Source organism: Natator depressus, chromosome 8 (assembly GCF_965152275.1).
Source record: "Natator depressus isolate rNatDep1 chromosome 8, rNatDep2.hap1, whole genome shotgun sequence".
In the NCBI taxonomy this organism is placed as follows: Eukaryota; Metazoa; Chordata; order Testudines; family Cheloniidae; genus Natator; species Natator depressus.
Genome location: NC_134241.1, coordinates 78486815 through 78729752, shown reverse-complemented (window position 1 = coordinate 78729752; position 242938 = coordinate 78486815). Strand labels below are relative to the sequence as shown.

The 242938-nt window shown below is 41.6% G+C and overlaps 3 protein-coding genes across 6 annotated transcripts; 2 read left to right on the top strand and 1 right to left on the bottom strand.

Annotated features, from left to right (window-relative positions):
- Window positions 1-35458: 35458 nt before the first annotated feature.
- Window positions 35459-147769, top strand: PRKACB (protein kinase cAMP-activated catalytic subunit beta). Of its 3 annotated transcripts, none has more exons than XM_074961426.1 (10): window positions 35459-35723; window positions 115315-115376; window positions 116386-116514; window positions 123111-123209; window positions 127737-127819; window positions 128434-128560; window positions 130533-130628; window positions 132321-132443; window positions 138020-138184; window positions 146802-147769. In XM_074961426.1, exons 1-10 carry the CDS (start codon window positions 35678-35680, stop codon window positions 146925-146927), a joined length of 1056 nt encoding a protein of 351 aa, XP_074817527.1. In that variant the 5' UTR covers window positions 35459-35677; the 3' UTR covers window positions 146928-147769. The 3 variants fall into 3 exon arrangements, with proteins under 3 accessions (XP_074817527.1, XP_074817526.1, XP_074817528.1); XM_074961425.1 differs by lacking the exon at window positions 35459-35723 and adding an exon at window positions 90112-90313; XM_074961427.1 differs by lacking the exon at window positions 35459-35723 and adding an exon at window positions 94688-94977.
- A 19658-nt stretch (window positions 147770-167427) lies between these two features.
- On the top strand, window positions 167428-192894 carry SAMD13 (sterile alpha motif domain containing 13). 2 transcript variants are annotated; one of them, XM_074961423.1, is made up of 4 exons: window positions 167428-167491; window positions 172471-172555; window positions 182943-183054; window positions 191774-192894. In XM_074961423.1, the coding sequence occupies exons 1-4, from the start codon at window positions 167482-167484 to the stop codon at window positions 191915-191917; spliced, it is 351 nt and encodes a 116-aa protein (XP_074817524.1). In that variant the 5' UTR covers window positions 167428-167481; the 3' UTR covers window positions 191918-192894. The 2 variants fall into 2 exon arrangements, with proteins under 2 accessions (XP_074817524.1, XP_074817525.1); XM_074961424.1 differs by lacking the exons at window positions 182943-183054; window positions 191774-192894 and adding exons at window positions 172938-173036; window positions 173642-174223.
- A 13180-nt stretch (window positions 192895-206074) lies between these two features.
- On the bottom strand, window positions 206075-239215 carry LOC141992914 (uricase-like). Its single transcript, XM_074962254.1, has 8 exons — window positions 239158-239215; window positions 223707-223925; window positions 222350-222466; window positions 220486-220564; window positions 210324-210510; window positions 209584-209707; window positions 209095-209178; window positions 206075-207628 (listed from the first exon to the last, which is right to left on the bottom strand). The coding sequence occupies exons 1-8, from the start codon at window positions 239185-239187 to the stop codon at window positions 207548-207550; spliced, it is 921 nt and encodes a 306-aa protein (XP_074818355.1). The 5' UTR covers window positions 239188-239215; the 3' UTR covers window positions 206075-207547.
- Between the last annotated feature and the right edge of the window lie 3723 nt (window positions 239216-242938).

Below are 242938 nucleotides of genomic sequence, written 5' to 3'. Positions count from 1 at the left end.
CCTAAGTAGAGTACTTTGCATTTGTCATTATTGAATTTCATCCTATTTACTTCAGACCACTTCTCCGGTTTGTCCAGATCATTTTTAATATTAATCCTATCCTCCAAAGCACTTGCAACGCCTCAGAGCTTGGTATCGTCTGCAAATTTTGTAAGTGTACCCCTTTTTGCCATTATCTAAATCAGGGGTCAGCAACCTATGGCACGTGTGCCAAAGATGGCATGCGAGCCGATTTTTAATGGCACGCTGCTGCCTGCCGAGTCCCAGCCACCGGCCCTGCTCAGCCCGCTGCCGAACCCACACTGGGACCCCGGCCGGCAGCAGCGTGCCATTAAAAATCCTGCCCGCCCCACCTGCTCTTCTCCGCGCCCTCCCGCCACCGGCTGCTGCTGCAGAGCAGGCAAGCTCCCCCCTCCTCCACCTCTTCCCCCGTGCTGTGTTCCTGTCCCTCCTCCTCTCCCTCCCTGCTGCCAATCAGCTGATGGCCCTTGCGAGGGAGGGGGAGAAGCGGAGCCGCAGCGTGCTCGCTGCTCCGCGGAGGAAGCAGAGAAGAGGTGGGGACGGGGCCTTGGGGAAGAGGGGTGGAATCAGGGCATATCCCCTCCAGCTCCCTGCCATGAGCCTCTTTGGGCAGGGGGCTGGGAGCACCCCCATGACCCCAGCCCACACCCCAGCCCCCTGCTATGACCCCTGCATCCCACACACACACCCCAGCCCCTGCCCTGATCCCTGCACCCCCCTCACACACACCCAGCCCCCCCCCCCCGCCCTGACCCCCAGCCCCCACACATACACAGCTGTTTGGCGGCACTTAGGACTTTCCAGAAGGGAGTGGGAAGGAGCAGGGATGCAGCACACTCAGGGAGGAGGCAGAGAAGAGGTGGGGCCAGGGCAGGGATTTGGGGAAGGGGTTGGAATGGGGGCGGGGAAGGGGTGGGGCCTCATGGAAGAGACGAGCAGTCTGAGGTATGAAGTTCAGCATGTATAATTCTTTGCTGTGAGTAGTTGGGAAGAATGTTTGTTAAAAGTGGCAATGTATTTTGTATGAATAGTTACTTTAAAAAGTTCCTGCCATTACAGCTATGTTGATAGACTGTTAGTGTAGATCATCATCAATGTTACTGACCTTATAAGAAATAGTTACAGGTGTTTATATTTTATTAAAACCCCTCTTTGCATTACAGTTTTAAAAAAGTTAATACATTGACTTTTAATAGCATACTATATTACTCTTCATTTTTTTCATTTTTGACTAAACTTTTGTACCGTTGTTTGCAAAGGTTTTAGAGATGTGGCCCTCGGGCCAATGTACTAGTCCTCGTGTGGCCCTCGTGGTGATTTGAGTTTGAGATCCCTGATTTAGCGGGTCTAGTGAAGACCCACCAAATCGCCAGCAGATCACTCTCCAGTTGACCCCTGTACTCTACCCCCGACAAGAAGAGTAAGGTAAATCGATGAGAGAGTTTCTCCCATCAACCCCCCGCGGTGTAGACTCCACTGTAACTTGACCTAAGGTACGTAGCTGGAGTTGCGAAGCATAGGTCAACTTACCGTGGCAGTGTGGACATAGTCTTAGTGTTGTACTTCTTGCTAATGTAACCAAACATACTCATATAGTAACTTCCATCCAAAGATAACGAAACACTTCACAAACATTAATGAATTAAAACCTCACAACACCAGTGAGGTAGGTATTTTATAGGTGGTGAAAATGAAGCCCAGAGAGGTTACATAACTTGTCCAACGTCATTAAGGACGTGTGTGGGAGAAAAAGTAAATGCCTGTGCTCTAGCCACAAAAGAATCCTTCTTAGAAAAGGGAGATGAATCCCTACACTTGCTTTCAGCCATCAGAGAAACTGTGATCAGTTGAAACAATACAAAGCAAAGTTTTAATTAATGAAATATTTGAGCTCTTCCTGGCCCTCAGTTGGTCTGTGAAATATAGCAAGGACCAAAATTCACCAACTTTTTCTTTTTTTTTTAACTTGGATACAGCCTTCATTATTTTGAATCACTTCTAATGTGGATTGCACTGGATATTTGAAATGAAACTCTAACAAAACTTGAACTTATTAACAAACCAAAACAGGGTATTAAATGCCCAGGTGTTTCAGTGGGAGTGGAAAATAGGATTGTTTGTTTTTATAAATTGTAAACCAATTTTCTTCTTGAGATAACAGCTGTGTGTACATAATTACTACTGTAAATAAAACATTCTATAAGGAATACCTTTTATGCTGTAAGAGTCATGTTGTGAATTCTATGCACAACGTAAGCAGAACCAAGAAGTAAAGTGGTAAAGCTGTTTCACAAACTTTTAATGCTTCTATTTTTTTTCTGTGCTCCAAGTGGGGCTGAGTACATTTTATGATTATAAATAACATAGTACGATAATGATAAGGTCAATCAAAGCTTATACTATACTTCAGGGTATAAGCTAATTACTTATTATGGTCCAGCCCCTGTTCCATTCTTTCTGCCATACATGACAGAGCCCAGGTTCCATCCTTCCATACATGATGTACTCCCTGAATAATTATGATCATCGTTATTGTACTCCACACTTATCATCCGTACACTTTTCCATAGGCCTCAGTGCTTTTGTACAGTGTGTAAGTATCATCTTCATTTTACAGATAGGAAAAAATGAAATACAAAGAGCTTAAGTGATTTGGTCATGACCACAAAGAAGACAGTAGCAGAGTGAGAAATCATAACATATTTTTCTTTTCTTTCCTTTCAGTCTCATGCCCTAGTCACTGGACCATAGTGTCTGAAGGATGTAGTTGCAGGCATGCACTCCTGTGCTCCTGGGAACTTCAGGCTGCATTTTGCCTTCCTGAGGTGCTACCAGTGTGCTGGTATAGCTCCATGGCACTCTCAGTGCTAGGCTGTAGCTAAGAGCCACTATAAGGCTCTTTTCACATCTAACTTTGACAGAGAAAGTGTAGCTCAGGCTATAGTTGTACAGTATGAATGCTGGTTGTTTCAAAAGTGCTGTCTACTGCTGTTTATAAACACCCTTCTTAGACAATATTTGCTAGTCATTTACTATGTTTTTGTGAGGAAGTGTCTTTTCCAAGTTCCTCTAAAACAAAGGAGACACACACACACTGTAGAGTCAAAAAATCATCCCTTTGCTGGGGTTTGGCATTATTAAAGAAATTAACAGGAAAACAGCAAGGTTAATCCCAAACGCTGTCTCTAGGCTTGGTCTCTCCTCGTGTTCTTAATTTAAGATTGCTCAGCCTAAATCTATTCTCCCCCTCCAGAGAGCCACACCATCCTCCCTTATAAAAGCCACTTGCTCAGTGAGTTAGCAGAACCCATGCAACTCTTTCCCAGCAGCATCAACACCTGCTAACAGAGTCTGGTATTTCAGGCACACCCTGCCAGACTGTTACAGGTTCTTATCTTCTATCCATCTAATCTTCAAAGTACTATCTGGTACTATCTGCTGAAAATCAAATGCCCTGAAGCATGACGTATTTTTTATATAGCACCAAATGTGTGCTATGTGCTTTATTGGACTTATTGCTGCTGTAAACATTTTTTACTATAGGGAACAAAGTGCTTTTCCAAACTGTAAGCATAACATATCCTTTCATATACAATAAACTGCAACTTTACAGTCCTCGCCATTTAAACTTCCCTCTGGGCCCCATTAATCATGGGTGTAAACAGATGTACTGTGATATCAAGGAAGTCAATGGAGTTGCATTCAATTATACCATGGCTTAATTTGGCTTCCTGACTTCAGGCATCTTTTCAAATTAAATCTTCCACAAGAACTTGAGAATTGTTTGTTTTTTAATACATAAAATATCCTTTCAAAACAGACTGTCTTCATTTATTTTGTTTAGCAACCCTGTGTTAGGATGTAGAGTTTCTCAAGGACCCATATCAAATTCTCACCTGTCCTATGCCCCTGCTTACGAGGGGGAAAGGGATGGAATCTCAGGACCTGAGCCTTTTGAAGATAGTCCTATACTGAATGAAAGACAGACCATCAAAAGTCCATGCCTACAGGTTCTCCATCATCGAGGAGGTGAAAGATTGAAGAAAGAGGCACAAATTCAAGGAACGTGAATGTGGTAACCTATGTGTGCTGGCCAGCTATACACATGCTTACCAACAGTCATGGTGGATTCTTTATCACTGACATTTTAAATCAAGATTGCATGTTTTTCTAAAAACTATAATCTAGGAATTATTTTGGGGAAGTTCTAGAGCCTTTGCTATACATGATGTCAGACTAGATGATCATAATGGATCCTTCTGGCCATGAAATCTATGAATCAATGCTGGTCCCTCAGAATAATGAAACTGCAATACGCTTACTGCACATAAACTATCCATCCACAAGCTGGAATAAGAGCATATGGCGTTAGCCAGTACTGCCTATATCATTGCTGGACTGCTGGATAAATATGGAGGTGCTTGAACAACTCTTCTGCCAGTACTGTTTCAGGCTTGTCAGTAGCCAACAGGGAATGGAAGAGCTCTTGTTCTGATGAGGGATCATCAAGATGAAATGAGGGAATGGATAAAGCCTCCTACCCCAAAGAAGTTTTGGTGCTCCACACGTCTCAGGATGTATCCTGCTGTGTAAAACACGGTAGTCAGCGTGTTCTTTTGCAAAGTATATTTTATCAGTTCCCAATCACTGTTAGAGCTGCACCGTATTAGGCAATAGGAATATAAAATACATTGCCATAAATCTGAAGAGAACCATCAGGCCAGCAGTTTGATTTGTGGAGACATGATGACTGTTTTGTATGAGATTTTACTGCTGTCACCATGACCTTAGAAATGGCAATGAATATACACATTTCATGACCAAGTGTGGTTTCTAAATCTTCCTTCTCTGACAGATATCATTTGGTTTAATTTGAGGGGGAAAGTGAACACTTATTTTCATGGCTGAAGCCTCTGAAGCTGCCTGCAGCTCATTTAAATTTAGGGTAGGAGAACCACAGAAAGCCCTGGTTACAGGTAAAATGAATCTAGAACACTAAAAATTTTAGAGAAGCTTAACCTAAATAATCAGGTGTCTTTTAATAATTCTACTTAACAACACTGTACAAACATTGTATAATGTTCCTCGCAGCATTCTTATGAAGTAAATATTGTTATCTCCATTTTACAGATAGGGAAACAGTGATTCAAATTCCTTCCAGCTCTCTGGTATTATACCAGGAATGAATTTGGGCCAGTGTTATGAGGTGTTCACCTCACAGTTACCCAGAAAAGGTTATGTAGTAGCAACCAGGCAAGGTACTAACAAACTTCAACAGAACTTTATTTTTAAAGTGGAAACCTCTTTACCAAGCTGCTGCTGCACCCTCGGTAGCTCTCACTCAGCCTCCTCAACTCCCCACCCTCCTTCCTGTTTCCTGTGCTTTCAGACTCCCAACAGCTAGTGCTCCCAGTTCTAATAATTACAAGCAGCATCTAAACACCACAGGTTAATGCAGAGTGAGAGGAACAATCAGCCCAATGAGCCACAGCTGGGGAATCAGGTGGCCAGGTAATTCCCTGACTGAGTGAAGGAGCCCAGCTAAGGAGGAACAAGCTGGGCTGGAACTATAAAGACCGGAAATTGGAAACAGAAGGGGGCTGCTGGGGAAGCCTGCAGTCACTCCCTGGGGGAAGAGAGGAGTATTTGGAGGATGTAGGGACAGGTAACATATTGTTACTCCCAGTTAAGATGTTTGTAAACTCCAGAGAGTGGGGAGTGCCAGATGGTAGGAGAGGATTTAGAGAAAGGCAGTAGGGAACAGGCCTTGACTGCTGGCTGAAGGGTTGCCCTGGGTTCATGTGCTGGCCACTGAGGGAGCAGTATCATGGAGCAGTGAATGGGAAGACTACCTCAGCCTGCTAGTGTGCATAGAGATTTTGAAACCCCCTTGGTCCCTGGAAGGGGAAAAAACATGTAGTGACCTAGCTGGAGGGCTGAGTCATGAAGAGGTGGCAGCAGCAGCAGCTCATGGAGTGAGAGGTAGAGGACAGTGTGCAACTGGGGGAAGTGATGTTGACCTTGTGAGGTATCCCCCAGAGTGACCATGAGGAGGTGCCATCCTGCAGTAAGTAGAGCACCCTGTCGCAATGTCCATCACAGCCAGAAAAGTTAATTGCCCAAGACCACACAGTAAACCATACTTGGAGATCAGTCTAAGTTGGTCTGAGGGAGTCTTATTTTGTGTTAAAAGAGAGAGTACTTGTGACACCTTAGAGACAAATTTATTTGAGCATAAGCTTTCGTGTGCTACAGCTCACTTCGTCGGATGCATTCAGTGGAAAATACAGTGGGGAGACTAATATACATAGAGAACATGAAACAATGGGCGTTACCATAAACACTGTAATGAGAGTGATCACTTAAGGTGAGCTATTACTAGCAGGAGAGTGGGGGGCAGGGGGGGGAAACCTTTTGTAGTGATAATCAAGGTGGGCCATTTCCAGCAGTTGACAAGAACGTCTGAGGAACAGTGTGTGGGGGGGAATAAACATGGAGAAATAGTTTTACGTTGTGTAATGACCCATCCACTCCCAGTCTCTATTCAAGCCTAAGTTAATTGCATCCAGTTTGCAAATTAATTCCAGTTCAGCAGTCTCTCATTGGAGTCTGTTTTTGAAGTTTTTTGTTGAAGAATTGCAACTTTTATGTCTGTAATCAAGTGACCAGAGAGACTGAAGTGTTTTCCAACTGGTTTTTGAATGTTATAATTCTTGACATCTGATTTGTGTCCATTTATTCTTTTACGTAGAGACTGTCCAGTTTGACCAACGTACATGGCAGAGGGGCATTGCTGGCACATGATGGCATATATCACATTGGTAGATGTGCAGGTGAACGAGCCTCTGATAGTGTGTCTGATGTGATTAGGCCCTATGATGGTGTTCCCTGAATAGATATGTGGACGCAGCTGGCAATGGGCTTTGTTGCAAGGATAGGTTCCTGGGTTAGTGATTCTGTTGTGTGGTGTGTGGTTGCTGGTGAGTATTTGCTTCAGGTTGGGGGGCTGTCTCCCAAGATCTGTGAGAGCGATGTCGTCTTTCAGGATAGGTTGTAGATCCTTGATGCGTTGGAGGGGTTTTAGTTGCGGGCTGAAGGTGATGGCTAGTGGCGTTCTGTTATTTTCTTTGTTGGGCCTGTCCTGTAGTAGGTGACTTCTGGGTACTCTTCTGGCTCTGTCAATCTGTTTTTTCACTTCAGCAGGTGGATATTGTAGTTCTAAGAATGCTTGATAGAGATCTTGTAGGTGTTTGTCTGCTATGGGTACGCGCATGGCCCCACAGTATGCCAACACTTTTATGGCTGACTTAGAACAACGCTTCCTCAGCTCTCGTCCCCTAACGCCCCACTCTACTTGCGCTATATTGATGACATCTTCATCATCTGGACCCATGGAAAAGAAGCCCTTGAGGAATTCCACCATGATTTCAACAATTTCCATCCCACCATCAACCTCAGCCTGGACCAGTCCACACAAGAGATCCACTTCCTGGACACTACGATGCTATAAGCGATGGTCACATAAAGACCACCCTATACCAGAAACCTGCTGACTGCTATTCCTACTTACATGCCTCCAGCTTTCATCCAGACCACACCACATGATCCATTGTCTACAGCCAAGATCTACGATACAACCGCATTTGCTCCAACCCCTCAGACAGAGACAAACACCTACAAGATCTCTATCAAGCATTCTTACAACTACAATACCCACCTGCTGAAGTGAAGAAACAGATATACTTTACATATCACTTTTGAATGTAGCCCATTGAGTCACTGGCAGAACCAGGAGTAGAACTGTTCCAGAATTCCACTCCTATGCTCAGGTCACTAGATCATACAGCCCCTCTCCTGATCCTAAGAAATGTTGACAAGTTGAGATCCTAAGGACACTTTTGGATTAATTTATGGTTGGCATGTCTTTTAACAAATCCAGTTTTAAAATAGTAATTTGACATCTTTGGCTTTCATATTGCATACAAAATTCATGCAATAGTTAACTAGTAAATCTATTTCTGGGGAACTTCAGTTCCCATTACAATTCTTCATATTTTTTGAAATGCAAAGAATGTCTAATGCTACACAAAAATGAAAAAGCAATTAATTAATTATTTTTTCCTCAGCGGTCTTTCAATGATGTCTGACATTATCTGCTTAAGCAGAATCGCAATGTGTGCAGGACCATAATCTAAAATCTGGCACGCACAGTTAGCTAACATTCACTGTCAAGGAACTCAAATTCTTCAATGTGTTGTCTTATGTGAACATTCTGCTCCATTAAGATGATGGATTTTATAATAATGGACAAAGGCTAGGCATATGATGTGAAAACTTCCCTGTGCAGGTACACCTCCAACTACCTTGCAACAGCTCTGAAAACTTAGTCTTTGGTCTCTTAAGCAATGGTTGCTAGTTGTGCAGAATTGTGTATTGGTGGTTTGGTTTTGTTTGTTTTGAAGGCAAACATTTACTAAGGACGAGGATGGGACCATGAAAATCGTGCTGTACTTTCACACTGATTTGCTGTGTGGTGGTGGACGTACCTTTCCCTTTTCTGCCTCCATTTCCTCATCTATAAAATGGGGATACTTAACTAACTTTGAGGAAGCTGCATACATCCTTATGGATCTTTGAAAATGTAAAATGCTGTGTAAATGCTGATATTAACTCTATTATCTCTAACTTTTATAGTAAGACCCATCCCACCCCACCCACTTAGGAGGAGAAATTGATATTTCTTTATACAGTTTAATTATGTATAAAAATGTACAAAGTCCTGTGTGTCTGAGCACAGAAGGAATCAAATAGAAGGAAACTGCTTCTTCTGTTCACAGCACCAAGAACTCTCTTTTCAGCCTGCACTCATGGCAAGGTTCCTTCCCCACTCTGAACTCAAGCGTAAAGATGTGGGGACCTGCATGAAAACCTCCTAAGCTTATTTTTACCAGCTTAGGTTAAAACTTCCCCAAGGTACAAACTATTTTCCTTTTTCCCTTGGACTTTATTGCTGCCACCACCAAGTGTCTAACAGATATATAATCAGGAAAGAGCCCGCTTGGAAACATCTTTCCCCCCCAAAATCCTCCCCAAACCCTACACCCCCTTTCCTGGGGAAGGCTTGATAAAAATCCTCACCAAATTGGAACACAGATCCAAACCCTTGGATCTTAAGAACAATGGAAAAGCAATCAGATTCTTAAAAGAAGAATTGTAAAAGAATCACCTCTGTAAAATCAGGATGGTAAGTACCTTACAGGGTAATTAGATTCAAAACATAGAGAATCCCTCTAGGCAAAACCTTAAGTTACAAAAAGACACAAACAGGAATATCCATTCCATTCAGCACAGCTTATTTTCTCAGCCATTTAAACAAACAGAATCTCTAGCATATCTAGCTAGATTAATTACTAAGTTCTAAGACTCCATTCCTTTCTGTTCCCGGCAAAAGCATCATACAGACAGAGCCTTTGTTTCTCCCCCACTCCAGCTTTTGAAAGTATCTTGTCTCCTCATTGGTCATTTTGGTCAGGTGCCAGCGAGGTTATCCTAGCTTCTTAACCCTTTACAGGTGAAAGGGTTTTTCCTCTGGCCAGGAGGGATTTTAAAGGTGTTTACCCTTGCCTTTATATTTATGGCAACTCGTGAAACCTCTCCCTGGTTTCTCCCAAGGTCCTACCCCATGCTTTCAGCTGCTCCTTCAGGCTGTCTCACTCCTTGGTTCTCTGTGTTTGTGCCCATACTCACACTCACTAGCCCAGACCTCCTAGGCAAATTCATATAACGCTTTTCTCTTAGGTGGCAGCTTTTAATTAACTTATCCCTCCAGTTATGTTAATTGATAAGTGAAGCTACACCATCAATCTCATTGAGGTTTTTTAGCTTGCCCCATAACAAGGTTTTACCCAGATCATAACTGTAATATCCTAAAATGCAGGGTGTGGCTGCAGCAGCCAAAGTTCATTTCTCCTCTATTTTAGGAGGCAGGGTTTTGGACTGCAAGCGGGCAGAACAAACTGTGGCTAGCTGAAGCTCACAGCAGTATCTTTGTTATGTAACATTAACTCCAATTATTTTTTAAAGTAAAAGCTATTCATAGTCTAAGTGACAGAGGCCAGTTTTTAAACCGTATTACAGCCCTGTTTCTCTGCTCCACTGGCATACGGGGACATGAAGGGGACAGTGCAGCTCCTTCTGGAATTCTCCAGGCACAAGTTCTACATATGCATATGTGGACATGGACTATCTGTCTTTTCAGCCTCTAAGACTAAGGAGTGCTGGGAGAGAGTGGGGGGGGCAGAAGTGGGAGTGGTCAGAACTGCACTCCAGCAAACTTTGGGCAACTGAGTACACAGGCTTCCCTGTACACTGCTGTCAATTAGAGTAACCTCTGGGGCTGCTGTAAGGGTATGCCTACGCTTCAGAGACTGTAGTAGCATAGCTATGCTGGCATAATCCCACAGTGTAGACATAGTCTACACCAACTGAAGGGTTTTTTCCTTCAGTGTAAGAACACCACCTTCCTGAACGAAGTTCAGCCATGTCAATACTACGAGGACAGTAGCAGCATCACTACAGCACTATCACTATGCCAGCATTACTGCATACTGTACACATAGCCTACAGTGACAGAAGGCGTTTCTTGGTCACTCTAGGATCATCTCCCTGAGCTATGGTAGCTAGGCCAAGAGAAGCATTCTTCCACTGGCCTAGTTGCATCTACACTGGGGTTAGGTTGGCATAGGACAGCACTCAAGATATGGGTTTTTCATACCCCTGAGCACCATAGCTATGTTGACCTAAGATGTACATCAGGAATTTCTGGTTTTCAAACAGATAAATATAAGGCCAATTCACAGGAAAACTCAAACCGTCCAAATATAGCAAATTTTGTAGTATCTTTATAGGAAGCTCATTTTAAAAAAGAGGACATTTCTATAGAGTCAAACAGAACATGAAATGAATTGCTATCAGCTGTAAGGTTATGAAGAATTTAGCATTTAGTCTACATTGCTCAAGCAAAGTGAGCTGTTTCCTTAAAAGTATCACATGTAATACAATAAAATTATTCTATGAAAAATGGTGAAAATGTTTTGTTTTAGCAGCACTAGGGGGTGGTAGTGGAATAGCATGTATTCTCTGTTTTAAAGCATCCTTATTTTGAGAAGCTATTTTATAAAATAGTTTGGTAGCCTTTGCTGTTTTGATTAGGACTTTCAGAATGATTTTAAAGCCCATTTTTAAAGAGAGAATATAGTCTCTTTAAGTCTTTAACATTGCAATGGCTGTAATTTTTTTGATATCTTCCTACTATTCCCAAGAGTCAGTAATGATTTTCAGTAAACTCTATTCTGTAAATAGCTAACTTTGTCACAATTTTATTTAAGACAATAAAACTATTGTTTGGCGATGTCAGTAAAGAGTGAAATGTAGTTATGGTGTACTGTAACACAGTAGCTTGTTATATAATACAACAGAAAATGATAATTCAGTGTCTTTCATCCCAAAGGATCTCAGAAAGGAGCATATGTCCCAACATTTCCAAAGCTATCTACCACATGCTGCAGAGGAGCAAAATATAGCAGGAAAGGCTCCAGACATACAGAAGGTAAACAGCTGCTTTATCATATACTCTGGCCTCAGACACTGCAAAGGCCCTTCTGCTCTAGGTGCATATACCTGTGGGAATGCAGAATAGCCACTCTGTGGCTTAATTCCTGGGAGATCAGGTGAATTTTGAGGCAGAAATCCACTCTGAGATTACTAATAGAATCAGCAGTTAGTTCTCCTCCATGCTTTCCACCCCTGTGGAAGAAGGTGGGGGAGAGCCAATGACAGCACAGTTCCCTTATGGGTTTGAGCTGCTGGTCAGAGGGAAGGGGAGGGTTGTCTGTGGATGGTTCAGAATCTACAGGCAGGGTGGAATTTGAGTTCCCTTCAAATATCCTCCCCTCAAAGGCTGCACACCTATCCATCCCCACATTGTGCTAAACTCTTCCTCCCTATGGGCAGTTTAATTTTATGAAAGAATTCACAGGGCTTTGGATGCAGGTATTACCCTCTAACTAATTTATCTAAGGAAAGATACTATGTGACCCCCTTATACATACACTACCACAGAAATGCAGCCACCAAAAGATACACAGCACAAAAGTTGGTGGTGGGGAAAATTTTTGGCAAATAACACTAGGAAAACCTCTACTTTTTTTATAAAAGTGCCATGGGATTATCATTGTCCATAAAGAGCAGACAAGACCTAGCATTTTAAAGTCACATCTAAAAGAAAAACAGAGTGTGATTCACCCTATGCTCATACTTTGGGCCGGATTCTGATTTGGTTGCCTTTTACCCTGTAAGAGGGTCCTTTGGTGGGCTGGGCATCCTAGTGGTTAGCACACACCCAGTAATAAAGACAGTGATAGGAGAGCCTGGCCCTGCCTGCTCCACTGGGCTGCAACCCGGAGTCCTAGGAGGGTCAGCAGCATTTGGCCTCTGAGGGGAGGCCTCTAAGTTACTCTGCTTAGGTCACTTTCTACCACTGCTTTCCTTCCTCAGCTTCTGGTCCCAGCGGTCAAGATCCTGACAAAAGGAGAGCAGCAGAATACAGACCCTCGACTTCCAAAAAGCAGACTTAGCCTCCCAGGGGATCCTGCCCATCAGTTCCCTGAGGGAGTCAAATATGAAGGGGAAAGGAGTCCAGGAGAGCTGGCTGTATTTTAAAGAAGCCTTCTTGAGGGCACAGGAACAAACCATCCCAATGTGCAGAAAGAATAGCAAATATGGCAGGTGACAGCTTGGCTTAACAGTGAAATCTTTGAGCTTAAATATAAAAAGGAAGCTTACAAGAAGTGGAAACTTGGACAGATGACTAGGGAGGAGTATAAAAATATTGTTTGAGCATGCAGGGATGTAATCAGGAAGGCCAAAGCACAATTGGAGTTGTAGCTAGCAAGGGATGTGAAGGGTAACAAGAAGGCTTTCTATGGGTATGTTAGCAACAAGAAGAAGGTCAAGGAAGTGTAGGACCTTACTGAATGGGGGAGGCAACCTAGTGACAGATGTGGAAAAAGCTGAAGTACTCGATGCTTTTTTTTTCGGTCCCCTTGGTCTTCACAGACTGCTGCACTGGGCAGCATAGTATGGGGAGGAGGTGAGTAGCCCTCAGTGGTGAAATAAGTTAAAGAGAATTTAGAGAAGCTGGATGTGGGGCTGGATACAATGCATCCATGGGTGCTGAGGGAATTGGCTGGTGTGATTGCAGAGCCATTGGCCATTATCTTTGAAAATTCATGGTGGGTGGGGGAGGTCCTGGATGATTGGAAAAAGTCAAATCTAGTGCCCTTCTTTAAAAAAGGGAAGAAGGAGATTCTGGGGAACTATAGATTGGTCAGCCTCACCTCTGTCCCCAGAAAAATCATGGCGCAGGTCCTCAAGGAATCCATTTTGAAGCACTTGGAGAAGAAGGTGATCAGGAAGAATCAACATGGATTCACCAAGGGCAAGTCATGTCTGGCCAACCTGATTGCCCTCTATGATGAGATACTGTCTCTGTGGATATGGGGCAAGCGGTGGGTGTGATATACCTTGACTTTAGCAAAGCTTTTGATATGGTCTTCCACAGTATTCTTCCCAGCAAGTTATAGTCCATTCAGTCCATATTTTAAGGTGGATAGAAAGCTGGCTAGATTGAGCTGTTGATCACAACCCATTGAGCCCAATGTCTAGTTGGGCATTCTGCTTGATACCGGCTTCCCAGGGGTAGGTCCTGGGGCTGATTTTGTTCAACATCTTTATTAATGATCTGGATGATGGATGAATTGCAGCCTCAGCAAGTTTGCAGATGACACTAAGCTGGGGGGGAGGTAGATATGCTGGATGGTAGGGATAGGATCCAGAGTGATCAGACAAATTGGAGGATTGGGCTAAAAGAAATCTGAAGTTCAACAAGGACAAGTCCAGAGTCTTGCACTCAGGACAGAAGAATCCCATGCACTGCTATAGGCTGGGGACCGACTGGCTAAGCAGCAGTTCTGCAGAAAAGGACCTGGGGATTATAGTGGACAGGAAGCTGAATGAGTCAGCACTGTGCCCTTGTTGCCAAGAAGGCCTACAGCATATTGGGCTGCATTAGTAGGAGCATTGCCAGCACATCTAGGGAAGTGATTATTCCCCTCTATTTGGCACTGGTGAGGCCACATCTGGAGTACTGTGCCCAGTTTTGGGACCCCCACTACAGAAAGGATGTGGACAAAGTGGAAAGAGCCCAGCGGAGGGCAACAGAAATTATTAAGGGGCTGGGGCACATGACTTATGAGGAGAGGCTGAGGGATCTGGGCTTATTTGGTCTGCAGAAGAGAAGAATGAGGGGGGATTTGATAGCAGCCTTCAACTACCTGAAGGGGGGTTCCAGAGAGGATGCAGCTAGGCTGTTGTCCATGGTGACAGATGACAGAACAAGGAGCAATGGTCTCAAGTTGCAGTGGGGGAGGTCGAGATTGGATATTAGGAAAAACTATCCCACTAGGAGGGTGGTGAAGCACTGGAATGGGTTACCTAGGGAGGTGGTGGAATCTCCATCCTTAGATTTTTAAGGTCAGGCTTGACAAAGCCCTGGCTGGGATGATTTAGTTGGGGTTGGTCCTGCTTTGAGCAGGGGGGTGGACTAGATGACCTCCTGAGGTCTTTTCCAACCTGAATCTTCTATGATTCTAAGTCAGGACACCTTTTATGCCAGTCACTTAACAAATATATAGTACACAATGGAATTTACGATCTGGAAGAGTTACATCAAGAAAGGATTTACAAAAAAAAAACTCAGTCTAATTTATAAATATTTTATGTGCAACATTTAATAAATTGCACTTGTAAATGAATAATGAATTAATAAAACCAGCCAATTAAAATAGTGTGTTTAAGAGAGAGCTGTATAAAGGAATAATATTCAGAAGTTATAGTTTTACTTAGTTGGAATATCTTTCCCTGTGTAAAAATCAACTTTAAGAAAAGGGGATTAGGGTGTGTGAAAGCTGACAAAGGATCCTTTGTCATAGTGCTTGTACCTTAAGCATCTAGACCAAAGTTGCCTCTCTGACAGGAAAGGGCTCAAGGGGTTTTGGAGCATGAAGAAGAAAACTGAGGATCCCTTCACTGAGCTTTGTTTAAATGGAGGGAAAGGTTGGGTTTTTCCTCCCTGCAGAACAGCCATAGTTCTTCACCAGAATTAACTTTTAGGAGGAATTTCTAAAGGGTGGGTGGGACTGGAGGACAAATCACATGGCTAAGGCTAAAGATATATCTGATGGTATGTCCTCACTACCCGCTGAATTGGTGGGTGGGGATCGATTTATCCCGTCTAGTCTAGACGTGATAAATTAACCCCCGAGTGCTCTCCCATTGACTCCTGTACTCCAGGGCTGAGAGGCACAGGCAGAGTCGACGGGGGAGCGGCAGCAATAGTCTCACTGCGGTAAAGACACCACAGTAAGTCAATCTAAGTACGTCAATAATGTAGCTGAAGTTGCATAACTTAGATCGATTTCTTTTTCTCCCCCCCCCCCCCCGCCCAATATAGACCAGGGCTGAGTGTTTTGTTGGATCAGAACCAGCATGCTTAGAACCAGGCAGGATCAAGCCCTAAATAACACAGAAAAACTTTTCTTCTCCCTTTGAACAGTTTGCTCGTTCATACATAATGTGTGCTTAAAGGAGTTTTCAGCAGCCAAAGCAAAGTAGAAGTTCAAAGTAAACTTGAAATTCAACTGGCTACCTCACTTAACCCAGATCAGAGAGGAGCATTTCCTTATTCTGCATTTCTTATGAGCAGATCTCCCATTGATGATGATGGGAGATCTGTAAATAGAGGAAGAAGAGGCTATCAGATTCAAAATCCACAAAAATAATATTTAATCATCTTCTGAAGCATCTGCTAAGCATTCCCAGAGAAAGAATAACAGATCCATAAGAAAAGGATTTTGCCTAAAAATACAATGCGCATATATATCACATGTAAAAACCCAGAAACATAAAACAAGGTATTGCAAGAGAAAGTCAGAGCAGTCCAAAAAATTATACAGCCTCTTAGTACAGGTGTATACTCACAATTGACTCAATGAATCCTGAAATGACCTAACCTTTTCCATCAGGTTCAGTTCCCAGCTTTTTAAAAGACCATATATTGTTTCACTGATGTTTACAGGAGTTGTCCTGGGCAACCAAATAGAACACAGAGATTTAAAGGGGCCACATCCGGCCTATTAGTTATATTCTCCCGTATCACATGCAAAAGTCCATTTTACTGGGTGACCTATTTGTGTAGAGTTGTATAAGTGATGCAGAAAAATCCTTTGTTGATTTCATGACATTATATATACATATACAAAATCTCTTGCTGTGAACTACGGAACACACTGAATGTCAAACAGTATATGAGAATTTTAAATTATTTTTCCTTGTAATTCTCAATGTTTCTTTTGCATTCAGGAAGCAATATCATCATCCTTTAGTGACAAGGTTTTGCAGATGAATCCAGGGAACTCATTCAGGACTAAGGCCCCATTATGCTGGGGGATGTACAAACACATATTAAAAGATTGTACCTGGCCCAACAATCCTATGAATTAGTCTGCACTGAGCTCCCAAGAAGTCAATAGAGGACTGAGAGCTGATGCGGAGACAGAATGGCCTTGAACCTCTGGCAGATTCCTGAGATCCACAGGTCCTGAGGGCCAAGCCCTGTTTGCTCTGTGGTGCCAGGCCACCTCCACAGACTAGCAATTTGCCCAAACAAATTGCCTTCCTTTTCACGGCCCAACCACTTGCTTTTCTGTGGAAGGGGCAGTCCCTCTAGATTAGAGGGATGGATTTATGACACAAAATTGAAAGGGTTTAGCTTCATTAATCAACAACTGGTGAGGGGGCATATGATAATCCATGCACATCCCATAGCATCTTCAGTGTGTTAGAAAAAGAGAATTAAATTTTTTTTTCATGGTGACTTGTCTCCCATTTCTCTGTATTCTCTTCCTCCCTGATTCTGCTGGCTGCTTCTTGTCTCCTTTTTCCAGTCACATTCTATTTTATTCAGGTTCTCATACCACTCTCACCATGGTGTCTTTGCATGTCCATGTGGCCAAATACTTATTGCTGCATTATTAACCATCTCTTCCGGATCATTCCCTGTTTGTCTCCTCCATTAGGGGACCCTGTTTCTATCACTGCACTTTCCTTCTCTCTACCCTCCAGTTACAACTTGCAATTTGTAACTGCTATGCTCAACTGCCATAGACCCTTCCAGAACCTGCTGCTTCCAGTAGTTTGTCTGATTTTGAGATTTATAGATGAAAAGACACTGTATGCATACTAAGTTTATGGATTATATTATTATTTTATCATTCACCTGCTAAAGAGTCATGACTCCAAACATTGTTCCCTATCTTGATACTGGACATCAGGGGAAAATATCACTCCATATGTACCCTGATTACATATAGTCCTTTCAACCTATAGATGATACTGAAACCTGGCTTCCTGCTTCAGTTCCCGGTACATGCTACCAAATGGCAGAAGGAATGATTGAGACCAAAAGAATGGCCATATTAGGTCAGACCAATGGTCCATCTAGCCCAGTATCCTGACAGTAGCCAATGACGGGTGCTTCAGAAGGAACGGACAGAATAGGCAATCATCAAGTGATTCATTGTGTTGTCCACTCCCGGCAATCAGAGGCTAGCAACACTCAGAGCATGGGGTTGCATCTCTGACCCTCTTGACTAATAGTTATTGATGGACCTATCCCCCAGGTACTTATCTAGTTCATTTTTGAACCTTGTTATAGTTTTTGCTTTCACAAAATCACTTGGCAATGAGTTCCATATGTTGACTGTGCATTATGTGAAGAAGTACTTCCTTTTATCTGTTTTAAACCTTCTGCCTATTAATTTCGTTGTGGATCACTGGTTCTTGTGTTATGTAAAGAAGTAAATAACACTTCCTTATTCACTTTCTCCACATCAGTCATGGTTTAATAGGCGTCTATCATATCCGCTCTTAGTCATCTCTTTTCCAAGCTGAGAAGTCCCAGTCTTTATAATATCTCTTCATACAGAACCTACCCACTTAGCATAGATGCACAGAGCAAAGATTTTAAGAGTGGCTGCTTGGAAAAAAGAGGGGAAAGAATGTTTCTGAGAAGTCAGAGCTCTATAATGAGGGAGAAATCCTCATCCCGTTGAAATCAATGAGAGTGTAGTGTGGGACAGGATATTGAATGGAGACAAAAGAAGAGTATAGCAAAGCAGTGAGCCAGGTGGATAAGTCACTCAGTCAAAAAGGCTAATAATATTAGGAGCCATTAGGAAAGGGATCGATTATAAAACAGAAAATATCATAATGTCACTGTATAAATCTATGGTATGCCCTCACCTCAAATACTGCATGCAGTTCTGTTCACCCATCTCAAAAAAGATATATTAGAATTGGAAAGAGTACAGAGGAGCAACAAAATGATTACGGGGTATGGAACAGTTTCTATATGAGGAGAGATTAAAAAGACTGGGACTGTTCACCTTAGAAAAGAGACAACTAAGGGGGGTGGTATGACAAAGATTTATAAAATAATGAATGACATGGAGAAAAAGTATTGTTTACGCCTTCATATAACACAAGAACCAAGGGTCATACAATGATATTAATAGGCTGCAAGTTTAAAACAAACCAAAGGAAGTACTTCATACAACACACAGTCAACCTATAGAACTTGTTGCCATGGGATGTTATGAAGGCCAAAAATATATCTGAGTTCAAAAAAGAATAGATAAATTCATGGAGGAAAGGTCCACAATGCCTATTAGCCAAAATGGTCAGGGATGTCACCCATGCTCTGGGTGTCCCTAAATCTCTGACTGCAAGAAGCTGGGACCAGACAACAGGGGATGGATCACTTCATAAAATTGCCCTGGTCTGTTCATTCCCTAGGCAGCATCTGGCACTGGCCACTTTCAGAAGACAGGATACTGGGCTAGATGGACCATTGGTCTCACCTACTATTGCCATTTTTATGTTCTTAAATAAAAGTTAAATGACAAAAAGTAAACTAAGTAAGTTTTCCATTTTTGTTTTTCCAAGCAGGATATATTTAATGTTTCTTTCCTATCTACAAATTGGCTCTTACTGCTTGCTTCTTCCCAGGAATAACATCCAGACTCCAGGATGCCCATGTATCAGTAAGAGAAAGTTAGTTTCCTTGCCTATAATTTTTATTTCTCATAATGGAGGACATTCACTAGTCTGGACTTCACTATATAACCAAACATTCCTGATAAAATTATAATGCTATGACTTTCGTTCCATTAATCCTACAGTCTATAATTATTTTATTCATGTTTTCTACTTGGCTATGCAATTTAAGATATGGAAGTAATCTTCTGAGTCAAAAGCTGGGCTGCACCATTCCAGAAGAGGGAATCTGAATTTAAAAGAGGAAGGAAAGAAGGACAAAGTCAAGCTGTCTCCTGTGTGTGGGGAAACAGGAGTAATGTCCTGACTACTGGATGAGTCTACTGATGATGACTACTATGAGGAGGAAGTTTTCCTTCCCCATAATTCTATCTTCTCTCTTCCATTCACAGCTTAGTCCATTTGGCTTCTCCCTGGTGAACTGCGTACTGTATCTCATCCCATTGCATGCTGACTCCTGCCTCTTCATATATTCTAGTAAGACAGGTAAAGTGACAGGCTGTGGGACTTGTGAACCTGTTGCTGCAAGAAGATTTGAGCTGAAAGATTAAGTGAAGTCTGAAAGCATATGGTGACAGGTGAAAAACCTTCCATGATGACCAGCTGACAGTTCTTGTGAGCTAAATTTTGCAACCTTTATTTTGGGTGAGCACTTACCCACATGGATAGTGACTTCAATGAGGCTACTTGTGAGGGTAAGTGTTCACTAAATGAATAATGGTTGCACAATCTAGCCCTCTGTGAGTACACGAGATATAACACTCCATAAACTGAGAACTAAAAACTGTGAGAAAAAATGTTAGCCAGTGATGGCTAGAAGGATAAAATCACAAAAAAACCTTTTGTTTCTTAAGAAAGTCAGAGCTCTTGGGACTCTGATTCAGCAAGAAAGGTATTCCATGTAGAGCACACAACATTAAATCTTGTTTAGAGATTATAAAAGAATGAATTGCTGCGGTGAGGACTGTATTTGAATGAAAAGATTGCAACCTTCTACCCAGGCATAAATGATTAAAAAATTCTTAGCTAATGCTGCTGCTTGACCATTCAGTAGTAACTGGGGATTTGAAAGAATCCAGATTGAAGAGGTTTTCACAAAAAGTGTGCAAACTTAATTGAATAAGTGATCACGCTATTAAAGTTTTCTTAGGCTTAGTCTGTTTGCAATAGAAACTATTGCATAAAAACTCAAAAAGTAAGAAATGGATGTAATCTTCAAATTTTCGTGTCCGTGGTTAGTGGCTACATATTGGGTAGTACTATGAGGTCTGACTTTTTAATAAAATACTTGTTCATTTTCAGATTCCGTATAATACAGAATGTACAAACCACAATGCATATATGATTTTACTGTAATTACACTAATATTTGAGAACTAATGAACTGAGATTCATTCTCTAAAAAGTCACTTGGGATTCATTCTTATGGAGTAGTTTTACAAAACTAAAACCAAAGGTAAGACTTCCAACACATACTGAACACATCTTCAGCTTGAAGGTCTGCAAAGCGGGTCCTAATGTAAAAAATAAACCTTAAAGATTAAGTCAGTGCTTCTCAACAATAGGAGAAGTTTCCATGTCAAGTGTTTTATTACAAGTCAGGTTTTTCACTATCCTTCAATGTAGAATTCAGCAGATTTTGTATCTGCCTTAGTCCTATGTCGTGCTGGATGCCCAACCTGTAAAGAAGTAAGAAGAGTACACAGACAGAAATATAAAGTGGGTCAGTGGAATGATTTATGGGGTAAGGTACTACTCAGTGTGAGTAAAGGTGGCAGAATTGGGCCCAAAATGATTCATCACAGGACTAGGGTTATTTTTTAAGCTGTCCAGCAGTTTATTTCTACTCAATTTATTCAAGTGAGTTTAATGGGGACACATCAATTTCAGTGGCTGTCACCTCAAGTCTTCATGAGGAGAGGTGATTCAGCACAGCATCATCTGGTAGTGACAGGATGCAGCAAGAGGAAGACAATGACGATGAGAAGAAATATCTCTGAAAGGAGTTCATGTCCCTAAACAAATATTTATTGCTTTCCTATATATTAGGTACCCTGCGTAATGTAGTACAAAAACAGAGCAAAATTCAGTGGGACTATTTGTGGAATAAAGTTGTGACATTACTCTCCATACTCTTTATGGAAATATGCTTATGATGTGGATATTAAATAACTGAGATGTACTTTATGCAAGATGACTCATGTAAGGTATCATTGGAAAGGTTATGATTTACTGAATGTGTTTATCCAATTTTTATGCATGTATCATTTTTGTATCTGAAGCTGGGAATATTGACCATGTCTCTGTATTTCAAATGTGCTTCACTGGATGAGGCCAAACAATGTTAGTGGCTTATTGAAGAAATGCACACAAGCATAAGGATCACCTCAGGAACTGTGTGCAAGAGAAACCTCTCAGAGATAGCTCTACACAATGGGAACTGTTTGATCCAGGTCAGAGCAAAAAAGCTTTCCAGCAAGTGTGGGGAAGATATAAAAGAGAGACAATGACAAGATGAAGGGTCCTCACTCTCCCTACAACAGAGGTGGGCAAACTATGGTCCGTGGGCCACATCCAGCCCGTGGGACCCTCTTGCCCGGCCCCTGAGCTCTTGGCCTGGGAGGCTAGCCGCCGGTCCCTCTCCTACTGTTCCCCCTCCCCCACAGCCTCAGCTCACTGTGCTGCTGGCGCAATGCTCTTGGCAGTGGGGCTGCAAGCTCTTGCCGGGCAGCGCAGCTGCAGAGCCGCGGCCTGACCTGGTGCTCTGTGCTGCGCGGTGGCATGGCTGGCTCCAGCCGGGCAGCGCGGCTGCCTGCCTGGTGCTCTGGGCGGCACGCCTGTAGCGCCGCCAGCTATCGGTGCACCAGGCAGTGTGGTAAGGGGGCAGGGATAGAGGGCAGGGGAGTTTGGGGTGGTGGTCCGGGGCGGGGGTGTGGATAGGGGGCAGGGCGGTCAGAGGGCGGGAAACACGGCGGTTGAATGGGGGCAGAGGTCCCGGGGGGGCAGTCAGGAAGGAGGGGAGGGTTGGATGGAGCAGTGCGGGGCAGTCAGGGAGAAGGGGTCGTTGGATGGGGCAGGGGTGCCAGGGGGGCAGTCAGGAATGAGAGGAGGTGTTGGATGGGGCAGCGGGGGGCAGTCAGGGGCAGGGGGTCTGGGGGCGGTCAGGGAACAGGGAGGGGTGGATGGGGCAGGAGTCCTGGGGGGGCCATCAGGGGGCGAGAAGCAGTGGGGGTCGGATAGGGGGCGGGGCCGGGCCACACCTGGCTGTTTGCGGAGGCACAGCCTCCCCTAACCAGCCCTTCATACAATTTCGGAAACCCGATGTGGCCCTCAGGCCAAAAAGTTTGCCCACCCCTGCCCTACAACAACACATCTGAAAACACCTGAGGAACAAAGACTGAACTGTGAGAAGGGATGGTGCCAGGCTAAGATCTTTAGCCGCATATGAAAACCTGGGAAAGCCAAGGCAGCTTTTGTCTTAAGAATCTGCCAGCCTGTTTATCACTCAGGGTGAGAATTTGTTAATTTGTATCCTACCTATCTAGTGTGTTAAGTTCAGTTTGCGACTTTTGTTTATTTACTAAGTTAATCTGCTTTGTTCTGTTTGCTATCCCTTTAACCAATTAAAATCTATCTTTTGTAGTTAATAAACTTATTTTGTTTATTATTAAACCCATTTTATGGAATTTCTAACTGGTGTGGGGGCAAGAAGTCATGCACATCTCTCGTCACATTGAGGAAGAGGGCGGATTTTTTCTATACAGTGCAAGACAGTATTATTTGGGGTTTATCTCCCAGGTTTGAGCATTGGCCTGCTTAACCCATGGTTGGGAGTTCAATCCTTGAGGGGACCATTTAGGGATCGGGGCAAAAATTGGGGATTGCTCCTGCTTTGGGCAGGGGGTTGGACTAGATGACCTCCTGAGGTCCCTTCCAGCCCTGATATTCTATGAAAAGGCGAGGGCAAGTGAGTGCTGGGGGAGTCCTCTCACACAGAGCTGACTTCAGTCTGTGACTGCATCGGGGTGTGGCCCTACCTGTGTGTGTGTGCTGCAAGAGGCCGGAGAGCCTAATTCAGCAAAGCAGAGAGAAGGAACCCAGGCTGATTGAGCAAGAGAGGCTCAGTGAAATCCCAGTACATCAGGTGGCATCCCAGAAGGGGGCTCCAACCCATCACAAAGGTATTATTCAATGTGAGTAAACTTGATGGAATTGTATGATGGTATACCCTCACCTCTCATGAGCGCCTGTTGTGTGGGTACAAACCTGCACTCGCTCTTTTCGCAGTGCCCCATGTCAGCTGTTGCCCTGATCAGGCAGGAGTTCATTGGCTCAGCCCTTCAGGTAAGTCACACAAAATCTAAAATGGATGAACCCTTTCTGGGGTAATACAGTCCAACAAACAGTTGGCCCTCTACAGGGTCTTCAGCCCCATCTCTGGGCCTGTTTAAACTCTAGCCCCTTTTTTGGACTCCAAAAGGAAACTTGTCCCCGTCATGGGGCTTTTCCACTCCACCAGTGGCAGGAGTCAGCACAACCAGGTCCTATCCCAAGGACCCTATAAATAGCAGTCATGTGCTGCTTCCTGTAACAGTTGCTGCTGCTCCTATTCCCTGGGCCACTTCCCACATAGCAAAAAGAAAAGGAATACTTGTGGCACCTTAGAGACTAACATTTATTTGAGCATAAGCTTTCGTGAGCTACAGCTCACTTCATCGGATGCATACTGTGGAAAGTGTAGAAGATCTTTTTATATACACACAAAGCATGAAAAAATACCTCCTCCCACCCCACTCTCCTGCTGGTAATAGCTTATCTAAAGTGATCACTCTCCTTACAATGTGTATGATAATCAAGTTGGGCCATTTCCAGCACAAATCCAGGGTTTAACAAGAACGTCTGAGGACCGGGGGGGGGGTGTTAGGAAAAAATAAGGGGAAATAGGTTACCTTGCATAATGACTTAGCCACTCCCAGTCTCTATTCAAGCTTAAGTTAATTGCATCCAATTTGCAAATGAATTCCAATTCAACAGTTTCTCGCTGGAGTCTGGATTTGAAGTTTTTTTGTTGTAATATAGCAACTTTCATGTCTATAATCGCGTGACCAGAGAGATTGAAGTGTTCTCCGACTGGTTTATGAATGTTATAATTCTTGACATCTGATTTGTGTCCATTTATTCTTTTACGTAGAGACTGTCCAGTTTGACCAATGTACATGGCAGAGGGGCATTGCTGGCACATGATGGCATATATCACATTGGTGGATGTGCAGGTGAACGAGCCTCTGATAGTGTGTCTGATGTGATTAGGCCCTGTGTTGGTGTCCCCTGAATAGATATGTGGGCACAGTTGGCAACGGGCTTTGTTGCAAGGATAGGTTCCTGGGTTAGTGGTTCTGTTGTGTGGTATGTGGCTGCTGGTGAGTATTTGCTTCAGGTTGGGGGGCTGTCTGTAGGCAAGGACTGGCCTGTCTCCCAAGATTTGTGAGAGTGTTGGGTCATCCTTCAGGATAGGTTGTAGATCCTTAATAATGCGTTGGAGGGGTTTTAGTTGGGGGCTGAAGGTGACGGCTAGTGGCGTTCTGTTATTTCCTTTGTTAGGCCTGTCCTGTAGTAGGTGACTTCTGGGAACTCTTCTGGCTCTGTCAATCTGTTTCTTCACTTCCGCAGGTGGGTATTGTAGTTGTAAGAATGTTTGATAGAGATCTTGTAGGTGTTTGTCTCTGTCTGAGGGGTTGGAGCAAATGCGGTTGTATCACAGAGCTTGGCTGTAGACGATGGATCGTGTGGTGTGGTCAGGGTGAAAGCTGGAGGCATGTAGGTAGGAATAGCGGTCAGTAGGTTTCTGGTATAGGGTGGTGTTTATGTGACCATCGTTTATTAGCACTGTAGTGTCCAGGAAGTGGATCTCTTGTGTGGACTGGACCAGGCTCAGGTTGATGGTGGGATGGAAATTGTTGAAATCATGGTGGAATTCCTCAAGGGCTTCTTTTCCATGGATCCAGATGATGAAGAGGTCATCAATATAGCGCAAGTAGAGTAGGGGTGTTAGGGGACGAGAGCTGAGGAAGCGTTGTTCTAAGTCAGCCATAAAAATGTTGGCATACTGTGGGGCCATGCGGGTACCCATAGCAGTGCTGCTGATCTGAAGGTATACATTGTCCCCAAATGTAAAATAGTTATGGGTAAGGACAAAGTCACAAAGTTCAGCCACCAGGTTAGCCTTGACATTATCAGGGATAGTGTTCTTGACGGCTTGTAGTCCATCTTTGTGTGGAATGTTGGTGTAGAGGGCTTCTACATCCATAGTGGCCAGGATGGTGTTATCAGGAAGATCACCGACGGATTGTAGTTTCCTCAGGAAGTCAGTGGTGTCTCGAAGGTAGCTGGGAGTGTTGGTAGCGTAGGGCCTGAGGAGGGAGTCTACATAGCCAGACAATCCTGCTGTCAGGGTGCCAATGCCTGAGATGATGGGGCACCCAGGATTTCCAGGTTTATGGATCTTGGATAGTAGATAGAATATCCCAGGTCAGGGTTCCAGGGGTGTGTCTGTGCGGATTTGATCTTGTGCTTTTTCAGGGAGTTTCTCGAGCAAATGCTGTAGTTTCTTTTGGTAACTCTCAGTGGGATCAGAGGGTAATGGCTTGTAGAAAGTGGTGTTGGAGAGCTGCCGAGCAGCCTCTTGTTCTTATTCCGACCTATTCATGATGACAACAGCACCTCCTTTGTCAGCCTTTTTGATTATGATGTCAGAGTTGTTTCTGAGGCTGTGGATGGCATTGTGTTCCGCACGGCTGAGTTTATGGGGCAAGTGATGCTGCTTTTCCACAATTTCAGCCCGTGCACATCGGCGGAAGCACTCTATGTAGAAGTCCAGTCTGCTGTTTCGACCTTCAGGAGGAGTCCACCTAGAATCCTTCTTTTTGTAGTGTTGGTAGGGAGGTCTCTGTGGATTAGTATGTTGTTCCGAGGTATGTTGGAAATATTCCTTGAGTCGGAGATGTCGAAAATAGGATTCTAGGTCACCACAGAACTGTATCATGTTCGTGGGGGTGGAGGGGCAGAAGGAGAGGCCCCGAGATAGGACAGCTGCTTCTGCTGGGCTGAGACTATAGTTGGATAGGTTAACAATATTGCTGGGTGGGTTGAGGGAACCATTGCTGTGGCCCCTTGTGGCATGTAGTAGTTTAGAAAGTTTAGTGTCCTTTTTCTTTTGTAGAGAAGGAAAGTGTGTGTTGTAAATGGCCTGTCTAGTTTTAGTAAAGTCCAGCCACGAGGAAGTTTGTGTGGAAGGTTGGTTTTTTATGAGAGTATCCATTTTTGAGCGCTCATTCTTAATCTTTCCCTGTTTGCTGTAGAGGATGTTGATCAGGTGATTCCGCAGTTTCTTTGAGAGCGTGTGGCACAAGCTGTCAGCATAGTCTGTGTGGTATGTAGATTGTAATGAATTTTTTACCTTCAGTCCTTTTGGTACGATGTCCATCTGTTTGCATTTGGAAAGGAAGATGATGTCTGTCTGTATCTGTACAAGTTTTTTCATGCAGTTAATAGATTTCCACTCCATACGGCTAAATGCAGTGCCTTGCATAAATGACATTCCACACAAAGATGGACTACAAGCTGTCAAGAACACTATCCCCGATAATGTCAAGGCTAACCTGGTGGCTGAACTTTGTGACTTTGTCCTTACCCATAACTATTTTACATTTGGGGACAATGTATACCTTCAGATCAGCGGCACTGCTATGGGTACCCGCATGGCCCCACAGTATGCCAACATTTTTATGGCTGACTTAGAACAACGCTTCCTCAGCTCTCGTCCCCTAACGCCCCTACTCTACTTGCGCTATATTGATGACCTCTTCATCATCTGGATCCATGGAAAAGAAGCCCTTGAGGAATTCCACCATGATTTCAACAATTTCCATCCCACCATCAACCTGAGCCTGGACCAGTCCACACAAGAGATCCACTTCCTGGACACTACAGTGCTAATAAACGATGGTCACATAAACACCACCCTATACCGGAAACCTACTGACCGCTATTCCTACCTACATGCCTCCAGCTTTCACCCTGACCACACCACACGATCCATCGTCTACAGCCAAGCTCTGCGATACAACCACATTTGCTCCAACCCCTCAGACAGAGACAAACACCTACAAGATCTCTATCAAACATTCTTACAACTACAATACCCACCTGCGGAAGTGAAGAAACAGATTGATAGAGCCAGAAGAGTTCCCAGAAGTCACCTACTACAGGACAGGCCTAACAAAGGAAATAACAGAACGCCACTAGCCGTCACCTTCAGCCCCCAACTAAAACCCCTCCAACGCATTATTAAGGATCTACAACCTATCCTGAAGGATGACCCAACACTCTCACAAATCTTGGGAGACAGGCCAGTCCTTGCCTACAGACAGCCCCCCAACCTGAAGCAAATACTCATCAGCAGCCACATACCACACAACAGAACCACTAACCCAGGAACCTATCCTTGCAACAAAGCCCGTTGCCAACTGTGCCCACATATCTATTCAGGGGACACCATCACAGGGCCTAATCACATCAGACACACTATCAGAGGCTCGTTCACCTGCACATCCACCAATGTGATATATGCCATCATGTGCCAGCAATGCCCCTCTGCCATGTACATTGGTCAAACTGGACAGTCTCTACGTAAAAGAATAAATGGACACAAATCAGATGTCAAGAATTATAACATTCATAAACCAGTCGGAGAACACTTCAATCTCTCTGGTCACGCGATTATAGACATGAAAGTTGCTATATTACAACAAAAAAACTTCAAATCCAGACTCCAGCGAGAAACTGTTGAATTGGAATTCATTTGCAAATTGGATGCAATTAACTTAGGCTTGAATAGAGACTGGGAGTGGCTAAGTCATTATGCAAGGTAACCTATTTCCCCTTATTTTTTCCTAACCACCTCCCCCCCCCCCCGTCCTCAGACGTTCTTGTTAAACCCTGGATTTGTGCTGGAAATGGCCCAACTTGATTATCATACACATTGTAAGGAGAGTGGTCACTTTAGATAAGCTAATACCAGCAGGAGAGTGGGTTTGTGTATTTGGGGGGTGGGGGGTGAGAAAACCTGGATTTGTGCTGGAAATGGCCCAACTTGATTATCATACACATTGTAAAGAGAGTGATCACTAGATAAGCTATTACCAGCAGGAGAGTGGGGTGGGAGGAGGTATTTTTTCATGCTTTGTGTGTATATAAAAAGATCTTCTACACTTTCCACAGTATGAATCCGATGAAGTGAGCTGTAGCTCACGAAAGCTTATGCTCAAATAAATTTGTTAGTCTCTAAGGTGCCACAAGTACTCCTTTTCTTTTTGCGAATACAGACTAACACGGCTGTTACTCTGAAACTTCCCACATAGCCTCTTCCTCTTCACCCCTATCTCAGGGCTGAAGTTCTCTATCTGTTCCCTGCCTGAGCAGTGTCTCACCCAGGCCTCATCACCATCACAGCCTTCCAATCTTTCCACACCCTTCTGGTCCCAGCCAACACTTGATCAGCTCAGCCCCTGCAGCTCCTTTTAACTGAGCCTGCTGAACTCTGACTGGCTGCTTCCTTGCAGCCTCTCTTGGCAAGCCTGGAGGACCCATCTTTACTGCTGCTTTTCTGGGGCAGGATATGGTAGGACCAGGAGGACTCCAGCATGGGGGCTCAAAAGGCCTGGTGTACCCCATCACAAATTGGATCTATAATTCTCTTGAAGTGGAAAGACTTCCAATCCACTGAGTCCCTCAAAGATGTTGCACAGGAATGTAGTTCTAGATACACTGGCTATAACTGCTTCTACTTTTGAAATTCTTTTGCAAATCTTCCTGGAGTAATTTATATAGGGCTGGATTTTGCCACCCTTGGTGTTGAATAGTAACTGTTAACTGGCTTGTTCCATTGATTTCAATAGGATTAACTGCAGAATAAGGTATTATTCAAGGTGAGTAAAAGTGGCAAAACTTGGCCCTTAATGTGTTGAACCATTTTTTTCCTAATTTTTTATCTGGAGCTGTCTATTACTTTGCTATTGTCTCAATACATGAGAGTTTAGAAAACAGCCTATGTGATTTTTTTTAACCCGATAATAGTTGTAAATTGTGTGACATAATTTCCATCTTTTTTTTAGTTTTATGTGAAACAGACTAGAGTCATTAAAGAATCCTTATTATCCTTACATTTCCCCTTATAGTCTTTACATTTCCCCTCAATTCATTTCTCCCTCATTATTTAGTTATTTGATGTCTCACTAATTTTTTAAAATTCTTATTGTGCTTACCATTAGTATCCATGCTAATCTAATCCAGTGTGTTTCTAATGCATCTGTCATTATACTATCCAGGCAATATTACAAGGAACTCCTGTTTAGTACAGGTTGAACCTCTCTGGTCCAGCAACATCTGTGGTCTGGCATGATTTTATTTTATGTTTTTTATGTTTTATCTTCTTATTTCCTTGTGCCAATACAGTAAAATTGTGTAACAACACTAACACTTTGCTATGAAGAGAGGCGGTAAGCCTTGGCTAGGCGGCGTTGCAAGCGTTGTTCTGTTTATTCGCCTCAGTGAGATAAAAATAAAAAGAGACCCGTTTGTTACAATATTGACCTCCTGTGGTTCAGCAAATACTCTGGTTTGGCACAGGTCAGGTTCCCAGGGTGCTGGATTAGAGAGGTTCAACCTGTATTTTAGAAAATAATGAATAATACTGAGGAAATAGAGGAAAAGAGAGATTTATTTAAATACTATTTTTTCACTACGATTAATCTTCATTCTCAAATAAAAGGTAAGTGAGGCAGAGCTAAGCTATAATAAGGGCAAACAAGCATTAGTTTTCATAGCACCCCAAAGTGTGACAGGCACTTTACAGTACAAATAGACATTTTCCCTGTCCTGAAGACGTTATAATCTAAGACCCTGATTCTACAGACACTTATGTAGTAGTAGTAGTTCCCTTGAAATCAGTGAGACTACTGGCATGGCTGAAGTTAAGTATGTGTTTGCAGGATTAGAACATATTACATATGACTCAACAAATGGGAAAATAACCATCAGGGAGTAGATGGGGTGGGAAGAATAATGGTTACAGCTAACATGCACATGCACATCACAGTAATTCTACTTAGTTTTTGTTTTTTGTTTTTGTTTCAAATTATACAGTATATTAACAGCTATTATAATGCATGGAAAGTAATAGTGATGTAAAATGTTGTTTCAAATTTGCTAACAACTTTGGTTTAAATTTTTCTTAAGTTGTGACAAATTGCTTATCCACCACTTCAAGTATATTGCTGAGCTAATAAAAATACAACAACAAAATATGCAGAGCAGTTTTAAAAATTGCTTTGTGCCTACTTTATCTACTATTAATCCTTCTAGGCAATCAGCTATTGTGAAGCAAGACAGATGGGAATAGTAGGAAATATCATTATTATGGGCACCAATAGCAACTGCTATTATTAAAAATACTTTTCACTATAGCCCCCCGTTTTCACATGTTCAAAGCTTTCGAAAACATACACCATTTATTTTTCCATACTTGGTCTCTATCCAAAGGTGAAATTTTTAGAAAAAGTTTCAATAAAATTAATTCTATTATTTTTGAGTGAGAGAATGAAATACACTTTTCTTAATTTAAACAAACTTTTTCAAACATATTTTGTATTTAACATGGCCATGTCAAAATTGACTGAAGGTAAAAGTTGACATGGAAATAAGCCTTAACAACAACCAGTGCCTTTTCTTGGGTTGAAAAACATTGCTTTTTAAATAAAGTTGTGACCATTTGAAAGCTGTGTACTGAGTATGCATGGCATATTTTTTTCATTTTGAGGCGTGCACTTAAAAACCAACAAATGTGTGTGCCTTCATGCTTCAGAAAGCATAAAAATAGTTGAAAGAGTAGGTATATTAGTGCCCTCCCCCCAACTCCCTCCTCAGCCCTCTAGCCATTCCTTCAACTTGTCAGGGGAAGGAGGTTAAGGTGCGTAATATGATCTAAGGCCTTTGATTGGTTTAAAATCTTGAATGTAAACAACTACTGTAAATGCCACAAAAGCATTATACTGTCACAAATGGAAACTGGTGTGCATGATTGTGATTAAGTTATGTGGTCCAGAAGACAAACTCTGTGTTGAAATGTGGTCCACATGAGGAAAAGGTTTGAGAACCCTTGCTCTAAGAGAAGCTTCTTTTGCTCAGCTTCCTTTAATCAAACTTGTAAAGTTCCTTGATATGAAGCTATTTAGATTGTGGAGTATATAAGTTCTATCAGCTGTGCTACTGACACCTGTAAGTGTCTTCAACTGGAGACACCTGTAAGTGTCTTCAGCTCCTTGAGGCGTTTACAAACTGATTCAGCTTTGCCAGTGGAGAAGAGTGCTCTTAACTAGGACATCCTTAATTGGGGGCATCTAACAATACTCCTGGGGGAAATCTGCACCACTGCGTGCACGCATATTTCATGTGCCACGCATATTTTCAATTTTTTTTGCAGAAAGTAGCTTCTGCTGAAAAGTTGCTGCAGTTCTGCCTTTTGCCAACCAGAGGGCACTGTGGTGCTAGAACACAGCAGCCATTCCTGGCCAGCCCCAGCTATGACAGGGAAGAGAAAGAGCCTGCCTTCTTCTATTGTTCGGCCACGTTCTGAGACAGGGGATATGCGGAGACAGACAGCATGGGGCTGCTGGGGGGTCAGACAGGGGTTCATAAGGGCTAGTGGAGGACAGACTGGGGCAGGGGCTGAATGGGAGTGGAGACACAGGGCCACACAGGGAGGGAGGTGCAGGGCCACATGAGCAGAGGGGGGGGCGGAGCTACAGGCGGATGGCTGAGGGGGGTCACAGAGATGCATGGGGACAGAGGGTGCAGGGACACATGGGTACAGGGGGAGGGGTGTAGGGCCATATGGGGATGGGGGAATGGGTGTCCGAGTGGGGATGGAGGGACACATGTGGACAAGGGGTGCAAGGACATATGGGGGTGCAGGAGCAGATGTGCGTGACTGAATGGGAGAGGGTAGGGGTCAGCCAGCGTCTGCATGGGGGATGCTTCCTAACAATCCCTTCCCTGTTCCATACTTTTCCCACCGATACCCTTCAAGTTCAAACTCATGTTCCTGCCCAGCAATTACTTTCGTCTCCCTCAGCTCCTCTGTTACCCACAACTCCCCCAAGCCTTTGCATAGCTTCTGAAGGCTGCAGGAAATACGGTTCTGTATTGTAGTTTAAATGAATTATTACTCAGAGTTCTGTATTAATATGCCTAGTAAGAATCTATTTGTCAAAAAACATTTCCTGAATCTTTTTTGTTGTCTGTATTGTTACAGACATACTTGCTGACAGGTATTTTGAAATAAATTACCAAAATAATTGAAACTGGTGTGATTATATTGTTTTATTTTGACAAATAAAATATGCAGAATTTTAAAATATTGGGGGCAGAATTTTTAAAATTTTGGCACAGAATTCCCCCAATAGTATAAAAGTATGTAGACAAAAACTGAATAGAAAAACTGTACTGAGTCAAGACCAGGCTACATCACTGCTGCCTCTCCATACATGACCCACAAAGACATAGGTGCTCCTCTGGGATAATGCAGATCAGGACAAAACATGTACCAATCTGAATGAAAGCTCCTATACAGGATGGACTAATTCAGAGTCTCTCCACCTCTAATATATGTGGCATGACCCTCCTGTTGCTAAACCTGTCCCACCGTAACTAGATTAAAAGTATCTGACGCGATAAAATATATACAGTATTTACAGGAGCATCAACTTGAAAAGCACATTTTCATCTAAAGATATAACTACTGTTGTTATCCACAGCATTCCCAGGGCAGCAAGAGATTAGAAGAAATACTATTGTTCTTTTTCCGTCAGATAGCTTCCTTTGTGAATTTTTCAAGACTCTGTAGAGAAATGTAAATATATCTTCGTAGGAGTGCTATAAAAGTGCTCAGTAATACCAGTCTAGGTTGTCTATGTAGGAGTGTGTTAATGTGCTTGTGAGCGTGTGCTACCTGTATGTGGGTGAGTGATGCATCAGGCAAGGGTGCACTCTGCATGGGGGGCTCTGAGGTGAGGGGGGTGCTCTGTGGGGTGAGGGGCACAGGACTGGGGTAGCTCTGAGGGTAAAGGGGGCGCTCTGGGGGAACAGGATGGGAACTAGCTGTGTGGGAGGACGTAGCAAGACGGGAGGTAGCCATGGTAGGGGGTGCTCTGTGGGGTGGGAGGTGAGGGACGGGGATAGATCTGGTGTGAGGGGGGCGCTCTGTGGGGTGGGAGGAGCAGGATGGAGGGTAGCTGTGGGGTGAGGGGGCACTCTGTGAGGTGGGAGGAGTGGGACAGAGTAGTTGAGGGGGTGTGAGGTGTGGGATGGAGTAGCTGAGGGGTGAGGGGCACCCTGTGGGGTGAGGGGAATGGGACGGGGGTAGCTGTGGGATGAGGGGGCGCTCTGCGGGGTGGGAGGCACGGGATGGGGATAGCTGTGGGGTGAGGGAGGCGCTCTGTAGGGTTGAAGAAGCGGAACAGGGTAGCTGTGGGGGGAGGGGGTGCTCTGTGGGGTGGGCGGAGCAGGACGGGGAAAAGCTGTGGAGTGAGGGGGACGCGGGATGGGGGTAGCTGTGGGGTGAGGGGGCGCTCTGTGTTGAGAGGGGACACGGGACGGGGGTAGCCGTGGGATGACGGGGGTGCTCTGTGGGGTGGGCGGAGCAGGATGGGGGTAGCTGTGGGGTGAGGGGCGCTCTGTGGGGTGGGCGGAGCAGGACGGGGGCAGCTGTGCGGTGACGGAGGCGCTCTGGGGGGTGAGGGGATGCGGGACGGGGTAAATGTAGGGTGACGGGGGCACTCTGTGGGGTGAGGGGAGGTGGGACGGGGTAGCTGTGGGGTGATGGGGGCGCGGGACGGGGTAGCTGTGGGGTGACGGGGGTGATCTGTGGGGTGAGGGGAGGTGGGACGGGGTAGCTGTGGGGTGATGGGGGCGCGGGACGGGGTAGCTGTGGGGTGACGGGGGCACTCTGTGGGGTGGGCAGAGCAGGACAGGGGTAGCTGTGGGGTGATGGGACGCGGGACGGAGTAGCTGTGGGGTGACGGGGGCGCTCTGTGGGGTGAGGGGACGCAGGACGGGGGCGCTCTGTGGGGTGGGCAGAGCAGGACGGGGGGAGCTGTGGGCTGACGGGGGCGCTCTGTGGGGTGGGCAGAGCAGGACGGGGGGAGCTGTGGGCTGACGGGGGCGCTCTGTGGGGTGGGCGGAGCCGGACGGGGGTAGCTGTGGGGTGACGGGGGCGCTCTGTGGGGTGGGCGGAGCAGGACGGGGGGAGCTGTGGGGTGACGGGACGCGGGACGGGGGGAGCTGTGGCGGGACGGGGGCGCTCTGTGGGGTGGGCAGAGCAGGACGGGGGGAGCTGTGGGGTGAGGGGACGCGGGACGGGGTAACTGTGGGGTGACGGGGGCGCTCTGTGGGGTGGGCGGAGCAGGACGGGGTAGCTGTGGGGTGACGGGGGCGCTCTGTGGGGTGGGCGGAGCAGGACGGGGGGAGCTGTGGCGGGACGGGGGCACTCTGTGGGGTGGGCAGAGCAGGACGGGGGGAGCTGTGGGCTGACGGGGGCGCTCTGTGTGGTGGGCGGAGCAGGACGGGGGTAGTTGTGGGATGACGGGGGCGCTCTGTGGGGTGAGGGGACGCGGGACGGGGTAGCTGTGGGGTGACGGGGGCGCTCTGTGGGGTGAGGGGACGCGGGACGGGGTAGCTGTGGGGTGACGGGGGCGCTCTGTGGGGTGGGCGGAGCAGGACGGGGGTAGTTGTGGGGTGACGGGGGCGCTCTGTGGGGTGGGCGGAGCAGGACGGGGGTAGTTGTGGGATGACGGGGGCGCTCTGTGGGGTGAGGGGACGCGGGACGGGGGGAGCTGTGGCGGGACGGGGGCACTCTGTGGGGTGGCCGGAGCAGGACGGGGGGAGCTGTGGGGTGAGGAGAAGCGGGACGGGGGGAGCTGTGGGGGACGGGGGCGCTCTGTGGGGTGGCCGGAGCAGGACGTGGGGAGCTCTGCCCCGTGGCACACAGCTGCCTGGCTCCTCGCCCTGCGCAGCCTGCCCCTGTGTCCCCAGCCGCCCTGGCCGCACAGGACAGCGGCGAGCGGCCCGTGGAGCACGGAGGAGGTGCCTCCTCGGCCGTCATTTCCGCCGTGTGTTTGAGTGGGGGCGGGGGGCCAGAGCGCTCTCCTCCTCCTCCTCCTCCTCCTCCGCGGCGGCCGGAGACACAGACCCAGCGCGGGGTGAGGGAGGGGAGGCAGCCGAGCCAGCCGCAGCGCCCGCGGGCGGAGCTGTCAGACACCCCCTCCCGCCGGAGCGACACCGCACCCTCCCCCCATCGCCCCGGCCCGGCCATGGGGAACGCAGCCACCGCCAAGAAGGGCAACGAGATCGAGAGCGGTGAGTGCGTGAGACCCCATCCCCTGGGGAGGGGGCCCAGCGGCCTTGGGTCCAGCGCGCACAGGGCCGGCCCAGGCCCCGCGGCCTAGCGGGCTGCAGCGCGGAGCCCCCTGACCAGCGCAGGCCTTGCAGCTAGGGCTCTGCCTAGCTCGGTGCCTGGTACCCTGCTGTCTAGGGGGGCCTGCTGTGCGCTGGGGGATCCAGGCTGTAGGGTGGCCGGGTCCACGTCTCCTCCAGCCTCGCAGCTGCTGGTGCATCGCCCATCCCTGGGCTTAGGGTCTCGAGCAGCATCGTCGTAAGCGGCTTAAATCGCTTTGTCCCAGCCTGCAGCAGCCCCAGCCTAGCGTACCGCCGAGCCAATGCCGCGCCGATCCGCTGTGCCAGGCTGTCCCACAGCAGGTGTCTGTCACACTCACAAGCTGCTGCTCTACGAGCTTCTTCCATCTTAGTCGGCTTCCCAAAGAACCAGCCTCTCCTTCTGTAGGAGGAGGGGTTGATCTAAAGCAGTCTGTCATCCCCCTAGCCTTCAGCCTTTCACATGTTCCACAACATTTATTTCTCCACCCCTGCACGCACCTTTGATAGCAGAGACGACACTGAGTTGGTGTCATTATACAGCTTTCTAACTATGCTGTGGTATATCAGGTGCATGTGTATTTCTATCCTACTGGTGTGAATGTAGGACAGAAACTCCCCAGTCTTCCTGGGTTACTGAACATTGTCATCTCCTCCCCCACAAACTATGTAGGAATCCCATTTAGTGTGTCTGTATTGTTGGGATATAGAAGTTCTACTCATTGAAGTATTTATTTAGGTATATACTTAAAAAATATTTTACCTTACTTTTGGTTTTTACAAGTGAGAGCTGTAGCTCAATATTGAACTATGTGAATTAGTGGATTACTGGTTTTGTTCCAGGTATATCGTCATGATCGTTAAATAACTTAAAGATGATTAAATGCACCAAACTCTTTTTTGTCTGTTAAATGTCTTGCTTACTACTTTCTAACTTTGGATAAGTTTCTGTTGGGTAAATTGCATGGCAGGATCCAATGAAAAACTGCTTATTAAAAGGAATACTGAACATTTACAAAAAGAAAAGGAGTACTTGTGGCACCTTAGAGACTAAACAATTTATTTGAGCATGAGCTTTCGTGAGCTACAGCTCACTTCTGTAGCTCACGAAAGCTCATGCTCAAATAAATTGGTTAGTCTCTAAGGTGCCACAAGTACTCCTTTTCTTTTTGCGAATACAGACTAACATGGCTGTTACTCTGAAACCTGAACATTTACAAATACTGTATTCTTATAACAGTGTCTTACCTCTGTCACTAAAAATACTATTGGATTATTATAAATGAAGGACCTTTAAACTTTTTGTTGTTGTCACTGTTTACTTTTTCCATTTATTTATCCTTTAAACTTAGTCCTGCAATCAGATTTACACAGGTAGACCACCACCACCACCACTAACACAGAGCTCCATTGGATTTTTCTGGATTCATTTGCAGGATTGGACCTTGGCCAGTGAAACTAGACTGTTCAGTTTTACTTTCTGGTTCAAAAGCACTAGTGTGTGATGGTAGAGTTTTGACTACAAATATTATATGAGATACTTAAATACTATTTTGATCTTTTAAAAAAAATCATATTTATTTGGTTTTATAAACATAAAAATACCCTCACATTTGGACAACTTCTGAAACTCTTAATGACAAAATATTGCATTATACTTCTATGACAGCCATATTTCTGCTGGTTTATCTTGTTAAATTAAATCTTAGGTTAATGGGAGTAATAAAGACTTGCATTAGACTTTTACACACGACCAAATAAAGCATTTAGGAATTCTGAGGCCCACAAACAGTGTATTTCAGAACTTCTCTTTCTTATTTTTAAAGGGTTTACTTATAAAATGAAAGCTCTGAATAGAGTGCAGCACTCAGATTTCTAATTTGTCAGCATACTTAATACTAGGAATTTCTGTAGTGACATTACTTTTGTAATTTAAGGGATGAAATTGTCCCTTACTTCTCTACCACTTGTATAAGACCTGGATTTGTTTACTTTATAGGATCAAGTAATTGCAAACTTGCATGTAGTTAATTATTTGAAGCAAAAAGGGATATTCAGCCTTGTTTATAGGAGTAAAAGTCTCTCAGGAAAAAGAGTGATTTGGATTTGTTGTTAATGAAAAATACCCAGGGATTACGAAAGGGTGATAATATGGCCTTAATCCATGTGTGCAGCTCATGGCATTGTGCATATCAAGGGCATACTGAACTCCCTGAAAGAACAATGGAGGGTAACTTGGCTTGTAGTGATTACGACTTGCAAAAGCAAATGTAGTTTATCTTAAGAGCTCTTTTACTGTCTTAGGTCAATGTAGATTATAACAGTATGGTTGAGTGGTCCATTTATATAGCAAAATCTGATACTTAACTGTAGTCTTTGTGTTTTCTTTAGCTTTTTGTCTTTGTTACAAATGTCTTCAGTAACTAATAATGAACTTTGCATGGTTGTAGAATGAATAGTTGTATGTTAGTCGAAACAGTAGAATGCAAAACATAATCTTAAAAACTACATCCAAACAAGACTTGCAAGTGAATGGAATCAAAATGGTAACTTTCGATCTACTGCACTATGTTGTGTAAGGTAATGTAAGTTACTTTTTGTATCTGGGACTAAGAGGGAGTCATAAGTTGGTGTGACTTACATCATAGTGCTATCTAGTATGTAAGCAGATGGATGTAAAAGTGGGATGTAGCCTACTTCTCTTTATGTTTTATACTGTTAGTTCCTTTTTCTGCTATGCCCCTCTCTTCCAGGCTATCATAGTATATAGTAAACGTATACCTGGTCTACATCTAAAATTTAGGTTAATCTAGCCATGTTGCTTGGAGGTTTGGAAAAACTAACACCCTGGGTCACGCAAACCTAAGCCCTGGTATAGACATCACTGAGTCTATGGAAGAATTCTTCTGTTGACCTATCTACCTCCTTTCAAGTGGGTAGGTTAATTGTATCAATGAAAAAATCCCTTCTGTTGCTGTAGCAAGTGTCTACACCAGGGGTTCTCAAGACAAATTTTTTAGCGGCCTCAGTGCGGCTGCCAACTCTTGCTAGTGGCCACTCTTACACTGTTTCCTAAAATACTTAATTAGCTTTAAGAAAAACAATTAAATATGCACATCCAAATCATTATAATTTATTTATTGCTAACTAGTAAATCCATTGTGAAAAGTGATATTAACGTACAAATATCACTTTTCACAGCAGACTTACTCAGCCCTGCCAAGCCTGGGGACAAATTAAACCCTGGATGAGAGGTTAGGGGAGGCGGGGCGGGGGCTAGAGCCTGAAGCCCCGCCACCGGAGCCTAGGGCCTACCACTGTGCAGCCAGAGCCTAGGATTGGAGCCCAAAGCCCCGCGCCAGAGCCTGCCAGCCCACCACCCCAGGACTAAAGCCCAAAGCCTGAGCCCCACCGCCTTGGGAGGTTGGGGCACTCACCGCCTGCCTGCTCCTCCAGCATTGTGCCCCAGGTGTCTCCAGAGGGGGGCAGGGCCCAACCCCCTGCTGGCAGCCCCAGTAACCAACACCAAGGTGGTGCATCCAGGAGCAACAGGGAGAGGGAGGGGCTGTTACTCTCCCACACACACAGCCCAGGGGGCTGTCGCCTCAAGAAAAGCCCCTGATGGCCGCATGCAGCCACGGTGGACACTTCTGAGAAATGCTGGTACACTATGGTGCTACAGTGGTACAGCTGCAGTGCTATAGCTGTGCCACTGTAGCATCTGTAGTATCATTGGGCCAAAATCAGAAGTGAGGTGTTATGGGGTGTGAGACAGAAAAAGTAAGCTGTGTTATCTGGGTGGACCCTATTGACTTTAATGGGGCACCACATAGTATAAAAGTCTGCAACGGTTGAGAAGCTTGCAAGATAAGAGCATTCATAGTTGTAACTTGCATGCTGAGTGGATCAGAAGATGATGTAAATTACACAAAGTTGGACTTCCTTAAATGCATTTCTGTATTTGGCCTTTTGTCTTTGTATACGTTTAATAGGACACAATGGGCTAAGTCTTTCTTTTTGTATCTATTTAACCCCCCTCTGAATTTACTGTATCTGAGAACAAGGTTTGCCCCACTGTCTAAATAGCTAAATCTGGGTTAGTGCAATTTTAAATATAACATAGGGCAAATTAAATTTAAAAAGAACCCTTTGTTGATTTAGCTCTCTGTGGAAGAAAAGAGAGAGAGAAATGTTAGTTTTATTAAGATGAATCTTTGTCTTGGGTGCAGCTTTAATAAAGGAAATATGACTTTACTGTAGTCTTCTAAAATAGAACAAGGACAACAAATGACATTTGGTCTCATAAATAGATCTCTTGCTCTAGAGTACATGATCAGTTTTATAATGTTTTAACATTATCTGGCCAGTCTAAATAGTGTTGAATAAGTTAACTACATCAATTGCAAAGTTTGTAGAAAGTATTTGTTCTTTCTATAAATTACTAGAAATCCAGTGATTTTAAGTAATGTGTATAGCTCTGCATTACTTGCTCTTTTTTTTTTAATCTATGAAATAGTGCACACATGCAGTTACAACGTGAATTAGTTTAGAAATTGTTTTTTAATCATCTACCATCTTCTCTGAGGGAAGAAAGTTGTTGTAGTTTTGAATCTCAGAATAAAATCTTAAACTTAACCCCCCCAAAACAAACAAACAAACAAACCTTTTTTGGTTATACTAATATTAGTTACTAAACTGTATTAAAGAACACTTAGGTGATTAGAATACTCTTTAACTTCTATTTAATTGAAAGTTTTATACACTTTTTCTGTTCTTTACATTCATTTTGAAACTGTTCAATTTCTGTAACCTTTAAGTTAATCACTAGTCTTTGTCCTTGCCACTTTTTTTTTAACAATAATGTAAAATATGGAGTTGTTTGATTTTTTTTTTTAACTTTTTTAGAGTTGATGTGGAAGCTTTTAAGATTAGGTGTAGTTTAATTTTAATTCCAGATACCTCCTCTCATTATCTGAGGACCATATCCTGCACTTACAGGAATGGTTGGACTATGGCGTAACAGGTCTTTACAAGCTCAAACTTCTGGGATCTTCAATTGTTTACACATTTGTTTGGACTGGTGGGGGAGGGAGGATGGATAGTGGCTCTTTTAAGGGTCCCCCCCTGTAGGTTAGGAAGGATTGTCTCACTGTGGGTGCAGCGGGAAGGCATCGCCTAAGCTGGTGCTTTGGCTGGTTTGCTCAGATAAGTCATTAGCCCTTGCACAAATGGGAAAGGGTATATAGACCTCTAGCCTGAGCACCCTCTCATTGGTTAGTATAGTACCAGGATTTTAGGTCTGCTGTGGGCATTGTGTTAGTGGCCTTTTTAGGGACAGGGAAGGAATTTTCCCATTATGGTGCAATTGGTCAGGATGGAGTGACTGTTCAGGCCTTCCGCACAGCTGTTCAGGGATACAGTGGAGTTAGTCAGGAGGTAAAGGTCAAGTTGTGACACTTTAGCAGGTGTCTGTTGCAGGTGTTCGTTTCATAAGGAGTCCTGTTCCCTGATTAAACTAGAATTATAAATAGACTTAGGGGAAGGCATCCCCAAAAGAAGCTGGTAAATGGGGTTGGGACTCCTAAGGTCTGGGGCAGTGAGGAAACAATCCAGTTCCTTAACCTTCATATGAGGGGAGGGCATTGGGATCCTAACAATGTTTTGGGGACCAGCTGCGTTGGGATAGGGGTTGAGGGGTATCTTTCCACCATGTTGAAATGATTCATAATGTTGATTGCCTGGTAGTTCCCAGATGAATTAAGGTAATAAGGTTCTCCTCTAATTAAACCATGTCCCTTGCATCTTGTGTTTATTTTTCCACATGTCTGGGACAATGCGCATCTGTTACATGCTCACTCTCCCCCTCTCCAAACTAGCAACACTGCAACACCTTCTGTATGAGGGAGCACCTATTACGGTCAGACCTTCTTCTTTGCATTCCTCTGAATTATTTTGTGAGTAGTGCTTATTTGAAAGGTCCCAGATACCTAGATACGGTGTGACTCTCCCCATGCTGCCTTACCAGTAAATTTCAACTGTTCTGAAGACACTACCTTTTGGGGGGGAGGAGGTTTGTTTGTTCTTCATGTCCAGTCATTATATGGTTGAGACTACCAATACAAGTTAGTAATATTGTTGGCAGTTCCTGTCTACTAAGAATTGGACGGACCATCAGTTCATTTCATACAGCCATTGAACAGCCATTCGCTGATACACAGCTATGTCATTACTCACCAGTGATATAGAGGTGAAAAGTTCTATACTCCATTACTAATTTCTTGAGGCACTCAGTCCCCTGTAACAATGGTCTTTGGGACCTTTGGATGTGATATTTAGGGTTTGACTGTAGTTTTGTTCAATGGTAATAATCCTTTTGTACAGTGAGTTTATGCTTCTTGACTTTGAAATTGCCAATGACAACTTCTAGTCTTGTTTACACATTTAAATATCTTAGATATAGGGAGTATATCCTGAGAGAGAAAATCTTTACTCCAGTGTTGTTTCTACCATCCACAAATAATAGATTTAAAACTGTTGTCCTATATTTTGTGCTCAAACTGTCTCTGCTATTTATTCGGTGGGCTTTCATCATTACTGTTTCACCGTCTGCAAATCAACACTAGTTCTAATTACTTGCTGAACTAACATTTGAAAATAGCTTTGGTGGAATTATCCTAGTTAGTGTTTTGGGGATGGTCACCTATGAGAATCTCCTTTCAAAAGAGACTCAAGATTAGAGTAGCAGAGGTCTATCAGGTTAGCATTGAGCCAGATTTGCTGAAATGTGTGGGAAATCTTGTGCAATGCCAATTCATAGTTTGCCTGTCTGTAAACTGTACAATTTATTTTGTTTTGATTTAATAAAGAAAAAAACCTGCTCACAGCTCAAAATTCCCTAACAGTAATTTAAAATAATACATAGAAAAGATAGTCATATAGCAGCATAACAAGTTTATGTTAACATTCTGGGGTTGTTCTGTCCTTTTGAGCATTTTGCTACTGTCCCTTGCTCCTGTTGTGGGCTCAGATTGTTTTCCACTTTAAAATATCTAAAATCATTTGATGCATTGTTGTTATATATTTGTTAGTTGTACCCATTCATTTACCCACCTCTCCACTCTCACAAGCATGTCCGTATCAAAAGTCATGAACGTGTTTTGAAAAATTATTGAATACTTGTCTACCCTAGACAGTGATTGGTACCAACCCCTGGGTGATTGGTTGCGCAATCTGAGCATCTAGATTAGCCTAGCCCAGGTGTTAGTGTTCCTACAGCAAATCCCTACCTGCTTTCCTGTGTCCTGACTGTTTGTACACTCACTGGCATGTACCTGTGGGCATATTCCATGGTTCTTTGTGCTAAGACACTCTAGTATTCTTACCCAGTAAAATGTGTCAATTGCAGGTCTTGCTGTAGGGATTAGCAGATGTAGTCATGCCCCCACGGGTTCGGTTATCACGAGTTGGCTAGCCCCATGATTGCTTACACCATGGTGTATCTTGCAGTGAAGATGCAGTTGAAGGGTTTGTCTTCACTGCTGTAAAAAGCTGATGTTTTGCAATAGGGTGACATTCATGAATTATCCTAAGGTAAAAATACAGTGAAGATGAGGCATTTTAGTTTTACTGCAAGATAAACTTGCTGAGGCCAGGTTGACCTCTGTGAGTTTACATAGGAGTAAAACTGGAATGCCTTATCTTCACTGTATTTTTATTTTAGGATAGTTAGTGCATGCTAATTACTCCAGCATAAAAAACTCAGCTTTTTTAGCAGTGAAGACAAGCCCAAAGAGAATCTCAAGTACTGCAAACCAGTATGGGTATTCTAGAAGAAGACAGTTGTCGCTTCATAACACCGAGAAACATAAAATATCTCTCCCATGACATTTGCAGTGTTGCTGTAGCCATGTGGGTGCCAGGATATTAGAGAGGGACAAGGTGGGTGATGGTGTAATAAAAGATATTTCAACTTCTGCTGGTGAAAGAGACAAGTGTAAGCTCATCTCTTTCACCAACAGAAGTTGGTCCAATAAAAGATATTTCCTTACGCACCTTCTCTCTCTCCTGCTTGATAGAATAAGGTAGGCTAAAATAATTGACCATCTTATCTAAGTTGTTAAAACAATCAAGAAAGCTAGAAAATCCTCTTTCAACTTGAAGCATCATTATCAGATGTACTAGCGTGTTTGGTCTGTTTGATTGTTTGTAGGGGCACATTTTTGGGTTTGTTGTCACACTGTAGCTGATAAATTTTTAACAGTAAGATAGAAATTTAGGAATGTTTAACCACTGGGCACCAGGAGTTCTGATTTCTTCCTGCCAAGAGCAAGTGCATACTTGGTAAACTACTGCACTTGCGGTAAGCCTACGCTACAGCAGCTGCACTACAGCTGTGTTGCTGTGGCACAGTAGTTTTGACACTTCCTACATACACAGAAGGGGTTTGTCCATCAATGTAGTTAATCCACCTCTCTGAGATGTGGTAGGTTGGTCAATAGAATAATTATTTCCTTGATTTAGTTGCATCTATACCAGAGGGTTAGGTTGACCTAACTACAGAAATCAGGGTGTGAAATTTTTCACGTCTGTGAGTGACGTAGTACCTTCGTTGATTTAATTTTTAAGTGTAGATCATGCCTTGCTGTTAGCACTGAAAAACAAACACACTAATTGTGGTATTAAAGCAGGGTGAAAGAAAAATCTGGCACCCTGAGTAGCTATTGTGTCAAAGGAGCAAACATGAGATTTAAACATGAAAAAATACCATTACTGTCTCTGCACCTAGAATCTGTTTTTTGTTCTTGTCCCTGACAGGTGAATTGGAGATGACATAATTAATGGTACATATGCATAGATGAATAGACAGATAAACTCCAATTGTATTTATGGTGACTTTTTTGATTGTCACCTGAAAGTGAGAACAGGTGTTCACATGGCACTGTTGTAGCTGGTGTCACAAGATATTTACGTGCCAGAAGTGTTAAAGATTCATATGTCCCTTCATGCTTCAACTACCATTCCAGAGGACATGAGTCGATGCTGATGACGGGTTCTGCTCGATAATAATCCAGAGCAGAGTGGACCGACGCATGTTCATTTTCATCATCTGAGTCAGATGCCGCCAGCAGAAGGTTGATTTTCTTTTTTGGTGGTTTTGGTTCTGTAGTCTCTGCATCAGAGTGTTGCTCTTTTAAGACTCCTGAAAGCATGCTCCACCCCTCATCCGTCTCTTATTTTGGAAGACACTTCAGATTCTTAAACCTTGGGTTGAGTGCTGTAGCTATTTTTAGAAATCTCACATTGGTACCTTCTCTTCGTTTTGTCAAATCTGTTGTGTAAGTGTTCTTAAAATGAACATGTGCTGGGTATTCATCCAAGACTGCCATAACATGAAACATATGGTAGAATGCTGGTAAAACAGAACAGGAGACATAGAATTCTTCCCCAAGGAGTTCAGTCACAAATTTAATTAACACATTATTTTTTGTAATGAGTTCCATCAGCATGGAAGCATGTCTTCTGGAACGGTGGCCGAAGCATGAAGGGGCATATGGATGTTTAGCATATCTGGCATGTAAATACCTTGCAATGCCGGCTACAAAAGTGCCATGCAAATGCCTGTTCTGACTTTCTGGCGACAGTGTAAATAAGAAGAGGGCACCGTTATCTCCTGTAAATGTAAACAAACTTGTTTGCCTTAGCGTTGGGCTGAAGAAGAAGAAGTAGGACTGAGTGGACTTGTAGGCTCTGAAATTTTACATGGATTTGTTTTTGAGTGCAATTATGTAACAAAAATATCTACATTTGTAAGTTGCACTTTTGCAACAAAGAGATTGCGCTACAGTACTTGTATTAGGTGAATTGAAAAATACTATTTCTTTTTTTTTACAGTACAAATACTTGTAATAAAAATACATACAAAGTAAGCACTGTAAACACTATAGGAGTGGGAAGGGAGAAAGTGTTGCAGGGCGAAAATGGGGGTGGGAGGTGGTATCAGTCTGAAAGTTTGAGACTATATTTTAACATGCATTAGTATGGCAAAGGAAAATGGTACACATTGAATTAATATAGACGTGTCAGCTGTATCTTTAACATTTCTGGTGACTTCTGCTAGAGCTTTGATATTTAATTTTTTTAATGAACATAATTTTTAATGGCTAATTTATATTTAATAGATGCAGTGATGGGAAATACACAAAGCTGTAGTAGATTTATTGGACAATTTAACAGTTAGCTGTAACAAAATAGCTTAGTTTATGTATGGTAAGCGTGTAAGCTTAGGAATGCAGATTATTTACCTGATTAAAATAATTGTTTTGAGCTTTGGAAGTCCTTTGAGCCTGATTGTCCCTCGCTTTCACTGATGTGAAAAGAGAATCAGGCCCATTCTGAATACATCTATATCTTTGTACTTTTCTAAAGTGTTCTCTACAAATCAATAAAATAGTATTGTTCTTAGGGTTGCTGTTTTTAAAATTCCTGGCCCCAATGATACAGCTGGATTCGTGTTGGAGCCCCATTGAAATCAGGCACAAGGGTCCATCCATGCAAGGAAGATTCTGAGACTGGGGCTCCAGCTTGTAAATTATTGGGAGAAGAGACTATCAATAGTGCATTCCAACGTTCCAGCCTATTGTCAGACTGGCTACTGTGTGTGTATACTAAGTCCGTGTTCCAAATACTTGAGCTAAGTTATGTTTCTAAAAGTACTCATTTTCTGTAAACTGAATTTCAAAGTGAAATAATTTCAGACACTATTTCATATTACAGATTAATGTCCTGCATAAATATCAAATTGCAAAACAAAGCAGTTTGAGTTTCCGGAGTCTTCAATAGCTTCATATACAACTAGGTGACCTGGGAGGTTCATTGTGGGTAGTGCTTCTGAAGAGTTGAACAGTTATTTTTATATTTAGTAAAATTTTGTTCTCCTTGGTGAATTTGTATATGCCAAGTTAATGATAAATCTTCAGAAACTAAAATGAAAATTGAATTAATCTTAAATTTCTGCGCTGAATACTCTTAATTATGGTGAAGAATGGTATAGCATTAGGTACAATAAGTTATGGCATTCTTTTTTTAAGGTAAATGTATCTTTCTGCCAAGTGACGGCCCCCTTCCCTAATTTTCTACACTACTTTAAAGGATGTAGGTGGGTATTCAGTGCACAGAAATGGTCTTAACTCAATATTCATTTCAAGTTGATGGCTTACTTTTAAGGCGGAACACTGTTACAGTTTTAGTCAAGAAACAATGTTAATGGGGTGTGTTCAAACTCACATTTTATGCTGTCAGCTTCCAAAAAGTTTGCCCAGCTATCTGTACACCTCCTTAACAGAACATAATGATTTGCGTAGTTACTCTAATTAGCTGCCATAGCATGTTTTTTTACTTGAGGTGGTAAATAATAGAAAATAAACTTGTAATCCAACAACGTGGTGTTGGAATGTTTTAACAAGTGAACTTCATGTTGTTTTTTTAAATTATATTTATAAAACTAGAAAACTGAGGATTCCTCACAAACCTGAAAGATAGAAATCCTACCAAGTGTTTTCATAGTACAACAATAATATTGCATTCTGACCTATTTTTCCCCCCCGAATTTAGCATATGTCTATGCTGCAAAAAAACACAAAACAAAAGCCACCCCCTGGCAGCAAATCTCAGAGCCTGTGTCAACTGACTCAGGCTTGCAGAGCTCGCTACTGGGCTGAAAATAGCAGTTTAGATGTTCCCACTCGGGTTGGAGCCTGGTCTCTGAAACCCACCCCGGTTGCCTGGTTTCAGAGCACAGGCTCCAGCCTGAACGGCTACTGAGCTATTTTTCCCCTGTAGTGTGAGCCCTGCAATCCTGAGTCAGTTGAGCCTGGCTCTGAGACTTGCTGCTGGGGGAGGGAGGTGTCTGTATTTTTGCAGTGTAGACATACCCTTAGTGCTGATCTACACTACCGCGGCAAGTTGACCCAAGTTACGCTACTTCAGTTACATCAATAACGTAACGGAAGTCAAACGTAGCTTAGGTCGACCTACCGCGGTGTCTACACTGAGTTGGGTCGATGGGAGACACTCTCCTGCCGACTTCCCTTATCTTCTTGGGGAGGTGGAGTACTAGAGTCCACCTGCTAAATCGACACCACTGTATTGACTGCAGCAGTGCCAACCTACCGGTAGTGTAGACATGGCCTTAGAAACTTCTCTCTCTTTGTACAGAACCGATGATTTGCCCTCACTCTGCTAAAATTAAATGTGCAACACTGAAGGGAGATTAAATGGCGTAGGCAAGGCCAATAGTTGTTGTCGTCTTCTTAGTGTATGCGTAGTGTGCGTCAGGTGGCATGTGACCAGGATTCATCATTGAATTTGGTCTACTGGTTGGATCATTAGCTTCCCCAGCTTGGGCGAAGTACTGATGGGGAGTGCGACGTGTATGTTGATCCATGCCAGTAGTAATTGAGATTTATTACAGTCTGTTGAGTGTCTGTTAAGGTATGACATACAGTGAAAATTTCGGTCTAGATCACATTACAAAGCCACTCTTGCATTTAAGCTAAATTTGTTAAAAATATATTATTTTCACCCAGGCAACTCATGTAGAGTAGCAAAACGTTTTCTGTTAGTAGATATTAAAGAAATTGTCTCCAGTTATTTAAGTAATACAGTATGGTTCCTTGTTAACTTGGAAGGCAAGCAAGCAAACTGGAAGAATAGAGAAAATACCTTTTCCCCCCAATCTCTTTAGTTATGGTAATTATAGGTGGTGTTTATAACAAACATAGATCAAATATTTTCAGACCGAAGTAATTTTTTTTAAATTGACAGTCCCCTTAAAATCATGTAATTCTCAGAAGCTGATAAGTGAATAAAAAGTTTTTCGTCTTCTAAATTTGTCATATTAATCCTTATTGAGGTTACAGGGACAAACCATCCTGATGTGTGGAAAGAATAGTAAATATGGCAGGCGACCAACTTGGCTTAACAGGGAAATCCTTGCTGATCTTAAATACAAAAAAGAAGCTTACAAGAAGTGGAAGACTGGACAAATGACCAGGGAAGAGTATAAAAATATTGCTCAGGCATGCAGGAGTGAAATCAGGAAGGCCAAATCACACCTGGAGTTGCAAGTAGCAAGAGATGTTAAGAGTAACAAGAAGGGTTTCTTCAGGTATGTTAGCAAGAAGAAGTCAAGGAAAGTGTGGGCCCTTTACTGAATGAGGGAGGCAACCTAGTGACAGAGGATGTGGAAAAAGCTAATGTACTCAATGCTTTTTTTGTCTCTGTCTTCACGAACAAGGTCAGCTCCCAGACTACTGCACTGGGCAGCACAGCATGGGGAGGAGGTGACCAGCCCTCTGTGGAGAAAGAAGTGGTTCGGGACTATTTAGAAAAGCTGGACGTGCACAAGTCCATGGGGCCGGATGCATTGCATCCGAGAGTGCAAAAGGAGTTGGCGGATGTGATTGCAGAGCCATTGGCCATTATCTCTGAAAACTCATGGCAATCGGGGGAGGTCCCGGATGACTGGAAAAAGGCTAATGTAGTGCCCATCTTTAAAAAAGGGAAGAAGGAGGATCCTGGGAACTACAGGCCAGTCAGCCTCACCTCAGTCCCTGGAAAAATCATGGAGCAGGTCCTCAAGGAATCAATTCTGAAGCACTTAGAGGAGAGGAAAATGATCAGGAACAGTCAGCATGGATTCACCAAGGGCAAGTCATCCCTGACTAATCTAATTGCCTTCTATGACGAGATAACTGGCTCTGTGGATGAAGGGAAAGCAGTGGACGTGTTGTTCCTTGACTTTAGCAAAGCTTTTGACACGGTCTCCCACAGTATTCTTGCCAGCAAGTTAAAGAAGTATGGGTTGGATGAATGGACTATAAGGTGGATAGAAAGCTGGCTAGATTGTCGGGCTCAACGGGTAGTGATCAATGACTCCATGTCTAGCTGGCAGCTGGTATCAAGTGGAGTGCCCCAAGGGTCGGTCCTGGGGCCGGTTTTGTTCAATATCTTCATAAATGATCTGGAGGATGGTGTGGATTGCACCCTCAGCAAGTTTGCAGATGACACTAAACTGGGAGGAGAGGTAAATATGCTGGAGGGTAGGGATAGGATACAGAGGGCCCCAGACAAATTGGAGGATTGGGCCAAAAGAAATCTGATGAAGTTCAACAAGGACAAGTGCAGAGTCCTGCACTTAGGACGGAAGAATCCAATGCACCGCTACAGACTAGGGACCGAATGGCTAGGCAGCAGTTCTGCAGAAAAGGACGTAGGGGTTACAGTGGACGAGAAGCTGGATATGAGTCAACAGTGTGCCCTTGTTGCCAAGAAGGCCAATGGCATTTTGGGATGTATAAGTAGGGGCATTGCCAGCAGATTGAGGGACGTGATCGTTCCCCTCTATTTGACATCGGTGAGGCCTCATCTGGAGTACTGTGTCCTGTTTTGGGCCCCACACTACAAGAAGGATGTGGAAAAATTGGAAAACGTCCAGCAGAGGGCAACAAAAATGATTAGGGGACTGGAACACATGAGTTATGAGGAGAGGCAGAGGGAACTGGGGATGTTTAGTCTACAGAAGAGAAGAATGAGGGGGGATTTGATAGCTGCTTTCAACTACCTGAAAGGGGGTTCCAAAGAGGATGGCTCTGGACTGTTCAGTGGTAGCAGATGACAGAATGAGGAGTAATTGTCTCAAGTTGCAGTGGGGGAGATTTAGGTTGGATATTAGGAAAAACTTTTTCACTAGGAGGGTGGTGAAACACTGGAATGCGTTACCTAGGTAGGTGGTGGAATCTCCTTCCTTAGAAGTTTTCAAGGTCAGGCTTGACAAAGCCCTGGCTGGGATGATTTAACTGGGGATTGGTCCTGCTTTGAGCAGGGGTTGGACTAGATGACCTCCTGAGGTCCCTTCCAACCCTGATATTCTATTATTGTATTCACTCCAGTACCTGTATTAGGTGAATTGAAAAATATTATTTATTTTATCATTTTTACAGTGCAAATATTTGTAATCAAAAATAATATACACTTTGATTTCAATTACACAGAATACAGTACATATGAAATGTAGAAAAACATCCAAAATATTTAATAATTTTCAATTGGTATTCTATTGTTTAACAGTGCGATTAAAACTGTGATTAATCACAATTTTTTAATCACAATTAATTTGCTTGAGTTAATCACATGAGTTAACTGCAATTAATCAACAGCCCTAATTCTTAATGATGTAAGGTTACTGTTTACTAACTAGTCCACTAATAATATACTGAACAAGGACCAATGCTAGCATATCTCCATCTTCTAAAAGGAGTTTTTCCTTCTGGAATGTTTTACTACCTTGCTTTCCCAACCTACCGTATATGACTTGGGATCAAGAATGCACTTAAAGTACTCCAACTCCCACAATGACTACATGCATTTTACTACACCCTGTTTCTGCACGATTAAGCACAGACTCAACCTAAACCACAGTTCATTAAATATAAGCTTTTTCCATCATCAGGTTACCCAAAGAACAGATTGGTTTCATCACTATACTATTTAACACCTTCCCTCAGTGAAAATACCACTCTGTCTTCTGCCCACAGAAATCTAAATTCCATCTGCTGCTTTATTTCCTATAAATGCAGCAGACCCCGCCTGTAATTTGCAGTCAACTTCTATAAACGTGTCTCCAGTGTTCCACAAATAACAAGTTGACTCTGAAGATCAACAGATTTGCTATTGTTGTGCTCAACAAGCTGGCACCAGATGCATGTGTCTTGTTAAAAAAAAAAAAAAAAAACATCTTATTAGGCATTACTCACAATTCATAGGATTCCCCACCACTTTAGATCCTTAATATCGCAGACACACACCGTCTCCCATTACCCGCAGAACCCGAAAAGAACGTATAAAAGAAGTATAAAAAACAAATTCCTTCCCCCTCAAATCAGTATCAGCAATAGTCCAATTAAATCAATGGTAATCTCCGTACCTGAGAGATGTAGCTGAATTAGGATAATGAGATCTTAATGAACTTTGTCTATCACCAGGCAACGTAAGTGACGTATTACTATGCAGAAGTATGGTGCTAGTCCCTTGCAAGATTAAGCTAGCTCAATTTTAAGGAAGAAAATTAAAGGGGAGTCACAAATACATTGCCATTATCAATGCCATGTGTGGAGAATGAACTACATTTTCTTCACAGCATGACTGAAGCACACTGAAAGGGATTATATGTGGAAAGCTTATACAATAAAAACTGTGTTATCCAGCCCTGTACCAGCCAGAAAGCTCTATAAACTGACCTTTCTAATCTTCATAGAAAGTCCGGTTTATAGTCCGGTTGGCGCGGGGTCAGCAGGTTCCATATCTGGCTCCGCGTGGCTCCCTGGAAGCAGCAATATGTCCCTGCTGCTCTTAGCCAGAGGAACAATCAAGAGGGGTTCAGAGTGAAAGAGGAGGTGCAGGGTTGGGGCGCAGGAGGGGTATTGGGGTGCCGGACCCAGGCAGCACTCTCCTCGGGCGGCTCCCTGCAAGTATCTACCTGTCCCTGCTGCTCCTAGGCAGAGGTGGCTCTGCACTCTCCCTCAACCCGCAGGTGCCACCCACGCAGCTCCCATTGGCCGCAGAAAATAATCAGTTTCATTCATATTTTAAAAGAAAGGTTATAGCTTATTTAACTGTAGAATAAAACTACTCAGACCTTGCCCAAGTTATCCCCTTCACTTTCATAGACTGAGAAAATAAAAAAAAACCAACACGTACCCCCAGATAGTGCAGAAATGTGTAAAGTGCTCTTTTTGATGCATAGATTTCCATTGTCCTAAACCCAAGGACAAGACAGAAGATTGGAGGATCCATGCATGTGGGAAAGAAAAAGAAGTGCATAGTCCCTGTATCAACTTTGGAGAAATTCTCTAAAAACACGGAAAGACAATACCCCCTCCCAACACCTTGACTATAGGGAAGGGTAAGGCTTGCAGGAACAAAAACTTAGAGATATTTTGGTCCCAGTTGGAAAGGAAAGCAGGCTTCCTACCATCTTCATCTGAGTCCCCTGAGCAGGCATAGACTTACTGGTTTCTAGGAGATCCCCCTCAAATCCCCAAAGACCTCAGGTTATCAATATCTTCCCTGCTTCATGGATCAAGGAAGTGCGAGTGTCAGAGGAACATGGGAGAATGTTAAATCTCTCTCCCCCTCTGCAATGCAAAACTAAGTGAAAAATACCTTGAAAGGAATCTCACAGTTAGCAGCAACCTATATGCTAAAACCTTATTTTTGAGACATTAACAATCTGGGTCTGTTCTACTGCCACCAAAATCAGGAGATGCTCTTATAGCACAGGTCTTGCACACTAAAAAACTACAGCAGTGCTCTGGTACAGCAATTTTTTCAAAAAGCGTAAGTTATAACCACAGTTTTTATTATTATTAATCTGATGCAGATATTCAAACAAACACCATTTCAACAGCATTATCCTCAGGCCAAATGACTTGGAGAGCATTTGGTTGAACTAGGTCCTAGAATCCTGCTGTAAATTACTTAGATGTTTTTCATCAACAAATTTTATTGTATTGAGCATCTACGAGAAGAAGCTGCTTTAAAAGGAAAAAAGATATCATAGAAGCATAGAATATCAGGGTTGGAAGGGACCTCAGGAGGTCATCTAGTCCCACCCCTGCTCAAAGCAGGACCAATCCCCAGTTAAATCATCCCAGCCAGGGCTTGGTCAAGCCAGGCCTTAAAAACTTCTAAGGAAGGAGATTCCACCACCTACCTAGGTAATGCATGCCACCGTGTCACCACCTTCCGAGTGAAAAAGTTTTTCCTAATATCCAACCTAAACCTCCCCCACTGCAACTTGAGACCATTACTCCTCATTCTGTCATCTGCTACCACTGAGAACAGTCTAGATCCATCCTCTTTGGAACCCCCTTTCAGGTAGTTGAAAGCAGCTATCAAATCCCCCCTCATTCTTCTCTTCCGCAGACTAAACAATCCCAGTTCCAACAGCCTCTCCTCATAAGTCATGTGTTCCAGTCCCCTAATGATTTTTGTTGCCCTCTGCTGGACGTTTTCCAATTTTTCCACATCCTTCTTGTAGTGTGGGGCCCAAAACAGGACACAGTACTCCAGATGAGGCCTCACCGATGTCAAATAGAGGGGAACGATCACGTCCCTCAATCTGCTGGCAATGCCCCTACTTATACATCCCAAAATGCCATTGGCCTTCTTGGCAACAAGGGCACACTGTTGACTCATATCCAGCTTCTCATCCACCATAACCCCTACATCCTTTTCTGCAGAACTGCTGCCTAGCCACTCAGTCCCTAGTCTGTGGCAGTGCATGGAATTCTTCCGTTCTAAGTGCAGGACTCTGCACTTGTCCTTGTTGAACTTCATCAGATTTCTTTTGGTCCAATCCTTTAATTTGTCTAGGTCCCTCTGTATTCTAGCCCTACCCTCCAGCGTATCTACCACTGCTCTCAGTTTAGCATCATCAGCAAACTTGCTGAGGATGCAACCCATGCCATCCTCCAGATCATTAATGAAGATATTGAACAAAATCAGCCCCAGGACTTACCCTTGGGGCACTCTGCTTGATACCGGCTGCCAGCTAGACATGGAGCCATTGATCACTACCCGCTGAGCCCGACAATCTAGGCAGCTTTCTATCCACCTTATAGTCCATTCATCCAACCCATACTTCTTTAACTTGCTGGCAAGAATACTGTGGGAGACCGTGTCAAAAGCTTTGCTAAAGTCAAGGAACAACACGTCCACTGCTTTCCCTTCATCCACAGAGCCAGTTATCTCGTCATAGAAGGCAATTAGATTAGTCAGGGATGACTTGCCCTTGGTGAATCCATGCTGACTGTTCCTGATCATTTTCCTCTCCTCTAAGTGCTTCAGAATTGATTCCTTGAGGACCTGCTCCATGATTTTTCCAGGGACTGAGGTGAGGCTGACTGGCCTGTAGTTCCCAGGATCCTCCTTCTTCCCTTTTTTAAAGATGGGCACTACATTAGCCTTTTTCCAGTCATCCGGGACCTCCCCCGATTTGCCATGAGTTTTCAGAGATAATGGCCAATGGCTCTGCAATCACATCCGCCAACTCCTTTTGCACTCTCGGATGCAATGCATCCAGCCCCATGGACTTGTGCACGTCCAGCTTTTCTAAATAGTCCCGAACCACTTCTTTCTCCACAGAGGGCTGGTCACCTCCTCCCCATGCTGTGCTGCCCAGTGCAGTAGTCTGGGAGCTGACCTTGTTCGTGAAGACAGAGACGAAAAAAAGCATTGAGTACATTAGCTTTTTCCACATCCTCTGTCACTAGGTTGCCTCCCTCATTCAGTAAAGGGCCCACACTTTCCTTGACTTTCTCCTTGTTGCTAACATACCTGAAGAAACCCTTCTTGTTACTCTTAACATCTCTTGCTACTTGCAACTCCAGGTGTGATTTGGCCTTCCTGATTTCACTCCTGCATGCCCGAGCAATATTTTTATACTCATCCCTGGTCATTTGTCCAATCTTCCACTTCTTGTAAGCTTCTTTTTTGTATTTAAGATCAGCAAGGATTTCACTGTTAAGCCAAGCTGGTCGCCTGCCATATTTACTATTCTTTCTACACATTGGGATGGTTTGTCCCTGTAACCTCAATAAGGATTCTTTAAAATACAGCCAGCTCCCCTGGACTCCTTTCCCCCTCATGTTATTCTCCCAGGGGATCTCTTTAGTGTAATCTCTTTATCATGAAATTTGAACTTGCAAATGTAGAATTATGTACAAAAAAACCTACCTTCAAAAATAAAACAATTTTAGAGCCTGCAAGTCCACTCAGTCCTACTTCTTCTTGAGCTCATCACTCAGGCAAACAAGTTTGTTTACATTTGCAGGAGATAATGCTGCTCGCTTTTTGTTTACAGTGTCACCTGAAAGTGAGAACAAGAGTTCTCATGGCACTGTTGTAGCCGGTGTCACAGGATATTTATATGCCAGATGTGCTAAAGATTCATATGTCCCTTCATGCTTCAACCACCATTCCAGAGGACATGCGTCCATGCTGATGACGGGTTCTGCTCAATAAGAATCCAAAGCAGTGCAGACCGACGCATTTTCATTTTCATTAGCTGAATCAGATGCCACCAGCAAAAGGTTGATTTTCTTTTTTGGTGGTTTGGGTTCTGTAGTTTCCGCATCGGAGTGTTGCTCTTTTAAGACTTCTGAAAGCATGCTCCCTCTCAGATTTTGGAAGGCACTTCAGATTCTTAAACTTTGGGTTGAGTGCTGTAACTATCTTTTAGAAATCTCACATTGTTACTTCCTTTTCGTTTTGTCAGATCTGCAGTGAAAGTGTTCTTAAAATGAACAACATGTCCTGGGTCATCATCTGAGACTGCCATAACATGAAACATATGGTAGAATACGGGTAAAACAGAGCAGGGGACATACAATTCTCCCCCAAGGAGTTCAGTCACAAATTTAATTAACACTTTTTTTTTTTTAAATGAGCGCCATCAGCATGGAAGCATGTCTTCTGGAACGGTGCCTGAAGCATGAAGGGGAATATGGATGTTTAGCATATCTGGCATGTAAATACCTTGCAATGCCAGCTACAAAAGTGCCATGCAAATGCCTGTTCTCGCTTTCTGGTGACATTGTAAATAAGAAGAGGGCAGCGTTGTAAATGTAAACAAACTTGTTTGCCTTAGCGATGGGCTGAAGAAGAAGTAGGACTGAGTGGACTTGTAGGCTCTGAAGTTTTACATGGATTTGTTTTTGAGTGCAGTTATGTCACAAAAAAAATATACATTTGTAAGCTGCACTTTTGTAACAAAGAGATTGCACTACATTACTTGTACTAGGTGAATTGAAAAATACTATTTCTTTTGGGTTTTTTCAATGCAAATACTTGTAATCAAAAATACATATAAAGTAAGCACTGTACACTTTGTATTCTGTATTGTAATTGAAATGAATATATTTGAAAATGTAGAAAACATCCAAAAATATTTAAATAAATGGTATTCTATTATTGTTTCATAGTGTGATTAATTGCGATTCATTTTTTTTAAATCGCTTGACAGCCCTATTAATATTTTTTCCTCTCTCTCCCAAAATTTCAGCACTAAACACACAAGATTCGTAACATGGAAGATACAATTTTGGCATTTCTTTTAACTCAATTTTTTTTTTTTTTTAGGTATTGTTACCAAGGGGAATCTCTTTTTGCCTTGGGTGAAAAAGATGTGGTCGATCATTTGTTATACAAGTACCATAATGTCCCTCAACTTAAATCAATTTGTTTCCTGTAGTGGAGCCAAATCATTCACTCTTGTGTAAGAAAAACAACTTCCATTGTGGAATTTCTCCTGTATTATTCCATTGTAGGGTACAGTTTGTCTCTGTACTTGCTATGACTCACAGCAGTGCCCTAGTAGCATGGTTACGTTGGCATCGCCCTAGCAGGGACTCCTTTTGGTTGTGGTTGCCTCTGAAACTGCCCAGAGGGAAACAGAGTAGGGTATATTACCTTTTCTGGTGATTCGTCACATGATAGTGATATAGATGCTATTCATGTCTGTTTCTATTTGGGAGAGTTCATCTATGTGTGAAGCTTGGGGATATGTTCTGAGATTTTTGTCTTGGTGTAGCACACGGCTTCTTTATGCTATTCTTTGGCAGCAGACAATCTTAAATCTGGGAGCACAAAAATAAAATATTTATTTCTTATGCGGTTCTCTCTTCTAATTGGTATGGTTCTGAAAGTATATACTCAGTTTAATTGCTACAGCATTGGATAAAACTGAACATCCAATGAAGTATTAAAGTACTGTTTGAAGTACTAAAACACTCTATTTAGAGTCTTGTATTAAGTTTCTGTCAAAGCACTTTTAGAAATTCATACTTTACAAGTAAGAGAGGCTATGTGGTTAGTGATGGTAGTTTTTAAAATAAAAAAGAATGATGTTCATCTTTTGAATGATGAATGCTAACAAAACAACAATCTGGTCATAAAAGGTATTTTATTGTAGTTTAAAAATAACAGATTATTATTATTATTTATTATTTATTATTATTTTATTAATAATAAATTAATATCTTACATTTTTGTAGCTTCTTTATCCAGAAGGATACTAAAGCACTTCACATACTGTATAGACAGGAATCACTATATCAGCAACTGAAGAGCAGTCTCCATTTGAGCGGTTAAAGAGGTAACCACGTCTGTAGTTTCTATTCCTGTAATATGGCTTTTGAAGTTAGAGAAAGAGAGGTGAAGGGGAAAGACAAGTTTTAGTTCTTCATGAACAAGAAAAATATTATTTTAATTATCTCTTCATAAGATATCTGGTTATTAGCATTCTACTGTACTGATTTGTGTGAATGACTAATATGTTGCCGCTGTTCATTAAATGATTCATAAGAAGTTGGGAGTAGATTAATGAAAGACATTTTTAGTGAAGGTACTGAATATCATAAATAGCATATATTCATTTTTTTCTAATTAAAATATGTCTAGCTCAAATATTGGTCTCTTAAAAAAACATGTAATACACAAAGGCCAAAACCAGGAAACTGCAAACAATGTTTTTTGGAAGCTTATACTTTGGTAGGTCTGTGTATGGGACTGGAAATAGTGGTCACTAGGTGTCCTGTTTAAATTTCAGAAATATTATGTTTTAGTTTTGTATCGTTTTCAAATAGAAAATTTAGACATTGTCAGTGGACAGACTTTTAACTCTATAGTGTATCAGATATGTATGTTTATATACTTTCCATATCTGTCTGTCTGTCTGTCTATAAATGGAAAGAAAAAAATAAATTTGAAATAATTATATTCTTGTTTAGAACAACTTTATTCATCTTTCCATTGGCTTCAAATGGATGTAGAGCTTGTAGAATACAACAGTCAAATTCATTTTGCAATGCATGATGCCAGTAATATTTTCTTGTACTCCATAGAAATATATTACTAAGACTTAGATATAAATGGATAGGCTTTGGAATAGCAACTGAGAACCCACCTGCATGCATGTGATGAATCAGAGGCAAAATTAATCACGGGCAAAAAATTGCATTTACTATATTGGAGGTCTGGTTAAGGCCCGACTGAAATTTTTGACCTAAATTTTCAGGGGGGATTTTTAATAACTATTGGGTACTGGTAAATACTTTTTCTTGTCTAGGGATATGAAAACATTGATTTGGAACAAGAATTTTGTAACTTTGAAATCAAGTTAGTTCCATAGATTTTTTTTTCAGCCTCTCATGAGGACATATGAATCAGGTCTAGTACCGGAAGATTTTTTTTGTATGATAAAGTTATACATTCTTGGTTTTCTGTTGAGCCATGTAAATAGAAAATTTCTATTATGTAAATAATAGGATGCAGCACTATTTGGTTAATTGTGTATAAATGACCACATATTTTAGAGAGAAATTATTTTACAAATTTACAAGGCACTGTACTCCTAATATTTGTTTATATTTTGGTAAGATAGCAACAGATAAAAATTATGACTTCATACTTATTTTATGAATGTACACTATTAAATTCTCAGATAATTAAAATTATCTACAAGACTTCAGCAATAAGTCATTATTGTAAGCATAATAAAATTGACCAAATTCAGAATTCATGTCTGCAAACTAGTACACATAATGCGTTCTCTCTCTGTATTTAAATGAATATTATTTTATTCTTTCTGTGTATGGTGTTTTTCATCTGCTCAATCACAGTACAGTACTACTGAGAATGTTGCTTCTTCTGAACCTGCCTCTTATACTGTGCAAAAATAGCTGGAAGGAATTCCCAGTTGCACAAAAAAAAACAAAGATTTTTTTTTCAGTAGGACACACCTCTAAATTGCCTTGTATTTCTAGTCCCTATCAAGATGCAGAAAAAATACCTTATGGTTTTTTGTGTTTTTACTGCATGGACTATAGATTACATTAAAAAGTCTGATTTATTTAGTGTTGAAGTAGGTATTGAAAACTACACTCTCTGATTTAAGAATAACCTGGATTATACCTTTATTCAAATCTTTGGAAGATCTTCTGTTGCTGCTTCTTCCTGCTGCTATATTTATTTATTATGGAATAAAGCCTGTTTCAGCAGCACAGTCTCCTTCTTACCCAGCTGACCTGAAGCTCCACTGGCATGTGATGCCTCAGGACAGCATTACTGTTCTATTTTAGTTTTCTCAGGCTGTGACTGAATGGTTTACTATTCACAAAGCAGGTTAAAAATTGAATTTTCAAATGATGTATCATATCAGGTTACTTTGCATGAGCCATTAACATCTATATAAATTTTCTCCAGCGGGGAATTAGCTTCTAAGAGCTCAGTCATGTCATCAGATAAACTGAAGCACAACATGTATCATGCAAAATCAGGCATTCTGCTACAGCTAGTGCAGTGGGCAGTTATGTGATTTGTTGAGGTTTTTTTAAAGAATCATGACACTATTTTTATCAACCAGGACCAAAAAGAGAGCTTGCAAATGAATTTTTATGGACTTCTGGTCTTCTGAACTACCAGACGATTCTTCAGAGTAGTTTGGATCAAGCAGTAGCTTATTAAATAACCCTCTTATTTTAATAAATTGAACTCACTTCTCTTATTCCTAAATAATCTCATGAGATAAATATTTTAATAGTATGGTTCTTCTAGGGCTGCCTTCAGATCTAGTTGGCTATTACACTTTTATATATCTTACTTCAAGATTCTTCCTGTCATTCTTCCTGATTCTGGTTCTCATCAGAGAATAGGAAACAGTTTTGGGGATTTGAAATTTGTGAAATAGTAACATTTATAAGCAAGATGTTCCCTTGCAGACACTATTGGCTTTTAAAATTGCAAGCAAGTTTCTTTGGTTTGATATTTTTACAAAAAGGATAGTAATATGGTGGATAGCATATAAACTGAGATCACGGGTTTCCCCTTCTTTACTGACTTGATAAGCTGTGTAAACTTTATGTGGTGTGACAGACAATTTGATTGATGGTTCTGCATAGATATAGTTGTAGGTTTCAACACACCTACAGTTCTGACAGTGGGTGTTCTTATGGTCTAATAATCTACTCAATTAGAAGATGAACGAATTCCTTGAATTAGTGTTTGTGTGCAGCTACTTTTTCTATTTGTCCAGTATCAGGGGTAGCTGTGTTAGTCTGTATCGACAAAAACAACGAGGAGTTCAGTGGGGTACTTAGAAGTCAGATGATCTCAATTTCAATTTTACTTTATTCATAGGTATTCTTATGTTTCCATAAATAAAAATAAATATATCTATAATTCTAGGTGTCTTTGACAACATATAAAAACATAAATGCAATTATTGCATCAAATCTATAATTGTTATAATAGTTGTGCTTAAGTAGTGGTAGTTGTACCCTGTTTTGCACTCACTAACTTGCTGTGTAGCCAAGTCTTTAGTTAAAAGGAGCTCCTTAAATTCTACCTAAAACAACAATGTGTAAGCAATGCAGTTCATACAGCCACTGCCAGTGTAACGTGCTCACAATAAAATATACCATTTGACAAACAGGCAGCTGAATTCTGCACCAACATCAGTTTCTAGAGGGATTTAAAATGAACCCTTAAGGGAAGTAATCTTGTCTTGAGAAACAAAGGCATAGATGACTATAGCAGTATCTGTATTTTAAAGTAGTAGTCCCAATTTCCATGTTTATATATATGAAGGATTAAATACTGACCTTGTGGCTGCTGCAACAAAACCAGTGACAGCAATGGAAGAAAATGTTAAGAAAAAAATCCTAGCGTAGACAAGGTCCAGGAAGCAGTTTATAAGTATGCTTGCCACAAATTTTCAGCAGATGATTTCTTAAATAAAGTTGAATTTCCTCACGATTTTCAAGTAAATTTGTTAGCTTTCTGGTCCCAATCAATTAAAAATTGGCCTATAAAAAGTTAGAATTCACAAAATTATGATATTTTTGGGCCCCTCTTAAAAAATATAAACTGTAGAAAGTAATAAAAATTTATTTTATCAGTAGAATACCAACGGAGGAAAAATCACTTTTGTAGTGGTAATGAAGGTGGCCCATTTCAAACAGTTGAAAAGAAGGTGTGCGTAACAGTAGGGGGAAATTAGTGTGGTGAAATTAGGTTTTGTAATGACTCATCCACTCCCAGTCTTTATTCAGGCCTAATTTGATGGTGTCCAGTTTGCAAATTAATTCCAGTTCTGCAGTTTCACGTTGGAGTCTGTTTTTTAAGTTTTTTTGTTGAAGAATTGCCACTTTTAGGTCTGTTATTGAGTGACCAGGGAGGTTGAAGTATTCTCCTACTAGTTTTTGAATGATGTAATTCCTGATGTCAGATTTGTGTCCATTTATTCTTTTGCGTAGAAACTGTCTGGTTTGGCCAATGTACATGGTAGAGGGGCATTGCTGGCACATGATGGCATATATCACATTAGTAGATGTGCAGGTGAACGAGTCCCTGATGGTGTTGCTGATGTGGTTAGGTCCTATGATGGTGTCTGATAACACTACTGATAATTAAATTGTCTCGTTAGACTAACCCTGCACCTGGTAAGGCAACTGCCATCTTTTCATGTACTACGTATAAATATACCTGCAACTGTATTTTCCACTCCATGCATCTGATGAAGTGGGTTCTAGTCCATGAAAGCTTATGCCCAAATAAATTTGATAGTCTGTAAGGTGCCACAAGGACTCCTCGTTTTTTTCCATCAAAACTGAATCCTTATGTATTTCTGTGCAGTCCTAAGACTCCAACTGCCATAATAATTACGTTAAGACCAGAGTCTTCAACAAAGTACCCTATTTTTTTTGAAAATGCTGTTCTTTGTGAAAGCGTTCAGTGGCACTGTTAAAGAAAATGACCAAATGGAAAAACAGGTCAGTAGGTCCCCTGGTCAACCAGGATACCCATGACAATTGGTTTCCAAGATCTCCTGAACTACACAGGCCACGTAAGAAATGACAACCAAGCATGAAGACCAAAAATGGAAAGCACAAATTAAAACAATCTCATCAGACTTAAATTGTCATTTAATAGTTTTAAAAAAGCTTGAGACCCTAATGAGTTTCATGGGACATTTTTATTTTGGGGTGAAAAACTCCACTGCTTGATAAGTGTTTTTATTTAAAACAGTTATGATGAACTCCATTGTTCAGGAGTGGATCTCCTGAGCCAGCTGAACAGGTTCATGAAAGGCTACATATTCAATATAGCAATGATTCCTTTCAGGAAGAGCAGGATCTTCATCAAAGAGATTGACTGGCTTAGGAACAGATCCAGTGGGGATTCCAGTATATCCACCCATCTTTCTTCCCAAAACCTAAATGTGTATGTACTGTCACTGAACTGAACAAAAGGACTGATAGTGGGAGGACGGGAGAGTCTTATCTGTTTGTGATGGTGTTGTTCAGGGAAGGAAGTGGTGGGAGGCTAGCATCTCTATCTGGAGCAGAGTTAAGGTTGTGGTCTGTGGTGTATGATGGTTGTGCCAGTGGTCAGGTGCATCTCTCTGGATGGAAGAATAGAAAGTATGGGCTGTAGGTATCCTTAACTTTTCATTTTCTTGCTTTTTAGGCTTTCTGTCAGATTATAGGTGGGGTGGTTATGCCACCTATTATTAAGGTTGCCAAACATTTCCTGTTATAAGATATGGTTTTCAGTTGCTTATAAATTTGCCAAACTTTAACTGTTTTGCCTAAAACTTTAGATGCTGGATTTCTGCCTAAGGCTGATTTTCAGAGGGTAAAAAGTCAACCAAAGTAGTTCAGCCATTTCTGAGTATGAGGCTGGCAAAAAATACATTGTTGTCCATGTTAAATTTTAGTGACTTTTTCTTTTAAAAGCTCTAACCCCTTCATGCTTTGGAGCAAGGTCTTGACATTTGGCCTGGTATGAAGGATGTACCTTTTGCTGTCTCTGTGAAAATCTGTCTAAATTTGGCCAAACTGTAAGCCTTTGAACAATTGTAGTTTGCACATGTTTAGTAGACTTCTTTGATTTTTAACAGCAACATTTTCAGAAGATTTTGGCCTTACTGAACATGCTTGAGACTCCTGCATCTCCTCATGCTGACCAGACTGTGCATGTGCCATCCCATTGTAGCTCCTGCATATAACCTGACTTTGTCTGTAGTGGCCACTCCCAGATGTTCTGGACTGGGATGAGGCCTGGAAATGTGAGCAGGAAGTCCGTCTTTCTAGTGTTGTCAATGACACTTCCCCCTACCACACCACACTGGCACCAAGGCAATGTGGCAGAAGAAGATGTCTGATTCGAATGCAGGGAGAACAAAAGCCAGACCATGGAAGAGGAAAAGGAGTAGATTGAGACAGGGAATCTGTTTTGCTGGGGTGATGAGGGCAGAACCTGGGATTGGCTGAGTGGGGGGAGAGAAGGGGACTGGGATTGGGAGCCAGAGGGGGGAGGAGAGGTTGGGACTGGTTGGGCAAGAAGACTGGAGCTGAGAGCACATGAGGGAAATGGTGGGGAAGGCAACTGGGAGCCAATTGGCTGGCAGGAGAACACTAAGATTGGGCAAGGAGCTCCGGTAGAGGGAGAGACTGGGACTAGATGAGGAACCTGGGGAGGGAGACTAGGATCTGAAGACACTGCAGGAGTGGGTAAAGAAATAGACAAGATTAGGAGCTGGCAGGGGAAAACTGGGACTGGTCAAGCAGAGAGGGAAAGATTGGGGGAGGAGGAAGAGGAAATTAGGACAGCAAGGCCAAAGAAGGAGACTGAGATGGAGGCTGGGATGAGAAGCCTGCAAAGTGGAGACTGGGTCTGGATAGGCAAAAAGAATGACACTGGAACAAGGAGCCAGGTGTGGAGATGAGACAGGATTGGCAGAGGGACAGGTTGGAGGGTTAAGTGGTCAGGCTTTGGGGGAATGGACAAATGTATCTGTGCCCAGACACTCCCCTCCAGTGGCTAGAAGCCTAAGTACTAAGAAGGGTGAACTGGAGTGCCTGTTATTAAATGAGGATAGTCCTCATAATAGGCATTGGGAGAAACTTGGTGGAATGAGGATAATCAATGGGATATGGTAATACCAAGGTGCAAAATATATATAGGAGTGACAGAGTATGTCGTGCTGGTGGAGGAGTGGCACTATATGTGAAAGAAAGCAGAGTCTCAAATATAGTAAAAATCTTAAATGAATCAAACTGATCCATAGAATCTCTGTGGATAGAAATGCCATGCTTGAATAGTGAGAGTTTAGCAGTAAGAATATACTACTGACCATCTGAAGAGGATGATGATGGTGACTGTGAAATGCTTACGGAGATTAGAGAGGCTATAAAGGCAGAAAACACAATAATAGGGGATTTTAACTGTCCTCATGTTGACTGGGTACATGTCACGTCAACAAGGGATGCAGAGATAAAATTTCAGTATACTATAAATGACTGCTGCTTCATGGAGCAGTTCATCCTGGAAACCACAAGATGAGAAGGAATTCTGGATTTAGTCCTAAGTGGAGCACAGGATCAGCACCAGCAGGTGAATATAGCTAAACTGCTCACTAATAGCAACTTTAATGTAATTAAATATAACATCATTGTATTGGGTAGGAGGGGTGAAGAAAGTGCCAAAGAAACCAACCACAGTAACATTTAACTTCAAAAAGGGGAAGTACAGAAAAATAAGGAAGCTGTTTAAATGGAACACTCACAAGGGTGAAAAGCATGGAAACTAGGGATGTAAATAACATGTAAAAAAAAATAACCGTGTAACTGATTAAAATTCTATCAGTTACACGGTTAAATGTTTAACCGAGGAACTGGGAGTGCTGTAGCACCCCCACGTTTTACATGGATCCCCGCTGCTGGCTCCCCATGCCCGGGGATCCCTGCTGCCAGGCTCCGCACCATCAGTGGGGATCCCAGGCATGCTGAGACCGGGAGCTCGGGGGGCGCAGAGCCAGGATCCCGGGGCCCGGCAGCCAGGACCCCAGGGCAGTTTAACTGTTAACAGAAACCAATAAGCATCAAGCTTATCTGTTAACTGGTTAAACATTTACATTCCTAATGGAAACTTTTTAAAAGCACCATAATAGAGGCTCAAACTAAATGTACATCCCTAATAATAATAACTAATAAATAAAAATAAGAAAAAAGCCACCCTGACTAAACAGCAGAGTGAAAGAGGTGGTTAGAGACAAAAACTCATCCTTCAAAAATACAACGTCAGATCCTAATGAGGAAAATAGAAAGGAACATAAATTCTGGCTAATCAAATGTAAAATATAATAAGGCAGGCCAAGAAAGAATTTGAAGAGTGGCTAGCTAAGTACACAAGCTAGTAGCACCATTTAAAAAAAAATTGGGAGCAGGAAGCCTACTAAACAGTCACTGGGGCCATTGGACAATCAAGGCGCTAAAGGAGCACGCAAGAAAGACAAGGCAGTTGCAGAGAAACTAAATGAATTCTTGGTCTTCACTGTAGAGAACATGGTAGATTCCCACATCTGATACATTCTTTTTAAGTGACAAATCTGAGGAACTGTTCTAGATTGAGGTGTCAACAGAGGAGGTTTTGGAACAAATTGATAAACTAAACAGTAATACAGTGTCAACAGGACAAGATGGTGTTCACCCAAGAGTTCTGAAGGAACTGAGATATGAAATTAGAGAACTACTAACTGTGCTATGTAACGTATCACTTAAATCAACCTCTGCACCACATGAATTGAGGGTATCTAATGTAATGCTAATTTTTTTTAAGAAAGGCTCCAGAGGTTATCCTGATAATTACAGGCCAGTAAGCCTAACTTCAGTACCAGTCAAACTGTTTGAAGTTATAGTAAAAATCAGAATGATCAGATACGTAGCTAAACATGATATGTTGGGAAGAGTCAACACGGCTTTTGTAAAGGGAAGTCATACCTCACCAATCTATTAAAGGATGTCAACAAGCGTGTGGACAAGGGTGATCTAGTTGTTATGGTGTTGTTGGAGTTTCAGAAAGTCTTCGACAAGGTCTCTCACCAAAGGCTCTTAAGTGCACTAAGCAATCATGGGATCAGAGGGAGGGTCCTCTCCTGGATCAGTAACTGGTTACAAGAGAGGAAATAAACGGTGGGGGAATCATAGAATCACAGAATATCAGGGTTGGAAGGGACCTCAGGAGGTCATCTAGTCCAACACCCTGCTCAAAGCAGGACCAATCCCCAATTAAATCATCCCAGCCAGGGCTTTGTCAAGCCTGACCTTAAAAACTTCTAAGGAAGGAGATTCCACCACCTCCCTAGGTAACGCATTCCAATGTTTCACCACCCTCCTAGTGAAAAAGTTTTTCCTAATATCCAACCTAAACCTCCCCCACTGCAACTTGAGACCACTACTCCTTGTCCTGTCCTCTTCTACCACTGAGAATAGTCTAGAACCATCCTCTCTGGAACCACCTCTCAGGTATTTGAAAGCAGCTATCAAATCCCCCCTCATTCTTCTCTTCTGCAGACTAAACAATCCCAGTTCCCTCAGCCTCTCCTCATAAGTCATGTGTTCCAGTCCCCTAATCATTTTTGTTGCCCTCTGCTGGACGTTTTCCAATTTTTCCACATCCTTCTTGTAGTGTGGGGCCCAAAACTGGACACAGTACTCCAGATGAGGCCTCACCAATGTCGAATAGAGGGGGACAATCACGTCCCTCGATCTGCTCGCTGTGCCCCTACTTATACATCCCAAAATGCCATTGGCCTTCTTGGCTACAAGGGCACGCTGCTGACTCATATCCAGCTTCTCATCCACTGTCACCCCTAGGTCCTTTTCTGCAGAACTGCTGCCTAGCCATTCGGTCCCTAGTCTGTAGCTGTGCATTGGGTTCTTCTGTCCTAAGTGCAGGACCCTGCACTTATCCTTATTGAACCTCATCAGATTTCTTTTGGCCCAATCCTCCAATTTGTCTAGGTCCCTCTGTATCCTATCCCTGCCCTCCAGCATATCTACCACTCCTCCCAGTTTAGTATCATCTGCAAATTTGCTGAGAGTGCAATCCACACCATCCTCCAGATCATTTATGAAGACATTGAATAAAGAATAAATCGTTAGTTTTCACAATGCAGAGAGGTGAATAGCAGGTTTCCCCAAGGATCTGTTTGGGACCTGTGCTATTCAACTTATTCATAAATGATCTCGACAAAGGTGTTGAACAATGAGTTAGCAAAATTTTCAGATGATGCAAAATTACTCCAGATTTGTTAAAGCCTAAGCAGACTGTGAAGAGTTACAATGGGATTCCAATAAACTGGGTGACAAAAATGGCATTAGCCACTGTTGGAAGACAAGCCACTGTTGGAAGACAAGCCACTGGGGCAGATGGACCATTAGTCTGACCCAGGGGGGCCATTCTTAGTTTCTTAACCGTCATTTTTGTCGCTTCCTAATTTTTGAGTCCTTGACCTCGCAATCTTAATGATGATGTTTTAACGAAGGTGGGGGGGGGTTTGTAAGTAGCATGTTTTAGGCCAACCTTAACTGACACGCAACACTGTTTTGGTCTATGTATTCATATGAAAATTGAGATAATTGTTTGGTTTGTGAGATTCTGTCTGTTCATGACTATTGATGTAATGAGGTTAAGTATTGTTAATTATAATAGCAAAAAGGATAGTTGATAGGTTCACTTTTTTCCTCTGTCCTTTGTCTTTCATGAGGTCTTAATTGGTTTTCTGATTGTTGCAGAATATGAAGTGCACAGTAAAATTCTGCTCACCCAGAGATTCATTTTTACAGTTAGTAAGATATTTATTTTTTATTATTATTATTATGGCTATAGTGCACAAATAAATTTTGTGACTGGTCCAGTGAATTTTTATGAAACTTTTTCAAGGCTGAGATAAAGTAATACAAGATATCTATAATATTAAGTTAACGAATGCAGTGTTGTAGCCGCGTTGGTCTTTGGGTAGTAAAGAGGCAGGGTGGTTGAGGTTATACCTTTATTGGATCAATTTCTGTTGGTGAGACAGACCAGCTTTTGAGCTTACACAGAGCTCTTCTGAAGAAGATGGTCTGTCTCACCAACAGAAGCTGGATAAGTAAAGGTATTACCTCAACTACCTTGTCCATCTGATTGATTAATTAATTAATTAAGTTTTGAATAATAAAATAAATATTGGAGCTAAGCCAGTATATCACAGAATACTGACCACATAATATACTTTTGTTAGTGTCCAAAGTAGAATGTAAATCAATAATATAAGAATAACGGAAGTTGTGTCTTCAGCTTTGAATTACAATAAAATGGTGAAATTGTGTACAGGTGTGCTTGAACTCTTATCTAATAACAAGAGCTATTTTCATGTTGTTTGACTTGTCTGTGCAGGTTTGGTGCCCTGAAAATCCAAGCTGTTAAACTTGGAGTCACGTGACTTATCTAAATCCTTACTTCTCAGTCACCTCAGTGATCTATTTGTGTATTCAGAGCAGGCAGCTCAGTCAATCTCTTCAAAGATGACATAGTTTTGAGACAATCAGCCTTCTGCTATTAACTATTTCTGAATCTCCTATCAGAGATAGCATATTTTTTCAGGAGTTTAATAGTATATTTTTTTAAAATAATAAAAATGATAGCTGGCACTTTTAATAGCACTTTCCATGTGAGGATCTTGGAACTCATTGCGAATATTTATTAAACCTGTTAAGTAACTATTATACAGTTGAATATGCAAAGACATACACAGGAGACTTCTTGAGAATTGTATAGTCTTGTAGTACTGTTGCCAAATGACAGTGTGTATTTTGATTTTTGGCTCATATATTTAAAGTGGCAAGCCTGTTACAAAAGGGAAAGCATAGCTTGTTGTACTTCAATTAGGATATAAATTCACTTCATGTTTTTCTAAGTGCTTATTAATTTAGTGCAAAAAGAGAAATTGGCCTACATGTGTGACTGCCACATGCTAACAATACTAATTTTTTAAAAATGTAGATAGACTCTTGGAAAGTGCATTGCAAACTAGTGGCTTTTATCACTGAGTAGTGTATTTCCACATAAATTGCCTCCAAAAGGGGTCATGAATTATCCATTGGTCTCCTTGGCCCAGTTTCAAGGCTGTGGTGCACACTAATCTTAAACAGAAAAGGAGTACTTGTGGCACCTTAGAGACTAACAAATTTATTTGAGCATAAGCTTTCGTGAGCTACAGCTCACTTCATCGGATGCATTCAGTAGCTCACAAAAGCTTATGCTCAAATAAATGTGTTAGTCTCTAAGGTGCCACAAATACTCCTTTTCTTTTTGCGAATACTGACTAACACGGCTGCTACTCTGAAACTGATCTTAAACAGTTGAAGTTAAACTGAAATGACTTGTATAAATCCTTATTTCTCAATTAGTGCCTTCTGCAAAGTAAGCAAACTAAAGAGAATTCCTCTCATTTCTCATTTACGGTTTTGGGAGTACTTTGATATCTAAATGAAAATGGAATACACATTACTTATAGTGAGCTCAGAATTACTTTGTGGTATTTCATTTTATGTAAATACTTTATGAATTTTTCATTTATACTCTATAATGAAGGAATCACTATCAAAATTTCCATTTTACTTTTTATTTTATTTATCTGTAGATATATAAAGTGTACCTGTTGTAAGCCTTTGACAGCACATACACAATTTCTATAATATATCTGTTAGTAAAAAATAAAAAAACCTTAGCCAATAATAAAAAAACAAACCAAACCAATTTATCTTTTTACTATGCTATTTCAGTTACACTGTACAAACTGATTTTTCCATAATTATTTAAATAGCATTTAATCTGGTTCAAAAAGTAATTCAGTTATTAATTGACATTTAATTTTCAGCTGAATCAGAGAAGTCTCATCAAACAACCTTGAAACTATTCACCCACTTCTTTTAATTGCAAGAACACATAGTAACTGATACAATTAGTTTCATTTTTTATCTTACCAGCCATTCCAGCATGGTAAAACACTGGGCCTTACAGCATTCCCCTGATGGTCAACAAACTTGTACTCTTTTGAATCTGAAAGGGAAACAGATTCCATAATTGACACTCTTCCATTGAGCTTCTCCTATCCCCAGGAATGCAAGTTCAAATTTTGCAACTTGTAGCAGCTCAACCCATTTGATCTCAGTGGTTATGAATGTGTGTGAGGAAAGGCAATCTCTAAGGTAGCCAGGACCTAAATTATATAGGGCTTCCCAGATCAAAGTCCACTCTGCACTTAGAAGCCAGTGCAGTCTCAGGAGAACAGCTGGGGGTGCGGACTCCGGGTAGGGTGAGAAATGAGGGGTCCAGGGTGCAGGAGAGAGCTCTGGGCTGGGGCAGGGGGTTGGGGTGTGGGGGGTATGGGCTCTGGGTGCAGGCTCTGGGGTGGGGCAAAGGGTGAGGTGTTTGGGGTGCAGGAGGGTGCTTCGGTGAGGGCAGGTGGTTGGGGTGCAGAGGGGGTGAGGGCTCCGGCTGGGGGTGTGGGCTCTAGGGTGAGGCTGGGGATAAGAGGTTTAGGGTGCAGGAGGGGCTGGGGCAGGAGGGTTGGTGTGCTGAAGAGGGTTCGGAGTGCAGGGTCCCGGTAGCGCTTACCACGGCCTCCGGGAAGCGGCCACCACGTCCCTGCAGCCCCTAGACGCATGGGGGGCCAGGGAGGTTCTGTACGCTGCCCTCACGCACAGGTGCTGCCCTTGCAGCTCCCATTGGTCACAGTTCCCAGCCAATGGGAGCTGTGGAGCTGGCCCTTTGGGCAGGGGCAGCGCGCGGAGCCTCCCTGACCACCCATGCATGTAGAGGCTGCAGGGACTTAGCGGCCGCTTCTGGGAACTGTGTGGAGCTAGGGCAGGGAGGAAGCCTGTCTTAGCTCCGGGCCCCCACTGTGCTGCCGACTGGACTTTTAACAGCGCGGTCTGCGGTGCCGACCGGAGTTGCAAGGGTCCCTTTTCCACCAGGCATTCTGGTCTAAAACTGGCCTGGCAACCCTAGCAGTGACTATTTGAGTAAGGGTTTGAGTAAGAATCATGCTCTGTATAACTAGTATACCATGCAACAACAGGCTGTATTTTCATTAAGAGGGAAATGGGTTCGTGTTGACAATGCTGTGAGATGACCTGTAGTGAAAAGTTGTACACAGCACGATGTAGAATGATTAGCTTTACAACATGAATTTTTAATTATTTTAGACATGATACGCTATTCTGTTTTAAAAAATGAAACTAATTGTATCAGTTACTATATGTTCTTGTAATTAAAAGAAGTGGGTGAATAGTTTCAAGGTTGTTTGATGAGACTTCTCTGTTTCAGCTGAAAATTAAATGTCAATTAATAACTGAATTACTTTTTGAACCAGATTAAATGCTATTTAAATAATTATGGAAAAATCAGTTTGTACAGTGTAACTGAAATAGCATAGTAAAAAGTTCATTACAAAGAAAAACAGTTTTTATTTTTAAAAAATATAGATATTATTTATATTCTTTACAAGTCTTACTAGATTTTGGCAAATAAAGTTCAAATACATAACTTTGTCTTGAAGTGTTGATTATAATAGGTTCTTTAGAATAAAACAAAATATTTGTATTAATCATATTCAAAACATAAACTTAGTTAATTTTGCTCTAAACTCTGATGGAAAACACCAATAATCCCCTTTCATTGTTGCTGAAAACCTTTAATTGGCATTCTACAATTTTTAAAAGAGTAAAAGTACAAATAATAGTTGATGACTGTAGAGTGGGTCCATGCAGGCAAATTATCTCTTTGCTAGGCTGTCATTCTTGCTACAGGATAAACGGACTAAGGTCTGCTGTCTGCTCTCATGGGTAAAGCTATCAGCAGGGTTTCTTGAGTGAATTGCCTTAGTTTTGTAAGTTATTTAATCCTGGTTGATATAAAGCTTTTTACTTCAGTCTGGCTTATTTTGTGTGCAGAATATGGAGACTTTTACAGAATCTTTTAGAACTATATTTTTTGTATTTGTATTTATTTTCTTAATGTAAGTGCTGAAGCAATAAGTGCTCTTAATAAATTAAATACCAAATGAAATATAAAGTGCCTCAGCACCTTAGGCAGTTTACATTAAAGAAAAGAGATTAAAAATTTACAAAATATAAGTCTAAAAGATTCTCTCTCTATTTGTATCCCACTTTCCTGTGCTAAGAATACATGACAGAATAAATTAAATACACCATTTTTGAATTGATATTTTTTTTCTAATTTTGAATGAGTTCAAGAAATGACCTGTCCTTTAAATGTTTTTGACTCTTGTAGCTCCTCCTAGTGGCAATTGAAACTTACAATTGGAACTGTCTGAATTACTTTGACTCCTTTTCAGATTTTACGTGACACTTTCTAAAAACAGCTCTGAGAGCCGCTAGGAGCAAAAAAGCTGAAAACTTTAAATGCCTATCTTTCCAGTGAAGTCAGTAGCAGATAGAAAACAAAATTCATAAACAGGAAAAATAGGATGTAAACATTTTTATACTTCATTTTTGATATCTTAAGCTATTTCTATAGAATAAAAAATATACCTGCAAATACTAAGTTTAAATGATGAAAAGCCCTTTTTTATTCTTGTTTATGTAATAAGTCCATATAAACTTGAAACTGAAATTTATTTTAACAGAAAAATCCCCCATATTTGAATATTGTAGGATTGCTGACTTCATTTATTTTTGTTTCCTCCCCATTTAGAAATTATTGAAGAATTTACTTAAAGCATTTTACAAATGCAAAGATGTGTAAGGGAAAATTGTGGTGGTGGTGGGTGGGGCGGGGAGAATAGACCAATGGCCCATCCACCTTTCTAGTTAGTATCTTATTAAGGAAAATTGCACCCAAGTTGCTCAGTGAGCAATTAGAAATTTCATAAGATAAGCATTTCTCCCCTGTGAATAAGCTGTTTAAATGATTGACCAGCTGGTGTTTTTATAGGACTTTGAAGATGTAGAATAGCAAATCAAAAATACATAAAGATTTTATAATAGAATGGCTCACACCTCATTAAATCATAAACCAAAAAGCTAGTAGTAATAACCGTATTATTTTTTATCTAAGTGCAGACTTGTAGTTGATGTATACACCCTAGTGTTGGGGGCAGAAGCAACACAAGTCAGTTAGCCCTGCCTTTTAACTGACCGATGTTGTATTGGGATGGTGTTTGTGCATGTAATGTGGCACTACCCAATTAGCAAGCATAGTGGTTATTTTTTTTAGGACATGTAGAAACCTAGAGGTGGCCTCGTTCATACCTATTATATCTCAGGTGTGGGCCCATAAAGCCACATGGTACTTACAAGGAAGACTGTCTGAGTTTTCCCTTCCGTGTCTCAGATGTTGGATGAGGCTGGATTGTAACAGCTTCACCTTTACTTGGAGAGAGCTCTATTATTGTCACACACAATACCTAGAAAACACCAGTGGGGGTTGAGAGAGAGATGACAGCCCTTTCCAGAGGAGTTTGTTATCTCGGGTTGGGATGGTGGGGTAACAGGGTCTCTTTCCCAACAACAGTAGGGAGGCTCAGATCTCCAGATCACAAAAGTAAATGCCCCATGCTTCGAAGCAGTGAGAGACATGAGTGTACTTTCTAATAGGTGAAAAAAGCACTTTTCCTTCCTTTAATTTATGTACAAAACACTTGTGAGCCCTGGCTGTTTTCTTTTGTGTAATTTCACATTTTAATAGTTCAATTTTTAAAAATCCCAAAAGCATCATCTTATCATGGCCTGCAGAGAAGTGCAAATGTATGCAGGCAGTACTCCAATTTGAAAGGAAAACAAATTGTCTTTTTTAAAATATTTGGTCATAAACAGCTACCCATTTTTCCTAGAGAATATGCCAGGGACTTAATTCACAAACTAATATGCAAAAGCAACATTAAGGATCCTGTAGGACACTTTTCAATAGTACTTTTAAACCTTGTTTCTGGAGACAGTGAAATGTTTACTGTGGCTGATGACACAATAGTTTAGTTTACCTGGAATTTATCATGACTCTTATGCACAAGGCTTAAGACTACAATTAAAATTTAGGTAGTGACTACTTCTAAACTTGGGAATTGTAGAACATTAAAAATCTGTTAAGACAGTTTCTTAATATCTTTTCCATTTAGCAGCTATTCAGACATTTGAGGTGGTTTACTGGATTTTTGTTTCCCTCTAGTCCTTTCTTACGTACACACTAAAAGTGACTATTTTAAAGAGCAGATTATCTCCATACAGCAGATGAATTTCATGTCCTATTTCAAATTCTTATATTTAGCTGATTACGTTGTATAAGTGTGGTTGCTTGATTAGGATTTATTGACTGCTTTATCAGGAAGGTCTGATCGTGACCTGAATTTATGACCCAAATTTGTGACCCAGTATTATTTCTAACTCTAACTTTCACACACGTGGTTATGGAAGCAGAACAAACTTTTGGAGCTTAACAGAAAAAAATAATTAAGATGATACGACAAATGTTGCTTCACTTCAGAGGTGGAATAATTTACTTATTTGGATCTTTAGGAGACTACAAATCAAGATTAAATGCTATTTCAGAACATGTGTGTAACATGTTTTATGACAAAAGTCTACATTACACAAATTTTATTTTCAGTGCTTGTTAGAGGAGTGGACTTTAATACAGTGGAAAACAAATATGATGATGAGTCAGAATGGATCAAAGCAAGCCACTTTTCACAGATTGTCCCATCTTCATCCGAGTTCTAACACGCATTGGGAAACTTCCTCCTTTTTATTACTGTACTTGTATTTCTTATCTACTTTGACTTGGTTCCACTCCACAATCAATCATCCAGTTTCAGTGACTTTTGCCAACTCAGAAAAGTCTGATTACCCACAGGCCTTCATGGCTAAGCCTAATAATTAGGGCACTACCAAATTCAGGGTCCATTTTGGTCAATTTCATGGTCATAGGATTTTAAAAATGGTAAATTTCATGACTTCATCTATTTAACACTGAAATTTCAAAGTGTTGTAATCCTAGGGGTCCTGACCCAAAAAGGAGTTTGGGGGTGGGGGGTCACAAGTATATGACTTGTGGGGTTTGCGGGGCGGGGGGTTGCGGTACTGCTGCCTTTACTTCTGCGCCGCTGCTGGTGGTGGTGCTGCCTTCCAGAGCTGGGCAGCTGGAGAGCAGCGGCTGCTGACTGAGAGCCCAGCTCTGAAGGCAGTGTCGCCACCAGCAGCAGCGCAGAAGTCAGGATGGCATGGTATGGTATTGCCACCCTTATTTCTCCACTGCTGCCTGCAGAGCTGGGCCCTCAGTCAGCAGCTGCCTCTCTCTGGCCGCCCAGCTCTGAAGGTAGCAATGCAGAAGTAAGGGTGGCATGGTATGATATTGTCACCCTTACTTCTGTGCTGCTGCTGGGATATGGAGCACCCCCTGCAGGCCAGTGTCTTGCCTGTCACTGGCCCTGTGTCCCTCCTGGGCCCTGGTGCCCTTTTACCTCAGGGTTCTGCCCCAGCAGTACCCCACAGTCTGGGGCTCCCCTCCCAGGGGAAGCTCCAACCCTCTATCCCCACCTTGCCTCAGTGGCTACTGCCAGTCATCATGTAGCCCCCGCTCACTGGGGCAGACTGCAGTCTGTAATGGCCGTTCATCATTGGCAAGGGGTTAGGACCTGCTGCCTTTGCCTATCCCCAGGCTGCCACTCTGCAGCCCCAGTATTTTTTGTAGGCCTTCAACAAGGCCTGCAGCCTAGGGGTTTACCAGGCTGGAGCTCCCCGGCTCCTCTTGCCCATTTCCCCAGCCGTTTCCCCCAGCACTGCTCTGCTTTGGTACCTTGCTCCCAGGCAGCTAGCCTTTCCCACTCCAGGGCTAGAGTGAGACTCCTTCAGCGTCTGGCCTACAAACCTCTTATCAGGCCCAGCTGGGCCCTAACTGAGCTGGCCACAGCTGTGGCTGCTTCCCCAATCGGCCTAGCTTGGCTGCTTTTAACCCTTGCCTATCGGAGTGGGGCAATCGCCCCACTACACACTTCTTTCCCCCTGAAATCTGTATAGTATAGGGCAAAAGCACACAAAAGACCAGATTTCACGGTCCGTGATGCATTTTTCATGGATATAAATTTGGTAGGGTTCTACTAATAATATCTCGGTTCACAGGTCACCTGACAGGACCCACAGTAGTTTCATTAAATGTAGACAATACTGTTCACCCACTTGTAAATGTTACATATTTTGTTTAAATATCAAAAACATGTAAATCTCTTTTGATGAGAAACTGAGAGCAAAGCAGAATGAAAAATGGATTTAGACTTTTTATGTTAGACTCCCATGTTACTGAGTCACAAGCATCTTCTCAGAAATAGGCTCTGAAATGCAAATTTTAATTAAAATAATCCTTTATTTTAAAATTTCAGTTTGCAGATAAAAGGGAAGGTTTTGTATATTAATTTTGATTGCGCTGTTGAGCAAAACGGGTACAGTTTTCTGTAGAAATTGAACCACTGCCAAGAAAGGTCAATTGTTAACCTATGTTGCTGCACCGCATCTCCTATAAAACTGTGTCTAGTTTATATTATTAAGTAATTTTAGGGTCAGTTTAAAGTTTTTTATTAATTTTATTGATTCTTCTTTGAATTTTTATGCCACTTGTAATGCTTTGTGTGCCATGGAATGTGGCACTTGTATTCTGAAATTGTCAGTGGTAATCAAAGAAACATAAATATTGACTGAATATTGCAAATCCTGTTATGAATTATACCTGGTAGGACACGCACACAAATGTTGCGAATTACACCTGGTAGGACACGCACACCAATGCTGCGAATTACACCTGATAGGTCATGCACAATTCGAATCTAGGCTGAGGCACATAAACAAAGTCCACAACTGCAGAGTTCCCAAAAGACACTAAGTTTACTACGCTCGAGCGTGGTGCCCCCCGCTAGCCAGGAGGGGACCCTGAATACAGATTATACAAAGGTTATATACTTTTTAGCAAAGCATGTTGCCCTCGTGTATCGGAAACCTTAGCCAATAAACAAACCCTTTTCTTATCTACCACCTATCCCCGCTTGGTGCATTCCTCATGTTAGACCAGTATGTTAATTACACAGCATGGTCCTAAAGCCATGCATCAGTAACTTTTATTATCAGGATGGGAGGCCTCACATCAAAGGCCAAGAGATAGGGAGTTAGAGACTGACAAAAAGAGATACTGGGAGTCAAGGCAGGCTGGAGACGAGGAGGAGGATTTTCACAGGGATTCAGTATCTAAGGATCACTCCTCCTGGTGTATGATGTGCTTGCTTTTAGACAATGGTGGGACCCAAACCAAAATGGACTCACGTGCTAACTTTTCCTTAACAGTCCTCCCTTTCTTTTTGTACGTCAGTAAGCTATATCGGGGCTGAGTAACCGCGCTGCAGGGTTAGCAACTGCCGACAGCACATACCGCAGCATTGTAGGCATACAAAAAATAACACAAAAACAATAACAGTCAAAAAAAGTAAATACAAAATACGCCGTCCCCAAGTCCCCACATCCGGTAGCCATGAGGTGAGCCAGTCCCAGACCTCCTGGAATCCGGCGCTGGTAGTGTCGAGGCTGATGTGGTGCAATAGAGCTGCCTGTTGCTTGAGAATGTGGATGTCAGTTTCCACGCTATGGTGCTGATTTACAAATACACAACAGCTTGAGTTGACCAGAGCACAAACCCTGCCCTGATTTGCAAGGAGGTAATCCAGGGCTAGGTGGTTTTGCAATGTAGTTTGGGATAGCCGGGTGACTTCAATTTGAAGGGCAGATAGAGCATCTGCAGTAGCATTTGCCATTAGTTCCAAAGCAGCTGAAATATTAACTATAGCTTTTTCCAGCTCGCTGACTCCCAACCATGGCAGAAACCAACGCACAAAGGAGTGAAAGCCTTGGGCCGTTGAGAAAGGGGGTTTAAAGGAATACTTCGTCGGTTCTTCCATACTAGATTGCGGATCTCTTCCCGGGTCAGGTTCTGGTGTACTGTCACGGTGGGTACTATAGCCCCTAAGGTACATGTACCACACTATTCTGCTGGGAGAACCTTATAGGCTGTGTGATTGCATAACCAATACCAGCCAGACCCCTCGGGGACTGGCCACGGGGTCCTAACTTCATCCAAACTGAAGTGATCCATCTGAAGTTTCATAGGCATGGTCTTCTTATGGGGTAGAACTTCTCTGGAAAGTTTTGGGGCATTGTACAACGCATTGGTAAGACCTCATTTGGAATACTCTGTACATTTCTGGTCATCCATGTTTAAGAGAAATTAATTTAAACTGGAACAGGGGCAGAGAAGAGCTACTAGGATGATTGGGGAATTGAGGGCCTATCTTATGAGAGGAGCCTGGAAAAGCTTGGCTGTCACAAAAAGAAGGCTGATAGGGGTTATGATGGCTCACGGTAAATACACTTGAAGGTGAAGGGGTGGGAGGAAGGGGTAAATGCCAGCGAGGGTGAAGAGCTATTTAAGCTAAAGGACAATGTTGGCACAAGAATAAATGGGTGTTAGTTGGCCATAAACAAATTCAGGCTGGAAATTAGGAGAATGTCTCTAACTGTTAGAGGGTAAGGTTCAGGAACAGATGCCTAATAGGAGTTATGGGGGCAAACGGCTTAATTATTTTTGAGAAAAAGCCAGAAAAATTTATGAGTGCAGTTGTACAACGACATTGGTCAACAGTGCTGGGGCTTGCTTCCGGTTTATATCTTATGTCCCTAAAGCTCATGCTTCATAATGTCAGCTGGCCACCAGCAGGGGTCAGGAAGGGATTCCCCCTCCCTGATGTACTTTTGAAGGCTGTAACAGACTGTACCCCTGTATTCACCCCTTGCACACTATTGTAATAATTTTTGTACAAAGTATACCTGTGAGGTATCATTTGAAAACTCATAATTTGCTGGTCACTATTGTCCTGGTAAAACATGTAGCAACACTGTATGTAATGTTTTAGTAATACATGTACAGTAAAATCTTATAACATGTTCCAAGTCTTGGGAGTGGCCTAACCAGTTCCTCAGAGACAAAGGGCACACTAATGCCTAAACAAGGTCAATGGGCCATTACCTGCTAAGTGATCGTTCTTTGGCAGGAAATGGGGAAGGGGCCTGGGTGAAAAATCTACATTTTAGCAAAGAAACAGCATGGTGTTCCTATCCAAATGGACTTTGGGAGATGCTTCTCAAAGGAGGTAGAGGACTATAAACATAAGGTGACTAGACATCCCGTTTTTAAAGGGACAGTCCTGTATTTAAGCCGTCCTGCAAGTGTCCTGACTTTTTCTTAAAAACGGGCAAATTGTCCCATATTTTCTGTCTTCCCCACCCCATCAGTGCTGGTGGTTCCTGCTGCTGGCCAGATCCCTACTCACCAGGCGCCCGCCCACTAGCGGCGAATGGGAGAGTGGGGAGTCCAGTGGCCAACGATGGGGGTGCGTGTGCAAGGCTGGTGACGGAGCAAAGCTGCAGCACGCGGGGCTGCGCTGCTCCCCCTGCTGGTCCATCAGCACAGCTCCTGCTGGGTGCTGGCTTTTGGCCAGCAGGGCCCCACCCCCCTGTCCCATTTCCAGCTGGCACTGGCTGTGCGCTGTGAGCTGCAGTGGCTGGTGAGTGTGGGCAGGTGCCAGGCAACATCCAGTTAAGTGTTGCCTCTGCTGCCCACCCATCCGCCCTTTACGTGCTCCCCCTCTCGCTGTCCTCTCCCTGCTTTGCTCCTTCACCTCCCCAGCCCCGCTGCTTGTTCATATCCCCCCGACAGGGTGCATCCCGCTCCCAGTCCTATGCAGAGAACCAGCCCCTGGTCTGAGCTCTCAGCTCACCAGCAGCCTGGCTAGCAGGCTCCTTCCTTCCCCCACTGCCACTGGCTGGGCCGGCAGTCCGGGAAAGCCCAAGACCCTCTGGCCTGGGGGACTGGCCAGGAGGAGCAGAACCCTGCATGTGCCAAAACCCTGCACAGCACTGGCACAGGGTGGAGAGCACTGGGCAGCGAGGGGAGGGTCAGTTGGTCACACCCCATCCCCATGTGAGAAGGGTGTATAGGAGTGTGTGTATCACCTCTCCCTGTGTGAACCCTAAAGCCTTAACGATAAGAAGGTAAATAAACAGAATCCAACTTGCTCAGTATTTCTTTTTAACGGGGGCTCTGTCAACTTGATGTTAATTTGAATGTTTATACTGCATAGTTCTGATTGATTGTCACTGAACTCACTTGAATACAAGTAATTTTACCAGGTGTCCCGTATTCAGCATAGAGAAATATGGTCACCCTATATAAACAGAAAGGGGAGACACCCCAAGACCACCCCTTCCTTTCCTCCTCCTCCTCCTCCTCTCTCTCTCTCTCTCTCTCCCCCCCCCCCCCATTGGTTCACTGCATCAGAAGGAACAAAGGAAGCAGCCATTACGCTGAAGAAGTTTGGCCAGTAAAACTATTGAGAACATGTGGTGAGGGAAAACTTTGCTTTGAATTTAAAACAGTTTGTTAGGCATTAGTTGTGTTTTATCTTTATTTTTCTTGTAACCATTTCTGACTTTTATGCCTCGTTACTTGTATTCACTTAAAACCTCTCTCTTTGTAGTTAATAAACTTGTTTTATTGTTTTATCTAAATCAGTGTGTTTGAATTGAAGTGTTTGGGAAACTCCATCTGGGATAACAGGATTTGTGCATATCATGTCTATTAATAAAAAGGCGGTCTATATATGAGTTTGTATTGCCCAGGAGAGGGCATTCCTACATTTCTGGGGAAAAATCTGGAACTGGGAGCGTGCTGGGGTCACTCAGTATAATTCTTGTTGGTAAAAGCCAGGGTGTGACTGGTAGGCTGAAAGTGCACACAGACATAGCTGGGAGTAACGTCCATGCTAGAGGCTGATTGTGAGCAGTCTAGGAGTGGAGGCAACAGCAGTATAAAGGGCACCACAGGTTAGAGGGCAGGAGTGACATAGCTGCTCACTAGTCTAGATTGTATTCTGGGTATCTCATAGAGGCTTTTTATCTCCTTCCTCTGAAACATCAGGGATGGCCAGGACTGAAGATGGGACACTGAGTCAGGTGGACCAGGGCTCTGGGTTGGTACTGAGCATTATCTGTTTCAGGAGCTTGGCTGGCTGCTTCATGCTCAGGGTCTAATTGATTTGCCATATGTGTGGAAAGGAAGGAATTTTCTCCTAGGTCAGATGGGCAGAGTGCTTAGGGTTTTATCACTTTTCTCTTTAGCATGTGGGTGCAGGTCACTTGCCAGGATTATCTGGATATATCTTATTTAATCATTTCCCTGCCATTGCAGGGGCCTCAAGAAGTGGTGCACCTCAGTTCCTCCTATTTTCTGCTTGTGGCACATAATAATCTCGTCTCCTGTGGGTCTCTTTTACTTTGGTCTTATTTCCATTGTTTGGTTTAGTGTGTGGGTGCTGGGTGATGCTGATGACCTGTGATATACAGGAAGTCAGACAAGATGATTCTGGTGGTCACTTCTGCCCTTAAACTCTGATTTTGACTACAAAGAAGAGAGAAATTCTCAAGCAAAAAACAATTCTTAAGCTTGAGTTAAGGTCCTAGATATCTGCGTTTCTTTTGGGGTGAAAAAACCTTGATCATGGAAACGTCTTAAAATAAGTTATCCTGGAAACGCACAATTGAAGAATGCCTAAACACCCTTAACTTCCCCCGAATCACTGCTTACAAGTCAGCCAGTTACAAAGAAGAGGATCCTATCCTCAGAGATCACATACTAAGAAATGATATAATGGTAGTACTTTTAGTCTTATTATTAGGTTGATTGTACACTACTATAGCAGTTTAAAATTAATATTAAAAAATAATAAATTTGGAGTACTTATTTGCTTTCTGGGTCTTGAGTCTAGGGTTCACATTTTCAAGGTTTCACCACTTGAAGGCTAGAAATTTAAATGTATCTTAAAATGAATGTTGGATTCTCATGTAATTACTTGACTCCAGTAGCAGGGGCTTTAAGAACACCAATATCAGACACAAAAATGGCAGAAGTTGACAACACTTATAGGGACCAAAAATTAAATGAGTTGATGGTATTGGTTCATTTTCTAAAAGGCATGTGTCCATACCTCATTTCATACAAAATAGAATTATCGACGATCTCAGTAGAGTGGCGGGTGACTGAATTTGCCAAGGAGATGGAACTGATGCCTAGAACAGGTTTCTCAACTTTTCTCTACCTGTCAACCCAAAACCAACTCTTGTTTCTCCTACAACCCAATTCCACAGTACTTTGTGGTTGCGTCCACAGTCATCTGGAGTTACTGCAAGAGACAATGCTGTAGGTTAGATATTGGATGGTGCTGGAAAAGGAGTGCTGGGTTTGAGCTACTAAGTGGGTACTGGGTTGTGGTATGCTGGATGCAATAGGTGCTGGGTTAGGGTTTGAGGAAGTACTTGATGTGGGGGTTACTAAATCAGAGGTGTTGTAGGTGGGGTCGGAGTTCATGGGTGCTGGGATTTTTGGAGAGGAGGAAATAGGAAGGACACCCTAGCTTCCTTCTCTTGCCAGAGTTGACTCTTTCAATTGTAGATTTTTTTTTCTCCACCATCCTACTGAAGTGTGAGGAATGTATCGCTTAAGTAAGGTGGAGAGCAGTCGTCAGCGATACTGCCACAGGAGCCAGGCAGGGTTAGGGGAGTCATGTTAGAGCTGAGGTGGCCACTTTAAGAGGTGGTGACATTCTCATTGGATGCTAGTGGCCATCTTCTAACAAACAGGTTAGTTTTTCTTTTTAATGGGGGATTTTGCTGGCAACCCAACTACCCACATGTGACTAAACTTGGGATCATGATTCCTAGGTAGAGAACCTCTATCTTAAAGGCTATTTACTTCAAAACAGTGAAGTGAAGCCCATTAGTAGAACTGTGGATGGGGAAACTTATACTCCTGCTGTTCAGGTTGTAATGTTCTGTGGGCAAATGAAGAGCCTAATTGTCTTGGATTATTAATTTAGCAAATTCTCAAGAGCTAAACTGAAAGGGAAAATAATGCAAATAACTATTAGGTTGCTCTTTATTATCACATGCTGAACAGTCTACAGTTCAAGTTTTACTTTTTTTTGCTTCTGCATATTCTTAGCTATTCAGAATTATCTTACTCATTCCTTTTGTAGCCACCATGTAAAACTGAAATGTTTAATGCTACTGGAACATGACAGCCTGCAAGCTTTAGCATAGATGGATTTCCTAAGTCATTTTTTGTCACTGACTGCTGTAGTTAAACTTCCTTGCAGTAGATGCCAGTAGAGATCTTCCGAATTAAAATAGAAATATGATCACCATTTCCATAGCAACAACTTCCTCTGAGCATTACTATTTATAGAAGTACTGTGGGCCCAGCTTTATATTACTCATCACAGTGGAACTTTCTAACAAGGGTTAAAATCTTTGTGGAAAAGATACACTTTTTGATTTAAAGCTGCACGGATTTAATCTCAGGCATTATTAAATAGTGGGATTATTTATTTTGCTGTATATATTTTACTTGTAGGTATTTCTGTGCCACTCATTACTGTAGTATTTTTATTTTTGTATTAAACCGTCTGTTTTTAAAAACCTACTTTAACAGATTGATTATAAATCTTGATTGGAGTTGAAATTTGGCATGTTGGGTCTAAGAAGGGGAAAATATTATGTATAGATAATCTTTGGCTAGGATTTGGTTTTATTACCATGTTTAATTACTAATACTTTTACAGTATGCCAAAAGCAGCGTGCCAACTTTAGGCATTATTTTCATGCATTTAAGATGGAAAACAATTAAAATATGTAGAGTGTTAACAAATACTGTCCATTTTGAATACAAAAAAGCAAACTTCACTCTCTCAAAAATGAAGCACTCTTTGTAGAGAAGCAGTATCTGCCTCTCCAAAAAGTAGCCTACCTATCCCCCCAACTCTCTCTAGTCTCTTTTGTAAATTGACAACTTGCAGAGCATAAGCAAGGTTTCACTTGTTCAGATACTTGCTACTAACACTTGAATTTTCTAAGAAGAATTGTTGTTCTCAGTTATAAAACAATAATGTAACTATTTTGGCTTTATATGACTTCCTTGGGGCTTTCAAACACAACTGGGAAGGGATTATTACATAATATATATTTACTCATGTCTTTATCTCACACATACTTTAGTATTCTTATTATTATACAGTATTCAAAATATTTTAAGGCATATAAAATTAGGGCATATAATACTGTCTATGCTTTGATTAACAAGTTGTAATTGTGTTAATGCTGCTTATAAAGGGACCCCACAGCATTTTGTAATTCAGATATGTTAAACAATTTTTCCCTTTTTATAATTTCCCATTATTATATAATTTGGTGGTAGTAAGTGTTGATGACATCTTTCAAGCAATAAAATGTTTTACCAGTCAATGGGAGATTTGCTAAATTTGGCAAGATTCATGAGTTTTCAAAAATTCATCACATAAATGATTTATCACATAAATTATGTGGGAGGGTCACACTAATTTATTTAACCACAGACATTGAGATTCAATAAATTTTAAAGCTTTATAACTGTTTAAAATACACATTGTCAACATCACATGTCAAAATATACAAAGTAAATATTGTTAAAGCAAACTCTTAGGTTAGCATTTTTCTTACTTCACCTGTTTGTACATTTTGATTATTATCAATAAAAATTTTGTTTTGTTGATTTGTGAGAAATCAACGAAATCAAGGTCTACTAACAAAAATCTAATCCTTCCAAGCCCACATATATGCAAGGAGATCCCTTGAGTCATCTACTGGACGATGTTTATAGGGAGTTGGGTATAGGATCAAGAAAGGTGCAAATAGTTTCTGACTTCCTTCAGGCTAAATGACCCATTGATAACTTCCTCCTACAGCTGTTAGCATTGTGAAAGTTTTGTAAAGACCTAAAGAACTTTTGCCCTAGATCTAGCAGAAATTTCTATTTAAAATCTCAGTGCCAACAGTTTTCATTTTTAGTATTGATAAACCTTTTTCACAGGAATTTTGGAATATGTTAAAAATATTCTTAAACACTCATAACTAGCACTGGTTGAAATTCAGAATTTCTGTCTCATGGGAAATTTTGACATTTCAATCTTTGTTTTTCTAAAACACAAAATGTTGGAATTAAGATATTTTTCTGAAATGCAAATTTCCAAGAATTTTGATTTGATTTTGAAACATTATTTTTGACATAGTCAATTGAAACAAAATATTTTGACATTCCTGAAATTGAAGTACTTTGTTTTATTGACCCAAATGCTTCGTTTTGAGTCAGGTCAACATTCAGTTGCATTTTTCTTGCTTTACTGGAGTTGTAATTCAGGACCCTCATTGTCTTCTCAAAAAGAAAAGGAGTACTTGTGGCACCTTAGAGACTAACCAATTTATTTGAGCATAAGCTTTCATGAGCTACAGCTCACTTCATCGGATGTAGCTCACGAAAGCTTATGCTCAAATAAATTGGTTAGTCTCTAAGGTGCCACAAGTACTCCTTTTCTTTTTTGCGAATACAGACTAACACGGCTGTTACTCTGAAACCTGTCATTGTCTTCTGTGTATTGGGCTCCTTGGAGGACTACATCTCCCACAATGCAGTGTGGCTCCAGGTGACCACATCAGTGGACTTGTGTGTCCCTCTGGGGTGCATCATGGGAGATGTAATCCAGCCAAGTAGCCTGTCCCCATTCTCCCCTATACAACAGGCTCCCTGTTAAATTTCAGTTATTGTAAGGCAAAAGTGTTGATTGGCAAACTGAAGTCCTGGTACAAGTAAAGCCAAATATGTTCCACCTTCAGGAGAGCACCACCTCTTAAGTAACCCACTGCATGCACAGAAGAATTGAAACCCAGTGCCTGCTACCCAGAATGGAAAATACCTGTGCTCCCAAGTTCCCCCAAACCCTGTCCCTCCTTCATTCTCCATCAAATAATTTAAAGGATTTAGTTGTGTGCCATTTATTTATGTAACACATTGGTGTTGAACTTTCTCTGTAACTTTTAAAAAATGTAACCTAGTACATAATTCTTGGGTTTATTATGCCTTCATACCATTCATGACTTCACTCCATAATCTTTCTTTTAAAATACAGTAATCTCTTTTCTAACTTGTGCTACACAATCTCTTTCTCTTAAATCCATCCATCCATTGCCACATTCCATCAGCCCTCTCCATTGACAAATAGAGTTTGGAAACTTTAGCAGAGCAGAGAACTAAAATAATTCGCACAAGGTTGTATGAGAGATGGGCTTGTAAGGGGGGTGTCCAGAAAGGAGACCTGGGAAGAAACCACTCTCCCCTACTTACTAGAAAAGAGAAGGATGCTGGGATTTCTGCTAGCTTGCTGATCTAGATCCTTTCTGGGAGCACCATAGGTTCCTGGAATATTTTAAACCAACCTGTTGTATCTAGGTCAGTGCACATAGCTACCCCAGTTTGTGTTTGTAAGTTTGTTCCTAGGTGGTTCTTGTAGCTTTGAGTCCAGGAATTACAGTTCCCAGGATGCATCAGGGAGTGGAAGGAGAGAGAAGAGAAGAAAAGGAAGAATGTGAACTCTGTGGAAAAAGTGCGGGGAATAAACCTTACCTTTGTTGTTATCAAGCTTTCTGAGAAGGACTTCCCTCGTCAACCCTCAAATACCACCTATTTCTATTCTTCCCCTCAATTCTAGAGTCACTTGGTTACTACACTGGTGGACAGGATGTCTTTACTGTTCTACCTTTCCTTGACTGCTGGCTGCTTTGAGGAATGTGTAAGGTTATGTTTTTGAAGTTGATGGTAGTCACTCGAAAACTCATCTTGCTTACCGGGGCCAATGGAATTTTTAAGCCCTATGCAAACAGCCCTCCAAACACCAAACCAAAACCCTTCTCCTCCACATGTTTGGCTACATTGTCTTGATCTTGTTTTGTTAAAAATGTATCCATTCTGTTATAGATTGTGTTGTGCAAAAGTTGTCTGACATTATCAAATGGATTTAAAGTACAGTCCCAGAATGTGTCATAGAATCATAGGACTGGAATTTGTATATCTGCAAACATTTGAAAGCTATAAATAGGGCTTTACGGGGAGAAAAATAGGGGCAGACCTTTCAACAGAGTTGAACTAGACGTATGCAGTGCAGTTGTATTTGTGTCAGTCCCCGGATATTAGAGGGACAAGATGAGTAGAATAATATCTCTTATTGGACCAACTTCTGTTGGTGAGAGAGACCAATTTTCAAGCCACACAGAGCTCTTCAGGCCTGGGAAAGGTACTCGGAGCAGGACAGCTAAATACAAGGTGGAACTGATTGTCTAGCATAAGTAGTTAGAGTGGTCCAGAATATGTGCTATCTTGAATGGTCCCTTAAAACAGTGGTTCTGGGTACACAGAGATCTTCCAGGAGGTACGTCAACTCACCTAGATAGTTGCCTAGTTTTACAACAGGGTACATGAAAAGCACTAGCAAAGTCAGTATAAACTAAAATTTCATACAGACAATGACTTGTTTATACTGCTCTATATCAGTGTTTCTCAACCTGGGGGTTGTGATTTATTTTATAATTATATGGTAAAAATGAGAACATGAGCAATTTTTCAGTAATAGTGTGCTGACACTTTTAGATTTTTAGGTTTGATTTTGTAGGCAAGTAGTTTTTAAGTGAGGTGAAATGTGGAGTACACCAGACAAATCAGCTTCCTGAAAGAGAGAGAGTACTCTGAAAAGGTTGAGAAACCACTGCCTTAGAATATGTGCTAGCTACTTAGGCTAAACTGTCTGTTGCGTCTTGCATTTCGCTGTGATGCTTGGAGTATCTTTCACAGACCCGAAGAAGAGCTCTCTGTAAGCATGAAAGTTTGTCTCTTTCACTAACAGAAGTTGGTCCAATAGAAGGTATTGACCAATGCCCTTCCAGGGGAGGGGGAAATATTTATACCCCTGGCAGTTCTGGGGAAGCCTTCTCTCACTGCAGTTGAGCTGGTTAGCACCTGCTCTCCCACCAATGGAATTAGAGTAGGAGTGGATTTGTTCTTCATGATCTACTGTTGGCGTTATACTAATCACCTTTTTCTTAGGGGCTAGGAAGGAATTTTTCCCTCAATGCCCGATTGGCCAAGGTGGGGTGGTGTAGTTTTTTCTTGTTTTTGCTTTCCCCACAGCAGGTCAGGATCTGGTAGGGTAGGCAGGGAGTTTTGGTCAAAGTGTTGCAGCTTAGTAACTTAAAAAATGTGGCAGATGTCCAGTGCAGGCATGTGTTATAGAAGGGTTACAGTGTGGAACCAATCCCCCCACCCTCCTTTTACAGTCCCCTGAACTCTCATAGAGGGGAGAGCGATAGGGTCCCAGCAACAGGTTGGCTGGGACCAGGTGTGTTTGAGGGGCGGGGGGAGACCGATAGCAGCCCTCCAAAATAGGTGAAAATGACTAAGAAAAGAACTATGACCAGCACAGTACAACTTATTGCCTGGTATTCCCAGATATGTTAAGTGTATAAAGTTTCAGGCTAATTAAGTCTTTCCATTGCCTTCTGTTTTTCTTCTTGGATGGCTGGAAAATGCATATATTTCTTTACTAAGGGCTGGGATCTGCCCCAGTACTCTCACTGGGTAATACCTTACTCAGCAAGTGGCCCCATTGACTTGTTGATAGAGATTTGGGGCAAGGTGTAAAACTCAGCATGAGTATGGTTGGCAGAATCTGGCTTCTTGTTCTTATGTACACAAGAACTATTCTGTATCTTACTCCATTCTGGTTTCCTAAATGTAAAAGGAAAAAAGTGGTGACTTTGTTCATTTTTGTTTAGTATAAACCATCATTTGTTTTAACAAGTTAACCTCCTCGCTTAGAAAATTATACTGTTGTAGAAAATGTAGAGACACCATAATTTAATTAACTACCTATAAGGTTATAATGTAATTACAGTAGTACTAAAACTGTCTTGAGAGAAGGATGTGTAGAACTAGTCATTTGCCTTTTTCCAGTAACTCATTTAGTTTATGTATGTTTATGGCAACTATTATTTTAATTTTATCTGGCTTCTGATTCTTTCCTCCACTTTATATCACATGCTGTTGTGTATTTTCATTAACTCATTATGTGTTTTTATATGAAAAAAGTTGTTAAACTGAGGGTTTAAGGCAAATATTACAGCTCTTCTAATCACCATCTTTAGCTGATACAAAAGAGTTTTGCTAAGAAAAACACCATAATGTGCTGTTTTATATTAACAGGAAGTAGAACAGCAGTAGTGGTTAGAAAACACTGCATTCAGGAAGTGTGACACAAGCATAGCTCTTAGCTTCGGTGTAAGTTGTTTTAGCTCCTTTTTAGATTTTTGTTTTTGGTTTTTGTTTGTTTGTTTTTTTAAAAGTAAATTATCAATGTATGTAGATGGCTGCACAGCGGGAGTTACCTTGTAACCAGTGCACAGGGACATCCACAGCTTTGCAGAGACTTGAAGGGTTTGCTAACAGACTTTTTCATAGGCACTCTAAGGGTGCTTTACAAGAACAGAAAGTGGCTCTGGAAAATGAGAGCCATCATTTCTCCGAACTTGCTGCCCTGTGGGACAGATCAAGTAAGTGTTCTGTAGGTACTCAAGATTCAGTTTGTATGTTAATTAAAAGACTTTATATTGTAAATAGACAAACTAGAGTATATTCTATCAGCCTTTTTGTAGTATAATACAAAGTATTGGTTTAAAGAACATGCAGGTGGAAATCTGATACTCTTCCACAAGGACTTGGTATCTGGTAACAGAGTTTCACTTGTGAGTTTGCTTTCCTTTTTGTTAGGCAAATGTTAACTTAATTTACGTATTTTTGTGAACTTTTCTTCCCAGTATTTCAGATCTAAATTTGCTAGTTTTAGCAATAATAGTTAGTTTACTTGTTTTTAAATTATTGGTTTTCCTTGTCGTAAACTTTGGAAGGTTGGCTATTATGTTATGCTGATTAGGTCCTTAATTACATGGCTTTTATTTAATATTTATAGTGTCCTTTTATTTTTAATGGATATTTCAAAATCCATTTTATGGTGAGAGTTTGAACACTAAAACTAGAGCAGACATTTATGGTTTACTATTTCAAATTAATTCAGTGTAATACCTTTGATTTATAAGATTAGTTATCCATAATTTTGATTTTATAATATTCTTAATTTGTGGGAGAGAAAGGGGCAAACTTATTTCTATTGCATAAAACATGCTTGATCAGAAATATGGCTCAAGCAGGTGCATCCTCTCCCCCCGTTATTTTCTAAATCACACAAAATATACAGTTCATAATTCTAGGCAAACATTAATAAAGTTATTGAGATCAAAATAGTCATCACTGCTCTGTACATACTCCACTTTAAAACAAACAGTTTATTTAGGAATTTGTATCCATACCTTTTGCAACCATATGTTTGGGTGAGTGGAGTTAAGAGGTACCAGGTCTTTCACAGTCTAAGTCAAGTATCACGGTATCTCCATTTCCTATTTTTAGAGCACCTTATTATATAGTAAATTATGTATTATCTTAAATTTGTTTTTTAAGTATAACTTGTATTAATTTTGTACATGAATTTGGATACAGCAATGGGTTAGAATACCACAAGCAATTTTTACTACTGAAAGTAATAGGCCTTAGCAAAATGTGCTCATGTCACAGTATTGTATTATCATGGGGAAAAGGCCAAGTTAACACATGTGCCTACTGTGAATTTGAATTTGAGTTTATATGATTAGGAATGGCCCTAGTCGCAAAAGATGGAAAATGGAAGATAAATATGGAAACCAGAAAGTTGTTAATGCCCTTATTGAAGATAAATTAAATCAAGATCTCCCAGCTCAGGTGGGGAGAGACATACTAGTTTTGTGGGGAGGCAGGCAAGAGGATTGGAGTTGTGAGGGTGGAGAGAAGTGGCATACCTAAAACTTTTCAGCTCATCTTTATACATAAAAAGTAAAAAAAGGGGCACAAACTAATTTTTTTTTCTTTACAGGTAACTTAACAGGTTTCTTCTCTGTGATGTGGAATTCACTGTTGTTCCACAGTCATTGGGGTAGGCCTTCTCAGTATTGCTCTGTCAGAACCATGCTGCTGTGGATCAAGGAAGGCAGAATGGAAGCATAGGACCTTGATATTGATGGTCCTTGAGTCTATTCTCTCCCTGAGATCCACATGTTTTGGATGGGCCAAACGTCTGACACTTTGAGATGGAGGGCTAGCTTTGTCATAAATGCACAAGAATGGGAATTGGGAGATAGGGGTTCCATTCTTGGTTGTGCCATAAGCTCTCTGTGGGAACCATAGCAAGTCACTTAACTTGCCTGTGTTCAGAGTAGCAGCCGTGTTAGTCTGTATTCGCAAAAAGAAAAGGAGTACTTGTGGCACCTTAGAGACTAACAAATTTATTTGAGCATAAGCTTTCGTGAGCTACAGCTCAATATGCTCAAATAAATTTATTTGAGCATATTGAGCTGTAGCTCACGAAAGCTTATGCTCAAATAAATTTGTTAGTCTCTAAGGTGCCACAAGTACTCCTTTTCTTCTCGCCTGTGTTGTGAGGCTTAATTCATTAATGTATGTGGCACAGTCAGATACTCTAAAAATAACTTAATATGAAATCCTGTTGATAGAAGAATGAGTTTTGAGGGAGAGAAACTCTGAATAGAAAATACCAAACCTAATGAACCATTGAGCCCTAGGATCCCTAAACATGTCTGTACCACTCCATACTAGTGTATATTCACAAGAGGGAGAGAATACATTTCATCAGACACTATTTCAAGCTTCCAATAAATGATTATAATGTTGAGAACACTACTTGAAAAATACCACAGCACTGTCATTTATTCGTTTAATAAAATGAAAAAACGATATTGACCTACTGTCTTCACAAACTGGGGCCTGTTTGCATACAAGTCTTTCTCTCTATTTTAGGGGAAGCTTGATTGCATGACTTGTTTGAAGAGGAAATGGAATGTCATGTCTGTTGATGATATACATAGTGAACGAGTGCTTTTCTTAAAGTACTATTTTAAGCAATAATTATGCATGTTGGTTGTAGCATTTTTGTATCAGCAAAGTTTGCGAACTAGTAGCCGAGCAGTCATGGATATATGTGTCTCATTTTAAGTTGAAATGTGCAGATATTAACTCTAAATCTTTGCTCTTGGTTTAGATCATTTGTAGACAAAGAATAATGCTCGGTCATACATGGGTTTGTGTCTATATGGTAAATTTAGGACTCTTAATTCACTACTATCATGGCTCTAAGGGTGATAGGAACAGTGAATGCCGTGGTGTAGACAGAATGCTTGTCTACCCCGAGTGGAAAATTGTCTTGCTTTTCCTATTGAAAAGAAAATACTAAAAATATTTGACTCTTTCTTTGTGCTTTCACAGAGTACAACAGAAAGTAGAACAGGAGTAGTCTTGATCATATATGGCTGCATAATAGCTTTCCTTCATGTTCTGGAATAATGTATCATAAAATTTAAGTTTATTGATAAGCACTTATCTAAATAAGCAGCATACCGTAATTTTTTGATAAAGGGATTTTAAAATGTTCGTAAATGTCCTCCTACCTGTGTCTCTGCACTTGTAGTGTTCTTATTAACTGTTTAGGTGACATCAAATGCTGCAATCCTGGTAATATGTTCCTGAACTCTCCCAAGCAAATATACTCTATAATTCTAGAAAGAAACATGAACAAGAGAACCCTTATAAATATATTAAGTACTGAAGTGGCATCAATTTAAAAATCCATTTAGTTAATATAACACCCTCTGCTATAATGGAATGTCCTGAATGCTCTGTTTCTTTGTTGTACCTCTTTTGTAAAGCACTTTCTGATGCAACTACTGCACTTAAAGAGGAAGTTGCTTCTTTGTGGTTTTTTAGTGCCATTAGTTATCTAGGCTTGTGGTTTAGTGGTATGAGTAAGGTAATGGGGTGTATATTCTGAACCCTGGGTTGTCTTCCTGGCTCTGCCATTGACTCAGTGTTTGACCTTGAGCAAATCATTTGTCCTCTCTGTGTTTCAGTTTCTCAATCTGTAAAATAGGTAAAATGTTTCTAAAAGTGTCTTTGGATCCTCAGAAGGTGTATGAGATTATTTTGTGTCATTTTTAGATTCTTGTGAGAGGAAATTTGATTCTTTATAGTGCACAGCTTTAATTTTATGGGGAAAAATTGACAGAGTGCACGTGTTTGAATAATTTAAACTGGCCATTAGCCAACATTTATAATGTTGTAAAACCTTCAGGACCAAATTAATATTTTTTTAGTATTCAGAATTCTATATTTCAGTTTCAGATAAATTTAACATGATCAGTTGAGCATGTTCTCTATTTTTTTAATGTGGAAATAAGAGTGGTTAAGATATGTCTTAATGCTGCGAATCCCAGTCTCCAAATCACCTACCTCCATTACTCACACTACCTTCCATTATCCCAAAATATGAAAAATGAGATGACATTAGCAATCTTGATAACATAACTCATTAGAAGAGTCACTAACATTACATTGTTTTAGTATATGTGAGTACTGGAATTCTCATTAAAATGTGAGTGTATGGGTGATTAATAGTGGGGAGAATTTAATTTAGGTTGCTGATTCAGCATGACACTAAATATGTTTAAAAGAAGTTCTATGTATTAACGTAGAATGTCTTGTAAACCTTTGAAAAAACACAATAAAGCTTCAGCAGGATAAATGGTAACTGTGTGGGGAGAAATGTTAAATCTTAAATATAGAGGTGTACATTGTGTAGATTGATTAAAGCTTTAGAGTAACTACTGGTTGGGTAGAACTCAACAGATAATTCTGGTCTAAGGTTGCCATGGAAACAACCAGTGCTTGATAGAATTGAGAACATCTTAAAACATCCTGTTTTTGTAACGCTTTTTCCCCCCTGCCATTTTCAGTTGCTTTAGACATGTAGAGGTAATGCTGGGTAGAAAATAAGTAGTTTAATGAGCAAGATTAAGCATCCACATCCTGAATATTGATCTGGTGTTCACTCCTGGTATTTTGTATTGTTAGTTGTTTCAAATCTCAAGGAGTTCTTAAGGAAGACAAGATTTCTGGATTTTTGTGTGCTATCTATTACAGTGTGTGTGTTTGTGTGTGTGTTTGTGTTTGTTTTTTACTGGATCAGTTCTTGTATTTCTAGAGATAAACATAACTTCCTCAAATGTTGGATTAATTTATGAGCAATATGTTTCTGAAAGCTAGCTTTTCAACATGAATGGTAAGTCTTTTTATTACCTATGACACTACAGTCTGTCTTTATTTAATAATACTGTCTTCACGATATGGAAAAAATCTACCCTGTTCCTCAATCTTTCCCACATATTCAACAGTAAATAAATTAATATATTAAGCTTTTTTTCATAATTGAGTCAGTATGAGTAATAAAAAATGACAAATCATAAAGGTTTATGTTTTGTATCAAACATGAGGATGTATCTTCTTTGCTTTGCATAATAGAGATTTAATTAATATTTTAAATTTTAATATTGCTAAAGGTTTCTTATTAGAAATAATCTTATTCCAAATCAGTAAATAGAAGGCATCAAATTTCAGATGAGGAATTTGTAATGTGATCCTGAATTAAATCACTTTATTTAAATCTTATCATTTCCTTTGGTATACTTCATTAAGTTGTTCTGTTATAATTTTATGTGAATGTATGCAAAGCAGTGCTTCAAACTGGAGAGCCTTCTAAAATTTTTGTTGTTATAATTTTCAAATTCTGGACATTTTTAGTCTTTTACTACTGAATTCCATGAACAAACTTGTTCTGCTATAGCTTTTATTCTGTCTAAATGGTGGGGTAGCAGAATTGTTGAGGTCATTCATGGAGGGAAGGAGAGTCTCACTTAAATCAAGGTATTTGGCACTTTGAATTACAACAGATCTAGTAAATTAATCAGGCAGATATTTGTTTACCAAAAACTTGGTGATTGCTAATATTGCTAATTATCCTTTATATCAGTGGTTCCCAAACTTGTTCTGCCGCTTGTGCAGGGAAAGCCCCCTGGCGGGCCGGGCCGGTTTGTTTACCTGCCGCATCCGCAGGTTCGGTCGATCACGACTCCCAGTGGCTGCGGTTCGCTGCTCCAGGCCAATGGGAGCTGCTGGAAGCGGCAGCCAGTACGTCCCTCGGCCGTGCCGCTTCCAGCAGCTCCCATTGGCCTGGAGCAGTGAACCGCAGCCACACCTGCAGACGTGGCAGGTAAACAAACCAGCCCGGCCTGCCAGGGGCTTTCCCTGCACAAGCGGCGGAACAAGTTTGGGAACCACTGCTTTATATAAATGTAAATTGAGATAAAGGTTTGTGAAGCAGTCTATTCCATTTTGACGTATCAGTAAAAGTTGAATCAAAATATATAAACCAAAAATACACACCACTTTATTTCTGAAAAATAATTTGTTTTGAAAGTTGTTTATAAAATGGAGAAAGTTTTAAATAATCTATTTCTTACTAGAGCTTTTTCTTTAAATTTACCTTTTTTTAAAAAAAGTATTTTATTTACTCCACAAATTGAGATTACAGTAGAACCTAAGAGTTATGAACACCTGGGGAATGGAGATTGTTCATAACTCTGAAATGTTTGTAACTCTGAACAAAATATTTTGCTTATTCTTTCAAAAGTTTACAACTGAACAACGACTTAATACAGCTTTGAAACTTTACTATGCAGAAAAAAATGCTGCTTTCACTTTATTTTTTAATAGTTTACATTTAACACAGTACTGTACTGTATTTCCCCTTTTTTTTTTTTTCTTTTTTTGTCTCTGCTGCTGCCTGACTGCGTACTTCCGGTTCCAAATGAGGTGTGTGGTTCATAACTCTGATGTTCGTAACTCTGAGGTTCTACTGTATTCAGAGTACTATTACTGCTGAGATTTATCCCACGTAGATGACATAGGATATGGGAAAGACAGGTGAAGTTACAGCATGCCTGACAGATATAACTTAGTTTAGATACTGTGACGGGTCGGGCCAGATGGCTACAGGAGAGTAATAGAGGGCAGATATATTAGCCCCAGGCTAAGTAGGTCCCTTTTCCCTGAGTAAGGTAACAGGGAAGGTTCCAGAACAATCAGGAACCTTCTGGAGACAATTAAGACAAGCTGATTAGAACACCTGCAGCCAATCAAGAAGCTGCTAAATCAATTAAGGCAGGCTAATCAGGGCACCTGGGCTTTAAAAAGGAGCTCACTTCAGTTTGTGGTGTGTGTGTGTGTGTGTGTGTGTGTGTGTGTGTGTGTGTGTGTGTGTGTGTGAGGAGCTGGGAGCAAGAGGCACTAGGAGCTGAGAGTGAGAACGCGGACTGTTGGAGGACTGAGGTGTACAAGTATTATCAAACACCAGGAGGAAGGTCCTATGGTGAGGATAAAGAAGGTGTTTGGAGGAGGCCATGGGGAAGTAGCCATGGGAGTTGTAGCTGTCACACAGCTGTTCCAGGAGGCACTCTAGACAGCTGCATTCCACAGGGCCCTGGGCTGGAACCTGGAGTAGAGGGCGGGCCCGAGTTCCCCCCAAATCCTCCCAATTCCTGGTCAGTCACAGGAGGAGTCGACCTGGACTGTGGGTTCAGAAAAACGGCCAAGCTGAGGGCTGCCGTGAAGCTCCAAGGCAAGCAAATCCGCCAATAAGCGCAAGACCCACCAAGGTAGAACAGGAACTTTGTCACAGTACTCTTTGTAACATTGTTTGTTTTGTGGGCAACTTCCCTGAAATGAAATGCTTTGTTGCCAGCTCCCTATTGGCATAAAGTTTTTTTTACAACAGACAAAATATTGAAACATAAGGCCAGATTTCAGAACACTGCATGTGCACATGTGAAGACATACTTACTGAGTCTGATCAGTACCATGTGGTCCTGGTAATTATATGTGAAATTGCCTGTGCTGAGTTAACATAAGAATGGCCAAACTGGGTCAGACCAATGACCATCTAGTCCAGTATCTTATCTTCCAACAATGGCCAATGCCTGATGCTTCAGAGGGAATAAACAGAACAGGTCAATTGTGGAGTGATCCATATCCTGCTGTCCACTACAAGTTTCTGGCACTCAAAGGCTTAAAACACCCAGAGCATGGGGTTGCATACCTGACTATCTTGGTTAATAGCCGTTGATGGACTTAGCCTCCATGAAATTATCAAATTCTTTTTTGAACCCACTCATAGTTTGGCCTTCACAACATCCTCTGGCAATGAGTTCCACAGGTTGACTGTGCATTGTGTGAAGAAGTACTTCCTTTTATCTGTTTTAAACCTGCTGATTATTAATTTAATTGAGTGACTCCTGGTTCTTGTGTTATGTGAAGGGGTAAATAACACTTCCTTATTCACTTTCTCCACACCATTTATGATTTTATAGATTTCTCTCATATCCCTCCTTAGTCATCTCTTCACCAAACTGAACAGTCCAAGTCTCAATTTTTCCTCATACAGAAGTTGTTCCATAGCCCTAATAATTTTTGTTGTCCTTCTCTGTACCTTTTCAAATTCTCATATATCTTTTTTGAGATGGGGCTTCTAGGATGGCATGTAGTATTCAAGGTGTGGGCATACCATCAAAGTAGTGGTGTAATATTTTCTGTCTTATTATCTGTCTCTTTCCTTATGGTTCCTAGCTTTTTTGACTGCTACCATAAATTGAGAGGATGTTTTCAGAGAACTATCTGCAGTGACACTCAAGAAAGAGATCTTGGAAAAAGCTAATTTAGACCCCACCGTTTTGTATGTATAGTTGGATTATGTTTTCCAGTATGCATTACTTTGCATTTATCAACATTGAATTGCATCTCCCATTTGGTTGCCCAGGCACCCAGTATCATGAGATCTGTTTGTAACTTTTCGCAGTCTGTTTTGAACTTAACTACACCTCTACCCTGATATAACGCGGTCCTCGGGAGACAAAAAAATCTCACCGTGTTATAGGTGAGACCGTGTTATATTGAACTTGCTTTGCGCCCCCCCCCCCCCCGTTCCTTGTTCCCTGATCACCCTCTCCAGAGACCTCCGTCCCTAATCACCCCAAGGACTCCACCCCCTCCCCAACCCCCCTGTCCCCTGACTGCTCCGACCCCATCCACACCCCCGACAGCCACTCACCGGCAGCGGCAGGAAGCGGAGCAACGCGGCCCCAGCCCGCTCCACTCCACCACCTCCCAGCCGCGGCGCTCCGCTTCCCGCCGCCAGTGAGTGTGGGGAGGTTGGGGAAAGGATGCCCCCCGCACTCACCTGTGATGGGAAGCGGAGCGACGTGGCCCCAACCCGCTCCACTTTCCTTGCCCCTGCCCCAGCCGTGTTGCTGCGGGGGGGTTGGGAAAGGTCCCGCAGTCACCTGCAGCGGGAAGCGGAGCGCCGTAGCTGGGAGCTGGTGGGTTGGGGCCACATCACTCTGCTTCCCGTTACTAGTTCCAGCACTGACAGCGCTCTTGCTTCAACCCATGCCCGCACAAGGCAGTTAGCTTGAGTTTAAGGTACAGCTGTCAAACTATTAAAAAAATTAACAATTATTAATCACAAGATTTAAAAAATTGTGATTAATTGCAGTTTTATCACACTGTTAAACAATAATGGAGTACCAATTTACATTTATTATAAATATTTTTGGATGTTTTTCTACATTTTCAAATATATTGATTTCAATTACAACCCATAATACAAGGTGTACAGTGCTCACTTTATATTATTATTATTATTATTATTTATTATTACAAATATTTGCACTGTAAAAAGATAAAGAAAAGAGAGTGCAATCTGTAAGTCGAAGCATGAAGGGGCAAACGAATGTTTAGCATATCTGGCACATAAATACCTTGCAACACTGACTACAATAGTGCCATGCGAACGCCTGTTCTCACTTTCAGGTGACATTGTAAATAAGCATGCAGCATTATCTCCTGTAAATGTAAACATACTTGTTTGTCTTCGTGATTGGCTAAAGAAGAAGTGGGACTGAGTGGACTTGTAGGCACTAAAGTTTTAAACTGTTTTGTTTCAGAGTGCAGTTATATAATAAAAATTCTACGTTTGTAGAAAGAAAAGGAGTACTTATGGCACCTTAGAGACTAACAAATTTATTAGAGCATAAGCTTTCGTGAGCTACAGCTCACTTCATCAGATGCATCTGTAGCTCACAAAAGCTTATGCTCTAATAAATTTGTTCATCTCTAAGGTGCCACAAGTACTCCTTTTCTTTTTATGGATACAGACTAACACGGCTGCTACTCTGAAATGTACATTTGTAAATTGCACTGTCACTATAAGAAGATTGCACTACAGTTCTTGTATGAAGTGAATTGAAAAATACTATTTCTTTTGTTTCTCTTTTTTAATCAAACAGAAGGTGAGCCAAGGGGAGGGGCAAGGTCACATTGTATTTTGTCAGTTTTCTCTTGGTGAGATCCTGTGTGGAGAGAAGCAGAGGCTGGAAGACCAGTGGGGACGGTTTGAGGAGTGAGTGAAAGGTAGTGTAAAGACAGCTGAGATGGAGGACATGGGTTTTAGTTAAGGTAGAGAAAGTTCTTTAGCTAAGAAGATAGAAGAAGAGAAGGAGGAAAGAATGAATTTGTAGTATAGGGAGTCAGTCTGGTCATGGATTTTCACCAGACATGTTTTGCAGCATGAGAGGAGGAGCAAAAAACGTGGGTTTTGGGGGCGAACCAAAAAACGTGGGTTTTGGGGGCTGAGGGGTGGCAGGATGGACCTTGCTATGGGAGTGGGGGCAAAGAGTCAAGGGTGAAGAAGAATGAGGTATGGAGAGAGTCAACAGCCAAATCAGTGGAAGAGAAGGCAGAGAAGAGAGGGCTGTGAGCAGATGAGAAATCACAAGAAGGCTGAATGACAGCATGATGGGCAGCGGGAACGCAGTAACAGAGATTGGAGGAGAGAGAGCAGTGCTTGGTGAAGACCAAATCAAGTGAATGTCACTTTTAGTGAGTAGGATAGTTGAAACAGCATAACTTAGGCCCCTACCAAATTCACAGTCCATTTTGGTCAATTTCACTGCCATAGCATTTTAAAAATTGTAAATTTCATGATTTCAGCTATTTAAATCTGAAATTTCAGGGTGTTGTAATTGTAAGGTTCTGGATCCAAAAAAGGAGTCATGGGGGGAGGGGGGGTCACAAGGTTATTGTAGGGGGAGTTGCAGTACTGCTCACCTTACTTCTGTACTGCTGCTGGTGGCAGTGCTGCCTTCAGAGCTGGGCAGCTGGAGAGTGGCAGCTGCTGGGTGGGAGCCCAGTTCTGAAGGCTGTGCTGCTGCCTGCAGAGCTGGGTCCTCAATCAGCAACCTCCATGCTCTGGGCACCCAGCTCTGAATGATACGGTATCGCCACCGTTATTCTGTGCTGCTGCTGGTGGGCACTGCCTTCAGAGCTGGGCACCCAGCCAGCCACTGTCACTCTCCAGCTGCCCAGATCTGAAGAGTGCACAGAAATAAGGGCGGCAATACTGCGACCCCCCCCCTAAAAATAACCTTTTAACCCCCCCAGCAACTCCCTTTTGGGTCAGGACCCCCCAATTTGCAAAATACTGGTCTCATCTGTGAAATCTGTATAATACAGGGTAAAATCACACACAAGCCTAGATTTCATGGGGGGAGACCAGATTTCACGGTCTGTGACATGTTTTTCATGGCCATGAATTTGGTAGGGTTCTAAGCATAACTTTTCTATTGCAAAACTTGTAAAACATTCTAAATTCATGTTCCTAGCTATTCTTTTTGGAAGATTGGACAGTCATTTGGCACCTTTACTGAGATAAAACCCCCCAAAACTAGGCAAATGCTTATTCTGACAACTTCTCCTTCTCTCAGATGCTCCCCTACAGGGAAGAAACATACCAAATTTAACTGCTAGTTTGGGCATTGATCATGTTGGATAAATGGTTATTTCAATACTAAACCAAGTTTATTTAATAAAATTCCTGATTGTCCTTTGTGCATCCAGGATAGTTGTTTGTTTTTGTGTCCCTTTTCGGATAGCTGTTTCTGGAGGTTGCTGAGTACTTCATTACCGTGAAGGGGTCAGTCCCAGACAAGCCATGTTTTGACAAATTTGGTGCACCTATCTGCTATTGGACATAAAATAGCTGAATCAAAACATATGCTGTAGGATTCAAGATGAACTCTCAAGTGCATGCTAGGAGCAGTCAGCTAAGGAGACTACACAGGTGTCAGGGTTCCCAGTCATCAGATACTGAAATTCACTGCAGGAAACCCAGTATTTACACTTGCTTCTCTCCCCAACTTGTACTTGGCAATCATACCTCAGATCTTCAAAGGTTAACCTTAGTAGTTAGGAGCTATCCAAAAGGAGGTATTTAGTGTAATCCCCTATCTAGCTGACTTGCTAAGAAGGTCTGGATCACTAAGAGGACAATATCATGGGCAGTAAAGTGTGTGGTAGAGTACATCTCAGAACCTGTAGAGCTGGTAATCGTAAGGATTCGTTTGTCAGTTATATATCTTCCTGTTGGATATTGGCTCATCTTGGTGCTCTAAGGGACTCTAGGAAGTATCTACTATTTCTATCATTGAAAAGAGTGTAGACAATGAGATGACTCCAGAGTGGTGCAGATGCAAGAACTGGCATCTTCCTTGGAATTTTTCTGGGATAAATGCCTATCTCCCTTTGGTAATCTGATTGGGAAAAATCACAAATAAATCTGTACTCACTGATGGTGGCATAGGATATTTCCTTAGATGTTGAATCTGGTACATGTTTTTCCCTGACTCCTCATGTGAAATGCTTTGAAGAAAGTGCAAATAAATAGATTTAAAAAATAAAACCTTTTTGGTCACCCCACAGAATGGCTCAGAAGGTTGTAGCTCAGAGATGTACGAATGGCAGTTGTCAGATTCATGTCCTCCTATTATGCAGCCATATAGCAAAGAATCTTGCCTTCAAAAGAAGGCATTTAGTCTGGAGTCTGAGAGAGAAAATGGCTACATTAAACAAAGTTGTTGTTTGTTGTTGTTTTCTAGAAAGAAGGGTACTTCTGTGGCATTCTTGTAAAGCCTAGGGATTAACCAATCACTGGTGCATCTCTTAAATATTCTCCATCAAGAGTTGCTTCCTCCAGCTTACAGTTTTTACCTGAGCCGGGTTGTTTTTATGAATTCTTTGCCTTCATTTCCTTAAGGGCATGTCTATATGGGTATAAAAGCCCCACAGTACGGCCACTGCTGGCATGGGTCAGCTAATTCGATCTCGCAGGGCTCAGGCTCCTGGGCTAAAAATTGCTGTATAGACATTTGGACTTGGGCTCCAGTCCAAACTCTCGGACCCTCTACCCTTGCAGGGTCCCAGGGCTCCTGCCTAAGCCTGAATGTCTAGACAGCAGTTTTTCAGCCCAGCGCCCGAACCTCACAAGCCTGAGTTCGCTGACTCAAGCCAGCCATGGGCTTTTTATCCCCATGTAGATGTACCCTAAGTGTGTGGGTAACTACTGTACTTGTACTGCTACAGTGCATAACTGTAGTTTCCTATCTCTTATTATTCAGATTCTTTAGAGCAGTCTTCTGCATTAGATGCCACCTTATATCCCCTTGAGTCCCCAGCAGTTAATTTGGATCTGTAAAAACTGGTTAACTCAATTCTTATTTATTTTTCACTTCCAAGATAATTTTTCTCGCAGCCGTCATTTCTAGCAGGATAGTATGTGAGCTTCCAGTTCTTTTCTGTTCAACTCATGCCTTTCCTCTTGTCAGGACAGTCTCATACTATGGCTTTATCCTATTTCTCTCTCTAAAGTAGTTGCTCTATTATCAATACAATATAATAAGTAACCTTATCTAGTTTCTGCCTACCCCTTTCTCAAGTAGATGAAGAAAAATTGTGGTGTGTACTTGATGGCATAGAAATGTGAAAATTTGTTTATTTACACATGACTTCCTTCTCCAGGAAGTCAGAGTCTCTGTGCTATTTAAGGGCTATAAATGGACCGCTAATACTTCTCAATTTGTTACTGTAGGCAACCATTTCCTTTAAAGATTAAAAGTACACTCCACAAGGGATATTTCAGCATTCGGGCATAATGTGAATTGCTGAACCCCTACATAGAGATGCAGAGCTACTATACTGATTTACCCTGGTAGCCAGACCAGACGTGTCCTGTTAGCTTGAAGTGAGATACGAGAGTTTGTGTTTATCTGAGGCAGAGGTATCTATGGGTTGGGGGAGAGGGGTTTTCCCAAGGAGCAACCCGAGAAACAAGCAAGTTCTAAAGCAAGCTCTGGCTGAAGTTTTTCTCTCTGTTTAGTTAACAGTAAAATAAATCCCAAGAAGGGTGTAAATTTGGACTGTATGTAGTGTACTGTTAGAAGTGGGATAGAAATGTCACCTGCTTGCAGGAAGTTAATCAGTGAGTGACATGCACAGATCAACTACCTGCAGGTCTTTACACATGTTCTCTAATACAGTAACCTTAAATAATGGTCTCTGTGACAGCAGGCCAACAAGTCCTCCAAGCAATAGTTCTTTAATTTCTGTATTTTTAAGAGACAGTCTAGCCCTTAGTACAGAGCCAGGATGGTACAGTGTCTAGAAAAGAAAAAGATTGGGTTGGCCCACATCTTTTGGTGTGGGAAATTTTGAGGGATGGATGGCTCAAATAAATAGAAATGTAATTTAATTTGTGTATACATTTTATCTGCTAAATGCTATGGTCTGTACTAGAAAACCTGATTGGCTTGTTGTGTATTCATATATATCTGGGATAGGCAGGCAGTTTAAACAACTTCCACCCAAGAGAGATCACCTAGCCAAAAAAATAGCCACTGTTTCCAGGGCACCACTACAAAATGTACCTGCATTGTAGAAACAAGGGTTTGAGATGTCAAGAGAATTGATATAAAGCTAGGGGGGAAAGTTGTGAAAACTGATGGCAGTCATTTCCCACAGGAAATCTTCAACTCTCAATATTCTGGGCTAGTTGCAACATTTTAGATTATGAATGCCTTCTTTTTTTAAACCTAGGATTAAGTGACCAATATGATTTCTTTTAGATTTGACTTTTTAATCTTTGATAAAGTATATGCATCCTGTTTGAAGTATTAATGTTTTTAGTTTTAGATCCTTTATAATGTTAGAACTGCAGAAAATAATCACTCTTTCATCTTAATTGTTCATTTGTAATGTATTTAAATTTAAACTTTTTATTAAGGGTAGTGATTAAAACATGCTGAAGTGTACAACAAACGTCTCTTAAAGCAAAGCAGGTACAAGTCTTGGTTGTCTCTGTGGTCATATGAGTTGATGTTGCATATACAGAAAAGTTCATTTCTTGAATTTTTAAGTCCAGGGTTTTACATTTCTTGTGTCAGGCCTGTTCAGCATTAGCTAATTTGTGTTTGGTTCTGCCTCCCTGGAAAGGCCCAAAATCAGTTCCACATTGTATTGTACTGTTCCACTCTGTTGTTAACATTAACATTTAACCTTTTCAGCATCACTGCCTCTTTCATTTTGAGGGTCACTATTATATATTCTAAAGAGATTAGATTAATAATAAAGGGGTAATGATCAGAGATCACAATTGGAAGTATATTTGAGCTCACTACTCCTGCTAGGATGGAAGAATCAAAGAAAAAGTCAATCTGGCTGTAGAAGTCATAGTGGAATGGAGAAGAAAGTATAATTTACCCTTACCTCTTTATGCAAGAATCTCCAAACATCCTCCGTTTAAAATTCAGTAAAAGAGCTTTTCATTCCATGGTTGCTATAGAAACAGTACCTACCCTGCTATTAGGTTTAGAAGTCTGTCCAACTTATCATACAAGACTCTATTGCAATTCCATACCCGAAAACTAGGGAGGTGAGCGTTACACTTCTGCATTGTTTGAACTGAATCTTAAAAAGAAATTGCTGCTTATAGAGTTACGGCCATAACTGTTGAAAATAGTTGGGTTCTCTAACAAGAGCCCTTTAACAACTGTGTAACTGCCTGAGGTTCAAACACAAACTTGGTTATAGTATTGTCAAGGCCAAGAGTTTAAACTCATGAATGAGACCATTTAAAGAAAAACAAATTGTCTGCCTTCTGATTTTGAGCCTTTAGGTGAAAGTTGCTTTCCTCAACTTGTGTACATTGCAGCTTCAAATTCATTCCTAAATGTGTGGAGCATGCAAATTGAAGAGGTTCCAATTACCACTATCTACTCCTTGGGTGCAGCAGCTGCCATTATATTCTCCTTTCCCCCTTACTTCATCACTGTATCCTGCCTCCCTCTCCTTCTCTGTTCCTCATATTTTTCCCCTACATTTTCTCCCTCTGCTTCTTACTCTCTGCCATAGCCCTCTGCCTCCATCTGAGGTTGTTCAGAATCGTGTAATTAGATTAGTTAATATTGCTATCCCTTTACTATTAGTTATATGCAGTGAAGAATTCTTGGCTCAGCCATTCTCTTGCTAATTTTTTGTTTTGTATTCATATTCCAGCACATGGGTGTCTTGCAGACATGCCCCATATGTGTTTTGATTTAAGTGTCCCATTCATCTATGTCAGAGCTTGAAAAATCCACTCTCCTAATTGTGACGGGCAAGTCATAAGTTTGCTCCCTCAAGTGAGGGAAACTACACTGTTAATTATTGCAGAATTTAAGTTTTGCTTACAAAAAAATTCTGGCCCTTTATAGTGTATGTCTTCACTGCAGAGTTAGCTCAGGCTTTAGCCTGAGTCGTTGTTCCTAACCCTTGTCCATCCACAAGGAAAAGCCTCCATCACGGATTTGAGGGTGCTTTAAGCCTGGGCTAGCTGGCATAGCTGAGGATATAGGCTTTAGCTTCAGTTTTTCTTCAGCCCAGGCTGGCAACCTGCCTACTTTTCAATGAGAAGGCAGGCTAGTCAAGCCTGAGTTCTGTTAGTCCTCTACTCATAACCTACAACTTTACCTTGACTGTACTTTCTTGTGTACTTCCTCCCTTCTTCACTGGAAGTTACCCACACTGGCTAGCATTTTCATCCCAGATTTGCCTGCCCCATTTCTGCTGCATTTCTACAACATATGAACAGAGATGTTATCCAAGAAATCCACCTCCCATGCTGCCAGTTGGCCAGAAGCTAACACTAGCCTTTTGAGAAATCTGTGGTGTGATATCAGTAAGATGCATAATTTTGGGAAATGTACCCCAAATGACACTTTTTTTATGTTTAGTGGACAGGAAAGAAACAGGCAGAGAAGTCATTTGGGTGCTCTACAAAACACTTTGTGGTCTGCAGACTGAATTCCTCAATGACATTTTAATTAAAAGTTCTTGCTGCCAAATGCTTTTTGCTTTCACCTTCAAAACTCCAGTTGGAAGTTATTGGAAATTTATTTACTTTAAGTATTATCATCACATCACAGCTACAGCCTTCAGCACCATGCTAGGCAGGAGAGAGAGCACAACCTGCAGATTAATACTTAGTGGCACAGTTTCATGGAGTGGGAAAACCATGGGACTGGGAGAACCCAGAAGACTCTTTTAATACAGCACTATTGTGGAGGCATTTATGCAGGCCTAGCATGAGTAAGATTTGCATTGAGGATGCTTCACCCGTGCTAGGCTGGCCTGGGTTAACTCTGCAGTGAAGAGATATCCGTCGTTGTGAAGATCTTAATTTAAAATGCTGAACTGATGCAGAGCTAGCTGTCTTTCTGAGACTATAGATAGCCACAGAGCCCTGCTATTGCTTGTAGTTTTTTCAAGCAGTAACTGCATAAAATTAAAACAATACTGTGGCTGATTTCGCTGCTGCTATTTCAAAATCTTGTGGGCAGCACTGAAACTTACCAGAATGTCATTTTCAGTCTGTTGCTGCTTGGGGGAACTGAGCACTAGAGCTTGGAAAATCTTAACTCTAGGAAAGGCAGAGACTAAGTATTCATGAGAGAGAAAGACCCCCCCCCCAAAAAAAAAGAACTGGGGTACAGGAGCAATGGGCGGGACTACTTCTGGCAGTCAAATCTGGGAATTAAGGAGGGCTTCAAATTTGAGGCACCCAAAAGACACAAGTTGATACAAAAGACAGAATTCACTAGCAAGGTTCTCAGGGAAGCATTCTTGTGAAATCTCAGCATCCCTTCCTAGCAGCCTGGAGTGAATTCTGTACTTCTTACAATGGTATTGTCTAAGGAGCTTGCTGGTATGACCCCTGCACATCTTTCATATCAATTTATGAATAGTAGGTGTGTCATAAATATAAAGGGAAGGGTAAACACCTTTAAAATCCCTCCTGGCCAGAGGAAAAATCCTTTCACCTGTAAAGGGTTAAGAAGCTAGGATAACTTTGCTGGCACCTCACCAAAATGACCAATGAGGAGACAAGATACTTTCAAAAGATGTGAGGAGGGAGAAAAACAAAGGGTCTGTGTCTGTCTGTGTGATGCTTTTGCCAGGGACAGAACAGAAATGGAGTCTTAGAATTTAGTAAGTAATCTAGCTAGATATGCGTTAGATTATGATTTCTTTAAATGGCTGAGAAATTAAGTTGTGCTGAATGGAATGAATATTCCTGTCTGTGTGTCTTTTTGTAACTTAAGGTTTTGCCTAGAGGGATTCTCTATGTTTCGAATCTAATTACCCTGTAAGGTATTTACCATCCTGATTTTACAGAGGTGATTCTTTTTACTGTTTCTTCTATTAAAATGTTTCTTTTCAAGAACTGAATGCTTTTTTCATTGTTCTAAGATCCAAGGGTTTGGGTCTGTGGTCACCTATGCAAATTGGTGAGGATTTTTATCAAACCTTCCCCAGGAAGTGGGGTGCAAGGGTTGGGAGGATTTTGGGGGGAAAGACGTTTCCAAACAGCGTTTTCCCAATAAACCCAGATAAACGTTTGGTGGTGGCAGTGGAAGTCCAAGGGCAAAGGGTAAAATAGTTTGTATCTTGGGGAAGTTTTAACCTAAGCTGGTAAAAGTAAGCTTAGGAGGTTTTCATGCAGGTACCCACATCTGTACCCTTGAGTTCAGAGTGGGGAAGGAACCTTGACAAGGTGTCTTGTACATTTTAATTTTCAAGATGTGATTTAAGTACTGTATTTAAATTGAACCCATCACCATGGTGCTTGAGTGCTAACCCACTAATTTAGGGAAGTCTATCATAATGGGGCTAGGAAATCTACAGGTTTACATGGCTCAAAGAGCATGATTTATGGATTGCTAAGTAGTTCTCAGGCTAGTGTTCTACATGTACAGGTTTGCCTAAAACTCTTACTTTTAAAATAAAGTAATTTACTAGCTTCAAAATGGCAGTATGTAAGCAGAAATTTTTCCTTTAGGAAACCACCATGTGTGTATCACTTCTTTCTAGCCACCCATGAAAATTTTGGAGACTTTCAAGAAAAGACCACCACGGAAGACCCTGACCAAAACTCTAGAAGCCACAGAGCTTTCTTTCATGAGCTGACTAACTTGCCCATACCATGCACCAATCTGACATTGGTTTTTAATTTTTACCAACTATCTTTCACATTGTCAAAACTCAGATATTTGCTTTTATTGAGGTTTTTGTCAATTGAGTTTGGTTTCTATTTGGAGAAGATTAATTGAAAAGCTAATTCATCTCCTGGGAGACATCCTAATACTTAGCACTTACGTCTGTTTTCATCTCCAAAGACTTTTACAGGGATTAACAAATCCACACTTCAGCCAGATGAGTTTTCGAAGTATGCCCATTTCATAGAGGGAAGACTGAAATAGCGAGGTTATGACTTGGTCAAGACCACAGCGTGAGTGGGTGTAAGAAGTGGACTTAGAACTCCGGAGAATTCCAGTCCTATATTTAGACCATACCACTCTTCCAGTTGTTACTGTACCATGTTTCACTCATAAAACATTCATATTTATCTGTATAAAGGTTAGCTCTCAGGCAATAAAACTAAGCGATTGGTGTTTCTCACAGAATGAACTAAGTAAATATGTTGTTTTCTGAAACAAGATTAGCCTCTGTACATGTTTGTATATTGTGTCAGTAGTTGGAGAGTAGAGATTTCATAGAATATTTCATTTTATGACACTGATTATCTTTACAGATTTTAAATGATTATATCACAGTCCCGGGAATTGAAATTAAATTGTGTGTTTGATAAAGGGCATGCTAAATGTCAAGCAGAAACTGGCATTTAGCACAGCAGATGGGGTGTTTGTAGTAGTGCTCAGTATTTAGTTTTGATCCGTTTAATTTTTGCTTTCTTTCCATTTTGCAACCCTATCCATAGATTTCCACTCCCCACCCACCACCAAATTTCTGGCTTGTTGGCTTGTGGGAGTGGGTGGGTTATACTTGAAAAAAACAAATACATATTTCTCAAAGTGTTCGTGTGGGGGAGGCAGGGGAAGAAAGGCAGAGTAATTCAAATGGTCATGGTTCAGTACTAGCTGTAGTGTCTGAGTGCACCCCCAATGTGTGAGACCTCGTGCCTTCATCTCTCTAAGTGGGATCCCCACGATTCCTCCACTCTTACACCAGGTCCTAGGATGTAGTACTCTGCGTATTCGTCGTGCTTACTCCAGCAGGCCTGACTTGGCTCAGGATCTTCAGTTTTTCCCTTCAGGAGCTTGTGACCAGCAGTGAATACAGTGATCCAAATTGTCTCCTTAAAACAGAATATTGTTTAATCTTAACAGGAGGAAAAAAGTATGCACAAGAGAGAGAGGATTTTTAAAAACCCCAAAAGGATTTGCACACATTTGTCTTACATAAAGTCTTAGGTAGGCCTAGCTTATCTCAGACACTTAACCTCTGGGGGGGCCTGGGTCTCAGTCTGTTCCCGATAAATTGTGTCATTCATTGTTCTCGCTTCCCAAGCATTTGTTAGCCCTGCTAGTCCAAAACCATTTTAGGTGAACTCTGCAGTTGGTCAAGCATGAACATCAAAATGAGTATCATTGTCTACAAAGTGTTGGGAAACTGTATATTAGGATCTACCTCCCCAACTTCCTGAGTGCATTTCCTGACAATCGTGCTATTGAATTAACTCTGTATATCAAACAGCACATATAATATTCATAAATTATTACAGTGCAGCTGAAAATCAGTCTCTCACACACACACACACCTTAAATTAGGTTCACTCGTGCAAATCGGTGTTTTGAAGGAGTTTGCTCTATTGTACAATAATGGGATTGAAATTTTTATTGTGAATTATTTTGGTGATATTGCCTTCTATTTCTGTGCTAGCCAACACCCACTGTACTGCTCATATAAACAGTCTTTAGAACAAGGTAAAGGGCAGAAAAAAATCATACGCTTTAAGGTCAAAAGGGACCATCATGATCATCATGTGACCTACTGCACATTGCAGGACACAGAACCTCGCCTATAGACCCACAACCTCTGGCTGAGTTACTGAAGTCCTCAAATCAAGATTTAAAGACTTCAAGTTACAGAGAATCCACTATTAGTATTAGTTTAAACCTGCAAGTGACTTGTTCCCTGGGCTGCAGAGGAAGGCAAACCTCCCTCCTACCCCCTCTTCGCGATTTCCAGAAGATTACAGTAGTTAATCCAACATAATGCAATACATCTAGTTTTTGTTTATTATTATTTATTTGTTATATAATTGGGTTGGGACTGACTAACTTAAAGAAAAACACTTGATCGCCTCAGAAATTTTGCAAACAGCTTATTTCTATGACTTTTCACTTTCACTTTTTAATGCAACCCTTCTCTTCCTAGATAAGAGCATTTAGCTGTGTGAGTTGTGTTGTGTTTTTTGTGTGTTTTGCTTTAGTACCTTCTACTCAAACATTCTGTGATATAGCATGATCCATTTTCTCTATGTGGGGGAAGACTGGTTCTCTCTGGAGTCTATTCTTTGGGGGGTTAGAGGAGCAGGTTGGAATTAATTTGTTTTCTCTGTGTTTGTTGTGGAAATGCATAAAACCTTTTTTTCTCTTTCTTTCCTCTCTGATCATCTCATCTGTGTGGGTGAATGTTCCTGCAAACCCTTGGTGAACGTATAGAGACCTTTGGTATGCTCATTCTTTCATTAGAGCCCAAAGTCACAGACTATGTTATAAAAACAATGAAGATTAAAAAACCAAACAAGTCCAATCATAACATTGAAAAATGGCTAAAATGTGCACTTGAGGGAAACTTGGAAGTCGTCATTTGAAAAATCTGTCATTTTACATGGTTTTGTCACAGCTTGGCACTCCAAAAAGTGATTTTTGTATGATCTTTTCCTGGTACTGGCCACTGGTATCAACTCATTAACATGAATGTTGCTTATGTATTTAAAAAACAATACTTACAAAACTTAAATGCAGGTGTTGGTGTTCTGAGACCAGGGTTAAAATTTTCAAAAGTGCCTAACTCCCATTTTCCAAAGTTTCTTTGACATTTAAGTGGTTAAGTCACACTGACAAGCATTTGAGTTTTACTGGGGCTTAGGAGACTTGGTAGGGCTGGAAAATGGGACCTAGGCTATGTCTACACTAGAAGTGCTTTACCAGTGTAGGAATATCAGTATACTATGCTGGCAAAACGCTACTAGTATAGACACAGCAATACTCAAAAGTTGTGCTCTTTACCAGTCTAGTAAAACCAACTCCCCTGAGCTAAACAAGCTATACTGGTAAAAGCACAGCTTTGCTGGTATAGCTACATTTACAGTAGGGGCCTTTGTGAGCATGTTGGTAAGGGATCACCTCTCTTCACTCTCCTGACCAACATAGACGTCTGTAGGGTAGATATAGTCTTAAGCTCCTAAGTCACTGAGGTGCTTTTGAAAATTTTACCTCCAGATGTTTTTATGGTAGGGGCTTTTTTTTCAGTTAATTGTAACATACTGTAAACCTGAAAAGTTATAATATGCCTATTTAAAGGATAAATAAGTGGGATTTAGAAACTTTGTTTAAAGAAGCTATTCTCGTTGTTGCCTCTGAAGAGAGCAGATGAAAAGCGAGGTAGGATAAAGGTAGAGGATTCATATGGAAGAAGAACTCCTGTGGCCTCTTGGAGTTCTAGGACTGAACAGCATTTTTTCTCACGTTTCAAGCAACTTGACACTCTCTCTCTCCAGTATGCTATTTTTTTTAATATTTAGAATGTTTTATTCCATAATTATAATAGCGTAGAAAGGGATGGTTACTTGTAAAATGCTCTAGTTCATAAATTCTCTGTGAAATTAAATATGGAGGAATTTTATATATATATTTTACACAGACAATGATAGATGCCCTGGAGATATTTAATGAGGCCAAAAATGTCAATGAAAGAATATGATTCAGTGAGGAATAACAAAACATAAAATTTTGTTAATTTTTTGTGTCTGCTCTGCAGTAAAGGGGTGAAGCACTTTATGTAATAATGCTACATACGCCACACATTTTGGTGTCCTTCAAACTACTCAAAAAAAAAAAAAAACAAACCTGAAGTATTTGTTTTGCTTTCTTGTCTTTATTAACATGAAATATTTTTTCACGTTACTTGAATGTAATTCAAAGTTAGGTTTATAAAACTTGGTCAAAAAGTGATTGCCTTATTCTTCTTTCCCTACTGGGTCAAAGACAATCAGGTGTGAAATCAGATGTTCATAGTTCCTCTTGTAGTAAGGAGGAATTTCATGCCATGGGAAGGCCTACCCATTACTCTCCTTAAACGAGATTAGGCTTCAAAGGCAAAAGGAATGGTTTATATTTCCCCCCCTTCAGGGTGGATGTGCTAAATATTTTACGGATCACTCACTAAAATATTTAATTTTAGTTTGCTCTAACACTGATTAACATAATTTCTTCATACAAAACTTGTTTTCTAGTTACTGACTATTGTGTTCCTACTTCCATGATTCCTAAAGCCAGGGATAATGTGTATTCCTCACCACTCTCATTGCTGGGTTCTTTTAAACTAACATTCTGGGAGAGAAATGAAGTTAGGGATTATTGAATAATTAGTGAGTACTGATTATGCTTCCTTTTAAACAGGGGTGCCCAACCTACGGCCTGTGAGCTGTACACTGTCCACCAGAGCATTTCATAAGGCCCGTGGCTGGTTTCAACACAACATACTAACAGCCAATTCTTTAGCATTTTGTCATCATGTTTACATAATTTTAGTTTACACTAATGTATAAATAGACAATACTGAACTTAGAAACAACCTCTCTAAATACATACAAAACAAGTTGAACTTAAAATATAAATCAATACAGGTGACTTTAAATCTTGTTAAAATATATAGAATCTGTTTGCCCCACACAAGGTTGTGCTTAGGTTTACATGGCCCTCCTGCATAATAAAGTTGGGCACTGCTGCTTTAAACATTGCTCAAGTCTTTAAAACTGTATCTGCCCTGAGGATTTTCTGAATTTCCCCCTGCACTAATGCCTCTTCCCCCTGTGCCAGCAGTGCAGACCAGCCAGTGGCATTTTTATCCTAGAGTTGTCTAACTTCAGATCTAGGTGGCATGGTGGTAAAAATACCAGTGGCTAGTCTGCTTTAGGGATCCCACCATTTTCTAGCATTGCTGGAGCTGCCCCAGTACTAGAGCAATGGTAGGAGAATTTTAAAAAATATTCTGTGTAGATGAGGCATACCTATTCTTTGAGTAAGCAAACAAAGGAACGTCCTTACTTATCACATGATTGTTTTTAGCCAATCATAAAACAGGATTTTCTTTTTTAGCAGCAGAAATGACAATATCTTGTTAAAATATATTTCTGTATACTACTCAGAAAATGCTTGATTATGTTGAATTTCTTTTAGAAATTACCTATAGCAAAACTCATCAATACAGAAAACCTGCCACTGCTAATCTCATGTTATGTGGAGTGACCCCAAGAAAACAAAATACGCATGAGTTATTAATGGTGATTCTCTAAAAAAGCCCCTGTTTTTCATTGCATCTATAAAATATCCTACGCTGATTTGGCTGATAAAGACCTTCTAGGATTAAAATATCTGAAAAGTGATCTTGGATTACAGTATGCTAGTGCACATTTTAAACAGTCATCCAGAATTGTACTGTTGCTACATTGCTTTAATTTCAAATGGGAAATTAATTCCTTAAACGTTTATTCTCTGACTGTGGGCATATCTAATGCGCAGTGTTGTAGCCCTGTGTTTTGTCTGTGCTTGCAATAATGCTGTGCAATTTGTACTTCTGCTTGCAATCAGCCTTTAAATAAAGGTGATGGGGGAAAAAAAGGCAATGAGAACTATTTTGTTCTCCAATTATTGAAAGTATAACTTTTAAAAAAAGTTTGCCTTAGATGAATGTAGATTATTTGCAAAGGGCAGGTTTTTTCCAATCAATTTGAGAATGCTTAACATCACCTTAAAGACTGCTTGCATGTACAGTATTGTGGGTCATCTGATTTAAAGTAGATTAAGTAATTTATATAGAAATATGTAGTACTTCAAAAGAGTTAGGGGTCTAGTAGAGATACTATAGAAATCTTAAAGATGCTGGAGCTTGCTTTGTGTTTAGTAAAGGCAATTAGTCTATTTAGTGTACGAGAACTGAAGAGGGGTTTATCATGTACTTTTATTTAAAGCAACCATCCTTAATAGATACGTTTCAAACCTCTGCATTACATGTTTAGTGAATTGAACTTGAGAATTTTTTTTTGTATTTTCAGTGAAAGAGTTCCTAGCCAAAGCCAAAGAAGATTTCTTAAGAAAATGGGAAAGCCCCCCTCAGGTAAGGAACTGTGATTTAAAATACAAATGCATTGCATGACTCTTACTGGTAGCTTTTCTGGAAGTGAGTTCAGTATCCAGTACTCAGATACTACTGTGGTGGACACTGCAGAAAATTGAAGATATTTTTCAGTACAAAAACTGTTGAGGGAGTGTGCATGCTAAGAATTTAACACCATTATTTGTAATTGCAGTTGAGATCAGCAAAGATGCTTTGGTTGTTGGTCTCAGAAGCTTGGGAAAGAGCATTTTTAGTGATAGGTTACTTGCTATGAAATTCATTCTCACTGACAATTTGATAGTTTGAATCTCGCCACTCTTATGACCTATTACAATTGGCTTTTCGTAACCGGACACGTTGGTATATCCTGGACATTCCCCTTGGAAATTTCTCTCCTGGTTGGTAATCCTTTGGTTTTAGGGAGAAATTTCCCTCTTGATGAGCGAGATTGCATAGTATATGTTTCCTATTTGGAGAAAAAGTTGTAATTTTACTTACTTTTCAAATAGCATTCACATATTGTGGTGATAGATATCTTTTATAAATGTGTTCAAATATGAATTCTAGACAACGTATGAATCGTAGTTCCTCAACACATTCCCACATAGAATTCTCTTTAGCACCTAGTTGTGGAAACTTGATGACTGTAATCTTTTGCAGGTTTTGTTTTCTTTTTTCTTGTATTAACATCATGATCTCCTTGCAGCTAAATTCCCACTGCTTGCTAGATACCATCTTCATAACAATATTTCTGTCATTTTAAAACATAAATTAAATTAAATCCCTTTCTGTTTTAATGCAAGCGCTATTACAGTTCTCTCAATCCAGTTGTTCATTGTGTGAAATTATATTAACATTAGTTAGCGCTCTAGTTTCTTTTAGCTTTGACAGAAGAAATTGCATCCATCCTCTTTAATAAATTACTACATTTTCCATCACTAAGTGTCTCTAAGTACCAAAACTGTAATCATTATTTATTAATCTGTTATACTTTGTTGTGTTCATGTAGAATACTGCTGGCCTAGATGATTTTGAGAGACAAAAAACTCTTGGAACAGGATCATTTGGGCGAGTTATGTTGGTGAAATATAAATCCACAGAACAGTATTATGCTATGAAGATACTGGATAAACAGAAGGTTGGAGCATTTTATAATTATACTAATTTGTGTGGTTAAAAACTGTCTTTGCTAGCAGAGAGCATTGTGTGTGGTCTGAAAAATTGTTGCATCCTATTATTTTCACTTTTCATGCTGTTACAGTGGGTTCTAGCTGGCACTTGTGCCTCTGACAGGAAAATAGAATTGTTGAGCTTTTTTCTTTTTTTTTTTAACAACTCTGCGAGAGAATTACCTTGTCCTAAGGATTCAATATTTTTTTAAAAGCATAAGTAAAAAATAAATCCTGCAGTCTAGTCAAAGCATAACACAATTGTACGTGGATGATCATAGTTCATTCCCTGGCTCTTTGGATTTGTAGGGTTTTGAAGAGAATATGTTTGGTTCACCCATCTTTTTTTTGTTGTTGTTCATTGTCCTATTGTCTTTTCTCTCTCTCTCTCTCCTTTTTTTTTTTAATTGCGTGGATTTTTTTCTCTTTTTTTATAACCTATTTTGATTAGGGCTGTGAATTAATCGCAGTTAACACCTGTGGTTAACTTAAAGCAAAATTAATGCGTTAATCACATATCTTTTGGGCAGGGTGGGAGGCGGCGGTGGGAGGGCTGTGCAGCTCTGGAGGAGGGGGAGGAAGGGCTAGAGCAACCCCAACCTGCAGCTTCCTGGGCAGCAGGGGGTCTGGAGCAGCCCCAGCCTGCAGCTTCCTAGGCAGCGGGGGATAGGGTTGCTAGGCGCCTGGTTTTCAACCAGAAAATGGACCCTGGTGGCTCCTGTCAGCACAGCTGACCTGGCTGTTAAAAGTCCGGTTGGCCACAGCGGCCAGCTCTGCACAGCTCCTGGAAGTGGCTGGCATGTCCTGCTGGCTCCTAGGCACAGGGGTGGCCAGGGGGCTCTGCACGCTGTTGCTGTTGGCAGGCACTGTCCCCGCAGCTCCAATTGGCTGTGGTTCCTGGACAATGGGAACTGCAGAGTCGGCACTTGGGGTGTGGGCAGCATGCAGAGCTCCCCTGGCTGCCCCTGTGCCTAGGAGCTGGCAGGACATGCTGGCCACAGCGGTCAACCAGGAACTACGGCCAACAGGAGCTACTGGAGCTGCGGGAACCATGCCTACGGATGGAGGCAGCGCATGGAGACCCCTGACCACCCCTGCACCTAGGAGCTGGAGGGCCATGTTGCCACTTCCTGAGAGCCGCCTGATGTAAGCACCGCCCATAGCCTGTACCCCCTCCTGCACCTGAACCCCCTACCCCAGCCCTAAGCCCCCTCCTGTACCCAGACTCCTTCCCAGAGCCTGCACCCCTACCCGCTGTCCCAGCCCAGAGTCCCCTCCGGCAACCCAAACCACTCATCCCTGGCCCCAACCAGAGCCCTCACCCCCTCTTGCACCCCAACCCCTGCCCCAGCCCAGTGAAAATGAGCGAGTGAGTGAAGGTGGGGCAGAGTGAGCGAAGGAGGGAAGGAGGATGGATGGAGTGAGCAGTGGCAGGGCCTGGGGAAGAGGTGGGGGAAGGGTGTTCAGTTTTCTGCAATCAGAAAGTTGGCAACCCTAGCCAGCGGGGAGGGGCTGGAGTCCTGCTCCCCGAGGGGGGCTGAAGCCCAGAGCCCCCAGTCCTGAGCTTACATTTGAAAATATAGAAACCCCCCCCCAAAATTTAAATAAATGGTGTTCTAATATTATTTAATGGTGTGATTAAAACTGATTAATCATGATTAATTTTTAATTGCTTTACAGCCCTAATTTTGATTATTTTCTTGGGTTTTGCCCCCCACCCTTATTTCCCCACTCAACAGAAGGCTGCATGTTGCCAGGACAGGTGAGCTTAGTCCCAAGGGAACAAAGATGAGCAGCATGGGCCAGTTGGCTGTTGTTTGAATGTGCAGCCCTTTACTCATGAGCTACTCCTATGTCTTGCTGGAGTTTTGACTGTTGGGGAGGCAGTCACTTTCAAAGGAGTTGTCTGCTGTTTGTCCTGTATCCAGGGTGGTGCAGGTTTCACTGCTACACTGCTCCTGCTCTGCCCCCTGAAATAGTCTGGTATCACTAGATTGGGTAATCCTGTACATGTGCAAAATAAACCATATATATTGTACTGGCACTAAATTTTAAAGAGTAAAATTTTCAAGTTCAGAGAATTTGACACATAATTTATTAACTAGATATTTCTAAGAAGAGATTTTGTTTTGGCATGCATCTGATTAAATATATACCATGTGTAGTACTCTTCGCTTACTACAATTAGTACTATCGACAGTTCAAATAGAGTGTAAAGAAGATCTAATTGGTTGTTTCTTGTTAGGTAGTTCCTACATTTTTCAATTATGATTGTGCAGGAATGTCTTTGCTTCATAGCAGCCATTAGCAACGATGTTTCACAGAATATGCTAAAAAGATCATGTTAGAAAAGTACAGAAACAGCTGATTTTAAAGATAACATTTTTGCTTTTAATTATCTTCTGCTCAAATGTAACTGACTAGGGTTTAGATGGAATCTGCTCAAACATTCTTCAGCATAAGCAAACTGTATTGTGCATAGCAGTGGTTCTCAAACTTTTGTACTGGTGATCCCTTTCACATAGCAAGTCTCTGAGTGCAACCCCCCTTATAAATTAAGAACACTTTTTAATATATTTAACACCATTATAAATGCTGGAAGCAGAGTGGGGTTTGGGGTGGAGGCTGAAAGCTTGTGACCCTCATGTAATAACCTCGCGACCCCCTCAGGGGTCCTGCCCCCCAGTTTGAGAACCCCTGGTGTATATTGAGCTTCTAAAATTGAAAATTACCTTGCTACATGTTGATACAATGTAGCTCAAGAACGTTGAAGGACACTTTGGATCAAGAGTCCACAAATTTTTCATAGCGTGGACCACAAGCTAATAGAGATTGTCCAGTTAGATAATTTCATCTCCATTCTTTATACCATAGTCAACCTCCGTGTTCATTCATGATCATTTAACATACCTGTAGCAGTTTAGGGTAATTGCTGTAGTAATTGCTTAGGGTATGTCTACACTGGCAAGTTTCTGCGCCACAAGTTATACCACTTTTATTAAAACACTGGAATTAAGCCACTGTTGCATGTCCACACTGTACTCCTTGTGATGCTGGAGCACATCCAGATTAGCAGCTCTTGCAACAGCAAAGACAGCAGTGCATTATGGTAGCTATCCCACTGTGCAATTAGCCGCAGGATGCTTTGGGAAGGGTTTGCAGTGCCTCATGGGGCAGGCACAGCATTACATGATGCAGGTTTCCCAATCCCATTGTTCCAGGGGCATCCTACTACATTGCCAGCTGCTTTTCAACTGAAGTGTGTGTGGGGGGAGAGAGGGCGGGAGAGTGTTTGTGTATGGAGGGGAGGAGAGAGACAGTGTGTTTTGGGGGACAGAGAGTGTGACAGCAAGCTGTCTTGTAAGTTCAGACAGCGGCAGGAAGCAACCAGTCCTGAGGGTGGGGGAAGCTGCAACATCAGCCCCCGCCTTCCTTCCTGGGCTCTCTGCACAGCAATATCTCTCACTCGCTTATACTCACACACACACACACACACACACACACACACACACCTGCCTCTGTGTTCAACAGCACGAGCATTCCACATTAATGGTTTGCTTTGTGTCCCAGATCAGATCAGCACAGCACGCAACAGCTGTCAGAAACAGTGCTTTGAAAGGGGAGGGGCACATGTCTCCAGGACAGCCAAGTTCAAATTAACGAGCAGAGCTCTCACTTGAGGCATTATGGGACAGCTCCGGAGGCCAATTACAGCACAGAAAGCAATCAAGTGTCTACACTGTCAATAGCTTGCTGGAGCCTCTGTAACTGAGGAGTTTCTGCGCACAGGTGGCTTGGCAGTGTGTACACGTCTGCAGTTTGAGCGCAAAAAGCTGCTTTACTGCGCAGAAACTTGCCAGTGTAGACAAGCCCTTAGATGGAGGAGTAAATCTAGGAAAGAATTGAAAATATTTTTAGCACTCTGATTTAGCAGCTGGAAATAAAGAGGAGAGCCAACACCATGCACAGCTTTCCACAGACTACAGAGAAAACTGCTGTTTTACACATTTGCTATCTATTGAAAATTGAAATGCCTTGCTAAGGTTTGAATCACTTCTGTTATGCCACTCTACATTTTATTAATAGTTTTTGTAATCACGTCTGCTTTAGATTCAATAAACACTACCATTTGTTTAAATTTCATTTTAAACAAAGTTGGAATTTTGGAATGCAAAGTAATATTATTAAAATAATCTATACCTTTGTTTATTTTTATGGTAAAGCATATTTTTATGGTTTGCAGATAATTTTTCATCTAGAACTTGTTCAGGAATATAATACTTGTAATTCAGATTGTAAGGTTCTCAAAACTAAGACTTCTCATATTATTTGTAAGGCACTGTGACACATTTATGATACCATATAAATTTCATGCAAAAAAATACATTAAAAGAACATTAAGCTTACAAAGCGAAGGGCTCAAAAATTAGGAAATGTCAGAATTAAGGTTGCCCATACAATTTTAATTCAGTTTCTTGCACATATGCATTATCTATAAAATAAGATTCCACAAATGTCACTCCGTGTGTCACACTGAAGCCTAAAATGGCTGAGTCAGTGTGAAGAGATGGAAACAGCTACAAGCATGATTGAGAGCACTTTTTGTTCAGCATATTACCAGGTTGTCATCACTGGGATTTGCAATCTGTTATCATCCAGGTTTTAAATTCTCAGCCATTTTGACTTTACAGATTACATCCCTGTGACAGCAAAGTGTATATCTGTGCCATGTCAAGAGTTCTTAGATCATTGTGATATTAGAGGTCACTCAGACAATCACCACCCTTACTCTACGGTGAATTCTAGTACCATCTTGCAACTGTGTGTGGTGTCCTATCATCTAAGAGAGCGGGGAGGAGATCTGACTGATTTAAAAAAGAGAATTGTATGCAATTTTCAGTCAGCTGAAGAAAGTTTGCCTTCCCTTCCACAGACAAATGAACTTGATGTATTTCCTTCTCAAAAACTTCACCAGATTCAGCACTTACAAATCCCTCGGAAGTCCAGAGTTTGTGGTCATGGAGACCGCTTTTGTCTAGAGTCAATAACAACATACCATGTTGGACCCTAATGCAAAATGTCGTCGTGATTCAGTGTTTCCTTTCTATATTCTAAGTCGAGGTTCATCAAGGCTTAAAAATGTAATTAAAAAAACTTTGTCCTTTCTTGGTACAGCATGTCAATAAAGTGATGTTGCTTGGTTATTTTCATTACATAGTTACTTCTTTGAAAGGGCAAACTGAGTTGATTTGGTGAGTATAAATATCTGGGTTTGTGATTTGTCTCGGAAGAGACGTTTAAAACAGAACAAAACCAAAAAGAAAAAACATCCTCATACAAAATTTTGAGGGGGGCATTTCTACATATTACAGCTATTTTGCAACCAAAATAACTAATACAGGTCAATTTTCAGAGTTGGTTGGGACCTGGCATATCAGTTATTTACCGTAGTAAGATCAGATTTCTATTTAACAAAAACAGTGCTTTTGAGTGGCTCCAATTTTATCTTGATTTTTGTTGGCTTGTTTGCTCTGTTTTGTGTTTTAAAAAAAATTGTTACATGCTGCCTAAAATTGCTTTAGAAAGCCTATATTATTTGATAAAATTAATTCACCTTAGAGAGACTTTAATAGCTTAGCACCTTGATAATGAGATGGGATACAAAGCCTTTCATCTTCAGGTAACCAGTTCAAAGTTGACCCAGATCATTAGTAACTGAAAGCGGTTCTCAAGTCATAAGCACTTCCACCTGTTCTCACAATGGGGTATTGATAAATTGGGTGATGGGGAGTAAGGAAAATTGGAGTGATTACTTAATGCTGGAGTTAAAAAAAGGAAATAGAATTATTTCCTATTAGCAATAGAAGAACAGAGAGCTGGAACCTCCCATTTACTGCCTTTGGCAGTAAAGCATTTATAGTAGCTTCCAAGCAGAGGACAAGACTCAGATTTTGACACTGTTGCTAGGAGGCCTTGGAATTACTGTATACAGCAGAATATACGAAACCCATTGTGAAGTGTGGCAGATGCAACTGTTCTGAGTAAGGAAATTTAGTTAAACCCAAATTTTCCATTATCTTCTCCTGGCTGTTAAGTGGGCTTTGCAAAATGAGTGGGTCTCAGTCCTGTTCCTTGTGAATAAGTATGTTTCACCCACAAAACTCATCATAAGAACTAATCAACACCCTTATTGATAATGGGTATGGAGATTCAGTACCCTGTCACTGTTGCAGATGACTGCCATTAGGTCAGCTGGGTGCACTGTAATGGATGTATGAAATTTGCCCCATTGGTTCCTGTGCTCCAATTTTGGTGATCTAAAAAGGCCTTCAATTACTAAAGATATCCATTAACCATGATTTAAGAATTGTAAAGTCTCTTAAAATTTTAAGGAAGGAAATTCTAAATATGACTTCGTATTGTTGTTGTACTAGAAAGCCTTTCATTTAGCCATGTGTATCTACATGTTTCACATTTCAGTTCAACTTTAATATGTTTATTGGAAAACCTAAGATGTTCTGTTTAGACTGAAAAATTTAAAGATTGTTTGTTTGTTTGTTTGTAGGTTGTCAAACTGAAGCAAATAGAACACACACTGAATGAAAAGAGAATATTACAGGCAGTGAACTTTCCTTTCCTTGTGAGACTGGAGTATTCTTTTAAGGTAAATATTTTGAAAGCAGTTGCTTCAAAATGTGAATGAAGTATATGCTGAAATTTTAGATGTGTACAGATAACTTTCTTGCTCAGTCTGTAAAGCCAGTGCACTATAATGCAGTTATGGTAAAGTACATCACATCCTCCTAAGAATTATTAATGCAAAATTAATTTTCTTCTCTGCCATGGGTAATATAAAGTATGTACTTTGTGTTCAAAATACTAAGTAAATTATGAGTAATATGCAATAATTCATGCTTTTGGTAAAATGTACTTTGCATAAAACCTTTCGATGAAGGGACACTATCAATTTGAAATGTAGCCAATTATTTTTGTGTTGTGTTAGGCTTTGCATTTTTTAGTGTCATTTCTCTCATCTCTTTCAGTCGTAATAATCTAAATGATAATTGTAAAAATCATTAGTAAAACTTTCAAATAGAAGTAACATTTAAAGTTCATGCTGTCCCTTTAACTGTGTACTTCTGGGGAGAATTATGCTAAAGCAAAAAGAATAGGTCTTTCTCCATCATTCTTCTTTCCACTATCAACACCAGCCTATATATATAACCAATAAAGTATGTGTGTGCGTTACATGAAGAAGCACATTATCTATTTTGTGTGTGTGTTGGCATTTTGGTTGTATTTGAAAAAGACTTAAGACCTTGTGCCTCTGCTCCTATCTGCTAAGCTAAAGCCTTTTTTCTCCTTCAGGAGAATAAGGGCTTGTCTATACTACACAATTTGTTGGCAAAAGGCAGCTTTTGTCAACAAAACAGTGGAGGTGTAAATCTCCTCCCACTGACAAAACTCTCCTGCTTTGATGGCCAAGTAAAACCACCTTGACGAGAATCTTTTGCGGCAAAGTTAGATCAACAAAGAGTCAGTGTAGACACTGCATTCATTACATCGCCGTAAGTGGCCTCCAGGAGGTATCCGACAATGCCCACCATGACCACTCTGCTCACGGTTTTGAACTCTGCTGCCCTGCAGCCAGCTACACAGGCATGTGTTCCCTCCACTTTCAGGGCCCCAGGAAGTTTTGAAATTGCTCAGCATGGAAAGCTATTGGCAGAAAGCACACTCCTGACTGGACTACAGGGAAGTGGGTGGATCTCCTTGGTCTGTGCGGAGAGGAGGCTGTGGCAGTACTCTGAGGGAATCACAGAATGAAACATTAACATGGAATCCTGCTCTCCCTGGTACTAGGACCACAGTGGCAGGCAGGGTGGGCTGCTGCTGGGAATAGGGGGGAGAGACTTGTGCTGTGCAGAGGTGAGGACTGATGTCAGGGTGTCCCCCTTCCCCCACCGGTATACTAGGCTCCACTGAACTGCAGTGGAGGGACAGGGGGACACTGTCTGTGCACCAGCTTCTGTCTCAGGACTGGTTGTTTCTGGCTGCTGTCTGAATGTATAGACAGCATGCCGACACACTGACTCTCCCCCAACACACACTCTGTCTCTAACTCTTGTCACACACACTCACTGTCACACACTCACCCCCCCCCCCACACACACACACTTATGTGGGCTTCTTGTGTTAGTGTTCAGTAGTGTCAGTTTGGTCATATTATCAAGTGCTACTTTAAAAAGTGGTTTAAAATGTGTTACTTTTCGGGCACACACGGTAATCATTACAAGGTTCATAGCATGTTGCAAACAAACAATGCCAGGCTCAGTACACTACAGCAACACACATTACTGTGACTCAGTCTTAATATGCTCCTCCAGCCGAATAGCCCACCGTTGGGCTCCTCTTACAGACTTGTGTTCATAACGCGCAGCACAATACTGAATAGCAGTGCAGGATCCATGCTTTCTGACAGAGATGATTGGGTTGCAGGTTAGCAGGGCAGTTGAAAAGTGGTTGTCAATCTAGTAAGATGCCCATGGAATGACAGGATTGAGAAGCCGTCATCATGTGGCACTGCGCTTGCCCCTGCCCCCGTCAGGCCTTGCAAAACTTTCCCAATGCTCCCTGCGTCCAGTTGCACAGTGGGATAGCTACCCACAGTGCACTGCTCTCTGTGTCGATGCAAGAGGTGCTATTGTGGATGTGCTCTATCGACACAAGGAGCATAGTGTGGACATGAAACAGCAGTTTAATTACAGTGGTGGCTGTCCGTCGGCATAACTTGTGTTAACAAACCTTGTAGTATAGACAAGTCCCAAGATTCAGTAAGTATCGGAGAGATCCATGTTACACATTTTTGCTTGATGACTTTGTAACATCTGTGACATACTCTAAAATGAGGCAGACATACAAGAAATAGAAGCTAAAGAGAATATGAGGGAACTTTACGTTTATGATCTTGTTGATCAGGTGACATTCTAAATTCCTTCTCTTCAGATTATTTTAACCACAGGTGCCTCTTAACTATGAAAAGTGTGTGTATAGATGGGTGGTGCGCAGTGTGGGGTGTATGCTTCGGAAGCATGAGCTTTCCAAGAGTCAGTTACATGTCAGCATCTTGGGAGTTGGGGATGCCCTCTCTATATTAGAAAGACCTTCAAAACTGAAGTGAAAATATAGTTGAAAACTAGCCATATACCCCACGTGAAATTCAATATAATTCCAATTATCCAAATTCCCTTTATCTGATAATCCTAGTTATCTGAATCCACAGCATGTCCTCCATGCAGCCCTGTGTTAGTGAACAGCACTTCTGTTTGTTCAAATGTCCCCTTATTTGAAACTTTTGGGTGCCCCCAAGCCATTCAAATAAACGGGTGCATGCTGTATATTGATGAGCAAAGGAGAACTTGAAAATAACATGAGAAATTTTCAGCTTCCAGTGGGGAGGAATCTTTCAGAATAACTACAGTTACTTTAATGACAATCTTTATGCTCCATTTGGAAGAATTTTTTAAGTGCGGCAAACATTATCTGCATGTATGTTTTGTGAGACACATTTATATATCTTATGGAGGCATGGCCCTAATGAGAATAATAGACATACAAAAGTGTAGGGCTGGAAGGGATCTCAAGAGATCATGTAGTCCATCCCCCTGCACTGAGCCAAGGCCCACTAAATCTACACCATCCCCAAAAGGTAAAAACAATGAGGGGTCCTTGTGGCACATTAGAGACTAACAAATTTATTTGGGCATAAGCTTTTGTGGGCTAGAACCCACTTCATCAGATGCATGGAGTGGAAAATACAGTAGGTTTATATATACACAGTACATGAAAAGGTGGGAGTTGCCTTTCCAAGTGAGGAGTCAGTGCTAATGAGACAATTCAATTAACAGTAGAATACCAAGGGAGGAAAAATCCAGAACCCTGCCTTGTTGAGCCAGACACGCTAGTCTGCTGCAACACAGACCCAGGTCTGGTCCACGCCCCCAAAGCTGCAGACTTGAACAAAAAACTGCTTCAGCAGCCAGATACCCAGTTCCCAATGGGATCCATTCCCAAATAAATCCTTTTTACTCTGTATAAAGCTTATACAGGGTAAACTCATAAATTGTCCGCGCTCTATAACAGAGCGATTTGCCCAGCTGTTTGCTCCCCCAGATATTAATCACTTACTCTGGGTTAATTAATAAACAAAAGTGATTTAATTAAGTATAAAAAGTAGGATTTAAGTGGTTTCAAGTAATAACAGACAGAACTAAGTAAGTTACCAAGCAAAATAAAACAAAACACACAAGTTTAAGCCTATTACATTTAAGAATACAGGTAAACTGAATACAGGTAAATCTCACCCTCAGAGATGTTCCAATAAGATTCTTTCGCAGACTGGACTCCTTCTTAGTCTAGGCCCAATCCTTTCCCCGGTACAGTTCTTCTTAGTTCCAGCTCAGGTGGTAACTAGGGAATTTCTCATGACTGGCAGCCCCCTTTGTTCTGTTCCACCCCCTGTTATAGCTTTGGCACAAGGTGGGAATCTTTTGTCTCTCTGGGCCCCCACCCCTCCTTCTAAATGGAAAAGCGCCAAGTTTAAGATGGATTCCAGTACCAGGTGACATGGTCACATGTCCTGTGAGACCCCAAGCCTCCATTCTTCCCGTCCTGACTCACAGGAACGCAGGAAGGCTTACAAGTAAATAGCCATTTACAACCAATTGTCCTAGTCAATGGGAGCCATCAAGATTCTAAACCACCATTAATGGACCACACTTTGCAAAATTACAATAGGACCTCAGAGTAATACTTCATATTTCTAGTTTTAATACAAGAATGATACATTCATACATATAGGATGAACACACTCAGTAGATTATAAGCTTTGTAATGATACCTTACAAAAAACCTTTTGCATAAAGCATATTCCAGTTACATTGTATTGACACTCATTAGCATATTTTCATAGAACATATGGCGTGCAAACGTCACAGTGGTGTCTGTGTCCTCTGTCTGACTTTTCCACCAACTACTATGTTGTTTTGTGTTGAGTATGTGGTTAGAGATTAATCTTTTACTTCTTTAGTAAAAAGTAAAATGTGCTTTACTTGAAAAATTGTTTTCTTTAGAGATTCTAGAATGTTGAATTCTTAACATTTATGTGTATCTTTTTTTATTTGATGTTTAGGACAATTCTAATTTATACATGATTATGGAATATGTCCCTGGTGGTGAAATGTTCTCACATCTAAGAAGAATTGGAAGATTCAGGTTAGATACTTAATTAGATTATTCCTTCAGAAATAAAAATCTAAAATTTCTAGTTAGTGTATTTTTTTCTTAAAACTGTAATCATTAAGGAATAGAGATTTAATTACATAATATGGGTACATGCATTTTAATTTTTCCCCTTGTCAGTGAGCTGAAATCATGCAGTGAAAGTCTCCTAATTACATGTATTAGTTTGCAATTAGTTAATGTAGGCTTTCATAATCCGTACAAGAGAGAATCCTGGGACTAGTGTATAGATTGTTGTTGGCAGTCTTTTTGGTTTCCAAAAGTCAATCCAAAAGACCAAGTGAAATGAAAACATTATCTTGCAACAAAGCAGGAATTAAATAAACAGAAAGATTTATCCTATGGAGCACGTTATCCCCTTGTCTTGCATGTGCAATTTTAAATGTTATAAATCCTTGAGGATTGAGATTATGGGTATTTGGATACTAAAATCTTGTTGCTTGCCTTTGTTCTTTTTCTATCACATAAATAACCAGGAAACAATTGCTTGATATTTAAATTGTCTACAGCTTTAAGATTGTGGCGTTTTATATTGTAACTCCTTAAGGCTATTGTTAGAGGCATAATAATGTTTTAATTCATTGCAGTGAACCACATGCACGGTTTTATGCAGCTCAGATAGTGCTAACATTTGAGTACCTCCATTCACTAGACCTCATCTACCGAGATCTAAAGCCTGAAAATCTTTTAATTGACCAACAAGGATATATCCAGGTATGATGCTGGTGAACGTTTATATATTTGAGAGTTTTGTAGTATGCTGGAGGTTGGGTAGTTCCTAGGAAGTGCATCTATGAATTATGGGCAGTCACAAACCTTGTTGAAGCTGGTAGATGTGACAGTCATCTTCCATTCAGGCTAAATGAGGGAGTGGTTAAATGTCCTTATGTTTAGTAATGGCTGAAACAATAAGAAGCCACTGCTCAAATCTCTGACCATCATGGGAAGGCTGGAGTAGGTGGTGAGCTATGCAGTCTGAAAAGTTTGTCCTTGGGTCTGAATGCAAGTTAAGGGGTGAGTATTGTTTGGTGGAGCTGTTTCTGACTGTGAGCCAGAAACGGATAGGCTAACAGGAAAACAAGCAGAGAGCCAGGAGAGACAATAAGTGAAGCACTGGTGACTTGGCCTTGAGAGAGAACCAAAAGAGAGCTTTTTGGGCAAAGTTCTGATTGGGAAGAGACTTGCAATTGTGAGCAAAGAAACTGTCTCCTGTTTGATTCCTACTGTGTTTAAGGAAACAGAACTTTATGCACATTATTTGTAAATACACAGGATGGCATCAGAGAAATAACTCACTATCATCAACTTCTCCTCCTAATGGAAACAACCTGCAAGACCCCATATATTGGCTAACCACTCAGGCTAAAAAGGCGTAAAAACTTAGATTTATGCAAATGTAAATATTTGAATCTCACAGTACAACTGTTGAACTCAAATAGCAAGTTCTTGACGTTTCAGGAAAACTCCCATAAGGCACCTTCCACATACGTCTCAAGATTGTTAACTGTGCATTGCTTCAAACAACATAACTGCAAATAAAAATTCTCTTGATAAGTTTGATTAACAGTGTGACTGAAATTATAAAACAGAAAACCTTAATAGTTTGTCCACTCAGCCTAAAAGCACAAATAGAAAAGAACAAAGATCAGTGTTTGTGATTTGGCTATTTTCAGTAAAGTCTTCGTAAGAGCCATCTGTCTTTGAAAGAGAGAAGAATATGTATTTGTCTTATACTGAATAAGTGGCTTTTGGATCATCATAAATGATTTTTTGAGCAGTGGCAAGTCAGATTATTTTATTATTATTATTATTATTATTTTTATTATTATTAGCATTAGCCCTCCACCAAAATAATAATAATAATAACAAAGATATATGCCCTATTTATGTGGAAGAAGACTGGAACTTTCACCTACATAAAGAAATACCTTAGTAGTGGAGCTATGGAAACATTCCTCTTCCATTTTGCATCTCTTTGCACCTGAAGGAGTTTGTATTGAATAGTATATAATGTCTGAGAAAGTGTTTCAGAGGGATTAAATCAGAAGTTACTATCATCTGAAAAGACCTCCTTTATGATAGCTTACTTGATTACATAATGTTACATTGATGCTGCCAAAAGGGTACATATAATCCTTATGCAATTTTGCAGTAAAAATCTCCCAGATTTTCAAGGAGTTGCTGATCTCTTGACCAGCTGTTTTTTTTTTTTTTTCTGATCCAGTTGTCGAGTTATTTATGGCATCTACAGAAGTTGTGATCCATTTATCAATAATCACATTTTTCAACATTTTAGCTATATTTAATAAAAAGACTATATTTATATTTAATAAAAAGTAACAGTTGGGACTAACATTTAATACACGTATAATTCATCTGTAAAATAATAATCCATGGTTAGCTCTCATTGCTTTGCATTTTTTTAATCCAGTGGCTTGTGCTCAGGGTGGAGTACCTGCCATATCTTTCCTTTTTTTAGTTTTATCAGTTTTTTCATGAGTTTTTGTCTGAATTAAAGGATCAAAATAACTGGCTAAACAAGATGAAGTCTTATACCATATTGAACAAGTCATAAATGGTGAATTGCTTCTGTGGATGAAGATACTTTTCAGAACATCCTCCTAATTGAAATTTTTTTTAAAACTACATTTAAAAATAATTACAAGTATTTTTCTCTGTGCTCCAGGTCACAGACTTTGGGTTTGCAAAAAGAGTAAAAGGAAGGACTTGGACGTTATGTGGAACACCAGAATACTTGGCTCCTGAAATAATTCTCAGCAAGGTATTTCAATATATATATTTTAAGAATAAGTACGGTCTTGTTGTTCAGGCCTGACATTTGATCCAATTTAGCATTATTTATTTAATAATCGGCATTTGAGGCAGCTGCAGTAGTTAGGCACCTGTGAAAATCAGTCTCTGAATTGCCAGTCCTTAGTAAAGTACACAAAATGCAATCATCTATGTTAATTAGAGATTATTAAAAAATACTCCAAATTATCTCTTTGTACATGCTCTTAATGCAACCTTGCAAAATTCTGTTCTCACATTTGCAAGTAACTTTTTGCGGGGCAGGAAGCAAATTATAATTAGGTGGGTTTTTTTCACTAGCATTTTTCATAAGTGTATGCCAGTTTTGCCTGCTCTGGTATATTTTCATGAACTAGTAAAATGAACTAGTAAAAAATTCCAGAAGGTAACCAGACCTGCATACTGGATAAACCAACAGGTATTTAGGGATCACCCCACTGAGGGAGTGTTTCAACCTGCAAGCATTATGCATTAAATCTTCTTCTTTTTTTAAAAGTCTTTTTAAATTTAAATAAAAAAGTCAAATGTGACACTACTCTTTAAGCATAACTGGCTTATCTCACATCATCTTTCTTCAAATAATACAACGAGTATCTGAATGGAGAAGGTATTATTATAATTAATACTTGGCTTTTATCCATAGATCTCAAAGTGCTTTACAAAGGAAAGCAAGTATCATTATCCTTGTTTTACCGATGCCCCCTTATTACACAATATCTTATCTATTGTCTGTAAAAGTCAATCGAAACTACTTGTAACCTTCTAAGGTCTTAGTGCAGGGTGATGGTTCTCTTGAAACTGTTGGTGGGGATAATAGTTCTTAGTCGTTGTATTTTAATACACTTAACATGTAAAGCAGCACAGGAAGCTGCATTCCTTCCCCTCTCACTTCAGTATATTGATATCAATTTTTTCAGGGAGGACATTGAAGCTTGAGCTCAGGTCCTGGTAAGATCTCAGAAAAAGAACGTATTTTTAAGTGTACTGTTTGCAAATGTATTTGTAATTTAAGTAATATATTTTTCAGAGTAAACCGCTTTTGTTTAAAAAAAAAGTGTTTTTCAGATAAATTTTAAGTACAGGTCAGTTAATAGATGAATCAGTAACAGCTAAATAACTAAATATTTTAAAACTGGTTTCTATTAAAAGCTTTGAGAGGTTCCATTTTAACTTAACTAATAAGTTTTAAGATACTAAAATAATATGAAGAATGAAACAGAGTATATACATTGCTAGAGGCATGATTGGACTCAATGAAATGTCTTTAATTCACTCTGAAACTAAGTTTCTTTCAAATAAAGACCTGGGCCCCAATATTTCTTCTCTGTGGGTGGGTTGCTATGTGGGTGCTATCTGTACTTTCTTCTGGGTGGGTGGGTTGTTGCACCTGTGCAGAGTCCCATTGGTTTCACTGGGGCTCTGCCAAAGCACAGCAATCTGTGCAAGAAGTTTCAAGAACTGAGCCGTGAACTTAATCTCATAGTGCATCATCCATGTGTGTTTTAAGTCTACTACAAACTGGAAGTCATGAGGCAATTAATTTTGAACTATTCTGTTTTAATGTTTTATACTAATACTATATATTTTGTATTTGTAAGTGTAGAGGAACTCTTAAATCTTATTAGCTATGATAAAACAGTAATATTTCCCCTTTATCTCGCAGGGTTACAACAAAGCAGTGGACTGGTGGGCATTAGGAGTGTTAATCTATGAAATGGCCGCTGGATATCCTCCATTCTTTGCAGATCAACCAATTCAAATTTATGAAAAGATAGTTTCTGGAAAGGTATGCAAAAACTGTCTATTTTTAATTTTTTTTTTTGTACCACTTTCTTTGCATAGCTTTTCCTGTAACCTGATTATCTACTGAGTGGATCCACAATTCACTGATTTATTAGAGGTTGAGCGATTTAGATAGAGAATTAGAAAATTCCAGTCCATAACATGTACTTTTGAATCCATGGATATCCTTACTGCAATAATAATTTTTAAAAAGTGCATACATTTTTTTAACTCTCTGAAATATTGCTGTGTTTAAAGTTTAAAAACTCAGATTCTTGCAATCCCACACCCCGAATTTTATGTTTTCGCGTTTAAAAGAAAATGGCGAAGTAATCCAGTAGGTATATGTCACAAATCCACAGGATCGATGCTACACCCCGAGCTTTGAACAGTCTCTAGGAGGCACCTTCAATGTGTCTACTCCTGCACAGAGTAGGCCACGTGGCCTCACTGCCTCCTTTAGACTGAACGTCTGGGGCTCCAGCACTCCTGTTTCACACCATGAAGTCTGCTGAGCAAATCCAACTGAGATAGACTCAGTGGGTCCCTGGTAGAGACTTGTGCATTCTTCAGGGACTAATGAACCTCACCAAGCATTTGCAGCGACACTCAAAGTATTGTCAAAACAATGGGGTTTATTAGTCAACACAGCAATGGGAATCCTTAGGTTAGCACAGAGAAAGGAAGGTTAAAGCATAGCCCATTCCGGTTAGCCTAGAGCTCAGCCAAGTTGTAATGAGCCCCATTGTTCAAGTTCTGTCTCTCTCTCAGGCCTGGTCTATGCTACAGAGTTAGGTCAACGTAAGGCAGCAATCAGAAATTTGGAAGAGGGTGGCAGTTCCCAGAAGAAAAGGGAGGTTCTGTGTGAGAGAGAAGATATTCCACAAGCAGTGGACCCATAAATGGGAAAGAGACTTCCTTCCTGTGCAGACATTAAAGAGAACTAATTTAAGCTATTCAGTCAGTGGAACCCAGTATTCATGACAAAGACTGCAATGAAATAGTGTTAAAAGGACAGTGGAGATGAGGTGCATTTTCTCCGTTTATGGGGGAATGCCCCAAAATTAATCTTTGGGGAACAGATATAATTTAAAATAATCAAAATTATGCAGTTTCATATGATTAGGCCAATATGCATCAGTGCAGGAGCTTTTTTTCTCATTCAACTCCATGTGGAGAAACAAAGTAAAAATGAACTATGAGGTAAGAAATTCTTAGCACTTTTACTTTGCTGATCACTTGCTGACAGGAGTTATCTATGGGGAAGAGAAAGGGGAACAACTGAACAGTTTGTGGGAGGCAGCAACATGTGAGACACGGTAAAAAAGAGAAGAGAAAGAAGAGGATGGCCTATTAGTAGGGCCCTACCAAATTCATGTTCATTTTGGTCAATTTCACAGTCATGGGATTTTAAAAATAGTAAATTTCATTATTTCAGCTTTTTAAATCTGAAATTTCATGGTATTGTAATTGTAGGGGTCCAGACCCAAAAAGGAGTTGTGGGGGGGAGGGGTCGCAAGGTTATTGTAGGGGGGTTGTGGTCCTGCTACCATGACTTCTGCGCTGCTGCTGGCAGCAGTGCAGCCTGCAGAGCTGTGCAGCTGGAGAGTGGTGGCTGCTGGGTGGGAGCCCAGCTCTGAAGGCAGAGCTGATGCCAACAGCAGCACTGTAGAAGTAAGGGTGACATGGTATGGTATTGCCACCCTTACTTCTGTGCTGCTGCTGGTGGGGAGCTGCCTTCAGAGCTGGGTGCCTGGCCAACAGCCACCACTCTCTGGTCGCCCAGCTCTGAAGGCAGCACAGAAGTAAGAGTGGCAATACCATGAGCCCCCTAAAATAACCTTACAACACCCCCCTGCTTTTGGGTAGGATCCAATTTGAGAAACAGGGGGAGACCAGATTTCATGGTCTGTGACACATTTTTCATGACTGTGAATTTGGCCTACTTATTAGGCTGGTAGACATTGCCATGATGTACAGCCATATCACTTCATTCAGTGAGCTCATCAGATCTCCTAACTTAAACAGGTTTAACTGGTTCACCACTTGTACAAAAGATCTTGGGGGAAACGCAGGTGGTGCTGGTGATTCTATACTGGCATTCCTCCTTCTAAGTCAGTATGGAACCAATGTTGTAGCATGGTGTTACAGAATATTGCTTCTGATGAGTCTGTCTTTTGGGTGAAATATAAAATTGAGGACACTTGTGATTACTAAATTTCCTGTGGCTCTTCCTGTAAAAATAGGTTATTAATTTACTTGGTTACATTTTGCCTAAAGTATTGACTTTTAGAATGATCACAAATGTCAATAAATCTCTCTTTACTGAAAGATTCTTTAAACTGCCTATTCATTAAAGATTTATCTTCATATTGGGGGGAAAAAAGGTTCATTTTTGCAGTCATTATTGTACCTAAAGTTTCTCTAGTTTTATCATTCAATATTTTTACTGACTCTGGGAAGGTAGGATGGTCTAGTGGATTGGGCACTGGATTTTGAACTCAAGAGAATTGGGTTCAGTTCTCAGCTCAGCCACAAATTTCCTATGTGACCTTGGGCAAGACATTTAACCTACCCTCTGCCTCAGTTCCCCATCAGTAAAATGGGATTAACGTTTTCGTGCCTTTCAAAGTGTTTTGAGGGTAATATTCATTAGTAATTGTAAGGCACTAGATACTACACTAATGAGAGCCATACACATGCCCAGACAGATAAATAGGAGGAGCATACTTAGCTATCAGAGCTGATGATTTTGCCACATCTCTTCACAGATTAAATAATCCTGCAGACTGCATTTAACTCTTAACTTAATTTATTTAATGACATTTCATATCTACAGAATACCATTGATCAATTGGGCATAGTGAGTGCCAAATTCTGGAAGCATGGATGTGGCAAGAGAGACTTTTCATTTATTTTTTTTCCCAATTTCAGATCCTGCATTAGACTTTCTGATGGTGTTTCTTGGATCATTAAGGCCCTGTAAAACTATGCAGCAAAACCTGTATCAGCTAGATCTTCTTTAAACACTATTGAAGCATAGTTCATGCTAACCTGGTTTACCTTGCCAGTGCAGACTGGATATGACTATTTTGTGTTTGAGATGATCTATTAAATAGTCACAAATTTACTTTGACAAGGCAAACAAACTTTCATGTATTTAAACAATGCTCAGGATTGTTCAGCTAAGAGCTTGATTGGCAGTGTATGTGCTATCTATAGCGAGATTACAGTATAGGTAAATTTCTAGATTGAATTCTCACACATGACTGCTGAGTGTGCAATTAGCAACTAATTAGAAACCGGATCCTCCTAATCCGATACATGAATTCAGTAGCTATGGAATGCCCTTATAGTGGTAATTAACTAAACACAAAACACCAGAGGGATTCCCTCTGAGACTTTTTCCACTCATCTTATCCAGAGCACCTTGTCCAGTTCTCAGAGAACACTTTATGCAGTTACCTGGAATCCAAAAAACTTAGTTCAACTCCAGATTTCTCGGGCATCTTTATTTGGCATTCAGAAAAGCTGTGCTGAGTTGATCCTACTCAAGTGAAGGGGCAGGTATAGGGTGTACCACACATCCAAAGTTACACAAAAAACATCTTTCTTTATATACACTTACACATTATACTGCATTTGCTATACATTGCATCACGCTTTATTGGATTGGTTACTTTCCAAGAACCAATCCCTGTGCAGCGTGCTCTGTCCGTGCATTGTCCACACTCAGCCTCCTCCTTGAAGACCTCATCTCTACATTCCTAACTTATTTTGTCCATTGTTTCCTTGTTCATAGTGTGACGGGGCAAGGCCAGATGGCTATAGAAAAGTAGTGGGAGATAGATATATTAGCTCCAGGCTAAACAAGTCCCTGGTACCAGGATAAGTGAAATGGCAGCTGCTCCAGGTCAGTTAAGACACCTGGGGCCAATTAAGAACTTTCCAGAAGGCAGGGAGAATGCTAGGTTGATTGGGACACCTGAAGCCAATCAGGGGCTGGCTGAAACTAGTTAAAAGCCTCCCAGCCAGTCAGGTGGGTGTGCATGTCAGGAGCTGTGGGAGGAAGTTGCGCTGTTGGAGAGACTGAGTAGTACACACCATATCAGGCACAAGGAAGGAGGCCCTGAGGTAAGGGTGAAGTGGAGCTTGAGGAAGTGAGGGCTGCTGTGGGGGAAGTAGCCCAGGGAATTGTACATGTCATGTTTCTAAAAGGTCAGCTACCGTAGCTGATACTATTAGGGTCCCTGGGCTGGAGCCCGGAGTAGAGGGTGGGCCCGGGCTCCTCTCCACCTTTGCCCCCTGATTAATCACTGAGACTGGGAGACAACAGAGACTGTGCAAGGAAGGATAACTTCTCCTCACTTCCCTCGCTAGCTTATGATGAAAATGGCTCAGTAGACTGTGACCCTTGTCTCTACAGAGAAAAGGGTTACGTGGAGGATCACAGTGAGCCTCTGAGGCTAGTGAAATCTGCCAGGAAACGCGGGACCCACGGAGGAAAGGGCAGAGCTTTGTCACAATAGTAAATGTTTCCCAGGGTATTCTCCCTCTTATCTTAGCTGTCTCAGACATTCTATCTTTTTAGCCTACTGACCTATTTACTTATCTTATTTAGCACAAACATTCTATTATCAGCATAATGATCTGTTTACCTCCCTAATTCTATCCACCAAGAAATGAGCCCTCCCTTCAGGTGTTGACTACTCTTGTCAGTCCAGGCCTCAGCTACAAACAATCATATGCTTTCGGCTTACCCTTTCTCAGATCTGTAAGGAAAAATAAATCCTGTAAGATTTAAACCAGTTAAAGATAAGCCTTTTATTGTACTCAGGAGTTATAGCTCCAGCTGTGCCAATGTGAATTTTAGTAGTTTCATCATTATCTCATGTATTTTGTTTTTATTTTGTAGGAATTTTTAATAAGTATTTATATTTCCCTGTCAGTTTTCACAGATCTTATATATTCAGTCTTCTTTTCTGTAATTATGATTTTCCAAATCAGAATTAAAATTGCTGTCCTCATTCTTCAACTTATTTATCTGATTTCACCAGCATAAGTGGGATACAAACCACCATTTGTGTGCATAAGTCAGGCAAGTATCCCCTCTTTACTGGCAAAATCAGTTATATTCTCAAAAATGGGGAGGCAAAATCTGATGCTAGCTTAAAATTTGGTTTTAAAAATTATTTGATGAAGGGGGACCCAGAAGTGTTGGAGAGACATCAGTTAGTAAAAACTAAATTAGTTTCTTAGTCCTTACAGAATCACTTCCGTATGCTGAAAATTCAAAATAAAGAAATAAATAATCCAGAGACAGACAAGACCTAGAAAATTTCAGCCCAAGAAGTGAAAATTTGACAGTTATATGCCATTGGAAAAGGCCCTTTGAAATAAAAATGCATAAGCAACCTTAACTCCGTCTGTCTGTGTGCTCCAATTGATGCGTATGGTTAGAAGTGTAGAATGACTCCAAAGTTTTAATTTATATGAGCATTGTTCTCTTTACTTCACAAAGGGGGAGAAAAAACAAATGTAATCTATATTGTGGTGTTAATTTATGGGTGTGATTTTTAGGTACGGTTCCCATCACACTTCAGTTCAGACCTGAAAGATCTACTAAGAAATTTACTCCAGGTAGACTTGACCAAACGATATGGAAATCTAAAGAATGGTGTAAATGACATAAAGAACCACAAGTGGTTTGCTACAACAGATTGGATTGCCATTTATCAGAGAAAGGTAAGGCACTTTCTCATCTAATTAATTAAAATTATATGTATTTCTGATTTCATTAAGCAAAGTCAAAGTTGGGTGTTTTAAATTGTGTATTATGAATGGAAAAGTTAGCAAATTTGACACATCCAATTCAGATGTTCTGAGAAAAGCATGATATTCCTTCGGATCCTGAGGAATGCATTAAATTACAAAGGACAGGTATACTTATCCTCAGCAACTCATGCACTTCCCTGCTCCCCTAATGCATGGTTCACGCTCTACTCTAATTTCTTTCTTGCCCATCTTCAAAATGAGCTATTTCTTGCACCTCTAACCTTCTACTTAATCCTTAACATATAATGGCTACTGAAATTGTCCCTCCCACTAAGAAATCTTTATGTTCTTTGCCTAGTTGTTCTCAGAAGCCAGCCTGTTCTTCACCATGGAGATGGTCTGGTCTTAATCCAGGGATTTGTCTCCAGCCTTTGCTATTACACACTCAGCCTCTGCTGTCATACACCTTTCCTCTGCTGTCTTCCTCTGAGAACGGAGGATCTCGTTAATCTTGAACACACAGAAGATTTCTTTTAAATTATCCAGTATGTTTTTCTAGCACTAGTGCAGTTCCATCAGTGGTAGCAATGTTGGGAGCCCTTCTAGTGGTTGGATGCAGGGCCAGATTTACACTTCACACGTCCCTAGGCACAGCACCTTCAGCATCCCTGTCCCCCCCCCCCCACCTACAGCTGACCTTCATATTTTCTTTAAAAAATGAAACTTTTAACCCACTTTTCACTTTTAGGTGCCCCTAGAATGCTGGTGCCCCTAGGCATGTGCCTAATTGAAAATCTGGCCCTGGTTGGATGTCACCATTTTTACCACAGTGTTTTCTAGACTAGCTCAGGTTCTGAGCAGTCAGACAATCCTGGCAGCAAGCCTATGCTAGGGCTCCCACTGTTGGAGCTGTAGCAGAATGAGACCTTAAGAAAATTGTCATCATAGATACAACTGCTAAGAAGACTGGCGGAAGGGAAAGATTTGGTTCCTGACAGAGTGAGTGAAGCAGGGTGGGACTTACTGCAGACCCTGCCTCCCAGCAGCTCCCAGGGTCTGCTCCCCTCTATGACATAGTGCCACTTTTGTAAGTGCCATAGTGCCATCACTAAGCACCTGGAAATTAGCCAGTTCCCAGATGACATACACCTAGGAAATGAACAGTTTCTTAGGTTAAACCAGTATTTTTCTGTTCTTTAAATAGGAAGTAGTAAAATTTTAAAATCTCATTGGTTTTGTTCTGAAAATTTTGAGAGCAGAAATAATTTATTTTAATTGAGACATTTGTCATAAATGAGTTTACAGTCAAGTGACACACTTCGGCGAATATTAGTATCTTATTCAAATGCTAACAGAGGTGTGAAAGTGCTGCTATAATAATAATTTTTAAAATTATTTTAAAGGCCAAACCTAAAATCTAACAATAGTTTATAAACAGTAACTGGTTGTCTGGTTATACAAATTGACAGAACAGTAGTTGTAATCACTGATGTATTAATTACTATAAGACAGGGTACTATTAACACATCTTGCATTCTTTGTGTTAAGTGGAGACATTTTAAGAAAAGATTTAATGTTACAGAACTGTAATTATCTCTTCTCTGTGTTTTTAAATGCCCATTTAGAACACAATTTATATGCAGTGGGGATTCCTCTGTGATGTGCCTCTGTGATTTTTTTTTCCTATAATAATAAATTAAATATTTTAATATTTTGCTACATATGCTTAACCTCACTATCCTATTGTTGTCAAAAACTTTTTTTATCAGAAGCTAGAAATATCTAAAAGTGAATTAGTGACACAACTATTGCTACTTTATATTACCCTTTGTAAAGGATTTGGAATACTAATGAAGAATGGCTTTGAAATTATTAATTATGGGAAATAAATACTATTAGAAGGCTAACACTATAATAATACAGTACAATATTAATATTTCAGGGTGTATTGAAATCTAGAGATCAACTGTTATGTTTGAGGCCATCTTTTCACAGTGACTCTTTTCACCCGTGCTTTTTTATAGTAAAGTCACTTGCCTAAACTGGACCTACTCTGCATAATGAAAAAATAGTTCCTTAGCAACTAACATGGTATGAATAATACTGTTGTGTTACACTTGTGCATAATACAGTCAGTTATTTAATATTTCAGATAAGATCAGATCCTCTCTTTCTTTTTATGCATGCATAGGAATTTATTAAAACCGTGCCTGGTAATATGGCTTTAATTAAGGCTGAACAGTATTTCCATTACATATCCCTGTTCTCTTGTGAGCTCACCTTCAGAGATTTCCTCTGGTAGGGATCTGAGAATAATATTGTGAAAAGTAACCCTGTATTGCAAGGACAAGTAAACATCTAGGGCTTTTCATTTGAGCTAGCAGGGGTTCCTAATACAAAATTTTTGGTGGCCTTAGATTGCAGCCACCAACTCCTGCTGGTGGCCGCTCTCACACTTTTTTCTAAAATACTTAATTAGCTTTAAGAAAAACAAATAAATATGCACATATACACGTCCAAATCATTGTAATTTATTTATTGCTAGCTAATAAGTCCATTGTAGAAAAGTGATATTAACATACAAATCACTTTTCACAGCAGACTTACTCAGCCTTGGGGACAAATTAAGCTCTGTGGGGGCTAGAGCCTGAAGCTGCGCCACCGTGGCCTAGGGCCTGCCATTGTACAGCCTGAACCTGGGACTGGAGCCCAAAGCCCCAGGACTGAAGCCCAAAGCCTGAGCCCCTCCGGCTTTGGGAAGGTGCGGAACGCAAGGTGGGGAACGCACCAGCTGCCTGCTCCTCCAGCATTGTGCTCCAGGTGTCTCCAGAAGGGGGCAGGGCCCAACCCCTGCTAGAAGCCCCAGCAGCCATCAGGGAGAGGGAGGGGCTGTTATTCACCACACAGCCCGGGGGCTGTGGCCACAAGAATTCCAGATGTTCCAGGTGAGATCTCACCAGTGCCTTGTATAACGGTACTAAAACCTCCTTTTCTCTACTGGAAATACCTCGCCTGATGCATCCCAAGACCGCATTAGCTTTTTTCACGGCCTTATCACATTGGCGGCTCATAGTCATCCTATGATCAACCAATACTCCAAAGTCCTTCTCCTCTTCCGTTATTTCTAATTGATGCATCCCCAGCTTATAACTAAAATTCTTGTTATTAATCCCTAAATGCATAACCTTACACTTTTCACTCTTAAATTTCGTCCTGTTACTATTACTCCAGTTTACAAGGTCATCCAAATCTTCCTGTATGATTTCCCGGTCCTTCTCTAAATTGGCAATACCTCCCAGCTTTGTATCATCCGCAAATTTTATTAACACACTCTCACTTTTTGTGCCGAGGTCAGTAATAAAAAGATTGGTCCCAAAACTGATCCCTGAGGAACTCCACTGGTAACCTCCTTCCAGCTTGAGAGTTCACCTTTCAGTAGGACCCGCTGTAGTCTCCCTGTTAACCAATTCCTTATCCACCTTTCAGTTTTCATATCGATCCCCATCTTTTCCAATTTAACATGGTTTTGGTAATTAATTGAGCTTTAAATATTCATGGTAAATAGGCCCAATGGCCTGTGATGGGATGTTAGAATGGGGTGGGATCTGAGTTACTACAGAAAATTCTTTCCTGGGTATCTGGCTGGTGAATCTTGCCCATATGCTCAGGGTTTAGCTGATCGCCATATTTGGGGTCGGGAGGGAATTTTCCTCCAGGGCAGATTGGAAGAGGCCCTGGAGGTTTTTCGCCTTCCTCTGTAGCATGGGGCACAGGTCACTTGCTGGAGGATTCTCTGCTCCTTGAAGTCTTTAAACCACGATTTGAGGACTTCAATAGCTCAGACATAGGTGAGAGGTTTTTCACAGGAGTGGGTGGGTGAGATTCTGTGGCCTGCTTTGTGCAGGAGGTCGGACTAGATGATCATAATGGTCCCTTCTGACCTTGGTATCTATGAATCTAAGAAAAGCCCCTGGTGGCCACATTTGATAAATGCTGCTTAAAATCCCAGTTTTAGTCCGGTTGGTTTTTTTGTTAGGGAATAATTTGGGAACAACTGGAGGGAGAATGAGGGTAATGGCAATAGGAACATATGGTTACATAGGTTAGGTATGCACTCAGGCTATTGAGCACCCACTCTTTCCTTCCTGCCTTGAGGGCAGGGATGTATGTTTGTATAAAGCCATGTGCAATGAGGCCCTGTTCTTATTTGTGATTTCTAGCTTCACAAATATTAGTGAGTAGTACTGTGGACCAGGCATGCGTATGTCTACATCAAAGGTGGCAGTACAGGAAAGGAAGCAGGTTCTGCAGAGCTGCTACTTCCCTCCATCCAAATGCAGATGTGGGGCAGGAAGTTGGAGCCTTCTTATGCTGCACTGGGTATAAGCACAATAGTTTCCTCCTTCCCCAGCATAGCAGGGAGTCACTGTCTCCCTCTCAAGATATTCCAAGTCAGTGCAATAACATGCCACTCCTTGCACTATGCAGATCATAATGTCATGATCTAACACTAAATAGTAGCTGATGTTTTCAGATCACAATCTCTTTAAATATTTGGCAGTTTGTCAGATTCACTGACAAATTTCAGTAGGCAGATTTGTTGTGATCCTCAGAGGTCCCTGTGATTTTGGATCTACAAATAAGATTAACCATTGCAAGGTTTAAAAGCAATAAAAAAATGGCAAAAACACTATTTGGCCACTAGTATGTTGCACAGGTACATTCTGTCTTTAACACATAAAATGTTCGGATGAAACATCACCATACAAAATCATATAAAACAGTATCAAAGTTTACTCTTCTCCTTTAAATATAAGGGTTTCACTATAGGAAAATGGTGATACTAAAACTGTATAGGTATCTTTTGAATTGTATGATTTCACAAACCACTTCAGCTTTACTTGGTGGTGTTGAGATACCAGAATCCCTTGATGTCAACGAAGAATCCACCATAGTGGTCACCTATGCTGTATTCCCTTTGTATAAAGTTGTGTGGTTTATTTTTGTCCTGCATACCTTCCCTCCACTCTGAAAGCCCTCACATTGCAGTGACAGTCCTTAGGGCCAAAGAAAGTGGTTTCAGCTCCCTTTGGAACTTGTCAGCTTTGTTTTTAACATGGCCATAGGAGGATACCATGTAATATACAAGTGTGCTGCTCTTGCCACTCCACAGGGATCAGATAGAGGCCTTGGCGTTCAAGACTGGTTTACTTGATTCCCACATGGCAGCATGTTGTGCTTTTGCTAGGCCTCTGAGCTGCACTGTAATCATAGAAATGTTGAGCTGGAAGGGACCTCAGGAGGTCAGCTAGCATCCACTCTGAGGCAGAATTAAGGAAACTTAAACTATCCTGACAGCTATTTGTCTAACCTCTTCTTAAACAAAATAAAATGATGGAGATTCCTCAGCCCGCCCTAAGCAATTTATTCCAGTGCTTAACTACCCTGACAGGAAGTTTTTCCTAATATCCAACCTAAACCATCTCTGCTGCAATTTAAGTCCATTGTTTCTTGTTCAATCTTCAGAGGTTAAAGAGAACAATTTTTTTCCCTCCTTATTGTAACAGCCTTTTATGTACTTGAACATTGTTATCATGTTCCCCCCTCAGTCTTCTCTTCTCCAGACTAAACAAACACCATTTTTTTCAGGTTTCAGAGTAGCAGCTATGTTAGTCTGTATCCGCAAAAAGAAAAGGAGGACTTGTGGCACCTTAGAGACTAGCAAATTTATTTGAGCATAAGCTTTCGTGAGCTACAGCTCACTTCATCGGATGCATTCAGTGGAAATCAGTGTTCCTTCAGAGGTCATATTTTTTTTACCTTTAATCTTTGTTGCTCTTGTCTGGACTTTCTCCAATTTGTCCATATCTTTCCTGAAATGTGGCGCCTAGAACTCGACACAATACTCCAGTTGAAGCCTAGTCAGCACAGAGTAGAGTGGAAAAATTACTTCTCATGTCTTACTTACACCACTCCTACTAATACATCCCAGAATGATGTTCGTTTTTTTATTTGTTTGTTATTTTGGCAACAGTGATTATGACTCCCAGATGCTTTTCTGCAGTACTCTTGCCTCGGCAGTCATTTCCCATTTTGTATGTGTTCCTTCCTAAGTGGAGTACTTTGAATTTATCCTTACTGAATTTCATTCTGTTTACTTCAGACCATTTCTCCAGGTTGTCCAGATCATTTTGAATTTTAATCCTATCCTCGAAAGCACTTGGAACCCCTCCCAGCTTGGTTTTGTCCACAAACTTTAGAAGTGTACATGCTATGCCATTCTCGAAATCATTGATGAAAATATTGAACAGAAATGGACCCAGAACTGATCCCTGCAGGACCTCACTCGATATGCCCTTCCAGCTTGACTGTGAATCACTGATAACTACTCTCTGGGAACAGTTTTCCAACCAGTTATGGACCCACTTTATAGTGGCTCCACCTAGGTTGTATTTCCCTAGTTTGTTTAGGAGAAGGTCTTGTGAGACAGTATCAAAAGCCTTACTAAAGTCAAGATATACCACATCTCTTTCTCTTAGACTTGCTTCTCATGAGATCTTACCTACCAACTCCCTGAATTTGCTAAGGTCTTCCTTCTTGAAATCCGTTATCCTTTTTGTGCTGTTTTCCCTCCTACCATTCCTTAGAATCATAAACTAAGTCATTTCATGGTCACTGACCCAAAGTGCCTTCCATTTTCAAATTCTCAACTAGTTCCTCCCTATTTATCAAAATCAAATCTAGAACAGCCTCTCCCCTAGTAGCTTTCTCCACCTTCTGACATAAAAAAATTGTCTCCAATACATTCTTGGAATGTATTGGATAATCTGTGCCCTGCTGTGTTGTTTTCTCAACAGATGTTTGACTAGTTGAAGTCCCCCAGTGCTTAACTATCTTTATAGTTAATTTTTTTTCCTAATACCTAATGTGATTCTCCCTTGTTGCAAATTAAGATGATTACTTTTTGTCATACCCTCAATGGATTGGGAGAACAGTTGATCACTGTCCTCTTTATAACAACCTTTACCTATTTGAAGACTGTTATCATGCCCTCCCTCAATCTGTTCCCTAGACCAAACATGCTCAGTTCTTTCAAACATTCCTCATAAATCATATTTTCTAACCTCAAATATCCGTCTTTCTAATATTCATCTTTAATACTCTTTGTTCACAAGAGGCAGTAATATGTCTTTTGGAGCATCTGCAAAAAGTAGCTGATTATTGAACTTACACGGATGAGGTGAATCTGCTCATTCATTTCAATTTTACTCTTAGAATTAACTGTAGGGAAAATTATAGTGGAGTTTCTGACCTCATTTATATTGAATAGTGTGAATAATATCTTTGGAAGGTATAGAAACAACCTTGGGTTTTGTTTTTTTTTTAAACAGTGTAGTCTGACCTATCTAACTTGTTAAACCCAACCAATTACTTCATCCAATCACAGGAGTCAGCATTTTGAGGCATGCTAAAGCTAAACTGCTGTGGGTGTGTCATGGAGATGACATAATTGTTCTCATAGAAATAACTACAGTGAAGGAGTTCCCTGGATTTTTTTAAAAATCTTTCAGTAGCCATATCATTTTGTTCTAATTCTAGGTCTGGTTGGATGGGCTCTTGCTTCTCATTTAAACAGACTTTTTTCATCTTAGGGAGATCTCTGAGTAATGTGGAACAATTGTCATGAGAGGTCCTGAAAGTTATATTTGAGCAACATGTATGTGAAGCTGCGGGGGAGATAGTCAAAAGATTTGGATTTTCATCCGGTATATATGCTGATGATTCACAATAGCCCCTTCCATTATACTCAGTGCCAGCTCTCTCCTTTCCTAATGCCTGGCTGAGATAGGGGCATGAATGAGAGCAAACTAGTTGATGTTCAATGCAGGCAAGGTGCCAGTAAGTAAGAAGTGTCAGGGAGCTTCAGCTGAAATGATGTGTGCTCCTGTTATTGGGTATTGCCCAGTCTTTTGGAAGGATTTTTTTTTAATCTGGGAGGTTTGGATCCCAAATTGTCCCAGGATTTCTAGGTAGTGCTGCTAGCCAGGAGTCCATTTTTACGTCTCTTCAACCATTGTGATAGATTCTCTTGCATGCAGCCCTCACTGCATTATCTCTACCTTTATCATCTCCAGGAAGCAGGATATTCTCAACAGGAAATTCATTTTCCCCTGTTGTCTGTTGGAATCTGAGTTTTTTGACCTTCCAAGTGCAGCATAAGAAATAGGTGTATTTGCTTAGGCTTTTGTCTGAGATGGTGAATGAGAAGGGTGGTAATCTTTCTCTGGACGAAAGTCATTTTTGTTGGACATTTGTCAGTAAGTGATATGATTTTAAATTTCTGTGCATACATCTAGACACTACTTGATATGTTCATTTTAGAAAGCCCTAAGTAAATGTGATAATGGATGATATTGGGTAAAGTTATTCTGATTAAGCTTTCTCACTTGCCAGTGATGATAAAGTGCTGGTGGATGATCAAGGGGGGGGGGTTATGCTTGATACCATATCAGTAAATCTAAAAGGTAGATTTTTACTTGTCTGCTCTTTTAACTGACATCTTACGTGATTTTTCTGTCAAATATAGGTAGAAGCTCCTTTTATACCAAAGTGCAGAGGACCTGGAGATACCAGCAACTTTGATGACTATGAAGAAGAAGATATTCGTGTGTCTCTAACAGAGAAATGTGCAAAAGAATTTGCTGATTTTTAGTATGTGTAAGAGGACAAGATGACATCAGGACTTACATTGGGATCTTTGCACTCTATTAACTGATGAGGTGAAGCTGAGACAGTCATATGTCAAAACAGTTACCTAGTTACTTCATTCCACAAAGCTGACTGAGGTCTTTATTGCCATCTTCCATGTGTGCAGTTTGCACCAACCCTTATAACTAGGCACAATTAAGCAAGCACTGTTTTGCTGTATCACAGAATACTAGACCACTTTCCTACTTATCTTTGGTTTCTGTCATTTCATTTGTTTCTGTGTAATGTTCGGTTCCCCCTTTTAAAATGAAGTAGTTTTACCCAAGAATGCTCCATTTTATTTTGAATAATGTATTTGTGCGAGTGAAATGGAAGGTGTTGCGGCTACTGTGATTTAGACTGAAGTGAAAGATAAGTGTTGCTTCTAGTCTGTGCCAGCCAATACTTCTTGTCTGTCTTGTATCTGAGACTACAGTTGATTATATATATATATATATTTTTGGTAGCTCAGACTAAATCTAGCCAACATTTTTAGCATTTTTGAAGGTAGTATTTATCGCCACATAAGTCTATGCTAAATTAACTTAAAAACATTATTTCCTGGAGCCTGACCAAAATTAACATAAATTGGACAGTTTAAGTAGGGGATAGTAGCTAGACCCCGTGCCTTGGTTTTCTACATACCTGCAGTTCTCTTCACTGCCTCCTTCCTTTGTATTTCTCACCTGGGCAGTAGGTAAATATGCCATAACCTGACTGTGCCATGGGAAACACGCAATCTCACTGAGTAGGAACAGCTGTACCGGGTCTGAACTTCAGACCATATTTAACCAAGTAAATTACCAGCATTTCAGTCGGTAGGTATTAAATGGGTTTTTAACACCATAAACCCTAAACTCTTAAAAGAAGTTTTGGTCAGTATTGTAACAGAATATGACTAACTAAAAAAAGTCAATGTTGTGTCTCCGAAAGTATTCTTTGTTTAATACCCTTTTTTAACTTAAGGCGTCGGTTTGAAAAACAAAATAAAAAAGTGCTCTGTCATTAGCTATGAGGAAACAAGTGGGTTTAGCAAATGCGAAGTAATATGAATGCATTGCTAGATGAATATGGTGGTGTTGTTTTTTGTTAGCTGTTAAAATAAAAGAGGTTATCGCCAAGTTTTTATTCTGGTATACTATATTAGTAAACTGGGGATGGAGAACTGCTATGATCATTTGATTTTTAATTACAGTGCTTCATTCATGTGTAAAAGAGACATAGTTTAAAAACTGCCACAGTTGTTTTCTTAGTTACGTTGTGTCTTCATTTCTAACCTAGTTCCTTTCAATGAAACAGAATGTATGATCACACAGATGTAAGAATTTGGGCTTGTATACTCTCACCAACTGACTTAAGATACTGCTGCCATGTACTAGCTTTTGGCACTTTTACACATTTATTTCAGTGTTTATTAATAATCAGTGGCTCAGCACATTATTTTTTGCTTTTAAACTTATCCATACTATTTTTATTTGTGCACTTGATTCTGGATATCTCAGTGACCTGTCTTTAAAACAGCACATCTAAACAGTTTAAAATAAACTAGGCTCATATTTTATGATCAATTTACATGCATACAAGAATGACTCGTTTTTATTAAAACTGATCTATATTGATACATAGCTATTGTATTTGTTTGAATGTCAGTGCAGATGAACCATTGACATTACATCCTTTTCATCTGTATGACACTCCTTTAAGAAAAGCCTTTGTAGACATTTTACAAACCAGTATGAGCTGTAACATCCAACATTCTGTATGTCTTTAGGTTGTCAAGCATTTTTGCACAACGTCATTAGGAGGTTGACACTGATTGCAGCCTTTGTCTACCCATATTTACATACGTACAAGAAAAGTATAAAATACTTTGCTGTAGCAAATTTTATGTAATAAAAATATATCATCACATTAATAAATTAAAGAAAAACTCTTTGTATAAAAAATGTTAAGATCTTTTGTATTTCATTTAGACTGAGGACATGCTGTTGTATGCTAGCTGTATGCGATAAATTCTACAGTAACTTTGTTGTCGTTTATGAACTTTAAAAGATTTTAATAAATGCTGGAGATCACAATTTGATTGTTTATTATTTTAATTTTCAGTCATTTATAATCTAATATGGTTACGAGATTTTCTATTCTGTAAAATACAGTGATCATTCACCCTGGGTGTACAGTAAAACAGACGAGTCTAGGGCATTGATTCTAACATGTCTATTTGATATCCAGATTAAACTCTAGATGGGCATAAATTGAAGCGGCCTCTTAATAATTTCCATGATGATATAATATTTCTTAATTGTATCAACAAGCAGTTAACTATGAGAAGTAAAATAAATTTCCAACACGGCATAATAGACTTCAGTAAGGAAATGAGATTTTATTTGGGGCAAGAGAAGGAGCATAGTTTCCATGGCATTAGTGAGTACGTTTGACAATGTGAATATTATACAATCCTCTCATTTAAACAGTCATAAAAATATAACCACAAGAATGTCATGATACTTGTGTTTAATTTCAAAAATCCTTTTTACCATATGAAAAATTGTATGCCTAAAAATAAAGGCTTGTTAATTTTACACAATTGAGGAATTAAGTGTTGAACTATATAGTATATTTTAACTGTACTCTAGTTATATGCAATTTCATTTCCAACATAAAGGATTGTATCTCATTAAGTAAATCGCTTCTTTATTCTCTTGTCAGTGGCATTAAAACCCTTATTTTTAAATCCCTAGTGTTGAAAATATTTTACTTTTTTTTTGCAAATAATTAGATGTCTAAGTACTGCAATAGTGTGAAATATAGTAAAAATTTACTAGAATGTTGTATATTAATTAATTGTTTAATTAATTGTACCACGTTACATACATGGTTTCTTAAAATTGAAAAGGAGGACTTGTGGCACCTTAGAGACTAACCAATTTATAATATATATATATATATATATATATATATATTTATATATATAAACTAATAAATTGGTTAGTCTCTAAGGTGCCACAAGTCCTCCTTTTCTTTTTGCGAATACAGACTAACACGGCTGTTACTCTGAAACCTGTCTTAAAATTGAATTTACTAATAACCGGGAAAGACTCTGAGTAATGTACTGAACATACTAGGTTGGGCCTATTAAATTCCACGCTAAAGTTGGGTGTTTTGAAGAGGATGGTACTGGCTGAAGGCACTGCCAGAAGGCAATGAGAGTTGGATTTTTTTAAAACAAAGAGAGAGCAAGCTGGTCATCAAATGCAAATAATTTTCCATATTTATCATCTCACATTTATTCCTTATTTCTTTTTATTTAAAATAATTCTCTTATGAAATAATCTCTGCGGATTCTTGTTGTACAGACTGTGTGCCTTATAAGCCATGAAACTATTGATAAAAGTAAAAACTGTTATGGGAGCTGGCTATCATTTATCCTCAGGGCATTCTGCAGTTCATGTTTTAAAAGGCACTGCTGTCTGTCTGTACCTCGGCTTCTCTTTTCACATTGTTGTGGTCACAGAACTTAAAAAAGTTTATTTTATGCTGCTATAGGCCTATTGACTTTGGTTTTGTGTTTTAGTTTCCCAGTATAAACACCATATTACAGTTTAAAGATTTTTGTTTGTGCTTTCTTAGACAAATTTGTTGCAGTCTTCTAGATCACGTGTGTCTTATGCTTCTTCTGCACTGCATTGAATGAACACAGCCTGTCAAGCAGCAGATAAGAAGATGTCATCCTAATCTGGAAATGACTCCTATAATTTTTCACCATTTAGGAAGGGACAGTTTGCCATCAAACTTGGGACAGTCACTTTTTACTGCTGGGTTCCAAAGATTATAGAATGAGGCTATGCTTTTCAGTTGCCAAACTGAATTCCCCTTTCTTATCTCTTATTAAGGAAAATCATCTTCCATAAGAAACTGCTAAAGGGTTTACAGATAGGATATATAGAGCTGGTCTGGCAGGGATAATACAGAAGTTCCCTTACTTGGACAGCTGGCTCAGTTGGGTCAAGGTGTGATCTAGTTTCTCAAGATAACTTTCCTCTCTAGCTTGTTGAGGTTGAGGGTGAATGAGTAAAAATCTGTGTTGAATCTGAGAGCTACTGTGCTAACATTTACAGGGGTTTCTGCAGATTCCAGAAGGGCTTGTCTGCTTCAAAGAAATTTCTAGTTCTATAAATGGCAATCATCCTTGCATCATCGGGACTCTGCACTCCAATCAAATTCTGCGTAAGGGTGCTAGACCTGATGGCTACTTACACTTTCCTGTGAAGTCATGCAAATGATAACATGAATCTATTTCAGTGTTCGTACAATTCCCTTTTAAACATTGGTGACTCACAGTCTGGACACGGTTCTATGATCTGAGGAGGTCAAGACATCACTTCGGAGGTGGACCAGTACAAAACCCTTTCTTTTTGGATTGTAGAGGTAACATGTTTATGGTACTCATTTGAGTCAGCTTGTGACCCATGAAATGTGTAAGCAGAAAGAGACTCAGTTACTTCCACACTCAGTTACTTCTACACACATGCAGCCTGTTAGAGATTTTGGTTGTAAGGTTTGTCCTAAAAGCATTCCTCCTTGTAGTCAGAGGCAAGATGGTGCAGATTGCCCCTGTGTTATCTGTGAAAATCTAGTATGTGATTTGCCAAGTTTGGCCTCTATCTCCCCTGTTGTATCAACAAGTAGCCTGACTGAGAGTGGTGCATCAGAACAATGACTCCTTTGGTTTTGCGTGTGGCAGAAGTGAAGAACACTTGACCCAATAGTACAAGGTGAGTCGGTGCAGACCAACTAGAATGGTTTCTCAAGGACAATGACATCTTCAGTCTTTGTCAAATGGAAACATCCAACTGTTGTTCTGTTTGCAAAAAATCTAAACACACAAGTCCTGAAGTCTATTCATGAGTACGCTGGAGTCCAAACTCCTTCACAGATGCTTTTCTTCTTCACTGGGAGATACAGTTATAGTTATGTCTCCATTTCCTTTGCTTCCAAGGTCCTGTAGAAGATTTGACAAGGCACAGCTTGAGATACATTTGGGCGACCAAAGGGAAGCTGAACATTCAACTCAGTAGTGTTTGTGTGTCTAATGTGATAGCTTTTGAAGACCACATCTGATCAATTCCAAAATTTCAGGGAACATTTTAGGCATCACTGGGAAGAACCCTAATGATTTTGGTGACAGTCAGAAAACCAGAACACCAGAAATGCCTGATTTCCACACAGTGCCATTTGCGCTGCAGGCAGAGGAGCATTCTGACATCACAAGGTCTGCTGAGAAGGTGGTCTACTGGTAAGAGATGGGATCCAGCTGACCAAGAAGGGGAAGAGTGTCTTTGTGTACAAACTCACCAACCTAGTGAGGAGGGCTTTAAGCTGTGTTCTAAGGGGGCATATGACAAAAGCCCACAAGTAGGTATTTTAAAAAAAGGTTACCTTAACAGAGGGCTAGATGTTGGGAGGACGGGGCATGGAATATTACAATGGGTCATAGGAGCAACAAGAGGGAAATCAGTGGGGGAATCTCTGTTCATAGAGATGTCTATACGCAAATGCAACAAGTACGGGGAATAAACAGGAAGAACTGGAAGTATTAGTACATAAGCTAAATTATAACTTAATTGGTAACACAGAGATTTGGTGGGACAAATCTTGTTACTGAAATATTGATATAACCAGGAATAACTTGTTCAGGGAAGGACAGGAAACGGGTAGGGGGAAAGGAAGGAGATGTTGCATTATACACCAAGAATATATGCACTTGTTCTGAGGTCCAGAAGGAGAGGAAGAGAAGTTGAAAGTCTCTGAGAAAGGATGAAGGGGCAGCGGTGAGGGGAAGAGACTGTAATGCTGCCAGTAATATTGACTATATCCTTATTTGAAGTATTCTCAACTTCTCACGTTGATTTATTTTTTTTAATTCTCTAGGCTTCCTTTCACCCAAATCTAAAATGTGTTTGTGAAATTGACAAGCTATTTTTATTTTATGTTCATCTTTGCCGCTGCTAACAGTTTTGAGATTTTTAACTCTGTCAGCTTTGTATTCCACTGATATAGCTAGATTGACTTCAGCCCCTCGTAGCACAGGGCTGCCATATAGTTAACTACTAGCGTTGGTTGGAAAATAGGATTTCTCCACAGAAAACTTCGACTTTTCTTTTTAAAAAAGAGGAAGTGAGAAAAAAAAACTGCCAATATTTTTGGAAACTGCTGAAACTGGAAATCTTTTGGCCCCACACTGTTGGGGGTGGTTCTTTTTGTCCAATTTTCAGCTAAAAAAATATTGGTTTTCCAGTGGGAAAAAATCAAACCTTTTTGAGGAAAGCAGAAACTTTCAGTGCACGTTTTCATTTTGTCAAAAATCCAATTTTTCATTTAAAAAAATTTAGTAAATTTTGACCAGTCCTATTACTGACCTCTAACTGTTGTTTCTCAACTATGTCATTTACTGCACTTTTATTGGATGAAGAGTTCTTATTTCTTTAATAGCTCTACAGTTATTTCAGAACCATACAGTGCAGATGACAGAGGATATTGTTAGCCAATTGGGGAACAGGGATTTGCATATTCACTGTCTGGTTATTTCTCAGGTTTATGGTGATTTGTGCAATTAAGACACAATTAGTTTCTCTGTGCTCTTCTCATAATTGGTCTGCTAATAATAATAATTAATAAATAAATCTGATTTTCCCACTTTAATAAATGGCAAGGGAATTCTTAGCAGTGAATTGATTCATGTCTTTTTATTACTCCAACTATTGTATACAGAAAAACATGGTTGTTGCAACCTCCAGGCCCTGGCAAATGTAATATTATACAGTAAATGGGGCATACTATGGAAATTAAGTTCCAAAATACTTTAGCATGCAATCAAAACAAAAACCATACTTCTATTTCTGCTTAGCTTCTCTGTAACAAGATGATACAATTTAAATAAACTGAATTGGCCAGTAGATGGCATATTCAGTAAGACCTGGATCAGGACAAACAGGAAAAGTTCACATATTAACTTCTTCTGAGTTTGTGTGAACAAATAAGCCTATGTAAAATGCTTGTTGAAGAATTGTAGGGAACAGAATATGCCTCCTTGGACATGTATGTCAGATAACATACTACACACAGCATTAATAATAAATGCTTAGTGCTTACGTACTAATAGCTTCAAAATATTTTGTAAATATTAACTTATCCTCACAACACTCAGAAGCAGACAGACATTTTCCTTGTAGGGCAACTGTGTTAGAAAAGTTAATGACCTCACTAGAATGCTGGAATTCCTGGGTCCTAGCCTTGGACTCAACCTTCCAATTCATGCCAATGTATTTATTCAAAGTCTCTGTGATTGCAGTGTGCCTTTGTAATTATCTGCATCATTATAAAACATGTTATAGCTAACAAATCAGGCCAGCCTCTTCTGGTTATCAGTGCCATAGAATACACATTTCTAAGGTGATATTTTATTAATAAAGTATAATTGTATCTAACAGATTTTATAGCGATATTTGTGTTTAAACTGCAATCATGCATTCTTATACCAATAACCATCTTTAAAAAGGAAGTGTTTGAGTCCAGTTTGGACAAAACAGCTCTTTATATTTCATTGCATCAATTGTAATAAAGCTGGATATTCCCCAATTGGTAAATCTTCTTGGAATAAGTGGCCCAGCCCAGCTTTCTTTTACTTGAGCAGCATGTGATCCCATTGCTGTATTACATGCACGTCACAGCTCAGGAGCTGACTGGCATTTGACGGGCAGACTTGTATGTATTCTTCAGCATTCTCCCCAAGACAAATAATAAACTTGCCATGAATAGATAATCTGAAAGAAAAAAGATGAAAATCTCAGTACTACGCTGTCCTCAGTTCAAACGTCTCTGTACCAAGCAGCCAGTGCAGAGGATGAAAAGGCAATATTCAGAAGGCCTCAGTGCCATGGTCTTGGTTTTATTTTATGTATACAGAATTACAGTAATACCCAGAGACCACAATCAGAATTGGGTCTCCATTGTAGTAGGCATAGTCTGAATGCGTAAGACTGGTTCCTGCTAACACTCTGTGTTCTCAGTGTGTTGTTAATTTTGAGGGGATCCTGTGTCCTGAATGTTAATTGTGAAGGAGGAGGAGCTTGGATTAAACCCCAAATAACATTGCTGCTGCTGTTCAGTAAGCATCTGTGGGATGGGAAGCAAACTAAGTTATAAAACAGCAGGAAAGAGATGTCTGGCCTGAACTCCAAAAGCAGCACTTACGTTTTATTGATTTATAGTGATGTATTACAAAAAGGTGCTACTCTGGGCACCTTTATTTAAAATAATGCAACAAAGGGTTGCTTGGTTCTGGAGGCTAAGAGAAGGGGAAGGATAGAGTAACAGAAAAGACCTGCAAAACTAACCCCACAACCACCAATATTCGTATGTCTCTTATTTTGACTTGGTCAGGCTCTGACCCTTAAAACAAAACTTTAAAGCCCAAATTTTCAAATACAAGAGCCTAAAATTAGGCTCTAAATACACATTTAAGAACTTAATAAGTGGCCAGATATTCAAGTGTTCAGCTCCCACTGAGTTAAAAATCTGGCTACTTGGACCAGTGAAACGAGTGGGAATCTTCCAGTTGGTTTCATTATATTTTTGGATCATGCCTTTATTTAAGAGACCAAATGTGGACTTAGGCACCAAACCTTAGGTTCCTGCATTGAAAAGGTTAGCCTAGATACTTCATATATTTCTTTGGTCTTTCATAAAATACATTCTAGACCCCACATCCCTTCTATCTTGGACATCTTTTCATTTTAAAGGTATTTTGCTTGCCAGGTGGTCTTGCCTTACCCTTTGTTCTGAAACTTATTGCATTTTGTATGCTTTGTGTTTCCCACATCTGTACTTAACTTTACAGTCAAATAGGTGTGATAGGAGAGAATCAACATACCTTGTGCCTTTGTTGTAGAGTCTGGGGGTGATGCTGGACACCAAACAATATGAAATCTTTCAGTATAAGAATGAATGAGAAAATTATGGAGAAAGTGTTTGCAAACTGGCTGAGTAAAAAAAGTCCTATAAACATCTGAATGTTGATCAAACAGATTTATCTGTATTTGGCCATATATTTATTCGGATAATAATTACAGGCAAAAAGCATAAATCAATTTTCGTCTAAATGCTAAAAGACCCAAAGCAATTGGAGGGGAGAAAATTAAGGAATAGTAACTGAAGAGGGGCTCAAAATTATCCATTTTAATTTTTTCACATCAATATTGCACAAACATATATTTTAAAAGGTAAGTTATAGAAAACAATAATAAAATGCTTGGCTTTTGAATATGATTTCTGGTTAAGATAATGCCTATTACATTTTGGTGTTTGTTCTTTTTTTTTTTAAGAAGGGGCTGATGAGAGAAGATGGGAAAATAGCTTAAATTTCTAACACATAACAAACATTTCTGTCATAGCAGCTAATGAACATCTAGAAGTTCTTCTTGGAGTGACTGCATGTATCCATTCCACTGTAGGGTTTGTGTGCTCCAGTGCACAGCTGGCCGAGCAGTACCCATTGTGGTGGCCTGAGCACCTCTACTGTCTCACACATCTCACACAGGCATAAAGAGCTGAACCTCCCTAGACCCCCCTCAGTTCCTTCCTACCGCCAGTGACAGTTGTTGGAGTTCTCTGTCCTTGCTTCTGCAAGTCTTTCTCGATATACAGAACCCAGGTATAGTTAGCAGTCTGTTTGTTAGTAATATCTATAGATAGAGAGAGAGGTGGTTTTTGTTGTTTACGTGGGTTCCCGGTACTCAGTTTGGGGTATTGATCCCGCTACGAGAGGTATGCCATGCTCTCTGGGTTTCAATCCCTGCCACTCTTGCGCCAAGGCTATGCTGAATAGGGACCCTCACCCCAGCTGCCTGAAGTGGTTGGGGGAAGCTCATGTGAGCAACAAGTGCAGCATTTATATAGGGCTTTAAACCCTGTATGGAAAAAGACAGAGCAGCCAGATTAAAATATCTGACCATGGAATTGGCACTACAGCCTCCATCTGAGTCCTCTGTATTGGTCTGAGCACTAAGCACTTTGGTGTGTCAGTCAGTAGCATGCTACTGGTGCTGAACAGCAGATCAGGTCCCCAGTACCAAAGAGGCAGCCTTGGAAATCAGGTCATCAATGGAATTGAAGAGGATGAGCTCTGATAAAGATGTTCAAAGAGGAAGCACTCCCCAGAGCATACTTCTACACAGAGGCGTTTGCTGTCTCAAGAGCCCAATGCGAGCCTGTCGAGACCAGTTCCCAAAGCACTTTCCCTGGCATCTCCTTGTGCCATGAAACCACAGAGTAGCTTCCTGGTGCTGTCTACTCCTGATGCATTTGAGGCTGCAAGAAAGTTGTTGAACCTCTTGGTGCTGCCCTCACCACCGGTTCAAGGGTCCTGCCTGGCACTGGTGCCCACAGTACCGCCGCTGATGCCTTTACCTTGGCACCAAGCAGCTCCACTGGAAGCACCTGCCAGGATACCAGCAAGGCCAAAAACCATGTAGTGGAAAGCCACGCATGATATCTCTGGCTCCCCTTTCTTCAGAATCTGAGCCGCCTTCTTTGGTACCAGCAGGCACGTTACCATGGTCTCAAGAAGAAGCGTCATCCTTATGAGATTCTGAAGTTGGGTTCCTATGTATCACTACCTCACTGGTCCCATCAGGAAGGAATGTGACTGGTTTCTGCCCAAGTACCAGCAGGGAGTTTACAGGAAGGATTCTTGGGCTCTGCATAGCGGGAGTCCGGGGACATACTAGTGGCCATTTTGGGACCTGTGGGGTTTTTTCCCCAGTCAGGAACATATCTGAAGCCATCTCAACCAACTCCATCTGCTGTACATCATCAGTATCACTGCATCGGTACTGAGCAAACTGGGATACCTCACACAAGCAACTGCAAGAAGACCAGATACTGGACCCGCCCCAAGTACCATTAGCATCCTCTTCCTCATCTTCTGATAAGGCAGTTGTTGCGAAGCCTGTTTCTCCACCTCCGGACAATTTTAAGACTCATCAGGAGTTGTTGAGGAGGATGGCTGTGGCTCTTGATATCCACCCAGAGAAGGACTGGAAAAATCCCGGAAGCCAGTGGACATGCTAACGTCTGCAGCCCAACATTTCTGCCAATAAATGAGACTATCTTAGTGCCTACAAGATCCTTTGGCAGACCTCAGCTTCCCTGTCTCTCTGACTGGGAAAAGAGTAGAGAGAAGGTACTATGTCCCCTCCCAGGAGTTCAAGTACCTGAATAACCATCTTCCTCTAGGTTCCCTTGCAGTTGCCATGGCCAATGAAAGAGGAAAACAGACATCAGGCCTCAACACCAAAGAATAAAGAGGACAAGAAGTTGGATTTATTGGGGAGGAAGCTTTATTCCACGGATGAATAATAGCTTCACATTGTGAATCAGCAAGCTTTTATCATTTCACTCTGTGGGATATGATTTGATATTTAAAGACAAGCTCCCAGATGAGGTGTGTGACAGAGTGCTGGAGGCTAACAAGTGAGCCAGCCCTCTGATCTCTTAGGCACCAGTTAGTTCCCCTGGAGAAGGCTGACTGGGGAATATGCAGTTAATAAGCTGATCAGTCTGGGGGCTGCTGAACCAATTAACCATCAGCTGCAGGCTATTTAAGAAGACTCAGCGAGGGAGTTAGCTAAGACCAGTATGTGCTGAGATCCCAAGAGAGGGAGGTCTCTGTTCCTTTCTGCCCCTCTGGGAAAGGGCAAGAAACCACTAAAAATACTTGGCTGCATGAGACTGTATTGGTGGGAATATAAATAAATAACATGGAAGTGCTGCTCACTGGAGAGTCTGAGAAGTTTCTGGGCATCAGTGGGTATGGATGGAGTGCACCCCGTTACAAGGTGAGATGAAAATTCCTCATTTTTGCATCTTCAGCTGCCGGTTCAACATGGCAGGAGACTTCTTCCAGAGCTCATTTTGATGGCAGATCGAGAAATGTCTACCAGTTCTGAGTGCGCCATGCTCTTTTGTTTCAATTTCTGCAAACTGCCTGTCCCATTTCAGCCATGCTTGGGCCCACATCGCAACAGATTGGTGGGTTCTAAGCATGGTGGAAGTGGGATATTTGTTCCATTTTATTCCTGACCCACCTTCCTATACCCCTTCAGAGACCCCCTCACAAGAAAGCACTTCTGCATAAGATCCAATAGCTTCTCCATGTAGAAGCTGTAGAGGAGTCCCTCCATTGTTCAGGGGAAAGGGGTTTTACTCCCAATACTTCCTGATCCTGAAGGAAAAAGAGAGTCTCAGGCCTATTTTTGATTTTAAAGTAGTTAAAAAGGTTCTTAAAAAAAATCTAAATTCTGGATGCTGACTTAAGGGAACGAATAACGGAAGCTGGAGCTGGGAAACTGGTATGCTACTCTCTACTTAAAGAACACCTAATTTCTCATGGCAATTTAGTAGGGCCACAGAAAATATCTAAGATTCACCATTGGCACCCATCATTATCAATTCATAGTCCTCCCTTTTGGTCTTCTGGCTGCCCCTTGTCTCTTTACAAAGTGTATGGCAGTGGTAGCAGCTTCCCTTTGAAGACTAGGAATTCATGTATTCCCTTGCCAGGATGAATGGCTGATAAGAGGTCAATCCAGGTCACTAGTGGTGTCCAGTATCTGCATAATCTGGTCCACCTTTGATGTGCTTGGCCTGCTAATCAACACAGACAAGTGAGTCCTGTCTTCAGTACAGAAAATCTAATTTATAGGAGCTGTCCTGGACTCCACCTTGCTACCACAGATGAGGCTTCTTGCAATGCAAAGCCTCATTCTGGACCTGAAGACTGATCCTCTCACCACATTTTAAGGCTGCTGGGGCATATGGCAGTGTGCACTTGTGGTCCAGTACATCAGACTGTGCCTCAGACTCCTTCCGGGCTGGGTGACAGAGGTTTATTTTCCAAGAAGGCACCACATAGACATCTTAATGCACGTACTAAGTCGCATCTCCTCCCTAGATTGGTGGTTGGGCCCGACCAACGTATGCAGGGGAGTTCCTTTCACCCCACCTCAACGCTTGCTTACCTTAGTCTCAGATGCCTCAGAGCTGGGGTAGGAGGCTCACCTGGGGCACCTGCAAACACAAATCTCTGGTCTCCCCTTGATCTCAGTTTGCACGTAAATATCAGGGAGCTGCAGGCTAGCCATTTAGCTTGCATGTCATGCCTTTCTCACATCAAGGGAAGTGGTGTATTGGTGCTGTCCAACAATATGACTGCCGTGTTTTACGTAAACAATCATGGAGGAGCCCAGTCCTCACTACTCTATTGGGAAGCAATCCTGATCTGAGATTTCTGCATCAGCAACTCTATAGGTCTGAAGGTAGCCCACCCCCCAGGGTCTCAGAACACACTGGCAGACCACCTAAGCAGGCTGTATATCCATCAGCATGAGTGATCCCTTCACCCAGACATAGCAAGGTCCATTTTCAAGCTCTGCGGAACTCCCTAAGTGGATCTGTTTTCAACAAAGGACAACAGAGCAGGTTGCAGCCCAGGTTCACTAATAAATACTTTTCTACTACCATGGTCAGAGGATCTGCTGTATGCTTTTCCCTCCATCCCTCTTCTGCCCAGAGTTATGTGGAAGGTCAATCAGGAAGTGGTGAAGCAGAGAAATTTCCCGCCAGCAAATAAGGGGTTAACAAGAGCTTTTGGGCCCAGCTAACCCTGCCATGTTATACCTGTGGCCATGCCAGGCCTGGAGGGGAGAGAGCCTGGCTCAGTTTGGAGCTGACTGGAGAAGAGGCAGGATCTAGCTGCCTTCCCACCTGAGAGCTCCTTAAGGTCTGTCATTCCTACTTCCTCCTCTACAGGAGGTATTAATAAAGTGCCTTCAGACACAGCGTCCATTGCAGAATTACCCATTTCAGAAGGAGCAACATCTGTAGCAACCTCTTTCCCTACACTGGAAAACCCAGGGGGATTGTTGCACACTCCCTAAGGACTTCTCCCACAGGGAAGAATGGAAGACCTTCAGAGTTTAAAGGGGGCATTCCAGTTGTGCTTTCAGGTTGATCTCATTCAAGTGATGGTACAATAGACCCAGAAGACATATCTGAGAATCCATGATACACAGGTATATAGTCAGGGTAAACCTCCTCCGTGAATGGGGACCAAATATATCCTTTGAGATAGCAGAGTCTGGCACAGGAATAGCACCACTTATGGAGTTGGAAGAGGAACTCTTGGAAGTCAAGGCTCTCCTCTGGCAAGATGATCTAGGTACAGGGCTAGGCTCGATATCTGATGGAGCATCCATTCTGACGTGTTGCCCCAGAGGAAGTAAATGGTTTCAGTGTAAAGTCTTTAAAGGGCCACCATTCTTTTCAGGTTTTAGTTGGTAGACAAGTAGCCCAGGCATTTGATTTTTCCACAGTGTAGGGCTGTGAACTCCAATGGTTTGCAAGTTTGTTTTCTGGGGAGACCAAGGTTCCTGATAGTTCTATAATCTACACACATTCTGAGAGACTCATTCTTCTTCCTCACCACAACAATTGGGTAGGTATACGGACTTCATGTCTCTGAAATTATTCCAGTGGCTATCAAGTCATGTAGATGTCTCCAAACATCTTCCACATTGGCGGGGACCAGGCAAGGGAATCTTTCTCAAAAAGGTTGAGAGTCAGTTAGATCTCATGCTGATGTACTTTTTGCACGGTCCACACTTGTGGCAGAAGATGTCACTTCTGTAAGTAGTTTCAACAGTCTCTTGAACTACAGGTGATAATACCAACTACTGTCATTGGTGCCCATGGACATCCCTCCTTTTGAATTGTCAGGTTTTCCCACTTGAGTATTCAACTGGAGTAGCTGATTAACTTGCTCGGTTAGACACAGCAGACCCTTCTTGAGGTCAGCTATTTCATCATGAGGAACAGCAGAGGTGAGTGTATATAGAAGCCACAGATATGTGATCAGCTTCCTGAGCGGTGAGTCAATCTCCTTTTCCCTGATATCCCATACCAGCCTGGAGGAGGGAGGATTCCAAAGTGAATCAGAAAGCTGCAACTTCAGGGCTATTAGATTGCCAGGACAAGCACCCTTCAGTGCTTGTGACATCCTCACCTGATCCAAGCAGGTAGCACCCCCCTTCTTTACCAGTACTTTATGTAGTAGCTTGTCTAGACAGCATATCTACCATGAAAGTTTTTCTCCTTCTTCTTGATACGTGGACCACAAGAGCAGGTATAAACCTTCCCTACTCTCAGTAGTCTCATAAATATCATCCAGATCATTTAGATATGCCATAGCACCAGCAGAGGGATTACTTATGCATAATGATCTGACAACATCAGAGGCTGGTCCCCTCAGACTTTCAGCTAGTCGTTGCCTTTTGATATTACCTGGGCATTGCTATTCCTTCATCTGGGTATCTTGGTACACCCAAGATTCAAAGTCATCCTCTCCAACAGGGGTAGGGTTTATCCCAGAGAAGAATCTCACTTTACGGTACCCAACTCCTACACAGGGGCTTTGGCAGCGGGGATCAAGCCTGGGACCTCTGGAGCTTAATGTATGAGCCTCTACTGCATGAGTAGGGTGACCAGGTGTCCGGTTTTCAACTGGAACACCTTGTTGAAAAGGGACCCTGGGGGCTCCGGTCAGCACTGCCGACTGGGCCGTTAAAAGTCCGGTTGGTAGTGCTGTGGTGCTAAGGCAGGCTAGTCCCTACCTGTCCTGGCTGACACCTCGCTGCGCCCCAGAAGTGGCCAGCAGGTCTGGCTCCTAGGCAGGGGGGCCACGCGGCTCCGCGTGCTGCCCCCACCCCACATACTGGCTCCGCACTCCCATTGGCTTGGAACTGGCCAATGGAAGCTGGGAGGGAGGGTGCCTGTGGGCGAGAGCGGCGCATGAAGCCTCTTGGCCCTGCCACCTAGGACCCAGACCTGCTGGCCACTTCCAGGATGCGCACAGTACAGTGCCAGGACAGGCAGGCAGCCTGCCTTAACCCTTCCCCCTGCCGCTGCACTGCTGACTGGGAGCCACCCGAGGTAAGCCCACACCCCAACCTCCTGCCCCAGCCCTGAGCCCCCTTCCCACAGCCTGAACTCCTCACCGCAGAGCCCTCACCCCCTCCTGCACCCTACTCAACCTGCAATCCCCGCCACACTCCAAATCCCTCGGCCCCACCCCCCAGCCCGGAGCCCTACTCCCTGCTACAGCCCAGAGCCCCCTCCCGCACCCTGAACTTCTCATTTCTGGCCCCACCCTGGAGCCCACACCCCCAGTTAGAGCCCTCACCCCTTCCCACACTGCACTCCCCTCCCCCAGACCAGTGAAAGTGAGTGAGGGAGAGCGAGCCACTGAGGGAGGAGGAATGTAGTGAGCGGAGGATGGGGCTTCTGGAAAGGGGCGGGGCTGGGGTGTTCAGTTTTGGTCAACTAGAAAGTTGGCAACCCTATACTGTCTCTGAGTACAGACAGTGGACGTGGGGAATATAAGTGGTAGGTAAGGAAGACATCCCCTGATCCTGCATCTAGGAAGTAAATAGGCGACGTGTTTACATTCATGAAAACAGGATCACAGCTAGCCTTGGCTGAAGATGCTGCAGAAGACTTTGGATGAGATAAGACCTCATTAGACCAGTGCCGCCCAGAGGATTCAGGGGCCTGGGGCAAAGCAATTTCGGGGGCCCCTTCCATAAAAAAAAGTTAGTTTTGCCACCCCAAGTGGTAAAGAAAAAAAAAAGAAAAACCCAAGTCGTGCCGCCAAAGAAAGAAGAGGACAGAAGGACCAGCTGCCGAATTGCCGCAGAAGACTGAAGCGGAGCGGTTGAGCTGCTGCTGAAGTGCCGCTGATGAGGAAGAGAGGGACTGAAAGACCCGCTGCCGAAATTGCAAATTGCCCCACTTGCCCCACCCCTCCCCCAGGAGGCCCTGCATTAGACAGGAGGTAAGCCTAATAGTTCAGTTTAGTCTTTAGATAAATGTTATGATTTTGTTTCATATGTAGCCTTTTGTTTCCATTGTCCTTACTCAGTACCTCTTGAATCTTGAATTTTTTATGCTAAATCTTTTGTTGTTTTAATTACAAATCTATCTCCGTTCTGTGGAATTAAGCCTGGTGATGATCCTGAGTTGAATCATGCAAGCTGGTGTGTACGCTGTTCCCTGGGGGAGAGCAGACCTGGTATTTCTGAGATTGTTCAATGGTATGGGTATGAATAGTACAGGAGAACCTTTTGAAGGGGCTCAGGGACTAGAGTTTACCTATTATTAGCCTGTAAGGCACAGTGAGGGCTGGCATAGCCCAGAGGAGAGTGCTTGGGTAGCTAACAGGCTGGTGGTGTCAGAGAGCTGACACCCAGTTAAGCACAAGCGGGTCTCCCTCTCGCTGGAGGCAGGGCGTAACAAGGTGACCCACAGTCCTGGGTACCCCAAGAACCAACACAGAATGACTCTTCACCAGGGAAGAATAGGACCCTTCATTGAAGTCTTTCTAGATTTGGGTATGTAGATATCAACACATCACGTGCAGGACAAGGGGCCCTCTGGTGGAGTGGATGAATAAAGACAATCACTGTGGGCTCTCGTTCTTTCTGTAAGGCCAATAAAACATTTACTGCCACAAATTCTAAATTGGAATTATGGTCAAAAGGTCTAAAAGCCATTCTTAGCTCAATCTATGTTTCTTTACAGGTATCACCCATTCTGAACCTACTTGTTAATGGTTTGACACTCTTTGGGGAATGTGTTCTTGACAGGTGAAGGTCTGTCTCTAAGGTAAAAGGAAGATACTTGATGGTGCATTTTGTCAAAAGAAATTAGCAATTGCTGTTTAGTTCTTCAGGAGCTAGGAACAGTTCTTACCTCAACAACCTTCAATCATGGCATCAAACTAGCTAAGGCAGGTGCAGTGCAGAGGAAGGGAACAATGAGTGGGAAAGCTGCAGGACTCCATATTCACCCCCTTCTCCCTCCACACACAGCGTGCATGTAACGCAGCAGGAAACACACCCACTTTCCCATGTGGTGAGTGAGAGAAAGGGGGGGACAGGATCAGAGCTACAAGGGAGGAAGGGGTGAGCTGGGGTCGAAGAGAACTCCACAATGAGTAAAATAGCTACTAAGACTACAGACATAAAAATGAGTAGACAAGATGAAAGACCGAAAGAGGAGAATAGACAGGAAAGAGAAATGAGAGAGAAAATGGATGGGAAAGAAGAGAAACAGCAACTATTGTCTCAGGAAAAGTTGAGAAGGAACAGGGGGACAAGACACTCCCTTGTGCGTAATCCTTCCAACACCAACAAAACAGGTGTAAGATATAGCCGGAGCCCCTTTCCTTTTTATTCTTCTGGGAGTGAATGCACACTTGTATTCACACCAGACACGCCATCATAATAATCTTGTAATAAACCACCCAAAGCTCAGGGGTGGCACCAACCTCTTCAGGAGGGAGGAGGGGTTAACTGAGGTGAGCCTTGGCCTCCCCTCACCACAAGGCCTCTTCCCCCCACAAGGCCCTGCTTCCTGGCCAAGCCAGAAGCAGGGCAGTAGTAAGAGCTGCTCAGGGAGCCTGGGCCTCTGTGGGGTGTACCGGACCCTCCACTTTCCCTGGGGGGCGCACCCTGGGGAATGGGGATACAAGTTGGGAGCTTGCTCTCGGTCACCCCAGCCCCCGACCCAGGGGAGGTAGAGGATCTGGGGGCTCCCCACAGTGGCCCGGGCTCCCTGGGCAGCTCTGACCACAGCCTGGCTCTGGCTTCCAGCCTGGCCAGAGTGCGGGGCCTCAGAGGGAAGAGGAGGAGCAGGGCAGGCCACAGAGGGGACGGGGCTCCTGCATGTGTCCCACTTTCGCCTTTTGAAAAGGTGGTCACCCTAGTTGGGAGCAACAGCAGCAAGGCGTTGTAAGACACCCAGGTTGCAGGGCAGGTGGTGATACAACCCCTTACTGGTCTAGATTGCACCCCAGAATGCACCTGTTCATTGCTGTTCCTTCAAAACCTCTTCCCTTCTGCCCTGATTTACACCCTGTGTCACTCCATTGAAGTAGCTGCACAGAGTGTAAATCAGAGTAGATGACCTTAAGCCCGGACCCAGTAACACATTATAAGCACATACTTAACTTTAAGCATGGGAGCATCCTAAGCATGTAATGAACTTTTCTGGATCAGGGCCTTGGTGTGTACGTTTGCACTCATTATAAAGGCCAGCTGAATGCCAGATTCGTGCAAGTTACACTACTGTATTCTTCATACGTTTTCTACTTGAGAAGTGCCTTTCAAAACCACTGACATCTCTGCTGCCATTGGCTTTTAGCCAGCTCACTACACACACCTGCTTAGCCGCAGCACAACACTCAGCCAGGAGGGGACCTCAGGGAAGAGAGAGTGGCTCATGCTCCTCTACAGTGACCTCTTTGTCCAATTCAGGAACAGCAGTTTTTGATCCTGGCACATGTAATGGCATGTGTGGCTTGGGACATTAACATTTGTGAAGGCATGGTAGGGCAAGGCAAACCATGTTAAAATCTCAAAGCTGTGTGCCAAGGTAAGTAACAGATTCTATCCTAATGCAATTAAGGAATGATAATCAAACTACAGGAAAATGGGAAGTTGAGGGGGAAATGCAGCCCCTTCTTGGCAAGTTAATGAATATTTAGAGCCAGAGAACAGAGAGTTTGGAGGGGGATGGGAAAGCAGGTTGTGTGAATTCTCGCTTTTTTTTTTTTTTTGCTATTAATGATCTAAGAGATAATTATGGATATTATGCAGGTAGACTGGCAATGGATTGGCCTAAATCTGTGCCACTTTCAAATGGCCATCTACGTCCTGGCAAGAATTAATTTTAACAACAACAAAACTGCCAGATGATTTCTTCACCGTCAGATATTTTTCATCTTCTGTAGGATTGTGGAAGATTCTTATTAAGAAGGGGAATTTGGGATTTTTGCCTTCTTTTTAAGTTTGGATAAAATCTCTGAGCATTTTTGCTCTTCTTTTGTTAAACTCCTAATTTGTGGGGTGTCTCTCCTGTCTAACTGCAAGGACGTATAAGGAAAACCAATAAGAAGATTTTAAATATCCAGTTGACGAACACAGAGCAAAATCCTCCATTCCTGGAGTCCCAGTCTGTTTTATCATCATTTTATTCCATGATCATAAGTGTATTTTAAATAGTCATAGTAAAAGTAACTTATACAGTTCTAATTTACTAGATTGTTTACAAGCAAAGAGTAAATCAGGTTCCCTGCCCCTTTAATCAATGCTTTAAAAATTAATGCAGCATGGAGGAAGTCTCCTTCCCAACTAGTGAGTCTCAGATGTAGGTCTGCATATTTTTACTGAGATCTCATAGTGACAGTAAAATCTAGAAGGCTACTCTTGCTCTGGAGTTATGGACTACAGCTCCCAGAATGCCACACTACCTGACAGATTGTCTGTGATTGGCCAGAGCATCTTCTATTTGGAACTCTGCATGTGGGTGCAGCTGTGTTGGAGGAAGGCAGCCTTTTGCTGGCTATGAAGAAAGGTAAGTGAGGTCTGCTGGGCACTTCAGAGTGAATGGGATTTTTTTAATATTCAGTTTCCTTCTGATTCAGTTACTGCTGTATTCCTCCCCTCAGCAGCTTCCTTAAAAATGCATGCTTTGCCCTGAAGTATATTTAGAGCAACTTACAACAGTCCTGTGTGGAGAGCCAGGACTTGCTGCTGGATTGAAGATGAGGTCAAAAAGGATCATGCATCATTTTTAAAAAGAAGAATAAAAGAGGGGATTATCACACTCTTAAGAGTTTACATTCCACATGGCTTAACACTAATTGTTTCATTCTTTCAAGAGAAGTTTGCCTAGTTAGTCCAGCAGAAAACTGAAGTTCCAAAGTGAAAGTGATTTGATTTTTTGTTTCACTTGATTTTCCCTTTGAACAAATTTGCTGATATTTTCTCCCCCATGTCATTGCAAAAGAAAAGACATCTGGCTCTATCTTGCTCTCCAGATCTAAATTCCAGCATCTCTCTTCCACTAAAGGATTGCTGCACTTTGCTGCCATGCATGTGTGTGAGGTATTTGGTTTTCTTGTACTGCACACGCTTCCAGGAACGTGGAAAGCTTGTCAGTAGAAAGCCGACATTTGGATATTAATAAATGTATGTCTGCACAGATTTCTGAATGTTTGATCTTGTGCAGATAACATAAACTTAGGGCCACCTCGGACTGACCCCATGACATGGAACGGAGAACTGCCTAGTTTCACTTCATTCCCAGTGTGGCCTGGAAAATACCTTTCACCAGTAACAGAAGCCAAACAGTCCAACAAGGCTCCATATCCGTCCCCTGCCTGCCCGCACCCTCTCCTGCAATATTTCTCCAATGGTATCTCCTTGTTAATTGAATTAAGTTACCTCATAACTGATTAAAAACAACAGAACCTGGGGATTAGGGCTCAGCATCGAACTCTTCCATAGGCCATTAATGTATTGGATTCATATCTCTGCTTTTAAAGGACTTTTAGGCAGAACACATGTGCAGTGTGAACTTTATTTTAAATACTCTAAGGATTAATTGAACAGCATGATGGAAGGAATGAGAGGTTGTGAGGGAATAGCTGCCTGATGTTTGTATCCTCAAATGTCAGTTTTGTTACCAAGGTTAGAAACCACCCAAAACAGCAAATTCAAGATGTCCTCATTTAGAACTTTCTCGCTTCTTGAGAAACAAAGAGAATTGCTTTGTGCAGCTAAACTAACAAACACGTATTTATGCCACATTTTCCAGTACATTAAGTGAGATGTGAAATGGCGGTGGGTTCTTTTGCTGTGTAACACTGCCCCATAAGTGTCTATTATTCCATTTGATTCATCTGTATATATTATTTATTCTAAATAAATTCTAAAACACCAAAAAAGCATGTACCACCACTACTTGCAGTGTCTTAACACAAAATTGTACTGTTTGAATGGTTTGTGTGTGCTTTGTTTATTTACCTGTCATTGCATAATGCAGGCAAAGTGAAATTGCCAGGGAAATGAACTTTAACTCTTGCATACAATACTTTGGCCAAAACCACTAATACCATGTTTTCACTGACTGGAGTGTTCATGAAGATGTCAGATTAATAGCCTGGAGACCAAAGTACGCCATTCACATACAATTTATGGCACAGATAACAGTAGTGCAAAATTTCCCCCTTACTACACAGCCAGAGTGCATCAGGACTGCTCTGGAGGGACCATCTTTGGAGTGTGAATTGAGCAGAGGTTCTTCATAGTCAGTCTCGGCCTCTTTTTTTGAGACTGCCAGCAGGGACACCTGTCGGTGTTAGCTGCGGTAGTTGTTTCATGAAGTCATGGGCTGTCCGTTGGAAATCGGCGAGAGGCCTCCGTCTTACTTTGTAAGTTTCTAAGCAGCCATCAAATAGTAATGATTTCCTTCTGTCATTCCTGACCCTGGCAGGATTTGAATTGAATGGATATAATTTTAAGAGGTTTGGCATAGGAGAAAATCTGTATCAAAGAGATGCCTGGATCTGTGCTAGCCCAGACTGTCAAAGGTGAACTTATGCTCAATTTGTGTTTAAACCCCTTTGGGTCATGGCTGAGAAGCAGTGCGAGGGAATTCCGCAATATGTTAATGTGGCCAAACAGTACGTAGTTGGGGTTTTTTCCCTTCATGCACTGCCAGTCGTTTAATCTACATAAAAGCAAACATTTCTTCACAACTGAAAGACTCCTAAAACCAGGAAAGTTAGTTTAGATTTGCAGTGGTGTAAGCAGTGGTTAGCAGAGCCACCTAAACAATCTCTGTCACTGTATGTCCTGCTTGAAAAGTTTAGGGGGAGAAATTAAAATAAGATGATTGTAGCATAGATAGAACATGCTGATGGCTATGGAAAATTGCCTGGTTTTGCTTCTCATTGGGCCAGACTCAGCCACTTGTAGTCACAGTGAGAAGTATTTTACTCTACAAGTAGTCCCATTGATATCAGTGAACCAACTTGTGAAATAAGGTACGAATCAACTGAATGAATTTATCCCCCTGAGTTTCTTCTTTCATTTCTTGCCTTTGTCTGATCCCTTCAGCAGCACAATTGTGGTACCCTTCTGACAGTCTGTGCCCTTCCATTCAAACTTCTTTGTTTTTCATGCTGAACCAGAAGTGCACAGATTTCAAAGGAAATTAGGTGGCACTTACGATTTCTGGGTGTGTGCTTAAGGCTGGAGTATTCTGTCCTTTGTGTTATTAAGTGAACTCATTTATGAATTCAGTGACTAACCTTCCCAGCCCTAATTGTTTCCACTTTCCATAAAAGTTTCCTTGGATCAGCTACTTTACAGTTTGAGCAAAGTTGCTCCTAACAGAATTTACTGTTACTAAATACATTGCGTTTGGTAGTAGGGGTAGGTGGGAAAGGTTTACAGTGTCGAGGTCCCAAGAAGCAAATCCTGAATCTTACACTGAATGTTAAGTGTATTACTCCCCCGTATAATGATTTGGGAAGATTTTCTGCTCTCTTTGCAGGAACTCTTTCCTGAAAAAGAAATTGCTTAAATTGGACCCTCTGAGATTCTTTCCAAGGGCAAACATTGTTAGACCCTCAGCAGCATATTTGTTCCTGCAACATCTGAAATGTGCTCTCTCTTTATTTTCACTCAGGTTAAATTAGTTGGAAACTGCTTATGAATATTTAACAGTGTAAGCAGTTGTGAGGAAGCAGTTGTTTGATAAAAGAGGGCAGGGGGAAAGACTCATTAATTTCAAAAGAGTTGTGGCTCTTTTACAAGGCAGTTGTTAAGTGGATTCTGCGGCAGGATACGTGTGATTTATAGCGTTAAATAATTATGCTGAAGGTATTTAGCTAAAGTGAGCTGGCAGAACACTGTGTCTTTAAAAAGTCAGCCATGAAACAGAAGGCAGTTGGTGCAGCTTGTATGTGGTTCCTAACGTCATGCTGGCTCTGAGCCAGCCTGATCTTATTTCACTGTGTCAAATTGTACCTCCTTATTGAATTCCTTTGCCAGCCTACTTTATGAAAGAAATCCTTGGGGGTTCTTTTGCTGTTCTTGATAAGCTTGTAAAAATGATTTGTTTTAGTTGCTTGTAGGTAGGTTTTTCTTTTTTACTTTTTTCCTAGAAAAATGACAATGTGGTGTAATGTTGCCTAGTGAATGATTTCTGAGATGCTTATAAAATGGTGAATGTGTGTAACTCAGTTTCCAAAATCTTTCCTTGTATATTGCAAAAAAAGAAAGCAACTCTCAACAGATCATCTCAGTAATTAAAAACTGCAAGTTTTTGTCTGTGTGTGCTGTAAATGAAAATACCACACACCTGCAGCTTTATTTCTTCTTTTAAGCTTGTTTCTTTTAATCTTGTTTCACTATATCCGGGAGAACATTTTGCGAATAGTATAATTGTTGCACTTGTCATTTTGCAGTAATCTCCTTAGAGGGAGTGAGACGTGATTGGGGGGAATTGTATTAAATGATCTGATCTACAGTACAGAAAGAAACACCTTTTTGATGAGTTTGTAATAGTTGTATTTGGTGTTCTGCATCCTGTTAATTATATATTAAATATAGTAATGGTTTTTCAAAAGGTGTTTTTAAACGTTAATTTATATCCTAGATTTCTGTAAACTTTACATGGATTTAATGATTTCCCATTCTTTTCTTCTTCAAAGGGCTCTGTGACATGTCATAGGCATCCATTAATGCCACAGCAAGAACATCTTGAATATTTAGTTAGTTACCCCGTGCTCTGTGAAACAGGAGTGAGTTGCTGGGGGGAAAACTCTTGGGTCACCCCTGCACTTCTCTCATGAACATGATAATGGTGCAAAAATATGTACTGCGAAAATATCCCCGCACAGGGTGGGGAAGAAGGGAGAACAAATTGGATTTTCTTCAATTTCACTCTAACTATGAGTCCCCACTTCTCTCCTCTGCACTCACTACAGCTACTGAAGACGCTTCACTAGCTCAGGAAGGATAGTCGTGTGGGTAAGGCACAGAAGTAGGCCTCAGCTGACATGGATTTAATTCCTGGTTCTGCCACAAACCTCCTGGGTAACCTTGGGTAAATCACCCAGCTCGTCTGTACCAAAGTTCCCTACCTGTACAGTGGGGCACCGATGCTTCCTTTCTCACAGGGATGTTGTCAGAATAAATTCTATACACATAGGTGAGATGCTAGAGTAATGGGAGGGGGGCATAGAAAACCCTATAAATAAGTATTAAAAAGCACTTATTTTGGAAAAGGGTCAAATCGAATGTTCAGTCCTTGTCTGTAGAGCAGAGAGCACCTCTGGAGTTTGCTCATCAGCTTTTCCTACTTTATAAGATATCAGCTTTGTCCAGCTTCTGAGGAAAGCAGGGCCCTGACTGCACTTTTTCTCTCCGAAGGGAAGGTGGTCTTGTGCAGGAGAACACTCATTTCTGTAACATTATATTTCTCTTTTGTATTTACTGATTATTAAACACCTCTCTTCCCTCCCCCTCCTTATTGATTAGTTGCTGAACTTAAAGAAACCTCAACCCTCTCCATGCTGTCTGTTGACATGGAAAATAAGGAGAATGGCGCTCTGGATGTCAAAAAGTAAGTGAATTCCTGGGGTATGTTATATGTAGACAACAAAGAAATTTTGGTTTTAGTTTTAATTTCTCCATTACTTTTCATGGCTGGGGGTGGAGGGAACCGGTGTATTTATGGGTTTGCAAGCTTTCCCCATTTGCCGTTGTCTTGATTGCATTCCGGCTGGGAAACAGAGGTCTCAGACCTTACATTGGTTAAAGGGGGCATCCTGCTGGGTTCTTTTCAACCAAGACTGTTACGGAATTCCTTTCTGCACTCTGCATGTGAAAACAAACATAAAGCAAATATGCACTGTGTACCTGATCATGTCAAGTTCATAATGGTCTGTGGGGGGAAATGCTTTGTTCTTCTTTGAGTAATTGTCCCTATGGGTACTCCACTCCAGGTGCGTGTGTGCCCGTGCACTTTCGATTGGAAATTTTTCATCAGCAGTGCCCATGGATCTGCACCTGTGCCCTACCCATCCCGATGCTCTGGTCCAGAGGTATATAGGGAGGGACTGAGCTGTCACTGCTCCAGTTCCTTCTCAGCCCCTTGCGGCTTCAGTCGGAATATCAGTGTTTGCTTGCTAGCCTTAATCCGGCTTGCTTGTTTTTTCTTTATTTACTTTGCTCCTTTCTTATTTTAATTTCTAGCACAGAATTGTGCTTTCTGGGGTGGGGGTGGGGTCATTCCACACTTCTTTTGTTTGCGGTCAGGGCCTCCACCACCCTTGACCTCTGCTGGTTTGTGGCCTTTTTTCCTACATAGGTTATACCCGAAACCCCAGGCTACAAACCCTGCCAGACCTATCACAGGTATTTCCCCCTCAGCGATGGGCATTCCAGCTGCCTCGGCGCATCTGACATCCCATCAAAGGGTACGGTCTGCTTCAGCTTCAAGAGCAGATCCAGGAAGCTAAAGGGGGACAGATTGAAACTACTTCTTATGGAGGGCTCTTAGGGCTTTGAACACCCCCCTCAGTACATCAGCCTCAGCCTCTAAGGGTGCTCTAGCTTCTTTGGTTCTGGCTCTGATAAACACAGACCAAGGGGCAGCTTCAGAGGCTTCAAAGCCTTCTAAAAATGAAAACTACCATTCTCCTGACAGGAAACCTGAAAGAAAGGCAAAGTCACCCCCAAAGGCCAGAGAGCAGGGAAACCCTGCATCCCCAGTATGGGTACTGCCAAGGCTTCCACCCCTTCCAGTATCAACATGCCGGTACCACTGAAAAGACTTCCAGCATCCTTGTGCAGCACCATCGTGGGTACCTGGATTGGAGTCCTCCAAACACAGATTCCTCTTGGCCCCTGTTCTGGTACTGTTTTCCTCAGGTCCTAAAGAGTGTACAGACTGGCCATCTATATCATCTCTGGTGTCATTCAACATACTTCATTTTGAGGAACAATGCCCAGGATCACTGGTACCGATCAGATTCCTCTCTAACAAGGATCTCCAAGTCATAGAAGATCCTGAATCTCTCTTGCTGAGGGGTACTGAGAGGAATGTCCTGCTGGTACCAACCTACCCCCCAGAGCCGACATATCCCCTGGTGTTGCCACACTACTATACAAAGACTCAGCCACAGATACAATGAGACTGCGGGCATCACCTAGGCTTCCAGTACCGATGCAGCCTTTGGTACTGACTCCCTTAGCTCCTCCACTGGAGGCAGGGATGATACCTTCTCAGACACAGACACTTCCATTCAAGACTCCACCATCTTCCCATTCCAGCTTCCCTCTCCCCTAGGTATATCCCAGGAGATCCCAGGAACCAGTTGGTGGTTGTCCCGTCAACCTTGTCAGGACCTCACCATAGTGAGCTTGTGAACCCTGGGGCTCTGTGATGGGGCATGTTCCCCATACTCGTCCTGAAGGGGTTAATGTAGGCCAGGGGGCCAATTAACCTATTAGGCTGCAAGCTGGGGGAATAGTTAGGCTGAAAGGAAAGCCTTAATTATGGTAAGCTCACCTATACAGGAACAGGCGGGGCTTCTATGAAGCCAGGGAGCTGGTAGCAGAAAGGGGCTGCAGGAAGTAGTCTGCAGTTACTCCCGTTGGGAAGGGAGGCATGTTTGGAGCTATAGAATTTAGTCTGCAGTTAATCCCTGGGAGGAAGGGGTTTGGGTGGCAAACCCAGACGGGGGAGCCAGGAGGAGTAAGAAAGGCTCAGGGAAAAGACAGCAAGGTTCAGGATGGTGCAGGCCTTGGCGGCTGATTAGAGGGTCCCTGAGCTGGAACCTGGAATAGAGGGCAGGCCTGGGTTCCCCTACCATCCGCTAGGGTAGTGGCACCATTAGGGTAGTGAATGAGAAGATTGCTTGAGACTGTAAGGAAAAACTTTGATACCCTGGAACAGGAGGACTATAGTGACCAGACCGGCGGGCCAAGCCATGAAGGCAAAGCACCTTGAGTAACACCTGGGAGCGAGAGCGGCAGCAGGGTGTGCAGTGAGCAGCAGAAGGGGGCCTTGGACCTGGAAAGAGCTAATCCCCAGAGCAACCAGGAGGAGGCGCCTCAAGCGGTGAGTAGCGCACGCCGTGGCAGGCCCCTTATAGTGATCAGCTGTATAGACTGCTGTCATGCAATGGAACTCACCAGGAACAACAGCCACTGGTACCCGGCGACCCTCTTCCCCAGCCAGACCCTCCTGGGGCACAGGAGTTAAGGTCAGAGGAGGAGGAGGTATCTCCATCAGCGAAGTCCTCTCCTCAACAGATAGGGCTGTTATGCCCCCTCCATCATCCTATGCAGATGACTTCAAGACCTTCCAAGAGATAATGAAGAGAATATCAGAGGCCCTGCAGATCCCCTTGGAGGAGATATAGGAACCTCAGCACCCCCTGGTTTGCTTCCCTCCCCTCAAGGAAAAATTGTCTTGCCTAGCAATGATGCTCTACTCTTACCAGCCTGTACAATATAACAAACTCTAGTGACCATCCTGCCTACCTGCAAGAGGGCTAACAAAAACTACTAAGTACCAGCCAAGCGTTCAGAGTATCTTTTTCTCCCATCCCCTCCCAAACTCTCTAGTGGTCAACACTGCTAACAAAATAAATAGTACTGGTCTAGATGGACCATTCACGATAAAGAGCTCAAACCCCTCACCTTCTCAGTTGCAAGAGATTCCTCAGCTAGCAACAATTGTACCTTCACTAGATCCAAAGGGATTGTTTGTCGCCCTCAACTTCCAAGATGCATATTTCCATACGGCTAGTAATCCAGCTCACCGATGAGTCTTATGGTTTGTTGTGGGCAACAACCATTGCCAGCACTAGGTTCTTTCCTTTGGCCTTTCATCCAACAAGAGAGTCTTCACCAAAATCCTCTTCGTCATCACAGTGCATCTTCGACAAATGAGAATCGTCATCCTCCCCTATATGGATGACTCACTCTTCAAGGGTTGCTCCTTCCTTTAGGTATAGTCAGCAACCAACAAGGGCCTACCCTTCTTCCACTCTCTGGCCCTTCATCTCTATTCAGAAAAGTCTGCCTTGATACCTCTCCACACATAGACTGTATTGGAGCCACGCTAGACTACAGCTGCCAGAGCATATCTGCCCCCCAGACAGGTTCCCCTCAAAGTCAGTCTCATTGCTACACTACATCAGAGACCCCAAACCACAGCAAGCACTTAAACTTTTGGGACAGATGGCAGCTTGTGACACTCCATGCAAGACTGGACTTTTGGTGTCTTCAAGCCTGGCTCAAATCTGTCTACTCTCCCAACAAGCACAAGCTGTCTGTTCCTAATAGAGTCCTCAACTCTCACAACTTGTTGAGAAATCCCCACAAGCTGTATGTGGGAGTTCCATTCTTGCTCTGATCTCCCACAAAGATCATCACTACTTGCCTCCGTGTTAGGTGAGGGTACCCACTTTCAGCTCAAGACAAATCTTGACCCCAGGAGTCTTGCTCCATTAGCATCCTCAAACTCAGAACAGTTTGATATGCTTGCTAACGCTGCCTACCCAAGATCAAAGATTCTCTGAGTCAAAGTAATGACAGTCTACAGAACTGTCTATTTACCACATAAATTGCCAAGGAGGAGAAAGATCCAAGTCTCTGTGCACAGAGCCTGGTGCATCGCCCATTACATAGACATCGGAGCAATTTATCTGACAGGCCAACTGAATTCAGTCCTGAATTTTCACCCAAAATGTGTGTTCTGCACTGTCCAGCCCTCTCCTGGACAGTTCAGATATTTTAGAACTGTTGCCCCTGTAAGGGCATAAGTATCCAACAGTTTGTTACTTGAAATGGAGAGTTACCTGCACAATTCAGTTTAAACACAACACTGGATTAGTTTTGTTTAAAGAATAAAGCAAGTTTATTTAACTACAAAAAGTGACTACAAGTTCCAGGCATTAAAGTCAGAAATGGTTACAACAGAAATAAAGATAAAGTGCTTTCTAGTGCTAAACTTAAACTAGACTTGCTCAAGGTGAAATCCGTACCACATGTTCCCAGGAACATTGCTTCAGTCGTGTGGTGGTGATGCCTGTAGTTGGAGGTGGAAGAGAGAGGAAGAGCATGGCAAACATCCCTCTCTTTTATCATGTTCTTTCTTCCCTCTTGGCTTTGCCTCCCCCCTTCAGGGTCAGATGAGCATTACCTCATCGTAATCCCAAACTGACCAAGGGAAGGGGGGGTGACTCACTCGAGAGTCCAACAGATCCTTTGATGCTGCCTAGGCCAGTGTCCTTTGTTCCTGTGAGGCTGGGCTGGGTTTGTCCCATACATGTCCTGATGAGGTATGAACTGCCCCTCTGTTCCTGGAGAGTTTTGCCTGGGCTTGTTTTAAGCCATGAGGACACATTTTCAGCCTCCTAACTATATACATGAAATTACAACCTATAACATTATAACAACAATGCTCCGTGCATCATGAGCCTTCCAAAGACACCCGACATGACAAACTTTGCATTGGATACCACACAATCATATTATAACAGTGAACATGGGGGTGCAGGGTGTTCTCCTGAGATACAGAGTGTCTCAGTCATCAGGTTGGCCAGAAGGGTAGGGGAACTGGGAGTACTTATGGCTGATCCACTGTACACAGTATTCTACCAGGACAAGGTAACCTTATATCCCCATTCTTGTTTCTTACGTAAGGTTTCATTAGACTTCCACATAAAAGTGCCTCATGGGAGCAAACCAGTCTTCACATTTTGGACATGAGAGGAGCTCTTGCCTTTTATCCTGATAGGAGTAACCTCTTCAGAGCTTCTCCCAGATTGTCGCCTTCTCAGAGAGAGTGACGGGATGTTCAATTTCCACCCAAACACTATCTAAATGGGTTTCAGGGTGCATTTTAGCATGTTACAAAGCTTTGGGAATGCATCGCCACCTACGGTCACTGTTCATTCCACTAGGGCACAATCCACTTCTATAGCCCTACTTAAGAACTTATCCATCACAGACATTTGCAAGGCACCACTTGGTCACCTGTATGCGCCTTTTCCCAGCACTGTGCTGTTGTGCATGCTCCTAGGGTAGATGCTGCCACTGGCCAGGCTGTTCTCCAATCTGTAGTGAATCTAGGGTGACCAGATGTCCTGATTTTATAGGGACAGTCCTGATATTTGGGGATTTTTCTTATATAGGTGCCAATTAGCCCCCATCCCTATTTTTCTTGCTTGCTATCTGGTCACCCTAAGTGAATCTGCCTCCTCAGGAGCATAAATCCTATTGACAGTAGATGTTCATAAATCCCTTTTGAATATGAAATTCAGGCTCCTAAATCATTTAGGTGTTGCACTGCTGAGCACAGCAATGCCTACCTACCTTTAAAATTCTGGGCCTTAATCTTTGCAGTTCATTGCACTTTTCTTTTCTTCTTTGTTTGCTGTTCATATAGAGCTTTCATGAATTTGTATTTGTACAAATGCTGAGAGTAAGCATCTAAAATTGTAGTTACACAGCACCTTCCATCCTTACAACCAGGGATTAACAAAGGAGATAGCATGGGGGGAGCTCCTCCTTTGTTGAGGAGGTGAGAACTGTTTAGGCAGGGGATTAGAAGAGGGGTAGTAGGCGGGCCAGGTACCTGCCTGGGGTTTCCAGGTTTCCTGCCAGTGCGAGGCACAGCAGCCTGATGGGAGAAGTGTCCCAGCTGGGAGGCACCTATCCACCTGTTCCAGAGAGAGTTCTGTTCCCCTGCTGGCTTCTCCTCCTATCCAGAGATGATGACAGATGGAGATGATGCATGCATTTGGTGCAATGTCTTGTCTGAAATAGTGTATTTCCAACTTTCCTGTCTTAAAAAGCTCCACGACCTGCTGTTTTTATTCCTTTTGACATGGGTGCAGGTTCTTCACCCTGGTCAAATCTAAATAGTGACACTGGGTGGGAACAATAAGCTGCGTGCATGCATGTACACACACAGACACATACTTCGGCTTGGTTGGCTGCAAGCCTGCTACTTGGGGACATAAACTGCTTTCAGACACATTCCTTCTCATTTCCTCCAAAGGAAATAGACTGCACAGTGATGGGCATGATATAAAGCCAGGTAGATAAATGGTTCCTAATCTCTCCCCCCGTGCTGCATCTCATCGCTACAAGATGATGCAACACCTTATTACCACGTACCATCAAGACCTTTGATGACAGCTACCAAAACTGGTGAGCTTCCCCTCCTATTGAGATCTACTTTAAGCATTGGTTACGGCAATATGCACTTATGCAGTAACTATACATGGATCATACCTGTATGTCCATTTGGAAACCACCCTCAATTAGCAGCTTCACCTTTACCATGGGTGTTGCAGGGGGAAAGTAATCAAAACAAGGACAGCTTATATTTAATGTATTTTCCCTTTTGGCTCAAATGATAGAGGCTCAGCTACTAACTGAAGGTGGCTATTTAAAGCTGGTGGGTAATGTAATTCAATTGAACAGGAGCTGTGGTTTCTAAGTGAATGCATACCGCGTGTGCGCGCTGATGTACAAAATAAGCATTTGGCACTATGTTAAGGAGGTTATAAATAGCTTTAGTAAAAGCTGTTTTTTCAAGATACTGCTGTATCTTTCCAGAACTTTCTGCTTCCACCACATGATGGCAATAAAGGCACAGCACACAGACAGTGGTGAAAAGCAAGCAGGCCACAACTTTATTTGTAACCAGTGCATCCAGTACCTGGCAGTTCAACCTGTCAGATCATAAAACGCCAGCCCCTTTAAGGTTTTAAGGCACCCTGTGTGCCGGACATAAACACGTATTTATGGCTTAAGTTATGATTCTCAGACATTCCCTTTTCTTGTCTAAAGAATTGAGCTTTGCACAGTAATAAGGCAATGAGGAAGCTGTTCAATCCACAGTCTGGGAGCCAAGAGAAAAGGTTACAAATCCAGCCAGACTCAGCTGGATTCCGCCACACTCCTTCCAAGCTTTAAGTTCCGCAATTTTTGAAACCACCTCTCACTTGAGGTCCCGCAAGAGGCTGCTACTCGTGAGGCAGGAGCATGCATTTATTAGGACAAGTTAATCACCAGTGTAGCTCCGTTGAAGTATTTATACCTGGCATGAGTCTGGACCATTATGCGTAAATATTTCCTGTACTGTAAGAGCAATAGCATGGAGAACTAAAACCTAAAAATAAAGATGTTTTAAAACATGCCTTGAAGTACAATAAGCTTGAAATTAAAACGTATTTGTTAGTAAACAAAATTTTAATAGGCATTTTTCCACATTAAATCTTTCGTTTGCTATATAGAAAGAATATGGAAAATTAAGCACTTTTAAAATTCACCATACTTTTTTAATGCTCAATTTTTATTTTAAGTGGAATGATGACGCAGATTGTAAATGTGATGTGAGAGGAATATTCTGCATCTTGGGGAAAATGCAGAGATTTGTGTAATACTTATAAACTCCACTCCTACAAAATACAGTGGCTTTGTGAATGTTGAGTGGACATAGATTTTTATAGTATATTTCAGGATTTAAGCATCGCAATTTGAGCAACAAGAAAAATCTTAAACTAAAATGAATTCTGCATTTAACAGAAATACAACAAGTATTCTGCAGTATTGATCCTGGTTAGCAAATCCTTTGCTTGCAGTGAATAGTATCTTAGTCCACAAGTAGCCCCACTGAAATCAGTGGGTCTGTTTGTGAAGGGCTCTCAGCCTGGCCCTTAACTTACTGTGGTTTTTGGGTCATTGCTGTGGAATGCTTTTGTATTATATTTAATGAATGACAGAAAATGTTTTAAAGGGGCTCAAATGCTAATGTACAAGCAATGTTACCATGCAACTCCAAAGTTCCAGAATTCTGTTGTCACATACAAATATAGACCCCAGGATTCCGAGGAGAAGAAACAGCCAGTCACACAACGGGGAGACCCCCAAAGCGCTCAGTGAGGTTTGAGCCACCATCCACAATTATGCTCCTGTTCTTTGTGGCTGGTGAAAAGCAGTTAGGAGACCGTGGACCCTGTGCTGACAGAGATGATCACTGCCTCTTTCAGTGAAGTTGATCTTCCTGCCACTCTGAAACACACAGTGGTCTAGCGTTGCTGCTTGACTAAGCCCGGGCAAGATGGAAGTGGTGATAGTGGGAAGAGGAACCTTTGAAAGAACAGGCCAAAATCAATCTCCTGAGCACATTACCCAGCTCAGCTCAGCATGCTGTTTTGACTCTGTCCAATACTGGCCACAATCTACAACTTGAATCCTGACTGTCAAGGCCCGAAATGGACTTGGCCTTTGCTATTATAAGAGTAGGACTCATCAGGGCAGGGACTAGACCTTTTCGGCAGCAGGAGCTCCCTTCCATCACAGTGATCCTGAACCTCATGAGTGTTGATGTCAGATGCAAGATTCACCACCTTGGCATTGCTTTCCCTATTAGCAATCCAAGCATAGCTCAGTATAGACAGATGCAGGAAGAGACGAGAAAAGGAAAAGTGAAGCAAGAGAATTAATTTTTTAAATGTCTAAATCCACTCCAATAGATCGTACAGTCTTGTTGAGTACTTGTATGTTCACATAAACTTTGAGAGCCTTTGCATTCCATAGTGACGAGTGAATTATAAATACACAGATATACATATATGTGCTGTGCACCTGGGATTAGACTCCAGGGTTAAAGACTGCCCAGAGATGAAAGATACTGTAAATGTCCTTGTCTTTCGTGTCCAAACTAAAGAAAGCTAGAGCAGTAAGTCTCTGGGCCAGATTTCTGCCCTGGGACACATGCATGCAAATCCCAATGGTTACAATGAAATCTTGGGCCACGTATCTAAAGGCTGAATTTTGGCTTCTAATTATTTGTATTCATATTCAAAATATGTATTATAAAGACCTTTGACTGTAGCTCTGTTTCCCTCTTGGGAGCCCCTTTAGATCATTTGAGACCGTGGAAGTGTTTCACCTGATTTCAGAAATATATACATAAATTAGTTCTTGTTATTTCCTTATTGATGCTACAACTGAGCTATTGACAGGGATGGCACAGTTAAAATGGAGAATATCTGTTGCTGAACTTCTTTTGTACATTGAAAGCTGTAGCTGTAGAAGCATTTTATAAAAGCAGGTGTTTCCTGTGAGTGACTGCTTGCTGTTCATCTCCTTAAATTACTGGATGAAAGCCAGAGTCAAGCTAGTTATGTGCAGGTTTTACTAACAACTTGCAGAGCCAAAAAGGTTATCTGAGATAAGAAGGTAGGTTAAGGTTAAGCAATGCTGTCTGGAATCACTCTGAATTAAGAACTAATGGGTAACATTCTGAATGATTTGTTGTTTCTGATGCTGCTGAAAGCAATTGGCTGAGGTCAGCCACAGAAAGGAATCAATTCTGACTGTGTTTAACAGATGTTTTCTAGGATTCTTAGCTGATTAGAAAATCCATAGATTTAAGTCTTAAAGGCAATGTTGAAAGACTTGGATAATGGGAGCATGTAGAGTGCTTAATGGTGCAGATGCATCCCTGATTCATAAGAGAGTTTATATAGAAAGAGACGGGGGAAAATCAAAGGCAAAATACTGAAATCGCCTGAACAGAGTTTGGTAGGAGAAAACAAATAGCAAACAAAGTCTTGGGAGACTGGTGTTCAACCCCAAACTTGGTAGGTCTTGTGCTCCAAGGCCAGTAGGAGGCTGGGGAGAGCTGTGAAGGCAGCATGTTCAGCCCCTACATGAGGAGGAGTCTCTACTGACCCCTTCTGGCCAATTTGAGGACTAGCAATAATGTATTGTCAAGGGAGAGGTATCCAGCCTTTCTCTGGTGTCCTTGACACTGGGTCTTTGAAGTGGGGAAGAATGTGAGTGACTGTCATTTCTTTAAGAGGGTCGTGGAGGATGCCTCCCTCTGGGGGAAAGAGTAAATGGGCTGCATACACAGAAGCAGCATACAATAAGCGCACACATAGTGATTACCTGTCTAAATTTGCATTTTGTAGTTCAGTAGAGAACGGGAGACCTCCTGACCCTGCTGACTGGGCTGTCACTGATGTCGTAAATTACTTCAGAACAGCAGGATTTGAAGAACAAGCCAATGCTTTTCAAGAACAGGTAAATCGGTTTGGATTGACTGTCACTGCCCTTTGACGCCTCACGTTTTCATTATACGGGCTGGTTGTACAAAGGTTAGTGCATGGTAAGTCTCCCAGAAAGGGAACATTCTGGGTGACAACTTTTTATTATCTTTAAACAATATCCTCATTTTACAGGACATGCACTGTAGCTGGAGGAAGGCTGCTCTTGTGATCAAAGCATTAGACTGGGAGCAGAAGAATCTGAGATCTATTCCTGGCTTGGCCACAGCCCTTTCTGTGTGATCTCAGGAAAGTTGCTTAAACGCTCTGTGCCTAAGCTTCACCATATGTAAAATGGGAATAGTACTTCCCTACCTCCTAAGGTTGTGGGGAGGATAATTTTGTTAATGTTTATAAAATGCTGAATTCCTCTGAGGGAAGGTGCTATCAAAGAGTTATGTCCACAAGTTCAGTTGCATGCTGCTTTGTGGCCTGGGAGTCTTGCTGTCTTGGTTTGAGGAAAAAGAAAAGGAGGACTTGTGGCACCTTAGAGACTAACCAATTTATTTGAGCATAAGCTTTCGTGAGCTACAGCTCACTTCATCGGATGCATACTTATGCTCAAATAAATTGGTTAGTCTCTAAGGTGCCACAAGTCCTCCTTTTCTTTTTGCAAATACAGACTAACATGGCTGTTACTCTGAAACCAGTTTGAGGAAAGGTTTTCTTGAGGAAAGGTTACAAGTAATCAGAAAACAGAGGAATTGAAAGTAGGGGGAAAGCAGTGGCTTTCTCGCATAGCAACAGCACATTGCTCTGCTACGTGAACGTAAGAATGGCCAAATTGGGTCAGACCAAAGGTCCATCTAGCCCAGTATCCTGTCTTCCACAGTGGCCAATACCAGGTGCCCCAGAGGGAACAGAACAGATAATCATCACGTGATCCATCCCCTGTCACCCATTCCCAGTTTCTGGCAAACAGCGGTTAGCGACACCATCCCTGCCCATCCTGGTTAATAGCCAGTGATGGACCTATCCTCCATGAATTTATCTAGTTCTTTTTTGAACCCTGTTATAGTCTTGGCCTTCACAACATCCTGTGGCAAAGAGTTCAGCAGGTTGACTGTGCGTTGTGTGAAGAAATACTTCCTTTTATTTGTTTTAAACCTGCTGCCTATTTAATTTCATTTGGTGACCCCTAGTTCTTATGTTATTAGAAGAAGTAAATACTTCCTTATTTACTTTCTGCACATCAGTCATGATTTTATAGACCTCTATCATATCACCCATTAGTCATCTCTTTTCTAAACTGAAAAGTCCCAATCTTGTTAATCTCTCCTCATACGGAAGCTGTTCCATACCCCTAATAATTTTCATTGCCCTTTTCTGAAACTTTTTCAATTCCAATATATCTTTTTTGAGACGGGGAGATCACATCTGCACGCAGTATTCAAGATGTGGGCAGACAATGGATTTATATAGCGGCAATATGAGATTTTCTGTGTTGTTATTTATCTCTTTCTTAATGATTCCCAGCATTCTGTTTGCTTTTTTGACTGCCTCTGCACATTGAGTGGATGTTTTCAGAGAACTATCCACAATTATTCCAAGATCTCTTTCTTGAGTGGTAACAGCTAATTTAGATCCCAGCATTTTATAAGTATAGTTGAGATTGTTTTCCAATGTGCATTACTTTGCATTTATCAACATTGAATTTCATCTGCCATTTTGTTGCCCAGTCATCCAGTTTTGTGAGATCCCTTTGTAGCTCTTCACAGTCTGCTTTGGACTGAACTATCTTGAGTAGTTTTGTATCTTCACCTCACTCTTTATCCCTTTGTCCAGATCATTTATGAACATGTTGAGTACTGGACCCAGTACCAACCCATGGAGGACACCACTATTTACCTCTCTCCATTCTGAAAAGTGACCATTTATTCCTATCCTTTGTTTCCTACCTTTTAGCCAGTTACTGATCCATGAGAGGATCTTCCCTCTTATCCCATGATAGCTTACTTTGCTTAAGAGCTTTTGGTGAGGGACCTTGTCAAAGGCTTTCTGAAAATCTAAGTGCACTATATCCACTGGATCCCCCTTGTCCACATGCTTGTTGACGCCCTCAAAGAATTCTAGCAGATTGGTGAGGCGTGATTTCCCTTTTCAAAAACCATGTTGACTCTTCCCCAACAAATTATGTTCATGTAGGTGTCTGACAGTTCTGTACTTTACTATAGTTTCAGCTAGTTTACCTGGTACTGAAGTCAGGCTTACCGGCCTGTAATTGCCTTGAGAAAGATGTTGGATCTTCACTTGTTGGGCTGCTGGAGAGGAGGCACAAGACACTGGTATGCTTTTTATCTCAGGGGAAACAAGGTGATTGCTGGAACAGCCTACGCCTACAGCATTTCTGCCATCTGAGTAGAAGCAGTGAAACCAAAGGTGACACTTTCCCCTTGGATGAAAGGTTCCACAGTAGCTGTCTTGATGTGACAGGGAAGGATCAGTGAGGAAGAATCAATGAAAAAAGATAGCGAGGGACTGATCACTCAGTAAGCCGGTAATGCAATATGGATCCTTTCTCTTACAGATTACTGTTTCATGGTTCAGTACCAACAAAAGTCACAACAATGACCGAAAGTCATTGGTCCATGTGGAATGAGTTTAGTCTGTCTTGTATCGAGTGGACAAGCATCCACATAACCATCATCATCATTACTGGAATTGGCTGACACACTTGCTGGCAGTCTGTCAGCTGTGAAGTTAGACTGAATGGGCCATTGAAACTGGGCTACTTGCACACAGCTGAGGAGCAACAGTGGGGCAGCGAAGGGAAATTTGCACTAGAACTGCCTGTGATGTGCCTACCTCTTTTGTAGCAAGAGAACATACATCTCCAGGTCTGTTAGTCTGGCACCATTCCTGATCACTGAGACCCAAATGTTCCAACTTGGGTGCTCAAAGTTAGGCACTGAAATTCATATTTAGGCACCTAGATAATTGCCCTGATTTTCCAGAATGCTGAGCAGTCATAACTCAGGGTCAGTGACATCTGTGGATGCTTAGTACTTCTGGAGATGCGATCCTAGAGCACCCAAGTTTGAACATCTGGGCCAAAATGTCTTTTAACAAAAGAACAAATAAATAACAATGTCTTCTGTGAAAATCTTCTCTCCATAATGAAGATATGGGAACGTATCTACTTGGAAACAGTTTTATTTTTATTCTCTGCATCCTTCGAGGAGATGTTTTTCTTAAAAGCTTCTTATTTCATTTAGTTCAGGGTCTGATAAATTACAAAATATCGGCCAGATAGAAATTACAACTGTAAAAACTGCACAGTAATAATCTCTTCTCGACATTCTATTTCTGCCTCTTTTCTTTGCTTGGTTTACATTTTTGCAAAATCAATGCTTTTGCAGCTGATAAGAACAATTTTGAAGGGGAGGATAGAGATCTGGAATCTTTTTATAAGTGTAACATATGTATATGTAACGTGTATATATAAACCATATTTTAAAAAAATCATACAATTCAGCAACCCCCTTTTTAATTTGGCTTAAAAGATATATTTATAACATGCATGTTTTAGCAAAGGTTTAACAGATTTCAGGACCTGTGGGCTGCCTCTTTACCTGTTACATTCTGATGTACCTGAAATCTTTGCACTAAAAGACTTTGGTCATTTAATGGAGATGGCTCTAAACTTCTGTCTCCCACCCCATCCATCCATCCATCACCTCCATAAAGCATTTCAAACGTTGTAGCTCTAAACTCTTCCTCTCGCAGACAAGAAGCCTATCAGAATTCTGTTCTAGCCTTCTTTATTTGGCATAGAGCCATCCAATGCTAAAATGAAATGCAGGCTTTCCAAAAAAAAAAAAAAAAGTGGCATTCAAAAAGGAATAAAATTAGCTTCTTGCTACTGAGTTAATCTAGCTGACCTTAAAGCCTGAGAAATGAAATCCCAACTGATTATGATTTATGAGTGCAGCCGGTGGCTAAATTTAGTCTCATTCTTGTGGGGGGGAAAAAGCCTTGTTTTGGGTAATTCTCTGGAAGGGCTCGAGGAGCCTCTTTCTACAGCTGCAGCTAACTGTTCAGCATATTTTACATTTAAAGATGAGTAACCAGACAGACAACAGATTTGACTGAGTCTATTACTTCTCTAACACCATCAAGAACATCACCTGGGACTCCTTTCCACCACCCCAGGAAGGTTGGTTTTACAATTAAGAAAGAGACAGTCTGAGAAGTCAGGGGCTCTGGTTTTTCTTCCTCTGAAAGACGTGCCTTGGTGAGTTCAGTCAAGAATCTTACTCTCTCTGTGCCTTAGTTGCCTTGTCAATAATGCAGCAGTAATAATTGCCAACTTTCCTGCACTCTTGTGAGGCCAACTCTCACTAATATCTGCAGAGCTTCTGAGATCACCTGATGGAAGGCAGCATAGAAGTGCTAAGTGCTGTTTTTGTTATGATGAATGTAGGACTGCTGTGGTGCTTTTGGGAGGAAAGCTGCTAGTTCATAAGGTTCCATTTATCTGTGTGTGTTTCTGTTAATTGTTGGATCTCTAAGGCTCCTCAGATCTTTATCATCAGGAACCCAGCTATGGCAACACAGAGGGATCACTAACTCTGCTGGCATTGGCTGCTGCCCCCGGCTATCCTCTGTGAGATTGCACCAGGAGTTAATGCTATTTCAGGACTTTCCACCCTTACTTATGTACTCGCCTGGGGGCAGGAATGGGCAGGCATGCATACGGTGACCAGATGTCCCTATTTTATAGGGACAGTCCCGATATTTGGGGCTTTGTATTATATAGGCACCTATTACCCGCCACCGCCAGTCCCGATTTTTCACACTTGCTATCTGGTCACCCTAGGCATGCATATAATGCGTCTCTCTCCCTTCATCCCGAGCCACACACATTTGAAGGGGGAAAGTGACTGTGTGTGTGGAGGGAAGTGTCCCACATAACCCCTTGCCTTACCTTTGCCATGGAAAATGATTCTCCACTGAACTGCTTCCATTAAGTAGAGGGAACACATGGGCCATTCTTTTGTATACTGGTTAGCTACAACATATGTATTAGGGAATTGTTGGAAAATATGATCGCTTTCTTTGTTCTCAAATCCCACCTTTTGCATAATTGTAACTGAGTCCACACTTTTTTGTAATGAGATGTATAATACATCTCATCCATAAAATACACTGATAAATGGCTCCAAGCTGCTTTAAAACCTGAACATGTCTTACAGATGAGGAAAAAGATCTGAGGAAGAGCTCTGTGAAGCTCAAACGCCTGTCCCTTCCACCAACAGAAGTTGGTCCAATAAAAGATATTACCTCACCCCCCTTGTCTTTCTCAGATGAGGAAAAAGACATTTTTAAAAAACTGTATATTGTGAATGCTAGTGTAAGTGGTTGATTATAAGGTGATTATACTTCTGCTGATATTATTAAATCTTAATATCTCTCTGATTTCAGTGGATGTAAGTCGATTTCAGTGGAAGAAATTACTGTTAAAACAGTGAAAATAGCAAATTAGCAGGGAAAGGGTTACTGTAACTATGAGGGAGTTGGAGGTAGAGGGGAATTAGAGAAGTAGGAAGATGCAAAATACCAAGACAGAAAATATGAGCCATAAACATTTTGAACAATTGGCTCAAAGAGCAAGACACTAAAATAGACTGAAACACATCGCAAGGCGGAATTCGAAGAGCTTTGCTAGGATGCCTGCATTGCTTCAGCAGATGAAAACACAAGTCCTGACAATGCAGCTGGTGTGTATGGGTGACTTGATGCATGTAACCCTTTGCCATGTGTTATGACTTTGTATATTTAACAGATAAAGCAAAACTTTCAGTGCCAGCTACCAAAAACAATAATAATATTCATGGCTGTCATGTAGCCAGAGGATTATATTTCAATAATGCTAAATTTGGCCCTTCATAACCACTGTCACAGCACCTTAAGCAATGAGATTGCAGTACGCAAATGAACTAAAGTCCTCAGCGTGGTTATTAGCTGATTTATCTCTGATGTCACAATCCCCCCTCCAACAAAGGCCTCCTCATAGCTATCTTGAAAGCAGACTGTTGGTTGGAAAATAGCTAGTTTTCCATGTCTCTCTCTAATGAAGATACCTTAACAAAAACATGGAGGAGCACAGAGAGACATTTTGTAAATCATTTTAATATAAACATGTTTTCCTTTTAAAAATTTGTGATATTACTCAACCATATTAAACTTGAAGGACAGAGAGAGTGCCAAGAGGAATTTCACTGGATTGCCAATGGTTGCTGAGGACAGAGACTGAATTTTGCTGCTAAGAACATCTTGACAAGATGGTGAATTATTATGACATTCTAGGTATTCAAAGAAATGCCTCTGCAGATGACATTAAAAAGGCATACCGAAAACTGGCATTGAAGGTGCACCCTGATAAAAACCCAGAGAACAGAGAGGCAGCAGAGAGGAAATTCATAGAAGTCTCTAAGGCATATGAGGTTTTATCTGATGCCAAAAAACGGGATGTCTATGACATGTCTAGTGAAGAAGGTATAAGTGGAAAAGACAGAAGAGGTAGAGGTGAAGGTGGAGAAAAAGGTAGAGGTAGAGAGAAAGGCAGGGGTGGGAGTCACTTTGATTCTGAATTCCCATTCAGTAGCCCACACACAGATGTGTTGAGAGGAATGGACTCCTTTACAGTGAAACTCTGGGATGATCTACTTGATGGAATTTCTGGCATTCGGCGAGGACTCCATGGAAGACGAAGCAGAAGTGGTGAAGGATACTCTGTCTCTATTGCTGGAGTGTCTCCTATTTCAGGGACTGGATTTACTTCATTTGGTTCCCAGCGAGTTGGGGGCTGCTCTTCATCCTCCATCACATCACTGAACAACCATGGGAAAGGCAACTTCAAATCAGTCATAACGACCAGCAAAATAGTTAATGGCATCAAAATCACTACAAAGAGGATTGTGATGAATGGAGAAGAAAGAGTAGAAACCATTATTGACCATTAAAATTCTCAACAATTGGTAAGAGGCAGCTACTGTACTTGGATAATGAGTTGTTGAAAACACACATTTGTCAGAAATATTAAATTATGATGAACTTCATTTGAGGGATTAACCAGAGTAATGAGGGTGTGGGGGAAGTTTCAACCAAAATCTATTTTTGGTTTGCTGCATCCTAATTGAAAATATTTATAAACAGTTCTTCCAAAGTTATGTGTGGGTGCCATAGACTTGTCGGTTAATTCTCGGGCTATCATTAATGAATATATTTTGTCTATAAAATTGTTGTGAATTCTCTGTGCACTTTGCATTTAATAATAGTTATCCAAAGTGAAGAATGATCAGAGTTCAGGCCAATCAATACTTCCACTAGCATGAATCTTATGTTTTTCCTTTTTGTTTGAATTGTGAACCCAATGGTTAATTTGCTCTGAAGTTAACATTCTCAGGACAAACTTTGTACATTTGAATTAGTAAGGAAAAATGTAGCACTGGAAGATGTAAATGCAAAACAACATTGCATTTCTGGATTGTTTTCTTGCTTCACCTAAATGCTGGCAGCTTAGTACATTTTGATAACTAGCTATGTATATTATAGGCAAATAGCAATGATTAGAGGGAGTGAACTGGGTCTAAGTTATTTCCTAACACATTCTAAATCAGTAAATGCTGTTGTTTTTGTGGAAAAAAGAACATAAAACAGTGTAGGCAAACTGTGTAAAGCTATAAACTTCTCTGGGACTTGCTGACCTCAGGAAGCACTCCAGCTACACCATGTGATGCGAGAAAAGTATTGCTCATTACGCTTCTTTGATGCATGTATAGAGCCTTATAACTGTAGTTTGCATTCTGTGGATGTGCCACACAGTACCATTGCAGTCAGTGCTTAATTGTAATGAAAGAGGTGCTAGGGCTCAAGCAATTTATTTATATTCATAACTGATGCAGCAAGCCCAGAGGTGCTGGGCCTATGAACTGCCACGCCAAGAGGTTCCACGGCTCAGCCCTGGCAAGCCCTGGCACAAATTAAGCCCTGACTGCAGTACTGTGAGGGGAGGGATGGTCTTGTGATGAAAGCACAGGACGGGGACTCAAGGGATGTGGATTCCATTCCTGCCTCTGACCTTAGAGAAGTCACTTAGAGGCACGTTTTTAAAAGTGGCCTCAGATTTTGGGGTGGGATTTTCAAAAGCACCAGAGTGACACACACTCTAAATAGACAGGGCAGCCAAATCAAGGGAGAAAGGAAATATTATTACCGTCTTTTAAAAGGCAGGGAAGATCAAGAGACTTGCCAAAGATCACACAAAACAATCTATGGCAGAGCTGAGACTTGAACTCAGATCTTCTGCACCACAGGTCACTGTGTTAGCCACAAGACCACCCTTCCTGCTGTACCTAATAATTAAAACATTTTCCTGCATCTGTGAATTTGAAACAAATAACTGGGAAAAATTTCAAATGTGGATGCTTCTAGTTAGACACCTGAATAAATAGCGTGATTTCTAGAGGTGCTGAAGTCAATAGCTGCTGCAGGGGGTGAGCACTTTTGAAAATCAGCCCATTGGCAGATATCATCATTTGTTTACAGATGTTTACAGTTTATGAAAAAATAGAGCATAGTATTTCTGTTTTTCATGAATGATCCTCTTTAGTATACTCCTGTCTGTTGAGAATAGTTTTGTAATCTTTTAGATGTGTACATTACCCTTAATTACGCGTTAATTCTTTTTCTAGGAAATTGACGGCAAATCATTGCTACTGATGACAAGAAATGATGTATTGACTGGACTTGCGTTAAAACTGGGGCCAGCTCTGAAAATCTATGAATATCACGTAAAACCTCTACAGACACAACATCTAAAGAACAATTCTTTATAGCGAATGGTCTAATTGGGGTCCTGTTGTGCCTCGAATAACAATAAATAAACAATTTGGTTTCATATGATGGAACTTTGTAAAGAGAGAATATATGTCTTAGGAATTTAAACCAAATGGAAATGATATATATCCTATTGGATAGATTTGGCAATATACTGTACTATGACTGAACTGAGAGGGATGGTGTGGATTTTCACATGGTACATAATAATTTTCTCTTGCAGCTCCCTAAACAGAATACATTGAGATGATTAAATCAGATTCTGAACAAAAAGTGAAGAAAGGGAGTTCTTCGTTTCTAAGCCAAACAACAGGTTAATCTTCAAGAATTACTTAAAGTACTATTAAAAGTTTACATATATTTGGGGAGAGGAAGCAGAAGTAGATTCTGATTTATGTCAAATATCTACTGAAGTTACTGCTCCTTGTAACTTGTGTGACTGGATTGGGATTTGCCAACTCACCCCTTTCTGCAAAGGGTCCTATTTTTGACCTTATTAAGGTTTATTTGTGGTATATTGCAATGTTTAAAGCTGTATGTACAATTAACATAGCACCTTTTATAGCAGAAGGCCTTCCTAAGAGGTGAAGCTTGGTTGTGTATTTTGGTGGTGGTCATATTTTCAGCTTGTTTTCACCCAGTTTTATTCGCAGTTCTAAGTAAGGTATACTTGTTTTTAAACAGCGTGTGTTGCTTTGTAAAACAAAAACAAAAGTTCATTTTATTATTTTAATTTATAAAAATTTCTTACAAATTTTGAAGAACATTGTATAGAGTAGATTTTTGCAGTTTTTTTTTAAAAAAATATTGTATTTAATGGTGTTGCAATGAAAAATTTTGATGTTTTACTTGATTTATGGTTTAAATATTTGTTTCCAAAAATGTGAAAGAGGTTGTCTTGTTACCATAGATCTCTGTTAAAAGAGAGTCTCATTCAATCTGTTTGTACTAGTTCCCAATTTAATTGGCTACTGGCTACCCCAATAAAGCATTGCTTATGTTTTGATTCCGTTTATTTCAAAGATATTATTCTCACTATGTTTTCTTAGTTGTGGTATAGGAGGGATCCTATTTCTTTTTCTCAATCCAGCCAACAGTGGAGGGGTCAGGAAACTTCTTACTGTTCAGTGTTGTTGTATTTATTTAACATTTAATGCTTTCTTATCTGTCCATCCATACTTTTGGATCAGATGTGCAGCTGGTGTAAACTGGCATAGCTCCATTGACATCTAAGTAATCAGACACAGAGATATTCTTTCTTACCGTCTGAGGATAAAATACTTACATAGGTAACTATTTCCTTCTGTTTTGATGTTCTCAGTGAGGATTTATGAAAAGTGGAGCTCAATACACAAAGGACGCTTAGGATCTTTTGCTTTTCCACATTGGGATTGTCTTTAAGAGGAAGGGAAAGTGAACTGAGATTAAGGGGGAAAGATGACGCATATGTACCACAGGTTTTTAAAATCACTTGCCTATGTATTAATGGATCTGATTCTCTTTCCTCTCACTGACATGATTATCTATTGATTAACGGTGTAGAGAGGTCAATTTCAAAGTTCTCACAAAGGTCCTTTGTTCCACTTAACTTCTCTTAAACCCAGTTTATGCAGTGCAAATACTTCATGCTGGCCTTCTGCAGAGGGTGAATTTCACCCTGAGCTCCCACGACCATTCTAAATGCCTTCCAAAACCATGAGACAGCTCCCATCCCTGCTACAAAGAGTTCTCGGAGCATCTCATAAAATCTAGGACACTCCCTAAACACACAGTGTGAGATACAGCACATACGAGGTGCAGTAGAGGGGGTAGAGCAAGGAGAAGACGCTAATGGCAGTGTGGTGGGAAACAAGTAGGAATGATGTGGTGGGAGGAGATTGTGAGGAAGACATTGCATGGCTGGGAAGAAGGTGAGAGGGACTGGAGGAGGAAGGAGATACCTGTCAGCCAAGTTGGAGGAAGGCTGGGGCGCAGGAGAGAAGGGATAGAATTCAGTGAAAATCAGCAGGAAACAGATGTTCATAATTCAGCAAGGATGGTGCCCCAGAGCTAGACCACTGGTAAGGCCAGGAAGGGGTGTGGAATGGTCACTGCTTTGACTCCTGGGGAGTTACTCCTGATTTACACCAATAAAAATGAAAGGGAAATCAGGCCCTGCATATTTAGTTATATCTGAGCTGTTGACTAAGCTCATATGATGATGTGCGTAACTGCGTGGCTTGCAACCCCTGACTGTATTACATTTATATTTGGATCTTGAGACTCTGTGAGAATGTATTGTATGAACCAAGCTTCTAAACTAACAGATCACTTTCTATCCCTCATCCTGTATTCACTGCAGAGACTGGGGTATGGAAGCAGGGAAGTACTTACTCCTGTTTGTGCATCACAATGTATATTCTGATTATTATTATGATTTGTATTCTGGTAGGACATAGAGACCCCAATCAGGATCAGGGTCCCATTTGGGAAGGCTTGGTACAAACAGATAAGGAGACATAGCCCCTGCCCTGAGGAGTTTACAGGCACAAATGAATCAGTTTGGTAAAAACTGTAGGGGGGGAAGGAAGGAGGGAAAGGATGACACATTAAGTTGTTAGGATAACAAGATATCTTAATTAATTCTGTGGTGATAGGCTTGCGTGGTGTGAAATTACACTGTCTTCAGTAGTATACACTGGGGGCCCAATCCTGCCATGGACGATGCACCCAAACTCAATGAGACATTTGAGTATATATAGGTTGGAATATAGGAACTGGCATGCTGGATCAGAACAGCAGTCCATCTAGTTCCATGGTTCTCAACCTGTGGTCCGCGGACCACTGGGGGTCCATAGACTATGCCTAAGATTATCCAAAGGAGTCCGCACCTCCACTTGAAAAAAATTTTAAGGGTCCATAAATGAGAAAAGGTTGAAAACCACTGACCTAGGCCAATATCCTGTGTCTGACAACAGCCATTGTCTTATGCTTTGTAAGAAAGAATAAAAACTGCCATAATGGACAACTGTGCACTAACATTTCCATGAGTTCATGTGAGGCTGGGCCCTAAGTCTTTTTGATTTGTGTTTTGTGATATTACTTTTTGGATCATTTACTAATTTACAGAATGTGCTTAAGTTGTTGTAAACTAGATTTGTCTGTTGAGAATCATTAATAGAATAGCAAATGTAATACTGTATCCTAAATGGATTAATTAATCATTGATTATAATTACATGTGCTGAATCGATTGGATACTCCACTCACTGCCATCAGGATTGGTTTGATGAGAACAACAAGGAAATCCTATCACTTATTCATCAGAAGAGAAGCACATTTTGCACTTAGCAAAATGAACCCTCTAATGAGCAAAAACAAGAGACTTATCGGCTTAAAGCTGTAGCTCAAAAGAGGCTGCATAACATCAAGAATCAGTGCTGGCAAGCAAAGGCCATGGAGATCCAGAGCTTTGCTGATGAACATGACATGAGAAGCTTTTTTCAAGCAAGGAAAGCCACGTACAGGCCAAGCTCAAGCAGCACAACTCCTCTGCAATCTCACGACAGCTCCACCCTTCTTAGGGACAATGTAGCCCTCAAGGAGCATCGGAAGGAGCACTTCAAGACTCTACTGAACTGTGAATCTGAAGTCTCAGCTGCCACCATCGAGACCATTCCTCAACACCCAGTAATAGGACCTCTTGCCAATCCCCCATCTTCTGAGGAAGTTTAGCGTGCTGTCACTCAGACTAGAAATAACAAGGTGCCAGGCCCAGATGGCATCCCTGTGGAGGTCTTCAAAGCTGATGGAATAGCACTTGTTGAAAGACTTCATCAACAACTTCTTAGAATTTGGGTTAATGAGGAAATTCTGCTCAACCTGAAGAATGCCAATATTGTGACCATTTTTAAGAAAGGGGACAAGTCAATGTGTGGGAATTACCAAGACATTGCCCTCCTCTTCATTGCCAGGAAGATCCTTGCTCACAGAGCAAGAAAACAACACCAGCCATTGTTTATTGCATTTATTGACCTAACTAGGGCCTTTGTGGAAATGGAACACAGGATCCCTTGTGCCACCGCATCCTTCAGAAAGTTGCTTCGTTGTGTCTTTATTGACAGAGATCTGCTGATGGAAACTAAGATCTTGGTCTATAATGCAGTAGATATCCCCACTCTTCTTTATGGGTGTGAGACATGGGTGACGTACCAAAGCCATCTTAAGCATCTAGAGTGGTACCACCGGCACCGCCTTACCAAGGTTCTCCGTATCAGATGGGAAGATCGTTGCACCAATGGCAGCGCTCTCTCTGCAGCTAACATCACCAGTGCTGAGGCAAAGATTATGAAACATCAACTTCACTGGGCTGGCCATTGTGTACGGATGGCTGATATTCATCTTCCGAAGCAAGTCTTCTTTTCTCAACTTAGTCATGGTAAGAGGCCCCGCAGGGGACAGAGGAGACACTACAAGGACCCTGAAAGTATATCTTAAGAAGGGAAGCATTGACCCCATAAATTGGGAAGAGCTGGCTGACCATAAACTGCAGTGGCATTGCATAATAAATCAAGCCTCACCCCGTTTTGAAGAGGATCGCCTTGCTCAAGAGGCTGAGAAATGGCAGAGGAGAAAGGAAAGCGTATAGCATCCCAGCCAGAAGTTGTGCTCTCTCCAAGCAACCATCTATCACATACGTGGAAAAACTTGTGGAGCACAGATTGGACTCCTCAGCCATCTTAAGTCTCATCAATTACATTTCCCCCCCCCCCCCAGCAGACATGATCCTCGTATCAAGGGATAGCCAGCAATGATATATAATTACATTAATCATGATTTTATATCTATATAAATCAGTGATTGATGTAATTCTGTTCTACACATATAAAAAGACTCATGCATGTTTGTTACTAAAATTAAGTGTTCACTCCAAAGTGTGAGGTGAAAATGTCCACAATGCAATGATGTTGGCCTGTTCAAAATTGCTTTGCAGTTGTCCTTGCCATGTTTTAGTGAGAAAATAACCCTTTGTCTTTGTCAGGCCTTTCAAGGGCCAGCTGAAATGACTTGGATTCAAAACCAGATGCATTTAATTTCTGTTCCTCTTTTAATAAGCGCTGCTAACTGTCTCATACAAGCCGGAGCCTAATGGAAAGCATGGAAGAAGATTTAGCGGGAGAATATACAGTATAGAAGCAAGTTTGCTACTGTCCATGGTTTTTACAATGTTTGTCTCTTCCTGTTAGCGTTGGAGTTTTTTGTGCTATCACAGTTTTTACACAACAGTCCATTCTGTGTTTATTTTGTTAAATTCTTGTTAGTGCCTCTGAAAAAAATCTATTTAACAACAGATTGGGCGTGTTTTGAAAGAGGAAGCCAAAGCCAGATGTTTTTCAGCTAACCACCCCTCCTTTTCCCCTCACCAAACTGTAACTGATGTAACGTACAGGAAGATACTGTCAAATGGACAATTCACCTCTCTGTAGCTACAGACACGCTTAGACCATTTAATCTTGGGGAAAGAGGGGTGTATGTACAGTACATACTCTGTGTGTATATGTAGATAGATGCTGTATAGTATACCACACAAATATTGACTGAAATTTAGATTCACGGTAGAAAACTATTGCCCCACAATTTAAAAAGGCAACCAGCAGTGGGATATAATGTGAAAAGCTGCCAGCTAATAACCCATTTGGGGTCACTCTATCAACCCAATCTGAATAATGGGAACGGATTGATTTGGTAAGTTGCTTTTCTTTCCTGTTGGGAATGGCTGCATTTTATTTAGTATGCTAATTGAAAATGTCATTTAAAAATGTTTTGCTTAAGCCCTTATAATTAGGAACATTGTGTGAGGGAAACTTCGCGCTATTCTTTAGGCTCCCAGCTGCATGTTCACACTTACCCCCAAAATAATGCTACCTCCTAAAAAGAAAAGGAGGACTTGTGGCACCTTTAGAGACTAACAGATTTATTTGAGCATAAGCTTTCGTGAGCTACAGCTCACTTCATCGCCACAACAGTGGTTCCTCCTAAAAAGAGTAAACCTTGTGGACGGGGACATGACTGTAAACTCCAAGCATCTGCAAAGCCCAAGGGTAACATCACTAAGGCCTTAAGCAGCCCTTGATGTCTCTGTGTGACTTTCATTGCTACTGAAGAATGGGGCTAAGACCTCTAGTGAGTTTGTCTGTGAGCACCAGTAGGAATGCTTAGTGGAATTGTAGCACTGATATGCATAGTTATGATATGAACGAACCGTCTGTTAGATCATAGAATTATAGGGTTAGAAAAGAACTGCAAGGGTCATCTAGTCTAAGCTCCAACCAAGATGCAGGATTTGTTGTGTCTAAACAGTCCAAGGCAGATGGCTGTGCAGCCTCCTTCAGAAAACCTCCAGTGAAGGAGCTTCCACACCCTCCCGAGGCATCTGTTCCGTTGCCCTACTGTTCTTACAGTTAGGAATTTTTTCCTGAGATTTAATCTAAATCTGCTATGCTGTAGTTTGAAGCCATTGCCTCTTGTCCTGCCTGCTGTGGCAAGAGAGAACAACTTTTCTCCATCTTTTTTTATGGCAGCCTTTCAAGTATATGGAGACTGCTATCATGTTCCCCCTTAATCTCCTCTTTTCCAAACTAAACATACCCTGTTCCTTCAGTCTGTGCTCATATGGCTCGCATTCCATCCTTTTGATCATCTTTGTCCCTCACCTCTGGATCCTTTCCAGTTTTTCGATATCTTTTCTATACATTGGTGACCAAAATTGGACACAGTACTACAGGTGAGGCCTAACCAACGCAGAGTAGAGCTGTACTGTCACCTCCCGTGAATTCCATACTATGCCTCTGTTAATGCAACCTAAAATTGCATTTACTTTTTTTTCCCAACAGCATCTCATTGCTGACTCATTTTGAGGCTGTGATCCACCACAACTCTCAGATCCTTCTCAGAAGTGCTGCTGCCAAGCCAGTTGTCCCCTATTCTGTATTTGTGCATTTGGTTTTTCTTCCCTAAATGTGTAGCACCTTACATTTGTCTTTGTAGAATTTATTTTGTTGTCTACAGTCCAGTACTCAAGGTTTCTCTGAATTTTAGCTCTATTCTCCAAAGTGTTGGCAACCCCCTCCCCCCCCCAGCTTTGTGTCATCTGCAGATTTAATCAGTATGCTCTCTATTCCTACATCCAGGTCATGAACAACAATGTTAAACAACACCGGACCCAGAACAGATCCCCAAAGAACCCCACTTGAGACCTCCCTCCAATCTGACATCATTTCATTAATAAAAAGAATGAGGAGTACTTGTGGCACCTTAGAGACTGATAAATTTATTTGAGCATAAGCTTTCGTGGGCTAAAACCCACTTCATCGGATGCATGCAGTGGAAAATACAGTAGGAAGAGATATATACACAGAGAACATGAAAAAATGGGTGTTCTGTGTGTGTATCTTCCTACCGTATTTTCCACTGCATGCATCCGATGAAGTGGGTTTTAGCCCACGAAAGCTTGTGCTCACATAAATTTGTTAATCTCTAAGGTGCCACTAGTACTCCTTGTTCTTTTTGCTGACACAGACTAACACGGCTACCACTCTGAACCCATTCCATTAATAGTTACTCTGTGTTTGGGGTTATTTAACCAATTATATATCCACTTAATGGTAGTTCTGTTGAGCCCGCATTTCTCCAGCCTACTTATCAGAATGTCATGTTGGGACTGTGTCAAAAGCCTTGCTGAAGTCCAGGTACATTATAAAATAAAATCTTACCTGCTAGCAAGGCAACTGCAAACATGCTGGCATTGGCATTCCTATATTCATCTCATTGCATCCCTCATTTCGAATGGCTTGCATCTAGTATTTGTATGTGGTTTTCTTCTATATTAACTCTATGTGCTATTCCCTAAGCTGAGGATGTCTGATTCTGTGCAATGGTTAAAGTGGATCAGAGTGGGAGGGAGAGCTGATCAATTTGGTGACTGTCATGATGGGTCTCAGAATCATGTGCTGATGCAGCATTGTGTCCTCTCGTGGTGCTGGATTCCCACAGGAGGAAGAGAATGGAGATGAGAGAAACGTATCTGAGTTAATGTCTCCAAGCAGAGCCAGAGTCAGTGAAAACAAAGGGTGCAGGAGTGAATGTGCGCATAGTGCCTGAGCTGCTCAGGGACACATCCCTGCTACTCCTGGTCCCCATTTCCATAAATATGCTGCCATTTAAACATGACCAAGGTTGGAAGTTGGTACTAATGTACAGTCAATAGAAATGGGGCTCTGGGATTCCCTCACCTGGACATTCTGGAAATATCTGAAACAATTTCCTGTAGTTTAGAAGATTTTAAGACATTGCAGAAGCACCAAAGCAATTAAGGCCCAAACTCTCTAACATTTCCCATCAGACATGCACATTAAAACAGAGAAAACCATGCGAAGTGCCAGCTTTTTGATGTGGGAAACTCCTCCCCTATATGTAAGAATACTGGGCTCATCTGCCACCCACGCTCAGCTTTCTGAAGCCCTTTTGAGTCCCTGAAATATAAATCAGACACCGGTATTCACTTTGGTAACAGCTCTACATTCCAAAAACATTTCTCCCCTCACTGTGTCTCTTGGATTCTCTGTCCTCCTCTTTCCTTCCCTATTTCTTGTCCCTTTTTTCCTTTCCCGCCGCTTTCTTCTATAGTCTTTCACTTTTCCCTCTGGACTGGGGGAACTCACCAGAAGAGTTGGCCGAACTTGTATCAGTGCCTGTATTGGAGGGTGTAGACCTGCCAGGTGTGGCAAAGGTGCTGGCTGCTAGGGTGTTCTGTTAGCTCTGGGGCTGGTCATCCAAGTCGAAGGGGAAGCCAAGAGCACTTCTTTTCCTCTGTGCTTGGTGGGGCAAACGAGAACATCTCCCACTGACCTTGCCATCTTTCCCATGCTTTTCTCACGTGATTATCTTGCTGCAATGCGCTCTACAAGGGGCTGCACGGTGAGTGACTCAGAAACAGAAGCAAGAGCAGCTGCATGCTTACAGTGCTGCCAGCTCTCATGATTTTTCACCTGTGACATGATTTTGGCTGGGGCTGGAGCCAATCTGGTGATAACAGATGCTCCAGCCCTCTAGTAAATTTGAGCCCTCTGCCTGCCTGCCTGCCTGCCCGCCCACTGTGGGTGAGCAGCTACAGGAAGAGTTCTCTCTCCCCCAGCAACCCCAAGCGATCCTCACAGGAAGGGAGGAGGGAACTAGAGGGCCAGTAGCTCAGCCTGGCTCCACTCCATCCACCCCGTCTCCTCCTGTGAGCAATGGTAATGGGGTGGTGCCTCTGCTCCTCTTGTCTCCCTTCCTGCAGCGCCCAGCCTGGGATGGGCCAGAGGGGGTGAACAGCCCCTGGGGCTGACCCCCCCAGCCTGGGAAAAAGGAGAGGGAACCCCACTCAGCTCCTCCCAGCCTGGGAGGGGGGTAAGAACCCCCAGGGGGAACAAAGGGGAGCTGAATTTATGAGGGTGGGGACAGGGGATGAGTAGATGTGGCGGTGAGAACTCCTGAAGAAGGGATCATCTTACCCAATAAATTGGGGAGAGTGGGCAACAGTAATTGTCTCACACACACACACTGGGGATGGCCATGGGGATTTCAAAAATCAAAGGACAGACCCAAAAAACCACAGAATATCTTTTTTTCAATATCTGGTTATTTTGGGAGTCCAACTCATGATTTTTGATCTCTGGAGGTTGTCAATGCTGAGCTTAGGAAGTGGTGTTTTACAATTAAGAACATATGATGTTGGTGCAGCAGAGGGAAGTTGGAAACCTTTCCCTCGTTCTTTTTGTCTCTTAAAAATGTAAGATGGATTCGTGTGGATGAGAGTGAATGGGTTGTAAAAGGAGTTTGTACATTTCAGCAACTGTGGGGTTGGCAGAGTAAAGATGTGTGTGAATGGGGTGTACTCAGGCATTGCTGAAAGAGGGCAGAGTTAAGGATGCATGAGCAGCCTGAACTGTGCATTTCCTGGTTTTCAGACATTTGAGTTTTGCTCAGCTTATGGGATGACAGAACACCAAACAATCTTAACTCTGTTAACCTATTTTTTTGCCACTGAATTATACCCGTGCTCTGGCTGCCAATGAGCTTCCAAATGGAATCCTTGTTTACTTTAACCTATAAGGCCCTAAATGGTTTGGGAGCTGGTTACCTGGTGAGAGATCACTTCCCTCCCCATGCTATCCTCCTGCATTTGAGATCAACAGAGGCACTTGAGGTGGAGCTCCCTCAATATTAAAGAGTGGAAGCAGCTGACAGCATGTTCTCCATGAGAGGTCCTTGACTTGTCCCTTGTCCACCACAGCCTGGATTAGTTAATGTCCAGGCCAGCTGCAGGCTCACCTTTGCTTGCAATGTAGTTGCACTGCCCCTGGTCTGGAGTAGATGGGGTTTACGACATCACAATTCCTTCCCTGGCTTTGCCTCTAGACTTGTACCAGATTATGACCTCCTCCATTCCAGCCTATGCTTTGAGGGTGGTCGGAGTTAACATGTCACCCCCTTGCCCACCCCTGCCTGCCCACTCACCGCCTGCCTGCAGGGGAAGGGAAGAAGTGGCCTCCTGGAGTCTACTCCCTTCTCTGTGCTGTGACTCATGATGGAGGCAGCCTGTAAAGGGGAGTAAAAGGGCCTTTCTTCCCCTCCCTTACGCAGGTGCATAAGGCAAACCACAATCTTGTCCAATATAAACTCAGCCTCCCAAAATTGTCTTAAAAATGTACCAGCCCTGTCTCAAAATCTACTTACTCACCCTTTGCTATGATGATTGATAATAAAAGTAAAAATAATGAGATTTTCTCACCTGTCCAAACAAACAAAAACACCAAACAGCAAACCTCACCCCATGTGAGCAGGCAAGGAGAATTTTGCAAAGCTGTGGGAATCCTGCACATAAAAGTCCTTCCTAACACCACTGCTATTTGTACCTTGCCTGTTTCACATAAGTTAGTGCCCAGCTGAGAGAGAGAATGATTTTCCTTCCTTTCTAGGCATGTTCTGAACTGCGAGGTGTTCATTCTGAGATACAGTTCACATTCTGATTATTACTGAGTTCTGTGCAATATTTTTACTCCTATAGCTAGATACAACTAACAATTTTTCCTCTTGTATACAGCTATCTACTTCCCATGAGAGAGCTGGCTGGTTATTTGATGTGCCCCAAACAGCAGATAGTTTTATCTTAACAAATCTTTCTTACTGATATTTACAGTCAACCATTTTATTGGTAATTGGAAATCTCAGAGCAGTTCACTTCATTTTAGGATTATGCTTCTAGCATTTAGAAAAAAATATGAGGGCACAATATTGTTTGGATTTTACTTTTATCGGCTTCATGTGGAAGTGGTATTCTAATGTCCAAAAATAAAAAGGAGGGTGGACGTGAACTGTGTTTTTTCTTTAAAGATTGACGCAGCTGCAATAGACTTGCCCGATGATATTTAAAAGATAAGAGATTTTATATTATTTTAGAAAATTTTCTTCGTATCATACTTAGCTATGCACAATATACAATTCTGCACTGTGGTGTGGTCAATTTATAGAGAGTAATTGTACTGACTTTGAAAATGGAATTTCATCTCTATGTTCTTAGCCCATTTAACAATGTCTTTGCACACGTCTTATATAAAATTGGTTGCATTTGGAGCTTAATCAGTGGTTGATGGGGACTGTAGTGAAACCTTCCTGGCTAGCTACCAGGATTGACCACATGTTGGATGGTATAGGAATGGAAATCAAAATGATAGGAACTTATGTGCATATCTGAGACTACCAGTTCAGTTTTAATTGTAGGTTATGGAGTCTAGTCTGCAAGCCTCCACAGGGAGGTCCCTACCAAATTCCCAGCCATGAAAAATGCATCCCAGACCGTGAAATCTGGTCTTTTGTGTGCTTTTACCATTCTCAAATTGGGTTCCTGACCCAAAAGGGAGCTGTGGGGGGGTCACAGTATTGTCACCCTTACTTTTGTGCTGCCTTCAGAGCTGGGTGGCTGGAGAGCAATGGCTGTTGGCTGGCTGCTCAGCTCTGAAGGCAGTGCCCCACCAGCAGCAGCGCAGAATTAAGGGTGAAAACCCCATACCATGCCACCCTTCTGCATGGCTGCCTTCAGAGCTGGGCGGCCAGAGGGTGGCAGCTACTGACTGAGGGCACAGCTCTGCAGGCAGCAGTGCAGAAGTAAGGGTGGCAATACCATACCATGCCAGCCTGACTTCTGTGCTGCTGCCGGTGGTGGATCTGCCTTCAGAGCTGGGCTCCTGGCCAGCAGCCGCCGCTCTCCAGCTGCCCAGCTCTGAAGGCAGCACCACCGCCAGCAACAGTGCAGAAGTAAGGATAGCAGCACCACAAACCCCCCCCCTCCCACTACAATAACCTTGTGACCCCACCCATAACTTTTTTTTGGGTCAGGACCCCCAAAATAACACCGTGAAATTTCAGATTTAAATAGCTGAAATCATGAAATTTATGATTTTTAAAATCCTATGACTGTGAAATTGACCAAAATGGACCATGAATTTGGTAGGGACCTATCCGTAGGCCACTAGTGAACTATGTGGGAGGATGGACCAAAGATGCAAGGTCCAACCCCCAGCCAATTTGCAGGGGTGCTGGAACAATTTGTACAGTGGGGGTACTGAGAGCCATTGAACCAAACTCTAACCACTGTGTATGATGGAAACCACTTCAAGCCAGGGGGTGCAGCAGCACCCCCAGCACCCTTAGTTCCAATACATATGCAGCCAAGGAAATTATTTTGGAGGGCGTTTTGGTGGAAGACTCCACATCCACATGTTTTTGTAATGGGCAGCAGGGAGCACCTGTTATTAATGGTAGTGATTTACATTTACCTTACATTGTGCCTTTCGTCTCAAAGGTTTCAAAAAGTGTTACAAACTATGGGACTGCTCCTGTGCACTTTACTCAGGTGAAACACCTGTTGACATCAGGCCACATACATATCGAAGTCATTTCACTCACCACAGAAATACAGCCAAGAGCCAACTCTGAGTGAAACCTGTGCAGTCAACCTCTGCAGCCCTTTAGGACTGGGGAGGAAGAATTATTCTGCCAGATAAAACTTCAGGGAGTCTGTGTAGGTAGAAAGTAATGATCCAGATTGGAGTTTGGTCAGGACCTCAGGTATAACACCTCTTCTCGCATGAGTTCTTGTTGGATGTTCTTGTTGGATGTTTTCTACTCATCAGTCTATTTAGCCTGCCTAAGAGTCACACACACAGGCCAGATTTGTAACGGTTTTCAGGTGTTGCTCTGCTCAGCATTGCAAAGTCTAAGCAATTTAGATGGCTAAATCCTAGTTTGACTTTTAATGAGACTTATGCTCCCAAGTCCCTCAGTCACTTTTGAAAATGGGACTTAGCCATCTAAGTCACCTAGACATAGATTTTTAAAGATATTTAGGGGCCTAACTTTTATTGAGATCCATGAAAGTTAGGCACCTAAATACCTTTAAAAATCCAGCTCTTAGGCATTGCAATTGCAAGCAGAGCACTGTTTAAATATCTTTTCAAAGCTGGGCTGAAATGCCTGCACAGCTACAGAGCTCTAGAGAGACTGCCTGGCATGAGCAGTGATGTGTGTTCAGAACCAATGGGAAGTCTGAATAGGGTTTTGTTGTTTTCCTTCTGTGTTATTGCTTCCGTTAAGTTTGTCATACCACAATGAGCAGGCTGTCCACACACAATAAACTACCTGCTTAACCTAGGAAGAGGTGGGTAATGCAATGTTCAGGGGAATCCTTTTTTTAGTTTAAATGGAAGAGGTGGAACATTTTGGGGGGGACTGATCTGAAATTAATATTAGTAATGTTATCTGGTATATATTCATTTTAATGAAATCGATATGGGCTCTTCCCTAATTCAATATAATAATCAAGAAGCAGTTTTCTTTTAAACTTTGCTTTTTATTTTTCTATTAAAAGAGGCATAGATAATCTACAAGACCATGCAGTCATTTAAATAATAATGCAGCAGAAATAGAAAAGAGATGAGACCCTCAAATGTAATACAATAAACTTCACACAAGGAAGGAAGTAATGTTCAGCACAGAGTTAAAAGAACTACAGACCAATTAGTTGGGTCAACTAGTCATCAGTTCAGGCAAATAAAAGCACATCTGGAACAAATCCATCCTTTGATATAAGTTGTTCTATTGTCCTTAAGAAGATGTCACATTTTGATGAGCAATAGCTGCCTTCAAATTTTATGCGGCATTTAAGACAAGCAGATGAATCCTTTTGTGCAAAAGAGAGGAAGAGATGCTCCTATGTTGCAAGCAACCTCAGTTTCCTAAATTTCCATTCAGGATGTGTTCCTTAATTTTTAGTGCTACCCAAAGCACGTGATCAGATCCAGTAGGGCAAAATAAGTCTAAATATATTGAGTGAGGATTTTAATGCCCAAAGCATTTTCGGGTGAGATTTTCAAAAGTGCCTAAGTGATTTGGGCACAAGTCACATTGGATTTAAGCTCCTGTGTCATTTAGTAGCTTTTAAAATCCTGCCCTTGGAAACTAAAGGCAGCAGTTTCAAGCTGATGGGATTTGAGCAGGTTTTATATTGTGGATGTGTCAGCTGCAGGTTGTGAACACACAGGAGTAAGATGTGCTGATTTTGCTATTTAATATCTGTGCTCAAAGCTATGTCCTGGAGTAACTAAATATTTTAAATGAGTTGTAAATAAAGTGGAATTTGTCTACCCATTTTTCTCCCCAAAAAGCCATAGCTCACTTCTTGGGTTGACTCCTGCCTGCTCAAAAGTCATGATAGTATTGTTAAATTAAAGAACAAGACCTAAATAACCCCAAAGAAATACCTTAAGCATTTCAATGATTAACACAGAAGCAATTCTATAGCTGCATAATCCCCATAACTGGTTGTTTGATGAGCAATAATGCAGCAGCCATCTAACTAGAACACTTAAATGGACATTAGTCAACATCTGTACTATTAATATTGTAAAGAAGATATAATATATAAGTAGGTAGAATGTGGTTTTATTTCCTCATTTGCTTCATGAAGAAATCAGGATCTAATTGAATTTACATCGGTAATATAAGTAATAATTCTCTAATTTAAATATATTGGACCAGATCCTCAGCTGCGTAAATCATTATAGTCCATTGAAGTCATACCAGTTTACACCACCTAAAAATTTGATCTCATGCCAGTAAATTAATTTTAGTGTTAATAGGAAGAATGAATTAATGCATGAACATTAATAAATAATTTATAGAACCGATTTAGGATTTTAAATGTGCAAAGCACATTACAGACATTAACTGGAACTTTCATAATAAGCCTAAAAATAATTGTCTTCTAATGAACTGATTTTAATGTTTCTGGCTGGGATTTCCAAAGGAACCCAAGGGAATTAGGTGCAAAAATCCTATTGAGATTCGTTGGGGTTTGGATAGCTGAATTCCTTAGGCTCCTTTCAAAATCCCAATCTCTGTAATTTGTAGAGGGAAAAGTCAGGTCAATGAATGGAATGGATACATTCTGAAAAGAAAACCAAACATGGTAAGTGTGTCCTGTACATGTGATTTGGATCCCATATGTTCAGTCAAAACATCCATCCAATTGACTTGCTGCTCATCTCTTGCATTTTAGGCTTGCTCTGTTAAGCACTTCTTCCTACCGAGAGTGCATGTATAAGAAGCATAGGGAATCTCCACTGGCACCAGAACCTGAACATAAATGACATATACATAGATTCATAGATACTAAGGTCAGAAGGGACCATTATGATCATCTAGTCCAACCTCCTGCACAACGCAGGCCACAGAATCTCACCCACCCAGTCCTGCGAAAAAGCTCTCACCTATGTTTGAGCTATTGAAGTCCTCAAATCATGGTTTAAAGACTTCAAGGACCAGAGAATCCTCCAGCAAGTGACTCATGCCCCATGCTACAGAGGAAGGCGAAAAACCTCCAGGGCCTCTTCCAATCTGCCCTGGAGGAAAATTCCCTCCTGACTCCAAATATGACGATCAGCTAAACCCTGAGCATATGGACAAGGTTCACCAGCCAGATACCCAGGAAAGAATTTTCTGTAGTAACTCAGATCCCACCCCATCTAACATCCCATCAGGCCTATTTACCATGAATATTTAAGGATCAATTAATTACCAAAATCGTATTATCCCATCATACCATCTCCTCCATAAACTTATCGAGTTTAATCTTAAAGCCAGATAGATCTTTTGCCCCCACTGCTTCCCTTGGAAGGCTATTCCAAAACTTCACTCCTCTGATGGTTAGAAACCTTCATCTAATTTCAAGTCTAAACTTCCCAATGACCAGTTTATATCCATTTGTTCTTGTGTCCACATTGGTACTGAACTTAAATAATTCCTCTCCCTCTCTGATATTTATCCCTCTGATATATTTATAGACAGCAATCATACATGAGTAGCTCTTCTCCAGTTGGAGTACCCATCAACCTCAGTGGTATCATTGAACTAAAATCAATATTCCATAGAACCTGAGGGCACTCAACACCTCAAAAGATCAATCCCACAGGGAACATTCCTGCCCTTATTGAAGTCAATGGGATTTTTGCTATGAACTTAAATGGGAGCAGGAGCAGACCTATACTGGCTGTTTAAAAGGGGCCAGGATAAGAGTAGTGAGGAAAGGGGACCCAGATCCAGGGGAAAGAAAACAGAGAATAGGGGAAGACTAATTCATCTGTCAAAAGTGGCAATCGTAAAATCAAATATCCTGATTTTCCTCTCACTTATACCAGGTTTATACTAGTGTAACTTCATCAGGCCAGCTCCTCAGCTGGACCTGGACACCACTCTGAGCAGCTGATGGGGAGGGAGACAAATGCTACAGCTTCCACCCTTGTCCCCCTCCCATCCCAGAGTTGTGCCCAGGTCTAAATTATACCCAGCTGCAACAAAACAGCAAGAGGCTGTTGTAGCAGCTGGGGATTTCTGGAGCACAGCAGGGGTCTGACCACATCCCCTTTCCTTCACCACACCCTCAACACGCTGGCCTACATCACAAGAGGGAATCCATAGGAACCCACTTAAACTAGCTTTTGTGGCCAATTTGCACAACCAGAGCAGTGCAAAGGAAACACATCTCTAGTGGGCTGGGTTTTTTAGATGACTCCATGCATTTAATATTTTAAAAGTTCCCTCACCTCCTTGTCATTGGTCAATCCAAATTTCTTCAGGTCTATGACGTCATAATAGATGTTGTTCAAGGTGACTTCAATCTCCTGTATCTGAAACGATAAAAATCTGAAACTGTCACAGTTTGTCACCACACTTTCCCACATGACAATCTGATAAAGTATTTAAACAACTGAAATGTCACAAAAGGAAGGAGAGCAAAGAGGATAAAATGGGCCCATTTTAGAAACACTTGAATGTTATTCTGTAGCATTCTTCCCTTTCATTTCTGAGTCTGCTCCTGTGAAGTGCTGAGTTCCCTTCACTCCCTTTATCTTCACAGGAAGTGCTCTGCGTTTTCTCTGCATTCTCACTTTTCCAAAACAGCTGCCTCTTCAGGCAGTTTTCATATTTTACTTAGGTTATCTAGACAAATGGGCTCAGCCTGAACTTCTCAGTGGATCCCTTGACTGTATTTTCATTATGAGCTAAATATTATTAAATGGTGAAAAAGATACCTGTGGAACTCTCGCCAGGGTGAGCATCTGAATATTGTTGACAGTCTTCTGGTGAGAGGGTGAGTATTCCCCACAGTCAGGTGGCCCAGAAAATGCCTCAAGGACACACTCATGAACAGTGCCCCTTAAAAATATTGTATGAAAGTAAAGTTCTAAAATTACTGATGAAACATTTTATTAATTGTCGTTATGCTTGACTTTTATCTGTAATATTTTAATTTCATTTCCTCTGTCTCTCTTTCTAGCAACAATATAACACAGGGTTTGTACTAAGCCCTCTCCTTACCAATTCCCCACTCCCACTCCAATCCCCCTAACCCTGTAATATTGCAAATCAGCATTTTATTTAAGCTATTTAGCTTATTTTGCCGAGGTGCGCTGTGTTCAAATATGAACTACCCAGTCCAGATCATCAACTGGTGTAAATCAGCAGAACTCTGAATCGGAGCTACACCAGTTTACACCACCTGACCATCTAGCACTCAGAGCCTTATTTCCAGAAGTACTGAACACTCATAACTTCAGCTGAAGTCAATGGGAGCTGTGGGTGCTCAGCAACTGAAAATCAGGCCTAGAGAATTTAAATAAGGCAGTTTTAATGGTAACAAAAAGCAAGCTGGGGTTGCTTTTAGGGCACAGTCTGTGCAGTCCCTACTGCATGTGGAGTGTTGATTTGTTTGTTTTTGAGGGAGTCTAGGATAATAAATTTGCCAGAAGACATGATTCAATTCAGTACGTACCATATGCAGTCAAAGTCAATATCTTGACACTCGCCATAGGACCACTTGCAGAATAGTTCTGCACTTAAAACCCTGTCAGTCCGTTCAGGAATTGTGGTGTATTTGTCCCTGTGGAAGCCTTGAAATCCAGACTGTGTTGTTTTCTTAAGTTTCAGCTCTTTAATTCCAGAGATAACAAGTGGACGACCTGTGATCCAAAAATGTTAGAGGGAAAACATCAGCTCCTATTCATGCAGGGAGATGGGAACTCTGTGCTGGGGTGATGTACTGCCATACAGCATTCACCCAAAGGTGTAATTTTATGCATTTGTGTGATACGTAGGTATTGTTAAATATCATTTTCTTCACACAGACATACGGAGCTGAGAGCCAACTTCTATACATTAGAAGTTAGAGTGTGATCTTGAAAGGTGCTGTAGGTCCTTTCCCTAAGGAGTGGCACACTCCCAATCCAATTCCCATTAAAATCAATGGGAGTTAGTCATTCCACACCTCACCTTTTTGATCAGCCCCTTAGCCATGTCTGTGCCACAGACTTTATTTCACACAATGTACATCAGTATACAGCTGTCAAACTTAGTATATCACTCATGTGTGTGCATACTTGGCTGCTTGCACCAGCACTGCACATACCCACCAGGACTGCTTGTGTCAATGCAAAGGGCAGTGTGCCATGCACAGTTGTCTGGCACAATGCCTGTTGGGAAATTTTTGCAGGACAGAAATGACTTGTCCACGGATCACTGAGAGCTAGGGGCCAAGTTCCCAGCATGCAAGTGTCTCCACCCCATAATGCCAGCCATATTCCATAATTTTTGCTCCTTATTTTTAAAACCCCACAATCCCACATGGCACTTTTCCGTTTCCACCATCTCTGACAGAAGCATGGAGCCCACAGAGCTCTGCACTATTCTCATAAACACAAGACACATGATTCTCCTGTATTTGCAGATGTGCAGAAGTACCACACTTTAGCAGTCAGCCATAAGTGTGTTCTGTGCTAGACTGTTCTCTGTGCCTTGAGCTTTGGTTGCTGGTAGTACATGTTTGGTGTTTGCTGTCTAGTTACAGCTCTGACTGTTTCCCTCAGCCTCTGAGTTATGTGGTGCTTGCTGTACATTACAAGTACTGTGTGCTTTAAGTACTGTAATGCATTCTGCAATGTTTGTTGTGTACTATTAACGATAATTTTATTCTCCAAAAATAGAAAATCGAGTGGCAAAAACAGTGCAGAAAAACCATGAGCAAAAAATGGCAGGCTATGCAATACAAATTTTAAACATATATTAACAGAATGGGACTTTGAAATTGGAAAGGCAGCGAACATTTCTGTCCATTTCAGTGTACAAATATAATCCGTTGTGCCTACAGATATGCCAGCTGTGGCTCTCAGAGGTCAGTGTACGTGAAGCTGTGATTTTCCTTGCCGGCACCCCACGTGGAGTGGTAGGAATACAGATGTGACTGTTATGCCACATGGAATGTAGGATGGTGCATGCAGCTGCTAGAATGGAGTTCTCTCAGGACTGCAAAGGGTTGGGAGTCCAGGATTTTTGGACCTGTACATCAACCAGGGTCTGCAAAAGCATTTGTGTTTGCTGCCTCAGAAGACCCATTATGTCTTGGTGCATCTCCCACTACTTTTCCTGGGCCTTTCTCCTGCTCACTCTCTCTTGCTTCATGCCATCTGCCATGTTGGCCCTCCAGACCCTTTGTTCATGGTCTGATGCAACACCAGCTTTCAGGAATTTACTGAACATGTCCTTCCTAGTCGTCTTCTTTCTCCTCCTCCTCCTCCTCAGGATCTGGCATTCTGTGGGTGAGAAAGGCATGCCCCTCAAGGTAGCAACAGCAGCAAATGCTGATAAAAACAGACATGTATCACGGATTTACAGTCCACTACATGTTTCAGAGTAGCAGCCATGTTAGTCTGTATTCGCAAAAAGAAAAGGAGGACTTGTGGCACCTTAGAGACTAACAAATTTATTTGAGCATAAGCTTTCGTGAGCTACAGCTCACTTCATCGGATGCATACACTACATGTATCCGATGAAGTGGGTATTCACCCACGAAAGCTTATGCTCCAATATGTCTGTTAGTCTATAAGGTGCCACAGGACTCTTTGCCACTTTTACAGTCACAATGGAAAGGGAAAGATAAGTTTCAAAACTCCGTCCCTTATTCCGATAAAAACTTTTCAGCTTTGGAGCACCTCTGCACAGCACTGTTCTCCAGCCCCAGTGATGGTGAGTATGGCCTGCCAGAGGTGAGGAGGGGTGGGTGGGAAGGAATTTTGGTTGCATGAAACAATAGAATTTCTGTCCCTATTCCATGGGTATGAGCATAGGGCAACAGCACTGAATACTGGCACTATTTTTCTCAAGTGGTTGTGATTTTAGCTGATATCTCGCTCCTGGGGGTAACAAAGGCACAGAGAGCACAGCTGCTACTGGTGTCCCAAAGTCACCTGAGCCGATATGCTGCTAGCCTGTATACTGCAATGGTGCCAGCCAAACTTGTCATGGAGTGGTGTCGGAAAAGGAAGAAAAAATAAGGCAGCCATCCCTAGAAACCTTTGGGAGGGGAGTGTAGAGCAACCTTCATGAAAGTTTCATAGAGATCTCTCAGGAGGGTACATTAAAAAAAACTGCTTTGCCTGCCCCCTGCCAATGAAAGCATGTACCAACTCCTACCTGTGTTGTACCTTTTGCTTCTTCTTCTACAAGTAAAATGATGAAAAGATGATACCTGCGCCTTATTAGCTTGGGGATGGATGGGCTTGGTACCATCTTTAAACTTAAACATTGTAAAGAAAATGCATGAACATGCTTACCCAAGATCCCTTCCCCTTCTTCAGTTCATCCGTGCTTAGCTGATGGGACTGACTAGACTGTGCCAGAATCTCAAACAGGTCCTGGCTTGGGGCATGGCTGAAGCAGCTCTGCTGCATCTCCCCACTTCTTCTCCACCTGCTCACAGTTCAAGGCTGGGATCTCTGTCTCAGGTTCCTCCAAGGTATCCATGGTGGTCTGCAGCACGCTGGTAGGGTCTTGGCCAAGTATGACGTACATCTCATTGTAAAAGTAGCAGCTCAGCACCAGATCAATTGTTGCACTCCCTGACCTTGTGGTATACCAGGTGCTGTTACTTTGCTTTCATGCAGTGTTGCTCCTGGTCCCCGTCATACTTCTTTGCCTGCATCCCCTGTACAATGTACTGGCAGATATCCATGTTTCTGTGGCTGGTCCGTGGCTGTGCTTGCACAGCCTCTTCTCCCCACACCCAGGAGATCCAGTATCTCCTGTCTACTCCAGGCAGGACCATGTCTAATGTGTAGACCCAACATGGTCAGCTGGGTAATAAGAAAAAGGCATTTCAAAAATACATGAAGTGGGGGCGGCTTCCAGTCTCTATGATACATAGGCAGTGGAGTTCACAATTGCGACCAAAGTGGTCTGTGTCGCAGGGAATAAGGCGTTGTGGGACAGCTGCTGGAGAATTGTTAGGGTTGACCCAGGTCACATAGTGTCTACACTCACACTGCATGACCATGGTTCATGCTGCTCAGGGAGATGGTTTTACTGCATTGCTGTAATGGAGTGCTTATGTCAATGGGAGACAAATTTTAGTGTAGACACATGCACAAATAGGTTGATGTAAGGGGGCTTATGTTGACCTAACTTTGTAATGTAACCAAAGTCTTAGACAGAGCTAGGACTTGTTTCAGCGCTTATTGAAGGCAATGGAAGGACTCCCATTGACTTCAGTGGGAACTGAATTGAGCCATAAGTGATGTGGCCTAAGAGAACGATGAGGTCAGTTTTTTCCTATGTCATAACAGGGAGTATTGTAGGAAATCTACTATATATAGACTGGAACCCTTTCACATCTATCTCCGTGTGAGTTCTGCATGTGGTAGATTTGTGCGCAAGCAGCCACTGTGAACTCTTGCAGTTTGGATAACTTGCAGACACTGTTTTTTGTATCCGCAGCTTCAAGTTGACAGTAGGTACTTTCAGTTTTGACCGCTACATCTAAAACTTACTACTGCAGTTCCTGTAGCATTGTGAGGATCACAGCTTTCTTCTGAATAACAACCAGAAGAATTCTTGACTTTTTATTTGAGACGCTCTTTTGGATTATCACACTGGGAAATGTCATTTGTCTAATCCTTTGGGTTACACTGATAACTGAAAATTTAACTTTTGTTTCTCTATGCAATGAAGAATTTTTCTGAGCAAGAGAAGCTAGTTTTTTGGTTTGGTCCCACGTAACAATCAAACCTGTTTCATGTGTGTGAATAGTTGATGTGTCACAAATCTTTCTATTAGGATACTTGAGAGTTATCACTAGTGATGGTTGAGAAGTATTTCATTTTTTTAAGCATTGGAAAAACACATGCCCCACATACATAGCAATATCACGTCTGTATGGCATGTGAAACCAGCCTTATGACTACACCAAGATTTCTCCAAAACTGAGACTGTACAGGTCCAAGAGGGAGTCTATTCATCTACATCAGATAAAGATAAACTTCTTTTTCCTGGCTCAGGAGATTGTCCAGGAAATATAGTTTTTCAAGGTGCTTATGCTCTGAAAAGTGATTGTATAAAAATGGCATCATGAGTAGGGATGGTTGAAAGTTTTCCATCAACACTGTTTTTTGACAGAAGATTGAGGTTTTGTCAAAACAAAATTTTTCATGAAAAGTATCTGCTTTCCATACAAAATTTTGTTTTTGTTGAAAACTTTTTGCTGAAAACAAACAAAAAAATTTTTTACTAAAATTTGATATTTTAATTAGGAAAAAGAATCTTCTGATACTGAATTTTCATACTTATTCTCTGTCAGTGATTTTGACACTACATTTGGTCAGTTGAAAAAGAGCATTTCCTAGCTGCCAGCTTTGTGTGGAATCTGAAAGGCAAGCTGTGTTCTTTCTGACTGTGATTTTTTAATAACATAGATTCTGCAGCTGGGTCTTAGTTAACAATTCTGATGATAATGTGCAAGCCAGAATAGGGTCCGATTCGCTCTTCCTTACTTGTATGAGCTCTTGCCATTATAAGACAATATTTAAAGAATAGCCTGTAATAGGATTTCTTAATTTTAAAAAATTGGCCACTTGATACAGGAGATACTTAAAATGGATTGCCCCATCTGAAATAATAGTCACATTTTATTTTGCAGATACAGATTTCCTCTCATTTTTATTCTTTGCATTATTTTTGTTGTTGTTTTAAACTTGTCTAAGGAGTTGTATCTCTAATTTCCAGGGGATTCCCCTCTATTTCTTACCAGGACATTGGAGCAATTAAAGAAAAGACTGCCCTCAGTAATACTTCCCAGGTTTCATACAGAGCCTTATGCATGCTGGGACAGGACTTGAGGAGTTTAGTCAGTGCTGTGTAAGTCGTCATACACTGGAGGCATGAGCAATGAAACTCCTAATGTATGTATCTTACTGTCAAGTATTACTGCCTCAGTTTAAGGAGCTCCCCTGTAACCTGGTATATAGATATTTTATATATCTATTGTCTTAAGCCAGAGGACCCCAAACTGTGGGGTGTGCCCCCCAAAGGGGCATGGTGGAATGTTGGGGGGGACCCAGCGGGGCCCAGACCAGTTCCCACAAGGGGTGGGGAGGGAGCGCCACCCAGTCCCTCCCCACTTCCACCTCTCCTCTGGTCCTGCCCCCAATTGCATCCCCCTCTCCCAGCCCTGCACCTGACCCTGTCCCCAGCCTTAGTGCAGCTCTGCTCCCGGCCCTGCACGAGCCTCAGCCGCTGGCCGCTGCTCTGTTCCAGGTCTGGGGCCAAGACCAGGATGCCCACGGGCCGGGATGCCAGACCCCACCGCAGCCCAGCTGCGGCTCCGCTCCTGCCTCCACCCCTGGCCATGGCCCAGCCCCAGACCCACCCCCTGCTGCGGCCCCAGCCTCAGACCCCGTACTCCTGTCCGTGGTCCCCCCCCGGCCTGGCTCCGGAGGGGTCAGGGTGGGGGGCACTAATAGGATAAGGGGGGTGCAACCCTCAAAAGTTTAGGGACCACTGTCTTAAGCTCATTACAATGGGTGACCGAGCACCTATGCGATGTTTATCGAAAGATAAAATACCTTATTTTATGCTATCGGTATATATAATTTTTATGTTTTCTTTTCAGTTGCCAGATATTGAATCAATTAAATTAACCAAGACCTTTATTGACTCACAGTAGCTCTGTGCTTGTTAACATTCGATAAGTTGATAATGAAATATGCTTATGATGATTATATTAATTCTCACAGAGCTCTTTTTACTAGCAGAGTGAAAGGGTGAAATGTAAGCGTTGCCTGAGAGGTAAATTTCAAAGTCTAGTTAATAGGTGTGTAGGAGTAACATTAAAGATAGAGACAATTATCTTGCAAGAAAGTAAAAAGGAAATGGTTGAAAATCATCTCTGATGTTACTCTTCTCCTATGCAGAAAATCCAGAGAAAATTATTAAAGGGCTGCATGATAGCGAGACTGAAAATTGAAGGTAAGTCATTTTGGTGAGTTCTGGTACATGATTTTTGTTTGCAAACTCTCATCGGGTGTTCCCTTCAGCATGACCTTTTCTGGCCCTGCAGGTGCAATGCACTCAGCACCCCTTCAGGTTCTTTCAATCAATTATACAAACTTGGGTTGGTTCAAAACATGTACCCCCATCCTGGGATCTCATTTATTAAGTCTTTCTACAGACTGTAACTTACTTCACTAGTCACCATAAGTCATCCCACTCTGGGTTCATGTAAGAGTCCTGGTCAGATCTTGTCCTTGTTCAAGAGTCCCTCCCCCCCCACCCACTTTGAGGACCTGGGGTTGTGCTTCAGATGGTTACTTTCTCAAAACAGGAATCCTCAGCTCTCCTGCTTGGAGCTGGCTTGTAAATGTAACCCTTCTGCCAGGCAACAGCAACAAGGGCCAGGTTCAATATCTAGGGGTTCCTGTTAACATTACAAAACAGAACTGTCTCAAGCACTCACCCAGAAATCTGGGAAAACTAAACGCCATACCTGGGTTCTGCTAAGAGATAATACTTCCCCACTCACAAGTACTATGTCTGCGTATAGTAAAAGGAAACTTTTATTAAAAGGAACAGGGAACGTAGTATTAATTTGGGGAAAAACAACAACAAAGATTCAGAAGTATGCACGCCGTATGTAAATTGTGTTGTGTATGTATGAAAACAGTATTGTGGGCAGTGTCCTTTGCCTCAGTTTCAAACCTTGCTTTGTGAAATTCTGACAACTGTCCCTTTAACACACTACTCCCCTTTCCCTCTGCTGCACCCTGCTCATGGCTGGTCGTCCAAAATCAGTAACATCCCCAAATTCAGGGGTGCATTCACCAGGATTCACCTCCCACCCCAGAAAGGGTGTGGGTGTCAAGCAATGCCTCTGCTGCTGCCACTGCTCACCATTGCTGCTCCTGATGGCCACCACATTTACTGCTGCACACCGCAGTCCCTGCTTCTGCTTGCTGCTCGCACCTCTTCCACTAGCTGCAATGTAGTTTTCTGAGGTTACACTGCTTAGCCCAGTTCTTAGTGGTATCAGTGTGTGGTGGGGAACCTCACTTCTGCTGCATCCTCTGTGTTATCTTTAATTACAACACTATCCCCACACCAGGTCTAAGGCTCGGCCCCCAAAACTGATCAGTGATTTCAATTCTAGTGATCATTGAACAGAAACACAGACTCTAATTTGAGTCTGATCAGCTCTGTCTTTAAACACCAGAGGGAAAGGATCAAATGGTATCTAGGACTCTTTAAACAAAGTCTGCACCACCACCAGTTATCCCATCACCCGCTCACTTTCACTTAGATTTGGCATCACTACCTCCTGCTTGTGAGTGACGTGCAAGTAAGGGTGTCCCCCTCAACTGAGGCATGTTGAGTTCAGTTCTGCTGCCCTTTAGTCATACAATAAGGATAACATTTCATTACCCCTTCACTCAAGACTACAGTGAATTTTAACCCAGAACAGCCACAACTGATCACTTTGGCAAAGCCAGTATGTCTGCTGATCACCTAGACACAATAGGTGTGTCTATGCAAGTGCCATCTGCTTCTGAAGTACTTTCCCCAGTTCATTAATAGATGACGGGGAAGAGCTCATTCAGGCCCTGGCTCACATTAGGTAGCCAGTCCCTCCATCTCTCCTTAAACATGAGTTCCCACTCTCCTCCTTGGGGCTTGGTTGTACTTTAGCCAGCTGTAGAGCCCTAGCCAGGTTCTCCATCAGCTGGCCTCTTTTTCCCCTGATTAGTCCTCACGCTCAGTGTGTTCAGCAGGTCAGCCTTCTCCATCTGCTATCTGCCCTCCTATGAGGGAGGAGGCAGAATTTATGCTGGTTCCTTTCTCCCAGTTCATCCCCAATTGGTTGTGTGAAATGATTTGCCCCACCCACTCTGCAAGGCTCTTGCGCCCCTAAAAGCAGCATGATGGCATTTCCTCCCAAGCACCATTTATTCCTGGCACTGCTTCTGCTCTATCAATGTCTCCTAGGTCCTTATATATACTTTGGACCATTCAAAATCTTAAAAGGCAATGCCACGTAACAGGGATGGACTGACCCCATAGGCACCACGATCCTTAAGGGACAGACTGCTCCCTCACACAAACATTCACAGCTTTTATGCATGTGGTGTACAAGGTTTGGTGATGAGTCTTTAGACACTGAAAAATATGAGATACTATCAGTGTATTAAAAGCAGGAGCTTTTCCAGAAAATTATATAAACTCTTTAATTTCATTCAGGTTTCTTTTTTAATTTCCTTGTAAAAGTTAAGAAAGGATGTGGAAACCCAAGTCCGAGTTGCTCATGCTGCCAAAAATGTGGCATTGGTTAAATGTCTTGGGATCATAAAACATCTCTACCTATAGAAAACTGAGGCCAAAATTCACTGGAAATTTGTGTCTGATGCTGCCTGTTCTACTGGTAGAAATATTAGAAAAAACACTCAGAATGAGCCTTTCAGAGCTTTTTGCTGTTCACAAAGGAAATGAGTTGTGCCAAGATACCAGGAGACATGCTAGATAACCCATAGAAATGCCTTCCAATTCTAACAACCCTGTGAACCAGAAAGGGAACTGGAAGGGTCATAAGACTGGTAATGAGCTACAGAACCTTTCATCTCTAGATTATGAATTTGAATACAGCCTCAGTCAGTAGCAATTAAAAGTTGTTACTATCTGATGATTGTTCAGTACCAAGGAGCCTATTGTTACTATTTCTATCTCAGCAGTGCCTAGAAACTCTGGTCCCATTGTGCTTAACACTGTAGTGGTCTCAGTCCAGTTCCTGGCATTACATCCTCATGTTACATAAAACAAAATTTGGATCTAACTGGCATTCTTGTTGGCAGTCAGAGCAATGAGGTGGAATTTGTAGATTCAAATTGGTAGCTAGACATCTAACATGCTAGTTTACATATGTAGGTGCAGCTTTAAATCCTACAGTACTTGAACACTCCAAAACTCTCACTGAACTCAGTGGGAGTTTTGGTTATGCAAGGAATTCAGAATTTGCACACACACACTTTAGTGTTTAGACATGAAAAATTGCTTGCACAGAGATGTGGGTGCAATTTTAGAGGTTAGGCTGAGGTCCTCTAACAGCTTGGCCTAATTTGTAATGCAGAAATTCAATCTTTTTAGAAGCAAAGCCAAAGCATATTCTAGGGGTTTTGCAGTGTTACTGTAAATTAGGCAGTTGGACTAAAATACTATGTCTTTAGGAGTGTACTGACTGCTAGAGTAACATTAATATTCAGACTATAGGCTATACTACAATGTATTAGTTGAAGCAGGGCATTTTCAGAAGCCAGTTCAGTCCTGTGAGTTTATGTAATAGTAATGCTTTGTGAACAATTGTAATTATTACGTGTTTAGGAGAACTCTATAAATATAAGGCTGGATTCTGCTCACCCATGATTCAATGAGCAAGGACAAAGGATCAAACCCATTTTAAAAACTTTAAGGGTGCCCCTTTCTTTGTTTTCGCAGTGTGGATAATCTTTGATAATGTTCCAAGCCTTTAACTCCTGCAGCTATCTCTAAACCTGTATTTGTCTTTAATCAATAGAGACAGTAAGGAAGGAGTAATGATGCTGAAGGAAAATTAGCAATTATTTTCTCACCATTCTGACACTGTTCAACTTCACAAAAGCGAATTCCTTCAGGAACACAGATAAAGGAATGGACATGGGGAATTCCATTCTACAGATTTAAAACACAGTTGTAAGTAAAACTGTAATGCATTGTAATATAACGTTTAAAAAATGAACTGAGAAAGAAATATCCAGAAAAACACACTAGTAATGTTTAGGGATGTCGATTAGTCACAGTTAAATCACACGATTAACTCAAAAAAATTAATCATGATTAAAAAAATTAATCTCAATTAATTGCAGTTTTAATTGCACTTTTAAACAATAGAATACCAATTGAAATGTATTAAATATTTTGGATGTTCTTCTACATTTTTATATATATTGTATTCTGTGTTGCAATTGAAATCAAAGTGTATATTATTTTTTATTACAAATATCTGCACTGTAAAAATGATAAACAAAAGAAATAGTATTTTTCAATTCACCTCATACAAGTAGTGTAGTGCAATCTCTTTGTCATGAAAGTGCAACGTAAAAAGTAGATTTTTTTTCTTTCTCTTTTTTGGCTACATAACTGCATTCAAAAACAAAACATGTAAAACTTCGGAGCCTGCAAATCCATTCAGTCCTACTTCTTGTTCAGCCAATCGCTCAGACAAACAAGTTTGTTTACATTTGCAGGAGATAATGCTGCCCGCTTCTTGTTTACAATGTCACCTGAAAGTGAGAACAGGCATTTGCATGGCACTTTTGTAGCCGGCATTGCAAGGTATTTACATGCCAGATATGCTAAGCATTCTTATGCCCCTTCATGCTTTGGCCACCATTCCAGAAGACATGCTTCCATGCTGATGACGCTCATTAAAAAAAATAATGCGTTAATTAAATTTGTGACTGAACTCCTTGGGGGAGAATTGTATGTCCCCTGCTCTGTTTTACCTGCATTCTGCCATATATTTCATGTTACAGCAGTTTTGGATTCTGACCCAGCATATATTGTTTATTTTAAAAACACTTTCACTGCAGATTTGACAAAAACGCAAAGATGGTACCAATGTGAGATTTCTAAAGATAGCTACAGCACTCCACCCAAGGTTTAAGAATCTGAAGTGCCTTCCAAAATCTGAGAGGGAGGAGGTGTGGAGCACGGTTTCAGAAGTCTTAAAAGAGCAACACTCCAATGCAGAAACTACAGAACCCGAACAACCAAAAAAGAAAATCAACCTTCTGCTGGTGGCATCTGACTCAGATAATGAAAATGAACGTGAGTCGGTCCACACTGCTTTGGACTGTTATTGAGCAGAACCTGTCATCAGCATGGACGCATATCCCCTAGAATGGTGGTTGAGGCATGAAGGGACACATGAATCTTTAGCGCATCTGACACGTAAATATCTTGTGACGCCAGGTACAACAGTACCATGAGAACGCCTGCTCTCACTTTCAGGTGACATTGTAAAAAAGAAGCGGGCAGCATTATCTCCTCCAAATGTAAACAAACTTGTTTGTCTGAGCGATTGGCTGAACAAGAAGTAGGACTGAGTGGACTTGCAGGCTCTAAAATTTTACATTGTTTTATTTTTAATGCAGTTTTTTTAACATAATTCTATGTTTGTAACTTCAACTTTCATTATAAAGAGATTGCACTTCAGTACTTGTATTAGGTGAATTGAAAAATACTATTTCTTTTCTTTTTTTACAGTGCAAATACTTGTAATAAAAAATAAATATAAAGTGAGCACTGTACACTTTGTATTCTGTGTTGTAATCGAAGTAAATATATTCTAAAATGTAGAAAACATCCAAAAACATTTAAATAAATGGTATTCTATTATTGTTTAACATGATTCATTTTTTTTAATCGTTTGACAGTCCTCGTATTTTTATATACCTTTTCTAGACGCCGCCATGGTACCTCTTGAACATAGGCCTTGATGTACACCACATGACAATATGATGAAAGGAAGTGATTGCAGATATCCAGGGCAAATTGTTCTATAGTTTGGATCTAAGAAAACAAATAACACATTAGGGAGCACCAATTATCTAATGTATATTGGCATACAGAATATAACATGCACAGTTTATCTGGATCACTGTAAATATTTTGAGTGAAAATAGATGTTGTGGCTGATATGGATGCCATTCAATTCTGAGTTTATAAAGACTGTCTTTCTAACCACCTGGTCAGCATGCACTGTAAACTACAATAGGAGCTAAAGAGTCACATTCATCAGAGATCCCTTTTTCCTTAGGTATAGTATCACCCACACAAAGGAAAGGAGAGGGCAGAGTAGAATGACTGGATTGAGAGAATCCACCACTGGTACCTGATCCTTAGAAAATGTAATATCAGAACATTCCTGGTAGGTGGTCTCATTGAACAATAAAAACTGAAGAACACTGAAGGGTAAAGATGGGATTTCATAATGAGACTGAGAATTTGGTCCATAGTGTGGTATAATTAGGCTATATGGAATTAGCAGATTAAAAGAACAGCTGAAGCCACTGAACCGGGGGTAATGATACTTATTTTCTTTGTAAAGCTTTTTAAGATCTGCTGATGGAAAGCACTATATAAGAGCTAGGTATTATTATTATTATTTATTATTAAAGAGTGAACAGCTGTCCTACTACAAAAGGTACCTGAAGACAGGTGTGAGAACAGTGCTGGCTTTGTCAGACAAAAGACTGCACCAGAAAACTGAAGAGGGACCCAAATTCCAAGTTTAAGATTCAGAATTGGATTCATACTTTTCCAAAGTTCAGGGGTATCAGATCCAAGGGGTCCAAATGCAAAAAAGATTCATGATGGGGGAGAGGGTATCAATCAAACCTAAAAATGTCTTCCACATATAAAATAAAAATTATCCACACTTGTGCACCACATACCACATGAGAAAGTCAATGTTGTGTATGAAAAATTAGTACTGGAAAAAGGAAAGATCCAGTTCAAAATCTTGAAGGGAGCTTCAGTGCCAAACTGGAAAGCAGAAAGCAAGAAAAACATATGAAAGGGAGTAGGAATTTTGCATTCAGCCAAACTCTCTTCAATTTTTGCCTGGAAAAGAGCTTCTCGACCTGGGTGAGCTTTGGAAGGGGATAGAACAGGCAATGAAAGAGGAGAGAGGATCTTTTGAAATATGTTGACAATAGAAAAGTAAGTACAATGACCACTTCCAAATAAATCTTGGACAGCATCATAAATACCAGTCAGTACAATACTAAATAAAATCATTTAAAAATACCCCTTTGCATTTTGCCAAAGCTAAGACGATGTTCTTTATGGTGTCAGTAGGGATAACAGCAGAATTGTCTCCATGCAAGTACTCATTGACAGAATTCAGTCTAATATGTACGCAAGCTTCCACTTCTTTAATGAAGTGTTTCTTGCCATCTCTTCTAATGCGAAGGAGTTTAATCACGTTCTTTCCATACACAGAATTCAGGACTTCCACATCTTCATTCTGCAGTGAAAACACAAGCATTTCTTACTCAATGGAAATCACAATTATAAAGGAAGCCAGAGCCAGGCTCAGCTGGATCAAATACCTGTTTCTTTATCAATGGCGATCATTTTATTTTTGTGTTTATCCTGGAATGCTACAGTAAGTAAGGGAACACCCAGAAGAAGGTGTGAGGTTCTGGCAAGAAGAAAGAAACCATTTTAAGGAGATACTGTTATTAATAGTAGCCGTGGTATTTAACGTTTTTATTGTAGAAGCCTCAACTGTTATAGGCCCTGTTGCACTGGACACTGTACAAATACCCCATGTAATCTGTCCATTGTCTGGAACAAACGTTCCGTTTGACAAAGGAGAGATATAATGTGCCACTATGGCTAAAAAGAAAAAAGAAAAGGAGTACTTGTGGCACCTTAGAGACTAACCAGTTTATTTGAGCATGAGCTTTCGTGAGCTACAGCTCACTTCATCGGATGCATAGCATATTGTGGAAACTATGCTATGCATCCGATGAAGTGAGCTGTAGCTCACGAAAGCTCATGCTCAAATAAACTGGTTAGTCTCTAAGGTGCCACAAGTACTCCTTTTCTTTTTTCTTTTTACGAATACAGACTAACACGGCTGTTACTCTGAAACCCGTCACTATGGCTATTAGACTTGATTCACCACTGTGTTACTTTTGGTTTATATTCATTGTTATGCCATTGAGATCAATGGAGTGTCACATGTTAGGCTGAAATCCATGGAGTTACACCATCTTAAAATAGAAATTATACACTGCTGAATCAGGCCCATTATGATGATGATGATGATTATTGTTTATTATTTGTATTGTGGTAGTACCCTAATCATGAAACAGGACCCCACTGTGCTACACACTATGCAAAAACATAAAAACAGACAGTCCCTGCCCCAAGAAGTGTACAATCTAAGTATAAGACAAGAGACAATCAATGAATACAACAAATAGGAGAGGAAAAGAAAAAAATGAGACAAGATATTATGTCTCTCTCAGCACATTGCTCAGATGTTTGAGTAACAAACACTCCAGGCTGTAAATCTAAGTGACTACAAAGTGTTTGATGGAGTGACTCTGGATTTATCTCCCTGTAGCTGAGATCATCCCACACTCTGGAGAATCAAGCCATGCCATTAGCTCAGATCTACTCTCTCATTTTCTGGCTTGCTCCTGGAAATAATTAATGCAACCAGCCAAAAGGTGTCAAAATCCTTTTAAACCTCTCCCCAAATTTGTAACAGCAACAAAATATAAGCAGAAGCAGTAGGGTCTTGCATTATTTCAAAGCTACTAACTCCCTAGAACACAATTATTTCTCAGACCAGGGTTTTCTTTCTACATATTAACTTGGCTTATTTCCTGGTTGGCATTTTTTCCCTGTTACCTTTAAAAATATATTTATGGTTTTCAGTTACTGCTAAGGTTTCTAGTAACAACCCAAGTAAGTATTTAACAGAACATATTATAATTATTATTAGTTATTATTTCAAAGCGTCCACAGTGAGCTCAGAACTTCACAGAAAAGGTGTAAATGACAAGTCTTTACTCCAAAGACCTTGCTGTGTAAGTGGTAGATCTGTCACACAAATGAGACTATAACATACACCAGGAAAAGAGGTGGTCAGAAAAGACTTATGTTACCAATATATGAGGATATAGTTACTCAAGTTAGGCACACAAATATGTACTAGTCCGAAAAAGGTGGGTTGGGTGGGTGGGATTATGGGAGATCGTAGAGTCTTAAGTATTGATTTGAATGGATCAAGGATGGAGGTTTGACAAATGGATTTCAAAAAGGTATGCCAAGCATATGGGGCAGGATGGAGGGAGGGATGGAAGCGCTGTTGAAAAACAGACAAAAGGGGTATCAGATGGGCAAAGCAGAGGGTACAGGCAAGAAATCAGAGGAAGATCAGGTGAGATATTTAGGCAGGTTTGTGACACACTGTGCCCCACGGGATACTCTGTTCTCCATGTTCACCACTTTTATATGGTTTTGATATATCTTGTACAAAGTATGCCTTGTGTGTACCAAGTATACCTCATGTGGTATCATTTGAAAACTCATAAGCTGCTGAACATTATTATCTTGGTAAAATTTGTGTGGCAACTTTGTATGTAAAGTTATGAGACTACTGTATAGCAATGATTTTACAGTAACATGTTACAAAGTTAGAAAAGCAGGCTCAAACTCATTTTTCAGAGACAAAGACACATTTTCACGTCAGCAGGATGCTAAAGAGTCATTACTAAGATCCTACTTGAATCATGGGATGATTGTCAAATAATTGCAGCTGAGTTGCGGACAAGATATGGAAAATTGAAGAAAAGTAGTAATTGACCTTTATTAATTGTGGTAATTTGGAAAAGCCAGAGAAGACTTATTTGTTTAAGAAAAGTTTTCTGGAACAATATAAACACTCAAGTATTATGTTATGCCTGCTAATTTTTTTAATAACCAGACATTTTTCTGCAACTATATTGTAGTCATCAATGCCCAGGGCTGACAGTCCAAGCACTGCATGCACGGGGCTGGCAGCCTGAGCCCCAGCTGCTGTCAGCTCAGATAAATGAGGTTCTACTGCACTAATGGGGAAAAAAGTGTGCGTTGCAATTGTCAAAATGTATGCAAAATTGTGGACTGTGCAAAGTAAGCTAATTAAAATCAAAATTGCGGTGGAACCCTAATACTGGAGGATCTGCAATTTCCGCAATATTGGAAATTAAGTTTGGCCTTCATCACTAACTGTTTAATTGGAGATTCACCAGCAGGGGAGTTGTAAACAAAGTATTTACAATTCATCTGAAGGACTGCTGACCCTATGACCCAGCAAAGACTTTTCCAGTACAAAGGGTCAGAGTATTAAAAAGAGAGACAGTGACCACCTCGTCACCTCTCCTCCCCCATCTCTACTTACAGCAGTGAGATAACTTGAAAGACAATAGGACCATCATTGGATTGAGGGGAGTGGTCCTCATTGGTAGTCTTTCCAGTTAGTATAGACTGCTGAAAGTTTTTGGGTGAGAGAAACCTTTTTGATTTCAAATCTTATTTAGCTTGGTAAAGTTTAGGAATTAGTTTGTGGTTTTATCCCCTGTGTAACCAGTTCTGACTTTTATGCCTTTATCACTTATAATCACTTCAAATACATTTTTCTCTAGTTACTAAACTTTTTATTCTTTTACCTAATCCAGTGAATATTTGTATTGAAGTGCTTCAGGACTCCACTTGAACCAACAAGGCTGGTGCATCTAAACATTACCGTTTGGAATGTCAGACCAATATGAGCTTATGCTGCACAGGGGTCTACTGAGCAGTATAAGATGCACGTTCCTGGGATGCAAAGCTAGGGTTGGGGAATTTGCAGGTGTTGCCCTGTATGTAGTTCAGGAGTGGCTGGGAGAGCATTAATGTAACTTTGCTAGGAATGACTTTAAATGCTAACGGCTGTGTGTGAGCAGAGCATTGAGAGGCTGCTTGTCATTAGCAAAGCAGTGTGAAAGGCACCCTGGGCTGGAGGGTTAAAGGGACACAACGGTTCAACAGTCCAGACTGTACCCTGGGGGATGTCACAAGGGGCTATATGCTGTAAGAGCTTGAAAGTAAGGACAAAAAGTTTGAGCTTGATGATCAGCAGCACAATGGGGATCTGTAGGTGATGAGGTTAGGGGGAGGAGATTGCAGTCGTCAACAGGTCGGAGTCGATAAGGGTGTGGGAGAGTGGTTAGAGCATCATGAAAGAAAGCAAAAGATGGATTTTTTTCAATAATATCCAGAAAGAAGCAACAGTAGTTGATGTCGTGGTGGGAGTCTACTATCGACCACCAGACCAGGGGGATGAGGTGGACGAGGCTTTCTTCCGGCAACTCTCAGAAGTTACTAGATCGCAGGCCCTGGTTCTCATGGGAGACTTCAATCACCCTGATATCTGCTGAGAGAGCAATACAGCAGTGCACAGGCAATCCAGGAAGTTTTTGGAAAATGTAGGGGACAATTTCCTGGTGCAAGTGCTGGAGGAACCAAGTAGGGGCAGAGCTCTTCTTGACCTGCTGCTCACAAACCGGGAAGAATTAGTAGGGGAAGCAAAAGTGGATGGGAACCTGGGAGGCAGTGACCATGAAATGGTCGAATTCAGGATCCTAACACAAGGAAGAAAGGAGAGCAGCAGAATACAGACCCTGGGAGAAAGCAGACTTTGACTCCCTCAGGGAACTGATGGGCAAGATCCCCTGGGAGAATAACATGAGGGGGAAAGGAGTCCAGGAGAGCTGGCTGTATTTTAAAGAATCCTTATTGAGGTTACAGGGACAAACCATCCCAATGTGTAGAAAGAATAGTAAATATGGCAGGCGACCAGCTTGGCTTAACAGTGAAATCCTTGCTGATCTTAAATACAAAAAAGAAGCTTACAAGAAGTGGAAGATTGGACAAATGACCAGGGATGAGTATAAAAATATTGCTCGGGCTTGCAGGAGTGAAATCAGGAAGGCCAAATCACACCTGGAGTTGCAGCTAGCAAGCGATGTTAAGAGTAACAAGAAGGGTTTCTTCAGGTATGTTAGCAACAAGAAGAAAGTCAAGGAAAGCGTGGGCCCCTTACTGAATGAGGGAGGCAACCTAGTGACAGAGGATGTGGAAAAAGCTAATGTACTCAATGCTTTTTTTGCCTCTGTCTTCACGAACAAGGTCAGCTCCCAGACTACTGCACTGGGCAGCACAGCATGGGGAGAAGGTGACCAGCCCTCTGTGGAGAAAGAAGTGGTTCGGGACTATTTAGAAAAGCTGGACGAGCACAAGTCCATGGGGCCGGATGCGTTGCATCCGAGAGTGCTAAAGGAGTTGGCGGATGTGATTGCAGAGCCATTGGCCATTATCTTTGAAAACTCATGGCGATCGGGGGAGCTCCTGGACGCCTGGAAAAAGGCTAATGTAGTGCCCATCTTTAAAAAAGGGAAGGAGGAGGATCCTGGGAACTACAGGCCAGTCAGCCTCACCTCAGTCCCTGGAAAAATCATGGAGCAGGTCCTCAAGGAATCAATTCTGAAGCACTTAGAGGAGAGGAAAGTGATCGGGAACAGTCAGCATGGATTCACCAAGGGCAAGTCATGCCTGACTAATCTAATTGCCTTCTATGACGAGATAACTGGTTCTGGGATGAAGGGAAAGCAGTGGACGTGTTGTTCCTTGACTTTAGCAAAGCTTTTGACACGGTCTCCCACAGTATTCTTGCCAGCAAGTTAAAGAAGTATGGGCTGGATGAATGGACTATAAGGTGGATAGAAAGCTGGCTAGATTGTCGGGCTCAACGGGTAGTGATCAATGGCTCCATGTCTAGTTGGCAGCCGGTATCAAGTGGAGTGCCCCAGGGGTCAGTCCTGGGGCCGGTTTTGTTCAATATCTTCATAAATGATCTGGAGGATGGCATGGGTTGCACCCTCAGCAAGTTTGCAGATGACACTAAACTGGGAGGAGTGGTAGATACGCTGGAGGGTAGGGATAGGATACAGAGGGACCTAGACAAATTAGAGGATTGGGCCAAAAGAAATTTGATGAGGTTCAACAAGGACAAGTGCAGAGTCCTGCACTTAGGATGGAAGAATCCCATGATCTGCTACAGACTAGGGACCGAATGGCTCGGCAGCAGTTCTGCAGAAAAGGACCTAGGGGTTATAGTGGACGAGAAGTTGGATATGAGTCAACAGTGTGCCCTTGTTGCCAAGAAGGCCAATGGCATTTTGGAATGTATAAGTAGGGGCATTGCCAGCAGATCGAGGTATGTGATCATTCCCCTCTATTCGACATTGGTGAGGCCTCATCTGGAGTACTGTGTCCAGTTTTGGGCCCCACACTACAAGAAGGATGTGGAAAAATTGGAAAGAGTCCAGTGGAGGGCCACAAAAATGATTAGGGGACTGGAACACATGACTTATGAGGAGAGGCTGAGGGAACTGGGGATGTTTAGTCTTCAGAAGAGAAGAATGAGGGGGGATTTGATAGCTGCTTTCAACTACCTGAAAGGGGGTTCCAAAGAGGATGGCTCTAGACTGTTCTCTGTGGTAGCAGATGACAGAACAAGGAGTAATGGTCTCAAGTTGCAGTGGGGGAGATTTAGGTTGAATATTACGAAAAACTTTTTCACTATGAGGGTGGTGAAACACTGGAATGCGTTACCTAGGGAGGTGGTGGAATCTCCTTCCCTAGAAGTTTTTAAGGTCAGGCTTGACAAAGCCCTGGCTGGGATGATTTAGTCGGGGATCGGTCCTGCTTTGAGCAGGGGGTTGGACTAGATGACCTCCTGAGGTCCCTTCCAACCCTGGTATTCTATGATTCTATGATCAGAAGCACTGGATATGGGGAGTGAAGGAGAAGGAGGTTTCAAAGATAACAATCAGATTACTGGCCTGAGTGATAGGGAGGCTAATGGTGGTATCAGTCTTGCCGGAGAGGAGAGGTAGTGGAAATAGCATGGGAGGAAAATACTCTATTTATAAAAGTCTACAGCAGGTTCACTCTGTATTACATTGCTTTCTTTGTGCTATAGCATAAGATGTAAGTGCTATATTGTAGTGTATTCAGTAAGAAGTACAAGATGATGAAGAAATGCTAAGGATACATATTCAGTGTCCTTGAGGTAGCACGGTATAGAACAATGATACCACTACAAGAGACTACCTCAAACAGGCAACTTCCTGCCTCAATAAATTACCCTAAAATACTGCCAACTGTTTGCAGTACAATTCTGCCCCACCTTTAATAAAAAGGAAACCTCTAATAATAAGACAATATTTGTTGCTTTCTTTAAAACAGTTTTGACTGTAAATGCTTTATCTGTATGTCAATGTGAACAAAAAAGGTTCCAAGCTCCAATATAAGGTTGCAATTTTTTCTGTATTACTGATCATGCTGTTCATACGATACACTTTACATGGTATATTAATCCTATTCCTTCAATATAGAATACAATATGATAATGAGAAAATAGGTTATTTCCATAGATTTTGCAACAGATGCATTACATTAAGTGTAATATTGAGAACACAGCTGCTACTAATTTTATATTTTAAAACCTATCAATCAAATTGTTTTATTATTGAGATTAATTACCAAGATTAATGTGAACTTGAGGATGAAGTTCAAACTTCCAGTTGTCATAGTGCTGTTTTCATTCCTACATATTCTTTGTATGGTGAGTTATTGCAAAGAGAGAGGAGTGACGTGGTGTGAACAACTGCCGGAAGTGGGCGTCTGACTTGAATGGAGCTAATCCCCAGATGCAGCCACCAGGAGGTGCCCAAACTGCAAGTGAACCCTGTTACAGGAGGCTGAGGGTGTTTAACACCTCATGAGGAACGTTCATCATTTTGCTGGATTAGACCCAAAGGTAGTTGAAGCTCCTTAGCACTAGAGCTGGTTCAGGCAATGTGTTTTTATTTCTGCAAGTAAATTCAACAAAAATGAAATTTTTTTGGTGGTGTCAGCACTTGTCATGGAGTCTTTCAGGTTTCTGTCAGAAAACTGAAGTTCCCAGCGGTCAAAAGCAAACAGAAACAATCAGAATGTATATATAAATAAAAATCTAGCTTTCAGGGGTCGATTGTCTTTGTTGTTTTTGTTTATTAATGAAAACCAGAAAAAAATGATAACTGAAATTTTCCCACAAAAATTTCCCTTTTGTCAAAAGTAAATTCTTTTGTTGCAAAAAAAATTAATTAAAATAATTCAAGCAACTCTGTTCAGCACACTGAGCTCTCATAGACGCAACTGGCAATCAGCACCTTACAGCCTGGGGCTTTGAGTGTATATGAAACATTCCTCATTGCCTCAAACATTCCTCATTCCATCAACATTTTGGTTGAACAATTTCAGTTTTATCTGTTCAAATTGTGCAGCTCTGTCACAATTACTTTGACTTGCTCTGTGGTATCACAGACAGTTATAGCCGACTCACTGCATTGTGGTGATAGCTGACGGGAATGAAACTGAATCAAGCAAGAGAAATGAACTTCAGAAAACAACTCCTTTAAAATCTGGTATTTGCTCATTTTGTGCAGCCGACTCTTTAGAAAGTCACTTTGCTTTGCTGTTACTTAGTTCCTCCATTGTCCCTGTGGGCAGCTGAAATTTCCTGCAGAAGTGAAGATTGCGATCAGGATGATGGTAAGTAAAGAACATATGCAGAGAAGTTTGCAAATGTGAAATTATTAAATAGATGGATTACAGAACTGTAATGCACATCAATCAGTGTTTTCATCTTTTCCACTTTGGAGTTAAGCCTTTGAGCTATATGTCTGAAGAGTGAAATGTAGATTACTGAAATCTGATTGAATTTCATTGTAAATAACCCATCATTGTATTATGACTAACTGCAAAATTATCATTGATTTACAAAGTATTAATTTCTTATGTCCACAGAGCATCTAGGATCTGAAAAGTTCCTCTGAAGGTTGAGTTTTACAAAGCATCCTTTTTTTTTCGTCCTTGCGATTCAGCAAAGATTTTTTTTTTTTTTTTTTTAACTCATGCACTGAACCTTTTGTGAATCACTCAGACCATGCTTAGTTCTGTTTCATGTTTGCTTGCAGGCACTCCTACCTCTACCTCTTCTGGCCACTGTACCTCAGCAGTTCACATGTTCTCCAGCAGAAGCCTGGGTCTCTGTACTGTCATGGACCGATACAGGAAGAATTGTTTCTGTGAAGAACTTACAGTTGACATTCTGGACAGGGCCAACAAGCAGGTGCAATACCATAGAGACAAGGATTCAGAGCAAGTGGAAAGGCACAGGCAGGCTGCGGAGTGCAGGCTCCTGCTATGCCTGCACCAGGGCCTGAATCCCCTCCATGTTACCCATGCGCTGCATACCAGAAACACTATGGACAATTCCGTGGTTGGGTGGCCCATGCAACCAGTACTTAGCAGCAGCTGGACAGGGCAAATCTAGGCCCAGCATACTTCCAGCCTTGTGCTGACCCCCTCTTCACTGCATGCATCCCCCTCTACACACACACACACTCCTGCAGGTCTCCACAGCTGTGCAGTTGTAGCAGGTGCATGCTAAACACACAAGGAAGGGAAAGGAGAATATGCCAGGGGGGACACACAATTAGGGGATCTTTTTTTATGGCACTGTTTGCACTGTTCAATGTTTGGTTTATACAGTTTGCTTTATCGCTGGTTGTGGTAGTAGTTTATTATTGTTGTTTTGGTGCTCTAGGGAAGCTGGTTTGCTTGGCAGTGCTGTGATAGTGATTTTGTAATACAAGTAAAGGCTTTTATTTTATTAAGAAAGTTTTATTACCATCACTGTATCACATCTTCTAGTGTGTGTTTTGAATAATACACATAAACACAGGATAAAACACTACAGGCAAGCTGTATCCAAATACAAATTCTCATTATATCTATGTACATCAACCAGTTACTTCCCTGATTCAGAAGGCAGGTACACGTTACATTCAGTCATCTAGACTGAATACATCTAGACTTGAATACATATGTGTACATTTTTCTTTTTCAATCTGCCACTCTGTTATCAAGCAGTTAAACACTGAACACAAAAACATCTTCTGTTCTGGTGATTTAAAAAATATCCCAACTTTTGTTCTCCCCCCTGCTGCCCTCCTCATCCTCTGCCCTGGAGTTGAAGGTTCTGCTACTGGAGGAGAAAGCCAGTAGCATCCTCTTTCGGCTGCCTCTGAGAGGAGCCTGTTGAGATGAGGCTGATGCCTCAGACCAATGGCCTGGAGATGGGGGAGAGCTGGTTACCCTTTTCTAGGAACCCTGAAGTCCACTTCTCCTCAGTGCCCAGGTGAACGTGGCTGTTCTGGAAGTGGAGCACTGTACCGCTCAGACAAAATGAGAACATTAAAACAAACTAAAGCTGGCAGTGTCAAAATCAGACACAAGAGGGGAGATCCTTTAGTTGGAATAAACAGTGCTATGACAAAAAGAACAGGAGTACTTGTGGCACCTGTTCTTTTTGCGGATACAGACTAACATGGCTGCTACACTGAAACCTGTCATTATGAGTGCTATGACAATTTACACTGGTTGAGAATCTGTCCCAACATCCATCCCAAACTCACAAAAAGCAAGGAAATGTAAAGTTAAGCCACCTCACAGTACATACCTTCTACTTGTCTTCCCATAAGCACGTACCTTACCCTCACCACAACTAATAGACACCACTGATCACACACCACAACCTGAGTGCTACCCTCCCCCCCCCCCACCTTTGCCTTTCTGCACACACATCTTTACCAGATTATTTTCCCCCAGCACTGGTTGTGGATGTTCGGTGTAGTAGTTAACTGTGTTGGGAGAGGGTATTTGGTAAAGGGCAGTTAAAGGGGGTGATGGAAGGTTGCCATCCTTTGCTCGGGAAGGGAGGGGGGACGGAGTTAAGAAAATTCAAAGGGCAGAAAAACTAAAAGTGCGTGAAATTTCACACCCATTGGCCACCTACTTTTAAAGAGAAGGGAATTTATTTCCCCTTTTAAACTCATTTTAAAATGTAATCCTAACTCCTGATTTGCTACTAGATGCCTCCAGAATAACACAAACCATACTGCAGCTTTAACAATGGAAGCATTCAGCGATGAGCTGGAGGGCTCAGAGGGGCTTCTTGCTAAAATTCTGCCACCAAATGGAAAGGAGTTGTAAGGAAATTTCCCCTGCTTTAGATGGGAGTCAAACCCTCTCCAGCTGATGATTGTACCAACTTTCAGGCATTTAAAAAAGCAAAAAATCCAGGGAAGGATGGTGTGGGTCCCCCTACAGGCTCCCTCCCCCATTTCAAACTACATGAGCTGAACACTCCACTTCACTATCAGTTTTCAGGACCAAAGCAGAAAAATTTCCAGTGAACTGTATGTGACATAAGCTTGTTTGCTAAGCAGTGATTCTGCTCTGGCTGTGGTTACAATGACAGAGGATTATTCCTGAAGTGACCAATGAATGTATTCTTTGGCCTATCTATTCTCTCCAAGCATAGACACCTGTTGCTCCCATTCAGCCAGACAGAAGAAAGAACAACTTAGTAGGAGCCCCTTGTTTGAATATTAGCAACACATTCCTGGAGACATTACCATGCTCCATAATTATCACCAGAAACAACTCCACCTGTATATTAATTTATATTAACTGTTGTGCGGCTCTGATTATACCTTTCCTTCTGAGAAAAATACCTCACTGAATTACTCAGCCCCTAATTCTATTAAAAGCCATGAAGCTATCAGTGCCCAGGACCTGGTGGTACAGCATTGTCAGCAGTCTGCCTTAGTCTGTGTGATTTCTCACCACAGGAGATCAAGGCCAGCCCAAGCCTAACTGTGTACAGCACATGATCCAAGTCTTGCTTTTTCACAACATCCTTCCTACAATGACAAGGCTAAAGAAAGACCAGACTCCATAGATACAGATAGAAAATGACTGAAAGAAGGAAAAAAGAAATTAAAAACACAAGGAAAAGTGTGGGGGAAAAAAATCTAGCAATAGAAAGTGGGGGGCAGTGGGGGAGGTTTAGGTTGGATATTAGGAAATATTAGGTTGGATATTAGGAAAAACTTTTTCACTAGGAGGGTGGTGAAACACTGGAATGCGTTACCTAGGGAGGTGGTGGAATCTCCTTCCTTAGATATTTTTAAGGTCAGGCTTGACAAAGCCCTGGCTGGGATGATTTAGTTGGGGATTGGTCCTGCTTTGAGCAGGGGGTTGGACTAGATGACCTCCTAAGGTCCCTTCCAACCCTGATAGTCTATGATTCTATGAAAGTAGAGACCATTCAATATACTATGATCCCAAACTGGAACTTCATACCTTGATTAGGTATGAAGTTATTAGGTACTTTATAAATATCAGTTTAGATTAGATAGTTTTATACTGAGTTATTGGACAAAGAAACCTGTATCTTCAAGGTCAGAATGGATTAAAAAACTAGTCCTTCAAGGCTCTGAGCAGGAAATCCTCAGAACCTTTCTGGCCTTTTCCTGAGGTCATGTATACTTGTATCCTATAGAGCATATTACTTATCAGCTCAGGGATCCACCAAAGACATTTAAGACTTGGGATCTATATATGAGCTACATTTGATATCATTTCTATTTTAAGTAGGTTAAATTGTTGAGTATATATTTTTTCATAGGGTTTTTAATCTATTTACCTAAGTGTAAAGCGCCTTCTAAATTTATATTCTATACATCAGGTATATTTTATAAGGTATATTTGATATTAATTATTTTTTAAAAAATGAAATTGTAAAATATTAAAAATGAGCGTAAGGAAAAAATTATCCAGCTTGTTATTGACAAAAGGTTAATGTACAGTGTAAGTGATGTCAGTGACTCCTGTTGATTTTAGTATTACTTCATTGTTTTTACAATTTTGCTGATCTTAGATTTGCACATGAGATGTTTGGGGACAGTTATGAGTTTCTTGAAAGATAAGTAAAAGGAACAAATGTGCTCCCATCCAACTGGCCAGTTTGCAGTGCTGGAACAAAGTTAAAACAGTGCAGACTTATAAGAGCAGAATATTGTCGTCACTGCTACCCAGGACCATTCAAAGCTGTGTGTGAAAGGAGGTAACTGTAATTCGGATTCCTATCCGTTGTGCGTTGGAGAAGAACAGAGATGTGAGGCGGGGGAGGGTGTTGTGTGTGTTTTAAGTTGTGTAGGAGACATTTTACAGTATTGAAACTTCGCTGGAGTGTAATGCAACTCATTAGAAGGGATGTCCCTCTCTGAAAACCCAGATTGGCCTCCATCTCAGACTGATTCTGTGAAAACTTGCTTTCTATAATTTGGTGGCATCACAAAAGTTGACTCATGACACTGGAGTGATAGACAATGTTATTTATATATATTTTTAAAGTCTTTCAATGTTTAAAGATTCTTGTATTCCTTTGATTCTCACATCTCTTGTTTTGGGTCATTGTCCTGCAATGTGTCCCAGATTTGGGCTTTGGAGACTGAGAGGTGTTGAATATTCTATGAACTGCCTGTGATGTGCTCTAAAAATCAAAGGGCAGCAGCTTAAGAACATCCCCATTATAAAACAGTCCTAGAGAATATAATAGAGATGAAACCAGCTCGGTTCTATAGAAATGTAATACGGTTCTATGAAACATATAGATTTAATACTTAATGAATGATATCTCTTCCATTGGTGCTGCAACATTATCTGCTCCCCAACCTCTGAAGGAGGCAGGTCGTTCTCATTCTTGATACTGACTTCGCAGCCCTGAATCAGGAAGGATTTCCTTCTCCCTGCTTTCCTCTCTGTCTTTTAAGGGTAGCTCGGCAGGATCAGGAAACCATTAACTTCCGTTTCAGGGAAGGAAGGCAAAATAGCGGGTGGATAAAGGTGCCAACTGAAAGATGGCAGGAAAATGGACATTATTGTGGAATTATAAAAGGCAAGCAGAAGCATATCACATCTTCACCTGGGTGCATGATTCTATTATGGCCTAGCTTAAAAACAGAATTTGGAGCTGGCCATTTTGCTTTAGCACTTGCATGGTGAGGTGGAGGGCAGAGAAAGAGCAGGGCACAGAGCATAGAAGCAGTTCTGCCTCTGCCCCGGCTGGGGTCACTGTCTGCAGGGGAGAGCAGTTACTACAATTGTTCCCAGTTGCCTGAGGGCCTCCCCCTCCGCTCTGCAATCACCTGTGCAAGAAGGCAAGTAACTGGGGAAATGGGAGCGAAGAGCAGAGTAGAATGAAGAGGAGAACTCAAGAGATGAGAACTGGAGGAGGAGAGAGCAAATCAGGGAAACAAAGGCAAGAGAGGCAAGAGACAACTGATGGAGAGAGAGAGAAACAAGAGGAAGGGGGTGAGGTTGCAGGAGGCAGGAGAGGTGAAGGGCCAATAGCAGTGGAGGTGGGGAATGAGGGTGAGAGAGAGACAGAGGATAAACGGACAATGTGGGAATAGAAAACCTAAGATGGGGGAAGAGAACAAGATAGGAAGGGGAGGCCTCCCTGAAGGGTAGGGAAAAAGTAAAAGAGAATCCAAGGAAGGAGTGAGGGAAACTGGATCTGGGGAGAGAAACTGCTCTAGGGCCTGGGGAGAGCAGACTCATAAGGGAAAATGAAAGAGATGTACAGACAAGCCCCAATGTGGAGGGGAATGGGAGAGGTGAGAGGACTTGCGGCAGGATAGCAAAAAACTAAGAGAAGGAGAAACATTTAGCACTTACTATTTACTGCACTTTCCTTCCCTATAACTCACTGCACTTAACAAAGATGGTTAAGCATCATTCACTCCATTTTAATGATGAGGAAACTCAGGCAGGGAAGAGATTACAATGAAAGACATAAACCAAAGTAACTTGTGCTGCTCACTGGCAGATTCAGGGGTAGAACCCAGATCGCTCCACATAAACATCTTGGAGAAAGAGAGAAAAGGTTTCACATGAAGAAATAAATACAGAAATAAACACCTGAAAAGAATACAAGATCAGAAAAAGCTAAATTTAGGGGGGGAAATGACATCAAGAAACTGGAAAAAATCAACTGAGGTATAGATAAAACTTTCTAGAACCCCAAATCCTCCTTTTTATATCTGAAAGCACCAGTGAAAAGTGAAATTAAAAGATTATTGAGTATGCTAAAAATGAGAGAAAAGTCCATGACTTAAACAGTGACACAAACCAGTTCATTAGAGTGAACTTAGATTGACCCAAAAGTAAAATCTTGTAAAAAGAAGCTTAAAACCAACAGACCAGTTTTATAAACATTCCAGTGACAGCAGTTGGTTTTAAAGAAATAAAGCACTCCCCTGCAGTGTTTGCAACTCAAACATTACAGCACAGAATCTGAAAATGAAAATAACTTCATTCATTTTCATTGCACAAATTAAGTAAAGAGCACAAATAATGACAAGCAAGTTGGGTTCTTTACGTTCTTTCATTTGGGTGTTGTTAGTAAATGCCTTTGTTTACAACAGGTGGCTTTTTAGCTTACAGATAAAAATTGAAGTTAGATGATAAACACCTCTGTTTAGAAGTTTTACCTTATTTCATCTTACCTCCAAACACATTCTTTTCCACTCAATTTTAGATGCTAAATAGGTCAAGTTTAATTGCCAGTGAACTGTGTACTAAACTAATTTGACAGCTTTAAAATAAATATGTGAACACAAAAATATACCTTAACATTTAACATCACTGTTTCTCACTGCATTGAGATAAAATTTGTAAAACTTCTAAAAACTTACTGGCAGATGACACACTGCAGGCTGCTGCATTGTTATCTCTTGGATTGCTGAGAAGAGTAAGAGCAGCTACTGCACTATAAAAAGTGTCATCTTAATGTCAGAGGAGGAGCAATGATTGAGGAGTTGGCTTCACAAATGCAAATATTTCACAATTTATTCAGCAACACAGCATTTTTTCCTGCCCTGGGCAGAAACTTTAATGAAAGAAAATACCTATGACAAGAAAGAAAGCTAAAGCTAAATATAGAGACAAGGGAACTGATCTAATCTCATTAAAGTAAATGGGAGTTTACCCTCCATTTAAATGGAAGCAGCACTTCAAAGACAAAGCAATCACTATTAAAAATTCCCAGGCTTAAATCTTAAATCTGTTGTAGTCTCTGACGCAAGCTAAGGCACAAACAATATCTGTTGAACGCTAGTGTAATCCTGAATTGGGGGATGTCCACTCATGGCATGTCTACACTACAAAGTAAAGTCATAGAATCATAGAATATCAGGGTTGGAAGGGACCCCAGAAGGTCATCTAGTCCAACCCCCTGCTCAAAGCAGGACCAATTCCCAGTTAAATCATCCCAGCCAGGGCTTTGTCAAGCCTGACCTTAAAAACTTCTAGGGAAGGAGATTCCACCACCTCCCTAGGTAACGCATTCCAGTGTTTCACCACCCTCATAGTGAAAAAGTTTTTCGTAATATTCAACCTAAATCTCCCCCACTGCAACTTGAGACCATTACTCCTTGTTCTGTCATCTGCTACCACTGAGAACAGTCTAGAGCCATCCTCTTTGGAACCCCCTTTCAGGTAGTTGAAAGCAGCTATCAAATCCCCCCTCATTCTTCTCTTCTGAAGACTAAACATCCCCAGTTCCCTCAGCCTCTCCTCATAAGTCATGTGTTCCAGTCCCCTAATCATTTTTGTGGCCCTCCACTGGACTCTTTCCAATTTTTCCACATCCTTCTTGTAGTGTGGGGCCCAAAACTGGACACAGTACTCCAGATGAGGCCTCACCAATGTCGAATAGAGGGGAATGATCACATACCTCGATCTGCTGGCAATGCCCCTACTTATACATCCCAAAATGCCATTGGCCTTCTTGGCAACAAGGGCACACTGTTGACTCATATCCAACTTCTCGTCCACTATAACCCCTAGGTCCTTTTCTGCAGAACTGCTGCCGAGCCATTCGGTCCCTAGTCTGTAGCAGATCATGGGATTCTTCCATCCTAAGTGCAGAACTCTGCACTTGTCCTTGTTGAACCTCATCAAATTTCTTTTGGCCCAATCCTCTAATTTGTCTAGGTCCCTCTGTATCCTATCCCTCCCCTCCAGCGTATCTACCACTCCTCCCAGTTTAGTATCATCTGCAAATTTGCTGAGAGTGCAATCCATACCATCCTCCAGATCATTTATGAAGATATTGAACAAAACCGGCCCCAGGACCGACCCCTGGGGCACTCCACTTGACACCGGCTGCCAACTAGACATGGAGCCATTGATCACTACCTGTTGAGCCCGACAATCTAGCCAGCTTTCTACCCACATTATAGTGCATTCATCTAGCCCATACTTCCTTAACTTGCTGACAAGAATACTGTGGGAGACCGTGTCAAAAGCTTTGCTAAAGTCAAGAAACAATACATCCACTGCTTTCCCTTCATCCACAGAACCAGTAATCTCATCATAAAAGGCGATTAGATTAGTCAGGCATGACCTTCCCTTGGTGAATCCATGCTGACTGTTCCTGATCACTTTCCTCTCATGTAAGTGCTTCAGGATTGATTCTTTGAGGACCTGCTCCATGATTTTTCCAGGGACTGAGGTGAGGCTGACTGGCCTGTAGTTCCCAGGATCCTCCTTCTTCCCTTTTTAAAAGATTGGCACTACATTAGCCTTTTTCCAGTCATCCGGGACTTCCCCCGTTCGCCACGAGTTTTCAAAGATAATGGCCAAGGGCTCTGCAATCACAGCCGCCAATTCCTTCAGCACTCTCGGATGTAACTCGTCCGGCCCCATGGACTTGTGCACGTCCAGCTTTTCTAAATAGTCCCTAGCCACCTCTATCTCCACAGAGGGCTGGCCATCTCTTCCCCATTCTGTGATGCCCAGCGCAGCAGTCTGAGAGCTGACCTTGTTAGTGAAAACAGAGGCAAAAAAAGCATTGAGTACATTAGCTTTTTCCACATCCTCTGTCACTAGGTTGCCTCCCTCATTCAGTAAGGGGCCCACACTTTCCTTGGCTTTCTTCTTGTTGCCAACATACCTGAAGAAACCCTTCTTGTTACTCTTGACATCTCTTGCTAGCTGCAGCTCCAGGTACGATTTGGCCCTCCTGATATCTTTCCTACATGCCCGAGCAATATTTTTATACTCTTCCCTGGTCATATGTCCAACCTTCCACTTCTTGTAAGCTTCTTTTTTATGTTTAAGATCCGCTAGGATTTCACCATTAAGCCAAGCTGGTCGCTTGCCATGTTTACTATTCTTTCGACTCATCGGGATGGTTTGTCCCTGTAACCTCAACAGGGATTCCTTGAAATACAGCCAGCTCTCCTGGACTCCCTTCCCCTTCATGTTAGTCCCCCAGGGGATCCTGGCCATCTGTTCCCTGAGGGAGTCGAAGTCTGCTTTCCTGAAGTCCAGGGTCTGTATCCTGCTGCTTACCTTTCTTCCCTGCGTCAGGATCCTGAACTCAATCAACTCATGGTCACTGCCTCCCAGATTCCCATCCACTTTTGCTTCCCCCACTAATTCTACCCGGTTTGTGAGCAGCAGGTCAAGAAAAGCGCCCCCCCTAGTTGGCTCCCCTAGCACTTGCGCCAGGAAATTGTCCCCTACGCTTTCCAAAAACTTCCTGGATTGTCTATGCACCGCTGTATTGCTCTCCCAGCAGATATCAGGAAGATTAAAGTCACCCATGAAAATCAGGGCATGCGATCTAGTAGCTTCCGTGAGTTGCTGGAAGAAAGCCTCATCCACCTCATCCCCCTGGTCCGGTGGTCTATAGCAGACTCCCACCACTACATCACTCTTGTTGCACACACTTCTAAACTTAATCCAGAGACACTCAGGTTTTACCACAGTTTCGTACCGGAGCTCTGAGCAGTCATACTGCTCCCTTACATACAGTGCTACTCCCCCACCTTTTCTGCCCTGCCTGTCCTTCCTGAACAGTTTATAACCATCCATGACTGTACTCCAGTCACGTGAGTTATCCCACCAAGTCTCTGTTATTCCAATCACGTCATAGTTCCTTGACATCACCAGGACCTCCAGTTCTCCCTGCTTGTTTCCAAGGCTTTGTGCATTTGTATATAAGCCCTTGAGATAACCTGTTGATCGCCCCTCATTCCCAGTATGAGGCAGGAGCCCTCCCCTCACAGACATTCCTGCCTGTGCTTTAATGTAAATCGACATCTAGCCACTGCAGTGATTAAGTCAGTCATGTGTGTGCACACCATGCTCATTGTGCTGGTGGATTGCATCCTCACAAGCAGCGCTTACATCGATGCACAGAGGAGTGCACTGTGGGTAGCTATCCCACAATGCAATTAGCTGCAGGGGGTTCTGGGAAGGGCTTGCAATGCCTCATGGGACCAAAACATTGTCACACGGTGGAATGGGAACATGGCTTTGGCCACCCATGGTGCAATTTCCACCCCCTGCCCCACCCACAAACAACCCATACTTTCTCGTACCTTTTTTCGAAAGCCTGGCTTAGCTGTGCATACACCACAGCCTGAGAAGCATGGATGCTGCTCAGCTGTGCACTATTCTTGTAGA

Excerpts from the sequence above, each read along its gene's own strand:
- PRKACB (XM_074961425.1), top strand. The coding sequence starts at position 90,127 with ATGGCTGCACAGCGGGAGTTACCTTGTAACCAGTGCACAGGGACATCC. Across the intron at positions 130,629-132,320 it reads CTGAAATAATTCTCAGCAAG|GGTTACAACAAAGCAGTGGA; the intron begins GTATTTCAATAT and ends TTTATCTCGCAG. Across the intron at positions 138,185-146,801 it reads TTGCCATTTATCAGAGAAAG|GTAGAAGCTCCTTTTATACC; the intron begins GTAAGGCACTTT and ends TGTCAAATATAG.
- SAMD13 (XM_074961423.1), top strand. Across the intron at positions 172,556-182,942 it reads GGCGCTCTGGATGTCAAAAA|TTCAGTAGAGAACGGGAGAC; the intron begins GTAAGTGAATTC and ends TGCATTTTGTAG. Across the intron at positions 183,055-191,773 it reads CCAATGCTTTTCAAGAACAG|GAAATTGACGGCAAATCATT; the intron begins GTAAATCGGTTT and ends TTCTTTTTCTAG.
- LOC141992914 (XM_074962254.1), bottom strand. The coding sequence starts at position 239,187 with ATGCAGCAGCCTGCAGTGTGTCATCTGCCA. Across the intron at positions 222,467-223,706 it reads CTTTGGCAAAATGCAAAGGG|ATCCAAACTATAGAACAATT; the intron begins GTATTTTTAAAT and ends TTGTTTTCTTAG. Across the intron at positions 210,511-220,485 it reads AGTTGAACAGTGTCAGAATG|GTCGTCCACTTGTTATCTCT; the intron begins GTGAGAAAATAA and ends TTTGGATCACAG.